At 55.9% G+C, this 239,091-nt stretch overlaps 11 protein-coding genes across 17 annotated transcripts; 2 read left to right on the forward strand and 9 right to left on the reverse strand.

Annotated features, from left to right (window-relative positions):
- The first annotated feature begins 1,638 nt into the window (after positions 1 to 1,638).
- On the forward strand, positions 1,639 to 21,569 carry RAB7A (RAB7A, member RAS oncogene family). Of its 2 annotated transcripts, none has more exons than XM_050904767.1 (6): positions 1,639 to 1,696; positions 17,486 to 17,546; positions 18,636 to 18,762; positions 19,555 to 19,773; positions 20,318 to 20,446; positions 20,620 to 21,569. In XM_050904767.1, the coding sequence occupies exons 2-6, from the start codon at positions 17,494 to 17,496 to the stop codon at positions 20,713 to 20,715; spliced, it is 624 nt and encodes a 207-aa protein (XP_050760724.1). In that variant the 5' UTR covers positions 1,639 to 1,696; positions 17,486 to 17,493; the 3' UTR covers positions 20,716 to 21,569. The 2 variants fall into 2 exon arrangements, with proteins under 2 accessions (XP_050760724.1, XP_050760725.1); XM_050904768.1 differs by lacking the exon at positions 1,639 to 1,696 and adding an exon at positions 5,396 to 5,417.
- A 10,915-nt stretch (positions 21,570 to 32,484) lies between these two features.
- LOC127021554 (histone H1.10) lies at positions 32,485 to 33,246 on the forward strand. Its single transcript, XM_050904683.1, has one exon. It carries the CDS (start codon positions 32,567 to 32,569, stop codon positions 33,224 to 33,226), a length of 660 nt encoding a protein of 219 aa, XP_050760640.1. The 5' UTR covers positions 32,485 to 32,566; the 3' UTR covers positions 33,227 to 33,246.
- A 4,423-nt stretch (positions 33,247 to 37,669) lies between these two features.
- LOC127021604 (histone H2A type 2-B) lies at positions 37,670 to 39,953 on the reverse strand. Its single transcript, XM_050904759.1, has one exon. The coding sequence runs from the start codon at positions 39,916 to 39,918 to the stop codon at positions 39,538 to 39,540; it is 381 nt and encodes a 126-aa protein (XP_050760716.1). The 5' UTR covers positions 39,919 to 39,953; the 3' UTR covers positions 37,670 to 39,537.
- A 1,801-nt stretch (positions 39,954 to 41,754) lies between these two features.
- HMCES (5-hydroxymethylcytosine binding, ES cell specific) lies at positions 41,755 to 47,321 on the reverse strand. Of its 4 annotated transcripts, XM_050904621.1 has the most exons (7): positions 47,139 to 47,321; positions 45,108 to 45,251; positions 44,641 to 44,757; positions 44,459 to 44,464; positions 43,917 to 44,077; positions 43,246 to 43,438; positions 41,755 to 42,834 (listed from the first exon to the last, which is right to left on the reverse strand). In XM_050904621.1, the coding sequence occupies exons 1-7, from the start codon at positions 47,319 to 47,321 to the stop codon at positions 42,628 to 42,630; spliced, it is 1,011 nt and encodes a 336-aa protein (XP_050760578.1). In that variant the 3' UTR covers positions 41,755 to 42,627. The 4 variants fall into 4 exon arrangements, with proteins under 4 accessions (XP_050760578.1, XP_050760577.1, XP_050760576.1 ...); XM_050904620.1 differs by lacking the exon at positions 44,459 to 44,464; XM_050904619.1 differs by lacking the exon at positions 44,459 to 44,464 and having other exon boundaries at positions 44,638 to 44,757.
- A 97-nt stretch (positions 47,322 to 47,418) lies between these two features.
- Positions 47,419 to 67,817, reverse strand: COPG1 (COPI coat complex subunit gamma 1). Its single transcript, XM_050904724.1, has 24 exons — positions 67,729 to 67,817; positions 64,353 to 64,405; positions 63,477 to 63,557; positions 63,307 to 63,378; positions 62,395 to 62,474; positions 61,403 to 61,478; positions 61,154 to 61,246; positions 60,731 to 60,817; positions 60,422 to 60,579; positions 60,004 to 60,137; positions 59,169 to 59,236; positions 58,224 to 58,412; positions 57,659 to 57,754; positions 56,025 to 56,268; positions 55,570 to 55,645; positions 55,121 to 55,224; positions 54,887 to 55,012; positions 54,415 to 54,483; positions 53,902 to 54,044; positions 52,356 to 52,527; positions 51,267 to 51,364; positions 49,598 to 49,736; positions 48,561 to 48,659; positions 47,419 to 47,956 (listed from the first exon to the last, which is right to left on the reverse strand). Exons 1-24 carry the CDS (start codon positions 67,763 to 67,765, stop codon positions 47,826 to 47,828), a joined length of 2,625 nt encoding a protein of 874 aa, XP_050760681.1. The 5' UTR covers positions 67,766 to 67,817; the 3' UTR covers positions 47,419 to 47,825.
- Positions 67,818 to 69,811: 1,994 nt separating this feature from the next.
- On the reverse strand, positions 69,812 to 70,318 carry LOC127021683 (urocortin-3-like). Its single transcript, XM_050904880.1, has one exon. The coding sequence runs from the start codon at positions 70,316 to 70,318 to the stop codon at positions 69,812 to 69,814; it is 507 nt and encodes a 168-aa protein (XP_050760837.1).
- Positions 70,319 to 73,631: 3,313 nt separating this feature from the next.
- Positions 73,632 to 104,346, reverse strand: COL7A1 (collagen type VII alpha 1 chain). Its single transcript, XM_050904881.1, has 120 exons — positions 104,308 to 104,346; positions 103,141 to 103,231; positions 102,854 to 103,034; positions 102,618 to 102,777; positions 102,427 to 102,520; positions 102,184 to 102,342; positions 101,807 to 101,970; positions 101,579 to 101,708; positions 101,358 to 101,480; positions 100,563 to 100,712; positions 99,729 to 99,848; positions 99,460 to 99,606; positions 99,128 to 99,244; positions 98,903 to 99,052; positions 98,569 to 98,697; positions 98,335 to 98,481; positions 98,043 to 98,168; positions 97,828 to 97,971; positions 97,620 to 97,745; positions 97,406 to 97,552; positions 97,197 to 97,325; positions 96,970 to 97,116; positions 96,682 to 96,801; positions 96,449 to 96,595; positions 96,231 to 96,367; positions 96,025 to 96,151; positions 95,798 to 95,941; positions 95,566 to 95,726; positions 95,420 to 95,461; positions 95,235 to 95,261; positions 95,076 to 95,120; positions 94,782 to 94,874; positions 94,377 to 94,448; positions 93,978 to 94,013; positions 93,846 to 93,899; positions 93,547 to 93,615; positions 93,342 to 93,455; positions 92,975 to 93,001; positions 92,775 to 92,828; positions 92,600 to 92,662; positions 92,412 to 92,471; positions 92,226 to 92,261; positions 92,045 to 92,089; positions 91,794 to 91,829; positions 91,629 to 91,673; positions 91,471 to 91,506; positions 91,364 to 91,390; positions 91,231 to 91,263; positions 90,959 to 91,030; positions 90,797 to 90,856; positions 90,624 to 90,659; positions 90,338 to 90,418; positions 90,158 to 90,193; positions 90,042 to 90,086; positions 89,873 to 89,944; positions 89,660 to 89,704; positions 89,529 to 89,555; positions 89,404 to 89,445; positions 88,638 to 88,718; positions 88,441 to 88,476; positions 88,305 to 88,340; positions 88,139 to 88,219; positions 87,916 to 87,951; positions 87,615 to 87,686; positions 87,361 to 87,405; positions 87,120 to 87,155; positions 86,937 to 86,972; positions 86,721 to 86,825; positions 86,531 to 86,566; positions 86,318 to 86,353; positions 86,093 to 86,140; positions 85,937 to 85,972; positions 85,629 to 85,760; positions 85,252 to 85,461; positions 85,123 to 85,158; positions 84,892 to 84,936; positions 84,650 to 84,721; positions 84,455 to 84,499; positions 84,228 to 84,290; positions 84,101 to 84,145; positions 83,781 to 83,816; positions 83,460 to 83,495; positions 83,229 to 83,273; positions 82,954 to 82,986; positions 82,719 to 82,781; positions 82,594 to 82,629; positions 82,405 to 82,485; positions 82,237 to 82,305; positions 82,085 to 82,120; positions 81,913 to 81,954; positions 81,759 to 81,803; positions 81,561 to 81,605; positions 81,403 to 81,438; positions 81,211 to 81,270; positions 80,947 to 81,072; positions 80,741 to 80,812; positions 80,460 to 80,495; positions 80,150 to 80,209; positions 79,917 to 79,961; positions 79,809 to 79,844; positions 79,643 to 79,678; positions 79,493 to 79,549; positions 79,036 to 79,107; positions 78,701 to 78,772; positions 78,566 to 78,601; positions 78,403 to 78,483; positions 78,260 to 78,313; positions 77,988 to 78,041; positions 77,849 to 77,911; positions 77,683 to 77,745; positions 77,290 to 77,406; positions 76,857 to 76,934; positions 76,723 to 76,776; positions 76,465 to 76,513; positions 76,337 to 76,384; positions 75,800 to 75,889; positions 75,374 to 75,457; positions 74,940 to 75,059; positions 74,054 to 74,233; positions 73,632 to 73,910 (listed from the first exon to the last, which is right to left on the reverse strand). Exons 2-120 carry the CDS (start codon positions 103,220 to 103,222, stop codon positions 73,861 to 73,863), a joined length of 9,102 nt encoding a protein of 3,033 aa, XP_050760838.1. The 5' UTR covers positions 103,223 to 103,231; positions 104,308 to 104,346; the 3' UTR covers positions 73,632 to 73,860.
- Positions 104,347 to 118,482: 14,136 nt separating this feature from the next.
- Positions 118,483 to 127,766, reverse strand: LOC127021619 (cytochrome b-c1 complex subunit 1, mitochondrial). Its single transcript, XM_050904780.1, has 13 exons — positions 127,695 to 127,766; positions 127,022 to 127,162; positions 126,456 to 126,542; positions 125,328 to 125,457; positions 124,331 to 124,529; positions 123,637 to 123,716; positions 123,373 to 123,488; positions 122,820 to 122,963; positions 121,914 to 122,074; positions 120,803 to 120,888; positions 120,215 to 120,303; positions 119,582 to 119,657; positions 118,483 to 118,706 (listed from the first exon to the last, which is right to left on the reverse strand). The coding sequence occupies exons 1-13, from the start codon at positions 127,764 to 127,766 to the stop codon at positions 118,642 to 118,644; spliced, it is 1,446 nt and encodes a 481-aa protein (XP_050760737.1). The 3' UTR covers positions 118,483 to 118,641.
- Positions 127,767 to 128,610: 844 nt separating this feature from the next.
- SLC26A6 (solute carrier family 26 member 6) lies at positions 128,611 to 133,786 on the reverse strand. Its single transcript, XM_050904882.1, has 19 exons — positions 133,659 to 133,786; positions 133,253 to 133,392; positions 133,044 to 133,154; positions 132,596 to 132,768; positions 132,337 to 132,501; positions 132,056 to 132,208; positions 131,785 to 131,867; positions 131,543 to 131,690; positions 131,322 to 131,435; positions 131,138 to 131,215; positions 130,901 to 130,996; positions 130,672 to 130,778; positions 130,514 to 130,583; positions 130,244 to 130,336; positions 130,049 to 130,150; positions 129,312 to 129,497; positions 129,132 to 129,186; positions 128,716 to 128,837; positions 128,611 to 128,634 (listed from the first exon to the last, which is right to left on the reverse strand). The coding sequence occupies exons 1-19, from the start codon at positions 133,784 to 133,786 to the stop codon at positions 128,611 to 128,613; spliced, it is 2,148 nt and encodes a 715-aa protein (XP_050760839.1).
- Positions 133,787 to 138,754: 4,968 nt separating this feature from the next.
- CELSR3 (cadherin EGF LAG seven-pass G-type receptor 3) lies at positions 138,755 to 171,375 on the reverse strand. The gene is given in 37 exon segments (XM_050904373.1): positions 138,755 to 139,109; positions 139,810 to 140,484; positions 140,602 to 140,890; positions 141,071 to 141,271; positions 141,415 to 141,588; positions 142,295 to 142,401; positions 142,496 to 142,632; positions 142,783 to 142,923; positions 143,576 to 143,702; positions 144,358 to 144,437; positions 144,748 to 144,860; positions 145,422 to 145,596; positions 145,703 to 145,909; positions 146,087 to 146,213; positions 146,543 to 146,710; positions 147,017 to 147,185; positions 147,476 to 147,625; positions 148,125 to 148,308; positions 148,797 to 149,006; positions 149,815 to 149,909; positions 152,228 to 152,329; positions 152,423 to 152,606; positions 152,926 to 153,046; positions 153,238 to 153,379; positions 153,634 to 153,802; positions 154,073 to 154,183; positions 154,331 to 154,516; positions 154,755 to 154,924; positions 155,101 to 155,226; positions 155,692 to 155,855; positions 156,056 to 156,213; positions 156,641 to 156,729; positions 157,621 to 157,736; positions 158,191 to 158,413; positions 160,034 to 160,666; positions 168,715 to 169,023; positions 169,026 to 171,375. Coding segments are annotated over 37 exon segments (8,895 nt in total). The 5' UTR covers positions 171,361 to 171,375; the 3' UTR covers positions 138,755 to 139,081.
- A 5,596-nt stretch (positions 171,376 to 176,971) lies between these two features.
- Positions 176,972 to 232,927, reverse strand: NCKIPSD (NCK interacting protein with SH3 domain). 3 transcript variants are annotated; one of them, XM_050904790.1, is made up of 14 exons: positions 232,757 to 232,927; positions 210,096 to 210,208; positions 209,127 to 209,328; positions 204,593 to 204,680; positions 203,738 to 203,740; positions 201,823 to 202,439; positions 192,730 to 192,900; positions 191,450 to 191,536; positions 189,864 to 190,002; positions 184,368 to 184,448; positions 182,948 to 183,076; positions 180,942 to 181,034; positions 179,228 to 179,400; positions 176,972 to 178,652 (listed from the first exon to the last, which is right to left on the reverse strand). In XM_050904790.1, the coding sequence occupies exons 1-14, from the start codon at positions 232,925 to 232,927 to the stop codon at positions 178,449 to 178,451; spliced, it is 2,271 nt and encodes a 756-aa protein (XP_050760747.1). In that variant the 3' UTR covers positions 176,972 to 178,448. The 3 variants fall into 3 exon arrangements, with proteins under 3 accessions (XP_050760747.1, XP_050760745.1, XP_050760748.1); XM_050904788.1 differs by lacking the exon at positions 203,738 to 203,740 and having other exon boundaries at positions 201,823 to 202,451; XM_050904791.1 differs by lacking the exons at positions 203,738 to 203,740; positions 232,757 to 232,927 and adding an exon at positions 231,358 to 231,399 and having other exon boundaries at positions 201,823 to 202,451.
- Between the last annotated feature and the right edge of the window lie 6,164 nt (positions 232,928 to 239,091).

Raw genomic sequence — 239,091 nt, forward strand, 5'->3', positions numbered from 1 at the left:
AGAAGAGAAAGGGAGGTTCCCTTTTGGTCCAAGGACAAAAGCAAAGAGATGGTGTAAGACATATCATGTTTTATTGTCTCTAATTGGATCAGGAAGATTAATAAACAGAGATTAGATGTCACAAAGGGAAGAAAATCAAAGCTGGAGACATTCTTACTCCTGGTTTAGAGGGATGATGCATGAAATAGGTTGAGGTTTCTGCACTGGAAAATGTCTTAAGACCTGTCACTATAACCTTAGAGATCCGCTCACCTGTGTGAAGGTCACTCAAGAATAGAGAATGGAGTTCTTCAGAGCAGTGTTAGTGATGGGGAACGATTGGGTTTCAAATTGATCCATTTTTATGGGTTTTCATTGGGTTTTGATATTATGAAAATAAGTGGTCAGGTGAGGAATACAGTTTTCTTCACAGGCCACTGAAACTAAGTATGCTGGGCTGCTCACTGCACCACGCTCTGGTTTCTCCCAGGCCACTTGTTTATTCTGGTGGGGAGGTATGCATGTGTGTGTGTCCACAGGGCCAGGCAAAACACAAGAGCCATGGCTCAATACTTCCATTTGCCACTTTCTTACCGCTGTCTTTATACTTTCATTCTGCCACTGTGAATGTAGCTCTCATCTGTGCCAAAAGACAGGCGTCCAGCCCGGATAGCAAGGACCTCTCTGCTGACGTTGGTCTTCCCAAGTGCCAGGATTCGTATGTTCTTCAAGGCAGGCAGGATCTTGCCTTGTCAGTCTGAGAAAATGCTGCATTCCCACAGAGGATCAGAAGCGCATCACGAACAGCTATTGCATGACACAGCTGTTGGTCATGCCAAGAAAACTAGCAAGTGACACAGGAACTTCGTGTGAGGTTATCTTCTGCGTAACAAAGGATGGCTATTCTCCCATGAGTTAAGGTGCCAGAGACTTTACATAGTCCCATTTCACTTGCCTGCATTATTGATCTTGGAACTGGTTGTTGCCTGATTAATCAACCTGAATGTATCTTAAATTGTCATATTTTTTTTCTTTTTTCCTTACATATGCTGTTGCTACTACCTCACCCTAGATCACGGCTGCAAATAAAAAGATCACAAAGCACAGATTTGTGCCCTTGCGTCCCCATCCTTTATTTTTGAAAGCATGAAGCAGGAAAATTTCTCCAGCCCTTTCCTTCTCTCCTTAGACCTCCAAGGGCGGGCTTGCGGCTGTCGGCTGTGCTGCCGCGCAGACAGCAGCCGCACGGGCACGGTGTAGTGTTTGTTGCTCAGGTGCGATGGGAGGCCGCAGAGGCGGCGGGTCCCTTCCTACCCACACCCTCTGTGCCCGCGTGGGCGTAGCGGCTTGCGTGGTACCACAAGCAACATCTGGACTCCCGTGCTCGGCGGGGCCCGTCTCTCCCACGTAAACTCCCGGTTTCAGCGGGAGGCCGCTAGGCCCCAAAGCCGGTGCGGGTCGCGGCCTCGGCGACCCAAGATGGCGGCCGGGAGCCCGCGGTCACGTGACGCGCGCCCCACCGCTCCCCTTTCCCTCCCTCTCCGCTGGCTGCCGGGCGGCGTGCTGACGTCAGGGACAGCGGGCGGGCCCCGTGACCGGAAGTTGTCGGGGGGGAGGCGGAAGTGAAAGCGGGGAGGCGGTTGGGCCCATTAAAGCCGACCGAGGCGAGCGGGGGGTGGCAGCGAGTCTCGGGCGGGCGCCGCGGCACACGCACCAGGTGAGGCCTTGCGGGGCGCGGGGGCCGCGCCGCTGGGGGTGGGGGTCCCCTCACGCCGGGGCCTGGGGTGGCGGCTCCGCCCCGGCTGCAGGAGTCGCCGGGCGGGGGGCTCCGCTCGGGGCCCCTCCCCGGGGGCGGGGGGGGGCCGCCGGGGCCCCCTCCGCAGGGGGCTGGCAGGGGAGGCGCTGCCTTCGTGCTCCCCGGGCGGACTCCACTACCGGGGCCTGGCCCGCCGGGGAGGGGTGGCGTTTGCCCGCCCCCGTGGCGAGGTCCGGCGGCCGGCGCTGCCGGGTGCTGAGCTCTCTGGAGCCGTGCCGGGCCCGTCCTGTCGCTTCCCCCGGAACAATAGAGCTGGGCCGCGGGAGTCTCCCCGGGAAAGGGCTCCTCCGCGCAGCGCTGTGGGAGTGGGGACCCGCAGGCCTTTCCCGAGATGCGCGTTTCTCGAGGCCTTTGTGGGAGCCTCCTCTCCCGAGAGGTTTAAAGAGGCCCGAAGTGGTACCTCCCAGGGAGGAGAGCGTATTGTCTGTGACATGTGGTGCTGCTGCTGTAGCGTCCTCTCAAAGCGTGAGGAGGCTTTGGGGCGGCTGGTGGCCGAAGGTGGCCTGAGCGCTGGTCTTTGGGGGAGCACTGGGTTGGGGTGGTGAAATGCTGCTCTGGGTGGTCGGTGGATATCGCTCTTAAGATGAGCAGGCTGCCCTGGGAGCAATTAGTGTGACAAAACAGGCAGCTGAAGAGACTGGCAGTTATTGCGAAAGTAGCTCTCAGCATGTGTAAAGCCTGAGTCAGTTCTAAGAAGTATTAGAGTGGATGTTAGAAGTGCTTTTGGCTGTGAGTGTATAATAAGGTAAATTAAATGATAGATACATTATTAGTCTTGAAGTATATATAGATTAATAAATATGGAAATACCTAATCATTGTACTTAAGACAACTGCACTGTCTTCCCTGTAAATAGAGGCATTATTTTTGTAGTAAAACAGCTGTAAAAAGGCTGTCTTAATATGAAGTAAGACAGGTAACCTCAGCATCAAAATGAGTATGTATTACCCAGTAACTCCAAACCCTTTGAGTCAAAGCTGGAATTCTCAGTATAATCTCCCTGAAAACTAAAAATACTTGCTGATAAGCAGAGCTGTTGTGATATGTGTGTATGAGCTTTTTATGTGTAAACTGAGAATACATGACAGAACAAAGTCCTCCCAACTGTAAGCAAGCTGTTCTTTGTTTGACAATTGCCAATATGGAAGCTTTAAAGCTTCCAGTACTTGCCACTGGCCAGCCAGCTCTGGCCTGTGCCTAGCACTCTGTGTATCCCTGTGGAAATTGGGGCTGGGGGAAGTGGAGAGTTCTCTTCTTAGGGGAATGGTACATAACCAGCTATGCCACAGTGTTTGGCTGGCTGTGACTTAAAGGCTTACTTGCGGCTATACCATGTTCACGGGCTGCGGTGGTACTAGTAGTGTATGATAGAAGCTGCAGCCTTGCTGTGCTTCCAGTAGAGCCAGGCTTCTGGAGTCAATGTACTCTGTTCTCTCAGTAGCTGTATTTGAGGTTAAAGTGGGTGGAGTCATTTGAATATTCCTTGTTAAATAATCAGGGCTTCGTTGCTGTACTTAGTCAGGAAGAACAAGTATACTTGTCTCTCTTTTTTTTTTTTTTTTTTTCCCCCCCTTCCCCCTTGTGACTTCCAACAGCTGACTGAACACATGACTTGCCCTCCATGAACTAATGAGTAGACCCACCATGCCTGGCCTGAGTCCTCAGAATCCAAAGCAGCTCTAATACCGTTACTTTCAAGTGCTGCCCCTTTTCTTTTGTGCTATTATGTTAATACTCTACTTCTGGTGTAGAAAAGCTGTAAGATGAGGTTAATCTGACCCCTCAATAAGGAAAAATTTTAAAATCCAGTAGCAGTTTCTTGCTCTCCTAACCTGCAGTGAAAAGTATAGCTTATAAGATGCAAGGCAGTAGCTATGTTAAACTTTCCTCTTCCCTGTGGTGTCATGCAGTGATCCATGTCCTTAAATACCCTACTAATAGCTCAACATGGCACACTAAGAGTTGCACCTTAAAAGGCAAAGGTGCCAAGTTAAGAATTTAAATAACTGTGTTGCAGAGACTACGCTACAGGCATCCCTGCCCTCCTACCCAAACCAGTGAATCAAACTCTATGCTGAGTAGCACAGACGTATTACAACATGGATGAATCCTTAACTGAAAGTGGAAAATGTAGAAGCTCTGCTATGGGCTCTCCTCTGCCATCACCTAGGGAAGATACCACTTTGCTTGGTTTACTACCCAAAATGAATGCCTGTGGGCAGGAGGGCTACCAGACTCAATTTCTGCAGCAACTTCTTAAAGCTCCTGTTTTAAGACTCTTGTGTTGGGAGGTCATGTGAATTACCTGTCGGAGCAAATCTCTGGCAAAGCTTGTCCTTGAGGAAACATGACAATTACAATCAAACCATCTGTGCAAAACTATAAATAGCTTTGTCTCTAACATGTATGGGATTTTGGTCTGACTTCTCTGTGAAAATGAGACTAGTTTATGCAGAACTTAACATTTGACTGTAAACAAAATTGTTTGTGCTTGATTAGGGTGCACTTTTAAATGCTGCATCGTGAGATAGGTGTCTGGCAAGCCCTGGTTTGGGAATAAGGGCTATGGAATAGGGCACTCGGATGCTTTCATTCTCTAAAACTAGTGGATGTGTGGGCTCACAGATACTTACTGGTAGCTGTCCTTGCTGTTATAATATAGCAATTTCTTCAGTAACGGAAGTAAACTGAGCATTTGATAAACAAGTACAGAACCCTCACCTTGCATGCTGCCAGTGTTCCCTAATGTATTCTGGGCTTCTCCTTGGCTGTGACCTGAATTACTCTTAAGCTGTTGTTACTAGAGCCTGATGGACCTAAGATTCCCTTGCAGAACTGCAGGGTAATTTAAAGCTTGTTGCCTTGATGGAAGGGAGTCCAGATAAGACCTTACCTAAATGCTGAACTTGGCTGGGCACTAGCATGCTTGTATGCTGCTTGTGTGACAGCAATCCTGCATCCTTCAGATGCTGAAGTACTTCATTCTTGCACAGCATTGTTTTGATAATTGCAGTTCAATTGCCTGATGAGTTGGAGTTCAGTTGGCTTCCCCCTGCAGCTTCCTAAAATGATCTCTTGTAGTTGCTGTGTAACCGTCTGTCTTCAGACATAGTTAAGTTGTGACAGTAGACTGTGAGGATAAAAGGGTCACTTTCTGCAGTGACAATCCAAACATGAGCTGTGCATCTCAAAACTGAATTAGGTATGGATAATTCATTGAATGACAATAGTTAATATAACCTTTTTCAGTTCTGCAGTTAGCTGCTCTATTGAAGATCATATTTCCCTTTAAATGCACCTTGAATAAAACTTCGAAATGAGTGCCCAAGGTCAGTGACTCCACATGTGCTGTTCAGAAATAGCAGGCAGTGAAGGGATACCCCTCTGTCACATGGTTGCTCTCTGGCTTCCAGTGTGCTTGTTGCTTTTGTGCTCTGTTCGCGGGGATGCAGCGCTCGAACCCGGTGTGCTGCTGCATTTTCTGCTCAGTGGAGATCTGCCGTGGTGATGTCATTGTTGCTGTTAGTGCTGTTCCTGTGAGACTGCTCCTCCTCTCTGGTGCCAGCAATGAGCGCTCTGTCCATGGGGGAAGCTGTGTCAACACTGCTGTTGCTAACTCACGGTCAGTGACGGGGAGGGAAGCAAGCTTGTCAAGGCCACTGGAGTGTGTTGATTTACAGCTGATCTCAAATAGCCTTGACTTCTCTTGCTAGGAAACCTATTCTCGAGGCCATGGCTGTTTTCACAGGACAGTGAAACTTCAGGAGGGGTGCACTGCCTTTGAGATGGGATTGAAGTGTAAACTTGTGGCACAGATTCGTATTTGTATCATTTAAAGGCACTTGATGTAGTGAGTGATTTGCTCTTACCTCTCCGTAACTACTTACAATTAGTCACCTTAAGTTGACATTTTATCTTAACTGTACTTGCATGAGTTTCAAGCAGAAATTCCTAAATGAAATTGAGTAGATCTTTATATTGTCAATTAAGAAAACAGTATTTTTCTGGATTCTGTCCTATATCACTGCATATTGTAACTTTGGTCACTTGGCAGACAAGCTGGACTAGTGAAGTGGTGGACAAAAGTGAAGGCAGGCTGGAGCTGCCTTCAGAGGCTACCTGGCTGGAGTACTTGGACCTTGGTTGCTGGGGCTACCAGTTTATCTAATGAGTCTGTGCTGAACCTGTGATCTCTCTCCAGCTGGGAAGCAGCATCCTCTTGAAAGTAACCTGCTTGGTGCTTGTCTCCCTCAAGTGGGCTGAGTCACTTGGCTCTGTAGTGCTCTCTTCCCTCTCTTCCTCTGGGCTCCCAGACACGGATAATGATATCTGAAGTCCAAACTGGCACAGTGGTAACAGTGTCTCAAGCAGGAGCAGTGAGATTGTTGTAACTAAGGCATGCCTAGGTCTGGTCCCATCCCCTGTCGTCCCCGTCCGTCCCCCCCCCCCCCTCCTGTCCTGTCCCCCCCCGAAGATGCAGTTTACCAGCACTGCTCTCTTAATCTCACCACGCAAGTCACTTCAGTGAGTTTTTGGTCCTTTGTGGAGCTTCATCAAGAGAATAGCTGAGCTGGTAAAGTATTGATGCAGGATCTGTGCGAGGGGTATGAAGTATGAGTCTGAAACAGAGTCTCCACAGTAGGAATTCCTTGTTAGGCACTGACTCAGCTGTCATGGCAGGCTACCTGTTACACTCCCATCCTGGGACTGGTACTGAAATACTTGTCCTTCCTGCTCTGCAAACTGCATTAGCATAGTGAGAGGTATTGAGTGTGTGTAGGATCAGGAGTTCTGCTTGCAGATCAAGGTTTAGTTCTTAGATTGCAACCTGTCCCTGGAGGAAGCCTCCTCTCTAGAAGACTCAGTACTGAGAACAGGACCTCCTGGAATAGATGTACAGGGTAAGGTTTTTGCCATTAGTGTTGCTCTTGTACTTCTCCACATCTACTTGTCTGGCAGTAGGGTCTCCCATCACTATTTGTCCTATCTCTTCTATCAAGCTTCTGGTGCTGAAGGACAGGCAATATTCACTCTTGGATCTGAATCTCGGGTGTAAGCTAGAGGGTCTGGCAGGCCTCCTGAGGGCCATCGTTTGACTTGAAGGCCTGAACCTTGGTCAAAGTCTCCCTTCAGTCACTTGTTTCCTGCCCAGCCTCTAGGAGCTGGTGGAAGCTAGCAGCCAGGAGTAGATAAACAAGGTGTGTTTACCACTGACAAGGTCTAAGATCTGTGCTTTGCTTACCACTGCAAAGGTTATCTAACACCTCCTATTTGTGTTTCTAAAACTGAAAGTATGACAGGAATGTGTGAAACCTTAGGAAGCTGTAGACAAAACCAGAAATTAATCTGAGTACTTGAAAAATACTGTCAGATATGGTAAAGATCTAAAAACTTTACGGTTTCTTAGTGGCCTGGCTAACTTGCAATATTTTGAATTGGTCAGCCTTATCTTCTGGACATGAAGATTAAAACCCAGCTGCCCCTGGCACTGTGCTTGATTTGTAGAAAGTAATGGGGGAATTGTGTTCAGTGGGATGGCCTGATGTGAGGACTGTGCTGGGCTGTTGGTACTCATGCAGGGGTTACTGAAACTGTTGGTTGGCTCTACTGGTTGGGTGGCTGTGCGCCAAAAGGCTGACAGACGTGACTGTATAAACCAGGCTGTATGGGCACTATAGCTATGTTCCAGTTAGTAGTATAAGATTTGTCTGTCTTGATTTGAAAGCTCTCCACCAAGGAGACAGTTCTGGTAGAGGCATGGCAACATGGAAGCTATACTGGTATAGCTGAAATGCTTTGCGTAGGCAAGGCCCTTAGTCAAGACACATGGCTTGTTGCCTAGTGTCTCCCAGCAGCCAGCAATGTGCTCAACTCTCCTCCCACATCCTGAGATTGTCTCCCCCAGGGCAGAATAGGGGAAGTTGAGCTTGCTCTGATAAAGGGGGAGGGGTGTTAAAGCAAGCATGCCTGTTCTTGTAACAGTTTGATCCTTGGGGAAAATCAACGGGGAACTACCTGAAATCCTGTAGGATTTACAGGGGAACTGCTTCCTCCTGGAAGGTAGGGGCACAGCAATACTGATTCTTGAATGACAACATAACTTGAGCCTCCAAAAGAAGGGTAGCTGAAGATCTTCAGACACTTGCTATCAGCTTGTTAGGGCTCTGTATATGTCTGCCCATTCCTGGAAGAAAGATGTCCTGTGGTATAAGGGCCCTTCAGCTGCTAGAGGAATTGGTGGACTAAAACTTCATGACTGGAAACATTTAGCTTTCAGTGAAGCTTCTAGGTATGGCTTTCTCGCAGAGCTGTCTTCCTATAACCTGAAGACTACCACTTCAGCAGCCCTGGCTTTCTGTCTGGGAATCCTGGTCTTGTTACTGTGTGGCCTTAGCTCTAAAAGGGCCTTCCTGCCCTCCTGTCGTGTGCACAGCTGCGGTCTCCAAATACCTGCTGCCTGCTGTGGAGATGATGGTGATCATCCTCAGGTTGCTGAGGAGCAAAGTGATCCATCCAGCTTGGCTCTCCAGCATAGTTGGCTGCATTGCTGGGGACACTTTCTGCGCTCCCTTCCCTCCTTCCCTTTGGCTCAGGGTGTTTATCACCTGGAAGAGCCTATGTGTGCTGCTGTAATCTTAGGCTAAGCAGCAGTCTGGGCAAAGTAGCATTCCTGTAGACAGTAAGAACTGACCTCCAGACCTTTCCCGCTGCTCCTAAGCACACTGGTGGTCTGACTAAACATGCAGAGACACATCTGCCTTGGTACTGTAAGCAAATGCATTTCTGTGCTTGTTTTGCTCCCACTTTCAAACCATGTAGTCAGATCAACATGATACCTCCTCAAGACAAGGTGGCTGCCGTGATATCTAAGCTGGTAGAGATCAGTTTCTAAACTTTATACCTTCCTGGATGTGGGGGCGGGGCTAGTCCTATGTAGCTTGGACTTTTCTAGGGTAGAGTCACAATTCATAATGGCAGCTTTAGAGCAAGAAACTTGTTCATTTCCACATCTAGTATTTAAGCATTGTGCAGGCATAAAACAACTCTGTTCTGGAGAAATGCCGGGAGGTGTAACAGGGCGGTGAATCAGTGAGGCTTGGACTGGAGAACTTGGCTTTGAGAACTCGGGCTTTGAGCCTGACTGATCATATGCATCAGTGCGTCTCAGGAATGCAGTACTCCAAATCACAACACTCACAGCCCTAACAGAGCAGCAGCTGAGCTGAGACCTCAGGCAGGGCAGACCCCTTTTCACGTGCAAGTCCTGTGATTCCACTGCAGACATGGCTCCTACAAGTGGCATTGCTTCTGCCTTTCCTGTGTCATCTGAACTCTCTGGCAAACTGGCCATTGGCATATACTCTTCCAAGGAACTCTGAGCCCTTGTCCATAGCAGGGATGCATTGTAGAGCCTCCAGCTGGGGACTGAGGGTATGTCTGAGGCAAGCTAAAACCTTATTGCCACTGAAAGGAGTGTCTTCCCCAGCACTGGCTCTGGAGCTTCCTCGATCACACCAAAAGCCTATTCTGCTCACAACTGTTCCAGAGCTTTTGCTTTCCAGCCGGGTTTCCTACATGTTTCCTCAAGCTGTATGTTGCCCCATCAATTCTCTCCCTTTAGCGCTGAGCTGTCTTAAGAGCATTTTATCCAGGAACAGGATGCAGCAGGGTATGTGTGTGGGCCTGGTGTCATCCATCTGGTAGCTAGCTCACAGACCAGGTCAGTTGGCTATTAGCACCATGTCACACCAGTTTGGTGCTCACATTGAAGCAGCCTATGAACTGAACTTGAAGCCATGTGGCTGAGCTGTAGCTGGCTGCTGCTGGCTGGTTCCTGAGCTTCACTTGGTCCTAGAGCAGGTCCTCTGGCACTGGAGGCTGCAGCTCCACCCTCAAAACAAGGTGGAAACTTACTGCAGACAGCTGTAGTCTAAAAAGCCTATTCCTCTGGGATACTGAAACATGTTTTAAGATTCTATTTTGATCTGAGCCATGTCAGTGTGCTAGCAAGCGTCTAAAGCTCTAGGCTGTTCTTCAAGAAGGTGAAGCTTTTGGTTTAGGACTCTCAGGTGGGGGCGGGAGACACTGGACAGCATACCTACACCTGACAAATTGCAATATATGTTCTACACAAGGTATCAAAAATTAATTTGTAGCTGAGGCTCCCACCTCCCTGAACAGAGGTAATTCCTGCCTCACAGGGCTGGCTGGGAAAGGCACCAACGAGACAGAAGCCTGCTTTTGGTGAAACTGCAGTAAGTAGCAGGCAGCCTAGCTGCTCCTCCTGAGGAGGGAACGATGAGCTATGCTTGAGCTCTTGGCTGGGTACCGGCAGGAGGGAATATGTTGGTTGGAACAGCAACATAAATGTGTGGGGAGGAAGGAGGTGGAAATCAGTTTTGAGATGCTGCTGATACAGCAGCGGCTAGAGTGTACCCTTCTGTGAAGCTGTCACAGGAATATCTTGCCAGCTGCTTTTGGTGTGGGCTTTGCTTTAACTGACTACTGCTGTGGTGCATCAGTGAGGCCTGAAAGCACCTCTAAAGCACCTCTGACTGTATGGACTGTAGGAGCCTGTTGCCCTAAAAAGCAACCCATTTACAGAGAGCAGTTCTTGCAAGTTGTCAACCTGAATGGCAAGATGTTCCTAATTTGCTTTTTGGGCACAAAGCCAGCACATGTCCCCACTAAATGTGAGGCTTTCCTAGATGAGATCTTCCAGCCAGCTGTGGAAGCTGAGCTACTAGTAGACCTCTCATGGGAGTGGAAGAGGGAACTGTCCTGCTTGTGCAGCCCTTGTCAATGCAAGACTCAACTTGCTGTTAAAACTTCATGTGCTTCTGTAGCAGTCCTCAGTGCAAGGATACTAGGCACTTGTTCCACTTGTAGAGCACTCAGGTTTGGTAAGGAAAATATGCAGGCTTTGTAGCAGTGAAAAAAAAAAATCAAAGGCAGGCTTATTTCTAGTTTCTTCCTTAAAGGCATCTTGGCACCTCTTAAGCCATGTTCACATTGAAGTAACAGCCCCTGCTGATTGTCCTCTGGCTCAGGACAGCTTTTTCCCAGCTGAAAGGACAGGGCTTCTGCTCTGCTCCTGGGCTGTTGTGTCACTCTTAGGAGAATGCGAGTGAGATGTTAAAGGTTGATATCTGCTGGTCTCAGGCAGGCATTCATGTTGAATTGCTCAGGCTGTCACTTGTAGCTTTGCATTAGCAGACACCTTGTTAGCAATGTCTGTGTGACCAGGTAATTGGAACCAAGCTGTTGTTATTAAATTGTATTGGTGAAACTTGTTCAGCTCCACCTTGAGCTCCTGCTGCAATTGGAGACTGAAGCTTCAATACAAAGAGTGTCTGGACCACTTGCGCACTCTGCAAGTGCGATCTGTGATCCTGGTCAACTAATTGCAATTGCAGACTATCTGCCTTTCCTCAGGATGAGGCCTTGCATTTTCAGGGTAGCTGAATTGGAACAAATTCATGTGTCTACTCAAAGCCTCAGCTAAATTTGGCTTGATAAATCATGGCAGGGTACAGTGTGACTATGGGGCAAGTGATATGTGCCAGTCTGTTAGAGTGCTTGATCCTTTAAGAACAGGGTAAACATCCAGTGAGCATCTCATTTCAGTGGCTGAAGGTCTAAGCACACATAACCCCCTGAGGTGCCAAACATGTTAGGGAACTTGCTGCTTCTGGGAAGGAACTGGTTCAATCTGACTGAGCTGGTCCTGAATCATTCTTCCAGCTTCAGTTTCCTTGAAGAAATGCAGAACCATTGGAGGGGGGGGGAATAAAAATAGCTCTTTGGTGTAGTACAGAGACTTAATGCTTTGCAGCCTCCCCCATGCGAGAGAACAGTGAGCAGAGGTGGTGTTTCTGTGTCGGAAATGTACTTAGCTGCATTTCAGGACAGAAGATCCTTCCAGTGTTCAAGTGTGGCTGTCTTCCGCTCAGTCTGGTCACTGTGGTGAGCCCACTGCAGTGCATGGTATACCCTAATGGAGTACTGCTCTATCCAGATTGGCTTTCTCATGGTTGGGTGTTTTTTGCTAAAGGTCCTGTGATATAGCGGAGAAGTGAATGCTTTGCTTAGCAGCAGCAGCACCCAGAACAGACCTGCAGTGCTTCAGGTTCAAATGTGCCTTTTTGTGGAACACCTACTTACTCTTGTGCTGCCTGCTGGGACACGGGGTAGCAGAACTAGGTATTCATAAGTGCCGCAATGAGTTTAGCTCTGTTTGATGCTTGCTCACCTACCGTTTTGTGCCTTGTTGGCATAGTGTTAAATATCCCTGGCAAAGGACACAAGGCAAGATGTGCAGTCTAATAGTCTTGCTTCAGTGTTCAGCTGGTTTCTAGCAGAAGGTGCAGATGGCAAGCTGGTAGATGTAGGAGCAGAGAACCCCTGGTCAAATGTCCCAGTTCTTCTAGCCTCTGCATAAACATGCTTTGGTTCTTCGTTAGGACTGTGACTTGAACTGTTTAATAGCAAAGCTGCAACAGTAAGGACTGCTCCAGCAGCTTGTCAGCAGGTTCAAAACTGATATGAGTATGCTGCTGCTTAGGGAGCTGTTGTCTTCCATGGAGGTGAGATTCCCCCTCAAGGCTAGCTACTTTCATACTAAAACTGTCCATGAGCAACTTAACAGAATGTTCCTATTGCAAGGCCTACTTCTGTTAAAGGATAGCTAATCTAAGATCTGGTGGGCTATCAATGCAAGCTCCTGCTGTTCTTTGCTTGTACCAACCTAATTAATATTAAAATGCCTGCATTGTGACTTGACACATGTGAACATCTCTAAGGAATCCTTAACCATCCATTTCTGCTTTGAGTTAAAGCAACTGTCTTAATATAGCAAGTGAAAGGACAGTTGTAATGTACTCTGAAGCAACAAGGGAAGCCTAATTAGATTTGGTATAGGCTTTATTTCCTCTTGCATCTGAGGAGCTGTAGTACCATGGAGCTTCATAGGACAGTGTTTGACTCTTCCTTTCAGATCAGCTAAGCCAGTAACACTTGCAGGTCAGATGTTAGGGGTTCTCCCTTGCTGCTCCAGCAGACCAGCCTTACAAAGGTAGTAACACTACTGTGGGAGAGAGTGTGCTATACTAGGCTTAATCTCATAACGGTCAACATACTGTTAGTGGCTTGTTTGCTTAGAGGGATAGGCATTAAAAATTGAGTGGAAGGACTCCTCTCCTGTATTAGAGGCAGCTGTGTCATTCCTTTGGCACCAGTTAAGCTAGGAGGAGGAATGATGCTGACTGGTCTCCTGATTGACAGGAAGTTTCTGATGGCTCCCAAGCAGGGCTAGCTGGGTGTGCTGGTAGGCTGTGTTCTGAGCAGTCATGCGGGTGACCTCGCTCCAAAAGACTTCATACAGCGTAAAACAGAACTGATGTCTTGGATCAAATCTTAACAAACAGGTTTTTCTTCATGATATCTCTGAAAAAGGAAGTGTTTGTTCAGAAATGCTCCTGGGACTGGATGTGAGCCCTGTGTGAGCTCGCACACTGCCATCTTAAGGGCTTATGTGACACTTACAGGATGCTGCTCTAGAGTAATTATACCAAATATCATAAAGCAAGACAAGCTGCATATATATAGTGCAAAATAGTCTTAGACTTGGATACCACTGACTCAGCACTATCACAGTTTTGATCTCAACTCAAGCTGAGCTTGCTCTTTGCAAGAGTATGGGGGAAACCCTGCACAGCCTACATCTCAGCTTAGCTCAGTAATTTAATGTTTCTTGCAGGTGTAACTGGAGAAACTCCTCACATGAGCTAACTGCTCCTCCAGGTATTCAAACCTGCTTTGTCTGTGAGCTAAAGCTATATTCTTCTTGGTCTCCCTTAGCTGATTTTGTACCAGCAAGGTTCACCAGAAATGAGCTCTATGTGGCTTAGAGCATGTATGTGGGCTCCATTTCTGGGACACAAGGCAGTAATGAACCTACTTAATGCCATGTAATGTGAGAAACAGCCTGTGTTAACAAGGGAGTAATCATAAATTGCCTCTGACTTCAGGCAAGCAAATCTTTGATTACTGAACCTGGCCCAGGGTTGGTTGGTTGCACCTTGTTCTACTGACACAGCAAATGGCATGCTGTAAGCAGGATCGACTGAGGTATTTCTGAGCTTACTTGAACTGCAATGTGTGGAAGGATCCTCTGCCATTAAGATGTTGTATTTGCTGTTGGCTTAGTATGAGCTGAAGTCACCAAAATCCTTTGCATGGTGTTAAGGAGACTGTAGTAAGACTTCACTTACAGGACCTTCAGAGAGCACTAGTGTCTTTCACTTCCAGTACCTCAGCTTGTTAAAAACACTGTGGCTGGACGCAAACATTGGAGGAGGCATGGTATCCTGTCCTTGGAGTAGTTTGACCCTTTGGGTTGCTTCATATGAAACCCCAGTTAAGATAACGGAGATGTCTTCAATCCATCTAGATTGAAGATCTCACTAGGACCGGTCAGACCTCTGTTTAGCACAAATAGCTGCTTTAAAGCTGGAGCTGCTGTTGGAGACCTCAGCCACACAGAACATGGTAAGGATAATGGAAATAGCAAAGGTGGTTCTGTAGAGAGCAACTTGATGCTACTTAAACTTAGAGGGGGTTTCCTTTTATAGGAAGGCTCCAGGAGATCAAACACTAGTACTTCCTCCAAGACCTGGAGATGTGGTCTCCTCTCCAAAGGCAAGGTCTCTTCTTGTACTAGGCAAGGAATAACTCTGAAGTGTTGGTCTGTTTATACCTGTAATGAGAAGATTAATAAGAAGGCTTTGGCCCATCAACTGACTGGGCTTCAAAGCAGCATTGATCAAGCCTAGTAGAACAGGGTGGGAAACTCTGGGCAGTGTCCACTGCTGGCCCCTGGCAGGACTGGAGTTCCTCACTGTCTCATGGCTCAAACCAAATACCAAGCTGAGGCAGCTCCTTCTGTGCTATGGTTCATATCCGTTGCATCACCTGGGATGGAAGCTGAGTGTCTCACCTGACTGGTGTTCATGAGGCAGTAATAGCCCTTCACACTGATGGGGTAGCCCGTCAGCTATGATGAGAAGGCAGTGTCAGGTCTGACTCAGACTTCCTTCCCATGTCTGCAGACGGCTGCTCAGCTGAGCTAGTTCCAAGGTAATGAGACTTGACAGGGCAGTTTTGCCTCCCTTCATAGTGAGACTTCAGGTCGTGTTGAACTTGGGTGCTAAGCATCCAGTGTGATTTAGTGTTGTAATTCAGGGCTCTGCAAATCCGTCCCTAAGCATGAGAACTAATGCCAGCTTGTCCAAAGCTGCTTTGAATACCAGGAAGCAGTGCGCTGCAGCAGCCAGTGGCAAGCGATACCGAAAACACTTGGAGGAAAATAGAAGCAGTGCATGTTGGGTTCTGGCACAGTTGCTTCAGGGTGAGTTGTTTTCCTCTGCCCTGAGGAAAACAGGTGACTCTCACGCTGGACCTGAACCTATACAGATGTTTTCCATGACAGTTCAGTGTACACAGCTGTCTTTAAGCTGTTTCAAAGCTCTGCTCACTTGCTTCTTGCTCCATCTGGTCTGATTGTGCTGCAGAAGCCTCTGGCTTGGCTAGCCCAAGTGTGACTTGTGCTGCATACTTTGCAAACACAGGAGGTACGGTCTGCTTGAAGGAGCTTACGTGATCTCTTTCCCCATGGAGGAGATGACCTAAAGAGTGTGGATCCTGGCAAGAGCAGAAGCAAGACTAAATGTTAGGGTTGTTGACAACTTTCAGCTGGCTATATCTTGGCTAGTATAGCTGGGCTACCAGTTGGATCATTGAGCAATGCAGTCCAGCATATACAGCCTTGGAAAGGAGAGGTGTTTACACTTGGAGAAACTGTCCTGTGCAGGCTCTCTGGCATCTAAGGACAGCATGAGCTCTGAGAGTGGTCTGTCACTGCTGTTCACTCAACAGCCTCTGGCTGTTACCTTCTCAACAGTGTTTCCCATCTAGATGTATCACTAGATGCATGAGGTGGGTGCAGTCCAACAAGGTGTAGCTCGGAGTGCACCACTACCTATGGTGGCTGCAGGAGAGCTGCTTCAGCTTCTGCAGCATTCACTGATGGCAAAGTCTAAAAGACTGCATGTCTTCTATCACTCAAAGCTTGAGATGGTTAAGCCCTTTGCAACTGGACTCTACATCTAGTAACAGGCTTCTACAGCTTGGAGCATGTTACCTCCTGTAGTAGTGGGATGAAGTGGGTTGCAGTTATCTAGCAGCTTAGGCTGTTGCATATCCCAGGAAACACATAGGACAGCTGCTCAGAAGACGCATATATCCATGTTGTAGAAGTGAAGGCCTCCTTAGGTGTGAAATTCAGGAATAGCTCCTGAAGAGTGGGAGTTGTGTGGTGCAATGAATGTGGTGTAGCAGGATGGGAATTTTAGGGTAACCAAGTCCCCATAAGGGCTTAATACATGAAGCCTCTTGTCAAGGGTCTTTGAACTCAAGTAGCACAGCTATAACTGTCTTCTGGCTCCTCTTGCTGTACAGAGCTTGCAGGGCTCCTCAGGGAAAGCCAAGGAGTCCTTGTGTTGTGGACCAGGTCAGTACCAAACCAGGGTCTGTGATCTGATCAAGCCTGAGCACCTAAGAAAGGTTTGTCCCATCCCTTCCCCAGAGATGGGGAGAAGGGCCTCATGGTAGGAAGGGCATGCTCAACCACTAATAGCAAGACTTTGTACTTGCTCTCACTGTGCTAAAGCACATCCAGAAGTGTATTCAGGCCTGCTGCAGCTGATGTACTTCTAGCTGCTTCATTAATCTGAAGGAAACCTGGGAGCAAGTAAGAGTGTGGATTTGTGGAGCTCAACTCTCACTCTTGCTAATTGGACAGACCATTAGTGGCCCATTTAGAGCCACTTGCCTATAAAGTGGACTGGAGTCATGGCAGGATACTCATCGTGTAACAGAGCAATGGACTGAATGTTGTGAGGTTTGTTACTCCAGCCTTGTCCTTCCACCAAAGGTGAGGTGGCAGTAGTTAGCTTCATATGCTCTCAGCAAAGCCACGCAGTCTGGTAGCAGTTTGCCTTGTAATTCAGCTGTTCAGCTGGTCTGTGTGGTTGTGTTGCGACCGCTTCAACCACAGCATATCCTTAGGACTCAACACTTTCACAAAGCACAGCTGCTAGAGAAAGCTATCGCTTCTCCAAGCTGAACCTGAAAGGTGGAGGAAGCCCACTTTTTTTTTCTTTTTTTTCCTACTGGGAAACTACTGAACGGCATTAAAAAGCTTGTGTGGTATTAGACACATCTCTGCTTACATCTCACTTAGTAGCACGTGTAAGAATTAGCCTGTGTTGGGAGCTGATATGCTTTACTGCACTGCTTCCAGTGAGGCTAAGGGAGATGGCCTAGGCTAGTATACCCACAAAATGGCATGGAAATATGGTCCAAAATGGACTTGGTACTGTAAAGGACAAGTGCTTGGCTCATCTACCTGTTGGTATTAAGTTGCCACTGCTGGTCTGACATGGCCCTGCCTATGAAATGGGCAAACACCTGATTAGTGCTCAAGTGTAGCCTTGAATTGAAGGAGTCTGGTTTCAGGAGTGCTGGTTCCTTGCTGGGAGTCAGGTTTCTCAGACTCTGAACTTGCTGCTTTCTGCCTTGAGGAATGCCATGCTAATGGTGTCTGATGGGATTGTTCCTCTTCCTTTCTAGTGTAAAAGATGACTTCTAGGAAGAAAGTGTTACTGAAAGTCATCATCCTTGGAGACTCTGGGTAAGTGGAGGGGCCTTTAAGTTGCCAGTCTGCGTCTGGCTGGAGCAGTGCTCTTGACTAGTGGGAGCCTGGACGCACTGTAAGAAACCAGAAGTGCTGGGAGGAGAGATTTTACAGCCCCAGATAGCTGTGTTACCTTTTAGCTTTAAGAACTCTTTACCATGCTCTGTCCTGACTGTCCCTGCAGTTTAATATCTTGAAGTCCTGCCACAATATTAAACAGGGGAAATGTGGTGGGCAGACCACTCCAGTAGCAGAACTGGATAGCCTTTCTACAAGGAAGATGTGTGGTGTTGAAATGAGCATTTCACTTAAATTAAAAAAAAATTAAAACCCCCAAAACAGCTCGTAAGCAATCTTTGGTGACTTCTTAAAACTCTGCCTCTGTCAGACATAGTTTATACTGAGCCATCTGCCTTCTTCTGTCTGATCTGGCTAGAGCATGCCCCTTGGTGTGAAAGGCTTGGCTCTGGGCTATTGAGCGAGGAGTCTGCTCTGCTGTTACAGGTTACTTGTCGTGCAGGCTGTAACCTGACTCCTATGACATGAGGCTTGCTTATACCCCTGTGCCCAGCAAGCTGTTGATCAGGGAGTGTTTCTCAGCCACAGAGAAGGCATGTGAGCCTCTAAGCTGGCTCTCTGGGGAGGATCTCCACCTCTGGGTGCCTAGCAGATGTATACGTGAGCTGTTGCCAGGTAAGATTGTCTGTTCCTCCACCTCCTCCTTCTCCAGAGGCTGAAGATGACTGTTCTGGTGGGTTTCTCTGGGGCACTTAATCCAAAATTGCCCTCATGATCATAATGTGATGCATGCTCCTTACCAAGGATCAGATTACTGATGGGGAAACAAGGTTTCTCAAGATTGTAATCCTTTGTATCCTTAGGTAGCTAATGCTCTTACTCAGCATGTTGCCTCAGCATCTATTGCTGTAAAAGCCCCTTCTTGCAGAGGTGGGTGCATTTTCCCTGGTTGAAAGGCCAGGAGGCTATGGTGGAAGGCAAAGGGCACTGAGATGTTCTGTTCAGGGTGGTTAATTCAAACACTGTTGTCGAAACAGCCTACCTAGTCTTTTTTGTCTTTCTGTACAGGGTGGGAAAGACATCACTCATGAACCAGTATGTGAACAAGAAATTCAGTAACCAGTACAAGGCTACGATAGGTGCAGACTTCCTGACAAAAGAGGTCATGGTGGATGACAGGCTAGTGACAATGCAGGTAAGGAGTGCCTGGCTGCCTAGACCACGCTTGTGTGGAAGTATCTGCTCCAGTGTAGTCCAGAGCAGTGTAGGGGTCAGTGTGCTGGGCCTGAATCTTGTTTGCACTGAACTGCTCTTGGCCATAGGTGCTGCTGGGCTTCTCTACAAATCTGTGCATGGGCTGAACAAGGGAAGGCAAAGATCAGTTTGGGCTCAGCTAAGAGCAGCTTTGCCAGGCCCAGTTTAAAAACCAGCATTTGGTACTGTCAGTAAACTAGATCTTGTTAGAAAGATGCACTTCCCTAGTGTTCAGGAACTGGAAAGGGCTAGGAAAGGGCTCCTTAGTCAGGTCAACTACTCATGCTGCCCTGAGATCTGTGGGTGTGATGTTAACCTGCCAGTCTGCTTATGTCTGTAGTATCTGAAGCTTTCGTCTCTCCATGGTGAGACTGACTGCAAGGCAGCGAAAGCCCTGTTGCAGCCATCAGAGGAGTGTTTGGACTGTGCTGGTACCCAAGTGCACCCAAGCACTGCAGGCAGGTCACCTGCTGACCCTAATACCTAAGTCTTGCTTGCCCAGAACCAGACTATGTCCCTTGCTTAGGCTGAACACAAAAAGGGTTAAATATCTTTAGAAGGGTGTTTCTGGGTCTTGATACTGAGTGCATACAGAAATTCCTAAGCCTTCAGGTGCTCCTCTGGCTAGCTGAGGACTGTAGATGCCTGGTGGGGAGTTTTGAAATGAATGCCCTAATTGTGGACTGACTATGTCAGAGTAGAGCTGGCTTATCTGCCCTGTCTTTTGCTCCAGATATGGGATACAGCAGGACAAGAACGATTTCAGTCTCTGGGAGTTGCCTTCTACAGGGGAGCAGACTGCTGTGTGCTGGTGTTTGATGTCACAGCCCCCAACACATTCAAAACCTTAGACAGCTGGAGGGACGAATTCCTCATTCAGGCCAGTCCAAGGGATCCTGAGAACTTTCCTTTTGTTGTGCTGGGAAACAAGATTGACCTAGAAAACAGACAAGTGAGTACTGGGGCTTGCTAGCCTCCTCTTAGGAAATTGCTGGAGTGGGAGACTTTGTAGGAACAGGGGAGGGTTATCTGAGAAACAGGAGTGGGAGGTGCCTGAGTGCGGCTCAGCTGTTGTGTGCCACTGGGGAAGAGTTTCTCCTGCCTGGAGAGGTCAGACCCCTGTGCACAGCGTGCTCCTGCCCACTGGTGGAAGGATTGCAGCAGTTTCCTGGGTAGATGCAAGGAGAGGAGCTGATTCTCCTGCTCCAGAATTGTGGAGAAACTCCTATGGGAGCAAGTCCCTGCTCTGCGGATGCCTGAGCAGTCTGTGCCCTGTGGTCTCACCTTTCTCGGGCATGATGCTCCTTGCCCCAGGGCTGAGTGTATCTGGTGGTGGGCAGCAGTCTCCTGTGCTCTGTATGAAGGCTGTAGTTTTGATGATGTCAGAACTGTTGTCTTAGCTCAGGTTGGATATGAGGGGTCTCTGGCCTTGCCCTGGAAATAAAACCCTCTTCCTGTGTAGCTGAAGGTGGTGATGCTGCTCTCTGTCCACCCAGGTCACCACAAAACGGGCGCAAGCCTGGTGCTACAGTAAAAACAACATCCCCTACTTTGAAACCAGTGCCAAGGAGGCCATTAATGTGGAACAAGCTTTCCAGACGATTGCACGAAATGCACTTAAACAGGTAGGGAGGGAGCCGGTGGATGCCCTCTGCCGGTGCTGGTCCTGCCTGCTGAGCTCAGCTGCTGCGGGCAGCCTTGGGCTCTCCAACAGCTTTCCCCAGCCCAGAATGGCTCCTTGCATGGTAGGAGCTGTCTGTAGAGCCATGGCACTAACTCTTCCCTTCTCTCCCACTAGGAAACCGAAGTGGAGCTTTACAACGAATTCCCCGAACCCATCAAACTAGACAAGAATGACCGAGTGAAGGCTTCTGCGGAGAGCTGCAGCTGCTGAGGGGAGAGGGAGGGGTTGAGCACAGTCCTTCACAAACGAATATCACACTTAGGCCTTCAAACACACAGCCCCTCTTCTGTGTTTAAAACGAAATTAAAAAAAATTTCCATCTCCAGCTGCCAAAACCCACCCATTTCCCATGAGCGTCTCTGAGTCCTGCACTTCAGAGCTCATGTCCCCACACCATCCACATCACACTTCATGGTAACAGACCTTTCTCGTAGTTTTAAATGGAAACTCTTATGTATGTTTGGAACTGAATCTAATTCCAGGTGTCCAATGGAGAGAAACTGTTTACAGGTAATCTGTGTAACAAGTTACATACATTTTTAACTGTCTCGTGTTTTCCCCTGTGAAGGCTGCAACTGGAAAGGCTGATTACCCATAGTTCATTGCAAGCTCAGCACTCAGTCCAACTAGGTTGAGTTTTGTATGTATCTCTGTTAATGCTTGTTACTTTTAACTAATCAGATCTTTTTACAGTATCCATGTATTATGTAATGCTTCTTTAGGAAAAATCTTATAGTACATGTTAATATATGCAACCAATTAAAAATGTATAAATTAGTGTAAAATTCCTGAATTACATGTTCAAGTACTGAAACACAGATTGTGTAGAATGTGAGGAGGACACTTGTGAACTGCAGCGTGCTAGCAACACAAAGTCCAGATAGAGGCAGTATTCTGTACAGTAGAGATGAACTATGTAAGCCGCCTTGTTTTGAGGCCAGAAAGGCTTCATCTTCTGGAAAATCTGTCTGGCTTCCTTGTATCTAAATTCTCAGATTTGCATAACAGCATTGATATGCACACTGGATTATTGGATTTAAAATTAAATACAGCTATGAAATGACCTCATTTGTTCACCTCCCCTACTGCTTAACTCCTAACATCCTGGAGCGAGTGTGAGAAGGAGCCAGAGCTGAGGTGTTCCAGTGGCTCTTTGTACTGTGGAAGGAGCTCCTCTCCCATCTGGGTTGTGGTAGCTGTTTCTTGATGAATGACCTGGACTATGAATCTTCCCTTTCTTCTTACTGACTGCTAATCTGGATTTTTGGTATGGAAAAACTTGGCAATCTAGTCCCTTTCCTCTCTTCCTTTCTTCCTGGTATTTGTTCTTGCGTTTGTAGCTTGCTTAAATGGAGCCCTTCTACCTGTTTTCCAGAGGTCTACATTCTAGTACGTAGGCTGAGCTCTTATGTAAAGAGACAAACATGATGCCAATAAACTTAATAAGAACAAACCTTCTTGTTTACTCCTGTTTCTGACTCTCTTTTTTTCCTTCACTAACATGCTTGCTTTCTTCTGTCTAGTCACCATTTTAGCAAGCCAGTGCCTGCTAATTGAAGGATGTTTGTGCTTCCTCCTTAGTATGAAGTCTATGCCTTCCAGATTTGGTTTTCAAGAGTGGGTTGAGCAGGCCCTGCTTGCTTGGCTGACCTGAGACTGTAGTAGGGCAGCTACCCCTCTGCTTTTCTTGAAGCTGCTTGCAGTGGCGGGAATGGTGCTGGATCTGATTGCTCTTCTATGAGTGTAGTCCTTCAGCCCTGTCCTGGGTGTATAAAAACCTTTGTGGAAGGGTGGAGAGGAGGGCAGTGCTGTTAAAGCTTTTGCTACCCTCCTCTGGGAGGGGTTGGTGAGCAGAGCAGGCTGAGCCCTTCCCAGCTCACCAGCTAAGTGCTTCAGCTGGAGGAGAAGCAAGGCTAGCCAAGGGTACCTTAGAGTGAGTTCAGGACCTTTCCTTAGGCCAGCCTAGTCAAGGTTAAGCCTTTTAATTTCTAGATGCTGGGCATCACCCTCTGCTTGCACTCAGCAAGGCTGAGCTCACTACTCCTGTGCCCACAGGAAGATGGAAAATGAGGTATAGAGAAATGAGGCCAGTTATTTCAAGAGCCTTCTAACAGTCTTTGTGCTCTATATTCTATTTTATGGCTCTGTCCTATCACTCTTTTCTCTCACTTGACTAGGCTTTTGCTGTCCACATCAATTTCAAATAACTACTCTGCAATAGCAATGTGTCCTGGTGGGACCACTTTCCTGTCTGCATCTTTTTGAAAGACTCAGACCTTCTGCTCATCTCCATTTAAAGCATTGCTCCGCACTTGTTTTCTGTAGATACAGTTCTAGCATGGAGAAAGCCACGCTGGGGGAGGGGGGAACAGTAACTATAAAGTGATGTTTTGGGGAAAGGGGATGATCTTAACCCTGCACCTACCTCCTGCTGCTTTGGCCTTGGCTGGAAGGGCTGCACGGTGCAGCTGTGGAGGAGCCATGAAGAGATCCTGTGTTTAATCTCTCTCCCATCAAATAAACTGGCAGTGACACAAGGCAAAGGGAGGGTGCTCCACAGGGGGTAGGACAGCTGTGGAGCTCCTTGCCACAGGATGTTATGGATGCGAAAGGGGAGGGGAGGATTCCATTTACCACCTACAAACCAATGTTTTTGCAGGTGGGAAAATGACACATATGCACACAAGTGTACAAAAATCAGTGCAGGAGGCAAGCAGCTGGGAACTAGTGCCCTGCTGTTACAGTCAGGGCTGATGCTGATGGCATCACAGATGGGGACTGGTGTTCCTACAAGAGTCACTCATCACTGTGGTCTGGAGAAGCTGGCTGGACCAATTGTCCCTGCAGGGTACAAGTGTGCTTAAAACCACTGTTCAAAACCACTCCTAGCATCAATGAGGCCTCATGGCTTCTCCTTCTGTGCTGACCTTTTTGCCTGATGAGTTGCAGGTGCAACGATGATGTGTGCAAGGGTGACTTGCTGCTGGGCAAATCGCAGAGGAAACCTCGCCCTGGAAGAAGCACCGAGGCAGCCGAGCTCGAGGGCTGGTTTTGCTCTTTGCCCAGGTCCTGGCTGGGTAGGACCCCACAAGTGTCCACACCAAGTGTAATAGACAATAGCTACAACTAGCGCCCTGAATTTGCAAAGTGGTGTGATCCTGGCCCCTGCCAGCGGGTAAAACCGTGCGAGGTTGCGGCAGGGCAGCCAGGTGCGGGGCTTGGCGGCCGCGGCTGCTCCCTGCCGAGGGGTTGGAGCCGTTTGCGAAGGCAGCTGTGTTTTGCGAGATGCTGGTGCAAATATGAAAGCTGGGGAATCGCACAACTGCATCTGTGCTGCAGGGGCTGTGTGTGGGGAGTAGCATCAAAGAAACTAAAGACCGACTGCCATCGCTGGTGCATGGAAAGCAGCGTCGAGATGCCAAGCTCTGAAGCCCAGGCTGGGAAAGCTCGGTGTGTGCCTTGGCAGCAGCACCCGGGTGGCCTTTGGGGCTGGACGTGTCCTGCGTTGCAACCTGCCCTGACCCCGCAGCGGGAGCCCTCCTGCCAGCCCAGCGCCCGCTGCCGCAGCCACCGTGGGCAGGCAGGGTGCCAGCCCCGTCCCTGCACACCTGGAGCCCCAAACGGCTGCCACCGCCACCGGCCCCCGCCGCTGCCGCCCCTGCCCCAGCACCCAGGCATGCGGCCGAGGCTCCAGCACCCAGGTGTGCACAGACACCCCCCCCACCCGGCATGCACCCCAGGGTGCTTGTAGGGAAATGTGTGATATAAGCACAAAAATATGTTCAGGATTCTATAGGTACACAAATATTTTTAGCTAAACATCTGTGTGTATGTGGTTTACATATTCAAACACATTTACAGAAGCAGTAATGTGTATATGTATGTGTTTGTCAAGACATCTTTTGTGAGCTAGAGAGCAAAAGAGCAAGGAAGCACAAGAGCACAAACAAGACAGCATGGACAAGGAGTGTGTGTGCAAGCATGCACATACGCGCGCGTGTGTGTGTGTGCATGTATGTGTGTGTGTTGCTATATTACACTTCCACAGACACATATCCCAAGGTTCAGAGACAGAGAGCACAAGTGAGTTTAGTTACAGGTTTCCATTTATGAGACATACGTGGTTGCAGGCTTATCGATGTACACACATGCAACATAAAGTATTTATTTCTTCATATGCATACATATTCAGAGAAAGAGAAAAAATTATTTCACACATAGATACGGCTACTCATATATATTTTATTCATGTATTTATATAAAAACATTTAAATATTAATGTATAGATATACACACATACAAACGTGTGTGTATATCTATGTATTATCAATCACCCCCGTATATGGAGAGACAGAGATGATCATACACACTCAGACACATTTTAAATGATTCTATACTTACATGCTTGTATTTGAATGTGTGCATGTGTGTTTTTTCTCTTTGTCTGTACACACACAGATACCCCCCATATTTTACTATTTTCTATTTATACACTTATGTGTGTGTTTTATATATATTTTTATATATTTATATATTACTTCTATATTTCTGTGTGTTTTATATATATATATATAAACGGGTCATATACGTGTGGGTGCGTGTGTGTAGTTTAGCTATTTTTATATTTCTTTGCGAAAGAGGGGGAGGGAGGGAGGCGGGGAGAGAAAATGAAAGAAAATACAGACACGTAAATAAATATTTAAATAAATTCAATGTAGAGGTGGATATGGGGATAGCTGCATGTGAGTTGGTGGGGGGTGACCAGCTCCCTTGCACACTACACACACACACACACACACACACAGAGACACAGAATATACATCAAGATCCACACACACAGAGACACAGAATATACATCAAGATCCACACACACACACACACACACAGAGATATGTGCATCCCAGATGGGGGGGGGGGGCGGCGGGGCGGAAGAGCGGGTGGGAGAGATTGCAACCTCACACACAGATACCCCACATGCATTTGGGGGGTGAGGGGGTTATTTTTTACCATTCTCTGTGCAGGTCTTTCTCTCTCTCTCAGGGGAGGAGGGGAAGACAGAGAGAATGATAGAAAATTCAGACCACACACAATTAGTTACATATATAAGTAAACAAATAAAGTATATGTGGCAGGGGAGATGGGGAATGCTGTGTGTGTGTGTGTGTGTGTGTGTGTGTGTGTGTGTGTGTGTGTGTGTGAATAGTGCATGCATGCTCTCATATGTATATATGCACACGTGTGTGCGTGTATATATAGCAAGAGAAAGAATATGTGTGTGAACAGCTCTCGCTCACACCCTGTAAGTATGTATGTATATATGCATGCAGAAAGAGAGGGTACTGTGTGTCTGTAAATATGTATGTATAGATGGGGATATTGTGTGTGTGTGAGAACAGCTCTATATATGTTATAATATATAAAATTATATATTCATATATGTGTGTATATATAGCAAGAGAGAGTATTGTGTTTGTGTAAACAGTGCTCTCTCTCTTGGCGAGTATATATGTATATATGCAGAGAGAGAGAGAAAGAGGGGTGAGTGAACAGGTCACTCTCCCCTCCACATGTAAGTATATATGCATATATGTGTGTGTATATTTATAGCAAGAGAGAAGTAAGAGTGTGTGCATGTGTGAGAACAACTCTCTGTATATACGTGTGTGTGTGTGTGTGTGTGTATAGGTATATGTATCAGGAGAATTTGTGTGAAGCGCTCTATCCCTTTCTAAGTACCTATATGTATATACATCTAGTGAGAGAATTATGAGTGTGTGTGAACAGCACGCATGCGCTCGCTCTGTATATACATGTGTGCATGTAAACAGCACTTTCTCTAATTATGTATGTATATATCCATATATAAAGAGAATTATGTGTATGAACAGACTCTGTATATATATATAAATATATATATGCAGCTATATAGGCATATCTGTAACAAGAGAGCATATTGTGTGAGCGCAGCTATCACTTGCTCTCTACATATGTATATACATAGAGAATATACATCAAGATATAAACATACACCTGTATATATTTATGCACCCCAGAGATTATACAGGGGGGGCGGAAAGACGACGACAGAATGGTAGAAAAGGGGTGTGTGTGCGTGTTTGAAGAGCTCTCACTCCTTTTCTCAAGTATATAGGCAAATATATCTGAATATATATACACACACACACCAGGAGAGAATAACGCGTGTGAATGGCTCTTGCTCAGAGTGTGTGTGTGTGCGCGTGCGTGCGCACACATATGCCAGGAGAGACTACTGTGTATGTATTTGTGCATGAATAGCTCTCTAAGTATAGATGTATATATTGGGGGGCTAGAGTGTGTGTGTGAAAAGCCCTCACTCTCTCTGCATATGTATGTACATGTATGCGCATATAGACAGAGATTAAGACAGAAGGGGAGTGTGGGGGTGTGGGGGCGTGTGGGGGTGGGGTGTGAACAGGGCTCTTGAAGTATATACGCCTCTGTGTGTGTGTGTGTATAAAGATAATTGTATGCATGAGAACAGTCTCTCTCTGTGTGTATATATATATGCATATATATGCATATATGCATATACATGTGTGTATATATATATATATATAGCAAGAAAGTAGTGTGTGTGTGTGAAAACAGTTCTCTGAACAGCTCTCAGTGTATATGTATATATGCAGGGGAGCGAGGGGGGAAAAGAGAGTGAGAGACATGTTACCTCCTCCCCCCCCCCAATATCTAAGTATATATATGTGTGTATGTGTGTCTGTGTGTGTTTATAGCAAGAGAGAATTGTGTATGTTAACAGCTCTCTAAGTATATATCTATATAAATGTAGTGAGAATTGTGTGTGCGCACATGTGTGTGTGAGAACAGCAGTCTCTATATAGAGTGCATATATGTGTATATGCATATATATATGTATACATATAGCAAGAGAGGAGTATCGTGTGTGAAAACAGTGAAGAAGTAATACATATGTATGCACACATATGGAGAGAGAATAATGTGTTTTTGTGTAAACGGTATGTGCTCTCTCTATATATGTATATATGTATAGAGTTAGAACTATGTGTGAACAATCTGTATGTATATATGTATATATGCATCTATATATTCATATATATAGCAAGAGAGAATGGTGTGTGTGAGACTGGCTCTTGCTATCTCTACTTATGCATATACATACAGAGAGAGAATATATCGAGATATATACATATATATGCACATATTTATGCACCCCAGAGATTGGGGGGGGGCAGAGAGTGAGTGATGGAAAATATGTTTGTGTGTATGAATCGCTCTCGCTCGTTTTGTTACATATATAATGTATATATGTTTAAATATGTAGATATAGCAAGAGAGAGAATATGTGTGAACAGCTCTGTACATATGTCTCTATGCAGAGAGGGAGAGAGTGTATACAGTACATGCATTTGTGTGTGAACAGCTCTCTAAGTACAGATGTAGCTATGCAATTTTCTATAGAGGGGGTAGTGTGTGTCTGTGTGTGTGAAAAGTGCGCACGCTCTCTCTGCGTGTTTATATATGTGCATATTGAGAGAGAGAAAGAAGTGTGTGTGTGTGTGTCTGTCTGTCTGTCTGTCAGAGAGCAGATCTCTCTCCCCCCATACCAGTATATATGTGTATATGTGTACATGTGTGTAGGCATGTGTGTAGTGAGACTATTGTTCGTGTTTGAACAGCTCTCTCCTCCTTTCTCTATGTATGTATGTGTGTATATATGCACTGACAGAGAACTCTGCGTGTGTGTGTGAACATCTCTCACACTCCCTCTCTGTATATATGTATATATGCACATATATATATATATGTATCTCTCGCTCAAGAAAGAGAAGTGTGTGTGTGAGACAGAACAGGTCTATCTTTCATTATATATGCATATTTTTTATATAGTGAGAGAATTATGTGTGTGAACAGCTTTGTGTGTGCGTGTATACATATAAGTATGTATGCTAATATGCCTATATATATGTATATTTATATGTAACGAGAGAATTGTGTGTGCGAACAGCTCTCTCTTCCCCTAAGTATACATGTATGTATAAATATGTAGTGAATTATGTGTGTTTGAGAACAGCTCTCTCTATGCACATATATACAGTATATATGCATGTGTGTGTATATATGTATATCTGCATATGTGGAGAGGGGGGAGTGTGTGTGTGAGAGAACAGCTCTGTATATACACACGTGTGTGTATATATAGAAGTATATATGTATATACATAGAATGCATGTGAACTGCTCTCTCCCCCTAATTATATGTATGTACATGTAGTGAGCGAATTGTGTGTGAACAGCTCTCTCCCCCCTCTCTGTATACATACATGTATCTATGTGTGTATAGCAAGAGAACTGTGTGTATGTGAACAGCTCTCTCCCTAAGTCTATATGTAGTGAGAATTATGTGTGTGTGAACAACTGTATATAGAGAGTATATGTGTATATATGCATGCATATGTATACATACAGCAAGAGAAAGGAGTATCGTGTGTGTGAGAACAGCTCAGTATGTAGATATATGCATATATATGGAGAGAGAATAGCGTGTTTGTGTAAGCAGCGCTCTCTAATTATATATGTATATAGAGAGAATTATGTGAGAGAGACTATATCTATGCATACATTTATGCACCCCAGAGATTATACATGTAGATGGGGCAGGGAGAGATAGAATGATAGAAAATGTGTGCATGAGAGAGAACAGCTGTCGCTCTTTTTCTCAAGTATATATGCCTATATATCTTTATAGAGACAGCAAGAGAGAGAACAATGTGTGTGAACAGCTCTCGCTCACTCTGTGTATGTATCTGTTCATATATGTATGTATATAGCAAGAGAGAATACTGTGTACGTATTTGTGCGTGAACAGCTAAGTATAGATGTATATATGCAATTCTGTATATTGAGGGGGTGTGTCTGTGTGTGAAATATCACATGCTCGCTCTATGTGTGTGTGTGTGTGCATGCGCACGCACGTGTGTGTATACAGAGAGGTCAAAGAGAGAGAAGAGAGTGCGTGAGAGAGAACAGGTCTCTCGCCCCACACCAGTATATATGCATACATTATGCGTGTGTGTGTGTGTGTGTGTGTGTACAGTGAGACTATTGTTTGTGTGTTTGAACAGCATGGTCTCTCTCTCATCCCCCCATTTCTATATATGCCTATATACATATATAGAATATGTATATAGGCATATATAGTGAGAGAACTGTGTGTGAACTCTCACACGCTCTCTGTGTGTATATATGTATACACACAGCTCATATATATGCATATATATTGAGAAGTGTGTCTGTATGTTTATAAATGTGTATGCATATATGCCTATGTGTGCGTGTATATAGCAAGAGTAATTGTGAGAACAGTGCTCTCAGCATATGTGTATATATGCATATACAGAGCATGAGAGAAGCATGTGTGTATGTGTGAACAGCTGCTTATGTATGTATATAGGTATGTGAGAGAGAGATGCGTATGTGAACAAGACTTGCTCTCTGTGTCTATTTAAGTGTATATGTACGGGGGGGGAGGGGAGAGAGAGTGTTGGGGCTATTTTCTCCCATTCTCTGTGTACCTCTCTCTGAGAAGCACACGCGCGCGCACACACACACACACAGACACACACACACAGAGCCTCCCCCATATATTTTATTCAGATATTTGTATCTTCATATATTTACACGTGTTTTGTTTCCCGCCCTCTCTTTGGGGGGGACGGGAGCAGAGCACGCACACAGACACCCTAGGGGCACTGCAGGGGGGGGTGGGGGGTGGGGGGGGTGTGTGTGGGTGTGTGGGTGTGTGCACGCGTGCGCCATCACCGCGCTTGCTGCACGCGCTCAGAGCCACACAAATGTGCGTGAGGTCATTGCACTGCCCAGCCTCTCCCCCACACCCCCACGTATGTATTTTATTTAAATATTTATATGTTTATGTCAATATTTTAAAAATATGTACTTAGGTGTTCATGTGGATGCGTGCACTTTTACATTTCTTTTAAATTTACATATAGCTATTACAATAACTAATAACTATTACATATTACACATACATAACACACACATGACATACATACACACTCCCCCTATACAACCATAACATATAGCCAGCTTAGCTGTAAGTTTCCATTCGCTTACAGCATTAGATCTACACACGTAGACACTTACATGTTTGCACGTTCCACACACGCACACGTATCTATACATTACACACCCGAACCCACCCCCCCCCGTTGCAGCTGTGCAGGCGGGGCGGTGGGTGCCGCGTCCCGGGAGTGGGTGTGCGGTGCCATCTGCCCCGGGGCCGAGGGATTCCCGCTGGGGGGTCCTGGGGCCGCGGCCCCCCCCCCCCGGCACACACAGGCCCCCTGCACCCATCCAGGCCGACACCCCCTCCTCCTGCCCGAGTGCCTCGCAGCTCCCAGAGGCCGAACGCAACTCGTTACAGGGGTGCCTGGCCACGGCTGCTATGGGGGGGCAGAACCCCGCTGTTATGGGGGGCTCTTTCCTCGGAGGGGGCAGGGGGTGGGACAGGGCACCCCGCTGCACGACTGGGGGGACACACGACACGGCAGGATCCGGCCCCGGCAAGGGGAGTGCCCGGCGGGCGGCCCCAGGGACCCCCACCACGGCGGGCAGCAGGGGCTCGTCCCCTCCGGCGGCGGGGGGCCCGGGCGAGGGAAATGGCGGAGAGGAGCAGGGGGATGGGGAGAGGAGGAGGAGGAGGAGGAAGGGGAGGCGGCGGGGCTGTGCGGGCTCGGCGCGGCGTGCGTGGGCAGGGGGCGGGGTGCGAGAGTGTGTGCGGGTGTGTACGTGTGTGCGTGTGTGCGGGGGGGGTGTACGCGTGTGCACAGCCCTGTGCAGGGCCCGGCTGCGGGGCTGCCCCTGCGCGCTCACACCCCCGGCCACCCACGGCGGGGGCACACGGATCCCACTCCCAGGAGCGGAGGGAGAGGGGCCCCTGCAGGCCCGGCCCCGGGGCTCTGCAAGGGGGCCGTTGTGCACACCCTCCCCCGGGAAGCCTCGTTCCCCCGGTGGGATTTAGAGGGGTGGGGTGTATTTCGGGGGGTTCATAGCACCGCTGCTGCCCCCCCCCAGCCCATGCAGCGCTGCGGCCTGCAGCGGGGCTAGGAGCCGCTCCCACCCCCCCCGCCGCGGCGCGCAGGGGCTGCGGGGGCGGCAGCGATTCACCCCCTCCCGCACTGTGCCAAGCCGGGGGTCCCCCCCACCGCCGGCCCACCTGGACCCGCCGCGCTGCCCGCATCCTCCGCTGCGGGGCGATGCCCGCCGGGGGTAGGGTGGGGGTGGGGAGGGACACCGGACACGCAGGGCTCCCCCCTCGGGGGCCCCGTCCGGGCGGCCGCGGGGGTGGGGGTCGGTGAGGGGGGGCGGCCCCCCTCGCCGGGGCGGGGACCCCCGGCCTCGGCGTGGCGTCTCCGCGCTGCTGCCGGCGGCCGCGGGAGGGCGTCGCCTGTGTTAGTTCCCTCCGGAGAACCCGGGGCCAGCGCCGCCGCCGCCGCCCCCCGCCGCCCGCCGCCTCCCCCCCCCCGCGGCGGCCCCTCTTGGGCGGCGGGCGGCGGCGGCGCCGATGCGCGGGGGGGCCGCCGCGGGGCCCCAGCCGCCGCCGCGCCGGGCGCCCCCCTCCTCGCTCCCGCCGCCGCGCCGGGCGCGCCCCCGAAATCGCGGCGGGGGCGGCGGGCGGCGCGCGGCGGGGGCGGGGGGGCGGCGGCGGGCTGGGGGGCGGCGGGGCGCGGGGCGCCGGGCGGGCGGGGCGGCGCGGGGGGGCCCGGCGGCGGCGCGGGAGCCCCGCGAAAGGGCCCCAAGAAGCACAAGTTGGAGCTGGCGGCGGACCAGGCTGTTGTTGTTCTCAACGTGGTCCGCCCCGCGCCCATATAAAGGGCGGCGGCGGCGCCCGCCCCACCAGAGCGCGGCGGCGGCGGCGCGGAGCCGAGCGGAGCGGAGCTAGAGAGCAGCGCGCCCCGCCGGGCCTCCGCCACGCCGCGGCTGCCCCTGCCCGTCCCCGCCTCCGTCCTGCGGCCCGCGCCACCATGTCGGTCGAGCTGGAAGAAGCCGATCTGCCCCTGACCGAGGCGGAGGAGGTGCCGCTCGCCCCGGAGAAGAAAGCGGCCGCTAAGAAGGCGAAAGGCGGCGGCGGCTCCTCGTTGTCGCCGTCGAAGAAGAAGAAGAACAACAAGAAGAAGAACCAGCCGGGCAAATACAGCCAGCTGGTGGTGGAGACGATCCGCAAGCTGGGGGAGCGCAATGGCTCCTCGCTGGCCAAGATCTACAACGAGGCCAAGAAGGTGGCCTGGTTCGACCAGCAGAACGGCAGGACCTACCTGAAGTACTCCATCAAGGCGCTGGTGCAGAACGACACGCTCCTCCAGGTCAAGGGCACCGGCGCCAACGGCTCCTTCAAGCTCAACAGGAAGAAGCTGGAAGGCGGCGGCGACGGGGGCGCGGGCAGCAGCGCCCACAAGTCCCACAAGAAGGCGACGGCCTCCACGTCCCGGCGGGCGGAGAAGAAGCCGGCGGCCAAGAGCAAGAAGCCCGAGAAGAAATCCCACAAGAAGGGAGCCGGCGGCGCGGCGGCGAAGAAGGACAAGGGCAAAGCCAAGAAGGCCACCAAGAAGGGAGCCGCGTCCCCCGGGGGCAAGAAGGTGAAGAAGTCCGCAAAGCCCAAGGCGCTCAAGAGCAGGAAGGCATGAGAGCGGGGCGCAGGGAGCCCCCCGCCGCCCCCCCCCCCCCCCCCCCGGACTGTGAGCCCCGCGGCACAGACTGCTCTGAGGACGGACCCCAGGGGACCCGCTTTGTCTTTGTGTTGCTGACTCGGCTCCGCAGCCGCCGCCGTGCGCGGTGAGCGGGGCTGCGGCTGCCCCAGCCCCCCTTACCCTTCTCCGGCGCCTTATTTTTTCCGTCCCCTCCCCCCCCTTCCCCGCGGCTTCTCCCCGATCGCGCCCTTTTGTTTTCGGCCGTGCCCCTCCCCGCGTGTAGACGGTTCCTGACCCTCCCCCCCAGGCCCCCCCCCCGTTTCCCCGGTGCTTTACAGGGTTTTTTCCCGCCCGGTTTCCATAGCAGCCATTTTGCGGCGGCGCCCCCGCTGCCCCCCGCGCCACGTGGGCCGGCTCCCGCCGCCCGGGCCCGCTCCGCGCCCCCGCCCCGCCCCTCCCCTCCCGCCGGGCGCACCGTGCCTGCTCGCAGCGATTTCGAAAAGCCACGGCGCCCCCTATTGGCTCCCGGCCCCCGGCGCCATGGCAACGGCCCGTTGGGCGCCAATTGGCTACCGCGGCGTCGGGGCGCTCTTAAAGGGCGGGGCTCGCGGGCGGCCGCCCGCCCTGTGGCGGGACAGCCTGCGGGGGGCCCTCGGGCCGCCGGTTCAGGTCGCGTCTTCAATGGCCTTTAATTTTTTTTTTTTTTTAAATCGGTTTTGGGTTGGTTTCGGTTATTTTGGGGGGGAGGGTGGGTTTTCTGTTTTAGGGTTTTTTTGTTGTTGTTTTCATTTATCGTCGTTTCAAATAAATTGTTAAAAAACGTCGAGCTGTCGTGTGCTCCCTGCAGGCGCCGGGGAGCGGGCGGGGAGGGCCCGGCCGTGCCGCGTTGGTTTCCCGCGGAGGAGAGCGGTGCCCCGCTGCCCGGAGGCCGTCCAGATGTTGATGCGCCAGAACGGGCCCAGGGGGGCTGCGGCGCAGCTCCTGCCTGCGCCCTGCCGGCGGGGGCGGGGGGGGGGGGGGAGCAGCGCCGCGCCCAGCGGGAAGGGCAGGAGGAGAGGAGCGAGGATTCCCCTGCCACGGAGGCTGGGGAGGAGAGCGGTCCCTGCGCAGCTGCACTCGGCTGCGCTCCCTGCACAGCGCGGGGGGGGTGCTGGCTGCCGTGAAGGGGTACCCACGATGGGCACCCCGCGGCATAGACCCCCCCCGTCGGCATCTGGCCTCCCACAGCACCCGGATTAGAAGGGGGGCAGCTCCCAGGGCGCACCCCCACCCACATCCCTCGCTTCGCACCCCAGCTGTGGGGAGCTTTTCCCCCAGCAGCCGGGGTTCCTGCTGTGCGCACGCCTGCGGGCATGAGTGACAGCACGGGGAAGGCGCTGGGAGCCGAGGCCCATCGCACGCCCCGCGGAGCCACCCCTCGCCTCCATGGCTGTGCCTATTTATAGCTCACACCAGCGAGGTTGCATAAAGCCCTGCCAGGAATCTGGGCCATCTTGTTCTGCCTGGCTGCAGGAGCGCGGGGCTCCGCACACATCACCCTCTGCACACCAGCGACCCTCAGCTTACACCGGGGTTGCGGGAGAGGGAGGGGAAAGGAGCCCGGCCCGCATGTTCGCTCTCCACAGCCGGGAAGGGAGCAGGGCAGGGGGGTGGAAGGAGGCGTTGCAGTTGCACTGTACCTCGCAGGTCAGCTGTGGTTAAGCCCACAGCAGGGCAGCGCTGCCCTCGGGCCGGTCCGGCTGTCGGCAAAGCCACCCGTAACAGCATCACGCCAGGGTCCTGCTCAGCTGCCTCCACCAGCGAGGGAGGAGAGTATCAAGCAGGAGCATCACCCCAGAGCTGCTGCCAACCCCTCCGAGGTGCTGTACCCAGAGCGTCGGCGCGCTCCCGGCACCTGGGGAGCGCAGCACGGATCAGCCCAATGCACAAGGCCCCCATGAGGAGGGGACAGAGGGACAGCAGCCCACCGGTGCCTGGGGACAGCCACAACCCCAGGCGACAGCAGGGCCCTTCAGCACTCCCAGGAAAGGAGCAGCCCCCTTCCTCCAGGGCCCAGTCCCTGTGCAGCTGCTTTATCCCTGTGCCCCTTGGAGCACAAGCAGGGAGAAGGGAAGCAAGCTTTACTCCCTGAAGAAGGGTCCATCAGCTAAATTCAGCAAGAGAAGCCAGCTGTGCTCCTGGAAGAAGCCAGCGATGTTCTGCTTCTGGGAGGCTGCAGCCTCCCTCCAGGTCTATATTTAGGACAGGCAGCTGCCAGGTCAGGCCAGCCATCATCCCGCTGCCCATGCACTCCCACACCAAGCTTGAGCGCCTGCCAGCGAGCTCGGGTACCAGGAGAGAGCTGCTGCATTCCAGCACCGACCTGCAGTTGTCTCCTTAGTCAATAGATGACACTGCAGGTTTTGAAGGGTTGGAGGGGATGCCACCGCTGAGGTCTGGCTGGTCACACATCAGGCTGGCGCGCGCACAGCCGCAGGCAGAGAGGTCTCCCCGCTCCCCAGGAGGGGTGGTCAGACCAAACGCATCTCAGCAAGGGCACAGCTCTGCCCTCGGCACTGACCCGCGAGACAGATTGCTCCACTGCTAAGGAGCATTACTGGAAGGTAAACCACCAGTGGCATTCCTGTAGGCAGGTATCAGGCAGGTGAAGGCAGAGGGAGGGCAGCGAGCCTCCAGCTGCCCAGCAGAGGGAAGGCAGCAGGGTGACATACCATGCCTGTCCAGCTGGAGCCCTCACCTCTTGGTCAGAGGGGCTGGCAGTGTCTTACCTCACAGGTTGAGACTGCCAGGAGTGGTGATGCTGGAGCATCCCTGAGTGAGCTCCCATGGCTGCTGCCAGCCACAAGGGCCAGGCTCTGGAAAGAAACCCAAGCCCCAAGGACTTCCAAGGGCCAGTGACTCCAGCCTCACCACGCAGACAAACCCAGCCAGTCCCAGAGCTGAAGTACATAGCTGGCAGAGACTCTGCTGCACATGCACAGCAGCCTCCTACAGCAGACAGCTTCAGTTCCAGGTCTGTGCCTAACTCGCCTTCAGGTGCCCAAGAGGAGGCAGGGGAAGAGCCCTGCAGCCCCCCCGCCCTCTCCTCAAGGGAAGCAAAGACCAACAGACACCCTTTCAGGCTCGCATGACCTCTGGGAAGACTCTACTCAGCCAAGTCCTTCACATTTTATGAGCTCAACTGCTCTGGTGCTATGAAGCATTCAGAAGAGCCAAGACCAGCAACGCTGCTCCAAAAAGCTGCAAGACCCATCTCTGGATCTGCAGGCTTGAAGGTGACAAAGTGCATTGCAGCTTTCTAATAAAGACCAAGACTTCCACTCTCCTGGTCACAGTGACATTCAGATGTGAAGTTTAGGAGGTGATAAAGGCCAAGCACTTTAGCAATGCTTGGCGAGACAGACAGGATTTCCTTTGGTCTGCATTGCAACAGCCCAGCTTTCCCAGCTGGTCCATCACATTGCTGGCAGAGGAACTTCAGAACACAGCTGGAGCTCAGTGTTGAGGGCACCACATGTGCCACCAGCTCCTACATTATAGCTGCAGGCATCACCTCACCAGCCTGGGCAGGGCCACACAACAGCTAGGGTGGCTACAGAGCTACTCAGTCCCGGGTGCGCAGTGCAGCAGCCCGACCTGTCCCTGTTCCCTGCCCCAGGGCACCTGCAACTGCTTAATACTCATTTCTGCCTTTTGTTCTGGACAGCACATTTGGTAGGGCAGAAGGCGGCACACCGCCCTGCAGAGACCAGCCCAGCAGCTCCCATCCTGACCTACACCTTCCATAGCCCAGTGCAGACCTTGCCAGCACCCAACCCTGACCGTACTGGAAGTTGTCTAAGCTTCCCACATCTTCCTCCCCAAAACCCAAGCAGGGAACAACTCTGGCTTGCACACCAGACACCAGGACAGCAAAGTGGGAGATGTCCAACAGAGGGAGAGGGTGTCGGAGTAAGAAACAGCCCCGTATCTCCAGGCCTCCTCCCTCCCCGTCAGGGTCAGCTTTTCCCAAATGACCTCCAGAAGTCCATCTCTGCCTACTTGCCTGCAAGGCCACCCAGAGGGTCCTGGGGCAGCCCATCAGGTGAGGGAAGCACCTCCAGCACTGGGGGAAGGTCCTGGGTCCAGCCTCACTCCTCCTCTGCTGCTCCCAGCCCAGGGGCACCTCAGGCTTCCTGGCGACTGGGCAATGTGGCATTCCCATAGTGGGGAGAAGAGCTGGAGAGGGGTTTTATCTGCTCCCAGGGGTAGGAAAAGACTATTTGAGTGAAAGGCAAGCAGGACCACTGCTAGGCCAGATCTGGTGTTTTACTAGTCCTTCCCTGCTTGGAGAAAAACCGAGCCCAGGCACCAAGCTGCCACCAGAGAGCCTGCTCCCGCAGACTGCTGCCAGATTCAGTAGGTTTGGTGAGGTGACGAGACACAGCACATTTGACAGCATTCAACAGGGAACCAGTTTAATCAGATATTGGTTTGCATCGTTCTTTTCAGTATCACAAGTTCTGCGTTTTTCTAAGAAATACAAAGCACTCTCGGGTTGTACAGAACGCTGGTCCTGGAGAAGACAAGAGGGAGAGAACAAGACACTTGGATACAGACACATCAACCACCGCGCTGGGCAGCGGAAAGGAAACCCCTCATCCCCACGTCACCAACGGTAACAGTCACTTTACAGGAGGAAGAGAGATCCCAGGGGGTCCGTGCCACAGCAGCGGGGCTGTGCCCGGCTGCCCCCACCCACCTGAGGTCAGGGTACCCCAGCGTAACCATGGGACACATCTGCACCCCCATTAGCACAACACTAACGAACATACCGCTTCCACATTCCACAACAGAGTGAAAAACCCCTTCATAAAACCAGCTGACAAGCATCCAGGTTCATCTACTCTAGATAATAATAAACTCAGAGCCAGGGTAAGTTACTTCATCCACAAGATTAACAGCTGATTCAATAGCTTGAACACATGCTACTTACAGCACATAAATAGAAGTTGCTCTTTTTTTTTTTTACTTAAAAAAACATGTTATGAAGGTCTACAGTCCGATTGCCTAGACACTGCCGCATGCACACGACTATCAGCGCCCACAGAAGCAGGCTGCTCTGGGCAGCGAGGAAAGCTGTCTCTGCATCAGCTATTCCAGGTGTCACGGGACAGCTAGCCTGCCCCCATGCTTGCACATTATCCACACAGCCATTAAATAAATACGGCACTAGCTAAAAGTGGGCTTTAATACAAACTCTAGGGTTGTTTTTAAAAAGAAATATTAATCCATAGAGGGTTACAGTTAACAGATATCATCATCACTTTATTTCTCAGAACCAGAAACAGTGTTGAACAAACAAACAAAAAAAAGACACAGCATGTCATTTCCAGAAATGCAACCAGGGTACAAGGTAGCTCTCAGCAAGATGAGGGGCTTCTGCAGCCGGGAGAAGAGGGCAGCCACAGCAGAAGATGGCAGCTCCCGCTCCCGGCGGGCGCCTGACCTTGCGACGCTCTCCGAGGGGATTTGTCACCGCAGCCTCCACCCCACCCCGCTAGCGGGACCCACGGTTTGTGGGACCACCGAGTCCCCCAGCGCCCACCGAGCCAGGGAGCTGTGGGAAGGTGACTTTGCAGGGACATACCCCAAAATAAGAGACCTTAAAATAAACAGGACCAGAGCTTCTTTACAGTAGGCAATGCACTAGCTTTACCATGAACAAAACTAAGACTAACAGTCACTTCTTGCCAACGGAGAAAGTTTTCCTCCTTTTCACATTTTCCAGCCCCCTGCCCTCCCCGCTGCAGTGCGGCCGGGATGGCATTGCTAGCTGGGGGGGGGGGGGGGGGTGGCACAGCAGCAGCGAGTCCCATCCTTACACCAGGGCAAGCAGGGCCAGCTGGGGGGGGCCCTGCACAGCCCCAGGGCTGGCAGAGGGGAGAGGCAGCCAGGGGTGCCCGTGTACATCCCCACGCCAGCCAAAACAATCCTCAGCAGCTACCAGCAGCTCTGCACCATGACCCAACCACACGGCTCCGGATACCACCACTGCCAACAGCTATGATCCAGCTGCCTCCTCCAAAAACACTTCTTCCAGAGGGAAGAGGGACAGGGTGGGGGCACAAGCAGGGCCTGACCTCACCCATGCTCCCCCAGCACCCCGCCACAGCCCAGGCTAGGGGGCTAGTGGAGGGCTGGCGGGGTGCTGCCAGGGCTCACCACCCAGCCCGGGCTGGTGGGCAGGAAGGAGAACCCAAGTCCCATTGGGAGGGAAGGTGGGGCAGTGGTGAAAAGGGGGCCGGGGCTGGGGGGGGGGGCAGCGCTCACTTCTTGGAGCTCTGTGTCTTCTTGGGCAGCAGCACGGCCTGGATGTTGGGCAGGACGCCGCCCTGGGCGATGGTCACGCCGCCCAGCAGCTTGTTGAGCTCCTCGTCGTTGCGGATGGCGAGCTGCAGGTGCCGCGGGATGATGCGCGTCTTCTTGTTGTCGCGGGCCGCGTTGCCCGCCAGCTCCAGGATCTCAGCCGAGAGGTACTCCAGCACGGCCGCCAGGTACACCGGCGCCCCGGCGCCCACCCGCTCCGCGTAGTTACCCTTCCGCAGCAGCCGGTGCACCCGGCCCACGGGGAACTGCAGCCCGGCTCGCGACGAGCGCGACTTGGCCTTGGCCCGCGCCTTGCCGCCGGACTTGCCCCGGCCCGACATGGCCGGCAGGCAGCGGCCCCTCGCCGCCGCCTCCTAAGAAGCGCCGCGCACAGACGGTCCCGGCGCCTGCAGGGAGACAAACGCCGTTACACCGCGCCGCCGGGCCGGGGCCCCGCCGTCCCCGCCCGCCGCTGCCGCGCCGCCCTTACCCGCAGCCGCCGCTCCCGCTCCGCCCTGCGCGCCGCCCGCCGCCGCACTGCCAGGGCCGCCGCCGCCGCGCCGCGGATATCCCTGCCCGCCCCGCCGCCCGCTCTTCCCATTGGCTGCCGCCGCGGCCGGCGCGGCGCTGATTGGTCGCCGCGTCGATCCCTGATTTGCATAGGGCTCGCAGCGCCCCGGCTCTACCGCGGGGCCAGCGCCGAGGGCAGCGCCTGGCGGGGAGCGACCCGGCTCTGCCCCTTGCTCCGGGGCGGGCCTCGGCTCCCAACCGGCCAAGCCCGGCCGCAGCCAGCGCTCCCCCACACCCCGGTAGCTCTTTCCTGGCTGCGCCGGGGCCGAGGGGCGGGTGGTTTGGCCGGAGCCTCCGTGGGTGTCCCGGCAGCGCTGCTCCTCACCGGCTGCCCCTTTTGCCTTGCCCAAACCCGTAGCCCCTCTCCGGCCAGCGGGATGCCTCTCTTGGGAGGCTGCCAGGGCCTGCGGGCCGGGGGATGCTCTCGCAGGCGGGGGAAGGTGGGACCCCCCGATAGGTAAAACCCCATCGGGTTTTCCCCCTCCTGGAGCATCCCCCCTGCCCGCAGCGAGTGCTGCCCTCCCTGCCAGAGCATCATGCATCAAAGGGGAAAGCTGCTCCCAAGCCAGCTTTTGGGGCCAGGTCACACCGGGTTGAGTGCAGTCATCTCCTTGCCAGGCAGGAGCAACCGCTGCAAAGGGCGTTGGGTGAGCAGCCAGTCTCCAGTTTAAAGGTGGCGTAGTTCAGCTGTAACACCTCCTCATTAAACCCTCAGTGTAGTTTTTTTTGGTGATGGTACCGCTGATGCTCACAGCCTGGAGGGACATAATCTGTACCCTGTGTCTTTGCATCACCCCTACCTGCCCGAAGGAAGGATTATGTTCCCCAGAGCAGGGAAAGGTGAGCATCCTCAGCTTGTGCTCAGCATCTTCACTCCCTCCACAGCAACTGGACACCTGAAATGAATTTGAGATGAGCCAGTGACCTTTGGAGAAGCCTGATCTGCAGTTAGCACCAACCAAGCCAGGGCAGCTGAGCTACTCACCCTAGAGAAGCGATGGCCAGGCAGGGAGAGAAAACTCCCTTGTGGCTCCTGCAAGGACAGGCATTGAGGTGACAGCCCCAGCGCCTGATGACCTATTTATTGTGCCAGGAGCTGCTAATGCAGCCACTCTCTTGCCTTAAGTCACCGTGGGAGCGATGAGGAGCCAGCTAGCAACAGGCTTTCCGGCTGGAAATCCTAATCCCACCCCAGCTTCCCATAAGCCGGGAGACCTTCTGGGCTCAGCCGCCTCCCTGGCACACGAGGGATTCCGAGATGGATTTGCCTCTGAGAGCGCTCGGGTCTCCCCAGGTGCCCGTCCTGCAGCTCCTGCCCTGGCTCTGCTGTCCCTCCCCAGGGACGAGCCCCAGCTACGGCTGCCCCTGCAGCTCCCCAGGGACAGATCATACGAGAGGAGCCCCAAAATAAATCCCTGGGGAATATTTTCCACTGGCAAATGGAAATGCTCCAGCAACACGGCCCTGCTGGTACCCTGAGAGTTCAGCAACAGGTAGCTGGTCTCCCCCTCAGCAGATGGAGAGGAGGTAAGAGCTCTGCCTGTGAAACAGGAGCACCGGGGCTGCGGTGGACAAGGGGGACACAGACACACACACGGACAAGGGCATTCCGCAGTCAACCAGTTAATCCCATTTTAATGTTTCCAATACAAATGAAGTACTGCTTTCCAGCAAGGGTCCCACCACGTAAGGCTTTTGGTCTGTAACATCTGGCTTGGTTTACAAAATCTCTGACCTCAAAAACAACTGCCCTATGCTGTTCTGTAACGGCACTTTAGTTATCTGTGCTTTAATGAATGACCTTTATGAACAAGGCAGAGCACATCGCAGATCAAGAAAATCCTCTCTAAGTCTTCAAATCCCATTAACAAAATGATTGTACAAACAACGTGACCAAGACACGCTGTCCCACCCCACTGCCCGCAGGGAAACCCAAGCAAAGTCCGGTTCCTCCCAGGCACCGCTTAAACATCTCCCTGTTTAGGAGCCACGAATGCACGTGGCAACGCTGGTGCAGCCAACTTTTGAGGGCGAGAGTATTAGAAAGGAATTTGTACAGAATCAATATGGAATTAAATGGAAAACAGGTATCAGTTTAATACCAAAAAAAGAGAAAAGAAAAGAAAACAGAAGGAGACATGAACTATGAACACTGTCAGAAGGCAGAAGCTACTCCTCCCCGGCAGGCTGAGATGCTTCTCAGAGCTTTATCTTCGCTTGGCACAAGTGACTGGCAGGGAGGGAGGCCAGCAGGTTATATTCATTCCCGTCAGCAGAAGACAAAGCCAAAACCCTTAAAGACAAACACCAACCTTTAACAAAACATAAAGAGCACAGACAACAACCTAGCGCATAGGATCAACACCTGAGAGGCTTGGAGAATCTCAACACCAGTCTGCAAAGCCTTCCAAAAAAAACATTCCTCATTCTGTTTAAGAAAATCAGGAGGAAAAAGGATGGCCAGCCATCCCAGCTGGTGCCTAAGCCTTGCACTTCTTCGCAGCCGGCTCTCCCTCCTTCCCCAGCCACTGCTGCAGGATATCTGCGCTGGTTTTCTTGGGCGAAGGGCTGTGGATGAACTGACTTGTCCACCTGGGCAAATCATTTTCTTTCTTCTGGGGAGAGCCCTCCTGGGAGTTTTTTAACCAGCTCAGCATCACTTTGCTGCTTGGGGTGGCTTTGACCTCCTGGAGAGATAAAGACAGTGTGAGAGAAGTCAGAAGCACGGCGAGAGCAGGGCAGGCAGCCGACTGCAAGAGCTGGTCCAGAGTGGGATGCAGCGGCTGGAGCAACAGCCCTGCCTGCATCAGGCACAACTGCAGGAGGTTCCCTGGGCTGCTGGGAACAGGCTTGTTCCAAGCCCCATTTCACATGGAATTTGCCTCATTTGGCAGAGGAATCTTGGCATGGGGTGACAGTTTATTTCTGGAAGCGGAGGGAAGGGAATCTGTTCGGGGCTCTGCACTCCAGCATCAAGCACAGGCATGTCCTGCAGACACTGCCTGCTGCTGCCCCTCCTGCAGCCTGGCAGCACCGTCCCTGCTCAGGGACGTCACCGTGGCCAAGCTCTCCCCTGCCAAGCCCCGGCCAGCACCCACCTTGTTGGCTCCCAGCTCGATGGGTGTGAGACACTCGGGTGCGTTGTTGCGGACACTGTTGACAAAAGTGGACACTGGGTGGAAAATTATGTTCTCTGTGGGCTGGATGAGTTTAACCGCTTCTTGGACTGGCACTTCAGCAAAGTCCAGCCATTTCCTGATGGCCTCGTCCCCATCCAGGATGGCTGGCATCCTAGGGGACAAGACAGTCAGAGCCAAAGCCCAGTGCCGATATGGCAGAGCAGGGTGGCAAAAGCCAGGTTTGTAAGCTAGCATGGAGTTGGCAGCCTGGGGGGAAACAGTGGGAAAAAACTGAAGCAGCAGGATGCTCTTCTGCAAGGCAGAGCACGCCTTCGCTTCGCCCAGGTAGCTGCTTTGCTGGAAGAGGCAGAGGGGTTGACTGCCAGGCCCCGGTCAGGTGGAGAGCAATCCAACTCCAGAGAGTGATCCAGCTCTGACTGCCACCCACCGGGGCACAAAGATGGTGATTTATGGAAAGGGCATAAGCCAGTGACCCGAAACAAGCCGGTAATGTTGTAGTGTTTTTCTCCCAGGGCATCAGGAGGAAGCAGGACTCCCTGCCTGCGTGCTGCCAGACTGGTGTTTAAAGGTGCAGCTTTCCTCCCTCGCCCCGCCACTGCCCTGCAGCCCCCTTGCTAGCTCTCACTTGCCTGTGATGGATGAAGCTCACGTCCTTGGAGGCATCCACAGTGATGATGGTGTAAGTGTACAGCATTTCTCCTCCCGCCGGTGGCTCCCAGCAGTCAAAAATCCCAGCCATGGTGAGCAACCTCCATCCTCTCCATTCCTCGTCTCCCTCCTTCCCCTCGGCCTGCAAGGGAGAGGCCCCATCGCCCCGGTCAGTGCCGACCCACGGGCAGCCGAAGCATCGCAGACCTGCCAGTGCTGCGGCAGGTTAATGACTCAGATCTAAATCATTAACTGAACTAATTTGAGGGCTTTCCAGGAGCCCTTCTACTAATTTGAGGTAACTCCAGGAGAGGTACCAGGAGGGCAAGCCAGTGCCCTCCTCCCCTTCTGAACATCCCGGCCGCTGGCTCAGCCGAAGGAAAGAGGTAGCGAAACTCCCAGCCCAGTCCCCTGCGAGACACATCGCCCACCCATGCAAATATCCAGCATGTGGGGAGCAGCAAGCATGACGGCGGGGACGCTGCGGCACCATTTACAGCCAGGGGACCGCAGTGGCAGGGACCGCCGGCTGCAGAGGGATGCCAGAGTGCCGAGCCCGCTGCGGAACAGAGCCCCGTTGGGAAACAGAGACCCCCAGAGATGGGCACAGCTGGAGGGAAGGGGGCTTTTCCCAGGGCAGCCGGAGGGAGCAGGGGCTCAGAGCTGGGCGCGAGTGTTCAGACACAGCGAGGGACTCTGTACCACGGCGTCCTTGGTCTGGGGGAAGTAAATGAAATACGGCTGCTTTCCCCCACTGTGCTGCTGCCACTCGTAGAAGCCATCCGCCAGGACCACGCAGCGCTTGCCCTTGAGGAGAGCACCCTGGGGAAGAGAAAGCACAAGCAAGCTGTGAACAGCAGCCTCGGGCAGCCTGCGAGGGAGGATGGGGGCTCCTGGGACCACCCAGCCCGCTCGCTGCCTCTCGGGGGCTCCCCTAAACTGCCCCGCAGGGTGCACAAACGCCACCACCAGTGCTGTGATGAAAGATGGGCTGCACCAGCAACAACTTTTTCAGTTCTTCTATTTTAATGAAATCTGCCAGCTCTGCAGTACAGGGACTTACGCCCCTGTGCAGCAGGCAGTGACCGGTACTCGCTAGGGAGATGCTTCAGCTTGGGTTTTGCCAACTACAGGATCTCTTCAAGCTGGACACAAAGACAGCAGCAACTCACCTTGTAGGAGGACTTCTTCAGCATGGTATCACTGCGGCAGTTGGAGGTATTAAACGGCATTTTGGAGGGGTCGTCCTTTTTGAACCAGGAGGGAACCAGGCCCCAGCGCATGTCCATGAGGACCCGCTCAGAGGAGTCGGCATCCTTTCGAATGAGACAGAGAAACGCCTCGGGTCAAAGCCACGTCGCAGGGCCCACGAACATCCCCACAGCTTGAGAGAGGGGCTTCGCAGAGCCCTGCGGAAGCGGCTTCTCCCTCTGCAAGAGCGGAACAGGTCAGCGTCTCTGCCGAGAGCTGAGCTGGGGCTCACAGCCCCTCCAGCACCAAATCTGCCTCTGCTCTTCTGCAGGGATGCCACTCGCAAGCCATGCGGAAATAGCCACTAATTATAACCCTTTGCATATTCTTAACGGCTTTCCCGTAAGAATTAATCTTCAGCAGAAAGCACAAGAAAGTTTTGCAGGAATAAATAACTGAGTGTCTCAGTGAGGCTCGCCCGACAGCTCTCTGGAGGAGTGAACGCAGTTTTGCTTCAGCGGAAGTGCCTGGACACGTGAGCTCCCCAGCTCTTAAGTAAACAGGTATGTCAGGCTGGTGTCAAGGTCCTCAGAATTTCCACCTTTAAAGCCAGCGTCCCACAGGGTGTAAGCCTCACCATTTTAATAACGTGATTTCTGCTGACCTGGTTCACTTTCACTCCTTGCGCTTTGCATATCATCTGCCTTCGGACAATGGAAAACGGCTTGCGGCTTTCACATCTCCCCCAGCTCACTCTCGCTTTCTGCCCGCAGCTGCCGGCCCCAGGCAGCGCAGAGCTGGGGCGAGTGAGGCCCCAGGGGACATTTGCTCCCAAAGCTCTGCAGTAGATGTACATACATATACCTACTATAGGTGTGTATATATATAGGGACGCGTATGTGCCCAGTTTTGTGAAGTCTTCCACAGCCTCCCACAGATCAGAGTGGCAAAAAGAGGCACCTTACACCGCGCCTGTGTCCCAACAACTTGAACAGAGATGCACAACCGAGCAGGCGTCCGCCTGTGACCTGTATCACGCTCCCAGCCCCGTATTCCTCTGCTCCACCAGCTTACCGGCTGCTCTCGGGGGGATGTGGGACCCCAAGGCAGGAAAGCAGGGTACGAAGGATGCCCGACGGCATTGCCCACGGCACTCCAAAGCGGCCCCACCGAGGTGTCCCACCCCATCCCCTGTGCCGGTAACAGCTGCGAAGTGCAGCAGCCCCTTTTGCTGCCCCACCGGCCAGGGGAGGAAGAGCGGAGGGAGCCCAGATTGGGGTGTTTCAATTCAGTGAGCCCAGCTTCACCCCGCTGAACATGAAAGAGCAGCAGTTCGCCGGGCACCCCCTTATGCGGAAACCGAACGAGATGCACAAACAGTTGTACAGGCTGCTCAGGTTGTCTGAGGAAGGTCTGGTGAGGCTTAAATTAGCCAGGATAACGGTCACCACAGGTGTGCTGTTATTTTACAGCTCTGAAGTCGAGATTTTTTTTTCCTCTACCCTCCCCTACCAATGTGACCTGGACACTCTCAGCGGCGTTATGAAATGAAAAAAAGCCTCAGAAAAGCAGAATAAAACCAGCAGTGCAATTATAGGCATTTGGGAAAAAATTCTACCAAGGTTAATCACTTCTATACAAGTTTTTGCAGAAAATGTAACACTAGGCTGGAAGCATGGTATTGATTCCACACCCTCATTAGGAACACGTAAATACTAACAAGAAGAGACACCTGCGCAATTAGAAAATTCAATACCTGCCACGTACACTGAGCAAAGAGAAGCTGTTACAATTCAGACAGGGTACCACACCACCCCGGGAGGCACAACCCCCTTTCCCACCGCTCGGCCAACCTCGAATTTAAGCCCCGGGACACCCAGCAGCCATGCGGATTTTTCTTCAGCAACCAGGCGCCCGACGCAAAGGGCCGCTGCCGGAGGCAGGACGAGGCCCCGGCGGCCGCGTTTTGGTTTGCAAAGCGAGGGGAGGGAGGGAGGGAGGGAAGGAGGTACCTGCTGGAGGTGCCGGCGGGAGAGCAGCACCGGGCCGCTGGACTGCGGGCCCTTGTTGTACGAGGGCCGGTACCTCTCCGCCTGGATCCACTCGGGCTGCCGCCGCCGGCCCCGCCGGTCGCGATAGGCGCAGGCCCGGCGGAGGTTGTCGGCCCCCAGGGAGCAGGCCGTGCGGCCGCACATCCCGCCGCCCGCCCGGCTCTGCGGGCCGCCCGCCCCGGCAGGGCGGTGGGTCGGGGCCGGCCGAGCGCTCCGCTCCGCCCCGCCGGGGAGGCGGCTGCGGGCGGAGCGGGGCCGGGCACGGGCGGAGCGGAGGCAGGGCTGGCCCCGGCCCGCGGAATCGCCTTCCCCGCCCCGTGAGACAGGCCAGCCAGAGCCAGGAGATGGGTTTTATTCGAACGACACGAAAAGGGGAGGGAGCGGCTGTCACGGTCGGGTGTCGCCTCTCCTCCACACGCTGCCACCGCGACAGAAACCGGCCACCCATGAAACCCTCCAGCGCAGGGACAAAGCGCGGCGTAAAATCAGACCATAAAAACATCGTTATTTTATAGACAGAGCCCCAGATACAGCTGTACTGCAGAGAACACAAAAGCTGCTGTAGTGAACGTGATCCCTATTCTGCTGCCAGAGAAAGAAGCATTGCCCGTGGGGGCTCGGTGTCAGGACAGTCCTGGAAAAGGCGGTTTATCCGACAGAGGCCATGATCACATCCACGGGGAGCTCCTCTCCGCTGCGGGCAGTGACCTGCATCGTCACGGTGTCGGTCAGGACGAGACGAGACCGCACCAGGAGGTCGTGGCCACCCCGGAACACACCTGGAAGGGAGAGCGGGAGGAAGGAGCGAGTGCTCCCCTGCAAGCCTAAAAATGAACGCAACTGCTTGGCAAGGGCAGGTTGCCCACAGGTAGTCTGGCAAATCCGCAGCACTGGGCCAGGAGACACCCTCGAGCAGCACATTTCTCATTCATTATAACATACCTGGGACTCCTGCTACTGTAAAACTCATGAAAGCAAAGTGTAAAATAAACTCCAGCTGAGAAGAGATCCAGGCACTCCTTCAGTGAGTACCAGCCACTCGTCTAAGAGCTCCAGTACACATCCATTTTGCCGGGCAAGGGTGCTGTACTTTCCCCCACAGGCTCACTCCAAACCAGGATACCACAGATCATGAAGACAGCAAATTCCACCCAGCTGAGCCTGGGGCCGATCCCAACATCCCCCCCCCCCGCACCCTCCCTGATCCCAACACCAGCTGCTCTGCACTTGCAGAGACAGAAACCAAGGCAGGCACAAGCCTCCAAATCCCACCCAGAGCGCAGTGGGCTCCATCAGAAACTCCTGCCCTGATTTTCAACAGGCAGCTCTCTGCGACCTCCCGAAGAGCTGCTCCTCAGGCAGAGTCCTCACCCCACAGCTTACCTGCCAGGTAGAGTGTGTGAGAGTTCTTGTTATCTGGCACTTTATCCGATCGCTCACAGGGCTGCATCCCCAGGAACTTCACGATATTACTAACTGCCTCTTAAGAAAAAATACATAAAACAGGCTCCATGTCACAGGTATCTTAACAGGGACACACACAAAGAGCATCTAAAGGTGACTCAAGCCCTCCCTACATGTTGGGGTTCATGTTCCTTGTCCTGAGGGACATACAGCATTGGCCAGTATCATGGTTTTGGAGGCCACCAGGGAGGCAAAGGCAACACACAAAAACCCCACTGCCACATGGCAGTTCTGTTATCTGATGCAGCAAAGGTGCAACAGAAAGAAAAGGGTGAGTCAGACAACGGAAGTAGGAGAGTGCAGCTGGCTGCACACTTACTGCACAGCCCTGACAGCCTGCTTGCAGAAGGTAGGAGATGTTTTGCAGGAGACACAGGTCTTCAGGAGGAATATGAAAAGGCCTCAGGGAGGGTATTTCAAATCCCAAGGGGCTGTGCAAGGAAGCACAGAGATGGCTACAGGACAAGGACACCCTTCTGAGCTCTCAAAAGGACCGAGTTTTTACAGGCTTCTCGGGAAAAATAAAAGGAGTCTTTAATACATGATGAAAGAGAAGAGGGCTTACACCACCAGCCTGCCCACCAACCTCATGTCTTCTGCTCTTTGCATCTTTTCTTACTGGTCTCAAGACGGAAAGTGGGAGCTCACAGCTGAACTACGGTCTGTCTGCTTGGGAGGGTAGAGCATGAGAACAAAGCAAGATGTTCTCTTGCCTCCCTCAATCCAGCCTGGTGTCCACAAGGCCCAGAATACTCATTTGGTTTTTTGAAACCTGAACTAACTTGTTATCACAGTAACTGTAGCTCCACATTTAACAGCTGCGGTGAAATAGCTTGTGAAGGGTTTTGTCCCATTAGCCTTTCTGTGAGAGATCTAAAGTGAGCCAGACTGTGCCTCTGGACTCTGCCTGCTGGGGGGAATGTTAAGAGCTCTGCTGGGCTCAGACACCGCCTTACCTTCAAGGGTTTTAATAGCAGATAAAGTAAAGGTCTCCTCCTTTTCATACTCGTCACCCACTTCATCCCAGGCTGCTCCAAAGTTTGGCTTCAGAACTCGCTGGATGTGATCAGCCACTGTTACCTCCAGGTCTTCAAGCTGGTGGTAGAAGAGGTTTAAGTGAAACATGGTCGTTCTTAACCCTGCTCTCTCCAGAGTGAACTTTAGACTGGATTCCCTGAGATCAGGTGAATGTAGGAGATAGCCTCCCCTTCCCCTCATGGATTCGTCAGAGCAAGCCCTGCCCCTTCTGCTTTGCTTGAGCAAACACCGTTTGGCTGAGCAACTGCTAGGCCTGGGAAAGCCACCGGTCACGCCATTTCCAGGGTTTACAAAGCAGGTTCCCGTTCTGAGCAGAGCCCTTGGCCTGACAGAGATCAAAGCGCTGGACAAACGTCCAAAACAGAGGAAAAAACAAAAGCTAAGAAATACATGTTTGTGCTCACACAGATGCAGCATTTGCTTCCCTGGAATGCACATAAGCTTGTATTTTGCCTTTCTGGCTTATCATTTTGTAGGCTGGTAAAGTACACTAAGACACTGTCAGACGCTTGCTATCACCTAACGCTGCGTGCCGGGTTAGCTGAACTGCTGCTGTGACTACATCTGTGCAAGGCAGAACCAGGCTTGTCCCTCCATAGCATGTATCGAAGGGCAGTCAGTGCCAGAGCTGGCCAGACACCAGCCTGCATTCATTTCAGCAATCGCTGCAGGAAAGAATCTCCTCCTGATTCTAGTTGAAACACATGGAAGAGTTTGTTTAAATATCACTCAAATGCCCTGGTGTCTGGTGGGAAGCAGAGAGAGGGGTTAACCTTGCACGTTCCATTGGGAAAAACCCTCCCCACTCCTTCTGGGAGGACGCTGTGTCCTCAGTGACTCACTCCACAGCAGTGCCTCTAATCAGATTCGCAGCAGTGACAGGCAACGCATAGAAAACAGCCTCTGGAGCTAACAGGGCAAGCTGAGGTTGTGTCACAACATCCCTTCCTCTCCGGAGGGTAAGCACCACCCTCTGTGAGCCAGTCTCAGTTTCTGACCAAGCATAAGTTCAGCTTCTTCCTTTGTGGTAAAACAGCCCGCCTGGAAATGGCAAAGCCTGCAAGAGAGGTGCTTCTGCAGCATCAGTGCTTTCATCAGTCTCGGTGCTGGGGAGGGAAAAGCCCCACCTTCCCCAGAGCAAGAACAAAGACAGCAATCTCCCTGTATCAGACAAGCCACTAGGCAACTAACTGCGCCACCACGGAGAGCAACTCATGGAGAACAAATGATGTCCAACAGCCCTCTGTCTCCACAAACCTGACTGTGCAATTGCTGGAGCCCATAGGGCACAGCAGCCAAACCTGGAGGACACACCATGGCCTCTCAAAACATAGGTATCCTGCACAGTCAGGTGTCCACCTGGAGAGCAACAGGAGGATACTCCAAACGAGACAAAACAAGCTCTGCAAACCCATATCTGCATCCTGGGACAGACACCACAGACACAGCAAGAATCCCCTCTTCACGCGATACTGCCCACATCAGCGTCAGTGGTCACATCATTGCTTGCAGGGATCCGAGTACAGATCGCAAAAACCCTCAAAATGACAGCAGTTTCTGTGATCAGGTACATGACCAGCTCCTTACCACATACTCATCCTCGTAACCCTCGTCGTCCGTCTCACCCGTGTTCGGATCACAGTCCTTGACAGTGAACTTCATCATGCAGCTAAAGGTACAGGCCACTGGAGGTGGGGGAGGCAAAGGCAAAGCTCACATTACCACCAGAGCTGCACTCCCCTGCAGCAGAACGGGGCTGGGAGATCTGGGGCAGCTGCGTTCTCCCCATCACTGTCAGCAGCACAGGCTTGGCCAGTGACCTAGAGAGGGCTCTCCGACAGTTTGTGTCTCTCAAGGACAAGGTATTTATTTGTAATATTAAGGCTAGCAAACAGTGATAAAGACAGGCTCGTGATGGCTGTACAAGACCATAATCCTCAGATCAAGTGCTGTTACTGATGAACCTCAAATTGTGTTCAGAATACTAACTAAACGTGTCCCACCAGCGCCTTGTGAAGAGGCAAGATCCTTATCTAGAGATCGGTTCATGCGCCTCTGAAATGAAACTGCCTTACACTGCAACACGGCAGCTGGGAGAGGAAGTGATGACTCATCCCTAAAAAGATGGGCACTGCTGGGTGAACAGCAGCAACACACACAGGTGAGCAGTCCCAGAACACAAACCAGGGAGACCAAAGCACAGGTAAGGCCTGGTTCATGTTCTGGGCAGTGACAAATGAGGGGATGTTCAGTTCAAATAGACATCCCTGAAATTCTAGCGGTTTGTCTGAAATACCCCTTTGCTACTCAGAGCATCTGGGCACTCACAGCACTTTACAAGTACCAGCCTCCCCACATACTAAACACAAAGAACAGACAGGCTAAAGGACATGCCAGGGTGCATGGGAGAGAACTCAGCAGAGAGCTGAATGCTCATCTGCCAGGTCTCATAGCCTGACTCAACAACGCTACAGCGCAAGGGAATCAGGAGAGGAGAAGGGAGGCCTGACAGCCCCCAAACAGCAAAGAGAAGTCATGCTCAGCATCACTCAGGGCTGCGCCCACACACAGGCTATAAATATCCGGCTAGGATGCAAGGTAGAATGTGTGGGGGCGAGCAATACGGTACGCTTAATTTGGGGGACGTCAGGAAAACACAGAGAGCAAACTGTTTACCTGCTGTCGGATCCTCTTCAGACAGTGCTACCAGCGTGTAGCAGGTACCCGGCTGGTTGTACACCAGGGTTTTGGCAGGTACGTAGCCAATGACCTCATACCCCTCTGTTGGCTCCATCTGCACCGTGACATTCTCCAGGATCTGATCGTTCAGGGTGTTCGTGCAGTCAAACTAATCAGGGAAGGGGAAAGCAGCAACAGCTTGACGCTGCTTGCTATAGATCTAATAGCAGACTCACTTTAGGCAGAGTAGGAGCATGGTGTCAACTTGTGAACCCCTAGCTCTTTGTGTTTCAACAGTGCACCTCGCTATCAGCTGGCTAATCATAGGGCTCATGCGTTCCAGTTTAGTCACAGAGCAACTGTGGCTAAAAACTACTCATTTAAATGCTTTAGGGGAGAAACTAGAACCCTGCAGGGCACTCCAGTGCTCCAGCAAACTTTTTTTGTTTTTTTTTTTTTAAAAGGAAACAACACTTAAAATGAACCAGCACACAACTATCCAATGCCTGCCCTCTGCAACCCAGGCAGGAGCACAAATTCAGCAAGGGCAGGGATGTGTCAGCTTCTGCCTGTTTCAGTTCACCAGTCACTATGGAACTTTTTCCTCTAAATGTACTTTGTCCTTTCTCCCTGGATGGTAATTCCCAGGTTAACTCTTTGCTGTATGGAAACGTGAGTACTCTGTTGCCTACATCTTCTCACTTCATGCTACAGGGACACAGTGCCCCACAGCAGATAGGAGGATGATGCTTTGCACAGCTCAAACTAGGGATAGTTTGAGCAAATTTCAGCAAGCTCGATGGTTTCAGCAAGTCTAAACTTGCTGATTAGACTTCGTTCCGGCTGCAACGACAAGTCACTTAACCTCACACAATGGCATCTGGTGGATGGACAACAGAAACAAAGATCAACCCCTACGAGGACTGTGTAAGCAGTTCTGAGCTTTTGAGGAAGGAGCTGGCTAAGGACAAAACACTGCTGCTCACAAGCCAGCGTAGGACTCGCTGTGCCTTGAACTCCCCAAGGCCCAGGCAAAGATGCTGGCACATCAATCCTAACATCCCACATGTAGCAGCAGGGAAGTACAGCCAAGGCCAAGACATACAGAAAAAAGCACCTGTACTACACAGGCTAAAACAAAACATAGGGGATGAAGAGCTCTCCCCCACCACCTCCCTTTCTTGGGTACCCTTTTCAGCCTCTCAGATACAATAAGCTTCATTCTTTTATGCCCAAACCACATGCTTGGGGACCCTGAGGAAAGGACACAGCTCCCCTTGCCAACTGCTCAGTGAGAACAGCCCCATCTAGTGCTTGTTTGAGTTATTTTGACTGTATGTGTAAGCATTGTTCAGCCACACATGCTTCCTAATTAATTTTTTCTGGGGCTCTGCTGCCCTGCGTGAGAAACTAAGGACTCCTCATTGCAGTGACATGCTTTGAACACAGATATCCCTGAGCTATTTCTTCCCAGTGGAGCTTTTAACTGGTCAGGAGCTTATTTTCCAATCCTCTTTCAGCACCACATGCCATAGCTACCCACCTGGAACACCATGTGGCTGACAAACGTGTGCTTGGTGCAACGAACCACGTACTCCGTCTCCAGCTCTGTCAGGGCAACAGGCTCTGGGGAAGACTTGAAGAGCGGGCCAAGTCCCCGAAACTCTGGGATCGCCCCCAGTTGCTCTGAAACAGAGAACACAGAAACCATTGCCTTTCCCAACCCACAGGAAGGCGTTAGCAGTTTCAAGCCCTTGTTTAAGCTGCCAGAAGATGCTGCAGCAAGGAACTATCCATCAAACATCCATAAACATTCACTAGGGACTTCTAAAATTAAAGGCAGAGTAATCCTTTGCCCATATCTATTGCAAGATAGATAGAACAGGACTGCAGGCACTCCCACCCCCCAGGGAGTGAACAGTTGACTTAAAGTTGGGAGCCCATGTCACTCTCTGAAAGGAGATGGGAAAAAGCCAGAGGGGCTAAGGCAGGCTCAGCAAGAGGTAGCTATATTGTTCTCACACACAGGCACAGGAGAGGCCTTGCATCAGTTTACCTTGGAATATTTCTTGCCGTGTTGCTGCCACCTTCTCTGGCTGTTTGACTACAGCAACAGGGGCATTTTCTGCAAAAGAAAAAGAAAACAAACAAAAAAAACCAAAACAAAACCAAAAGATTTGAAGGTGAAGAGTAAGAAGTAACTAAATCAGAAAACAGATCAATGTCTGGAGAGGGATTTGCCTAAGGAAAGGAAGGGAGCTCATTTCTCATTTTGCTATGGACTAGACACCCGTATTTAGCTTCCTAAACACCTTTGGAACTGTGGCAGCTCCAATGAAGATTACTATTACTATTATTAGCAGTTGGACTAAACCAAAACACTAATGTGGGAGCAACCAGATTTGCTGGCCTTAGTCTTTGCAGAAGAAGTAATCCCACAAAATTCAAATAGGATGGAGCTCAGCAATTCCCAGCAAGCCCAATGCAGTCTGTTGTCCGAGGGCTGGAGCTGCAAGGGAATTCCTCACCTGCTCTTTGCTCGACGATAGGAGCTGTTGCCAAAGGAACGGACTTCAAGTCAAAGGGTTTCTCAGAGGGCTCCAGGGTGTACTGATGCAGAGCCCTCTCCAGGCCAGGGATGGACACCGTCAAACCTAGGGACAGAAGGGACAAGTCGCTGAAACCACAGATAATGCCAGCTCTTTGTCACTTGTAAAAGCAGGAAAGAGGTGCAGACTTGTTTTGAGGACTTTCTGCATTACCATTCAGGATGTAGCCAGCATTGAGGGCTTTCTGCTTCTGCTCCAGAACATTCAGGTAGAAGGTGGCTCTGTCTCTCACTTCGTTGTCATCATCCATCACACACCTGAGAGGAAAGTGGAAAACTTTCTTCAGTGCAAGACAGCAGAGTCCACACGAATGAATCTGGGTGACTAAGCCACCTTACAGAGCTAGAAAGAACATGCCATAGGAGACAACCAGCAATCAGCTAGTAATTGTATTAGAAAAGCAATCATCCGCCACACTTGGCTTCTGTCCACTTTGTGGTGCTGAGCACAGTGGTGACCCCATCACAGGATCCCAGGTACCCACTGCACCTTCTCAGATCCACAGCTAGAAGAGACTAGACAGGCAATGGGGATGCTAACAAGCTCTCAAGTGAACAAGGTTTTTCACTCAGGATGTTGAGAAACTCTGAGGTACAACTCACCTTTTCAGTAACACCAAGATACTGGGTAACATCTCCTCATTCTGGGCTCCAAACTTGGCCAGGGCACTTACAGCACCTGTAGCACAAGTCATGAAAACAGAATTAGAAAGCAAAGAAATCAGCTGAAGTTTTCCCCATTTCCTGGCCTTGATCAAATGCCATGTCAGAGATGCTAGCATTAGTACAAAGCATTACTGTGACCAGAAAGAGGCAGATGTATTATAGCGAAGTGCCTGCAAACCTCCTCTGTCTAGTTTCAGCGTCACTGCATCTCCCTCACCATTTCTCAGCTGCAGGCCACCTCTTCCATCAACACTACTGCAGGATCTTTGCTGTGTAAAAAGATCTGCTCAGGACTAGAGCAAATCACAATCCTCAAAAGCAGAGATGTTCATACACTATATTTCCTTGAAGATCTGTCATAGGGCAGATAGCTTTCCAGGTCTGTCTCTTACCTGCCCGGACTTCTTCATGCTCCAGGACAACCCTGTTGTAGATGAAGCGAATGTATTTGGAAGGGTTGTTGGTTTTGGGCCCTTCCTGCCCCAAGAGGTGGAGGATACGAGTGGCCAGCACAGTGAACTCGCAGTCCTCGATGAATTCGCAGAGGTGAGACAGGCCTGTCTCTTTGCTCTCTGAGTTCTCCTCAATGATGCTGATGATGCAGTCCACAATGGCTCGCTTGTATTCAAAGCCTCCCTACGGAGCAAAAGGGAACTGCTCAGCTGGAAATCTCAAAGTATTTTAGAGACTCTGAAGTAACCAGACAGGAAAGAATTTCCTTCTAAAAGGTCACTCACACTCAGTGCTTTTAATCTGTGTTTGAAAGGAGAAGGGCAATAATGCTGCCCCCACTTTTGACCGTCTTTACACCCAGGGGGCCAGCTAATATTCAAGCTCTCTTGCCAGCTCCCTTCAGAATGGCTGCAGTGAAGAAAAAAACAAGTCCTAAAGAGAGTAAAAGAATCCATCCGCCTAAAGGGTTTACATCTCCTTCAAAATCCTCTGCTGCTAGAATTAGTGCATAAAAACAGCCATATGGGAGGAGAAAAAACCCAACCCTCTCCCCTTTAGCACCAGACATCTGAGGATGAATCACAAGAGAAATATATTAAGGATCATATCTGCCACAGCAGGACCCAGCAAATAGCCCCATTAGTGTGGGAAGACAGGCAATCAATACCTCCCCAGGCACACCCCATAACCTGACATGCCATTAATGCTTGGTTATCTTCAGACATTATTTACTAGTGTCCTCAATACACACCACAGGATTAAACTGCACACTATTCTCTGCCAGTTACATGCACAGTGCTGGGCAATTAGGGGTCTTTCTAGAGCTACTTTGGATTAAAAAAAGCTTTAAAACAGAATGGTTTGAACTACAAAACCACATTCAAAATGATACCATCCACCCACAGAAAATCTGGGAAAGGAGAATGGTCCATTTTTCACAGGAGCAAAATGAGATGCTCTGGTTTGTTCCCAAACGAGAGGCTGTAATTGGCAGAAAGTGATGTCAGAGCAAACAGTGGTGCCAGCTGTGTCGCAGGCATGTTAGCTCATTTAGAAACGGCCTCAGCAAACCCCTGTAAAGCTGTCTTTCTGCAATTTATGTCTGACTGAATGCAGAGAATGGTTATAGGTACTCGTGATCCCTTCACTGCCATAGCACAGACAACAGAACAAAAGTGGTCCCGTGTCATCAATAAATAGGTTGTTATCGAATCTTTGTGTACAAGACAAAACTTCTTGGAATTTGCTGTCAAAGTATAAAAGAAAGCTGGTTCAAATGTGAAACACACACGGACTGCCAACAGATCTGCTGTTGCCTGCATTTGCTTTGAGAGTTAATAAACCCCCAGAAAAATCAAAGAATGAAAACCACATTAAAAATATGCCTGGCAGTATGTGTATAACTATTGTGCACAGCTGGCCATTTCTGCCAGTTAGACTGCAAGCCTTTTAGAGAGAGGCTTTTACTGCACAGCATTATCAGTAAAAGCTTGACTCTCACAGGGGCCACTGTGCAGTCCTGCAGTTGATGCATACAAACAAGGAACACAAAATAGTTGTCCTGCAAACTTACCTCTTCCCGAAGCATAGTGAAGAGAAAGTTCATGAGGACGGCGTGTTTGCGAGGGTACTTCTGACACAGTGCATTGATGGCCTGCACCACTACGACCTGGAGGAAAAGGGGGGCAAGTAAAAAAGGATTCTGTCTCACCAGGCAGGAAAAAATGGTTGAATTGTGTCAATTTTGTGCTGGTCCCTAGCCTGGAAACTACCATTTTGCCTTTATTTATCCAACACATGCAGTTCCAGGAGGTACAATGCTAGGAATTGGAGGAGATTGATCTTTATGCACTGGCCAGCCCCTAGCAAAAGCCCACACCCACTGGAAAGAAGAAAAAGAGATTTAATTCTCAAAGGGCATCTCCCCAGAAGAGAGCATGTGACTTTGGAGCCAGCTGCTGTACAACCGAGGCATGGCTTAGGCCGATAGCCTCAGATTCTTTCTCTTCCCCGCAAATACTCTGCAGCCCAGCTCCTGGAAGCAGCTCCATGCAGGTTTCAGAGTGCACACGCAAACATGGACAAAGACCAAGGTTTCTTCAGGAACCTGCATGTCCTTCCTCCTCCCACTTCCTTACTTTGAACTCATCTGAGATTTCTGACATGAAAGAGGAGATCTGCTTCATGAGCCGGTCAATGCTGCTCTCACTGCCTGTTTTCAGCAGCGTGGTGATGGCCAGGGTGGCTATGCTGCGGTTGGAGTCCGTCACAAGGTTCTCCAGGTCTAGATTACAGGCAGTCACAGCGGATGGGTGCTTCATGGCCACCTATGGCAGAGAAGGAAGAGTGGAAATCACTCAATAGATGCAAAAGGCCCAGCTGGCAAAACCCACCAAGTCTTTATAAGCTCTCGCTCCTTCCTGTAAAAATAAGTGCTACAAACTGTACATGAGGGTCATCTCAGACAAACAACTCATCTGAGGTTAAAGCAACAAGCTCTTTCTTCCTGCAGAACTGCATCTCTTGCTGGAAGAGAAGCAGTAGTAATAAACAATCTTTCACTATTTTTAACTCTCTTGTTCTCCTCTACATATTAAGAAAAGAAAGCTACGAACTCCTAACAAAAATTCAGTGAGCCTAGCTGTGCAGAACAGCTTTGTGGGTGGAAGCACAGCAGTTACCAGACACTGCCATTCTGTCTTTTTCTTTTTTAGAGTTTACAAGGTCAAGGGAAAAGCTGGAGCAAAGATTGCCATGGAGCAGGCAAGAAGCAGCATCAAGGTTTGATCCCTGTTTTACAAGGAGCTCCTTCACCACAGGAAGCTCAGAAGGGAAAGCAGTAACATGTAAGACCAGTGACACTCTTACAGAGACCTGTGAAAATGATTGCTTTTATTTTTTTCTTCTGTAAAGTGTTCTTTGAGGTTTTATTCCACTCAGAAAGCAATGAAAGGTAAGGCTGTAGCCCAGGGTAGAGGTCTATCACACAAAATCATCACATAATCTGGCCCCCTTTCTCTTCTGAAGTCTGCATGTCCCTGCACATGAGAAACTATTACAGCTCCCAAGAGACCGGCTCCTACCTTGTTGAGGGTACGGACGGCTGCATATCTCAGTGCTGCTTTTGGGGAGCTGCAGAACAGTTGCAAAACTGCAAGGCGGGAAAACCAACAAAGGCAGACGTTTAGGCAATCTATGATTGAGAAGCGTTTCATACCTAAGGCAAGAGCTTCGATGAAGAGACAGCTGCAAGCACAAGATAACTAGAAGCATACTTAAGAAGCAACTGTGAATTTACCAACTTCCTCCCTCCCTCCCTGTTGTCCTCTTTGCCTAACATCCTTGCTGACAACTAGCTTTTACCCACCTCCCTCTTTTTCCACAGTGCTGCTATCCTTCGCTCCTCTTGAAAGCCAATTTCATCACCTTGTCATCTTTCCTATTAAGTCAATTTGAACTGCTGTTCTCCATTTCTATGCAAACCCTGTTCCTTTCCCAGGGCTGGCCCATGAAGGGCACCCTCCCTGTGCAGAGGTGACACACAGCCTCCCTGCCTGCCAACAGTCCCAGCTCAGGGGAACCTTTGGACTGGACTGAGCTGGGAAGGCAGGACCCCAACACCTTGGCTTCTTGCACAGCTACACTCAGTCTAAAGCAGGGAGATTTATCAGTTAGAATTCAGCCCTGTTTCACAGAAAAAAAAGACCCCTCCAGTAACCCACACTTGAACACACCAGGCAAATACCTTTACAGGAGCAAAGCTATTCACACACACCACAGGCTCTCAGTAGCAGCATAAAGCAACAAAGGGTACGGCGGGATTACAAGCCTGAAACTACACAAGGTCCTTGTTTCTTGGGGTAATCAGAAGGTGTCACTGCTGCAGGCCCATAACCCCCTCGCCATTGCCGCATTTACCCGAGACAGCTGGAGCCAGCTCTTTGGCAGTGCAGTTGGGCAGGTTAACGATGGCAGATGCAGCTTCGTAGACCACCATCTCATGTTTGTTTCTTAGGCAGCTCTCGATGAAATCGAACAGGGGGCTATCGCGGCTAAGGGACAAAAGAAACCCACAAGAATGAATTAAAATGAGAAACAAGAAAGTATTCGATGTGCAAGCACACAGACAAGACTCACAGAAGCCATCTCATAACAACCATGAAAGCATCCTGTATTTTCTCTGCTGCCTTTTACGCAACAATAAGAGGGCAGAAGCTGCACTGTGCTCTTCAAAGACAGAAATAATTGCCCTCATGAGATGGCAAGTGAGCCTTCAAGAGGAGATGGAAGTAGGACCTGAGGAAATTCTTCCAACAGGGCAAAGGAGCCCCCTCACCTGCCAGCCTCTTCCTCCAGCAGCTTGCTGGCTACTCGAATCATCATGCAGTAGGCAAACGGTGACTTGAGGCCGTGGCGCGTGAACTTGCTGAGCATCTTGTTGACTGCCAGGCGGTCGTTCTTCCGCACATGGTAGAGCAAGCCCAGAGCATGATACTGCGCAGGGAAAGACACTGTCACAAACCCACGCTGTGTTCTTTCCACTTTTATCCCCTCTCTTGCCCAGAGATGCCTGGCTGAGCTCTAGCAGTTTGCTCCACTCCCAGCTGCTGCTTGCTATTCCCTGTGTTGGCGGCGGGTTTCCTACCTGCACCATGATATTGTCACTGGAAGCTGCCTCCTGAGCCTCGTTCACCCAGCGTTTTACCACATCATAACTGGTCTTCAGCAGGTGCTGGGGGGAGACAAAGCCACAGACAACCCATGAGAGAAGGATGGAGGAAGCTTTGGGAATCACAGCTCATATTAAGAAGCAACGAGCCTTCCCCATGAGCATGCTGGTGGCAGCAACTTATAGAAGAGCAAGGGATCAGCATGCAGAGACCCGGTCATGACGACTGTGGCCTCAAGAGGTTGATGATCTCCCACAAAGTCAGCACCAGTCCGTCAGTTCACAAAGAGGAGAATAGCAACAATGAAACCCTGAAACTCCCAAGATGCCCAGTCCCACCACAGATGACTGCTTCCCAGCTTGACTGTCCCTCAGGCCCACCCTGCAGGGAGTACATACCAAGGAGGACACCAGAGCAGAGCTGGATACACTTGGCACTTTGTCAACAATCGCCTGCTTCATGTAGCGCTCGATGGCCTGCAACATGGTACTCTGCAGGGAGAGGGAAACAACAGCTGATGCGGAAAAGCTGTTAGGAGTGTGAAAGGGGAGACGCAAAGGCATGAAAAGCAGAGTGGAAGATGGAATGGGGTGAAGTAGGGAAAGGTGAAGGGCCTAGGGCTGCCCCAAGGGAAAAGCAGCACTTACATCAGTGATTTGACAGAGCGCTCTCACAGCAGGGCCTCGGTAATTGTCATCCTTCCCAGTCATGTCTTTGGTTAAGCTGGTTGAAAACAGGAAGCTCTCAATACTGCACTCCTGAGCCAGCAGCTCTCAGGTGCATGCACAGTGCACACAGAGCAGCAGGCAGCCACCATCACAGATGAATGCCAAGCACGCAACTGCAGGTCTCGGGCAAGTCCCACCAGGGTGGGAAGGCAGGAGGAAAAGATCAGTACTCAGGTTCCAAGCCCATCAGCAGGCTGTATGGGCTCCTGATGACCAAGCGAGGCTGGAGCACACACACATACCCCTGAGGCATTTGCCTTCCGTACTGAACGCTCATTCCTACCCTTTCCCCAGGGTCCTGGTCAGTGTGAGACCATCTGTGAGGGGATGGGAGTTCATCACATCGCAGCACTTGGGACTGGCTTCTGCCTGCTGCATGGCCTCGGCCCTCAGCAGACCCTATACCCTCAGGCTCTTGTCTCCCCATACCACACCAGCCTTTCAGTGAGATGATCAGCAATTCAGGAATGACTCACAGAGGGCATTTTTTTCCCCAGTGAAGTCGCATCCTGTGCTGCTACACGAGCAGTAAATCCTTGTCTACCTGTGGAAAGCCTTGGGATTTATGCCAGCAATCTTCAAAAAGCTTCAAGGCATTCAGACAGGAAAGTAGGAGTTAATGAAACAGCCTTTTGCAAAAGGGGAAAAAACAGCAGTGCTGCCATATCATGTAACCAAAAGAGAATCCAAACACCCATGGGCATGGGATATGGGGACACAGCACATTTCACATACATCACTAGGAGTTCAGTGTCTGTATTTTAATGGCTTCTTTTAAAGGAAAAATTTTTCCTCACCAAGGTCATCCCCTATCCTAACCCTGCTTAGGGACTACAGTTATCTCTAAGAGGTTGGACACGCATTACTGGAGGACATGTGAATATAAAAGTAAGAAAAGTGAAGTGACTGACCTGCTAGTAACAATGATTACATCTTCTGCAATAGAAGACATCTCTTTGATAGTCAGGTAACACATCCTGCGAAGAGTTGGCTGACAAGGAAAGAGGGAAGACAGGCATCAGCTGAGAGGATCCCGGATAGGAAGGGATCTCAGTTTTCCCTGCTTCCATGATTTTATTGTGAAGATCAAGAACCTGATACCTTCAGAGAGCCCCAGTGCCTGAGCGTAAAAGATGTACAAAACCCATATTGATTAACAAAACACCTCTTCCCCTTCTAAACCCCTCAATCTTAGGGTGACGCTGCAGAGATACCAGATTTAGCTGGATCTACAGTTTCATCTTTCACTTGTCATTCACATGAACAAGGAGGAAAGCTTGAAATCATTAGCTGAAGGCACCCTGTTGCTTCAAAAGCAAGTAAGCAAGCAATTTATATTCCTGAGTCTGGGGATTTCTACACCAGCCTCATGATTTTACTGCCTTGTGGTTTGGGGGACAACTAGTGATGGTACTACTGCTGTCGGTAGGTACTAATTCCTGGCCTCCTCCAGGACACACAGTCATTGATTCTCAGCAGGAAGCAGGATCTTTTAATGCTGGGCACAAAGTATAGTGTATTCTAGCTGATTACATGCTTGATCTATGCCTAGCACAATCTCAAGAGTTAAACAGCAATTCAGAGGGAGGAATCTGTCTCAAGAACGGAGAATGCTTCAGTTAAGCTGCTACAAGGTCTGAGAAGGGCTAGGAAGCTGATCTCTGTTTCTGAACTTTCAACCTACTCTTCCCACTCAGATCAGGTAGCTCCAGGCAGGACGGAAAAGCTGATTGTATAAAAACGCACATCTCAAGGCTGAAAAAGACACTGTTGACAACTTGTCCTACCAGATAAATACAGCAGAGAACAACAAGCAGACTTACGTCATTGGACTGAAACAGCTTGGTCATAGCAAAGAAGGATTCGGTAGCTTCCATGACACCAAGGTGCTCCCCCTAGAAGATGTTTGGAAAGAAGGAAATCCTAGTTATCACAACCAGCTTTGGGCCTGCTGCAGATGTCTCTGTGTAGGTGTAAATTTTCTCTTCCTTACCTGGTTTATGAGATACAGGATCTTGGTGAGGATATGAGCACATTTTCGTGGGTTTATGGGAGTCTCATTAAACACTCTTGCCTGGAAACAAAGCACACACAAGGATGCTGACACTAACACCTCCTCACAAACACTGTCCTGTCTGGTCTTGGCTGCTGATACAAACAACACATTGTAACACATTGTGAGCAAGGTATGGCAAGATTCTTAATGACTTTGGATCAGATTTCCCCTCAATTCCTGTTAAACATGGAACCCTTTTACACAGCTGGTTTTACAATCTGGGATCGCAAATCCAAGTGCAATTAAGGTTTAAAGGCCAAATCCTCATCACACTTTCACCCACACAAGTCTGGATCGTGTGCTAGCTAAAACACTACTCTTCCGACAGACATAGGCGAGCTCTGCAAGGCTATGGGAGCCAACACCATTCACAACATTGCAAGCAAACAGATAACGCTGAAACAACAGGGTCTGGGAATCAAGAAGTTTACCTGCTGTTGAATAGAAAGGCAGTTTTTCAGAACAAATTCACAGAATATTCAATAACCACTCATTAACTTTGTCATCTACAAGACATTTGGGGTGTTCAAGGCCAATTTCCCAACCTTCCTGTTTTAGGGTGAGCTTTCCCAGATAATTTTATTCCTATTTATAGTTCACGGTCTTTAATTTGTTACAGAGACGATTTCAACCTTCTCCCTTCCTCCCTCCAACAATAAAATAAGAACTAACGGGAGTGTTGCCCATTTCTTTCAGAGCTAGCAGGACTGTAACGAACTCCCACTTCCTTGCTGAAGTTTACCAGTGACCTACTCAAGAGAGGGAGAGACTATCCAGAAAGGGGTACACAAAGGAGATCGTCTGAGGATTTACCTCTTGCAAGACTGCACTCTTCTCCAGGTGCTGGAACGGGTTGGAACCCCCACCTGCAAAATAAAGAGAATAAGTGTCTTTCCAGGGGTAGTGCTATGGGAAAGCAACTTTCTAACCATGTCCATACTTTAAACACAGACTAAGCATTTTGGGGTAACCTTTTTCATCAACATCAAGCAACCAGAGCTCCCTCTTAAGTAATATTAATTGGATGTCCTCATAGCAGTTAGGGAAGGCAGAGCAGACAGGACATTCTTTGATTTGTCATCCCCTCCAGAAGTAACTAGCCATGAGCCAAGGTAGACTGATTAGCTGTAAAGTAACTGCTCCACTGTTATCCCCAAAGACCTATTTCCAGCCCCTGGGCTGGGAGCTTGCTGACAGTTAGAGCATCAATAAGACAGGCCTAGAAACAAAAGCTCAGACAAAAAGAGGTATCCCTTGTGTCGTGGTTTAACCCCAGCCAGCAGCTAAGCACCACATAGCTGCTCGCTCATTCCCCCTCCCCCTGCCAGTGGGACGGGGAGAGAATCGGGGGGAAAAAAAAAAAAAGTAAAACTCATGGGTTGAGATAAAGACAGTTTAATAGGACAGAAAAGGAAGGGAAAATAATAATAGAATATACAAAACAAGTGATGCACAATACAGTTGCTCACTGACCAATGCCCAGCCAATCTCGGAGCCGCAGTGCCCTCCGGCCAGCTTCCCCAGTTTATATACTGGGCATGACATTGTATGGTATGGAATACCCCTTTGGCTCATTCGGGTCAGCTGTCCTGGCTGTGTCCCCTCCCAGCTTCTTGTGCACCCCCAGCCTCTGCTGGCAGGGCAGTATGGGAAGCTGAGAAGTCCTTGACTTAGTATAAACACTGCTTAGCAACAACTAAAACATCAGTGTGTCATCAACATTATTCTCATACTACATCCAAAACACAGCACTGTATCAGCTCCTAGGAAGAAAATTAACTTTATTCCAGCTGAAACCAGGACAGCTTGCCAGACTGGTGAGTCAGGAGTGCTTTATCCCTCCCTTATAAACCAATCAGGAATCCACCAGTAAAGTATTTTTGGCTCTATCACTAATTAAGAGAACAAGACAGCGGACTAGAGAGTCTGGACACAGAGTAACTTTCAGTGTTCCACTTAACAGAATAAATTATATTAAATAATTAAAAACTTCACCAATTAAGGACGAAATAATCAGAGGGAAAAGCACTATCATTCTGCATGGTCTCTATTAGCTCGCCTCCTAAGCATTTGTGAGCTGCAGCTTTTCAAAAGCTGCCAGTTATTGATAGGCAGGTTTTAATTAATACCTATGTTCAGCCTGGCCCTAGGACAAAATGCAGCCGTTTCCAGCACTGTTCCAATGCTTAACAAGCCTGATCCGCTAGAGAGCACAGCTCCTGGGCCCAGCTCCGATCTGACCTGGGCTTGAAGCATCCTACACTGGTGCCAGGAGCCTTTGCAAGAGTAAGCCTTACACTTAAAGGCAAACCCATCTGCACCCTGGCTCCTTCCCGCTTCCTAAACTGCTCTCCTCTGGCTCAGGAGAAGTTTGCAAATGCAGTAGGTGGCTGAACAAAGCACAGACACTTATGTGGGGTTGAGGAGTGAAGAAAACAAGGGGAAAGAACAAAACCAACATCTCTAGTATGAGTATGAACGAGTTCTAGTACGGGCACGTGAATGTGTTCCAAAAAACCTACCCAGCAGCACAGTATTTCCCACGGCCCAGCATGTCTACAATCCCTAAATCAGCCATGAACAACAGAGCATCGCCCCTTCATCTTTCATAGCACTAAGGATCTTGAAATATATTGTACATGAGGTCTCGGTCCTCACAGCACCCTGTGTCAAAGTATTCTTCCATCAGAGAAGGAGAATGGTGGAGGGAAGGCAGAGGCTGTGTGTTTCAGAAAGCTCCTAGTATTGGATGACTAACAACAATTTGTACTGATTTGCAGAGAAACAGTCACTGACCAAGGAAGGATCTCAGAACAATTATATGCCCAAAATAACATCTCAAAGTGCATTTCTGAGAGCCAGTGGAAGCAGCTCATCCAAGGCTACCTAAACCATCCACGAAAAGCAAAGACACAGAAACCAATTAAGCAGACACACTCATCTCAACAAAAAGACTGTCCTGTTAGCCTTTACATGGAAAGAATGGGTATACAAGGCCTGTAAGTTCAGGGATGATGCGCTCCACCTAATATCGAGAACGACAAGCGCTCAGGCTATACATTTTGGACCTATACACAATCCACAGGAGAAAGGCAGGCACAGTAAATGCTAGGAATCTTCATTCGAGACAGAAGCAATAGGATGAGAAGTAAATGGTATAGCAAAGAAAAAATGTTGGGAAGCACGCAGGTGGCAGAAAGAAGAAAGGAGAGAAAGAAAGCTCTCAGTATGAACAAAATCAACAAGAGTCAGCACCATAATACAAGGAAGTGCATCTCCTGCCAGCCTTGGCCATAGGTAACGCCAATACCTTGAAGCGTGCAGCAGGTGCAAATGAAGAATACCCCCAAAAATGAAAGCCAAGAACAATTCCCCTCCAACAGCTGCCTCACTAAATTCTCCATTTATCAAGATGTCACTGGAGGTTTTGGACAAGGGAAACAAGGGCAAAGCATTTAATGCACATTAAAATAAAAAGCAAGCACAGTCACATGAACAATCACAAAGATTTATGCTGAATCAATTCGCTTCAGGACGCACTGATTTGTTATGCAGAACAAGCTGCGTAGAAAGCTTCATAGGAAGATGAACAAGATACCACACAGCACAACCATGAAAGTAAACACTGTCATATCTAGCCTTGATTCCACCTGAATTACACACCACATAAAATATCAACCTCTTCCTTACTGCTTGGGCCTAAAGTTTTGAAAGGTCAAGCAATCACTTCGTGTTTCTTCGGTGCCCTCAGCCTTTCAGATCCACTGAAAGTGGCAGTGATGCTGTCGGAAGAGCAGACCATGTGTGTCAGAAAAAGTGCCAGAAACTACAAATTGGATTCTACCCTGCTTTAGCACCCAGTCTGAGAGCTGGGAAACTGTGAACAGGGCCGACATGCTCAATATTTAGTCTCAGACTCCGCACCTGGTGACGCGGCAGGTAACCTCGGTGTGCTGTGCCAGTGCCACTGGTTTAGCCTCTGGCTGCAGCAGTGAGAGGAGGACGGCAGCGGACTGCTCCAGTGCTTCCACAGTGCTTCTCACTGCGCTCCTGAGCACGCCAGCCAGCCCTCGCTGCAAAGCTGGTACCGAGTCCCCCCTCACAGCTCCCCCCTACCCGCAGGAGGCGTCTCCCCTCACAGCGCCCCCCGGCCTCCCCTCACAGCCCGGCTCCCCCCGCCTCCCCTCACCCGACTCCTCGTCCTTCTTGTCGAACTTCTTCAGCATGGTGCTGCCGAGCGGCCCCGCGGTGAGGCCCTTCCCGCCCCGTGGCAGTGGCAGTGGCAGTCGCGGTCGCGGTCCCTGTCCCGGCCCCGGTCCCGGTCCCGGTCCCAGCCGCGGAGCCGCCGCCCGCCCCTTCCTGCTCCCCGCCCCTTCCTGCCAGCCTGTCACTGCCGTCGCCGCCCGCCACACTGCGCAGGCGCGGCCCGGCCCTACCTGACGTGGCCTCCGGCGGCGGCCCCCGAGCCGCGGGCGGGGTGCGGGGGTGTGGCGCGGGGCGGTGACTGACAGGAGGAGGGGGCGGGGACAGATTGGGAAGGGTGCGGTCTGATTGGCGGAGAGGCGGGGGCGGGGCTAGGAGGGGGTCTGGGACTGCGGGCAGCGCTGGGGCTGGGGCGCCCACTGGGGCTGGGGGCAGCGGGGCTGGGGAGGGCGCTGGGCCGGGGGCGGGAGGCTCTGGTAGCGGGGGACATACTGGAGGAGACACAGCATGGGGGGGGACGACGACACAGTGGGACTGGGAGGGGGCAGCGGGATCCCTGGGGGGGCACTGGGCAGGGGGACACCCTGTGAGCGGCAGGGGAAGGGCAGGGTGGGGCAGCGGGGAGATCGGGGGACAGCGGGGCCAGAGGGGGGCCGGAGCAAGGGGGGGCACACTGGGACTGGAGGAGGGGAGATGGGGCGGTGGGGCAGGACATGGGAAGGGGGAGATCCTGGCAGGGGCTCAGTGCCCCGGGGGACAAGGGGGGCGGTGGGGGAGAACCCCCTCCTGGGGACGGGCACTTGTCACCTGGACTGCCTGCCCTGGAGTGTCCCTGCTGTGACGCACTGTCTCTGGCAGCTCCTCCCGTGCCCCGTGTACCCGCTGCCACCGGCACCCCATCTGTACCCTGTACCTGCAAACCCCGGGGCCCGGCCCTGCAGCACCCATCTGCTGCAGCGGGGTGTCCTCGGGGTCCAGCACTGCCCGGGCATCGCCTGAGCCCTGGTGCAGGCAGGGAAGGCAAAGGACCCATCACCCACCCTGTCACCTCACCCTAAACCACCCATCTGCTAGCACATCCCTTCACCAGCTACCGAAACACGTCCCTCACACGGGGCGTGGGGTCACCCCGATTGCTTCTGCCCCCTTCCCAAAGCCAGCGCCCGCTCCAAGGCAAAGGGGCTGCACTCACCCTGCAGCAGGTACTCCTCAAGGAGCATGGCTACGTCCCCCACCAGCTCCAGCAGACCACCGGCGGGCGTCCCCTGGCCTCTGCCTCGCTCGCACCACCCTGTACTTTGCACGGGGCGGCCGCACTCTGCTCCGCGCCGCTCTTATCTCCCAGCCTTGCTGCAGACGGCGGCTCCGGCGGTGCAGCGCGATGTCCCCATTGGCCCAGAGCTGCTGTGGGCACCCTGGGCCAGGGGCTGGCCCTGCTGCCGGTGCAAGGGCTGACACCCCTCGTTTGGGTTTTAACAAGCTCTGGTGCCAGCCCTGGCCTGGGACGTGCCCCTGCTGCAACTATGGGGAGAGGGGACACAAAATGGGAGTGTATAGGGGTGCAGGACTGGTATAAACCACAAGTTGTGTTCAATGCCAGCTTTTATTGTGCACGCTCACCGACTCCAGCTTCAAGGCTCAGCTGAGCTTCGTGGAGGATTTTGTGTGCTGCAGCCACCCAGAGAGAGGCGGCACACGGGAAAACCTGCCTGGCTGGATGCGGCCCCTTTGGAGACATCCCAGTGGCAGGTGAGTGGTGAGTGAAGCAGGGCACAGAAATCCCTGTGGTGCCCAGGGCTAGGACCCAGCTATGCTCCGGTGCTGGCCTCGACGAAGGCAAACCCAGCTGTATCTTCTCCAGTGATGCTGAGGTGACAGTTACTAAACCAAATCCTCCCGTGGCTGCTGCTTGTGCCATGGGCACCAGGACCAGGGGGACGAGGTGCCGTGTCCGCAGTCCCCCGTGGGCACACTGATGCCACCCTGTGCTCCCCTCCGCCCGTGCCCCCTGGCAGCCCCGCTGCCCTCTCCAGCCTTGGCAGAGAAGCCGTGCCCCAGCCAGGGGAGGTTTATTTCCTGCGCCCGAGGCGGGCCATCAGCTCGGCGTTGGCGGCCGCCTTGGCCTGCAGCTCCTTCTCTCTGGCCAGGTCGAGCAGGATTTTCAGTACGTGGGTGGGGACATCAAGTGACAGGGACACCTTTCTTGCCTTTTTCCTGGGAGCAGGTCTCTTGGCAGCTGGGCTCATCGGCCAGGGCAATGCTTTTCTTGCTGACCCCTCTAGCAGCGGCAGGCTGGCTTTGTCCGGATGAGACCCTTCCACAGAGCCACGGTCGCCCCTCCTCATTTCAGGGAGACCCGGCAGCATCTCGTTAGTGCCGGTGGTCTCCTGCCTCATCAGCTTGCCTCCATCCCCGGCTTGGGGGGCTGGCAGGAGCTGCTTGTGGCTCGGCCCCTTCCAGGCTCTTGCCGGCGCCCCAAGGACCACCAGGAAGGTGAGCAGCGTCCTGCAGCGCAGCGCAGCCAGGAGCACCTGTGGGGAGCACGTGGCCGGAGCTGAGCATTGCCCCCCCGTCATGCTGCTGTGGCCCCACGGCCCTCCAGGCAGGACGTGTCCCTGCTGGAGTGCCACACACAGAGCCCCCCCACTCCCCATGCCAGCTGGCCATGCCCAGAGGTGGCGGCTCACCTCCCTTTTGGGGAGCCTTCAGTTTTCCACCCCCATTTTAACCTTTTTGCATGGGGGGGGGAGTTTTGGGGAGGCTGAAGGGGACGTGGGAAGCAAATCAGCTGGGTGTCCCCATCCTTTCCCGCAGCCCCTGGCCAGACGCTGGTTGTCCCCTCCATTTCACACCCTCCAGCCCTTTGTCACCCAGGGGAAGGGACCTTCCTGCCCAGGGGGGATGGCTGCCTGGGGACCACAGCTGCTCCGTGGCCCAGACCTGCCCTTTGGCCAGAGAAGCGTGATGTGCCTGGGGTTTTGGGGCCGGGCGGGCTGTGGGGCTTTCCTCCTCCCACACCTTCCCCAGTGGATGCCATCCCCCGTGGGGCTGCTGGGCTCTCTGGGGCAAAAGCCACCCCGCCAGGAGGGACATGAGCCACTTGGCCTAAAATACACAGCAGGTCGGTGGCAGTGGGGTGACAAGGGCACGAGTCCGGCCACATGTGTTGAGTTGTGCCGAGCCTCAGCATCTTCCTCAGCTCCGTCCCCCACCCTGGTCCCTGGGGGATGCAGGGTGCTGCGCCGTGGGGTGGGGGTCAGGGTGCTGTGCCATGGGGTGGGGGTCAGAGTGGGTGCAGGGGCACTGCCGCACAAATCCTGCTGTATGGCTGCCTCTCCCCCGAATCAGTCGCCCAGTGGGGTTTGCCCAGCTGGAAGGAGGGCAGTGAAAGGCATCCAACCTCCTGCAACCCATCTCCGCAGTGAAACCCTTCAGAAAGTACCAGAGCGGGCAGCCAGAGGCGGTTTAACTTGCTGGGAAGCGGGTAATGAAAAGCATCCAACCCCCTGCAACCCATTTCCCAGCTAAAAGCCCCCTGGAAAGCACCACTGAAGGGCGCAGCCTCACCATTTCCAGCAGGTCCTCGTCCCCCTGATGTTCAGGCAATGCTCCCAGGGTGCAGGGACCACGAGCTGGGGGTTTGCCCTGCTCCCCACCAAGCCCTGGCTCTTATCCTGCCCCCAGCTCCACCTCCGACCCGCAGAGGGGATGACAGTGACATGCGGGGGGGGGGATGACAATGTTATTAATACATTTTGCCTAATAGCAGATGAAATCATCCCGGGCCGTGGGTGAGTGTGTGGCCCCTTGCAGCTCCATCAGCTGCATTTGGAGGGGATTCCGGGAACCTGGGGCGGCTCAGGCATAATTATTTCACGTCTGACTTGCGAGATGGTTTTTCTCCATCTAATTCAGTCTTCCTGCTCCTGTCAGCCTTGGTTAATCACTTAAGGAAGGGAGAAAGCACACATGCATATCACTGCTGGGCAGCGTCCGTGACACTGGTGGCAAGTGCCAGCCCCCCGGGCATTGTGCCACACGAGGCTCCTGGACATCTGCCCGTGCTGCTTTGGTGCTGCCATCCTGATGGACTCCCTGGCCCTGGCCAGCTGGGGGACATATCCAGAGACACGTCACCTCCCCGCTGTGCCAACCCCAGAGTGCTGCTTGGGCCACTGGTTTGCAGCCAGCTGCACCAGTTCAACCAGGACACCATTGGTTTGCAGTCTACCTACACCTAGTCCAACTGGGACACCACTGGTTTGCAGTCCACCTGCACCAGTCCAGCTGGGGGACACCACTGGTTTGCAGCTCACCTTCATGCATTCCAATTGGGATGCCACCAGTTTGCAGCCCACCTTCACCCAGTCTAACTGGGACGCCACTGGTTTGCAACCCACCTGCACCAGTCCAGCCCGGCCCAGTCCCTCTGTCAGCTGCCCATGGTCGGTAGCAGCCTGTAGGTGTTGCTGTGGGGTGACCCCACACAGAAGGGTTTTACCCCAAAGTTCCCCCTTAGCAGCTGTGGGAGAACCCAGGGACTCTCAGGCCAGGCAGGCACCTGCATGAGATGAGTTGGTGGGTGCTCAGCCCAGAGGGCTGGCCAGGGCAAGGAGCCAGGGTGCCCGGGGCTGGGGCTCAGACTGCTGGGGGTCTTGCCCACCCCTGTGACCACAGGGTGACCCGTCCCATGCCAGCCTCCCCGGCGGCGGCAGGGACAAGAAATAACGCCGGCTCTGTTCCTCCTCCCGGGGATGGCCAGGAACTCACCCCCAGCAGCCAAAATTAGCTGGCAGCGCTGATTCACCCAGCACATCACACAGCACCGCAGCCCCACGTGCCGACACATCACGGCCTGGCCGGGGGGTCATGGCCTGGCTTGCGTCAGCCGGGCACACGCTGGGCACGGGGATGGGGCACTGGGGTCCCCAAGGGGGTGAGGACCCCCAGCCGGCGCTGCTGGCAGTGAGCAGCTGGGAAGGGCATCCCAGCTGGAGTGGGCAGGGGGCACGCTTGGCTCAAGAGCTGGCCCCAAACTCCATGGGCATCTCTGGCGGCGCACCAAGAACTGTGGCATCTCCCCTTGAGCGCAGCTTTAATATCACGGCCCCCCCCCACATTGGTACGCATATACATTCGTTGTATACAGACATACACGGAGAGCAGCGTTATGTATGGGTGCCACAAAGCCTGCCCAGCAGCCTGCAGACCCCCTGGCCCCGATGTGGTGGGGGGCACATCCCCACTCGGCCCTGGGGCTGGGGGGAGGCAGAGGCTGTGGACTCCCGGGAGCCGACATCGATTTCACGAAGCCTTTGAGAGTGAGCATAGGCGAGCAGGAACCTCCTCTAACATAGCACCATCCTCAGGGTTTCCCTGCCAGGGGGTGCAGGCAAGCCCCACCGGATTAAAGACAGATGTGCTGCTGGTAGGTGTGTGAGCTGGAGGGTAGCGCACGGAGAAAGCCTCCAGCCTCCCCCCAGGTCTTTGCCAAACCATCGCAGCCGCAAAAGGGGAACCAGGCCCCGGTTGCGGTTAAGGTGAAATCTATTCGGATGGAGCTAGTTGCAGGGTGGGGGTGAGGGATGCCGCGCAGGGAGGCACCGCCTGGCCCAGGGGTGTGGGCAGCCTCCCGCGGCAGAGAGCGGGGAGCAGGGGGGGTTTGGGGGTCTGTGGAGGGGCAGGGAAGGGAACGAGGTTGTTAGATGAGGGGAGGGGAGCCCAACCATGCCAAGTCCCAGCTCTGGTCCTGGGCCACCGGAGAGGGGGCATGGGGCCAAGTGCCATCCCGTCGGCAGCAAATAAGTTAAAAATCAAACTGGGAACAGCCCAGGAAACCTCCAGGTGGGAAAGGGGGTTAAGAGCGTTGGGGGGGGGGGGGGGGGGGGGGGGGGGGGCAGGTTTCCCATTTGATATGAATTTCACCTTAACGGGCAATAAAACTGATATGAAAGGAAAAACCCATGAGCAGCAAAAAGACACGTTAGAAATAGCACCAGGTTCCTGCCGGGGGCTGGTGGGCACGTGGCCCCCGCCACTGCGGGCAGCCCAGCCCCGGCTGGGGCAGTAGCCGGGCCCCACCACCGGGCAGCCTTGCCTGCCGAGACACTGCCCGCGCCTACGCCTTTGGCTGCCCTCCTGCCTCGCTGCTCGCAACACCATGGGCATCTGCAGAGAGAAGCGAGGCTGTGTCAGAGCCGAGGCGGGGGACCAGCATCGTCCCCCCAGCTCTGCATTGGCTGAGCCCGCGGCAGCGGGTGGGGATGCTGCCAGACCTGTCGGTGCCAGTGGCAATGCCATGCCATGCCTACCTGCCCCTGGGTGCTGCCCGCAGTGCAGCTCGCACTCCTCCTTGGTGTCGAAGCGGTTGAGGTTGCCCCGGCAGCCACTGTAGACGAAGGGCCGGCACTCGGTGACTCTTTGGTTGTAGTACCACCGCAGTGTGTAGCGCTGGCAGTCCCCCTCGTCCAGCGGCAGGCTGCAGGGCTCAGCTGTGGGGAGCAAACGGCGATGGTGAGGGCAGGCAGGAGCCAGCAGCACAGCAGCAGTGGAGGCAGCCAGACCCGCTTGGCAGAGGAGGAGAAACCCCAGAAGGGGAAGGCAGGGGATGGCTTCCAGCTGAACGCAGGCAGAGTTTGGCTGGAGGGGACATCTCAGTGCCCTGTCCAAGTGCTGGGAGTGAGGGCAGGAGATGCTGTTCTGGGTAAGCCCTCTCCCAAGGGCAGCTCCCAGCAAAGGCTGGAGACAGAGCTGGGAGGGAGGTGGCATAGGGACAGGAGAGCCACAGTGTCCCTTGGAAGAGTACCGGAGGGACCCTCCGCATGCTGCTGCCGCCAGGGCTTCCCTGCTGTCCGGGGGGCTTTGGGATCCCTTCCTGCAGCTCATGACCAGGAGCACAGGAAACCTGCCAGGGGCAGCAGGTCCCACCAGCCCAGCAAACCACCCGTCACTGCCGGTGATGGCTCTGGTGAGGGGGATGGAGCGTGAGGTCTGCGTGGCACAGTGATGTGATGGGGAACATGCACCCTGCCTGGGTGCCAGCAAGAGGGCTGCAAATCCCAAATACCCCCAGACAGAGGGCACGGGGAACCACTGCCAGGCGGGATGTGGAGGCATCACCCCAGCGAAGCCCGAGCAGCCCCACGGTTGCCCCCGGTGGCTCCATCCTCGGTGCCAGGCAGGCGCAGGGAAGCTCACCGCCCATCACAGGCTGCTCTGAGCTGTCCGGGACCTCATCGTAGTCCTCCTCCTCCTCCTCCCCATACACACTCTCGTACTCGAGGTCGTCGGTGTTGAGCATGACGCGTCTGTCCTGCCCTGGGAGACAACGCCGGGCGTGAGCAGCCCTTGCCTCCCCAGGTCCCCTCTGTTGTGCTCCCCCCAGCCATGGCCCCTGCTCTGCACATGCCTGCACACACACAGCACACACCTGTGCATGCCTGCGTGCACACACACTCCTTGCTGCCCTCTTCTCTCCCCGCTCTTTAATTAAAGCCCCCTGGGACTGGCAGCACGGCCACTGATGGATTATCCCTCAGTGCCTGCAAGCGGAGGGCCGGGACATGACTGGCCACACACATGGAGCAGGGGAAAAGGGGGACAGGGCCTAAAAGCACAGGGATGACACTCACCCTCCTCTTCCTCAGCGTGTGACAACTTGAGCACAGGGACGGCACGAGCACTGCCAGCAGGGAACGGCTGGGTGGGGAAGAGCCCTGCGAGGGGGAAGGACATGGTGCAGGCATCAGGGAGGAGGCAAGGGGGCCCGGGGCACTTCCCCCCTGCCTCCCAGAGGGAAACTGCCCCTTGCAGGTGTGGAGCAGCCCAGCACTGCCCCGGAACTGCTGCAGCCTGCCGGGGTACACGGCTAGGGATGGGGGACCTGGGGACACCCCCTCCTCTCTCTGCACCACAGGCCAGGGCTGCTGAGGGCTCCCAGACGAGGGACAAGCGCCTGCTGGGAGCCCAGCAAGATGGGGATGGGGATGATGATGGGCACAGGGAGGCACACGTGCCCACAGGGCCACATCTTGTAGGTCCTCCGGGCTCTCCATCACCTGTTTGGCTGTGCTCCCTTTCCTGGCGGACGCTTCTTCCTCCTCCCTGGGCAGAATGGAGGCTGCTCCTGGCCTGAGCCCCCCAGCCTCCTTGGAGAGAAAGCACCCGCCTCATCCCAGCCCACCCTTTGCCCCCGTCCCTCCACCACTCTTCCAGCCCACCCTCCCCTCCAGCAGTCCTAGCCCCTGCAAGCCCGCCTGCCCCGGCTCCAGCACCCAAGCATGGATGGGGTGCAGTCCCCGTGGTCTCTTCTCAATCAGGCAGACCCTGGCAGCGCCTGGACCCCATTGGCACCATCCCAAGCCAGCTGCCCCTGGGGATCCCTGCTGTGCCATCACTTCTGCCACACACCATCCCTTCTCCCTGTGCACGGTCCCACACTGATGCTGGCCCTGACCGAGGGGGTCCCAGAGGGTCCCAAAGGGTCCCAGCCGCCTCCAGCACCCCCAAAACCGGCGGCACACATGGGTGCCGGGACCTCTTCAGTACCACACACGTGGGGCAGGGGCAGGGGAGTAAGAAGGGAGAGCCGCAACCTGACTGCTCACGTGAATCCAGGCGCCGTGGGAAGTGGCCGCCGCAGGCTGCAGGAGAGATGGGGCAGGGGGTCAGGGGCAGCAGGGGCCAGACCCCCGGCCCCAGGGCAGTGGTGGGGGATGCTCACCACAGTGCTGACTCATCTCCTGCCTGACGAAGGCACGGATCTCCTCCTCCTGCCAGGCACATGGAGGGGCAAGGGACCCACGTTGCAACAGGGGATGGTGCAATTAGAGAGGAGGAAAAACCCCTTCCCCAGGCCCCAGCAGAGCCCAGAGGTGGGGGAAGCCCCTCCATCAGCGGCAGTGGGATGGATCCAGCACCCCTTCCCACCCTGGTGACCCAAGCACCACAAGCCTGTGCCAGCTCCCTCCTGGCTCCTTACCGTCATGCCCGGCTCCCCCTTCTCCCCACGGAGCCCCTGGGTGCCGGGACTGCCCTAGGGACAAGCAGAAGGGAGGTGGGAGGCTGGCCCCAGCCGGGGCTCACCCGCCGAGGGCTGGGCACCCGCTCACCCACCTGCTCTCCTCTCTCACCGGGGATGCCGGGCACACCACGGGCCCCTGGCACGGACTGTCCAGGGGGGCCTCTCTCCCCCTGCAAAGGACACATGCTCGGGATCTTGCTGGTGGCTCTCTGCTCTCCCCAGAGCCACGGATGTGCTGCTTTCCCCATCCCCGCACCCTGGGGACGCCTGTGCAGGTAGGGACGGGGATGGGGACTGGGATGGGTCCAGCCCAGCCCCAGGACAAGCAGGGCCCCAACCCCCCTGGCTCCCATTCCCTGGGCAGCGAGACACAAGGGAGGAGCCCAAAGCCAGTGAGCTGGCAGGGCAGGGACAGAGCTGGGACATGACTCCTGATGCCACCAACCCCTCGCCCACTCCAGGGACAGAGTGCTCCTCTCCTCACAGCACCCGGAGGGGGACTGGCCACCCACGGTGGAGACTCACCTTCTGGCCCTGCATGCCCTCGGGACCTCGTGGGCCAACGCTCCCGGGGGGCCCGGGGGGGCCAGGAGCACCGTCACTACCCCGTGGACCGGGGCCACCGATAACGCCCGGGGCACCCTGCAGGAGAGCAGAGGGTGAGGACGGGGGTGTCGGAGCCCCCTGGCCCCAGAGCAGGTGCCATGGGCATCCTCCGACCCCGCAGCTGGGCATCCCTGAAGCACCGGCACTGGTGCCTTCTTGTAAAGAGTGGGGATTTGTTGTCATGTATAGTTTAGTGACATAATTTAGAGCAGCACTGGATGGCTCTTCTGGGAGCATCAGGCTCTGATGTGCTTCTGATTGTGGTAAAAGCAATGTGGTGCAACGCATACCATCACTTTCCAGCCCACTCACCCGGTCTCCTTTCTCCCCCTGGTCTCCTTTGCCTCCCTGCTGCCCGTCGAATCCACGGTCGCCCTGCAAAGAGGAAGGAACAGGCAGCCAGGGACAGGCAGCCAGGGACAGGCAGCTGGGGGGCTGAAGTGCCAGCACAGCTTTTCCCAGCACTGCCTTGACCTACCTTGGGTCCCATGAGCCCCTCCTTCCCGGGGATGCCCGGTGGTCCCGACAGACCCAGCTCTCCCTGGGGGACAAAGCAGATGTCCGTCAGCCACTGGCCGTGCGTCCCCGTCCCTCCCCAGTGCCAGCGCGGTGCTTACCGGCTCGCCTTTCCTCCCCGGCAGCCCTGAGCGCCCTGGGATCCCCGGCTCTCCCTACAGTGAGCAGGAGAGAAGCAGGGCGGTCAGTCCTGTGCTCCTTAATACTCATCCCAGAGCCATGGGCAGAGGAGGGGACCCCGTGCCCCTGCTGCAGGGCTGAGCTCCAGCCTCAGCCATCCCCCTGCTCCTGCTGGCTGGCAGAGGGGATCCAAAGGGCCGCAGCCTCCAGGCACCGTCCGGGCTCCTGCAGCACCCTGCGGGCACCCACTCACCTTCTCGCCCTTGTCCCCATCGAGGCCGCAGGCGCCTTTCATGCCCCGGTCACCCTGTGAGGATGAGGAGGGGAGTCAGAGCCCTGCCGAGCCAGTGCGGGTCCTGGCCAGGAGAGCACCGGCGGGCAGAGGGACCAACCCACCTTGGGCCCACGCATGCCCAGGAGTCCTGTGTCCCCCTTCTCTCCCCGGGCTCCAGGGATCCCATCGCGGCCGGGCTGGCCCTGCAGGAGAGCACACAGCATGACAGGGGTCTGCTCCTGCCCCATGATGGGGTGGCAGCGGCACCGAGACGCAGCTCCTCACCGGCTCGCCAGGCTCTCCCGACGCTCCGACCTCTCCCTAGGGAAGGCAAAGGCATTGGTCAGGGCAGGCGAGGAGGACAGTACCACCAGCAACCCTCAGCACCCCGTTAGCAGCAAGGGGTGCCCAGCTCCTTACCTTCTGCCCGCCAGGGCCGCGTGCCCCAGGGAAGCCCGTGGAGCCCTTCTCGCCTTGCTCGCCCCTCGCCCCCTGCAAGCAGAAACCCAGATCGACACAGGGCAGGAAGGAGAGATCTGGCCACAGCACAGCCATGGCACGGCCACGGCATAGCCACAGTGATCTCCAAGGCTGGCTCTGGCAGCTCCCCTTGCCAGGGTGCCCACAAGCACCAGCATGTGGGGCACAGGGATGCCACCATGCCCTGGTCCCTCTACCCATCACCCTGTCTGCAGCCCTCCATGGTCCCCAACTCAGCACCCCCCAGCCTTGCACAAGCCCCCCCAGCCCCATACCTTCTCTCCAGGCACGCCTTGCTCCCCCTTGTCCCCCTTGTCCCCTTCCGTGCCCTTCAGGCCACGCTCGCCCTGCAAAGGGGGAAACACAGGGAGGGGTCAGGGGACAGGGAGACACTCAGACGCGTGTTGGGGGGGGAGAACAGACCCCCCTGGGGCAGGGACACAGGGGTCTGTGGGGTGGCTGAAGGAGAGGGGACAACGTGCTCTGTGAGGGAGGGTCCCTCAGCAGCAAGAAGCCCCCCCAGCTCTTCTGGCAAGCGGAGGTGTGGGGGGGAGCTGTCCTGTGCCACTTGGGAGAGGGGGTGCAGGATCAAACCCATAGGGCTGGGAGCTGCCCTGGGCCAGGAGCAGGGCAGGCAGGGCCTTTGGGAGGAGGATGCACAGGAGAGCCCCTGGCCATCGGGACAAGAGGGACGATGCAGAGAGGGACAGGGAGAATGAGGACATCACTTACCGGCTCTCCCTTGCTGCCCCGTGCTCCGACAGGCCCCTCCACCACCACAGTATCGCCCTGCATGCCCACAAGAGCCAGGGTGGGGGGGTGTGAGTGGAGGGGTCAGCGCTGCTGCCCTCTCTCCCACTGCTCCCCGCCCCGGGGACTCACCTTGTCTCCTTTGGGCCCCGGGGCCCCAACGTCTCCCTGAGAGGAAGGGGAGATGGTGAGACACTGTAAGGATGCGCGGCAGGGAGCAGGCAGCACCTCCCTGGGGACCCCAATCCCTGGGGGTGCATCGTTCACCCCCCCCAGCTCTCCAGCCCCCATGGTTTACCTTGTCCCCACGCTCCCCTCGGTTCCCAGGCAAGCCCTGCGAGAGAGAGGAGAGGGGTGGTCAGGGAGCGGCTTGGCCAGGGGTGCAGCCGGGGAGGGGAGTATTTACCGCCGGCCCACGATCGCCTTCTGGCCCCGGGCGCCCGTCTTCACCCTGCAAGAAGAAAGGGATGTGAGAAGGGGGTCTGGGATGGGGGCACCCCCAGCGTCACCCCACCCTGGGGACAGGCACAGTGCTGGCTCCCTGTCCCCTTGGGCCTGGCACCGTGGGATTTCCCATCCCTCGTGGTGGGGACATGGGGGGCTGCAGTGAGGATGCAGGGGGGCCATAGCGGTACTTACCCGTGGCCCCGGGTCTCCACGCTCGCCTCTGGCTCCTGGCAGCCCAGCCCCCGGGGTACCCTGCCAGGGAAGGCAAGAGCTCGTCCCTGTCCTTGCTGCCCACTGCTCCTCCCAGCCATATCACATCTCCCTCCATGCCAGGGGACACCCCACACACCCCTCACCGCCCCGGGTGCCCAGCACAGAGCAGGCTCCCATGTGCCACCATCCAGAGTGGTTTCAGCATCACCCAGGGGGTGGCTGCAGCAGGGACACCCCACGAGAGGAGTGGCCCCACATCCCTCATGCTATAGGGCTGCCCCCATCCTACCTTGTCACCCTTCAGGCCAGAGGCCCCTTGTACGCCCTAAAAGAAAGGAGAGGGGTGAGTGAACCACAGGAGGAAGGCAGTGCCAGGCGCCCCGCCAAGCATCCCTGGGGCTCCCACAGCAGCTCCTGCCCCGTGCCGGCACTCCCGGCAACCCTCAGCCCCAGGGGCTGGGGCCGGGAAGGTGCAGGGTGGGTCCCCATCACCCTGCCCAAGCTGGCGGGGGAGCCAGGGCAGAGCCTGCACCCCCCAGGGACACTGTGGCACTGGAGGCTGGTACTTACAGCTGGCCCTGGGGGCCCCGCGGGTCCTGGCGGTCCAGAGGTGCCATCTCTCCCGGGAAAGCCGATCAAACCCTGGCAGGGAAACATGGTGAGGGGGCAAGGACCACGGCCAGGAGCCGGTGGGGCTTGCAGGGACCCTGCTGGCACTGCCTGAGGGTCTGGGGTCATGCAGACCAGCGAGGCTGAGCACTAGCCATAGCCTTTACCCTCTCTCCCGGGGGACCCGGCGGGCCAGGCTGCCCGTTGTCCCCTCTCAGGCCTGGCTGTCCTGGTGTCCCAGCGATGCCTGCTAAGCCTGGGGGTCCTGGTGGTCCTGGCAAGCCGATGTCACCCTGCAGCAGGGAGGAAAAAGATGGGGCCCAGGGAAACAGCCCCCAGGAGTGTGCTTCTCCCATAGCTGGCTGAGCCAGGGCAGCAGCTGGGTGTTGGGGACACAGTGAAAGCCAGGGTGACATGGGGGCAGAGGTTACCTTCAAGCCCGGAGGCCCATCCTGTCCTGGAGGTCCCCGCACACCGACACCCGGCAATCCCTGTGTGGTGGCAGAGCACGCGGTGTGTCCCCTGGCTGGCGGGCATGGGAGTGCCAGGGGCACCATGCCACCCAGAGTGGCCCCACAGGGCTGGGGAGCACCCCACTCCCCTGGGACCAGGGGACACTTTACCTTCTCCCCTTTGGCTCCGGAGGACCCCTTGGCTCCCTGTGAAGACACCAAGCCACCAGGAAGGTCTGGGCGGTGGGTGGTGGGGGCACAGGTCTCCCCTTGACAGCATCCGCTGCCCCAGCACCCACTCCCCAGCCCCCCATGTGCCTCCTACTCACATCTTCCCCAGGATCCCCTGGCTCCCCGAATCTTCCCGGCTCCCCCTGGCAGGGGGAAACAAGCAAAAAGCAGGGTTGGAAAACGATATGCAGGGGGAATGGCTGCAGCCAGACCCCCAACCTGCCACGGGCAGGCAGCTGGGGAGCCCAGGGCCCTCATGGCTCCCTCCCCACCAGCCCCCCTGGGGCAGTGCTCACCTTCTCGCCCTTGGGGCCGGGCAAGCCTCGGTCGCCCTTGGAGCCCTATCAGGGGGAGAGTGGCGTTAGGGGAGGGGGGCAGCCACAGGGCTGGCTTGCCCCCCAGAAGGCAGGGGGTGGCGGTGGGGGGATGAGGTTAATGGGGCCAACTCACGGGTTCTCCCAGCAGCGTGCCCTCCAGCAATGCCGGCTCGCCCTGCAGTGACACATGGGTGCTCAGGTGTGCCCGCAGCGGGTGCCAGTGCCCTGCAGACCCCTACCCACCCTGGGGGCTTCAGCAGCACCCAGGGGTGGGGGTCCCCCCGCCTCGCACCCTGGCTCCTTACCTTCTCGCCTTTGGCGCCGGGAGGGCCAGCGATGGCCTGGGGCACAGGGGAGAGAGGGGGCAGGTGAGCAGGGCTGCACAGGGATGCTCCCCCTCATCCCAGTCTGGAAATGCCAGGGAAGCTCCCAGCCGCTGAGGCAGCTCTGCACTCACCTGCCCTGGGGCTCCAGCATCCCCTGGCTCTCCCTTGGGACCAGCAGGGCCCGAAGGTCCTGGCACACCCTGGCACAAGCAGCACAGCCCTCAGCCTCAGCTGCAGACACCCCGGGCTGAGCCCCATGGGGCTCTCTCTGGGATGGGACAGGGTGAGCAGCAACATACCATCTTCCCAGGCATCCCTGCCTCGCCGTCCTTCCCCGGCACGCCGTCCCTGCCTGGCACACCCGGCTTCCCACTCTCCCCCTGTGGGCAGTAAGAGCAGGGCTGGGGCGTGGGGGTCCTGCAGCCCCCCAAGCAGCCCTGAGCATCCACACTGACGGCAGCCGGGCAGGGGGGGGATGACACACTCACCACTTGTCCTGGCAGCCCGGGGACACCAGGTGGGCCCTGTAACAGAGACATGAGCAGAAATCAAGTTTCAGCCCAGGCACCAGGAACAGCCAGAAAGCAGGTCGGGGGCGCCTGCAGATACTTACCCCCGGGCCGGGGGGGCCAGGGGGGCCGGGCAGCCCCATGCTGCCCTGGGGACCGGGCAAGCCCTGCAATGGAAACAGCCGCATCAGAGAGGGGATGGCACACTGCCCTGGCACAGCCGGGACCTCAGCTGCCCCCACGGGAAGGTGTACGGCGGCGGGGCCAGCCGGCTCTGGGGGGGCTGGATGGTTTTGGGGGGGCCAGGTGGGTGCTGGCGGGGAGGGCGCGAGTGCTCACCCGGATGCCGGAGCCAGGTTCCCCCGGATCACCCTGTGAAGAGAAGGCGTGTGTCAGCCCTGCCACCCCGACCCACCGGCCACTGTGGTCACAGCCACGTCCCCGCACCTGCCATGGGGCTGTTCCCCAGGGCTGGCTGGATACAGGAGGGGGGCCAGCCCGAAATGTCCCTCCCTCCAGCCCAAAATGTGGCCCTCCCTCCAGCCCCCAAATCTGGCAAGGCACCGCTTTCCTCTGCCAGGTCGGACGTGGCAATGCCGATGCTGATGCCGTACCTTGGTCCCAGCTGGGCCCTGGGTCCCTGGTGGGCCAGTGCTGCCCTGCAGGGGACAAGGAGACATTATGTTGGGGCAGTGCTTGCTGGTGGCACAGGACAGGGAGGGGGCAGCGGGACAGAGTGGTCCCAGCACTGCCACCCTACCCCTGCTCCCTGGGGGGACGCCTGCCCCGGTGGACGTCCCCCTTGCATGACAGTCCCCTGCACATGGCACGGGGTGGCTCCTTACCGGAGGTCCTGGGGGTCCTGGGTCTCCCTGGCTACCCTGAAGGAAGGAAGAGATGGGGTCACTGCAGGGATGGGTTTTCCCCAGTGGGTGCATGGGCTGTCCCCCGGGAGAGCAGACCCAGACAGTGCCAGCAGCTCTGGTAAGCACCCATGCCAAGTGAGGACAAGCCTGGCCAGCTCCTGGCAAGACGCCTGGGGCCAAGCACTCACCCAGGCAGCAGGGTGGCCCCCACGGCTTCATCCAGAGCCTGTGGCCAGGAGCCCCCCAAGTGCGCACTGAGGCATGGGGGGACAGTGACATGGGGGGGACACAGACACCTACCGGGCGTCCCAGCACGCCGGGGAAGCCTGGCAAGCCCTGCAAAGAACAACGTCAGAGCCAGCAGGCAAGCGGGAGCCCACCACCCCCAAGCAGCCCTGCCCGCCCCCCAGGGATGTTCCCCATTCCCAGTGTGTGGTACCCAGCCTGGGGTACTTACAGGCGGGGCTGGGAGGCCCCCAAAAGCCCTGCAGGCCCTGCACAGGGTGGGAAGGAGGTGAACGAGATGTGAATGCTCCTGCTGGTGCCGGTGGTGGCTGGTGTGGGACCACAGGACCTTTCCCCCATCCCAGCCCGCATCCCCCCACCATGTCCCCACTCACCGGCTTCCCCTCGGGGCCGGCCAGCCCTCTCTCACCCGGGAGACCCTGGAGCAAGAGACAGGGATGGGGTTAGTGCCAGGCAGGGGTCCAGGTTCAGGGCCAGGCGGGGGGACAGTGCGGTACTCACCGGGGCACCGTCCCTGCCCTTCTCGCCGGGCTCCCCTTGCTCGCCTCGTGGGCCACCCTCACCCTGCAGTGGGGACAGGCACAGGGTCGTAGGACAGGCAGGGACCTTCCCGTCCCCCCTCCAGGGCCTGCTGACACCCAAAGAGGGGTGCCCCCAGCAGTGCCCCCGCCCAGGGCTTTGCTCCATGGGGCTGCCCCATTGGCAGCGGGAGACTTACGACGACAGACCTTATCTCCTTTGGGTCCGCGCTCGCCCTCAGCTCCCGGCTCGCCCTGCATCGGGGAGAAGACAGATGCCATCAGCCGCCGCTGTCCCCCTGGGGATGCCTGCCCCGCCACCGTCCTCAGTCCCAGCCCAGCTCATCACATTGTCCCCGGCTCGGTCGCCTTGGCTGCCCCACTCCTTTCTGCCCAGCCACGCACCTTCACTCCCTTGGGTCCAGCTGGGCCACGCTCGCCTGGGAAGCCCATCAGGCTGCCCTCCACCACGTCTGCCTGCGGGCAGGGAGCAGTCAGGGCTGGCACCCAGGGGACCCCACAAAGGTCCCCCCTGGGGCACAGCCCTCCCCAAGCCCCTATGCCAGCGGACTGGACGTGGCCATCCATCCCCGGAGGTGCAGGGTGGCACCCCTTGGGGATGGTCCCCAGCAGCAGCCATCACCTACCTTGGGCCCCGGGGGCCCTGGGGGGCCGGGCAAGCCATCCCTGCCCTGGGGGAAGGAGAAAAATAGGTTGAGCATCAAAGGGACAGCAGGGCACAGGAGAGCAGAGCCATCCTGGTACAGCCACTCCTGGCCACCACAGGGCATCCCCTGCCCCCTGGAGAGCCCCCCGTCCCCCCAGGAGGTACACAGCACAGGGGGGACAGAGGGGACTGTGTCCCTGTCCTGGCTCACCTGCTCGCCCCGGTCACCCTTCTCGCCCCGGTCACCCTGGGAAAACAACACGGTGGCCGTCACGGGGCTGTCCCCAAGCCCCTGGACCAGGTCCCCCAGACCTCGCCCTGTGCCTCCGCACACACTCACCTTCTCGCCGGTCCGCCCAGCCTCGCCCAGCTCCCCGGCCCGGCCCGGCACCCCGGGGATGCCCGGCTTGCCAGGCTCCCCCGGCTGCCCGGGAGGCCCCTCGGGACCCCGCTCGCCCACGGCCCGGCCCATGGGGCCCTGGGGGCCAGGGGCACCCGGGTCCCCCTTGTCACCTTTGGGTCCTCGCTCACCGGGGAAGCCTAAGGAGCCCTGCAAAACATAACACCGTGCTGCCAGAGCCAGCCCTGTGCCAGGGGCTGTCAGCCCTCCTCGAGCATCTCAGGGCTGAGCCGGCTGCATGGTCCCCCCAGCCAGCCCGGGTAGCGGGAGAGAGGGGCAGTGTGTTTGGGCATGGCATCGAGCCTAGCTCCACTCACCTCTCGGCCTGGAGGCCCCCTCTCTCCCGGCTCTCCCCGGCTGCCCTTCTGGCCCCGCAGCCGCTCGGACAGTGGCAGAAACGAGTCTGAGCTCCCATCGTAGGCACCCGTGAGCTCCTTCAGGGATGAAATCTGGGAGGGAGGAAAGAGCCACCAGTCAGGGGTTCAGTGCAACTCAGCCACGGCAGCACCCCATGGCCCCGCCAACCCATCCTGGGTCACTCAGGTCTCCCACCACCTCCCGTGTTCCCCTTCCTGCTGCTGTGTGGCAGGAACAGCCTCCAGCCCAACAGCCAGGGACTATGTACCTTGATGCCAAGCGCTTCCAGGCTACGTTCAACGTTCTGCAATAAAAAGATATTAAAAACAAAGTGGGTGTTGGTCTGCTCCCACCATGGGGGCTGTGGAGGGTCCTCTGTCCTCCACGGCTGATGTCCCAGCCCAGCAGGTCAGGGGGGACTCACCACTGCAGCCCCGGGGTCTCCGCGTGCTCCAGGGTTGCCAGGTCGCCCCTAGGTTTGCAGAGAAAGAGGGAATGAAAAGATGTACAGAGATGCGGTAGGTGAGGTGAGCAGTGCTGCCCTCAGCAGGTTTCAGAGTTAACACTGCTGGTGCTGCCTGGGCAGGGGTTGTGGTTGCCACCACCCTGGGCTGCTCACAGCTTGTCAAGCTCGGTGCTGGGTACTCACCGGCTCCCCTTGCAGTCCGGGCTCCCCCGGGTCCCCCTGAAACACAGCAAAGGCGTCAAGGAGGGCAGAGCCAGGCTGCCTGGCACTGACTCCAGCACCAGGGTCCAGCCCTGCCAGCCTCGGGGCAGGGAGTCCCACCAAAGACTTGTCCCCTCTGGCACGGGGTCGCCCAGACCTTTGCCCTGGGGGGCTTGGGGGCAGGAGCACACCTACCTTTGGTCCAGCCACCCCACGGAGGCCCGGTGAGCCCTGGAAGATGCAGAGGGGACACAATGGCACCTGGCACCCACGGACACGGGGCAGTGCCCTGAGGGAGCCGTGGGCAGGGGTCCTGCCTGCCCCACGGCAGCCCAGACTCCAGGGTCTGGTGCTGGGTGGCACCATGGGCTTGAGGACTACTCACCTGGCCTGGGGGGCCAACCTGCCCCGGGACGCCGGGGAGGCCGGGGGGGCCGAGGGGGCCTGGCACACCTCTGTCCCCCTGCTCGCCCTTGGCACCATTGCGGCCCTACCAAGAGAGCAGTGTCACCTCCAGGACCTGGGTGCCCTGGTCTATCCCCGGTGGGGGCATATACCCAGCACCCCCCATCACCATGCTCCTCTGCAGGGAGGTACTCACCTCTCTACCAGGGGGTCCTGTGTCACCTTTGTCTCCCTAACCAGGAGGGAAAGGAGTTAGAGGGATGCTGCCCCATCCGCATGCCCCAAAATGATGCTCCTGGACCTGGGCAGGGAGGAGCCACCGGGTGTGTGGGGATCACATGGGGTCCAGGCAGGGGCCACCCAGGGCTCGGCTCCTTACCTTTCTCCCATCCTCTCCTGGCGTCCCATCTTCTCCCTGGGGACACAAGCTGCCAGTCAGCGCCCGACTCGACCACCCCAGCACAGGCACCGCATGGGACAGGGACAGGCACCGGGGGGATGGCTCAGAGCCTGGGGGCTCTTTGCCACATCCCCCCCCTTGCCTTTATATTGTACTGGGATCACCAGCCCTCAGGACCCCCAGGCGAGCCCCAAAGCCAAGCCCCGCTCCCCCTACTCACATTCTTGCCGCTGAGGCCAGGTTTGCCATCGTCACCGGGTTTGCCCTGGGAGGAAGCAGAGGCAGTGAGAGAGCCCCGCCAACGCTCCCCCCGGCACCAGCAGCCAGGGGTCCCTGGGCCCCACCGTGGCCCCAGGATGCAGGGAAGGGGGAGCTGGGCACGGGGCGAGCCCTGACAGACAGACCCAGCCGGGACTGACTGCAGAGGGCACGGGGCAGGATGCGTCCCCAGGGTGCAGGGTGGCTGGTACTTACGGGGACGCCGGGCGGTCCCAGGGGGCCCACAGGGCCAGGCGCTCCCTGCTCGCCACGGAGCCCAGGCAGCCCCTGTGGGGAAAGGAGACGGGGGGAGCACAGGGCAGCAGGGCACCCATCTCCCCCAGCCAGCTCTGGGAGGAGGGAGCGTGACAGGGACGGTGGCACCCTGCCGGGGACAGGGGCCAGGCCCGCTGCACTGCCCCGGATCAAGGAGCATGGGACGGGACATCAGTCCCTTGCAAGTGCGATGGCCCCAGCAGGAGCACAACCCAAATCCACCCTCTCCGGAGGTACTTACATCTCGGCCGGGGTCCCCCTGCTTCCCGGGGTCCCCCTGCAGACAAAGAGAAGGTGAGGGCGGGGACACCCCTGCCCTGTCATGGGCCCCCCACGAGCATTCCCAGCCCGGAGCAGAGGGTGTCTGGGGGGGCAGTTCCTCCCGCCCCATCGCTCCTCCGTCCTGCAGCCCCCACCCGCAGTGCCTGGGGGTGGCCGTGCCCCCCGCCCTGGACCACACTCACCCGCAGCCCGGCAGGGCCCGGGGGCCCGGGTTTGCCTTCTAGCCCGTTGCGGCCATCCAGCCCCGGTGGGCCGCGGTCCCCCTATAAGAGAGCAGGGCAGGAGGGCTGGAGCCGTGGGGTGGGATGGGGGTGCCATGGCACAGCCACCAGCCCCCAGCCCCCTCACCTTCTCTCCTGGCAGGCCGCGGTCCCCGGGGTCACCCTGCAGGGTGGGAAGAAGAGTGAGCATTGTCCCCTCTGAACGGGAGCCAAGCAGGGCACGGACCCCCCACTCAGACCCCTGTGGGGAAGGGGGCACTCACCCGTGCACCGGGGGGGCCGCGGGGGCCCTCCACGCCCTGCAAAAGAGAGACACGCTCAGCAGTGGGGCATGGGGGGAAAGGAGGGGGTCCTGGGTGCTCGCCCACTGCCCCCTGCACACCACAACCCCGGGCTCTCCCGCAGAACATCGCCCGTCTTGCTGTCCCGCCGCCTCCCGCACCAGCAATCCAGCACCTACCCTCTCTCCGGGCAGGCCAGGGGAGCCGGCATCGCCCCGGGCACCCTTCGCGCCGTCCTCGCCAGGGTCCCCAGGGTCCCCCTGCCAGGGAAGGGCACAGTAGGTAGAGGGTACTGCCCCGCTGCCACCGGCGCAAATGCCTGTGCTGAGCCCGTGCCAGGGCCCACACTGAGCACCTCTGCTTATGTTGCGTGGTTTAAGGGCAGGGTAATAGCAAAGGTCTCAAAATACAGGCATGGGCTGAAAAAAGAGGTTGCTGGGCTCAACGCAGCTCCCGGGTGGTCAGACAGTGGTCGCAGAAGAAATGCAATGAGCAGCGCTGCTGAGCCAGGAGCCAGCTGAGCCATGGCCAGGGAACACGATGCCATCCAGCACAGAGCACAGCCCGTGGCGAAAACTGCCCCGAGCCTGAGCTGGCTTGTAAAAGCAGAACACCCAGAGTGTGGGGTACTGCTGTGGGATCCCTGCGGGGCTGGGGAGCCATGAGCATGCTGGCTCCTTTGAAGATCTCAGCCCTACAGGGACCTCCTACCCTGGCACCCTCCTCCCAACTCTGGGCAGGAGCATCAGCCCATGTGCCCCCCAGATCCCATATGCCCCCTGGTCCCACATGGCTCTCAGCTGTGGTGCGCATCGGCTCCACATGGCAGGGGCTGTTTTGGACAGGGAGGGCTTGGTGCACCAGGATCCCAGCGCACAGGCAGAGCCCAGTGGGAGACAGCACAGGGCACCCCACCACCAGCATCCCAGGGGACCCACTCATTACCTTCTCCCCCTTCTCCCCTGCTCCTCCGAGCCCCACGTCGACCTGTGGGGCAGAGAGGGGCTGTCAGAGCACACCGGGCTGGGCACCAGCGTGCGGGCAGGGAGAGGGGTGGGGGCAGAACTTACGGTTCGTCCTGGGGGTCCGGGAGGCCCCTGAAAGAAGGGCAAGGGAATTGGGTTAAGGGGAGCTGGCGCAGCCCTGGGGAGCAGAGCTGGCTCCAGGTTAGGGGCCAGGCACGTGGCCCCACGTCACTCACCGGCTCCCCACGGTCACCCTTGCTCCCTGGCGCTCCAGGGCTGCCCTGCAGGAAAGAGGGACAGGGTGAGGGGAGGAGGGGACAGGGGACCCATGGGGCGGTGGGTCCCGTGGGGTGAAGGGTACCCCTGGGGTAAGGGTGGGTGCGGGGCAACGGGGTGCGTGGGGTGGCGGGTGCCCACGGGGCAGTGGGCGCACATGAGGTGGTACTCACATTCCTGCCTTCAGGACCTGGGTCCCCTGAGTCGCCCTTCTCCCCAGGGGGGCCGCGGTAGCCAGGGAGGCCCTGGGTGGAGGGCAGAGGGAGGGTGTGCATTAGCAGGAGCCACCCCAAGGCCACTGGGCATCTCACCTGCCCAGGGTACCGCCAGCCCTGTGCTTACCCGGGGGCCCCTGTCTCCAGGTTTGCCAGGCAGACCTGCTTCACCCTGCGGGGAGAGAGGGGGTGAGTGGGGGGCAGTGGGGAGGGAGGTAGTGGTCCCAGGGGGTCCTTGCTTACCGGGGTGCCTTCGTCACCCTTTTCTCCACGCTCTCCCTACGGCACAGGTCAGCAGGCATCGGCCAGGGAGAGAAAAGCACAAGTCACTGGCGTCCCCCTGCTCCCCACCAGCCCCCCACCTCCTCGGGGCCACGGTGCCCCATGGCCCTCGGTCCTGCCGCCCCCCTCACCCCACACTACCTCCTTGCCACGCAGCCCGGTCTGCCCCGGGGTGCCCGCTCGGCCCGGCTCGCCCTTCTCCCCTGGCTCCCCTGGGTCGCCCTAGGCAGGGGGGGAAGGGGCAGCGGGTCAGGGCAGCGTCGGGGGAGCGCGGGAGCTGCTGGGGGGAGAAGGGGCTCAGCACGGCACCCTCCGCTCCCTGGAGCAGCATTGCAGCACAGCCTGCAGGGACAGCCCCTCCGGAGTCTGGACGGACGGATGGATAGACAGACGGATGGAGGGGCAATGCCTCCTGCAGTGACATTACCTTTGGGCCGCTCCTGCCTGTGAGGCCAACGATACCCTGGTTGTTGGAGAGGGAGAGCACGTGTCACTGGGGACTGGGGTGGCCCCGTGCCAGGGGAGGAACCGGGGCCATGAGCCAGTGCCCCCGGGGCAGAGCCCGGCCAGCCCCAGCCCCTGGGGTGCACCCAGACTCACCCGATCGCCCTGCTCGCCTTTGGGGCCAGCTGGCCCTGGGATGCTCAGGCCAGGGTCACCCTAGACATGAAGGGATGCAGCTTAGAGCAATGGCACGGGCACCGTGAGCCCAGAGGGGGCTGTGCTGTGACCCTGTGCCCCCTGTCCCCAGGCAGTACTCACACGGGCGCCTTTATCTCCCGTGTCACCCTTGGGGCCAGGAGGTCCTTCTGGTCCTGGGAAGCCTCTGTCACCCTAGAGCAGATGAAATGGCACCATCAGCCCCCCCCAAACCATCCCACTTCCCCCACTGCAACTGGGGACATCCAGGCCTGGGGACCAGCATGGGCGTCCCCTCGGGTCAACACCCAGCTGTGCAATCTCCCTCCTCAGCCCACAGCCATGCCCGGGGGGTGCCAGCGCAGGGCTGGGGGGCACGGCCAGGGCAGGGTTACCTTCTCTCCTCCAACACCGGCAATGCTGGGAGCCTGGGGGAGAAGCAGAGGGGACCGTGCTAGGTGCTGCCCACGGCTCCCTGTCCTGCGGCTGGGGCAGGCAGAGGTGGACCTGCTAGGCAGCATCACTTACTGGCTTGCCAGGTGGTCCCAGATCGCCCTGCAGAGAGATGGGTGTCATTGCCGGCCCCTTTCCTAGCAGCCCCCTGCCACCCCACTGGGACCCCGGTTTGCCCTCACCTTCTCCCCCCGGGGGCCGGTCGGTCCCGGAGCTCCCTGTGGTGAAAAAAGAGACCTCAGCGGGGCTGACAGTGCCTGGGAACATGCAGCCAGGGCATGGCAGCCCCCTGCTCCCGGGGTGCCGGGTCCACAGCACCGTGGCCACTGCTCTGACTCACCTCTCTGCCCGATGGCCCCGGGCGCCCTGGGGCTCCTGCCTCGCCCTGGAAGAGGGGAGGAAGAGGAAGGTGTCAGGGGCATCCTCCCACCCCGTGCCAGGACAGCTGCTCCAGGGCAGGGCAGGCATCACCCTGGCATGGCCACAGCTGCCTCAGCCCACCTACCTTCTCGCCCTCGGGGCCCGGCACGCCGCGGTCCCCCTGCAAAGCGAAGCAGAGGAGAGTTTCAGGGAGCCTTCCTCCCTCCACGCCATACTTCCCCTGCCCCAGAGCCCTTCAGGGCCCAGCCCCGAATCCCATCCGAGACCACTGGGTTCTTGACAGCAACACCCAGGCATAGCCACCATGGGGCCACAGGGACACCAGGACCCGCTGACGCTACTGAATGGCACATTCCCGCTCCGGCGCCGTCTCACCTTCTCGCCCATCTCTCCCAGCTCGCCCGGTGCCCCACGGTCTCCCTGGCACAGAAGAAAGATGGGGTCAGGGACAGCAGGACCCATGGGGGATGGCACAGGTCCTGGCACAGCACCCAGACCGCTTTTCTCCCCACCGAAGGCAAAGCGAGAGCATCCCTTCAGTCCCTGTACCACTCACCTTCCTGCCCTGCTCCCCCGGCGGTCCCCGAGGGCCCTGCAAAGGAGGATGGAGAAGAAGTCACCTCCAGCATAGCAGGGCAAATGTCCAGGCTGGCTGGAGCGGGAGCCCTCCAGGGTGCCCTCGGGGCTCTGCTCACCAGCAAGGCCAGCTCCTGCCCGCCTTAACTTTTCTTGGGAAACTCACCCGGTCTCCTGGGTCCCCGGGGCGGCCGGGCAGCCCTGGGAAACCTTCTTTGCCATCGCCCTGGGGATTAGGATAGGTGAAAGCCATGCTCGTAAAATGGGGATGCCCATGAGATGAGGATGGGCATCCCCACTGGAGAGCAATGTGGGGTCCGGCCCCAGTGCGGAGAATCCCCACTGCCCTCTTACCTTCTCTCCCTTCAGGCCGGGGGGCCCGGCAGGTCCCCGGGGCCCGGGGTCCCCAGGCAGGCCCTGCAAGAGAGCACAGCTCAGCCCCTGGGGATGCAGCTCAGCCCCAGGGACACATGGCTGCCATAGCCCTGCTCCCCTCTGCTGTCTCCGCTGGCCTAGGGGCCAAACTCACCGGGGGGCCTGGCTCCCCTCGAGGCGCTGCCCCATCCACAAGTCCGGGGGGGCCCTGCAGAGACAGAGGTCAGCTCCTATGTGATGGCCCCAGGGGGCTCAGTCCTTCCCAGCACCCTGGGGGGGCTGCAGTGCCCTTGGGCACCCATGGGGCCTCTGTCCAGGAAGGCAGAGGAGCCAGGGAAATGCAGAGCCACTCACCCTTTCTCCTCGGTCACCCTTCTCCCCCTGCAAGGGCAAAAAAAAAGCAAGTAAGGGCAGGTCTGGGCTCTTCCCATGCTCCCCTCAAACAGAAGGGGAACATGCTGGACAGAGCCCATCATCAGTGGTATCAGGGCATGTGCATGCCATGTGCCTCTCCCCACACTGCCCAGCGTCAGCAACAGCTCATGCATGCGTATGTGTGCATGGGCACAGCTGGTGGGGGGCACAGCTGGTGGGGGGCACAGCCCATGAGCGGGACCAAGAGGAGGGCACAGGGGAGCAGCTTCGAGCTGCTGGCTGTTCCTCCATCCGTCTGTCCACATGTCCCCCCAGCTGTCCCCATGCAGCACCGGGGGGGATGCACCTTCACAAACTCTCCCGGAGGTCCCGGTGGCCCCACGGGTCCAAGTGGACCGGGGGGGCCTGGATCACCAAAGGGCCCCCGTGGGCCAAGGCTTCCAGGGGGGCCGGGGCTGCCCTGGAAGACAGAGATGCTCTGTTAGCTGGGGCTGTGGCACAGGCTAGGGGTGCTGGCAGAAACCCCTTGGCATCGCCACCCCCATACCTACCGGTGTGCCCGGCTCCCCTTTCTGGCCTGGCAGCCCCTGTCCTCCATCCACGATCACCCTGGGCTCTCCCTGAACGAGGAGGGGGAGGAAAAATCAGTGTCCCCACGTGCCCTGTTGTGTCCCCAGTGCAGGACAGGGGCCACAGTGCCACGAGGCCAGAAGCCCGGTAGGGAGATGGGAAGACCCTAGGGTCACCTAGACACCAAGCACCAGGTGATGCCAGGGGCTGAGATGTGCCCACCAGGGTCCCCACTGCTCCCCAGGGACCCCTGCGGGGCAGCCCCATGCCCATCACTTACCGGCTCGCCTTTCTCCCCCTTCGGGCCAGAAAGGCCCATTGGCCCCCGCGGCCCCTGAGAAAGAAAGACGAGAGTGAGGCGGGGGGGCGCAGGGAGGGGAGCAGGTCTGGGGAGGGATGGGGCCATACTCACAGGATCCCCTCGGGGGCCGGGGACACCCTGGGTGCCCTGGAAAACAACAGCTTAGGAGGTGAATGTGTGCCCCTGCCAGCCAGGGGAGGGGGGATGGGATGGGATGGGATGGGACGGGACAGGATGGGATGGGACGGGATGGGATGGGATGGGACGGGATGGGATGGGATGGGACGGGATGGGACAGGGGTTCCAACCAAGGCAAGGATGGACAGTCCCTGCCCAGTATACTTAACCTGAGACACACACATGGGGGACAGCAGTGACCCTGCCAGCTAGGGAGACCCCCCAGCACAGGGAAAGGGTAGGCAGAGGCCAGCTCAGGGAGCAGGCAGAGCAGGCAGGGCAATGGGAAGAGCCTACCATACAGCAGCAAACCCAAGGGACGCCCCCACTCACCGGCTGGCCAGGTGATCCGGGGTTCCCGGGGCGGCCGGGGCTTCCCGGTGTCCCATCGGCTCCGGGGAATCCCTGCGGGAGAGAGGAGCATCATGCCAGCACCTGGTGCACCCCAGCACTGCCAGACCCCCCCAGTGCCCAGGCAGTGCTGGTCCCGGCACTGGGAGCCCAGGACAGCCCTGTGGCAGAGCCGGGTCCCAGGGTGCCTTTCCCCTGCATGCTGAGCTGGGGTGTGAGGGAGGAGTGTGGGGCTGGACCGGGGCTCTCCAAGGGGATCTCCCCTCCAGCCCGGGCGAGGAGGAGGAGAAGGGAGGGATGAGGGGCAGAGAGAGGCCCCACAGGGCCAGGTCACTGTGAGGGAGGTGAGGGGGTGGGTACCTGGGTGAGGCAGTCGGAGGTACTCACCCTGTCCCCCTTCTTGCCTGGCCGCTCAACGCTCTCTCCTGGCAGACCCTGTGGCCCCCGTGGTCCCGGAGGGCCAGGCAGCCCGTGGCGGCCCTGGAGGGACAGCAGAGAGGACGGGCTGGGTGGCAGGTGGTGGCCAAGGGATGTTCCCCGTCTGCCCCTGCAGCAAGGGCTGGACAGGTCCCTGCCCCACACCCACCTGCCGGCAGGACAAGGGGACAAGGGACGTGGGGACCATGTCGCTGCCCCCCGCCAGGGAGCTGCCCCCCATCTCCCCCCCCATCAGGATATTACCGGCTCGCCAGGGGGGCCCGGTGGCCCCACACGTCCTTGCGGTCCCTGCGGAGACAAAGCCAGTAGTAAGCATCCCCTGCGGGCTGGCATCAGCACGGTTTGGGGGATGCAGCCCTCCCCAGAGCCACCAGTTGCGGGAGGGGACACCAAAGCACTCACTGCCTCACCGCGGTCTCCCTTCTCGCCCTGCAAGGAGACAGAGGGAAGGGGTTAGGGGCTGCACCTCCATGCTTGGCTCCCTACTGCGCTGCTGCCATTGGCAAGCTGGGGGTTCCCTGATCCATGCTGAGACCCTGTGGCGCAGCACAGCATGGTACAGCACAGCATGGCGTGGGGATGCTCACCCTGGGGCACTGCATGGTGCAGGGCTTCAGCTCCAGCTCCGGCTGGCAAGACAAGGGAAGCCTGTGTGAACCTGGAGGTAGGAGAAGACCCCAGCCCCCGCGGGGCTGCTCCCCCTCCCCAGCTCCCAGGGCACCCGTCCCCTTACCCTGGTGGAGATGATGGTGCAGAGGTCGTCGGTGAGCTCTCCCTCCAGCTCTGCCAGGGCACCGCCACCATGATAGATGTACCGCGGGTCCTCGCTGGTGACCATGCGCCGGAGCTGCTCCCGGTCTGCCCCCTCCAAGGCCACCGCCAGCACCTGGACCCCTGAGCCAAGAGCACCCTCAGCACCCCACAGAACTCCCCACACACCCTGCTGGGACCCCATCCATCCTCACCCCCAGCCTTGACGTCCCTGGCCGCAGCAATAGCATCGTCCCCGGAGGGGCCGTCGGCCAAGACCACCAGCACCGCCGGCACGCCAGGCCGGCGCCCCGCGCCGGGGCTCAGCAGGTAGGTCCTGGCGAAAGTGATGGCCGCCCCTGGGGAGGGAGAAGGAGGAGGGGGGCGGTCAGCGGAGTCCTGCCAGCCCCACACTGCCCTGGCTCCCAGCACAGCCCCTCACCAATAGCATTGCCGCTGGGCTCCTCGTAGCGTATGGTGCGGATCTGCTCCAGCACGGCAGGCAGGTCGCTGGAGTGGTTGAGGAGCAGCCAGGGCAGGCTGCGGTAGCTGTACGTGGCCAGAGCCACCTGCGAGGGTGCAGGGGAGCAGTGGGCACAGCTGCCCATCCTCACCCCCCAGGACCCCACCACCGCAGCAGCACCCTACCTGGGTGCCCTCGGGACCCAGGCGCCCCAAGGCAGACACAGTGTTGGAGAGGAGGGTGCGGACAGCGTCGGCGCCGGAGGAGCTGTCGCGGGTGCCATGCACGAGGAAGACGATGTCACCACGGGCGTCCCTGCAGACTGCGGGTACAGGAAAGGGGTGAAGCCACTGGCGGAGCGGGAACAAGCCCAGCCCGTCCCCCTGGCGTGGCCTCGCCATACCTGTGCGCTCGCTGACAGAGGTCTCGGCACCCGGCGTGCTCCCCAGGAGCGGGCGGAGGGTGAAGGTGTAGCGCTGGCCCAGGCGCAACCCGGAGACCTGCTGGGAGCTGGCAGCGCCGGGCAGTGTCCGCCTCGACTCCCCGCCAGCTGCCGCCCAGGGGACAGAGTCAGGGGGGCCGGTGAGCCCCCACAGGGACCCTGCCCCCTGCCCTGGGGCTGGCTGTCTGCCTCACCTGCGGGGGGGGTCCAGGAGAGGACATAGCTGGAGGCGCCGGGGATGGGGGCCCAGGTGAGCGTCACTGAGTCTCTCCGCACCTCTGTCACCCGCAGGCTGGTGACATGGCCCAGGGCAGCTACCAAGGAGGAGGAGGAAAGAGCGTCCTGACCCCATGGGGCAGCCCCCACCCTGCTCCTGGGCCCCCCACCCATCACCCTCCCCCAGCCCGAGGCTGGGACAGCCCAGTCCCTGCATGCCCCTCTGGGCTCCAGCCCTGCGCTGGGGGTCCAATGCAGCCCCTTACCAGTGACAGCGGTGACAGCGGCCGGCTCGCTCTCCCGGCCGCCGACCAGGCTGGTGATGCTGATCTGGTAGCGCCGGCCTGGCTCCAGCCCCACCAGGTCGTAGGAGCTGGCGGTGGCCGGGAGCTGCTGGCTGCGCTGGGGCCCCCCTGCCCAGGGAGAGAGAGGGGTGAGGGAGTGCAGCGCAGGGGCTGGCGGGGATGCAGGGGTGCCGGCCGGCCAAGCTCACCCTCAGCCAGGCGCCAGACCAGGCGGTACCCGGTGCTGCCGGCCACCGGCACCCAGGCCAGGCGCAGGTGGTGCTCCAAGGCCTCCATCACCTGGAAGCTGCTGACGGGGGGCACTGGGGCTGCCTCCGCTGTGGGGCAGAGGAGCAGGCATTAGAGGCAGGGGTGCCCAGTGCCACCCCGGGGCACTGCCCCCCGCCCCAGCACTCACGAGTGGTGACGACGATGGAGACGGGGTTGCCCTCCCGGTTGCCAATGAGTGCCGTCACCTTCACGGTGTAGGAGACGCCACCCTCCAGGTCGGGGATGTCGAAGGAGCTGGTGTGGCCGGGAACCCGCTGGCTGCTCTCCAAGCCCCCTGCCAAGGACCGTGGTGTCAGCCCCCTGCCCTGCCACCCTCGCAGCCCATCCCCACCCCACCGTACCATCCCTGCGGCTCCACACCACGCGGTAGGCGGTGGCTCCTGGCACGCCGACCCAGGTGACACGGGCAACGTTGCTCCTGGACGCCTGCACCTCCAGCCGGGACACCATCCCCACCTGCTCGGGTGCTGCGACACCGAGAGGGCCACTGTCACCCGGGCCCGGGGCAAGTGGCACCGTCTGGCACCAGTGGGTGAGAGGATGCCTCACCTATCCGCCCCGTGGCAGTGACAGGGCTGCCCTCACGGCCATCCACAATGGCAGAGACACCGATGGTGTAGATGATGCCAGCACGCAGCCCCTCGATGGTGAAGGCAGTGGGGCTGGCAGGGAGGAAGCGGGATTGCTCCAGACCTAGGAGAGACAGTTGGGCTGGGAAGGGCTCCGGCACCGCCGCCACGGCATCCTGCGGTCCCCACACTCACCATCGCTGCCTCGCCACGTCAGCAGGTAGCCCCCGGCGCCTGGCAGCCCTCGCCAGGTGACCCGCAGCTGGCTGGGACCGGCCTCCGTCACCCGCAGCTCTGAGATGCTGCCCACCGCCGGGTACTCTGCACCACCCCACGGCACCACAGCGTCACCTTGGGGTGCCCAGAGGGGCCCTGTGGCCGCCCCGGTGCCCCGAGGGCTTGTGGGGGTATAGAGGACCAACACATGCAGCGGGGGAGGAAAACACAGCACCGGGACTCCTGATGCCAAACCCTGGCATGGACTTACTGAGGTGGACGGTGAGTGTGGCGGCACTGCCCTCCCGGCTGCCTGCCAGCGCCGAGACGCGCACCAGGTAGGCGATGCCCTCCCGGAGATCACCCAGCTCCAGCCCCGTCTGGCTGCCTGGGACGCGCCTCGTCCTCTCTGTGCCATCTGCCAGGAACGGGGCAGCCACAGACCCTCAGCACTGACCAGCCGGGGTCCTGCGGGTGCTGCCTGCGCCCCTGCCCGCAGACTCACCCTGGTTGTTGCGCACCACCACTTTGTACTCGGTGGCACCAGGGACACCGGTCCAGCCCAGCCGCACCCGCCTGCCCGCCTCCTCGACGAGCCGCAGGTCCGATACGGCGCCCACGGGTCCCTCCACGCCTGCGAGGGGATACGGTGAGGCACGGCTGGAGCTGCACAGCCTAGACGGCATGTTCCCCATCCTCACCCTGGGCCGTGACCGGAGAGCTAGGGGTCTCATGGCCAAGGGGGTCCCCGGGCTGAGCAATGCCACACGGGATGTCCCTCCATCTCAATGGGTTGGGAGGGTGGGGGATAACCCAGGGGACCCGTGGCGGTCACTCACCTGTCTGGAAGGTGGTGACGGGGGTAGCCACCTCCCCACCATCGTAGAGCGTGTAGAGGGTGATGCGGTACTCGGTGGCCGGCTGCAGCCCCGTCAGCTGATAGGTGTTGGCACTGCTGGGGAGTGACACCGTCCTGGGGGGCTCTGGTCCTGCAGAGAGGGGAGGGTCACCGCCAGCTGCCGGCACTAGGGGTCTGTGGAGGGGACCGGGCACCCCGAGCCCACCTGTGGCTCTCTTCCACTCCAGACGGTAGCCGCGGGCATCACGGGCACTGGTCCAGAGCACCTGGATGGACGTGGGGCCCAGGATGTTGGTTCGCAGTGTCTGCTCCGCACCCGTCTCTGCAAGAGGGACCCCGTGAGAGTGGCTGCCCTGTGCCACTCTGCCACCAGTCACTCACCCTGGCGTGTCCCCGGCCCCCGCACACAGCAAGGTGGGGAGCATCACCATGGTGTGGGGCCACAGGGGCTGGGCCCCACACCATCCCGCAGCAATGGCACTGGGGGTAGAGCCAGAGGCCAGCAGCGGGGTGGCATCACCCATACCCACCACCTACCCGTCCTCTGCCGCACAGTGGCTGTGGGCCCCTCCAGCTGCCCGAAGAGCGGGGCCACCGTCACCACGTAGTCCATGTTGGGCTGCAGCCCCTCCAGCGCGTGCGATGTCCTCGCAGCGTCCAGGTCCACCCTGTGCCTGTCCTGCCCTGCAAGAGCCAGCGCAGCAGTCCCTTGGGGGGTCCAGGCAGTGGGTGCCACTGCCCCGCTCCTGTCCCTCCTCCCTGGGGCCACCAGCAGAAGGGCAGCAAGCTCTGGGACAGGCACCTACCTGTAACAGTCACCCAGGAGAGCCGGTAGCCAGTAGCACCACCGACGGGCTGCCAGGCCAGCAGCATGCTCTGCGCCGAGACGTTGTGGACGGCCAAGTGCTGCACACCCACCGGGCGCCCTGTGGGCGAGAGGTGCCCGTCACCTCCCCCACGCGAGAGCGGGGAAGGGGGCAGCGGGAAGCACCTTCGCCAGCAAACCCGCCTGCTCTGGCAGGGGGAAGCCCCCTTGCCCCTGCTTATGGATGCTGAATTGCACTGAGGTCACCGAGCGCAGCCCATGCCCGAGCGGCTCCTTCAAAGCACCCCAGCTCCAGCAAACTGGAGTTCAAACGCCCTCCTCTTAATGCCTTAAATATTTTCTGCAGGTTAAGGCCGCCTGGGGCAGCTGAAGGAATCGGTTTGCCAACATTTGAGGCTTGTAAAGGTGTTGCCCTAGGGCCTCACCCTTGCTCCTGCACGGCAATGCTTTCCACCACCCTTGCGGAAACCAGGCTTTCCTCCCAAAAAGTGCAGTGCTTGAATTTATAAAAAAAACCCTGCATTTTTTCGGTCAACATTTTTACGTCACGTGGGGAAAGCTCCAGCGGAAATACTCCCATAAGGCTACGGAGGAGCTGGGAGAGCACGCAGTGCTGCATCCCCTCCAGGAGCACCTTCTGGGGCTCAGAGCATCACCTTGTAGTCATTCTTGCCCACATCCCCAGCCCAGCCCCCCCAGAGAGCAATGGGCCAGGCAGCCCCATCCCCATGGGGCATGGTGACTGGAGGGGCAGCCCTGTGCTGGGAACTCATCCTTGTCCCCGGCTAAGCCCAGGGTCGGGCACGGTGCTTACGTGTTCGGGCAGTGAGGGTGGCGGGGACGGCGGGCTGCTGCGCGTAGCGGGGTCGGAGCGTCACCACGTACTCGGTGTCGGGGCGCAGGTTGCTCAGCGTGGCTGACTGCGCGCTGGCCCCCAGGCTCTTCTCTTCCTCCTGAGCTGCTCCTAGGGGGGAGTTGGAGGGGTAAGGGTGGGCACAGGGACACAGCGTGTGCTGGGCCCGGCAGGGAAGGGGTGTCCGCAGGCTGGCACCCTGCCCTGGGGATGCCAGGCGGTGCCAGGGGTGGGGAGCGCTGGGAGAGGCTGGGACGGCGGCCAGGGGCACTCATTGGAGTGCCTGGGGCCAGGGAGGGGCTTCCAGGTGCACAGCTCCAGCCCAGCGCCCGGCTGGGATGGGGGTCTGCTGCCCACCCCCCACGCACAGCAACTGCGGGGGCACGCACACTCCTGCGCTCTCAGCCCCGGGCAGGGGCACACATGGGGGCCCCGGCTGTCATGCACACCCATGCGCACACTTCGAGCCCTGCGCACCAAAGCCTCCAGGTGTAGGAACACACACGCCACCTCCACGCCTCCGTACACACATGGGCCCCACAGCCTGCGTACGAGCGCCGGCTGCCGCAGTGAAGGCAGGTGTGCACACACCCGCGGCGCTTTCGGCATGCACCCCATGCATCACCTCCATGCATGCACCCCTGCATGCATGCACCCTGCCATGCAACCCCCTGCCATGTCCTGCCCGGCCCATGGGGCTCTGCAAAGGCAAGGCATCCAGGCAGGACCGTCCCCTCGCAGGGACCATCCCCTCACCTTGCACGGCGTAGCTGAGGCTGTAGCCCTGGGGGGGCTCGGGGCCGGGCTGCCAGGCCAGCCGCAGGAAGGTCAGTCCAGTCTCCACCACACGGAAATCCAGCACGGAGCCGGCGCGGCTCTCTGGAGGCACAGGGAGCCAGGGATAAGCCCCCAACCCCCTGTGCTGTGGGCACCCAGTGCCTGCCTGCATCCCCATTCCCGTGGGCATGGACACTCACGGGTGCGTGCTCGGCTGGACACTGACTCGCCGATGCTGTTGGCGTACTGGGCGGTGATGGTGACCAGGTACTCCGTCCCTGCGCGCAGCCCCCGCAGCACAGTGCTCGTCTCCCGCGGCCCCAGGCTCACCTGGGCAGGGACAGTATCACCCCCCTGCCATTCCCAGGCCACACATGGGACCGCCGGGGACCCCCAGGGACTCCGAGCAGGCAGATGGGAGCGCTCACCTCCTGCCGCTCTGCCACGATCGGCTGCCCCAGCCCCGTCAGCGGCACGCGCTGCACCCGGTAGCCGGTGACAGGGCCGCTGGCCGCCGTCCAGCGGATCCGCAGCTGGTCAAGGCCCCGCTCCAGGATCTCCATGTTGGAAGGGCCGGCGTGGATTGGCCCGTCTGTGGGGGAGCACAGGAGCCGTTGGCTCCAGGGCACGTGGAGTGGCAGGGAGAGCTTGCCGGGGCAGCACAGCCACGTGCCCAGCGGGATGGGATGGCCAGGAGGGCATTTTGGGGAGGATGGGTGCTAAGCATGCATCCAGGGTGAGCGCAGCCTGGCACCCAGCACTGCCAGCACCCAGACTCCTCAGGGAGGAGGGTCGGTGCCCATACCCAGGAGGCGCAGGGTGCCCCCGACGTTCGTGCACACCCTGCGTGTCATCAGCGGCACCAGCGTCCCCAGCAGCTTGAAGTCACCAACATAGAAGAAGAAGGCATCGGTGGGCATTGAGGCCACACGCATCAGCTCCTTGTGGTCAGCGTTCTTGATCCCTGGCAGGGATGGAGATGACAGGTGAGGGCAGGGACCCTGAACCCGGTGGGACCCTCCTCACCCAGCACCGAAGCCTCACTCACCCACAGCGAAGACCTTGATGCCCTGGCTCTTCAGCTTTGCTGCCGGCCCCTCAGCATCATCCTGGGACTTGCCATCCGTTATGAGGATGCAGATCTGTGGGGCCGGGTGAGAGCCATGAGACTCAGCCCGGGGCCCGCAGACCTGCTGCATCCCCCCTGGGGTGTCCCCAGGGCCACTGCCCTGCACGTACCTGGGGGACCCCTGGCCGGAGCTGCGTGGGGCCAAAGAAGTTGTCAGCGACGTAGCGGAAGCCGGCACCGGTCCGTGTGTTGCCGCCCTTGTAGCTCAGCTGCTGGATGGCCCTCCGGACGCTTGTGCCATCGGTGTGCTGGGAGAAGGAGAACTCCACCCTGGGGGGTGTGGGGGACGCGTCACCTCCCGGCCCTGCCACCCTGCCGCCCCGCATGCCCCCTCCCCGGGGCTCACCGCGGCTCGTCGCTGTACTGCGCCACAGCGAAGCGCACCGCCTTCTCGCCCACCACCTGCACGAAGGGCGCCACCAGGTCATCCATGAAGGTCCGGACAGCGCGGAAGTTGTTCCTGCCGATGCTGGATGAGCCGTCCACCAGGAAGGCAATGTCAGCCTGCAGCACGTCCTCGCACACCGCTGCGGGGCAGTGATAGCGCTCAGGGAGTGGACTGGCACCATGGCACGGTGGTGCTGGGCTCCTCTCGCCTCCCCACACCACGTGCATCTCGTGCTCAGCACCCACCTTGGCTTCTCTTCTGTGCCGTGGCAGCTGGGGAGCCCAGGAGCACGGGGAGCACGGCGAGGAGCAGGAGCCAGCCGCGCATTGTGGGAGCCTGCAGGAGAGGATGCTGCCACCACCGCCGCCCCACACCAGCCCCATGCCTCTGGGGACAGCGGTGACAGAGTGGCAGGGCCCAGGAGGTCCCAGCACCATGCCATGCCAGGATGCCTGGCATCCTCGGGAGGGCAAGGTGCTAGCACCACCCTGGGCATCACTGCTGGCACCCTGTGGCGCAGGGGAGAGCTCCCACTTTGGGCTGGGGCAGGGAGGCAGCGGGGCTGTGCCTGGCCCCATTACCACACATCCCCCACGCCGGAGGAGCAGCCGGCAGCACCCAGCACCCGCACAGTGTGCCAGGTCTGCCGGCTCACCGTAGAGTGCCGGGCAGCCGGGCAGGCAGCAGCTGGCCTGTGTCTGGCCAGGTGGGAGCAGTGCCGGTGGCTACCCCACGGCATGGCACAGGCCGGCAGTGGTGCCGGGCACAGGAGGGCACAGTCGCGTGTGCATGCCCCACGCTGGCCCGCGCCTGGCCTCGCTCCAGCCCTACCCGTTCAGCCTGGCCGGGCCTGGCCCGTGGCCCCGGTCGCTGCCTGACACCCAGGGGAGCCGTGCCCCGGCCAGCGGGAGGCTGCCAGCCCTGGCTGCAGGGTGTGCGCGGGCTCTGCCTCCACAAGCCCTTCCCGCTGCCTCCTGCCTGCCTGCCTGCTCCACGCCTCGGCACGGGCAGCAGCTCACCCCAGCTGCTCCTGCCCACCAGTCCCCCTGCCCGCAGGGGCTCCCCACCACCCCAGGAAGGGTGGCAAAAGCGGGGTGCTCTAGGGCAGCGGGGAGCCGGGGTGGGCAAGCCCTGCCCGCCAGACCCCACGCCCCGCCGCTTCCCACGCACGCACATGGCTGCGGGAGGCACCCGGCCTGACACCGCTGTGATGGCCACGCCGGGTCTCAGCCCAAACACAGCCCGGCCCGCCTGAACCCAGGAGCTGCGAGCCCGGCGGCCGCCCCGGCGCGGGAGGGCGGACGAGCGCCCACGGGTGCCCGCGTGGGAGGCGCACTCCTGCCCCGCAGCGCCCCCCCGCCTGCAGCGGGACCCCCGCCACAGCCCCCCCCCCCCAGGCCGCACGCACTCACCCACCGCCCCCCGCGGGGCTGCACCGTGCCGTGCCGCTCCGTGCCGCTCCGTACCGAGCCGAGCCGGGCGCAGGCGGTGCCGGCGCGGAGCGGCCCTCGGCGCTCCCGCCCCTTTATTGAGGGCGGCCCGGAGCGCGGTGCTGGGGGGGGGGGGGGGGGAGCGGGAGAGCCGCGGCCCCCGCCCAGCCCGGCCCCCCCAAAAGGGCTTTTCCCACCCGCTCCCCGGGGAGGGGAGAAAAGCGGCTTTTCGGGCTGTTCCCCCCAAAAGTGCCACCCCTGGCTCCCCCGCCGGTTGCACCCCGGGCAGGGGCTGGAGGGCTCCGGGATGGATGAAGCAGGAGGGGGTTGGACCCCCGGGAAGGGTTTCTGTTGGGCTTGCCACGGAGACCTCGGTGCGGGGCTGAGTGAGCCCCGGGTGAGGCTCGAGGCAGTTTTCCCTCCAGCATCTCCATCCTCCACGTCCCAGGAACGTGGTGAGCGGCTCTGGGACCTGCCAGCCAGGAGCCGGCCACACACCTCCATCCATCTCGGGGGAATGTGTCCCCAAGGACCTCAGGGCACTGCCTGGCCCTGGGCAGAGCTGGATGGAGCTGCCATGGGGACCAGAGCCCCTGGCCCCCTCCAGGTTAGAGCCTGGCTCTGAGTACCAGCCCTGGGAAGGACAATGGTGGTGGAGAAGGGCTGCTCCCCATGCCAGCGCAGCTCCCAAGAGGCTGCAGGACGACCAGGCCTCGGCCAGGACCTTTCCTGCACCCACAGCTCATGGTACCTGTCACGTGGGACCCTAGCACCCATGGCTCAAGTATGGGGACTGCCCTGGAGCCAGCTGTGCGGCATCCTCCCGCCCTGCTCTGGACACCATCTCCCAGCAGCCACCACAGCAGACTGGTGGCCAAGACCTACCCCAGAGCTACAGAAACATGCTGTAAAGCCACTGGTGGTGTGACTGCAGTTGGTGGGAGGAGGCGAAAGGGAGAGGATGCCCAGCAAGGCGGGCAGGGCCCTGCGCTGCCCTGGCCTCACTCCCTGCCCGCCTAGTGACTGGCGGGACCATCCCCTGTGGCTCCTCCTCGGCCCAGGGTGCACCCCTGACCCTCAGGGTTCCCTTCGCCCCCAGGGCACCCCGTGGGACCGCACTGCTCCTTGGTGCGCATCACGCTGCACCCCATCCTCCCCACTGGTGCCTGTGCTCACCTGGGGCTGACCCCAGCTCATGGCCCCAGCATGTGCCCCGTGCCACGTCCCCTCTGTCCCCTTGGTCACCCCACATCCCCCTGTCCCCAGCACCTCGTGTACCTGTGCCCTCCCAGCTGCCGGCCCAGGGGCTCCCCTCCGGCTCCTGGCGGGGCAGCAGGCAGGTCCGGGGGCATCTTCCTTCAGGCAGCGAGGGGAGCGACAGCGGGGGTCCCTGGTGCCCAGGGCCACCTCACAGCTGGGGGCCGGGGGCAGGGCCACCTGCCACGGAGCAAAGATGCTCCAGGGCTGGCTGCAGGCAACTTTCCCAGGCACACACTGTTCCCAAGCAGGGGAGGAGCGGCGATGCCCCCACTCTTCTTAAAGGCGCAGCAAGCAGTGCATCCCTTCCTCTTCATTAGCCTTCCTCTCGTTAGGCCCCAGCCTTGGCCCCCAAACCTGGCCGGCCGGCTCCAAAGTTCACAGTAGCTACAGGTTTCCCCCTGCCTGCCCCAGCTCTGTGGGTCTGGCCGTGGGTCCAGCATCCCCAGGTCAGGACCGTCCCCAAACCCTCCTCCTGCCAGAGCTTGCTTAATGAAGGCAGGGCGGCCTGTCCCAATTAGACAAGGGGCTTCGTTAAACAAGGAGCGGAGGGGTCTGCCAAGGGCTCTGTGGCTGGCCCTGGGCCCGGAGCTGGCGGAGCAGCCCCACAGCGCGGTGCCAGCAGCAGGGCATGGGCGGCTGGGGGTCGCCCCAGCTAATGGGGGCAGCGCTGGAGCGAGCATCACCCAGTGGGTACTGCAGGCAGAGCCACCGGGGCAGCGATGCTTTGCAGCTGTGCCAGGGGCTCTGCCTGCTATCTCAGCCCCCAGGAACATGGCAGGCACCAATCTGGGGTGATCCCCAAACCCTGCTCCCCCGCAGGCAGGCCGGCAGCCCAGGAGCATCTTCACCGTCTTGCCAGCAGCATCCCCCTTGCATTGGCACTGGAGGGGGGCATGCAGGGGTGCTGGGTCCCCAAAACCAGAGTGCCTTCCCCTCCGTGGTGTTTCCCAGCTCCCCCCTGCATACCAGGGCTGGGGAAGGAATCCGCGGCCCCGGGCGCAGGACGGTGCCGCCTCAGCGGAGGGAGAGCACCAGGTGCGAGTGACTCACCGGCCGCCCCGCGCCACTGCACGCCAGTCCCTCCGGGAACATCCCGAAAAGCTGTCGGCCCTTTCCCAAGCCTGGCGGGCTGGCAGCCAGGCCATCAGTCCTTATTCCCACAGCCCAGGCTTGGGGTTCCCCATCTCCCAGCTGGCTTGGCTCCAAAGCACGTTGACTCCTCTCCACGGACACTGATCAAAGCTTGCAGGGCTGACCCTAGCCCCAGCCCCTCGCCCCTGCCTGCCCTGTGCATGCCACCCCAGTCCCGAAATGCCACTCGCCAGCTGGCCACGCACCCCCTGTGGCACAGTCTCTGCTGCCCCGTAAGTCTCAGATCACGAGAAGCCCCAAAACATCTCCCCAGGTCCCATCAGCCCTGGGCACTGCCCTGGGCTGCAGGCACGAGGGGAGCACCAGCTCCGAGCCCCGCAGGGGGTCACGCCACCCCCAGGGACGGGAGCCCCCTGGTTTGAGAGTGGGCACATGGGAAGCACCGGGGCTGAGCCTCTCCCTGTCCTGCGCTTGCCAGGTGTGCAGCCTCGCTGCCGTTTTAGTGGGAAACGAGGAAAATCTGTTTTCTTCAGCCCCAGGTGAGGTTTCAGCTCTGCGTCAGGCGGCAGGAAAGATGACTCACGTGGCATGGTGAGACGCGGCACGGTGAGACGTGTGCTGGGCTGCAGAGCCAGCTGCAGCTGCGGTGCCGTGGGTCCCGTGCCCCATCCTCTGCCCACCCTCTCCACATCCTGCAGCCGCTGCCTTCAGCGCTGATACGGCCCGGGCTGGGATTCAGCACAACCCTTACAGGACTTTAGTTTCCTGGCCCTACGGCAGTCCGGCAGCGCTCCCGCTTCAGCCCGGCGTGGGCATCCCCACCTGGCGGGGATGCATGGGGCAGCTCTGGGGCTGCTGGAAGGGAGCTGCCCCCTCTCCAGGCCCTCTTAAATTTGGGGGCTTTCAGGCAGAGGGAAGCAGCAAGGGGCTGGCGCCGAGGCAGGCGAGGGGAGGAGGAGCTGGCCGGAGCCAGAGGGGGATCCTCGCCTGCCGCGGGGGCCGGTTGGGACACGCTCCAGGAATGTCTCCCAGCACCAGCCACGGCCAGCTCCCTGCCGCAGCACCCAGCCACCCACCCCCAGCATCCCAGGAAAGGGGCCCGTAGACCCCCACTGCTGTCACCAGCCAGCTCGAGGAGACCGCTGGAGGGCCAGCGTCACACTCACAGTGCGGCCTCAGGGAACCCCACGCCACCCCACAGGGCTCCCCAGCAAGCCCAGGGGCCATGAAATGGGCCAGGGCGGGGAACTGGTCACCCCTTACCTCCTGCTGACCTGCCCCGAGGGGTTTGGGGTTGGAAATGGCCATGCCAGCCCTCCAGGCTGCGCTTCACAAGGGGAACGGACAGCAGACCCCCAGCTCCTCTGTGCTGGAGAGGACATCATGCAGCACCCCCCGTCCTGCTGCTGCCCAAAGCCACATCCCTGCAGGAAAAGGAAGCAAAGTATCACATCAGGGCGAAGCCAGTGAGCTGCCCTCTCTGCCCAGCGGCTCTGGGGATGCCCAAAGCAAGGGGGATGTTCCCGGCTGCGGGGACCACAGTGGCTGTGGGGGCAGCAGCAGGGACGGTCTGGTGAGTGAAGGATGATGGAGGCAAGTGGTCCCACTGCAGCCAGGCTTGGGGTCAGGCTGAGCCCGCTGTGCCCCCACGCCAGGGCTCCCCGTGGGGTGGGCACATGCCCTGGCTCCCCCCACAGCTGCTGTGGAGGGATGGGAAGTTTTTGCAGCCCATAAACTGTTGTGTCTGCAGGCTGCTGCCGGCACGGCCACACACCAGCATCTCACAAAGCTGCTCTGGACTGCGGCCAGGCCCTGCTGTCCACACAGACAGGGCTCAGGGAGGGAATGGTGACACCATGGGGATGTGACCCCCCCCTCCTTGGCTGAGTCAGGCAGGAGAAGGCAGCCCTGGTCAGCCTGACCACAGAGGCCAGGCTGGCTCTCAGGGACAGTGAGGGAGGGGAAAGCCAGGCACCACCAGGGCTCCACTGAGGGCCGGCAGCCCTTTGCAATGGCACGGGGCCAGCGTGCCAGAAAGGGGGGTGATGGTGGGGATGATGGCAACGGGACGAGGAGCTAGCAGCACTGCGTGGGGCTCAAGAGTCCCTAGTTAACAAGCTGCCTTCATCAGCTGCATCCTGCGGCTGGGCTTTGGGTGATGCTGGGGATGCCCAGAGAGGCTGCGCAGTGGCTGGGGCTGGGTGTCAGGGACCCAGGGGGAGGCAGGGAGAAGCAGGGTGCAGGCAGGGGCTGAAGTGCCCATGGAGGTGATGTGCCCCATGCTGCACATGACCACCCACGCAGCCTGGCTCATCCCGCAGGAATCCGGCTTCTCAACTGATCGAGGCATGAGCTGCTCCCCTTCACTCCTGGCCCTGTGGCCCCCACCTGCAGCGGGGACCAGGCTCCATAAAATAAGCCTGGCTTGCCCCCAAGGATGGGGATGCAGGAGAGGGTGGAAGTGCAGGGATCGAGTGCAGCAAAACTCCCCCAGCACCTCCATGTGGGGTCAGTGCTGCTTTTCCCTGTGCTGAAAGCCCCACAGGGTGCACATGCCCTAGAGATGCCCCAGCCAGCCCAGCACATGCTGCTATGGAAGGGAAACTCCTGTCTCTTCATAGGGTCAGACAAATTGCCTGCCTCAGGGGCACGGCGGATTAAGGCGCTCCCGGCCCAGCCCCGGCTGCGGGGTATGCAGGCAGTGGCAGGCAGCACCCAAGGTGTACGAAGAGGGACCCAGGGACCCATCGCGGTGCGAGAGCAGGGGCTGGCAGAGCAGAGGAAGCGGTTTCCCTTTGGATGCCTGCAGGAAGAAGATGAAGGGAAGCCGAGGGAGAGCCGCCAGCCTGCGGCGTGCACGCTCAGGGCATATGCGGGCTGGGTCCATGGTGTGCAGAGCGTGACTCGACATGCCGGGCGGCTGAGCCAGCCCGTGCCCGCCTGCACCGGGTGCCTGCACCCGCCGGTGCCGCCCAGCCTGCCTGCTCAACCCCGCGCAGCCGCAGGGGTCCCCGGGGACCAGCATCGTCGGCAGCGCAGCGCCTTGGGCCAGGCAGCGGGATGCAGAGGTGAAAGGTGGCATTCCTGCAGCCGTCCCCTGGGAGAGCGGTTTGGGGCAAGGCCAGGTCACTGGTGCTTCCCTGCAGTGCCGCGGGAGGCGAGGAGATCGTCTTACCTGCAAATACCAAGGTGCCACATCTCTGGCTGCCTCGAGCCCTCACCAGCATCCCTCCGGGAAGGTGTGCAGGCAGATGGGGCAGCTCAGCCCCCACTGGGTGCTGGGGGGGCCGTCACCGGGGCAGGGGCTGCTCCTGGCCTCACACAGTGCCTGCCACTCTGCACCAAACCCAGCTCCCAGGGGCAGGGCAGGAGGGGCACCACAGCTTCAGGGAACTGGAGGGGCACGCAGGAGCCCAGCACTGCTCCTGGGGACCTCACAGGAATACTCACCAGCGCCGCAGGCAGGATGGTACCACGGTTCTCTGCTTCAGATCAGACTGACCCAGGGAGCAGCTGAGCAGGGGCATCTGCAGGAGCCCAGGACGCAGAGCCCAACCCCGCAGAGCTAGGGCGCTTGCCGGCAGCACGGCAGCCCTTGCCACATGTGGGGGCAAGCTGCCCGCCAGCTCCCAAAGCCCACAGCACCTCTGCACCCCATCAGAGGGGGACGAGCACCGTGAAGCCACGGCTGCCCTATCCCTCCTCTCTCAGCCCCAGAGCTAGGAGCAGCCAGTGCAGGGGGAGATGGGCAAGGCACTGCCACCTTCCCTGTGCACAGGAGCTGCTCTGCTGCCCGACACCGAGCTTTTCCCCCTCCCAGGGCTGGGAAACAGCAGCTGCCTGGCTCCCAGCATGGTACCCAGGGCCACAAGGCCAGCTGCAGGCTAACCCGGCCATGGGAGTCCCCACGGACCCTGGAGAGCCGTGATGGGAGACCTTGCAGGAGCAGGCAGCAGTGTGGCAGGGGGTGTCAGGGGGAGCAGCGTGGTGGCAGGGGCACACAGCAACTGCTCGCCCGGCAGGGAGGAGGAATGGCAGGCAGGCAGGCAGCGTGCGGGCCTGGGAAGCTGGAGCTGTTCCTGGTATGCTGCCAGCTGTGCTGCAAGAAGCTGCTCCTTCGGGGGGGGTTCACACAGCATGATGGGGCCGGGAGTATTTGTTCCTCCCTCCAACAGCAACGGCAGATGCCTCCGCGGCTGCAGCAGCTCAGGGCAGCTGTATTCCCAGGGGAGGAGCACTGCCAAGAGGAATAGCTGTGAGTCCAAGGAGCCGGCCCTCCAGGGCCCCTGTCCCAGCCCCAAAGGACGAGAGTGAGGACACACTGGACCACTGTCCTAGGGCCCTGCTGCTGCACCAGGGCTCGCTGGGGATGGTCATTGCCTTCCCAAGAGATGGAAATAACGAGTCACTAATGGTTTGTGCACAAGCCCTCCTGCTGCTGAGCCGCGGGCAGAGGCACAGCCAGCCCTGGCAGAGCAGCACGCCAGCCTGCAGTCACAAGTGACCGGCAAGAGGTACCCGCTCTGGAGCTGGACAAGGAGTTTGCCCACCTCAGCTCTCCAAACTCAGCTCTCCCCCAGCCCCCGTGCCAGGGAAAGGCTGCCCCTTGCTCGCTCCCCTTTCAGCTGATCCTGCTCTCACTTCCCCATTTTTGCATCTGGGATGCAGCTCTGGCGGCTGGGATGACAGGGTGGTTGCTCAATGCTTCCTCTCTGCCTCTATTGAAGTGTTTCACAATCTGCACCAACACCCCCTAAAAACTACCTGCGGCTCCATATAAATTTCTGGCAGGGCTCATGAAAGAGCCCCCATCCCACTCTTCACGGGGCTCGGCTGCTCCTTGCGCAAGGGGAGCCCGACGGAGCCGTGGGGAGCATCGCCTGCAGCTCGAGGGCTGGTGGGAGACGTGCGGGGCGGCACTGCAGCCCAGCAGGCAGCCACCGGCACGTGCTCCCCAGGGAGGGGACGGCACAGCTTGCACCGAGGTGTGGCAGGGGGCCCTGCCCGGGACAGGCAGGGGCATGGAAGGGGGTACGTACTGCTGGAGAGCCAGGGCCATGCTGCAGCCCCCAGGGAAGGGGCTTTTGCAAGTCTTGGGTGCTGGTAAAGGCACGTGGATGGCGCAAGCTCCTTTACCTGTAGGACGCCATCATGCCTTCCCCTACCACAGGTATGCCAGCAGCTGCAGGATACTTCCCTGAATGTTTTACGCAGCAGCCACGGTCCATGGGAAGGATGATAAACGTTTGGTCATCAGTCTGCTGGGGTGGTGAGGAAGCTGGGGGGGGAGGGGGGGCCAAAGCTGCAGGAGGGGCCGGGAGCACCCCGACCTGTGGGGGGGCAGGCAGGGTTGCAGGGGGTCCGTGCTCCAGAGGGATTTGTGCAGTTCACAAGACCAGACTTGTCCTCACGGCTCTCCCCTGCGAGGCTGTGCCATTGCTCCTTCAGCTCTTTGGCTGGGTGCCCGACTCCAGAAGAAAAGAATAAAAAGGACGAAGCACCCGCCCTGCCCCGTCGGATGAATCGCTGTCTGTCACCATGGGAACTCCTCCCTCCCCAGATCCCCCCAGGATGACTTCATATCTCCATCGAGCAGGAGGGCTGCGTCACCAGGATGGCACGGGGCCGATGGACACGTACATCTCACGCAAGGACCCCTGCAGCTGCGGTGGCGGACACGGGGCAGGATGCTACAGAGCTCCAGGGGGAAGGCTGAGCAGCACAGGTGAGGGTCCCGCAGAGGACAAGGGTATGGTCTGCACCCCTACAGTGCATCCCCAGAGGAACGACAACTGGGGACTCTCAGAGCTCCAGCACCTCTGCACCCCTCCTTGTTGCCATCGAGGAGCACAGGATCCTGTCTCTGGCCCCCCACCACCTTCAGGAGTCACCAGCCTGGGACCATGAGGACCTCATCCCTCTCCAGCCTCCTCAGCAAAGCCAGGGCAAGGTCACCTGTGAGTCACCACCACGCGTGCGAGGCACAAACAGGAGATACTTCTGTTCCCATGTCATAGGGGCTCCTGCCAAGTGCTGCACATCTGGAACAGCTGTAAACAAAGCAGGGGAAGCTGGAGAGCCACGGCAGAGAGCAGTCAGGGGCAGCGGGGACCTCCAGCCTCGTAGCAGCCGGGTGGGGGGAAGGAGTGGAAATAAATGCAGAACCGCCAAGTGGAACCCAGACGCCTGGGGCTCAAGCACACTCACCCGCTGCCTCTTCCTGGAAGGCCCTTGGCACGCCAGGGCATCCTCCGCGCCAGGTGAGCAGGGGCAGGAACTTGCCACAGACACACTGCCTGCTGCTGGGCTCTGCCTGCTGCTCCAGTTCCTAGAGCCACTGCTCACCAAGCCTCCTGCAAGAGGCCCCAGCCCCACTCGCCGTGTCCGTGGGTAATTGTCGCTTCACAGATCCTTACCTGGAAATGAAACCCTCCAAGTTTCATCGGTAGCACCAAGTCTGTTTCTCGATTGCTACAAGCACGACCCAAGAGCGATGTGGTCTCAATGGAAAGGTCACGGTTTTGGTATGTATGAATCTGTACAATGCTAAACTGTACCCAGAGAAGCTCAGAATACAGTTTTCTGAAGCTGAATATACACCAAATCCTAAATCTCAAAGCAACACAATTTTAATTCCCTAGATTAAACATTCAAATAAGGAAGAAAAAAATCCACCCCTCCAAAGAGTCACTCACTTTTCCCTAAATAGAAAAAATAAGAGATAAGCAGCATGTTCCTTTTTCAGCTTTATCCAAGTGCCTACTCTGAAAAAAAGTTACACACAAAGTAGAAAATACTGCACAGTACCTGGGCTATTTTACAAAACACTTTGCACATCTGAGTCGTCTTGTGCCGAGGGCAGTGCACGTGGAGCAGCTTTATTCTGCGTATTGCACCGAGTGTCAGTACTCACATTCACAGCAGGGCAACGCAGCGCCCAGAAAAGCTAAATGCTCAACGTTGCACTGCAGGCTCTTGGCGAAACTAGGAAGAGCACGCAGATATTCAAGCTCCTGTTTCAATATCTTAATTACATAATTAGCCTCGCTGAAATCAGGTCATGTGGCACTCGATCCAGCTTCCTTCTCTGTCCTTGTGCTGTCTGTGCTATGCAGTTCTCACACCAAGGCAGTGTACGGAGCCCTAAATAATCCCAGAGAGCAGCGGAGGCTCAGCAATGGATGGTGGGACGCCGAGCAGGAGCAGTGTCTCCAGAGCACCTGGTGGGTGATCCAGCACAGGTACTACTCCCATTGACACCTCTGTACAAAAAAAAATCCCTCCTGCTCTCACAGACCAGGGCCGGGACCTCCCCAAGGTCCCCAGCCTAGTGCTGGGCCAGCACCTCCATTTTCCATTCCCAGGCAGGTGAGGAACCTGGGCAGGTCCTCCTCCAGGCACCACGCTTCTAGTAGCTTTTCTGGACATTCCCAGCAATGGGCAGCAAAGCCGAACCTCAGCCTGGCAGCCCCACTAAAAACCGCACAGCCCTGAGGAAGGAAAATGTGTAAGGGGAAAGAGCTGGAAAGAAGACACTTGCATGGAAAAGTGAGAACCACTGATCCTCTTTGGATGGCGTGTGGGGTAAAGCAGCTTTTAATGAGGGTGTTCAGGGCTCAGATTCACCCCCTTCCAGACATGCCATTGAAGAAAGAGCTGAGACAAAGACAACAAGTCCTGCCACCGTGCCCCGCTCAGCCACATGTCTCATAGCAGCCCGGGATGGCTGTAGCTGGCAGTCAGGCCTGGATGGGCCCTTTGTCTGTTGCTTTTCCACGCAATGAATACACTAAAGCTTTAGATGGGCCGTTTCCTTTTCCAAATAGAAAAATGGGATTTCTGGATATCCATCCAGATACCACTGCTCAACGTTCCTCTCTCCCGGTGTACAAAGACCCGGCGGTGCATAGAAGTGCAAGGTGAAGTGCAGGAGGCCTGGGCAGGGCAAGCCTGTGAGTCTGCCAAGCATCGGGTACCACCCTCACCCTAGCAATCCTGCAGCCCTGCTGGGTGACACTTCATCACAGGGAGAACTCGGCCCTCCTCTGAGCAAACCACACTATACAGGGGCTGGCCGGGGGAAAAGATCCCTGCTCACAGCCATGCCGATGCCTCGGTTGATCCCTGCACTAAGGGGTCCAAGCAGTGCGAGGCTCCAGCAACATGAGACATCAGCAGAGCTGCACTTCTGCCCTGTCTTCTAAACCCCGCTCACCTATTGCTCCCACTGCCATTTTTCACCAGCCTCAGCAGGAGAGTGGGTAGAGAAGCAGGCCCAGAGGGCTGTGGGCTCTCCTCCCAAACGTTCTCTGGCACCAAAGAGCGGCACGGCTCCAAGCCTCTCATTTCTGTGAAAGCCTCTCTGCAGCTCCCTGCTTCCCTGAGGATAGGCTTGGCTCAGCACCTACGATTAGCATCAACTGTACTTTCCAGGGCGGGTAATTAGTTCAGGTGAGGCAACTACTGACAACTGACTGCTGTGGCCCCTCTCTTGGCAAGCGCCAGAATCCCAAACAAGCAGCTCACATATCAAAGGGGCTGCCTCCTCCACAAGCAGATCCACCCTGTACATCTGCCCCAGCCCCGCAGCCCCATGCTGCGGGTACCGATAGGTCTCCTGCTAGAGACCAGGGAAACCTGGAGTGCTCAGCACAGGTCTCTGGCAAGCGCTCCCTCTTTTCCCTGCTAGATTTTATGTACTCGGAATGGCTCTGTATGGTGGGAAAAAAGTCACTGAAGCACTGTGCAGGTAGCATTGCAGAGCCTCACATAGGGTGCACACAACGATGCACAGCATCTTCCTTTCCAAATCCTTGTCTCTTCCAGCCAAGAGAGAGAGTGCCAAGGTGTCAGGGAGGGAAAGCAATTGCCTAGAGGTAGGTGGAGGGCACGAGATTCAAAGAGGGAACTTTAATGGGAGAGGGTAAGAGCACCATGCAGAAAGGGAGGGAGCAAAGGCCAATTCATACACCAGACTAAGTTTATCAGCGCACTCTAATGGGATCCCAAGTAACCTTCCAAGTGAAGTAGCAAAATAAAACACTTAAGCCATTGAAAACTAGACTGGTCAAAGAGCCCCGCTGAACAATCCCGCATTGTCCAGGGAGCCAGGAAACAGATTTATTAGGTCACCCAGGCCATCTCCAGTTTCAGTGAAATTGCCCTATTCTAGGGATGGTTCCAACTCCCTCCGCTGGCACTGCCACTGTCCTTCACTGGGCAGCGGAAACCGCAGGAAGGGGAGGGCAGAGGTCCCGCGAAAGATCTCACTTTTTCAAGGTTTGGGAAAAGCACTGAGGTAGGACACTTCCGTCATGCCAGACATTACCCAGCTTGGATTCCCTTGCACTGAGGCTGCCCCAGTGGAGGAACAGAAACACACCCCTACAGCTCAAACAGCAAGAGACCTGCCAACAAGATCAGAGCTTCAGTTCCTCCAGCACTGAGGGATTCAGCTGCCAAATGCTTGACAACCCTGCACCAATTCCAGGTTACGCTTCCCAAGCCCCTCACTAAGGCTCAGAGTATGGGTGTCTTTGCCAAGCAATAACGCTCTCGACTCCTGAATGGGTTTGCCCTCCCCACCTTTTAGATCCCCAGTCTGGCTGCTTGTTGTTTACCAAGGAAAAATGGTATCGCAAACCTCTCAATCCTTAGAGCTGGTGAAACGCCCGTGTTTCTGGAAGCACGGACTGCCACAGCACCCAAACACGACAGGCACTACAAGGCAGAGTGCCATCAGCACTGCAGCCAGAAGATGCCAACATCTGGGGCATTGCTCAGCCTCGACTCCTAGCTGCTAGCAAGCACCCAACAGCACTCTGCATCCAATGCCACTCACCAGGGCACGGTTCCTAGTCCGGATCAGCCCAGATACTCAGATTTCTACGTGGATAAAAAAGCATCTACAAAATACCTTCTAACACTCCATAATCCAGCCACCCTGGCAGAGCTGCAGCCTCTTGGTCAGGAGGAGGGAGCGGGTGTTAGTCCTCGCTGAAGTGCTGGGAGCATGCTGCTCAGCACAGGCAGCCTGCTGCTTTTGCAGAGAAACAGAGCAATTTGGAAAGCAGCAGTTGCAGAGGGGTTTGAACCTGTTCCTAGTACAAAGTAGTGCAGGAGGGCCTGGGGAATTACTCAGGGAAAACAACCATTCCCAAGCAGATACCTCCAGAGAAGAAAACTTGTAGGAAATGCTAAAGCAAGGATGTACATCTCCCTTTCCTTGTATTTCTCACAAACTGCAAAACACCCTGGAAGCTCACCTTGGGGGCGCAAATATATAGCAATGGAAGACAAAAGAGGATTACAGTCTGATTGCAGTCACAAAACCAAGACAGAATCATTTACTGGTTCCACAAGGCTTGAGGCGTGAGCTTGTTTAGTTTTTCAGCCCTCAGTGCACTTGTAACGAGCCAGAGCTTGCGATGACAGTTAAGCCCAAATTGCATCAAGAACATTTAACAGTTTCAAACTTGCCTAGTATACGCAATGAGTTCAGACACACTGACTCTCTCATCAAGAATCCAGATTCAACACAAATGATTTAGTACACTGGATTAGTCTCAAGTGTAATGACTAACTCCTAGAAACTTTTACACTATTTTTAAATCCCACTTGTCAGGGCAGCACCTGGAAATTAAATGAGAATCCCAGGGAGATTTATCCCAAAGACAAAAATTAAACAGGAGTACATCACAGCTTCCGAGGATAGCTGTGACAGGCTAGTGCCACCTGGTGGGAAGCTTTTCTCCATCCCCCTTGCTCAGTTTCATCCCTTCTGTTCCATGTTCCAGCTTCCCGGAGGCAAGACAAGGGAGCAGCAACCAGATTAACACCAGAAAAAGCAGAAAGGGCTGGGTAGCTTTTTCAACTATTCAGACCTAGAGATTATCTTCCAGCTATAGGCCAGGCCAGCCTATACTTCAGTCAGCAGCTTCTCAGTTATTGCATAGCTGAGACTGACTGGATAGATGGAAGCTCATCTGCAAGAGGAATGTGTAGACCAACACCAACATACTCCACAACAATCTCTGCTCCTTATTGAGCTGCTTTACAGATAACCAGGAAGCTTAAGATGAGAGGTAACATATCCCCATATAGGCTCTGGAAAGATGTTTGTCTAGCGACAGCTCCAGCTCCTCACACCATCCCAGCTCTGCTAGAGACAACCGCCTCAATCATAGTGAGGCAGCATCAGGCCAGGCCCGGCCGATCACCTTCACCAGCTTCAATAGGTGGTGGGAACTCGGCCAGCCAGTTTCGTCTAACTGATTAGGGAGAGCGGGGCTGCACAAACTGCCCCTACCACAGAGGTGGTCACGCCAACAAGAGGGTCACAAACAGCCAGGCCAGACACACTACCACCACACCCCAGGGACAGGAAGAGGACCAACTTTCCACAGCCACATTTTGATCTCCTTGACGAGCAGGAGAGCAGAGAGGTCCCCTCAGACGAGGGCCCTTTCTTCTTAGGTCTGCACAAACAGCACTGCTACAGCCCGAGTTTGACCATGCTGCTGCCTGCACAAAGGGCACAGTGGAAATAGCTAGAGCTACCCTGGCAGCCCCGTACCAGCGGAAAGACTTCCTTCAACCAGCCTAAAGACCAGACCTCTGAACCAGGACACTGCCAGCTCAGGACAGAGGAGGCAGGGCTGCAAACAGACACACAGACAAGATTCCAGCATGAGCCCTGACAAATCAAGACTGACTGGTCCAGTATCTCACCAATTTGGCAAGATTAACAATATCTACATACATGACCCAGCAAGACACGGTCAACTGACAGCAGAACCAACTCCATACAGGATATATTATTTTTATTTTTATACATTTAACACCGAGAAGACAGGCATTTTTATGAGACTCATCTTGCCCCTGGTGCACAAGACATTCAGAGCCAGGGGGAACCTGTCACAGTCCACGCACAGCTTCACTATTTCCAACGTGCAGGGACACATCCTAGAAACGGATCCAGTACATGGCACTGCGGATACGGTTGTAATCCAAGAGCTGTTCAATGGGACCTGAGGGAACAGAACAAGAGTTAGTCACTGGAGACGTAGTTAAAATCCCTATGCAGTTTCCCATGGTCTGAAAGCAGATGTGGCAGAGCAGACTGTGCTCACAATCCAGAGCAGCTATGCACAAAACCAGGCAACTACAGCTCAAACCTGCATCAGGAAAACCAGCAGATGCCACCTCCTAACAGAGAAACCATTACTTGTTTCCTCAGAATAAGTTGTTTTCTTGCACTGCTCCACAATGCTCAGTACAGCTCCACATACAGGTATGAAATACGGGGAGCCACCAAGTCATGGAGATTTTGGCTAGTTTATTCCAACTTCCTGTTCAAAAACCATCTCCCTTTTCCAAGTTGCTCCGCTTTGAAGGCCAGAGGAAACAGCTGCATGGAGGAGGGGAACCCACAACACACAGGAAGGAGGCTGCAGAGTGGAGCTGAGCTGCTCAGGCAGGTTTTCTGAGAGGAATTTGTCCTTGGCCAGACAGACATGCCAGAGCAGCACAAGAGAATCAGGTCCCTTCACTTCCCTTACATAAACCACCATGACCCCAGGGTAAGGACACCTGGCAGACACCGCTGGGCCCGCACCCAGCTATGGGACTCCCAATCTTAGTCATGGCTCCAGAGCAAGTAGAAAGGTGGGAGGACAGCCAGCAGCTCACTGCCACTGCGTCTCCATCACCTGCAGGTTTGATCTCCTGGCAGATGAGCCTTGGCACATCTAACGTGCAGAGGTAGGAGGATACCAGCAAAGAACCACAGCAGTTAGGAGGCCAGAACAGACACATGAAAACTGCCTGCATTTCACTTCCACTCAGCTCTTGACCCCTTCCTGTTTTTTGAGCTACCGTCTACTAATTGCCATGTACTACTTACCAACTGCTGCAACCGCCGGGCATTTGTCATAAATGTATTTACTGCAGACCTCTCTCACCATTCGTGCATCAACAGCCTAATAAATATCAAACAAGCAATTAATGACCCTTCTAGCAGACCTGCATTTCTCAGAGTTGGAAGTTACTGTTGCCACTACATATCAAGATCATTAAAAAGATATTGTCAGACCCTTGGGGCCATCTGCACAAACTGTCCAGCTCTTGTCTGCGAGGATGGCTAATGTTCTACACAGCGCATTCTTCTGAGGGTACAGAAAACATGGCAGTCCAACATCTGAAGCCTTCCAAGGGATACAGTGGCTGCAGAATTACACAAACTAGATGCTGGCCACCTCTAGGGAAACTGTTAAAGGAATTTCAAGTTGTGCTGCTTAACGCAGGCGTATGCCCTCTTTCTGGGATGGACTGAATCCAGCCACAGGGACAGAGGATACACTGAACCTATGCCAGAGATTCTGACATAGTTATATCAGTGTCAGTGAGCTAACCGCCTGGACTCCAGGCAGCTTGACTAGGGGCTAAGTAAGCCTCATGTTACTGCAGCAAACTAAGGCCAGAAAATGCTTACACCAACCATGCTCAGGTACCCCAAACAAAACAAACGGATACCTACAGCAATCCTGGCATCCCACTCCTCCAGAGGGATACGACGTCCGTAGTTTAAGAGATGGCTTCCAATATTCTCACACACTGGTGTAGTACCTAGATGTTCAGGGTATCACATGGTCAGCACAGCAGAAAGCCTTCCAGAATTGCACAGCATGATCATCAGTCAAAGCAGATAGAGGAAACTCTAGCCATTAAACTGGCTTCTAATGAACTACCAGTTGTAGTTATCACTCTAAGCAGCTCTGGCAGGAGTTAAGCAATACAAAGATTGCTTCATCGGTCTCCAAAGTGTTACAGCCAAGGCAGACCAGTTTGAGGGTCTCAATTCTAACTTCACCAGGCGGCATGTTATTCACTCTCAGCAACAGAACGACCAGACGTTTACAGAGTCAGAGCTAGCCTGGAGCACAGAAGGCTGCGGTCAGCTGCTTTGACAACATGGCAGGAGGAACGCAGAGCAGGGGAAAGGAAGTTTTGCCCAGTGCCTGCCAGCAGTACTGCAATGTCTAGCAGAGCTCCTGCTCCACAGGAGAGATGTAAGCGGTAACCCTCTGAAAGCTGCACAGAGGTCAATCCATAAACCAAAACATACCATCCAGTTGAGCCACCATGGCATTTCGGAGATAGTTCTTGGCCCTCTTCACCTCTGACTCTGTGGTACTAGTGCACAGACGCATCCTGGAGAGGAGATGGAAAGACCACTAAAGCTCTTAAAGATGTTTGTCTGCTCAGACAGAAAGTGAATTCCTCCCTTTCCCAAGCCTCTGCAGAAACAAGCTATTATCAACATCACGTGTCCTGAAGGCTTGAGATTCATTCTTGATCATGCAGAGCAGCTAAGTACTGGGGAACACTGAACAGCAGGCGGCAAGAGCTCAAGCTTACAGGCAGGGGATATCAGCCAGCAGGTTACACGCTGAGTTACACTCACAAAGGTCTAAGCAGCCCTGGTGCCGGCTCTAGCTTGCCCATCAGGCACAGCGGCAAGCGGTCTGCGGTACGCTATCACAAGAGAAGGAAGGCGTGTCAGCTATTCCCATGCATGGCAAGCTGCTATGGAAACTGATGCTGAAAGAACAAGACAGTTCCACAGAGTCTGTTTGGACTCCAGCTGCTAAATCCTTTCCTCCCCTGCCAACTGCAATGTCTCTGGGGCAAGGGCTAACTCCATCTGCTTCATACACAGCATGGCTCAGCTCTGAATCTCAGATGTAGCCTCGAACCATTACTGGGATATACATATATACAGTAAGACGGACAGACAGAAGGCCCCCAAACACTGGCATGACTCCAGCAGCAGGGCATTTATCAGCCACAACACAACACACTGAAAGGCAGGAACTCTGCCTGCTTTGCTCAAGCTTAACAAGACAATGGAGATACGTCTCTTGGGCACCTGGGAAAGCCTTATCTCGAAGGAATGATCTCACTTGTATATAAAAAACCCAAAGCCTCAGTGCTAAAACTTGGAAGCATGAATGAAAGACCTGAAGAGCCCTAAGGGATTAAAACAGCTCCTCAAAAGCCACATCCTAAGACATTTACAGAAACCACTTACAGGATCGCTTAACCAGAATGCGAGTTACCAAGAAGTTCATAAAGAGACACAGCTGTCTGAAGACCTAATATGCTCCCCCCACCAGCTCAGTCTCCCACAAGAGGGTCAGATCTTAAACAGGAATTTTTACCGAAGTTGTACTTACCACTCCCCCTGAGCACAATACAGCATATCATCTATGGACAGAGGATCAGAAACAAAATGGAAACCGAAGAGGCCAGTATCAGAGTAAGAGGTGTTGAACGTCTGGAAACTGTGACAGAGATTATGCTCCACAGCAAGCGTAGCCAGCCTGCTGGACTGATTCTGTAAATAAGGAGATACTGTCAGCCATTTCAGTCTTACAGCTTCCTCACAGCTCAAATTCTTTCCAACTGAACTGTTTTCACAAAAACCACAGACAAGACAGAGCAGAACACTTTGCTGAAGGAGAGCTTAATTTAGACCCGTCATGTGGTCAACAGATGAGATTCACTGGTGGAAAAGCCACAGACAATGGCCTAAGAGTCCATCTAGCAAAACCATTTCCTTTCCCAGCCACAGATGAGAAGCTGGTATGCATACCATTGTAGGAGTGGGAGAAAATGGGAAGGGCAAGGTCTCCCAGTAGCAGGGGTTAGCACAGTTATGCAGGCCAGACAGATTCCAGACGAGAATGTATGCAATATTGGGGTTTTAAACAAGTTCCGCTTGCTTTGCAGTTGTAAGGCAAGCTTGCATCATGAGACTACAGGCTACTCTGTCCTGCTTCCATCACTGCCCCCACTGAGTGGTTAGTTTGTGAGGGCAGGAATAAGCTGCTGAGAATTCATCAGCTAAACCTCTTCCAAACTTAGCTGAGAAGGCTCAGTTCATCTCCCAGCATCACCTCTCAAGAACTGTCCTGGATTAGCCTCGATTACACTTCTATCCTACTTTCCAGACTCCTAACCACTTCACAGCTGGAAGCTAACCACAACAGCCTCCCATAAAGCACATTCACCCAGGGTCTCCGTAATACTTCATATTGAAAGGCTCCAGGTTCTCCCTATCATACTCACAAGCCTCTTACCTTACCACCTCCGAAAGTGCGGTCATAGCGTCCAATAATAGCATTAGCCACATTGAGGACAACGTTGTCTGGATCAGCCCATCCTGGCCCCTCCACGGCAAGAGCAATATGGGCAACGGGCAGAGCATCATCTCTGGCACGGATCTAGAAAATCATCAAGGAGCAGGGGAGAACTGCATGAGCACTGTGGCTTTGTCTGCAGCCTGCTGCAGTGCCAGGCTGACAAACTGGGGGACTTGATATTATCCCAGTGAAATGAAATATTCTCAGGCACTACTGAGCACAAACCAGCTGCTACGATACAAGTTGTCCAGCAGACGATGTGAACAAAACCTCACATTCCTAACGGATTTGGGTCCTATCTAAAATCCAACACATTGTGGCAATAAGCCCCAAGAACAGAACATGGGGGCACTACCAAGATGCTGTATCATCAGCTTCTGCGAGATATACAAACAGATTTTTCCTCTCAGAAGCAGCTACAAGTGGTTTCACGTTCATTCAACAGTTTGGCAACGGCTGCTTGTTTTGTTCGGGACCAGAACAACTTTACCTCGCTCCCTGTGAAGCGACAGCGTGGGAGGACAGGTACAGCATCATCTTTATATGTAAAAGGCACTCCAGTGAAGTGTTGCCTAGCTACATCTACCAGCTCTTTGTGAGAAATACCTGGCAATGGGAAAGAGAGAGATTTGCAGTCTTAAACAGCTTAATTTAACAAAATCATCTGATTTTACATTAGAGATGTGTGACAGGGGTTTGATCACCAGCTTGAAAATACCCAGGCTTCCCAGAATCACAAGGATCTAGAACTTACCTCCAGCAGCTGCCAGGACCATACGAGGTGCCTTGAAGTGAGTATCAACATATGAAGCTAGATCTGCTCGAGTCAGATGCCTAGAAAGAACACAGAGAGACCCAGATCAGCATCTCTGAGTTGGAGGGATGAGAGGCTTAGGAGAAGCAAGTTCACTGCGCAGAGATAGCAGTGATGTTGTTGATCCTCTTATGGGCTAACAATACTTTTTAGAAGCAAGACTGCACTGTCTGTGTTTTCCCTGTGCTCTAATTCCAGAACACAGAGAACAGAAACCAGTGCCCAAGATGGGGAGTTAAGGATAGACTTCAATACAGACTAGAGAGTACTGACCCTGGTCACTGAGCTACCAGTACCCTAACAGGTGTGTGTGCTCAAGGCTACTGCTTTAATGAGCACCCCTAGCTCTTAATTTCTCTAACAGTGTCAAACTGACAAGTATGGGAGAAGGTTCAACCTGGCCCTACCAACCTCACGTCTTGGGTGAGGGGGATTCTAAAGAATGTGTGCAGCATTACGCTTTCACCAGCACCAACGGGGAAAACAGTCAAGACACAACGAGAAGCCCACGGGCACAGATCACCTCTGTGTACAGACTGGTTTCCTCGTGCAGTCACCACCACTGAGAAGCAGCAGTCATGCACCCCGAGGACTGAACCCACGGGCTGTGTACTGCATCCGGCCTGTTGCTCACTTGATGTTCTCTGTGGTCCCCTCAACAGTGCGGGCCAGCGCAGTCCCCTGGAAAGCAGTGGCATGAAGATAATCAAAGGTAACATCCGTCAAGCTGCTGTCGATTTCTTTCAACTCCTGAAGGATGACGCCACGTTCCTTCTCGATCTGAGACTCCTCCAGTGCACAGTTCTGCACAATGTCAGCCAGAAGCTCTACAACTGCAACACATTTCCTACGTTAGCAGTCCCACTGCCTGACTGCTACCCAGTGCTGCTGAAAGGAGAAAAGACACACAGGCAGCAGCAGCACCGCAAGAGGAGTGAGCAACAAACCACGCTGGGCAGGGGATGCAACATTATAGAGATGAGTACTACCCATTCCCACAGCATCAGGGAGGGACAAACAACCCTGTTTTAGCATGAAGCCTCCAAGTCAGCTTGCCAAGCATCACTGCCAGCTCACGACTGCCAGTGGAAAGCAGGCAACAACTGCAGAAGGTAGAGCATGTCAGAAGCAGGGTACTCTTGCAGAAACATGCTGAATCCTTACAGAGAGATTGCAACATCTACAGTAGGGCCCATGGCCCTGACTCAAATCACTGCCTTTGGACAAAACCGACCCAAAGAGGAGTCTGCACATGGTAGTACAGAGCACAAGCAACACCCACAAGAGCTGCACTGAGGGCTCCTGACACAGTAGCTGTCACTGACCCCAGTTTCTCAGCTCCATAAAACCACCACAGACTACTGAATGCCCCCCCTCCCTCCTGGCAATATAGTGCAGCCTGACATAACAAGAGCTTTGCAAAACTGCTTTTAGGAACAAATGAACTTGCAGCCTTGAAGCACCATGTCATGGCAGTGCTCTCTTCAACTACCAACTAGAACCTCCAATTTACTGCTTAGCTACAACTTCATTCCCCGGTCTGTTGTTAGAAAGGATGCTGGTGGGAGAGAAACACAAGCGCACACCCTTGCTTAACCTCCAAATCAGACTTTGCCCACTGGCTATCCTACCTTTGGGCATGTCCTTGGACAAGGCTTTTATGTAATATGCAGTCTGCTCACGCGAGGTGTACCCGTTCAGGTGAGCACCCATACTCTCCACCTCCTTCTCAAAGGCAGCACAAGGACGCTTCTTTGTGCCCTAAAAGAAAACAGATAAACACAATTATGAAATGAACAGATTTCCCTTTCAGGCAGAGCTAAAGCAAGAAGAACAATAAAGACCTAAAACAATAAAACCTGTCACATGATTCATAAAAGCCAGGAGCAAGTGCAGAAAGCAAGAGATTTAAAACTTGGCTTATTTACTCTAGCTAAAGGATGGTTGAGGTGTATTTTGAAAGACCAATAGAAACCCAGCAGGGAAGGAGAAGACCTACGCTAAGAGACAACAGTGGCTGAAGATCACAACCATGGAAGTAAACCAAGAACAAGCCTAAACCAAAAATAAGCAGGTTTCTAGCAGCAATATTCAGAAGAAGCCAGAACAGGAGCAGAAAACTACTTCTAATACAGAGCTCATCTCTTAAGGAGCAAACCAGATGCTGCAGTTGCCTATGATGGCACAGTCTGAACTCGAGTCAGGAAGTCCCAGGCTTAGATGCCTTCTGCCCTAGGGCTGTTCAGCAGACACTTACATTATTAGAAAATTAAGAGCTGTAGCCTCTAAACTTTGCTGGTCCACTAAGAAAACCAAAGAAAAATAAATGGCTACAAGAAATGCTGCTTTGAGCTCTGCCTGCTAACCTGAAGAAACATGCTTGATAACATAGTCCTACATGTGCGCTGAGTAGCGGCCAGGATAGTCACGGATTGGAACCACAGCGTCAGAGACTCAGTCTCACTTGTTACTTACAACTTTTTTTCCTTTAAGAGGGGAAATACCAATTAGTAAATAAGAGTTGCCTTAATTCATGCATGCTTGCAAGTTGCCGCATATTCAAACAAAGGGCACCATATAGGTTAGGTACCCTTTGAAGTTTATTTTTATACTACGTGCAAAGTCTCTGGGAATCAGACGACCCAATTTACACTCTCTTTTAACAGCTACAGCCTCCAAAGCAAGAGCGCAATACATAAGCGGAATATTTAGAACAACTCTCCATGCAGTCCTGTGCCAGACCTAGCATACCTCCTTACCTTAAAGGCCAGATGTTCCAGGAAGTAACCGGCCCCGTTGTTCTTCTCGTCTTCATGGCGGCTCCCCACCCCGATCCACACCCCCACCTAATGGCAAAAGCATCAAGTACACATATTAGAAAAGAAAACAAAACAGCATGCTTAAGCCTCATGCCACAAATATAACAGCAGGGACAAGAAGTCTGCTCCACAGACATTGCACTAGTAGCACCAAAATAAGAACAAGCACCAGCAACCTTTTCCTGTATGCATTTTGGCTTTTTATCTAGCGGCTTCACAAAAGCCTTTGCTAGTTTTGTGAGAGATATAACTAATACTAGTCACTGCTTACACAAAAACTGTAAGACTGAGAAAATTTGTAGAGCGTGAAAGCTTGACTACAGACTTATATAAAGCCCAGCTAGGCCTTCTACTGCCACATTAACCCCACCAGTTAACAAAGAGAAGCAGTAAGGTCTCTGTCAGAACCTGTGGTTCAAATAGGGATATGTCACTTTTGGAAGACCAGCTACAGACTAGGCAAGGCTGACTGTTTCAAGTAAGCCCTTAACTTATCTTAAACTTACCGTACATGTTGGCTGATTGGACTCCTCTGAAGCTACACGGAGACCATTGTCTAGAGTGGTGACTTGGGTCTCAGGGATATTATGGAGTGTCTGGGCATAGGTGGCAGCACCTCGGTTCCTTGTCAAAGTCAATAAAGCTGCCTAAAAAAATAAAGGCTATCATCACCACTAACCAGCAACTCCCCTCTGCAGGGCAGACCTCCAGAATGCAGACTGCTGGGCACACAGCTGACCAAAGCTAGGCCAGACAAGCTCTTTCACGTTTACATTGGGGAGTTCCTGCTACACACCGTTCGTTAACCGCAGGGCTGGAAACCCTCAGCAGCGCCAGAGGTTTCGAGCAGGTCGAAAACCCCAGGGAAGAGTCCCATGAACCGGTCAAAACCCAGTACCGGGGCGGAGGAGGGGAGCAGACAGCAGGCCCCCGGCGAGCCCCGCAGTGGGTGAAGGCCGCCGCCACCGCTGCCCCCCGCCCGGCCCGGCCCCGCTCCGGAGCCAGGGCGTTTCTATGGCGACCGCCGCCCGCCCCGGCCGCCGCGTCCCCGTGACCTTCCCGGCCGGCCGGCAGGCTATGCCCGGCAGCCCCACCGCACCGCGGGGCTTCCCGCTCCCCTTGCCGGCCTCCCCCCGGCCCACCTCGCCGCTGCCCCCGCCGCCGGCCGCGGTGACTCACGGAGGGGCGAGGGCCCCACAGCAGGGCCCGCCCGGCCGCGCACCCCGCCCGGCACACAGAGGAAGCCGCCATCTTGTCCCTGCCGCCGCCGACCGACCGGGCTGCAGCGCGCCTGCGCAGGAAGGCGGGCCTTGTGGGCGGGGAGGCGCATGAGCACGAGGCCGAGCGGCTGTCAGAGAGTGTCAGCGATACGCATGCGCGCGAGGGGGAGGTCCGCGCAGGCGACGAGGGCGCATGCGCAAACTGGTGCGGGCCTGCGGCGTCGCCCCCTGGTGGCGGGAGGGCGCGGGAAGGGGGCGGCTGGGGCCGCGGGGTTCCCCGGGGGATGGGGGTCCCGCGTGGGGGGTCCCCGCCCGTACCGCTCCCTCGGCCGCAGCCCGACGGGCCCGGAGCGGGTCGGGGGGGAAAGTGGCAGAAAAGGGCCAGAGGGAGGGGGGTGGCAGGCCAGCAGGCCCGCAGGGAGGGCCCGGCCCGGCCCTGGGCCCGGCCAAGCAGTGCCCACCAGTGCCAGGGTGCAGCCAGGCGGCCCTGCCTGAGGTCACCTTTATTGAGGAAAGTGCATTAAAACGAAGCCTGAGAAACGCTACACACTTTTATCTGCGACGCCAACCTGCTGCCAGGAGCGGGCTCCCCCATGGCCAGGTCCGGGGACCCCTCCACCACCCCCCAAACCAGGGCCCAGCCCGGTGGGACAGGCCCGTGCGGGGGCTGAGCGGGGGTGCCAAGCGGGCACCTTGGCGTGACAGCCTGCAGCAGCTCCGTCGCAGGGGGAGCTCACGGCCAGCTCTCAGAGTCCCGAGGGGCTGGTGGGGGTACAAGGCCTCCGGGCCCCGGGGTGGGTGAGTTGGTGCCATCAGGGTGGCAAAGCCCTCCTTGCCCACCCGGCTCCTCGGGGAGACGTCTTCCTCTTGCGAGGCTACATTCTGGTACTGAGGTCCACCTAAGGAGGACAGACAGGGAGGGGTTGGCTTGGCTGCCCCCCTCCCTCACAGTGATGGGGACGGCGAGGCTGGGTGCTTACCAAGGCCTGGCGCCGCGCCCCACTGACGTGGACCACGGCATCATGCACCGAGGGGAAGAAGTAGTGCTTGGTGATGGCCGAGCTGAAGAAGTTGCCCCGCTCCAGCTGGGCGAGGACGGGCACTGTGTGGAGGGAAAAACATCCAAAGCTATGGCACCCGGCTGAGCCCACCACCCCCTACCCGGAGCAGCCTCCCTCCCCCTGCGCTGCAGGGGACACCGGGGCCATCACCGGCGATCCAGCTGCCTTGCCAGGGGCTGCAGGGCTCAGACTGAGTCCATGGGACAACCTGCAGCACCTGTCGCCTGGGGAAACCCTGGGATGGGGACACCATGGAGGGAGCCCCAGGCCAGCAACTGTCCCTGAAGGGGTGGGTATGCCCGGCAGGGGCTGATGGCTCTGCAGAGCCTCCTCACCCGGGCAGCTGGCAACGAAGACGTCCACTTCTATCTCATGGAAATCCCTGAAGATCTGCAAACGGCAGAAAATGTTTTGCCTGGGAATAGGGATGGGCAGCAGCCATCGGGCCACCCCGCAGGGCCCTGGGGAAGCCCTCAGCGAGGCTGCCGGCCCGCCTGCTCCCCCTGGCCCCTTACATTCTTCAGGATCTTGATGGAGACGGTGTCCACGAAGCTGACGGGGCTGAAGTCCAAGATGACGGCGTGGAAGCCGGGCTGGGGCAGCCCCAGGGTGCGCAGGGTGGGCTCCGGGGGTGTGCTGCCCTCCGCCCCACTCAGCTCAATCACTGCCACGCCCGGACCGTTGTGCCCATCCTCCATGTCCTGGGGGAGGGAAGGAGACCCGGCCTCACTGCATGGGGACTGGCAGCACCCCTGGCTGGGCAGTGTCCCCCCCGGACTCACCCTGCCCTATAGTGCAGTGGGGCTTAGCGAGGCTCTTCGGCTGCATTAGGGCATGGGCAGTGGGTGGCCCCAGGAGTGGGTGCCTCACTCGCACCTTCACCCACTTTTGGGCTCTTTCCGGATGCGCCAGGACCCACCCCTCTCCCGAGTGACCCTCTTCAGCGCCGGGCTCATTAGCTGGCGCCAGGTCAGCCTTTGCTCTCGCTCTTAATTCTGATTAACTGGCCAAATGGCTAATGACTCACTGGCTTCACCACCTAATCATTAACAGCCTGGCTTTCCCTGCTGACCTTGGGTGTGACGCCATGGCCCGGCTCTGCCCCAGCGCCTCTTCTCACCCAGTGGCCACAGACTGAACTGGGAGCCCAATGGGCCACCAAGCCCGGCAAATGCACAGGCAGGAGGGCCAGGACCAGGCAGGGAGGCGGTGCAGGGTGGCACTGGAGGGGACCCCTGCGGCAGGGAAGCACCTTTTTCCTCTTTGCTGCCTTCTCCGCTTTCTTCTGCTGTTTCTTCAGCTTCTTGAGGGCCTTCTTCTTCTTCTCAATCAGGCGGTCCACGTTGATGCCGCTCTGCAAAACAATGCAGCCCCGTGTCCCCAGGCGCCCCATTACCACCCTGGTGCCGGCAGGCGGGCGGCACTGGGGGGCTGGCAGCTCTCCTACCTTCTTCTTCAGGGCCTCAGCGTACAGCTCCACGTTGGCAAAATAGAGGGTGGAGGAGGAGCGGAAGATCTTCACACCAGGGACCTCCTGTGCCTGGGGGCAGATGGGGAGGGTGCTACCACAGGGACGGAGCCCCCTGCTCCCCTTCCCTCCCTCGCTCCCTCCCCCAAAATGCCCCCCGCTCCTTTCCCCAGCGAACAGCCCCTGGGGGTGCTTTGAACTGCCCCTCCCATTGCAGATGGCTCTTCTCCCACCCCCTGGTGCTGTTACCATCTGGTATTCAGCCACGTCCCTGTAGACATCGGTGTCAGAGATGCGACCCAGGATGGAGTAGTGGGGGCTGTGGGGAGCAGAGCAAGGGGCTGAGGTTACCATGGGTTTCCCCTGCCCTCGGGACGCGGCACCGGCCCCAGCCCCGGCGTACTCACAGCTGGGTGCGGAAGATGACAGTGAGCAGCCCGAAGGCCACTGAGGCCCCCAGGCCGATGTCCAAGTTCAGCATAAGGGTGGCCACAAATGTCACAATCCAGACCATCTGGAGGGGGGACACGGTCAGCTGCGGCATGGCCTCCCCGCCGGCACCTGCAAGTCTCAGGGAGAGTGGAGAAACCCTCTCCAGGGACAAGAGCAAAGCCCCGGGGCCGGTCAGCACCTTACCAGGTCCACCCGGTTGGACTTCCAGAGCGTGCGGAGGTCATTGAACTGCTTGAACATGCCCTTGAGGTTGATGATGATGATGGCAGACAAGATGGCCTAGGAGAGAAGTCCCTGCAGCTATGACGATGCTGAGGGCAGGTCTTGGGGGGACCCTTGGCTGTTCCCCTGCCACACCACCTTGCCATGGGATGGGCACAGGGGTGGGACATGGCATGGAGGCTGTGGGACCAGATGTACCTTGGGCAGGTCCCGGAAGAGCTCTCCGATCTTCAGGATGGTCACCAGGATGACCAGGGATGCAATGACACCGGCTACCTGAGGGGAAGGAGAGCAGGAGGCGAGAGGTGAGCCCCCCACCGCTCACTGTGCTCCTTGCCCCTGGTCCAGCCCCGCAGAGGGAGGCAGCACTGCCCAGACCCACCTGGCTGTTGCCCCCTGTGCTCTCCTGCACCAGGCTCCGCGACATGGAGCAGCTGATGGCGAAACACTGGAAGAAGCCCCCCAGGAAGTTGCAGAGGCCCAGCGCGATCAGCTCCTGCAGGGACAGAGCAGCAGTGGGGGAGCACCATGCCTTCCCCCGGCTGCAAGAAGTACAAGCTTGGTTTTCACCCCGGGAAGGGGCCTTGCATGTCAGAGCATCACCTGGTTGCTGTCCACTTTGTAGCCATGCTTCAGGGCAAAGATCTTGCCCAGGGAGATGCAGATGGCATAGCCCACCACGGCAATGGCAAAGGCGTTGCCCACCACCTGCCCAAAGTAGCTGACGTTAGGGACCACGGGCGGCTTCAACCTACAGCGAAGACAGGGAGATGGGGCTCAAAAGGGGGGTCCCATGGTGGCGCGGTGCCCCGGCGCAGCCACCCTCACCACCCGGCCCTGCTCACCCGCTGGGGATGTTGCCCACCACGGAAATGCCAAACTTGGCATTCAGGTTGACGCCATAGGAGATGCCGGTGGAGATGATGATCTGGAGGAGGATGGCTGGAGTGAGGCAGGGCCTTCCTGCGCAGGGACCGTGGTGGAGGAGGAGGAGGAGGGGATGCATGCCCTGGAGCTGCACTCGCCAAGGCACCCCATCCCACCCCTCCCCACCCTGGAGGGGACAGGGCCACCCATGGCTGCATCCCCACAGGGAGCTGGGGCAGCTCTGAGTACCGTGATAAGCTCGATGGGGATGGGCATGGGCAGCTTGGCGGCGAACTTGTGGTTGAGCTCTTTCACGATGAAGATGGCCACCATGGCAATGATGGCCGTCACCAGGGTGCCCACGTTAGTCTGTGGCAGCTTCTGGCAGATCTCGATGAAGGTCTAGAGGACACAGGAGGAGGGAATGGGCTCAGGAAAGCAGATGCCTCCCTGGCAGGTTTTGGGGGGCCTCTATGTGCCCCACAGGTGAGCGCCTGGGGGCTCCCAGGCAGCAGCGAGCCCCCACTCACCATGAACAGTGAGAGTGGCCCCGAGTGCTCGCCCAGGGAGACCCCAAAGACATTCTTGAGCTGTGAGACAAGGACATGCACAGAGGCAGCAGTGGTGTAGCCGCGCACGAGCGGGTCCGAGAGGTAGGTCACCACGAAGCCAAACTGCAGGAGGCCCAGAGCCACCTGGAAGGAGAGGCGACAGAAGTGACCCACAGCTTGTGGCCCTGGGGCACCATGGCTCCCAGTTCCCTGCCAGGCTAGGCTGAGGCCCCCTTACCTGGAAGATGCCCGTCAGGACAGTGATGGTGGCCACCAGCTCCACCCTGGCAGCGTCCCGCCGTGCCTCATTGACTGTTGCGTTGCTGCCATTGATGGACTCCAGGAAGTTCTCGCTGGGCAGCAGGGATTCCGTCAGACTCCCAATCATGACGGAGATGACAGCGAAGGGGCCTGGGAACGGGCAGGGTTTGGGCAGGGAGCCCAAGGTAGCACCAGGACCTCTCTGAGGTCCACAGGCACCTGTCCCCTTGGGCTGGGCAAAAAGTGCGCCCACTGTGCTTTGGCTCTGGTTTGACCAACCACCTTCTTGGTGGGGCAAAGTAAAGGCAAGAAAGGTCCCCCCCAACCGTTGATGTGGCAATGCTATGCTGTGGATGAAGGCTCGCCCCTCTCATACTCGCTCCCTCCCCACTGTCTCCGTGGGAGCACGTGGTCCCTCAGCTCACCCACGGAGTTGTGCCTGGACGTCCCGAAGAAGAAGTAGAGGAAGACGGGGTAGAAGGAGGAATAGAGACCAGTGACGGGTGGCAGCCCAGCCAGCAGCGCGTAGGCAAGCCCTGGACATGGTGGAGCAGGGAGACACGTCACAAATGGCTGAGCCCTGGCCCCCCCACCTGCAGGGAGCCCCTGGCAGCCTGGGCATGGCATCACTCACCCTGGGGCAGGTGCATGATGCCCACGCTGAAGCCCGAGGCAATGTCCCCCAGGAGCCAGTCCTTGACTGGGTAGCGGGGCAGCCAGTGCAGGAAGGGCAGGAACCGGAAGAGCAGGGACTTGGCAGTGGAGGCTGAGCATCTGGTGGGGAAGGAGCAGGAGCCGGGGCTGGCACATCAGTGGGGGTGGACGGGACCCCCAGCTCCATCCACTGGAGCCAGGTGTCCCTCCAAGCAGGACAGAGTGGGGACACGGGTGTTTGGGCTTGGGGGAACCAACCCCTGGGTCTGCACTGTGTCTGCTGCAGGGACTGGGACAGGAAGAGCCAGGCTCCCCGTGGCAGTGGGGCTGGGGTGCACGGTGCCTGGCAGGGTCCAGGCACATCACCCCGGCCGGTGCAATCCTACCTGGTCTTGCGGAGACAGCTGCGCAGCGAGGGCTCGGTGGGAGGTTTCCGCTGCGCCACCTCCTCCAGGTCGGCCTCGCTCAGCACCTCGTGGGGCGCCCGGTGGCTCAGCACCATCTCCACCGCCATGGCTGCCCGGCCCTCCCACTTGCTAGCCCGCTGCAGGGAGACGAGGGACAGCTCAGCCACGTCCCCACGGCCAGGGGCACCCGGCACCCTACCCACCCCGCAGCCCCTCCTGCAGCCCCGCTCACCCCACGGAGCCGTCCCATCCCGGCCAGGCGTGCAGGATCGGCCCCGAGAATCAGCACTGCCCCCTCCTGCCCCGCGCCAGCCCTGTCCGCCCCGCTGGGGTGCACGGGTGGGGGCTGCCAGCAGAGCTGCCTGGGGGGGATCCCCCTCCACCTGCCTACGCAGGACCCATCTCGGTGCCAGCCACCCTTCTCCTCCACGTACCACAGTGCAGCCAGGGCAGTGGGCCAGCACAGCTGCTGAGCAAAGCCCTAGCCACCCCACAACCCCGTCTGCAGACTTTGTCCCTTTACACATGAGGGGAGCAGGAATGTCAACCCCTGGCAAGTGTCACGGGCTCGCCATCTCTCTGATGGTGCCCTCCCCAGCCCCTGCACTGCAGAGCAGGGGTGAGCCCATGGGCACAGAGAAGCAGGGCTGGGCTGGGGTCTCTCCCTTCACGGGGCTGGGACGGTGGGACTGAGGTGTCTCCATATGAATCCACAGCCTGGCCTTGCTCAGGGCTCGAGCTGAGAGCTGCCACCATCCTGCCAGGCTCACCTGGCTGGTGGTCCTGGCTGGTCCCGAGATGCTCACCCACTTGCAACCAGACCCACGAGCCCAAGTCCTCGCATTGCCCCCAGCCCTCCTACCTGCTGTGACAAGTTGGTCAGGTGTCTCCAGCCAGGTGCACGCTCTGCTCTCTCCTATTTACTAACACCAGCCCGTGATCTTTGAGACACTGCTCCCTGCCTCCTGCCCTCCCTCCTGCCCTGCCAAGGAGCTGCCCGCTTCCCCGCCCTGCTGTTGTGCAGCACCTGCCACACTCCCCTGGTGCCCTGTTGTGCTGGGTTCCCCAGCACTGGCAGGCCCAGGGCTGTCACCACTGTCCCCAGGGCCATCCCATCCTGGGGACTGTCCTGGCCAGTCTCAGCTCCTTGCCCGCAGCCATGTCCAGGGTGCTGCTGTGCCTCAGCACCCATGCTGGGCACAGGGCAGGGGTCTTCTTGCTGCTGGGCACATCCTGGTGCCAACCCCCTGCCAAGAGCTGCCGGGTGCTCACCTCCCCGGGGCACTGCTCGGGGTGCCACCATCACCCTCCTGTGCCCCCAGGGCTCCCATGGGTGTCCCCTCCCGACCCCATGTCCTGGAGCAGGAGCTGTGCCCGGGGCAAGGAGGGTTACCCGCAGCCTCCGGCCATGGCATCTGGGGTATTTTCCACAGGCTCCGGCCTCTGTTTACCTGCTGGAAACGGGTGTGCTGTGCCCTGTGGACTGCTCCGCTCTCCCACAGCACGCGCAGACCCAGCCGTTATCTTGTTCCAAAGGTCCCCAGCGGGCACCGGAGTCCCACTGAACCCATCATACCTTCCTGGGCTCCACCATGACTTGGTACCGCCATTGGTTTCAGAGCATTTCTGAGTCACGCTTGGCCCAGGCCCATGGGGACGCAGCAGTAGAAATCCAGGCACCTGCGGGCTGGGCTAACTGGTGCCAGGGTGTGGGGTGAAGCCAGTGGGCACGGCAGGGCAGGCAGGGTAGGGCAGGCAGGGCAGGGCAGGCTCCGGGGAGTCCTGGGTACCCTGGGTGGTGGGATGGGGATGGTGAGTGGCATGAGTGGTGACACCCGGGACTGCACTCTCCAGGGTCGGAGCGACTCGTTCCCATCCCTGCTGGCTGGGTAGGGGCAACCCGTGGCCACCCTGGCTCTCCCCGTGGTCAACACAACCTGGGTCCCACAGCAGCCACACGCAGACTCCTCTGCTGCCTTTCAGCAGTGGGGCTCAGCCTGCTCCCCTCAGCCTCTCCCACATCCCCGGCCCCCCGCTGTCCCACCCACATGCCCATCAGTCCCACCGTGGCTGGGTAGCAGCACGCCGATGCCAACACAGGCACCCACCCGTGGCTGCTGCCTCCCCTTCGTTTATCCGCTCACCTGGCACTGAAGCAGAGGCCATCACAGGGCTCCTGCTTGGTAGCAACTGATAGCGCTAGGTGCCATTTACTGACTCCTTATTGCCGCTCCCTGTCCCCACCCTGCGCCACTGTTCCCTGCGCCCCAGCCTCCAGCCCCCCCACCCGCACCCCAGGCCAGCCGCTCTGCCTGTGGCTCCCCCTCAGCCGCCCCAGCCCCCCACCAGCTCTCCCTGGCCCCTCACCCCCAGGCCAGCCTCGGGAAGGGCTGCAGGACAGGACCGCAGCTCCCAGCACCGCCAACGTGACTCCCTGGGGGCCGCTGTGAGCCCGGCCCTCTGGTGCTCAGGGGCCGCCCTCGGATGGGTCAGGCTCAGGGCAGCGCCAAGGACGGAGCCCATGAGGGACCGAGGGATGATGATTGATGGCGACCCTTGCTCAGGGTGCCGTTGATCAATACTGCCCTTTGCTCACCTGCTCTTTCCCCTCCAACAGCAAGAAATGGAGGGACGGAAGGCACGAGGATCATGCTCGGCCTCTCCTCCTCACGCTTCCCTCTCCTTGCCCGCAGCCCAGATCAGCCCCGCTGAGGTCACGCTGCCTTCGGACAGTGGATTTTCTCCCCTTGGCCTTGCCCAGGCTGCTGGCCAGGGCTGCCAGCTGCTGCCAGGCATGGCCCCCATGGCTGACCACACCTACCACGGTGCCACAGACCTGCCACTGCAGCCGACCTCATCTCTGGCTGAACCGGCCTGGACACAGCCAAGTTCAAGCAACTGGCAGCACCTGAAGTCCCTGTCACCTGGTCACCTTGCCCTGGGCCACAGCGACTCCCCTTCAGCTGGCTGCGACCACCTGCCCAAGCCCCCTCCCAGCATTGCCTCGAGCCCAGGCGCTGCGCCCGCAGCCCCAGCCATGGATCCCGAGTGCGGGGAGAGATGGCAGAGAGGCCAGCACCATTTTATAGACTTTTATTTCCAAATCTGGCGCTTCCATGATACACTTTTACACAGCCGGGGAGGGGGGGCGTGGGCATTTCCCTGCTCCCTGCCCACAGAATCGGGAGATGGAGAGAGGAAAAAAAAAAACAAACCACCAAACCCCTCAAAGAAACAAACCCAAACCCAAGGAGGATGCTCCCCAGAGCCCAGGCCACAGCACTACAATCAGGGACCAAGCTGCAGACTGATTCCTGCTTCTTGACCGGCCCAGCATTGTGGGGACAGCCACCAGCTCTGCTGACCTCTTCTTTTTGGCACTTGTCACTTGCTCTCCGTTTGGCACCAGCACAAAGAGGCCCCAACTTGGCAGAAACATGGGCCCTACAGTGCGGCAGGGACAGGACCCCAGGACTCTGGTGCTGGTGCTGCACAGCCGGAGAGAAACATGTAAACGAGCTTGTTCCCAAAGGCAAAGACGGGCAGTACGGAGGGGCCCGGCTGTTCCCGGCACATGGGGCTGGCAGGCTTTCCCTCTGCACACCGGTCCTGAATGGCATGTAAACATGTCAGCAGGCCCTTGCCTCCCCATCCTTGGGAGAAGTGAGCCTGCCTCATCGGGGCTGTGCCGGGGGCAGGCAGACCCTGCCAGGCCCATGGCACCCCCGTCACCCAGCCCTTCTGTTCCCTCCATGCTCTCCCCACTGACTCGGGGACGTAGCTGAGAGGCCTTGGCCTCCCTGGGGGTCTGGAGGACAGCGGCACAAGTCCTCTCCTGTAAACATGTCAGGCTGGGCTGCAGTAAGATGCTACGGCAGTGTGGTAGTAAGGCAGTAAGGAGCATGCTGTCACGCAGCCCCGAGAGCACCACAGGGGCAGCCAAGCAGAGGCACCGCGCTCGGCAGGTGGAAGGGAGCGTGCTGGCCCCCTGAGCCGAACACCCCTGGCCCGAGGCTGGGGTAGGCACAGAGGAGTGTGGCAGGGCCAGTGAGAGCCCAGGGCCAGGCCCCCAGCCGAGCAGAGAAACCATCAGGGCAGCCTGAATTTCCAGAGAGGGCAAAGTGCTGTTTATCTCCGTCTCCCAAAATCCAGGCTACTCTGAGCTGGGGTCCTCTGCCAGCCAGAGAGTACAGGGACGTGTGCGTATGTATGCAGAGCCTGCAGGGAACCAGCTAGATACAACTTTTGTGGGCAACGCTGGACCCCAAGACTGGAGCCACATCACATTCCTGCAGATGCTAATCCTCCGCAGGATGAGTACTGGCTCTGGGAACAGCCTAGCCTGCTGCTGAGCAGGGCTAGGGTCATCCAGCTCCTTGCCTGGACCCACAAACCAACAGTTTGCTCTATAACATGCAGGTTAAAGAGCACAACATACATCGGGTAAAAACACAGTGCTCGTTTGCTGAGCGGAGGAAACCAACGCTTACAGGAGCGGGACCATCCTGGTACACGACGGGACTGAACAGCAAAGCTTGTTTCCTCCCCCAGCGGGTCCCTAGTGCCAAATTTGCTGCTCGACTCGTGCTCTTGCTGGCACACAGCCCCAGCTCATGGACGGGGGGCAGCCCCAAGGGGGGTCCCACAGGAGGGCAGAGGGGGGCCTGGCTGTGGGGCCAGCACAGCTGCAGGGGGCTGAGGGACACCAGGCAGGAGGACGGCATCGAGACATGTGTGGAGCTGTAACGGTGGGAGGGCGAGGGGCAGCAGGGCCAGCTGTCCCGCAACAGGGATGGGACGAAGTGGTGCTGGCAAAGCCATAAGGGCTGCCTGGCACTGTGTCTCCAGTCCACCGGGATCACGGTCCCTGGTACCCCAGAGAAGCTGGCAAAGGGCTGTTGGTGAAACAAATGCTCCAGGTCCTGGGAACAGACCATCCGTAAAAATAACCATAGAAATTTCTCTTCTCTCTGATTACAAAGATACAAAAAGGTAGAAAACCCTCCCCCGCCCCCACATCCTGGGCTCTGTTTCCGTCCTCCTGCCCCTGCCCACCCTCCGCGCACACACACGCACACACGCACACCCCGCATACAAACGGCTCGCAGAGGAAGAGCTCGGCGATGCCACCCTCGCCCGAGCGGGCTCCTGCCGTACCTGTCACACCGGGCAGGCAACGGGGAGCATGGCGGCAGCTGAGAGCCCAGAGGCTCCCGGCAGTGGGTGGTGCAGGCTGCCGGCCCCTCAGCCCGGAGGGCAGGGGAAGGCAGGGTCGGTTTTGGGCCTCTGACCACCATCAGTTCTGGCCCCTGCCCCCTGGGGACACCAAACCTCAGCTGGCAGCGCCTGGCTAGGCGAAGGGGCCTGCTTCTTCTGTCTCTCTTGTGGACAGCTTCGGCCCCTCAGGAATGGCCCTCATTTCTCGTTATTCTTCTCCGAGGAAAGAAAAAAAGCGTTAAGCCATGGCATCTCCCCTGGGCTCCAGCTGCGTCCCCCAGCTATGCCAGATGGGGACAAGGCAGAAACCCGCTCCTGTGTCAGGGCAGGAACAACTGTCTCCAAGTCCCTGAGTTTAGGGAAGAGGAAAGGAGGGATGGGATGGGATGGGATGGGAGCAGTACCAGCAGGGAGCAGAGCTGGAGGGGAAGAAATGACAGATTGGGACAGGGTCCCTGGGGAGAAACGTGGCTGGGGCAGGCAAGGCTCCTGTAGGACTTGGGCCCCTCCTCCTCTCCAGCCAGCCTGGCCCTCGCACACGTCCGCTCATTGGGACTTACAGCCGGCACTGAGGAAGGGGACCAGCCATGAGGTCAGCCTGGCTGCACAAAGCATCTTCCCTGAGCCCCCACAGGCCACAAGTGAGGGCCATCGCTTCTGGTGGAGCGGGCAGACTCAGATACACTGATGTTTCTGCTCATGCTGCACTGCAAGCACCTGGAGCTGTCACACCTGAGGGTTCTCCCTGCCTGGTCACTATTCAGGACCAGGAGACACCTGCCACTCACCCCAGGGGCTCACCCTTACACAGCCCTCTCCCCCCAAACCAAACCCCCTTCAGGAAGAAGCCAGGCAGGCAGATGATGCACAAGACCAGCTAAACAAGGCCTGGCTGAGGAAGGCACACACTTACTCTGAGTCTGGCGACAGCTCCGAAATGCTGTGGGAGGTGGCGGAGCGAGGTGTCGAGGGGCACATTGCAGAGGGCGTCGAGGAGGTCTGCACAGCAGAGGGAGTGGCGGTGGTCTGGGGGCCTGAAGGCGTGCTGGAAGATTGCACCGAGGACAGGACGGAGGAGTTAAAAGAAGCAAGGATGGAAGAAAGGATATCTAACTGTTCAGTGGAAGGATGTCGGCTGGGAACGGCCTCCAGGTTCTCTCTAGAAGGCTGTCTCCTTGACAGCGGCTCTAGGCTTTCCCTAGACAGCTGCCTCCTAGAGAGGCTCCCCAGGTTGTCCTGCGAGGGATGCCTGCTAGGCACTGTGTCCAGAGGCTCTCTGGAATTAGATCTTCTGGACAGAAAGTCCAGCTGCTCCCTTGAAGTTTGTCTAGCCAATGCTAGCTGGTCCCTTGAAGGCTGTCTTCTAGAAAGCAAAGCCAATTGTTCTCGAGAAGTATCTCGACTTGGCAACGTGTCTATTCGGTCTCTGGACACTTGCCTACTTGGCAATGTGTTTAGCCACTCTCTAGAGACCTCTCTTACTGGCCCACAGTCTAGCTGCTCTCTTGACCCAAATCGGCAGGGTAAAGTGTCGAGGTGGTCTCTGGAGCACTGCCTCCGGGGCAGAGTGTTCCCATGATCTCTCTGACTGGGCCTAGCAGCGAGTAGATCCAAGTTTTCCCTAGATCCGTGTCTGCTCGGGATACTTTCCAGGTGTTCAGTAGACCCATGCCTGCTGGGGATAGTGTCTAGCTCCTCCCTGGACCCATGCCGGCTGGGCACAGCTTCCAAGCACTCTCCTGAGTTATGTCTGCTCAGCTGCTCCCGGGACATCTGTCTCCTCATCAGCATGTCAAGCTGCTCCCGTGACGAGTACCGGCTGGCTGGCTGTGACAGACTGCCCGCCCCAGAGTAGATCCTGCCGTAGGAGGCGGCGGGGACAGCCCTGTGACCCAGCGTGGAGGTCTTGTACCACGTCAGCTCATTGGTCATCCTGCCAACGGATGGCAGGCCTTGGAGAGTCGGAGGGTACTGGAGGCGGTTCTTCAAAATCCCTGCACCGGACAGAAAGAGAAGGCAAATCTTTGCATAGCAGTGAAAAGAGCACGAAAGCTGGGGGAGATAAGCCATAGCTCCCCAAGGGCATGACAAGATGGATCTGATGCTGAGCCTTCAGGGCCACGTCAACCCGAGACAGGCAAGGCCACCCTTGCCCGCTTTCTCCAGGCCGTTACCTTTTCTTTGCCGTTGGGTCTGGGTGAGGGAGTTCTCGTCCCCGCTGGTCAAGGCCAGGTCTGGCTGATTATTGTTGGCCGCATCCTTATTGATGTCGAATCCCAGCTTCCGCTCAGAGCCCCACTTCTGCAGGGAGCAGGGGTGAACCTCGCACTCGCCCAGAGCCGGCCAGTACGACATGAGGTCGTTGCCATCCACATCTGGCGAAGGACACAGCAAAACAGGCCCCGGGGAAGAGGGAGAGGATATTTCTGTGAGCAGCAATTGAAGCCATCACAACACCCAGCCTGGCCCCCAGGGACCTGAGCTCACCCTTTCCCCTGCCAGAGCCCCCAGGACTTGCCTTTGGGAGTGGTGTTGGCGGGGTTTGTGAGGAGGCGTTCGCTGTGTGCTGCCCGCTTGAACTGGCGCTGGAAGCGGCCCCGCAGGCGTACGTTCTCCTCACTCTCCGAGGATGGGATGGAGAGGCTGCGCTCTTCGTCCAGAGACAGGTCACTGTCCGAGTCCGAGTCCTGGTCTGTAGGGACACGGTGTGTGTTGGGGAGACATTTGGAATGAAGGTGGGAGACGGTCCCAGTGGGAGGGCCAGGAAGGCAGAACCACCTTCTGCGGGTGAAGAAGGGCTGACCACCCTCGTGGTGGACAACAGCCTGCCCTACCCCTCACTGCCCTTACCTCTGCAGCACCCTGCGCCTGCTCCCTTGGCCCTGTCACCAGGTGCCCATGAGAGGAGCCTGGCTCCGCCTTGCTGCACCTCCCCGTAAGGCAGCTGCAAATAGCCATGAGATCCCCTTTGCCTCCTCTTCCTCCAGGCTGAGCCAACACACCTCCCTCAGCCTCTGCTCGCCTGTCCCACACCCCAGCCGCGAGGGTGGACGCCGCCGGTCTCACTCCAGTGAGTCAAATGTCTGTGCTGTACTGGGGACTCCAGTGTCCCCAGGGACTCCGTGACAGCCTATGCCCCCTCTCTTGCCTCCTCCGTTTCTAGCTCCTTGGAGACTGGCTATGCCTTTTGCCATCTGTCCAGGAGGAGGCTGTGCTAAGCGACACAGTTGCTGCCTCTCCCTCCTATCCACAGTGTGTTTGGAAGTCACAGGCTGAACACAGGGTGGAGGATGTAACCGTACAGCCAGAGCCTGCACCGGGAAGAATTTCCTTAAGCCAGGAATTAATTCGGGATGCGCGGGGTCAGCCCCAAACCCAGGCACAGGGCTGAGCCTTACCTCCCCCAGCATCGCGGTGGAACATGGCCACATCAATGTCCGTGGGGCCGGCGTGGGACAGCAGGCTGTGATCTAGGGCCGAGCCCTGACGTGCCGTCACGTTGTCTCTGAAAGACAGGAGGCCCGAACGGTCACAGCGGCAGGAGCCCTCAGCTCTGCCCAGGCACTCCTGGCACCCCGGAGCCCTGCACCGCTCCCTACCTGAGGTAAGCCCGCTGGCTGGAGTGGGTGCGGGCAGAGCGCACGCTGCTCACCGACGAGATGGTGGAGGCCCCCAGGGTGATGCGGATGAGCCCGCTCTCCTCAAACAGCGCTGTGTTGTTGTAGGCGCTGGGGCCCTGGCGAGGCAGGGAGAGAGGGCACGTGCCGTTAAGGAGGTGCCGCGGCAGCCCAGGGGATGGCCTTCCCACCCGGCACCTGCCATCCCCCCGGGGAAGCAGGGAAGTCCCTGTCAGCTCCTGTCCCAGGCAGGCAGCCCATCCCCAGACCCCTGGGCTGCTCCTGCTCTCGCCCACCTGCGTGCTCCTCGTGGCCTCCTCGCTCTGCCCCTTCTTGCCAAGGCAGGCCAGCTTCCAGGCCTCCCGCACCTCCTCGTTCAGCACGCAGAACAGGACCAGCACAGCCAGGCCCTGCGGGGAGAGACACCGTGAGAGACAGCTGGCCGACCTGCTCGCCCGCAGTGCCAGCGCTGGGACAGTCCCTGGCTCCTCCAGAGCCCAGCGTGTCGGCCCTGGTGGCCAGCAGGACTGGGATGCACCGAAGAGCCCCCCAGTGACGATTGGTGCTAACCCCTACGGTGGCCATGGGTGAGGGAGGAAAGGGTGGGGTGTCCTCCTGGCTGGCAGTGGCTAAGGAGTGGCTGGCAAGGTCCCCTGCAGCAACACCAGCCACGGCGGTGGCAGGAGGTCTGCGGGGTGCTGCCGTGGGTCATGTTTGGGGTGTCTGAAACCTCCGTTGCAGGCCGCTCTCTTGCTCTGCCCTCTGAGAGCATGGAGGTCCCTTCCCTCCAAAGATGGTCCTTGCTGCCCCTTGGATGTCACCTCTGAACCAAGCGCCTTGCAGCCACCTCCTGCTCCATGCCACCACTCACCACGGGCACAGCAGCGAGGACTGGCAGGAGTCACCCGCTGCCACAGTGGTGACCGCAGAAGGGACAAGGAGCCCAGCGGGATGCTGGGGGCTCAGCGCAGGGCACCCGCTCTCCACAGATGGCCGTGGGGACCACAGGGATGCTCTCCTGGGCTGACCCGTGCCCTCCCCTGGCAGAGGCCGGGCAGTTACCTGGAGGCTGCAGAGGACAGTGTAGAGGTAGTGGAAAGCCAGGACACTGTTGTTGACAGCCAAGAGGCCAAAGAGCCAGGTAGTGCTAATAACTAGAAGCAGAACAAAGGAGCTCCGTAACGTCATGCTGGAGAGAGAGAGAGACAGACAGACAGACAGGCACACAGACACACACCCAGAGGTTAGCGCATATTGTTAATCTACAGTCTAGTGCTCACAGACAGAGATCCAGAGGGGAAGGCGCGCTCCTGCCCAGCCCTCTCTGCTGCGCCCAGCACTGTGGGCACATCCCTACACAGCGATTCCGCTCCCCCCGACTCCCAGGCCTTCCCTTCTGGATCTCACATGGCAAACACAGGGGCCCAAATGACACAGGTCATTTGGAGCCACAGAGAGCTGAGCCAAGCTCCAGGGCTGGCCCAGGAGGGACCAGGGAAAGGTCTCAGAAGGAGCATGTAGGAGAGGAAGAAGCAGGTGCTGAGAGTCGACAAGGGCAGAGTGTTGAATCCAAGCAGACACAAGGGGTGGCTGTGAGGGCAGGTGGTGAAGGGGGACAGGCTGGCGGGACAGTGCAGAGATGGGGACGTAGGAACAAGAGGAAAGGACGAAGTTTAGGAAGGGTTAATGTGGCTGGCAGGTGTGGGAGAGGAGAGTGGCTGCAAGGCTGACACTGATGCACAGAGGGGCACTCTGCGATGGTGAAAGAGGGAGGATGGTCACTGAAAATGCTAAAAACCATGAGCCACAGGAGCTCTGCTGGGAGTTTGGCCACTAGTACTCACAGAACCGATTTCTTCTTGGTCTCCTTTTGGCCTGGGGAACAGGACATCTTGGCCACAAGCAGGAACATGACCCCATTCATCTGAAAGTGTTGGCACTGATTAGAAGCTGTGCCAAGGGCTGGCTCTGACCTGACATCCCCAGCGCAGAGCGTGGGCAGACTCCAGGTCCACCAGGCCCATGTGAACGTCCCCTCCTTTCCCCTTCACGCCCAAGCCATGGCCTCCCCCAGGTTTGGCTGGAGCGAGGAGGGACAGAGAGAGGGCCTCTAGCTGAGGAAGGAGAGTACAGAGTACGGGGCAGGCAGTGGGCAGCTGAGGAAGGGGCGAGCACCCATGGTGTGGAGGAGGGAGGCAGGAGAGGGCTGTGGGTGAAACAGGACAGGGTTTTACCACAATGACGACAGTAATGGGGCCTGCAAAGCTCCAGACCAGCTTATCATGAATGGAAATCCAGCAGAAGTCAGGGTTCCCGTAGCCCTCAGGATCCAGGCCAACGGCCAGCCCTGTGGGAGGAAGGGAGAGGTCAGGTCCAGACCCAGCAGCCTTGGACTTGTTCAAGCCATGTTGATCCCATCCCAGCACTGAAGGCCCTGAAGGGGCTCTCTCCCTGCTCCTTGCCCTGTGCACAGGCTTCCCCGCCACACGGGAAAGAGCCAGGACTGCAAGCCCCAGCATCAGGGCCTTTATTTCCTTTTCTCCAGGCGTGCCTGACACAGCCCAGCCCAGCACGCATTCACTGCCAGCAACAGGTCACCTAAGCATGCAGGCTTGGGAAACCAGGAGACCTTAACCACAAGCCCTGGGACAGCAGGAGCCCCTTGCCAATCAAACAAGCCATGGGGAAATGCGCTGAGGAATTACTTTTCCCCAGGAGGCAAGATGATAGCCCTTGGTATGTGGTCCCCAGCTGATCACCACAGCACTGCTTGCTGCCAGCACTGCTGGCTGTGGCAAGCCTACCCTCAGCTCTCCCCACCGGGTAAGTGAGCCAGGGAACACCAGGGGATCAGGAGGCTGCTGAGAACTGGTGCTTTTGGCATGGCTGTAGAACAAGCAGCTCCTACCGGTGATGATGGCGGGCACTCCCCAGCCGATGGCATAGTAGAAACGCATGGCCCCGAAGTTGACATTGCGGGCTTCGGTCTGCATGCGGTAGATGTGGAGGCCCTGGACGAAGAGCCAGGCGAAGGTGGAGAGGAAGAAGCAGTGGAGGAGGATGGCAATCACAGTGCAAAGAAACTGGGGAGACAAAAGCCACTCAGAGATGGTCCCACTGTGCCAACACTAACTGTATCATCCACGCCTCGCCCCCACCCCCATGGCATGCTTGTTCAAGCCCACAGACCTGGTTCTCGGTGCGGTTGATGCCCAGGAGAAAGAGCAGCTCAGAGAAGAAGAGGGTGACTGATATGTTGGAATGGATGCCACGTGTGTTGGACTTGAGGCCTTTGAGGCAGGTCAGGAAGGAGAAGGTCAGCAGCAGAGCCACCAAGGAGAGAGACACCAAGGAATAGGTGACAATTGCCAATGTCTCCAGGTCACCCTCCAGTTGCTGCAGCAGCAGAGAACCAAAGGCAAATGGCGGTGTTAGGGGGAGACACGGGAAGCTTGCTGAGCTCTCAAACTCTACTTGTGTCCCACAGGGAATTTTCTGCCTCTGCCTGCTTACTCTGGGACCCAGTGGCTAACAGCCCCCACCACTGCCCACAGCCCCGTAGGCCAAGGTTACCTCTCGGTGCGAGCTGTCCATCAGAACCCCAAAGGTGCCAAACTGGGAGCACTGGCAGTGGACGTGTGTGGTGTTTCTGTACACGAGCTCGCAGTCCCTGGCTGTCCAGAAGCCGGAGGGGTTGGTCCTGCAGCCACCAAAAAGCAGAGTGCACTTAGGAGAGAAGACAGATGAGTGTGGTGTGTGGGAAGGAATCGCAGAGAAGAGGGGTGATTGGCAATGCTTTTCTACCAGCAGATAAAAATGCACTCCTACAGCTGAATTACTGGAGCCGGAGCCCTGCAGGGACCCTGCTGTGCCCTCCCAGCAGGAACGAACCCCCTAGGAGAGGACGGAAACCCCCACATCCCAGTGCTGCCCAGGCACACAGCCTGTCACGGCCAGGGAAACTCGGGGAACGAGGAGGTGCCTGGGGAAAGCAGCTCAAAGAGAGTGGCCCAGCCGTGCTCGACTCACGGGTTGGAGTGGTTCCACTGGACGCAGAGAGGTTTGCTCCTGTTGGCCGTCTCCAGCAGGTGAAATTCCAGCACGAGAGGGGTGTCCAGGGGGCCCCGCAGGAAGGTGTGATTGCTGAACACAGACACACTCACGATGGGGGAGTTCATCACGGGATTCTTGGGGAGCCTGCAAGGAGCAACGGAGCTCTACCATCACCATGCCTGGCAGTTGCATCCCTCCGGGGACTTCCCGGACACCCTGCATTGACGTCTTAGAAGGAACAGCTCTGCCCAACCCACACCAAGGGGTCAGGAAACACGGGGCAGAGCAATGCCAAGGTGGGGAACAGGCAGAGCACCGCCGGACCGTCTGGCTGGGAACCAAACCCAAGCCATTGCAGACAGACTCAGCAACTGCCGGAGGGAGCAGAGCAGAGCTGAGCCAGCCTCTCTCCGCTGGTGCTTGTGGAGGGCAAAGGGGAGGATGACGTACCTGACGCTGCGGCGATCCACCTGGTAGCGTGCAGGCAGCAGCCCCCCCAGGGTGCGGTACATAATGAGGATGATCACAGTGAGAGTGGGCTCAGGCTCTGGCAGCGCCTGTCTTGGGGAGGAGTTCTCCACAGTGTAGTTCCCTTCGCCCCCAGCCAGCGTGGGCACTGCTGTGGGGGCAGCTGAGGCACACAAGGGCGTGGTGAGAACAGGCACACACATGCTGCTCTGAAGCCAATGTGTGAGGCCATCAGGAGCCTTTGGGATGTGGTGAAGTCAGAAGCTCTGAGCTCTCAAGGGTGACTTGTGGACCTCTGACAGAGCCAGGTCTCAGCAGGGCTACATGCAGACTAGATAACCATTAAAGCTCCCTTCCAACCCAAACCATTCTATGATTCTACATCTTCCCTGCCAGCCACGCCCAACCATGCTGTTCCTTGAGTGATGCTCACAGGCTCACCTTCTGCTTTCGGGGGGCTCAGCACTGACAGTGGCAGCACAACATGGGTGTGGGGGTCCCAGGCGGGCTGGCCCCGGAAGAGGCTGCTGTGGTAGCGAGGGTAGCGCCGGCGGATATGGGAGTGGTTCTCCATGCGATCGATGCTCAGCACTGCAGAGGAGCGAGGGAGTGAAAGTCAGCTCTAGGATGGCCACCTGGAGAGCAACCATGCTCCAGGGCACCCCAGGTTTGAAGTCACTGGCAAAGGGACCGTATGAGCCACAGGCTGGGTTGTGGATATGTCCCGTGTTTGGGCATGACATGAAATCTCAGCACCTACAGTGCTCCTTCTCAGCCCAGATCCTTGCTCTGCCGTAGGGCAGACTACTTCTGCCACTAAGGCCAGCAGCTTTTTCACTAGAGACTGGGAGGTAACTGGGAGTGGGCAACACACTCCTGGCTCTGCTGGCTCTCAGTGGTGTGTCAGCTACTCCAGGCAGGGATGGGACCAGGACATCTCTCACAAATACCTCCCCATGTTTGAGAGAGCCACCAAGGACATTATCAGCACCTGCGCTGAGGTGAAGTGAGATGAGGAAGTGGACAGGGTATGATGGAGTGGCTCTGCACCACCCCAGCCAGGCCCCACCACCAGCCAGCTCCTACTCACTGATGTTGGGGGTGACGACACCGACGGGGTTGAGGTAGGTGAGTTTCATGTTGCTGGCCAGTGTGCCTGAGTAGTCCCGCAGCTGCTCCATGAGGCTGGCGCTGCCGTGCTCACTGTGTGGCAGCATGGCCCAGTGCTCCCGGTTCTCAGGCGCCAGCACGGAGCTGCCTGCGCGTAGCAGGTTCTGCATGGGAGAGACATGGGGGCAGGGGGTGAGGGAAGCACTGCCTTTGGGCCCTGTCCTGACCACCCCCAGGCTGCAGCACTGTGCTCTCTGCCCAGCTTGCTGCACAAGGGCTCGGGGAAGAGGGGTACTTTCTGCTATGATGGGCCCCCACCCGCAACACTCATCAACCAGTGTCAACCAATGTCCAACAGAGATATCTCTTCCTTGCACCCCTGCCACGAGGGACTTGCAGGCAGCAATAAGACCTCCCTTTGCCTTCCCAGGCTGAGCAAACCCAGCTCTCTGCCTCTCCTCATCCACCTTGTGCTCCAGCCCCAACCATGCAGGTGGCCTCCACAGGTCTTGCCCCTGTGGGTCAGTCTGTGTGGCACTGGGGAGTCCAGTGCTCCTAACATGGTCTCACAACATCCTCGATTCCCTCAGAGAGCCAGGCTGATAAAGAGAAGCAGCATCAGAAGCCACTCTGATCTGGGGGAAGGACTCACCTCATTGAAGTGGGCGTCCTGCGTGGCTGTCAGGCCAAAGCCACGCTGCCGGCTCTCAAAGGCCATGAGGCGGGACAGCAGGCGGAAAGTGATGTGCACGTCATTGCCAAAGTAGTGATCCATGTGATCCGTCACGGCCCGGAGCCGGTGGGCCAGCTTCTTGGCTTCAATTGTGTTGAGCTCAGTCTCGTTCCTCTCCAAGCCCTCCAGCTGCCAGTGGGGAGAAAGGAGGAGATTAAATAATTAAGCAGGTTCCTCATTGGGAAACTGGGATGCTGCAGGCCCCACTGGACCCAGAGATTATTTTTGAAACCACGGCACAAGCCACAGACAGTCACAGTGGTGGCCACTAGAACCAGGAGCATCTCTGGCAGACAACCAGCCTCCAGCAACACACCAGGGGTTGCACTGGCCCAGCTAACCCAGTGCCATACACAACAGAGGCCAAGGAGATGAAAGGACAGGGCAAGCATCTAGCGATACTTCCCTGGAAATTCTCCTGACTCAGTGCCATACATGACAGAGGCAAAGGAGATGAAAGGACAGGGCAAGCATCTAGCAATACTTCCCTAGAAACTCTCCTGGCTTCAGTTACAATGCAGCCTAGGTGAGGTGCAGCTGTTTAATAAACTTGCCTGGATATTTCAAAGCGATTTGTTACTGACAGAGTCTGGGGGCTACAGATGTCCCACAGAGCAGACATTCCACCAGCTTCAAACAATTCAGCCCTGCTCAGGGTTATTTGTTTTCCTCTCAAATACTAGGGCAGGACACAGGTCATTTCTGAAGGGGACACCCAAAAGATTAGACTAAACCAAAGTGAACTTCAGCTCAGACCAATGCTCCCATGGGATGGGTTTGGGGACAGGAGATGAGAAGAGAAAGGTGATGAGCGCTGTGGCAAGGCCCTCTCCTACTCTAGGTGCCCATGGAGAGCTGAGCTCTTTGAAACCTGGCTGTGAGCCCTTGTTTGTATGGCTCCTGCCCTGTCAGGGCTGCAGAGCTGAGAGGAGATTACCAGCATGGAGAGCTCCTTGAAGGCAGGCGAAGTGCAGTTGAAGAGATCTGGCTCCAGCCAGCCCTTCTCCTCATCACAGTGTCTGACGGCAGCACCTAAATCCGGGAGGAAGGGCATGTCTGAAATTCAGCACAGGATACGTGGCTCCCCTGCTGCATCCCCCCAGCAGGGACCCTCTGCACCAGCTAATCCCAAAGAGCAGCACCAGCAAATGATGGGGAGGGCCTGTAACACCCCAGGGCCGTCCTCCTGCTTTGCACCAGTGCAACCCATTCCACCCTTGGTCTGCCTCACCTCGGCAAGCTGCTGCTGTACCCTCCCTCCAGGAGGTGGGTTCCTCTGCATGCTTCTGGGCTGCATCACACCAGGTGCCATCACACAGAATTGCAAAGAGGAATAAGTGACTTGCCACGGCTCGGGCTGGAGAAGCCCCTGGTTCCTGGTGGGGACGTGTCTGTGTCCTCAGGGCACATCTGACCCCAAACTAGTGAAGCCCATGCAGCTCTAGGCATCCCCTGGCTGACAGCCTGCAAAGCCTGCTGAGGTCCTGCCTCTCTCTACAGGGCAAAGTCACCCCAGGAGGACAACACCCCTGCTGTGGGGCTGGCAAACCTGCCCCAGAGATGAGCCCCTGCAGTCGAGTGGGATGGAGGAGTGGGAGGGAGGACCCCCCATCCAGCAGTGTGGGTTCAGTACCCAGCACAAGACCCCAATCCCTGGCTGGGGCCCAAGCACTACTGCACAGCAATGGAGATACCATCAATGATTGGGACCAGCTGTTAACCACTACCAAAAGCATTGTTAAAGCCAACACGGAGAGCAGTGTCCTGGGCCGTGAGTGTCATCACGCACACTTTGAGCAAGAGGAACCCAGGCGACCCCAGCGTACCTGGCAGGACAGTGGACCAGGCCCTCCTGGGGATGGCACCAGGGCACAGGAGCCCACTCAGGTGCCCATGGCTGGGAGAGGGCAGCAGCATGGCCAGGGCAGGGAGAGGGAGCCTGGAGCAGACTCCAGCTGCTGCTCAGAAAAGCCCCAGTGACTAGCGTGCCCCCTCCCACCATCTCCAGCTCCTAGCTGTCCCCCCCAACCACCGTTCCCCCAGCTGCAGAAGCACAGGGACCAGTGCCATTGCAGCTGGGAGCAGGGAGAACAAACAAACCTCCACACTGCTAGCCTTCCCCTGGCAGACAACAGAGATTGGCTCAGCTGCAGATCTGGGCAGGATCCGGTCCCTGGGTCCCTCTGCCTCCCCCTGCCAGCCAGGCAGAGGGAAGAGGACCTTGTGCTGTGCATGCCCATCAGTTCCTGCCCCCTGCTCAAACAGCTCCCCCCTTCCTTCACCCCACGGCCATTCGTCCATGGCCTCCCTGGCCTCACTACCCATTGCTCATCACCAGCTCCTTCCCCTCCCAGCCTAAGCAAGCAGGTACCAGCCCAGGAGAGCCAGCATCCATCCCAGCCAGGGAGCAGCATGCGGACCCGCCCAGAGCCAATGCTGCAGGCTCAGGACAGCAAGTGGCAGGGGCTGCATGCGGCTGCAGCTGGGTTTGTGCTGGTTAGTGTGCTGGGAGCAGGGAAGAGCGTGTAGGAGCGGTGAGGCCAGGCAAAGCATTGGGAAGACACTTGGCAGCTCCAGAAGCGGCAGGGAAAGCGCAGGGGTGTGCAGGGTGCCAGGCAGGGAGCAGGGAGGGAAAGCCATGTGGCGCAGCCCTTACAGCACAGGGGGAGGGAGATGGGAACAACCTTACCTGCACCCCTCAAGCCTGAGCACGGAGGGCAAGAGAACCGGGGAGAGAAGCGACAACAGTTAGGAGCCGAACTTGCCTCCTCCTGGGGCGAACGGCTGGAGAAGGACAGGGTTTGTATTGTCCCCTTGGGCTTGCGCTGCCCTAGAGTCCCAGACACCCTGCTCACGCCTTTCCCGTCACCGAGGTCGGCCTCCTCCAGCTCGGGACGTTGACTCCTACCCAAGACACTCACCTAACGGCACGCTGTGCCCTGCTCCCCTCGCAGCGCACACCAAGCATGGGGCCAGCGGAGCCGCAGCAAGGCGCTGCAGGCACCGAGCTGCCATGCCAGGCCTGACCCCAGCCTCAAGCCCCCTGAAACCAAAAAGCAGCAGGGACAAGGTGGGGACCGAGGCCGAGGGAACATGCACAGCCCCGGGGCTGGGCGATGGGCCTAGACCCCACAGCCTGTTCCCAGCCCTAGCCCCAGCCCCGTGGCCAGCCCCCTCCGCTCTCCCCTAGGCTGTGGCATTTTCTCCTCCAACTTCCTTCTCCCAGCCCTCAAGCCCAGCTAAATGGGACTAGGACAGCACAAGAACAGAGTGATGTTGCTGGGGCTGCTACAGCCCCCAGCAGGACAGCCAGGCTGCCCCCTCCCCTCCCCATCGCATCCCCCACTCACCCAAGGAGCCTTTGGGACACAGCACCGCAGCCGAGAAGCCAAACTTGGTCTGGGGCCACCATACACCCGCCTTCAGGCTTTTGGGGCAGCCATCATAGAGCACTGTGGAGACACGCACCCCAAGGGGATGGTCACAGGGGGAGGCTACTGACGCCAAGCCCCACGGCACCAGCTCCCCACCGTGCCCACACTCACCCTCGCAGCCGCTGGGCGTCACCTCGGCAAAAGGGCTGTCGCAGCTATTGCACTGGCGCCCGATTACCCCGGGCCGGCAGTGGCACCGGCCCGTCTCCTTGTCGCAGGAGCGCGAGGTGGAGCCCACAGGGTAGCAGTCACAAGGCAGGCAGGTGTCACTGCCTTTGGGGCGGTAGTGGAAGTCCTGGGGGGAGATGGGGACAGCCATCAGACAGCCCATCCGGACAGCAGCCGAGACCGGCGCCTGGGGAACCATGGAGCCAGGGCAGAGAAGGGCCAGGCTCTCCTGATTTGCAAGCAACCCCCACTGCCCCCATCGTCACCGTGCTGGGGCAGGAAGGCCGCACAGAAGAGCTGAGCAGGGATCCAGCCCAGAAGTGGGCACACAAAGTAGGGCCTGGGCAGCTGCCAGGCCTTTGGAGGGGACAAGGAACAGCATCAAGGATGAGCAGGGCTCCAGGCATGCCATGGGCCATGTCCCCATGGGCACAGCTGCTCCTCACCTTGCAGTGGCACTGCCCGTTGGTTTTATTGCAGTCGGGGTCAAAACCCTTGTTCACATCACAGTTACAGGGCCCGCAGGTGGGGTTCCCCCACCAGCCCTTCGGGCACTGCTGGTCCATCCTAGGGAGAGAAATACCTCCGCTGTTACAACAACCGAATCCCCTGGGCCTCCTCCTCCCACCAGCCCAGCTGCTCAGCAGCTCCAATGAGCCGGGTGGCACTGAGAGGTCCCTGGTCATGTAGCCAGGAGGAGAGAGCAGCACAGAGCCATGCACAGAGGCCATGGCCCTACCTTGTGCCCTGCATCTCACCTGTGCTCGCAGTACTGCCCAAAAAAGTTCCCTCCGCACTCGCACACGTAGCCCAGGGGTGAGCCTGGCTTGCGGCGACACACTGACTTGTTCTTGCAGGGGTTGAGGTGACACACATCCACACAGTCCCCTCCGTAGTACCCTGAGGTGTGGAGAGAGAGCACCATGTAAAGCAAGCACCTTCCCCCTGAGAGGTGCCAGAGCACCAAGGAGTGGATTCACGGGGCTCAGGAGGGATTCTGCCCTCCAGAAAAATTAATGAGTGTCTGACAGGGATGCGACTTGCCCTAGGGATAGACAGGAGAGCAGTCACAGGCCAGGAGGGAGCCACAGGGGGAGAGGAGAAGACAGACAGGCGTGGAGGGCAAAGGGGTGGCAGGGCACTGCAGGCCCTACCTGGCTGGCAGACGCAGGAGTAGCTCTGCCACTCATCCTTGCAGATGCTGTTGGCTGGGCAGGGGCTGGAGTCGCAGGGGCTCGGCACACTGCAGCCAGCCTCCACCCGCAGGGCATGGCTGGGCTTGGGCAGCACGGTCCCAGTGACGGTGTCACCCAGTCGCACACCCTGCAATGCAGGTGACAAATTCACGGTGAAGCTAGGACAGACATGCGAGGCTCCCGTCCTCCTGCCCTCCACAAACCCCCAGGGGCAGCCACCCCCCATCACCCCTGCTGCGTTGATTTATGGCTGCCCCACGGCACCTCAGAGCCTTGAATGCTCAGAGGGAGAGTGCCACCAGCAGGATGGACGCTGGCAGCAGCTGCCAGGCCTATGTTTCCACCCTTCCATGTAACAGACCCACTGGAAAGGGAAGGCTGAGAGCAACGGACTCACCTGTATGCAGCCCCTCAGCCCGTTCTGCACCTCGCCAGAGCCCAGGACTCCCCCGACGTGCAGGTGTTTCACCTTCAGACCATGCAGTTCATTTCCGACAACAACCGTATCCTGCAGAAGGAAAGGGAGTAACACGGGGCAACTGGCATCAGCCCTGCCCCAGCCCTCTCTGCGGGTGCAGAGGCCCAGCCCGGCCTGTGTATGCCAAGCATCCCCCACAGTTCCCGTCCCGATGCCAGGGTCTCAAGCAGCACGTACCTGGTAGAGCCCAAAGTCCAGGGTGAGGGTGATGACGTAGCGCGAGTCTCGCCCGCTGCGGACATCCCGCAGCTCCAGCTGGAGGTCATGCCATCTCCCATCGCTGAGCCGCAGCTGGTCCAGGAGGAGGCTGGTGCTGCGCCCGGACCCCCTGCTCACCATGAAGGAGAGCAGGCCCCCAGCCAGCTGCAGAGAGGGAACCAGCAACAGCAGCAGTGAGCGAAGGCCTCACCAACTCTAGCTGCCTCCAGCCTACCCTCCCTCTGAGCATGGGGAGGGAAACCCAGCCCTGCTAAACACCTCTCCCTGCAACCACCCTCTGCTTGGGCTGGAGTCAACATGGAGGGCAAGGTCCTCCTGCTCTCCTGGGGCAGATGACAGTAGAGGCTTGGGCACGGTGCTGCGGCTGAGGCCGTGGCCCTACCTGGCAGAGCAGGGTGGTGTACTGGCCGGCATGGGCCTGCAGAAGCACCCCATCTGGCTGGCGTGTCCGAAACGCCAGCCCCAGGTACCACGGCACTGAGATCTTCACATCTGTCTTGAAGTCCCAGGTCAGGACACTGTTGCCCTGGAAATAGTGGGCATGGTGCATGGCTGGAAAGGAAAGTGGATGTAAGGAGAAGGGATGGGCACTACACAGGGAGCACTAGATGCAGGGACAACAGAGCTAGTTCATCTCACACGGACCCTTTACTCTGCTTCCACAGCAACCCCAGCACAGTCTTGCACGTACCCACCCTGCCCACGCCCAGCAGCGCCCGCTCACTCACGGTGGCGGCAGTCTTTGCCCCCGAAGCCAACAGGACAGAGGCAGGAGTAGGTCCCCCAGCTGACAGAGCAGGTGCCGCCGTTCTTGCAGGGGCTGGAGTCACAGAACGTGTGCTTGGCATGGCAGCCTGGAGGTATCAAAGTCACCCACATAAGCCTCGACCTGCTCACCACCTCCCCCCAGCCCACATGGAGAGGGACCACTGCCCGCCAGCCCTTTCCCTGGCTGCCAGAGGGGCAATTCCAGCCACTCAGTCTCTCCGCACGGGCCCTGCCTGCTCAGGGATGATGGTCAAGGCTGTCGTTGCTCCTTATGCCAGAAGAAAGACACTGTGGAGCTGGACTGACTCCCTAGCATCTCCCAGACAGGCCAGCTCTGCAGACGCTGCACTTGGGATCAGGGGACATTCCCAGAACATTAGCTGGGGTGGTGTTTGGCTCATTTAGGGGGATCTGGAGGCCCCATTCTCCAATGGGAAGCTGCTCAGCTCCACCTGTGCTGCCATGATGCTGTTACAGCCTGGCAGTGCTGCTGCGTGAGCAGGAGAGGCAATTCCCAGGGCAGGGGCTCGCAGGAGCAGAGGCACTGGTACCTGCAGCAGTTCCATTGTTGGCGATGTAGGAGGCCAAGTCGATGCGTTTGCTGTCGATGTATAGGTCTCTCATGCATCCCACAAAGTCCCGGTGAGTGACAGGGAAGTTTTCCGGCAGGTTAGGGACCCCTCCGAGGAGCAGGGGACCTGTGAGGTCCAGGGACCTATAAGGACAGAAGTCCAGGGCTTTAAAAGCCACAGCAACCTCAGGCCAGCCCAGTGCAAGGGGCTGGGAAGCAGACGTCCTCGGGGACAGGCACACACAGCCAAGGTCCCAGACGTGAAGGGCTGACTCTGCAGGGGACCCAAGTGCCCTGCTCCTCTCCCCACTGCAGCAGTGCCCAGCAGTCCCCAAGGAACTCACTTCTTCGAGCTGGTCTGCACACCCTCTGCAGCACAGGAGTAGTTCCCGATCTCACTGCCGAACTGCAGGGCCACTGAGGCGTCACATTCGTCCACTGTCAAGATGGCCACCTTGTCCTTGGAGGGGCCCTGCACCACCCCCAGGGCACTGACCTTGGGCTGAAACCAAACACAGGGCATTAGCAGCGCACGTGCCCCCAAGACCCAGGCACCCAAGGGCTCACACAACAGCAAGGAAAGGGCCTGAGCATCACCCAGGCACCACTGCACTGGTGGAGGTGTGAGCAAAGCAGGAGGGACATCTCCAGCCGAGCCGAGCAAACAGCGCCAGAGATGGACACAGGCAAGGACACTGCATGGAGCGCATTCCTGCAGGCTCCAAGCACGGTCCTGAGAGCCAATCTCCCCTTGCACCCAGCTGTCTGCTCCACTGTACCCATCCCCAAGGGCTGAAAACCACCTCTACCTTCTCTCCACAGCCTCCCCCATGGGGCAGAGCTAGAGAACAGGAGAGCCAGAGCCGCTCGCTTACGCCTCGCGCGGAGAGAGACCCACGCGCGCAGGGGGACAGCTGGGGCACACGTACCTTGTTGTAGTAGCGGAGCTGCAGCGTGTGCCACTGCCCATCACTCACGCCCCCCGGCAAGTAAGGGCTCACCACCGTGCTGGACTCTCCTGTGGAGATAGGGATGATGGCACGCTGAGGAAAGCCGGACAGCCCTCGGATGCGCCTGCCCCTCCTGCAGACACCAAGCCTGCTGTGCTGCCGACGGCCTTGTGCAGGGATGGAGAAGGGCTTCAAGGAGACAAGCTCAGCACGCTGGCCTCTGCCTGCTGCGGCCTTGCAGCAGGAGCGGGGTGGGGAGAATCGCAGCCCTGGGATGGGACTGGCAGCCAGCACCCCGGGATGGCTCCTCTATCCAGGCCGACTGCCAGGGTGCCCTGGCACCGTGCATCTGGCCCCTTGCCAGCCGCTCGCTGCTGGGCCTTGCCCTGGGGAGACCAGTGCAACCAGAGCAGTAGCAGGATGGCCACCAGGCGCTGCATGCAGGGGAGAGGGGAGGAGCGCCAGACCCAGGATGGCAGGGAAGCCCCAGTTGTTAACATGAGGGCCCAGTGCTCCTGGCAGCTGATCCTGACACGCCTCAGGGCAGGCAGGATGGGCGCAGGATGGGCACAGCAACAGCACAAGGCAGCAGGGATGAGACAGACAGAATAGCAAACACCCTCCCAGGAGGGTCCTCCTCTCCAGACTGGCTCACGGCAAGGCAGGAGGTGAAGCTCGCAGTGACATAACAGGGCAGAACAGCAGCGGAGACCCCAAAAGGGTTTGTCCTGGTTGGTGCTCACAACCCCCTTGCTGCACTTGCACTCCTAAGCCTAGGGAGGGTCCTGAGACACACACCCATCCCCTGTGCCATCCACTGATGCTCACCAACACCTCTCTCAACCCTGTCTCCCTTAGTACGGGCTCCATCCAGGGGAGCACCCCGCTCTCCCTGCCCAGCGCAGGCCTTCTCACAGCTCCCACGGCACAAATCCTGCGACAGGCAGGGCTGAGCCTACCTGTGGAGTATTTCAGCTGGACCTGCCCCTGGATGATCTCCACCGCCAGGAAGTCATGCCTCTCATTCAGGCGCCCGTTGTAGAGCAGGAGGCCGCTGGGCTCCACGGTGCTGAACCTGGGGCAAGGGAGGAAGCGGGAGGGCAGGGTGTGTGCAAGAGGCACGCAGAGATCCCCGCTCTCCCGTGGCACACACCAGCGTCCCAGCACAGGGACAGGGTGAGACCCGGGCCTGGCCCCGGGTGCAAGCCCAGCTGGGAAGGGGCTGGGAGCTTGATCCAGCGGATGCTTTGGGAGCATGGGGGGCCTGGCATGGAGGCAGAGAGCTGGCAGCAGGGCAGAGGCACTGAAGGAAGAGATGAGCTGATGCCAGGGGAGACATGCTGGTGCAGATTCAGAGCCCTTTGGCTAAAGGTGCCAGGGCAGCCCCGTGGTGAGGCAAAGCTGGTAACGCAGGGGTCTGGAGAGCATCAGCAAGTCCCTGGACAGGCCCAGGGTGCACCAGAGCCACCAGAGCAGGGCCAGGTGAACCGGCAGGTGCTGGTGTCCAGCAGAGGAAGGAGAGGACTCACGAGAGGGCGAGGGTGAGGTGGAAGCGTTGGCGCAGGCCCCGGAACATGACAAAGGATCGCGGTGGGAAGGAGCGCGTGGACACCTCGCAGAAGGGCGTCTCGAAGCCACCCGCCGGGCACTGGCAGTGGAAGCCCCCGTCGGCGCCGTTGGTGCAGGTGCCTCCGTTGCGGCACACGCCGGGCACGCAGCGTCCCAGGCGGCTGTCCACTTCGCAGTTCTCGCCTGGCGGGGAGCACGACGAAAGGCTTGGAACACGTCCCAGCTGGGGGGCACGCACGCAGCGGCCACCCATCCGCTCCTTGCTCCAGGAGTGCAGACCTCAGCCTGGGTTTGGGGCAGGGCAGCCAAGAGGCAGGAGTTTGTGGGGCGGCTGGGGACAGGCAAAGGATGTGACAACCCAAGTGTCACCCAGGTGTTCCCCACAGTAGCCAGCAAGCTAGCTACCACCACCAGCCCTGCAGCCCGAGCTACTGGGCTGGATGCGATGCCAGCTCTGGCTGAAGGGGCAAGTTTGGACCCAGGATGGCATGGGAATGGGACAGGAGGGGACTGGCCACAGCTGGGCTGTACAGTCCTAAGGATGGAGAGGCAAGGACAAGCCAGGGAAGTCCTGGCGATGCTGAGAGTGCCTCCTTGGGCACTGCCACCGCACAGGCATCGCAGTCCTGGCTCCAGGGTGTGGGGACAGCCCAGTGCCACTTTCAGCTATGAAAGTCTCACCCACAGCACCAGGAGCCTCCTAACCCTGCGTGCATGCTCTGACGTAGGAGCAAAAGCCAAGTGGAAACCAGCCAGATGAGGGACACCAAATACCTTTGCACCTTGCTGGCACTGGTAATGGGGATGCCCCAAGGCAGCTCAGCAGTGCAGTGCAGGGGGTCTGGCCAGCCCCTTTTCCCGTGCTGTCCCCGCAGCATGCAAGGAACTGCTCAGCTGCAGTCCTACGCCCCGGGCCCTGCTCCCATTACTTGCTCTGTGGCACGCAAGGAGGATGAGGAGACAGCATGAAGTGACAGGGAAACGAGCTCATTAACCCTTCTGCTAATGGCTGTTCACGCTTCAAATGCCGGGGGTTAATTACCACTGACTCTGCTTATCTCACCAGGAGCCACCGACAGGAGAGCAGCTCCAAGGCAGCCATCTGCTGCCGTGCTCCCTCCTGGCAGGGAAGGCAAGGCAGGGGCTCCCTCCCCAGTAGCCACAGGCCACCTTCCCTCACTCCCAGGTTGCCATTGGCCAGGCATGGGTCTCCAAAGCCTGTTGGGGACTTGTGGCAACAAGACACTAGCCAGCCCAGGGATTCCCCCCACGGCTAGGACCAAATCTGCCTGGATCAGATCCTGCCTGGTGGGGCAGTTAGGCCCAGCCTTCCCTTCTGTTTTGGGTGGGCAGCAGTTCACCCACTACACGTGGGGCCAGTGTGGGCTCCACACCTCTGCCAGACCAGCTGAAGACTGGCACAGGCTGAAACCAGCACCTCCAATGGTCCCAGAGCCCATCACCCCACTGGCATGGGGCAGGGCTGAGGAGCCTCCTGTGCCCCAGCCTGGCGCAGTCCAGCTTAGTCCCCCTGCTCTGTGAAAAAGGCTGGGAGATGGTGGCCAGGGTCCCCAAGAGCCCTCCATGCCACCTCCCTACAAGACAGATTTCTATGGCAACCTCAGCCCTGCACATCCAGCACCATGGAAACACAGAGAGCCGGGAGCAGAGCTGGACCTTTGCGGGCAAAGAGCGGCTCCGACTCCCACCACCCTGCTGGGAAGAGCATCCCGCCATGGCAACAGCAATGCCAAGGGACCTGCTCACCCATCCCCCCCGTGGCTCCCAGCCCTGGGCACTCACCGCTGAAGTGCTGGCGGCAAACACATGTGTATCCCCCCTCCTTGCGGGTGCAGATCCCACCATTCAGGCAGGGGTTGGAGTAGCAGAGGTTGATCTCCGTTTCGCAGTAGTCCCCGGTGAAGCCCTGCGGGCAGCGGCACCGCAGGCCGGTGATAGGGTGGATGGGCCGAAAGAGGGTGGAGGGTGAGGCGATGAAGGGGGCTGAGCTGTCGAACTTGAGGACAGAGATGCACTTCATGTAGTTCTGGCAGGGCTCCCGCAGGCAGACGTTGTCGTCAAAGGGCAGCACCTCCAGCATGGAGGCGCCTGTCAGCGCCATGCGCTTCATGTACAGCTGCTCCTGCAGCTCCTCAGAGCTGAAGTAGCGCCCGCCCCGCGGTGCCAGGGCCGAAAAGCTGACGTTGAGCACCGTGCCGCCCACGTCCGTGTCATTCTGGATGTTGAAGATGAAGATGTCCTCCTTGGGCGTCGCGAGCACGGTGGCCACCCCTTCCAGGAAGGTGGACAGCAGCGGGGAGAGGAAGCGCTCCTGCCACATGTTCTCCAGCCGCACCGTGATGCTGTTGGCCAACATGTCCTCCGTGATGATGATCACCCGCAGGACGCACTGGGCTGTCACGCTGTGGATCCCATCTGTGGGAAGGAACAGGGACATGCTGCAGGTCTTTGCCTGCTGCTTGGAGGGTCTCCTCCCTCCCACCCCAGGGCAGAGCCCTGCACCCCAGTGCAGCCCCCAAAAGGCCTGTGTCCTTGGCTAAAGAAGCTTGGAGCCACAGCCCCGGGGGCTAGCAGGGTGCCACCTGGGCTGGAGGGGGAGCAGTCGGTGCGGCTGCACCTTCTCCCTCCCTTCAGGCTCTCCACTGAGATAACTCTCAGGTTTCCTCCCTGTCCTGGATCTTGGCAGCAAACTGAGCTCACAGGAACAAAGATGCTGGTAAGATTTGGGCAGAAGGAAGTCCCAGCAGGAGGTTGGGCAAACACAGGAGCCAATGCCAGGCCCCGGGGTGTTTTGCTTCCCTGCTGCGCCCTGTCTGTCTCCCCCACGCTGCCTTTCCCTGCGCTCTCCTCCTGCCGTTTCCTTCCTCTCTCCTGCAGGGTCTCCAAGGCTTTTGTGCCTGTCTCCCTGCTTCCCCCTTTCTCACCATCTGCTCCGCATCTCTTCCTCCCTCGGCCCGTCTCTGGTTTGTTTAATTCTCTTTAATCTTTATTTTCCTTGGAAACAAACTCCCTCCCCTTAGGACCCGACACGACGCAAGCCATCTCCCAGGCGCAAACACAGGAGCGTGCCTGTACACTTGGAGTGTGCCAGCGTGCCTGCCTGCTCTCTCCCAGGACCCTGGCTGTTAGCAGCATCTCACCCCCCAGGTTAGGCACACTCATGTGCCAGCAGCTCAGGCTGCATGGGCACAGGCAGTGCAGCACCAGCCTGAACAGGCAATGGCACAGCTCCCACCGCAGCACCCACCCCAGCAGCTATGCGATTTGGGGCCCCCTGCCTCACCCCACCTATCCATCTCCCAGAAACCCAACGGATGCTGCTACCTTGGAGGGTCACACCCTGCTGCAAATTAGGAAATACTGGCCAAGATGGAAGCTGGACAGACAGATGTGACCATGCTCCTAATTCCTCCAGGAAACACTGCTACAAGCACAGGCAGGCACAGAGCACCCCTCCCAGAGAGACAGAGACTGTAATTACCCCAGCTGGGGACCTGCCAGGCAGCAAGCCCCATAACTTGCTCAGATAAAAATCCCACCAGTCCCTTCCAGAGCACAATTGCCCCAGCCCATTCCCCAGCCTCGCCACTTTACACTGCCCAAATGCAAGCTGCCTGGCCCTTTGCTGGGGCTGTCGCTCTTCCACCTCTCTGCCCAGGCAGAAGTTTGTGCAGTGGTTTTATTTTTCAGTCATTAACTCTCCTTTCCACATGACCCCAGTCAGTGGCTTTGCCAGGAGATATCCCACAAAGCAGCCTGCCAATGTCCCCCTCGCTCAGGCCACCCCAGGCACCTCTGCTAGTAGCTTTGGCCAGGGCACCCAGGGAGCAGAAGCCTGCCTGCTGCTCCAAGATGCCTCCTCTCTCCCAGTCCCCCTCCTTCTAGGCCCTCTGCCCGCAGCGCAGGCTCTGGCAGGCAGAGCCAGCCTTCAGCATGATGAAGCAAGGACCGTGCCAACCTCTGCGGCCCTAGAAACACTCGATGTGGCTCATCAAGAACCTCACTGCTCCTGGCGAAATGGGGTGATCCGTCTTCCAGCCCATTGTCAGCACCCCAATGCCAGTGCCCCACAGGCATCAGCAGCACACGGCTGTCACCTGCTGTTCCCATCTCCCATGCCCCATCCACCTGAGAGCCCCAAACACCCACATTTTCTTGGAAACCTGGCTCTCCACCATCATACCAAGACAACATTTACATCAGTACATCTCAACGGTGACTCCCAGGACTATCCCTGGGTACCAAGCCTTGATGCAACATCCCCTACACATGACCAATGAGTGGCAAACGCAAGCCACTCCCTTCCCCTGGGGACATTGGGTTCGGCTGCCTGTGCCTCCCTGCATGCAAGGCCACCTGAACCATGGGCAAGGAGTTTTCTGGGACGCTTCCCTTTCCCCGTCTGCCACACTGACCCCTGGCAGGTAAATGAGCTCTGCAGAGACAGCCTCATGCATCCTCTCCTGGGCACCCGTGTCAGGTTCAACACTCTGGGCCCCAATTTAAATGCTGACATGGGAGATGGGCTTGTGAAAAGGTAGGCAGGAGGGTGGATCACGCCGCAGGGGAAGAGGGGCTAAAGCAAAGATGCCCCCAGCACCACTGAGGGCAGCCCTCCCTCTGCCTCACCCCAGCCCTCACCGGTCCCCCAGGACACACTGGTGTGGGCAAACCATGCGCTCAGGGCTTGGCTGCTCAGGCTCTGCCCCTTTGCCTCGCAGCCGGAAAGCTGAAGGACGAGCCCTCAGCAGCTCTGGCTGTTCACAGCCCAGGGGGCAGCCATGTGTGTTATAACCAAGCACACTGGCGTGACCACCCTGCTAGAAGGACCCTGCACCAAAGGTGCCACGGTCCGGTCTAGCCCGCGGTGGCCCCGGAGGGACCACAGTGCATTACTGGTGTGAACACAGGAGAGCTGCTCATTTACTCACACACTGTAATCTCTGCCCCTCTCTTGGCCTGGTATGACACAACCCTGTGCTGTTCAGAGCAGGGAGGGGACCCACAATCTTCAAGGTGATCCTGTCCTCAGCCATGCGAAGGCACAGCACAGCCCCGTGCCGCCACACCTCCCCTGCCCGCCCTTCCAACCGGGACATAACTGCGTGGCACATCTCCTGCACACAGATGTAGCCTGGGCGGCTGCTCAAATGACCGCCATTACCAGGACGCACAGGACAGGCTAGCAGATGAGACCATTGCCACCAGGCAGCCCTGGCCAGCCTGTACCAAGGCCACATGTGAAACAAGCCTGGCAAACCCAGCCAGACCCTGCTTCATCTCCTGCAACCCAGTGCAAGGTGGCACAAGGGGCAGCAGGCTTCCCAGCACCCCAGTCAGCCCCAGCCCCGACAAGGACCAGGGGTGTAAATGCCAGCCCCTTGTCCCCCACCCGTGCCCCAGCTCCAAGCCTCATGTGCAAAGCTGCCTTTACTGTTCCTCTCTTCCCATGGCCGCTGTGCTGCAAAGCCTTTTGATTTCGCTCAGCCCTGTTTGAAGTTTGCAGTGCAGGAGGATTTAAAGATTGAAATGTCTCCCTTTTTTCCCCTCTCTCTCTTCTTCTCTTCAGAAGGTGAAAGCTTTCTGGCAACCCTGCAAATTCCCATGCAAGCACCAGCCTGTGCGCCAGGGCTGGTGCTCTGGAGATAAGGCTCTCACTGGGCTGGGGTAGCAGCGGTGCCAGTACAGTCACCCAGAAGCTAATCTCCTGGAGGAAGGGGGGATTGCTTCTCTCTGAAATCAAACTGCTCCCACCCCATATGGAAGCAAGGTGAGAAACCACCCTTCTGTGTGACGCCCTGCCAGCTCTGACATGGAGGGCAGCATGAGCAGCAGTTACCAAACAGCTCTGTCCAGCACCTGGCTGGACGTGCCAGGGGATTTAGACCTGCCTAGGCTGAGTGCAAGGAACTGGCATCACCACCTGCATCCCCCAAGGCACCTTTTCTCTGCAAGAGGCTCATGGGCTGCCGAGATCACCCAGCCCTGGGGAGGCAGGAGCAAGGGGAAAGCCACAAGCCTGGCTCAGCCGCACTCGGCATAAGATGCTCCCCAAGCCACCAGCAGCCTGGCATCCCTCCCTGAGGGACCACCTGGTGAGGCAGCACCCTGGGATGCCACCACCACCCTTCTCAGGGGAAAGCTGCGCCATGTCCCCGCTCCTTCACCTCTCCCTTTGTCCCCTCCTCGCAGTTTGCCTCTCTGGCCAAGTCAAGTATGAGCTCAGTTTGAGCCCAGCTGCCTCCCGCTCTCCTCTCTCCGGCTCATGGTTCACCCGGAAGCAGCCGTGAGGCCCAGGGGACAGCTCTCACTCTCCCCAAGGGCTGCTCAGCACCCAGCAATAGGCTGGCAGACATCTGCCTGATTTATGGCTGTTATTAGGCCTTGGCTGATGCGATGCTGAGTCTTGGGGCCTGCCGGAGGCCAGCAACGCCTCCCAGGAGCAAGGAGGCTGTGGGCAGGGAAGAAGCTGGGCTGCAGGGTGTCCGATGCCTTTGGCATTGCGCAGCCCATGGCAGGAAAGCCCAAGCGCCCCTTTCTCAGTTCCCCACAGCAGTGCAGAGCCAGCCCCGGCCCCTCCTCAGTAAGCTCCCCCATAACACACTGTCCCACCTCAGCATCACACCCAGGGCTGCCTCCCCCTCGGCTCCATGCAAGGGGAAGCAGATGGTTAAGAGAATGACCTGCTGCAAATGGGGTAAGAAAAAAAAAAAAAGCTACCAAAAGAAAGCCCAAAGCTGGCTGGAGGCCCTGACCCCCCTGGGAGGCATTTTAATCACGAATGCTCAGCCTTTCTGATTAAATCCTGTGGCTGGAGAGCTGGTGCCTGGTGAATATTCATGCAGCAAAGCGAGGAGCCCTGGAAACATGCCTACAGGGAAAGGAGCAGGGAGAAGGGATGTGAGGGGCTCTAACCCCTGTGCTGGGCAGCACCAGTTCACTGTGTTTGCACTTCCAAGTCTGACAATTACCAGCTTCAAAAGCAGCGAAGCTACAGAAAGAAGAGCTCCAGCCAGAGAGCGGGATGGGCAGCAGACTCCTCCTGGGGAGCTGTGCTGTCAGCCTGGGAATGGAGCTCCAGGCCTGCACTGGAAACCTCTTGGGGGTAGCAGGGCTGCCGACCACTGCCCAACAGTCTCCTGGGTCTGCCAGGGCGAGAGCCCATCTCTCCTGTCCCCCTGTGCTGCAGAGGCTCTCCGGATCCCCAGGCAGCACCCCAGCCTGCCATGCGGCACAAGGCACAGGCTCCAGCCAACGCTCCCACCCCAAGAGCCTCGGAGTCACTAGTAGAGGTTTCCCTTCCCCTACAGCAAACATTTTGGTCTTCAGGTTCCCAGGGAGCTCCAGGGATCAGGAAGAGGGCAGCTCAGCTCAAACGACCGCCCTGACCCAGGAGGGGACGCACCCCTGTCCCTCACTTGGGGGGACCATGAGCTCAGAAATAGGCTCCGGTGCATCACCACCTGTCCTCTTCTGAGCAGCAGAGCCAGCATCCAAAAGAGCAAAAGCCACCGCTCTGACTGCAACACCCTGAGCGGCCACCCCAGAGATAGCGAGGGTGCTCTGGGGACAGACAGGGGTAGCTTTCACATTTGCAGCTGAGGAGCAGTAAAACACCTCCAGATGGAGAAGCCAGGAAAGGAGGAGACAGGCATGGGTAAGGTGAACGTTGTTCACCACTTCTGAAGGGCTTTGGCAGATCTCTCAGGATTCTGATGATACTTGACAGGTTAAGAGATCTTGGAAGTAAATCAGACTCCCCTCACCCTGCACAGAGTATGAATGTCACTCTCCCAATAGCTCTAAAGACAGGGACTAAAATATAATAACCAAGAAGACTCCAAACCGTTCCCTAACCAGGAATGGAAATCCTTAAGTCTTCCACTCTAACTCTGTGGTCAGCACCTCCAGCTGTGACAGACCTAACAGGGGAGGAAGCTGCTGAGAGTGGCCTCCTCAAGAGAGGAGAGGCATGTAAGTTGTGAAAGCTCAGGGCAGCTCTGGGACCCTTACCCGGCTTGAACAGATGGCTCTGATGTGTTCAGACATAGGAGTCAGGACAAATGTGCTCTAGTGGGGGGTCTTCCCTGCCAGGCTGGGATTTTAGGTGAGATATCTTGGACAAATGGGTCCCCTCACCAGGGCAAGCTCCTGGGCTGCAGGCCGAGGGGAGCTGTGTACAAAGAGCTTGAGGGGAACAGGGGCGATGCAGCAGCCACAGCTGAGTGCAGCTGAGCCTCCACCCTTGCCACCAGCACAGCAGCCTGGCCCAGTGAAACCAGCCTGGAACAGTTTAAAGTCAACACGATGTCAGTCTCCTACAATGCCCCGATTTCACACTGTGCTGCTGGCCACAGACGCAGCCCCACCACCCCACTGTCTTGCATCCTCAGCAGCCAAGAGCAGTTTTTAGCAGCCATAGGTGCCCGCATGTCTGCGAGGAGCTGGGGTCAGTTTTGAGGCTGTCAGTCCCCCTGGAAGGGCACTACTTTGTCATGGCCCAAGTCTTCCCTGCCTCCTACAAGGGGCTGAGCTGAGAACACACACAGCTCACAGGCAGGCAGAAGGGCTCCTTGCCCTGTGTTTTAGGAGGATCCAGCCTCCCTCAAGGGGACCATAAAGCTCACAGACAGGCAGGGAAGGCACACGCTCCCTCCTTGGATGGTGACCCTCAGGGCACCCACCTAGGTGCTATTGTTGCCTTCCTGCAGGAGGAAGGTGCTCCGGCATGGCGCTGCGCCCGGGCAAACAATGCAGCCGGGTCTGAATGTCTTGGCCACCAGCTCTGCAAACCCACCCACCCACCCTTCTCCTGCACACAGCAACAGCGGTGCTGACGGAGCTGCCAGCTGGGCGGGGGGCTTCGAACAATAAAAGACAGAAAAACCAAACCAGACCTCCACCTCCACAGCCAATATCAAAACCAACAAAAGGCCCGTTTTCCAGTGTCTCGCTTCCCTCCCCGGTACAGCTCTTCCCCTTCCATCTTCTCCCCTCCTTCGTGAGCGCACCTCTCCCAGTCTCCCTTCCCGCTGGAAGATGACGACACTCTAATTGCAAGGGCCCCCTTGCCGCGAGGCGGCTCGACGCAAGACTTCAGGACGTGATTGTCTCCTGCCTTTGTGCAGGGTTAAGTGTGTGAGGAGGCAGGGCTTGCATAAACACACTCGGGCAGAAGCTGGAAAGGTCAAAACCACCCCCCATCTCCAGTGATGGGCATGTGTGCGCCTGCACCCGCTCTCAGCCAGCCCTGCGGTTACAATTAACCCCCAAAGAGCCCCAATCCACCGACGGGCTGGCGCTGGCCATGCAGGATCGCCTTGAACAGGTCTCCTCTTAAAGCCCTTGCTCCATCTTTTGAAAGAAATCCTCCCCTCGCTGAACAAGCCAGATAGAGAGGTAAAAAGGGAGGGCAGCTGGTAGCCAAGGATCAGGGGAGCATCACAATTTAACATACAGCTCCCCAGGTACTGTAGGTAATTCGGCGCTTGGCCCCTCCAAAGAGGGCTTCTTGCCCTCCCTCCCCTGGAGCCGCTCCTCGGTTCAGCGATGGATGGATGCCTCCATTTCAGATCACGCATCCGCAAGCAAAGAAAGGCTGATGGTGAAGGCAAAGCTCAGGCAGTGGGGAGCTCCAGCTCCAAACCCCGCCTGCTCACAGACAAGCCCCTAGGTCCATCTTTGCCCTGCCCTCAGCTGGGCTGGAGGGGACCCCAACACTCCCCAAAGCCACCCCGGCAGCTACCACTAGCATCTGCATTTGGATACTCCGGCAATACTCATGACGCGAGAGTTTCAAGCACTGCGCTCTGAGGTTTGTCACAGCTGTCCCCTGCAACACTAAGTTGGCTGCAGAAAGGTGGTACCAGGTTTTAGAAGCCACACCACAAAGCGCAGGTGTCAGTAGGTGCCACAGCCAGAATCCGGACTGAAACGTTTGCTACCAGCAGACAGGTATTTTTAAGAGGGCTTCCTCCGCACCAAGTTCAATCCCTCCCTCCTGAGCACAGCCGGGGAAGCGCTCAGTCCCGGCAGGGAGAAGAGCCACCCAAGCTCGGGAGTGAAGCGGCGTGCCAGCCCCTGGGCCAGCAGCTTGGCCACCCCGGAAATGGGCTGCTTGCCCAGCCAGCACCCCACGGCGTCACAGCCTCGCTGGTGACAGCACCTCCAAAGGTGTCTCGCTAGCAGCTACAAGCTATCCTCACAGCTGAGTAACGATGCTTTGTTCTTGCAGACCACCTCCAGCCTCGGCCCCCTTACAGAGCGCTCCCCTGCAGCATGCCCCCCACTGCCACCCTTCCCAGCCCCTCCAGTATTATTCCCTGATTGGAAGGGACTCCCAATCCAAATCTTGTTGCCAGTCCCCAACCCACCCCCCCGATGCAGAATGGGCTCCCCGAGGGGGAGCACGCAGAGCGCCCCGAAGGTACTGCACTAAAGATTTAATGATTTTCATACCCTACCTGTGACAGTCACCAGCATGGAGGCCACGAGCGGACGGTTGTTGTCCAGCTTACGGCTCAGCCTCAGCTCCCCACTCGATTGATTTACAATCAACAAGTGCAGTTCATTTCCCCGCTCAAAGGTGTAGAAGAGGCGGTCGGACACATCTGGGTCATAAGCTGGGACCCTCCCTATGACCCCCGAAGGGAAGGTGTTGGACTTATTGGACACGTAGTTATTGAACAGGATCTGGAAGTTCTTGAGAACAGGGCTGTTGTCATTCTGGTCAATGAGTTTGATGTGGACTGTGGCTCTGCTGACCAGGGGGCAGAGGTGGCCTGCACTACAATCACAAACTCAGGTTTTGTCTCATAATCCAGGTCTATCAAGGCTGTGAGCTCCCCAGAAAAGATGTCCATCTGGAATATCTCGGGGATGTTGCCTTCCACAATTTGGTACATGATCTGGGCATTGGGTCCCTCATCTGGGTCGACGGCCGTGATTTGGGCCACAACAGAGCCTACGATGCTGTTCTCCTTTACCAAGACCTCAAACTCTTCAGCGGGAAAGACAGGGGCGTTGTCATTCACATCCTGAACGGTAACCTGGATATGGACAGGAGTTCGCTGAGGAGGGATGCCCCTGTCCACAGCGTACGCAGTCAGCTCGTAGACAGGCACATTCTCACGGTCCAGCCTGCGGACAGTGCGAATGATCCCTGAGGTGGGCTCTATGGTGAAGTCTCCATCCCCATCCTCCCCGTTCTGGAAGGTATACTGCACTCGCCCATTGGTGTGGGCATCCCGGTCAGTGGCAGAGATCTGGAGCACACTGGTGAAGGGAGGTGCGTCCTCAGAGATCATGCCCTGGTAATGAGGGCTGACGAACTGGGGAGCGTTGTCATTAACATCATTCACCATGATTTCAACATAGGTGGTGTCCGCTTTCTGGGGGATCCCGTTGTCCTTGGCAGTGATAGCCAACGTGTACGTGACCTGGTCCTCATAGTCCAGTTCTGCCTGTAAGGTGATGGCCCCGGAGTCCGGATCGATGCGAAACTGAGGGACATTGTCTTCTAGGTAGTATGTGATGCGGGCGTTTTCCCCCACGTCATCGTCCGTGGCGCTGATCACCACCACGGTGCTGCCCACGGGCCGGTCCTCGTTGATGCTCACAGAGTAGTGGGCACTCTGGAACACGGGCCGGTGCGTGTTGGCATCGGTGATGTTGATGTGAACGTGGCAGTTGTCACGCAGGGTGCGATCGGAAGCCGTCACGGTGAGCACGTAGCGCCTCTCCTGCTTGTAGTCCAGTGGCAGAGACAGAGTGATGAGCCCCATCCCACCTTGTGTGCTGATGGAGAACCGGTTCCGCGTGTTGCCTCCCGTGATCTGGTAGGTGATGGCACTGTTCACGTCCCGGTCAATCGCTGTGACGCTGAGGACGCTGGTCCCCACGGCTGCGTCCTCATTCAGGCGGATGAAGTACTCCTTCTGGGTGAACTCGGGACGGTTGTCGTTGACATCCATGACAGTGATGGTGACACTGGCAGAGGCAGATAAAGATGGAGAGCCGTGGTCCCGAGCCTCTACCCCAAAAAAATAGTGCTCAACCGACTCCCGGTCCAAGGGTCCGCTGACCGTGATCCACCCTGTGGCACTGTTCACCACGAAGGGCGTGTCGGCCGAGACCCCCGTCAGTTTGTACTCCAGGCGCGAGTTCTCGCCGTAGTCCGCGTCCACAGCCTGGATGTGGATGACGGAGTGGCCGAGGGGAGCATTCTCCAGGACAGAGATTTGGAAAGGGGTGCTGACAAAGATGGGGGCATGGTCGTTGATGTCCACCACCTGGATGCTGGCCATGCCAGTGTTGTTAGAGAGGGGAGGGCGCCCTGCGTCCTGAGCCCGGATCCTCAGGGCGTACTCCCGCTCCACCTCAAAATCCAGTGGGGCCACCACCTGTATCTCCCCAGTGACGCTGTCGATGGAGAACTGGCCCCGGCTGTTCCCGCTGATGATGTTGTAGTGGACCAGCGCGTTGTTGTCCTTGTCCAGGTCCGTGGCGGTGACGCGCAGGATCTCGGTGTGGGGCCGTATGTCCTCCCTCACCTGGACAATGTAGCGCTTCTCACTGAACTGAGGGGTGTTGTCGTTCTCGTCAAGGACTGTGATGTAGACCTTGACCGTGGCGGAGCGGGGCCCCGGCTCCCTCCCCTGATCGTTGGCCTCCACCACCAAGGAGTACCTCTCCATCTTCTCCCTGTCCACTGGCCCGCTGGTGGTGATGAGGCCGGAGCGGGGGTCGATCTCGAAGACGGCGTGGGCAGCCCGCTCGTTGACGAAGCGGTAGCGGATGTTGGCGTTGGGCGGGGAGTCGACGTCGGTGGCCCGCAGCTGCAGGATGGGGTATCCCTCCTCCACGTTCTCCCGGATGGTCTCCCGGTACTCGCCCTGCTCAAAGACTGGGTCGTGGTCGTTGCGGTCAGCCACGGCGATGGCCACCATGGTGGTGGCGGAGAGCCGGGGCGCCCCGTGGTCGGCGGCCGTCACGCGGAAGTAGTGCAGCTCCATGCTCTCACGGTCAAGGGCCTGCGTGGTGGTGATGAGCCCGGCCCGCGGGTCGATGCTGAAGAGCTCCCGCGAGCGGCTGTTCATCAGGGCGTCCATGGAGTACACCAGCCGCCCCGCCTCGCCCCCGTCGGGGTCCTGGGCCGCCACCGCCACCACCGCCGTCCCCGCCGGCTGGTTCTCCGCCACCTGCGCCTGGTAGTTGTACTGGGGGAACAGCGGGTGGCGGTTGGGGGCTGCGCGCCGACTCCGCCGCCCCGGGGACGGAGACGGCAAGGGGAGCGGGTGCGGCGGGGCGGCGCGGGGCGGGCAGCGCGACGGGGACCGGCGGCGCGGCGCCGCGGGCAGCCCCGGGGGCACCGCCGCCGCCCAGAACGGCACGGCGGCGGGGCAGCCTCCGCGGGCCGGCGGCCCCCAGCCCGGCGGCTGCGGCGCGGCGGCCCCCAGCCCGGGGGGAACAAAGGGAGCAGCAGCAGCAGCGGCAGCAGCAGCAGCGGCGGCGGCGGCCCCCGGTGGCGGCGGCGGCAGCAGCGGCGGCGGCGGCTCGGGGCGGCCACCGGCTCCTCCGCCGCCATGGTGCCTCGGCGGCCGCCGCCCGGCCCGGGCGCACGGCGGCTGGGCTCGGCGCCGCCCCCGCCAAGCGGCGGCGATGGCCGCCCCCCGCGCCGCGCCGCTGCTGCTGCCGGGGGTAGTGGCGGCGGCGGCGGCGGCTCCTCCCGCAGCCCCAACATGGCTCCCGCCGCCCCGCCCCGCCCCGCCCCCGCCGCGCGCCCCCGCCCGCCCCGCCGCCGCCATCTTGAGGGAGGGCGGGCAGCCGCCGGCCGCCCCGCTCCTCCGCCCTGCCGCGGAGGTGCCGCCTCCTCGGGGCCACCAGCCGTGCCCTCTGCGCGGCGCGGAGGGGCAGCCCCGGTGAGAGGGGTAACGGGCACCGTGCGAGGGACGCGTCCCCTGGTGTCAGCCGTGCCAGGCAGCGTGCGGGGTTGCAGCCGCCATGTGCGGCACGGCTGCCCTGGTGCGAGGCGTGCCCACCCTCAAGTGAGACCTGCCGGCCATTGTGCAGACCGCGCCGGCCCTCACGGGCGGCCAGCCAGCCCTCACGGGAGGCCAGCCAGGCCTCACGGGAGGCACGGGCGCTGCCAGGCAGGGCACGCCAGCCCGCGTCGCAGGGGCAGCGGGCGAGCTGCCTGCCGGCACAGCCGCCTCCTCCAGCCGGCTCACAGCCACCCATCCACGGCTGCCCTTCCAGGCGTGCGGAGCCCGGCAGTGCCAGCTCCGGTGATGGCTGCCGGTGGTACGGCCCGGCCTCCCCTTGCCCTGGCACGCCGTGGCGCAGGCCGGTGCTTGGCCGCTGGGATGTGATGAGGGGCTGCATCCCAGCCAGCCCCCAGTCCTGCCTAGCGCCGCGAGGATGCTTGCCTCCGCGTCAGGCAGGGGGTCTCGGAGCCTCCCGGCTGAAAGCAGAGCTTGTCAGGCGGGGGTCCCAGGGACTATGGACGCCAACCCTCAGCGCACACCTCTGCTTACGCCCACCGACACCACGGCTGTGGCACTGCCAGTGCACCAGGCAGCAAGCATGGTCCTTGTGCCACTGCTAGCGTCCCCAGGGCCAGGCTGCTTCCCCAAGGTACCGAGACGAGACCGTGGGGTTAGCTGCCCTGCCGCTAGCAGAAGGGGCAAGGCAGGAAAGCGCTGGTGTTTTGGCAGGAGGCACTGCTGATGATTTGCAGCCCTAACGGCTCCCTCCGCCCGCCCATGTCCATCTGCAAGCAGCACCAAGTCTGGCGTCTTCAGGGATGGGTTTTTTACTGCATGCATGAGAAAGGGCTTCCCCTTTTCCCATGCCACACGGCAGTAGCTCTCCCAAACGGTGCCCAGGCACCTGCAGCGGCATCACAGCCCTGGCCGCTCGGCTCCGCCACCCACGGGCACCCGAGCGTGTGACAGGGATTGAGCTGGCCCACTCCTGTGCCCCGATGCAGACCTCAGCCGCCCCCCCCCACCAGGTGAGGCATCAACACTGGGGAGAAAGTTGCAGGTTATTCTTCCAGCATCCATGGAAAAACCCCATTTTTCCAAGGAAAATTCAGTTTGGGGCCCTTGCATTGGGATGGTTCGTTAGCACATCAGCTTTGCAACTTAGCTGTTGGTTTGATCTCAATCAACTAATATCGCAGCCTAATCCACTGAAGCTTGTAATAGGCTTAGGAATAACAGGGGTTTACGTCCTCATTAGTGTTCAGTGCGCCGCAGTGGGGGAAACATCCTTGGCCGCATCCTGTTGAAGAAGAGGGGAGCCCGAGGCACGGCAGCTGGGGCGCGTGCTGGGGAAGAAAGAGCAGTGTCATGGAGGAAAATAGAGTAAATTTGGGAGATAGGGGGAATTTAGGATGGGGTAGGGAAGGGCAGGGAGTACACAGGACACACAGTGCCTCCATGCACATCCCAGCTCCGAGGGGGCTGCAAGAGCCCCCCATGCTGCTGTGCTGGATGGGCTGCAGTTCAGGGTGGGTAGGCTGGGGAGCAGGCGGACCGCCGTGCCAACACCGCAGCCAGGCTGGGCACCGCCGGCACCCCTTGTGCAGCCCCTATGTAGCTCCCAAAAAGACACACGAGTTAACAGCAGGATGGGTTCACACTGGAGATGGGGCTCCTCTGCTCACTCAGCCCTCGCTCCCAGCACCGCAGGAACCACATGCACTCTCCGACACTCTGGGGAGCCGAACACGCTCCCACCCCGCAGGAAACCTAACGAGGCTGTGCAAGGTCCCACGGTCCCTTGGCAGAAATTTGAGTGGCTGCTTTAGAGCCGCACGCTGCTTTGGACAGCACAGGCCATCTGCATAGCAAGGAGGAGGTCAGAGGAGACATGTTGGCCCCTGGGCACAGCAGGTCTGGGGACCTCGAGGGGGTCCAGCCGCCACTGCCGTGGTGGTGCCCTCTGCATCAGCTGCGGACAGCGCCATGGCTTCCCGCATGCTGCTGCCACAGTGCTGAATCCTGGCATCACCAGTGCTTAGCCTCTGCCTGACACCCCGTGTTCCTGTGCTCACTCGCCAACCATGACCACCACCGGCTCTCACCCAGCTTCGGTTCCACCAATGGTGACAGATGGTCCCCTATCAATTATCGTTAGCGTAAACAAGGGGGTGGGAAGAGCGCATGCTGCCCGCTGATTTGGGGTTTGACTGCAAGCAGGCTCCCACTCCCAGGGTGGAAACTAAGTGAACACAAAGCAGGGTCTGCAACACACCCAGCAGGTCCCCAAACCACCTTGCACCATCCTCACGGCTGGTGGCTCTCTGTGCGGGGCTGGTGCCTCCCTTCCACCACCATCACACACGCAGAAGCCAAGGCCTGGCCACCACCCGGGCAGCAGCAGGGTGGGCAGAGCAGGCAGGGTTTGTCCTTGCGCCCCTGGGCTGAGCACATTTCAGGACCACCATGGGAAATACCAAGGAGGCCCTAAAGTGGTGGCTAGCGTGGCTCAGCACGTGCACAGAGTTCCCATGGTGCTTACACAACGCTGAAGGCTGACACTTGGTGGGTGTGGATTTCTAAGCCTCCGGAGAAGCTGGCATGTTAATTTATAAACTCCATAGGATTCCTGAACATTGGTAATCTGCTATGATTAACTCCTCAGACACCACAAAACGCCTCCAGCTTGGCTGGTCCAACACAAGCACTGACGGGGCTGCGGCCGTGCCAGCTGTGCACATGCGGTGCCCCGGGGGGGTTTATTTTCTCCCCCTCCAGGCCCCCATGCACCCACCCGAGCCCTCCCGGAGCCGTTAGGCTAATGCCAGAGCAGCCCCAGCCCCACGTGCAGCTCGCCCAAGAAACCTCATCTAATAAAGGGCAGCGCAGCGTGCGACTGGAACATGCCGGCTTTGCATGAGCCCCCGCCGTCGGCTGGATTATACATCGCACCTCCTCAAACTGGGGATTTGCCATCAAGAAACCCAATCAGGAGAGAGGCGATACTTTTAAAAAATTATGAAGGCTTTCAAGTTTATTTGTTCTAATTACCCAGCTGACAGCTCAGGGGAGGAGGAGAAAATCATCGGGGTATTACTGCCACAAAATAGTTGTAATTGAATCATTCCAGACAATAAAGCAGAGGTGCAGGTCACAGGCAGCGCATCGCTCCCCCCGTGCCAGCCCCCCAACACCCCTCACTGCTGCACCACAATAAAAACACACCAATACGAGGAGATACGCTCTAATGGTGACCTATTACAGCTAATGGAAACGTGTGTTATCTGCGCCTGTCACCCGTGCACAGAGCAGGAACCACTGAGTGGACTTGCAGATAACGAGTTTACACGCTGTGGTTTGATTCCCTGTGATGTATGAAGGCCTTTCCTGGGCAGCGGATGCAGCTCTGCCCCGGGACCCCCCACAGCAGGCTGCCCCCCAGCTCTTCTAGCCCTGGCTGTGGTGACAGCACAGTGGTGATGCAGAAGGGGTCATGCTTACTGTGCAGCTGGGACATGGGGTGAGCAACGCCCAGGGACGGCAATGGCTCAGGGACGCTGAAGGGAGCCGCCAGCTCTGCCTTTTCAGGCTCAGCCTCGCCAGGGCTCTGCCAGCCCCCCATGGCAGGCAGGGCGCTGTCACGAAAGGCTTTGCCCAGGCTGTGCTCCTGGCTAGCAGAGCCATGGGTCCTGCCTGCTTCTGGGCTTCTGCTGGGCTCTGGGTTTGCCCCACGCTGGCACAGCAAAGCCTGGGCTGTCACTGAGGGCAAGTGCCAGAGGAGCATCCCACCACTGCAGCGGGGTTCAAGCTGACAAGCCCAAGCAGCACCCAGAGGCAAGCCAAGGTTAGCTCAAGGGGACGTGCAACCATACACTGCACAGAGCAAGGAGGCACAGGAGAGCCACCACGGGGTGGGCACCCGTGAGCGCTGGCAGCCCTCACGTATCGTGATTCCCCTGAGGTGAGCAGCTTGACACACTGCAAGGCCACAAGCCTGGGCACCTGGCAGACACTGGCCAGAGGCAGGAGCTGGGACAGAGCCCTGGCCCCATTTCTGCAGGCAGCTGTGCTTGATGCAGCCCCCATGTTTGGGGGAGGCACAGCCTGCATCTGGCATTGACACCCTACTCTTGGCCAGGGCTGTAGCCCACTGCCCAGCTGGCTCCCCTGGCATGCAGCAGGAGCAGAGACCAGCTTCCCTGCTGTCAACTCGGTGCTTTACCAAGTGCCCACTGCGCTCCCACTACACACACCCCCTGCCATCCAAGGCACCCCTCAAAGCAGCATGCGCAGGGCTGAGGTTTGGGAACGGGCATCTGCAGCCAAAGCGTGATTCATTAGCACTCGATACAGACCGTTAAACCCTTGCCGCGCAGGCTTGCTGCCTCGGCAGCTCTGCTGGGAACCAGCTGAGGCTGCGCGTGCCTTGCGGGAAGTGAACTGCTGAGTCCAGCTCTGCCAAACCCTTAATCTGGAGCAGCAATGCTGGGCAGGCCCACAGGGGTGATGGCTGTGACCCTAGTAAGGGCTGCTGCCCTCCACCACTCCTTGTCTGCCAGCAACGTGGTAGGAAAACACAATGCAAGAAGCTGAGAGTGGGAGAACTACTGCATTGCTCCCATTTGAAGATCAGCACCCACTGCTTTGCCTCAGCGGGCAGCAGGCACCCAAGCAGCCCCCACCACTTCAGTCCCCCCATGACAGGATGGGGCAGGCAGGGCTACGTTCACAGAAGTCCAGTTTAAGACATTTTTATTCCTCTGCATGTTACACTTAGTGTTTAAGAAAATACAGGATCCCTTTTGACATTCATACATTTTTACAGGGGAAAAATAGGTTTCTCTACGAGGATGGTTATTAAGCTTGGGCATTCCCAGGCTGACTTCAGGAGGTCCTCGCCCTCCTTGGCTGCCAGGCCAACCCCCTCCGTTCCCGAGCATCACTGCCCCAGTGCCCATAGTCCAGGCCTGCAGAGCAGAGCTCATGTCATCGCCTCAAGCTGAAAACAACATACAGTGCCCAGTATTTCCAGTTCCATTTTCCAATAGCTCCTACACTGGATACTGCAAAGGAAGAGCTGGGGACGGGGAGTGACCAGACTGCTCACACGAATATCTAAGAGACCCACGTTAGTGTGTGTGACTATCTGTAACAGGGAAACAGGTTAATCCCGTTTGCTAGAAACCTAGATGAAATATAAATAAGGGTTCCCCACACTCGTGCATAGTCACAAACAGCTACTGGACACCAGGCTCACGCTGCCTCTGAGCGCTGCCACATGGAGAGGGAGGGCAGCGAGGCAGAGCTACTATGAAGCTCAAGGCAAGAAATCCACACACTTTACGAACAGAGCGCACCTGCCCATGTGCAGCCCCTCTGCTCGGGGCCCTGGGGCAACGCTGCGAGAGAAGTGGCAAGTGGCAGCTTTCACTTGGCAGGACACGTCTTTGCACTGTGTCCAGGCCAAAGGCTTCCTAAGGGCAGTGTCACCCATATGGTTGTTACTTCTAGGCTGCCACAGTGTGCAAGAAATTCAGATTTAAACGTCACTATAGAAAGCAAATTGAAAAAAGCAGCTGCTGGGGTAAGACCTCTATGACCCTAGGCGGGCTGCTACCCAGAGGCAAAAGCTGAGGGCCAGGAGGGAGTGAAAGGCTCACTAGACGAGGCGCTAGACAGCGAGCGAGGTACCTCCCTTTGGCAGGGCTGCAGCACATTGGCACTAGCAGCAGAAAACAAAACAGATGTTACGAAAGCTTCTTCCAAGCACCAGCGGACTCCACTTGGTCACTGCAGGGAGAGAGATGCACATGGAAAAGAAGTGATACTCTAAGGCAAAGGCCTTTCTCTTCGGGACCTCGGGACACCAGTGCAGCTAAACACCCTCCCACCCCGGCTGGTAAGTCCCTTGCAAGCTCTCTGCCCTTCCCGCTAACACCAGCTGCCTAAATACCTCCTGCTTGAGTCTTGCAGGCAAACCACGTGCCAGCACCCACCCCGCTCCAACCTCCCCCGAGCACCAGGCCCTGGGGGCACCCCGTGCCCTTTCTGCCGCTGGCGTTTCTAAAGGGCCGGTGAACGCTGTCCCAACCTTAGGCCTCGCACGGAGGGATATAAGGTATGAGCTGTACTGGAAGGGAATGGGGAGAAAGTGTCAACAGGAGACATCGTCGATCCAAGTGGTTCAAACTCTAGTCCAAGCTGAGGGGCGGTTAGCTGGTACCGGGAGAGATTTCTGGGAACTCCTTATAAATCTCCAAGATGATCAGTTTGTCCATCTGGCACTGCTGGCCCTCCTCCTCCTCCCCCAGGATGCGCTGCAAGATGCCCTGCAGGTCGGAGAGGCGGTGCTGGTGCTGCAGATAGGGCGTGGAGCGGATGATGGCGTGCATCAGAGACAGATACTCCATCCTCAGCTGCCAAGTGGGAGGGGAGACAAAACACAGAGCACAATGAAAGATTTAAAGTGAGATAAACAAGCATGCCAGCCTCCATTATAGCATGAGCACAGGAACAGCTGCTGCTGCACCACCAGCCAGAGAGCGACTCCAGAGGCACCTGCTTTTCCTTAAGGCTCATTAGTAGCTATGGAAAACTCTGCTTTTCCCACAGCAACCCAGTGCTGCTCTTCAGTCGCTCTCAAACATGTGCACATCCCCTGCCTCTTGCAATACCAAAACAGAGAGATCCCTCCTACTTCTACTACTCACAGAGGGTCCCTGTTCCCAAAGGTCCCTGGACAAAAGGGTGCAGACCACCAGAAGCCTGGCAGATCTTTCTTCAAACACGCCTTTCTACTGCTGCGTGCCAGGCAGGATAAATCCCCCCTTCCTCCTCAGCCCCCAGGGCTGATTTGAGCACCCAGAACTGTCGTGCCCACCCCAGGACTCCACTCTTGCCTGCACCAGCAGGCCCTACGGAGGGCCAGGAGAAACACCGTTGCTTTGGGACTGTGCTCCCTTCCCCAATGCCTATGGGTTACTGTGAGCACCTTGTCTCCCGGGGAGAGATCAGCAATCTGCCGCACCAGGATGTCGATCAGGACCATCATGTCTGTGTGGTAGAAGATGCTGGCCGTATCCTTGCTGGCAAAGATGTCCTGCAGAAACTTCAGCACTGAGTGTGGTGGCTGAGGCTGATGCTTGAAGATACAAACTGGATCATCTGGGGAAGGCAGAGAGACTGTGCTACGCCACACACTCCCTGTTGCCCCCTTCCTCCATCTTCAGTGCACATCCCTTCACTAGACCCTACAGGCTTTGGAGAGGAGGCTGCCCCTGGCCTCGGCCAGCCGCTCCCTGCCTGCGGCTAGCTTTTGTACCGGCAGACCTTAGTGCCTTGCACAAAGCTGCGTAATCAGGATGGCAGCTCTGCAGGGTACCAAGCCGAGACCAAACTCATTAGTATTAGCATTAATCATTGTTTATGTTTCACCTACCATCCCAGGTGAGAGCTCATTAGCACATCGCCTCTCAGTGCCTCCCTTTTTTGCTCAACAGCTACCACTCATTTTCTCCCTGGTTTATTAAGTCTGGTCCAATGACCCCTCTGAAAAGCCCATCAGAGCCTGTACCAGAAACAAGCTTTCACCAGAGACCAGGCTAGTACCGTCCCAGAAGCAAGAAAAGAAACACTTCCAAGTTTAAATGAGCCACCACATCCTGTTCTCTTCCAAAACACCTCCCTGTAGACCCCAAGAGGGGCTGTGGGACACTGCACCCCCCCCAGCAGTTGTCAGGAGAGAAGCATCTTCATTAGGTTGTGGCCCGCCCTCTTTCTTCCCCCAGCCCCTCGCAGTAAGGTGATCCCTGCAGGGAATCTGGCAGGGAAAGGGCTAAACAAAGGCTTTGGGAGGAGGCCAGACAGAAGAGCACTGAGATGCCGTCTGCCCTCAAGCTGATATAGTGCGGAGACAGTGATTTGCAACCCCAAAGAGAACTAAAGCCAGAGTAAGATGAGCTGCAAGCATCACAGGATGAGTTTTTTACCAGCAAATCAACAAAATGAATCTCAGGCAGCAAAGCCCCTGTGCTCCAGAAGGTATTAGAAAGCACAATAGTGGCATGCAGCACAGGCAGAAATACCTGGCGCCACTCTTCCTGTGGAGATCTCCAGCTTTCTAGCAATCTGCTTTGCAAAAGCTCTATACATACAGTGGATTTCACTCTATGCCTGGAGCAGACACAAAGCTAACCCTCTGCCGGCAATTCTGAAATGGGAAGTTCCACTCTAAGTAGCATTTCAGAAGGCAAGACCCCCCTCTGGATCTGTCCCCCGGGGCAGATGATTGCCAGCACAGGCTGAGGTTTGTGTGCCAGTGCTGATAGAGTCCTCTCTGTCCAAGGACAGAAGTGGTCCAGGACCAGCTTTCCTCCCAGACAAGAGCTTGCCTATGTTGCAGCCGTCCATGCTGTGAGATGGGGCTGATCTGACCCAGAAGTACATGGAAATGGCAGCCCAGAGGCCTCTCCTCTCTTCCTAGATGCCATCAGCATCACTTTATTCTTTGTGCAGCTCCATCCTCAGCAATGCAGCCTGTCACCCTCACAAACTCACCAGGAAGCAGCATGTCCTGCCTGAGCTGACAGTTCCTCAGCTACTTGCATCCTCAACACATCCCACCCCTTAACGAGCACCAGGCATTTCCCTGAGTCACCATTAGCTGCACCCCCTGCCAGGCAGGTAATAGTGCCGCAAATGCTCACCTCCCCTGTTCAGCAGCAGCAGCAGCTTTTCTGTGAAAGTCTTGACATTCGAGTGCTTGCTTATTGTAGTCATGATCACACTGTGTTCTGGAACTAAGGAAGAAACCTGTTCAGCACATCCCTTTGTTTCCTGAAGACCACAGTAATTAAAAAAAAAAAATAGCAGAGGCCTCCTATTTCACATCAGTACTCTGGGGAGCTTTGGGGAACCACCGTCTATCAGGGCTACAAAAAGTTTCAGCCCCACAGAGTGGGTGGGCAGGGAGAGGGAAGGTGAAATAAATCTGGAAACAATGCATGAAACACTTGGGACTTCGTGCTTTCTATGTGCATCTGATTCACATGTGGGCTCCAGTCCTGCCAGCCAAATACTGTGAAATACCTTGAAAGGCTTTATGTTGTCAAACATTACCTCTGCTCACAAACCTCTGAAGCCAAGGGCTCCATTCACTGGTATCTTCTTACTTCATATCAGCGGTGCCCCGCTGGAATTTATTGCCTTGCAAGCTCTCATAAGAAGAGACGACCAGGTCCCAGGAGCACGCCAGAAGGGAAAAGTTCTTCTTCCCAGCACTCGGCACTGGGCTGTGCAAGGGTAGGGGCTGAAGACTTCTTCTAGGAAATGTCCCCTAGCCTGCTTTGGGGGTGATTTGTTTTAACTAAAATATGTTCACCCTAGCAGACCTTATGCACGTGTGTGAGCGTGCACACTCAGAAGCATCCAAACAGCACAGTGTGGCTATTTCTGTGGCACAGGGTTAGCAACCCTATAATATTTCACAGGCTGCAAAGTGCTTTAGGATCCTTTACATTGAAGAGCATCAATATAATATGCTTTTAGAAGAGTTTTTGAACTAATGCTGCACCACTGAACTGTATGACAGATGAATCTTGCAGACAGAGGAATAAAAAATTCGATCCACTAATAAGCAACCTGAACATCATTTAACATGTTCTTAGCATCAGAGAACAAGTCACTGCTCTCGGCTACACCCCAGGTGGGCAATAATCCCCCAGAAACACACTGCCTGTCATGCATTATTGCCTAATTACTGCAGCCAGTAAGTATATGGCTAAGTGTGAGAAGGGGTAATGAATGAAAGCAGCAGAGATATACTTAATCAGTCTCTGTGCAATCAGCTTTCACATGAAATTAGAAACTTTCACATAAATTTTAATGAAGTGCAACTCAAAATAACAGGTAAATTACTGGACACGTCCTTGCTGCTTTATCCTCCCCTCTCTCCATGAAGCCAAGGATAAAGCCATGAAGCAGAACAAGAGGAAGTAATTAAAGACAATTGGAGCAACAGGAGATTTTGGGTTAAGGAGTGGCTTCTCTTAGCAGGACCTGGAACTGCTCTCCAATCTTGTAACAACAGGCTTCAAAACTCGCAGGCAGCAAGAGGGCAAATGCCCGTCTCTAGGAACCAGATATGTTGTCTGTTCTCATGGAGCTCAGCAGGGGAGGGAGGACAGAGAACGAGGTCAATCAGGAGAGCGCACAGCTCAGGTCAACATTGAAGAACCTGGCCCCAACACATGGGCACCGCATGAGCTTCAAGAGGTGCAGACAGGTAAGCAGAAGGTATGTCAAGACCTATAGAAGGCAGAGGACTGACTTTCTGGACTGGTACCGAGAAATGCCCGCTGAAGCATTTTCTCTCCCAAGTCAGCTGTGCCTACGAGTTAACCCTACTCATGTTCTGCAAGTGCAGCCCAGCAACTGCTTTGATCCGGGCGGTGTGGAAGTACAGAGAGAAATCCGCTGGGTTTCACAGAGCTGCTGTGCCCCAGAGGGTCAGTTGGTTGGACAGGGGCTCTCAGACTGTTTTTTCCTCTAGGGTTTTGCACAATATTTAAACACAGTGTATTGCCAGAGGCTAGGGGAGCTGGAGAGGTTATCATAGTGCCACGAAGACCCAGTGAGATTCTCGCTCCCCGTTCTTTACGCCCTCACTCCAGACCACTGAAATCCTGCCAAGGCAGAGCAGCATCAAACCGACCTGGAATGTGGAGATTGAAGGCCAGAAGGACATTGACAAATAAGTCAGGCAGCTGGTCGGTGGTGTCCGAGGGCAGCCCGTCCTCAATCACATCCAGCAGGAACTGCACAAACTGAGAGTTGAGATGTTCTGCACAAGGAGAAAGAGGCGCGTTTACAGCACAGTGAAAATAAACCAAGCAACAAGGGACCACGAAAGCCACTTCTCTGTGCTTTTATGCTTAAAAACCATTAGTGGAGTGCCAGCGTCACCCTCCAGGGAATTAACAACCCTGCAAGTGGACTAGACAGACCACTGAAGTGTCTTTGTGCGAGAGACAAGTGGCTCAGAGAACTATCGACAGTGCAGGGGAACGCTGAAAGTTGGTCCCCCACTGGCAATTTTTTGGAGTAAATAGAACACCAAATCCTGCTCTAGCTGTTGTTGCAGTATGACTGCCGCCAATGAAGGCTTCAGGTAGGAAGAGATTTGTATTCTTGACCACTGGTTTAATCCATCTATTAAAAAAAAAAGTAATAATCCAGATCATTAGTAATAACCCATTTTTCAACTTAGCTATTAGGAAAGCTCAGGAGCTCATGCAAATAAGTCCACCTGCAGGAAATAATTGCCAAGGTTACACGAGGAGAGAAAAGCAGGAGGTGTGGAGGCTCATTCCACAGTCTCTACTGCACCAGCTTAAATCTCGTATGTGTTTACCAGGGTGTTAGGGTGAAGCTGCTGAGGAGATGCTTATAAAAATCTCTACTGCATTTCTAGGAAAAATGAGCCCAGAGTTTCCCAAATACGGGGAACACAACATGGCCTGGGGAAGAAGCAGGCAGGCAGGGCTTCCTGGCTGAAGTTTGGAAAGAAAGGACAGAGGATAAAACGGGCAGATCTGGCACAATGTTTGCACTTCCTCATTGACTGCAATACTGTTAATCATCTCCGCTTTCCCTAAGAGCTTGACACACAGAGGGCTGCACTGTCCTGTTAGAAGGGAGACCAGGAAGAGGCCACATTATGCAGCTGACAGCTTTAGTGGGTGTTCAGGGAGTGATCTGGGCTCTCAGCCTCATCAGCAGACAGAACATCTCTGAGGCAAGTAAGAGGTCTGTGCTTTCATGCAGGGCAGAGGTAAAACAAAATGCCACTTAGTCACAGCAATGGGCAAATCCACCTCTTCTGCAGCATGGCATCAGTCCTCCACCGCTCTAGCCCAGATTTGTGCTGCTCTCTCTGGCAATCTGGCATCTCAGCCCAGTGTTTCAGCAGCCAGCCTCTACTGATAAAAAGCAGACCCTACTCTTGCCCTGCTTGTGCTGGGCTTTCCCCTAGCTGTCCCCACCTCGGCCACCAGGAAAGGTCCCTTCCCTGTGCCCGCTGGCACGTCCCACCATCAGCTCTGCTGTCCTACCAAGCCATAAGCTGCTCTTACCATAGTGATGATATGGCAGGGGCTCCCCCATGGAGAACATCATTGCCAGCACCAGTGCAGAGTAGCACATCTTCTGATGATCTGCAAGATAAAGGTCCTGCCATTAGTTCTTCTGAGGATGTGAAACACTGTTCCCCAGCTGCAGCTGGGAAGTCACACATTTAACACAGACATTCAACACTGATGAGACTGCTCCTCGTTCCTGTATTTACTGAGCTATAAAGGTGCTTTTCCCCCTGTTTAAGCACACCACACGCCTTCTATGTCATGCATTTCCAAAGCAATTTAAAAATAATCACAACAAGAATTCTCGATTTTTTTCCCCTCCACTTAAGAGGATCTGGGAAAACTTGATCTGAATAATTAAAAACCGCCCCTGCACAGTCCCAGGACACATCCCATAGTTATGTAATTACTGAACCCAGAAAAAGCATCCATCTGGCCACCTTGAAATACTGCCTGTTCCAACCAACACCACCCCCGGACAGCTATGTTGCTTGTTACCGTCTCTGCACTGCTCTACTTTCACTACCTCAGCTCTGCCTGGAGGTATAAAAGGTCTCTGGGGAGACCAGATCACTGCTCATGACTCGGGCTGTGCATCTGCCCACCTCCCAGGCCACACGTCTTTCCAGCAGCCTGCTAGTCCAACACAATTTTTGCTGGCAGCAGCTATACATGAATGCTCCACAGAACCACAGCCGGTGCCTTTCCTGAATTTTAATTAACAGATACACCTCAATAGATATCTGCAGAAGAAAAAAAATCATGGAATAGGATCTGTGTCATCATCAAATGTAGCCTCTGTCCAGTTCAGCAAGTCTGGAGATGATAGGAAAAGGAGTATTATTTTTATAAAGTAGGTTACCACACATACTGGCTAAATAAAGTTCAGCTACATCTGCTAGAAAGAGCCACTTGTTACAAGGAAACTGAGGGTGTATTTATAAAAAACTGACCAAACCCACTTTTCATCAGAGGAGGAAGAAGTCTCTTCAATGTATGATGCTTCTCCCAACAGTACTGCTTCCCTGTACGATACATGCTGGTTCCAGTACCCCCTCCAAACCCTTTAAGACATTTCACTTCTCTATGCACAAATCGATCCATCTCTAAGCACCCGCACCCTGCAGTTTGGTTTTGACTGCACAGGCTGATACCTCCACTGTCACCGCATACTCCTGGACTTGGCCAAAGGACTTGCAACACTTGGCAGCTCTCAGATTTACTGTTAGCACGGGGGAAAAAATGCTAGCGAATCATTCCAGCCTCGTGCCCCTGGGAAGTCAGCTCTGTGAGCAAAGCCTCTATAAACAAAGAACATGCAGACTTTGTCAGAGCTCCACAAGATGCCTGAGTTTTCAAATAGCAAATACTTTGAGTAAAAATAGATCATTTGGGGCTTAACCAGAGATACTACAGCATTAACAAGATTAAGAGTTTGTAGGAGAGCTCTCCAGACCATGTGGCAGCAAAGGAAAGCTGGAAACTGCTGTCTACTCTTGGTAAACAGAGAGGGAGGATATTCAATGACTTAAATATAACTCATACTTATATAAGAAGCTCTCAGCTGTAAGATGTCAGTGATGCCAAAGCTCACTGCAGCAGAAGAGAATCCGCCAAACCGTTCGCCACACAATTTCTTCATTCGTTCCTCCACAGCTTCAGGAGTTGGGTGTCAGAGGCAGGATACTGCAGTAGGTAGACATAGGGACCTGCTGTTCCCGTGTTCTAGTAAGGCTTTCATGAACAAAACATTTTCTCTCATCACATCAGGAGCAATGAAATAATGATCTGAGAACCAGAAGCCAGTGATAAACATGTGGTTGTAGCAAATATGGAGGAAGAGATTAATTAGAGATGGGAGGGGGGAGGGTAGTTTTACACACCCTTGGCCCATCTGCCATGAACTGATGTCCATTCATCTCGGTTGACAGCAGACTCCACTACTAGGTGGCAAATCTTGTTGTATTTGCCTAAGGATGCTGAATCAAAGGACTGAAACTAGTCAGAAAGCTGAATTCGGGGCAAATCCAGATTAACCCGGTGCACTCGCTCAGCACAGACTCCACGAGTTTTTGGAGTGTCCCAGCTGCAGCAAGACTCACCATGCTGAAGAACAGAGTAATTGCCAGTCAAAGTACAGCTTTTTTTTTTTTTTCTTCCAGAGCAGCACCAGCAGCTGCAAGAAAGTAAACAGCGTTAATACAACTCTCCTGAAGCAAAGGGACTCTGCTGACGACAGACTGCTGAGCATCACTCAAGTGGCCATAAAGGGCAGGAGAGATGCAGCTGTTTGCTTACCAGCCTGCATTTCCGAAGCCTGCTGAGGTACTGGTAAGAAAGCTGCTATTATGTATGAAAGGTATTTCTCAGAGGCCTTCAAAGACCTTGCTTCCAACCTCTAAACACAGCAGTGCAAAATCCGGGCACTGGGAGCAGACATAACTGTCTACAACTGAAGTGAAAAGAGCCCGACAGCTGACTTGCATGTACGCTGAGCTGCAACAAGGGAGAAAGTCACGATTACAGACTGGATTATCCCTGTCTGTTTTCTTTGGAATTGTTCTGGCTAATTCTGCCTCGCTGTGGCTTATTATAAGCTCTTCTAACACTGATAGATGTGCAGGCCAGCTGCAGAGGGAAGTGGCGGTCCAGAAGCAATAAGACCCAAGCATCTGGCAGAAGAACTGGCCAGCAGCCAACACGCCTGCATCAGCCCCAGAGTAAAGTGTCTTCTCATCAAAGGTACCCAGCATCCACACACAGAGCTTCTGCCTCGGCTGCTCTTCAGTAACAAGCCAGGAGGGATCCCACGGAGCTGCTGCAGCCAGTTCAACGCTCCCTAGTTGCTTAGTGCTGGCACCGATTGCTCTGGCCCCTGCCATCCGCAGAAGGGATTAGCTATTCCACAGCATGTCACGGATCAGCTGCTATTCCCCAGTTTTTAGTACCAAAATAAGCTCAAGTCATTCTGGGATTCAAGGTCATGTTTTCACACAAGGTACCGCTTGCCATTTGCTGGCATGGAGCAGTAAGTACCAGAATGGCAGGAGGGAACGACTAATGCCCTAAACCACCTCTGAAGGACAGACACATTTGGGTCAAGGATGGTTACTTCTCTGCAGCCCTGCTGTGACAGCCAAGAGGACTGGATGCCACACAGATGACATTTGTACAAGCGCCTGCCATAAGCTTAGCACAAGGAAGGCAGCACAGGATTAGGACACTGATTTGGGAGGCTCCTGTAACCAAAAAGTGGTCTGTCAGCAAAGGAAGAGCAGCTTTTCATCCTTCAACTGTACTGCCTATGTATTACAGCAAGGAGGGAAAAAAACCCTCACCTTGAGACGAAGCTAGGGAAAGAAGAGATGCTGCAGAGCTGCAGGCTGGCAGTTCGGAGGACATAGCAGAGCCACTTTTCACCCACTTCCACTGCAATGCTTTTTAGGTCCCCAAAGCAGAGCTAACAGTTGCTGGGAGATAGGCCTCCTTCAATCAGAAGTGCTACGTGGAGATCAGCAAAGGTGTGCAGAAGTCACCTAGGTCAGAGCTTGATGCTCCATCATATCAAGAGGCTGAGTTAGCTGTGCCATCTGGGATGATGCAGCCCCTGGCAAAATGACCTGGACAGCAACGCTGCGACCAGGCAAGGAGTAATAAGGGCGACCAGCCCGCCCTGCCTGCATGAAGGCAGCTCGGAGAACAGAGCAGGACACTGAAGCCTGTTTGGGCATGGTGCAGAAGATGCTCAACTGGAGACTATCTTTATGAATTAGTGATGGATGCATGACAAAGTTTATTTTTGGCAGCACAAAATCGGGAGTAATGTTGCCACAGAAGCACAGTCATAGTCCCATAACCAAGTATTATTTGCTTCTTGAGGAGTAAAACCTCAGCCTAGAGAAGAAGCTTCTCATGCATAACCAGATAAAACACCAACAGTGTGGTAAGTTCACTGCATAGAATTGATAAGCAGTGGAGGCACAAAGAGAAAGCACAGCCAACACAGGTGTAATGATCTCAGTCCCACACCACACCACCAGTGCTTTGCCCTGCCCTGAGCTGAAACACTATTTTTCAGGCACTCCTCACCTTTGAAATGCCCGCACTTCAAAGCATCTAAGCAAAGATGAGCGCAAAGCCTTCTGCAACAGGCTTGATTTTCACCTCTCATACCCCTTTCCAGACACCAGATTAGCCCCATTAGTCCTGTCCACCACACAGTCAGGTTGGCACAGTCTGTGGTGAGATGCTGGGGACAGGGACATCTATTATGCACGTCCAAGATGACCGCCTTGGACATTTACTTGGCTTACATGAAACGGATGTGACGGTCCCTGTTCTGCGCAGACTTGTCAATCCCTACACAGTCTCATCACCAAATTATTCTTCTCCACAGCTCCATGATGCCTGCAGCAAACCAACAGGCTACAGACTGCAATCAGGGCAGCAAGGCTCCAAACACTGGGGATCTTCTGATTTGATCCACATGGTCACTCAACAGCTAGTTTAATTGTGGGTCATGATTAGCACAGAACAATGGATTTTCAATATCCCTTTAAGAGAAAAAGTAGTATATGCTACTGCCAGCACTGGTAGCCTACAGGCTGACTTCAAAATGGGGAGCAAAGCTGTGACTGCCCAGGGCCAGGCATGCATGGGGAGCTGGAAGGTAACATCAGGGGAGTATTACTACGTGTTCATCTTGTTCTTAGGCTCTTCCTCAGCATCTGCTCCTGGCTGCTGGGAGATAAAGGACACTGGGCTAAGCAGGAGCTCTGAGGGACAACGCTAGCAAAATCTGAAGACGCCACCACCACCAAGCTTTTCAGCACATGGAGCTCAAAGGGCAGGAAGGACGTTCCTGTTAATAGCAGGGACAGGTCATCCTAACAAAGGGAGGAGGAGCACGGAGTAGGAGGAATGCGAGGGCAAAGCCTGGGTATGGAAAGCAAAGAGCTGGGGAAAGCAGGGCTGTGGCACTATCCTGAGAGGACCTGGACCGCAACTTTGTTAACAGCACTACCATCTCCCTTGGTACAGTGGTGGATAGAAGGTCCTTTCCTTTAACCAGCACACATCTCACTCACCAGCAAGAAACACTGCAAAGATCTGGTGTAGAGTGCTGAGAAAAACTGCCTATAAGAAGCTGCAGAGATCTTCCTTGAGATCTGCAGGTGTCTCTTGTCAGCATCATGAAACAAAACTGGAACAGCTCAAAATGTGCTTTAAGACATCTACGAGAAGTGATGCAGATCATTAATGGCACATTCAAGAGCTAAAGGGCCTTGCACCATTGGACTGAAACATCCCCTCCCGTGCATTCTCCACTTACAGCTGTAATAGCCTGAATAACTTTAAAAACAGACACCATTCTCCCCAGAGAACTGAGCACGTAGAGCAGTCAGGCCATGAGGGGCCACCAGTGCTGCTGTAAATCATCTAACGGAAAGATACGTTCCTGGGGACCTGGGTACAGCAGCTCTGGCTCACCTTGTGTGTGAGTCTGCATGTCCCGGGCCAGCTCCATCGGCAGCACAGAGTTTACAAGCGTTGAGATGACTGCAGCATCCAAGTTGCACATGGCTCCAAAGCACTTCAACAGCAGCAGCCGTAACGGCACCCTGTGTTCCTGCAAAAACAATTTATTAGATGAAACGATGTCCCAGATGAGGGCTCACTCTAAGGCAGAGACATAACTGGCTAGAAGTTCCCGCTGTTGGGAAGCCACAGACCCTCCCAGGGCGACAGTGAACCCAGAAGCTCTACTAGCTTTTAACAATAGCATAGGAGTCATTTTACAATAACGTTCACAACTGCACTGGCTACAGGTTGTTGGCACACGCGGTCAGAGGGCATGCGGCAGCCAGAGCTCAGATCTGAAATGCCCCACTTCATCCACTAAATACGATACAAATCGACAACCTATACCCATCCCCAGCAAACAGATTTAATTTGCTGGGTAGCCAGGATTCTCCGAGCACACTGAGGTTTTGCGAATGCTACTCTGAAGGAGGTTTCCTGACAACACAATATTTGCAAACCCTCTTCAGCATGTGATGGTTAATGAACAGGATGGGAGCAGCTCCTCCACTGTGAAGCCGTCAGGTTTGTGCTGGGAGCAGAGGGTAAAACCAGAAAGTTTTGAGACATGCAGGGATTCCAGCAAGGACGATGCTCAACCTGCAGCTCCCACACAGGAGCTCTGGTGCTGGAGTAACCTTCATATTCCAGCCTCAGCCAACAACTCCAGGGTTCAGAGAACAGAAGCGAGGCAAGCCCTGGCACTGGGCACGACAGCAGCCAGGACTGGAGACCCAACTGCTCTCCACCAGGTCAGGCTTCCTTGAAATCCTGGTCAGAGAAGAGCAGGCAGTGAAAGCCAGCAGGCTCCATCATGCCCAACCTGCCTTCCCACTGCTCTCAGATATGCTACAGCCCCCTGATGCTGAGCTCTGGGTTCAGACACAGAAGTGCCAGATGAAAGCTAAATGCCACAAGGCTTGATGTGCTGTAGCTGAGGACTTAGGGACAAGATGGGGACAAGTTTCCAACCCCCCCAGAGTCCTACAACAGCACGTTCCAGGAAGGAGAGGGTCAAAGCAACACCGCATAGGCATTGAAGGCAAAACTCCCATTTCTTCCTCTGAATACTGATTTCCTTCCTCACTCCCAAGGCTTCTACCCACAACCTACTTTCCTAAGCTAAGCTATTTACTAACGCACAGGAGTATATCAATTAAAAGAGGAGCAGTCACAGCCCGTCAGCTTTCCCAAGGCATCCTCGGAAATCCTTCCTCTAGATATCAGCGATGCCGATTCTGTCCCTCAATGGAGCTAATAAAAGCAGCAAGCTTTACCCTTCACAGTGCTAGCTACCGCTTCGAAGTCTATAGCATCCTCTGCTCTTCCACAGAACTTGCATGCATAGCAAAAGGGACGTGCTGCAACTCCATCTAGTTCACAGAACTGCCCTATCCAGGGGGAACATCTTACATGTATTCATCATAGCAACCCTACTCTTTTCCATCTTCAGGAAAATCTCAAAAAGAGAGATTTGATGCATTCTGCCACCTTACCATCTGATAATACGCCACAAGGGACAGGACGGATTCAAACTCATTCTTCTTGCACATTTTCTTGCAAACTTCTGGGTCTGCATCTGTCTGGAAGCAGGAATGAACAGGTCAGCGCAGTGGCATATCAAAGCAGCAAGGTGCCTGCTGCAGGGACCTCGATGGAGGCCAGCTGCTTTCAGATCTCAGTAGCCCCAGCCCAACCATCTCAAAAAGAAACTGAAGGCAGAGCACAAAGACTGCTCAAGAATCACCACCCTGCAGATTCTGCATCAAAGTGAATTCTTGAGAAATATCTCTGCCGTACAGCATGTCTTGGGCTGAAAACACCTAAAAACCCCATGATCTGCGCAGCACCTTGATGAGTGCATCATGCAGTTACACAGGGCAGCTCCAGCACCGTTCCCATCCTGAGAAGTATTGTACATCTCCTCCTACTCCTAAATTATGAGGAAATGCTTGCACAAAATCCCCCTCTGCCTTGCGCTGCAGGCCCACAGCGAGGCGGCACAGGCCGTATGTTGAGTGACAAAGACACTGGCATTTATTACACAAAAAAATATCTGTTAGGCTTATGTCAGAACTGGAGAGGAATACAAAATAGGTGCCAGAGCAAACCCCACACCGGCACCTGTAACACAGACCATGTCACTGCACTGAGCAGCAGCTCCCATATCATCACGCTCCCCATACACAGATGGGCTTGTACATGCTAGCGACAGCATTGGGACAGTATTTCCCATTGCTGCTCACTACAGGGATGTACCTCTCCTGTACGCACAGATGTGGTGAGATACTTTATACTTTCTCACAAAAATAGCTTTAAAGCTCACTTTCAAGGCAACCAAAGAATTTTCTTTGCATTTAATGGGCCTCACCCCACAGGTACTTCCCAGCCACAGAGGATGTTTTAAATGGAAAACGTTTTAAATGGGCCTAGGAGTGCAACAACTCTCACAGCAGACTTCTAGGTTTTCTGTGGGAGGTCGGGTTTTTTTGGAGGTGAGGCTTTATATTCTCCTGTGATAGGTAAATACCACAGCTACCATGAAGAACGGCTCTATAACTTTTTTCAGAACAGCTTTGTAAGGTGGAGTGGAAGGCAGCTCAAGACCCCACACAGGAGGGCAGGGCTTCACATCAACGGTAAAGGATGCACAAGAAACCTATGCCCTCTGAAACAGCAGACCTGGTGGCAACAGAGGGGCAAAGAAGGTCAGAAAAAAGGAACTTCACTGGGGCTGTCTGCTCTGCTCTGCCTGTAAAGAGAGAAATTTACTCACCAGGATGCGAAGCAGCTCCTCCAGGTAGCAGCAGATGACATTCTCATCCTCATAGAGCGCCCAGCTGCGCTGCTGAGCATCGTCCTTGTGCCTGGCCAGATCTGCAAAGATCACCTCCAGCCGCTGCTCGTCATGGCAGATCTGTCCCGAGGGCAGCCCCACACTCAGATTCTGCACGATAACAAAACCACTGGTTAGTGGGGTCCTGACAGCTAGCTGTTGTTTGGGTGGCTGTTTCCTCTAATCTTTGTCTCAGGACTGGCAGTTGACCTCATTCAGTCAAGAGCTGGCAGGAAAAAAACAGCAAGTTTAAGACACATGCGTTATTTCAGCTCTCATACTTTTGGGGCCTCTACCTGCCTCCCTTCCTTGCACAGCTAATGCAGTGAATGAATCAAAATAGGCGCGAGAACTGGTGCACAGTCAGAAAGTCTTTAAATCCAAGTGGCCACCATCCTGCTGGAGCATTAGCTGTCATCTGAGGATGTTAAAGAACCCAAGAAACCTCACTCAAGCAAAGCTACACCCCTTTTTTCTTATTGCATTTAGTAACTTAAGACTGACCCAGGCAAGCCAATGTTCCCTAAGCTGTGGGAATTTGTATCTGAGTCCCTCCTAATCACATAATTGTAACCTCTTAGCACACATGCACATCACAAACTTCCCCACTTCTCTTCGCAGCAAACCAGAGGGTGTTTGCAAAACACCACCGGCTGCCTGCCTGCCCTGGGGAGGGCAAACGCTGCAGTAAGGGGAATGCTCATTTCCTGTAAGAGAGGAACTTAAGGCAAGAAGCCAACTCAGATGACCTCAGCCCTCTGCGCGTTTCGTAACGCTTAAAGGACGACCCAAACTGCTTGGCCAGAGTACTACACTTAGTGCCAGCTAAATCCTCATTCTCCCTTCCCAGAGGACAGCCAAACAACGCTGCATCTTTCACAAAAGCAGTGCAGTGCACACCAAGAGCATGGGGCAACCCAACCTCACTGAACCCGAAGGTACTCTATTACCCAGCCACGAAACAAATAAAACACTGGTTTCCTTCTAGGTGCAGGCATCAGGCAGGTGTTCAGAAGCCCTTCAGAGGACACGCTGTAGACTCTGAAAATCATCCTGAGAATGAGGAAAGCCAAACCAGCCTGGCACAGGCCAGGACCGCTGCCAGGCAGCAACTGAGCACAGCTCCAGGCTCACCCCCAGTAAAACAGATGTGTCCTGGACACCAAACCACCATGCTGCACAACTGCCTCCAGGAAGCAGAAGTTCCCTTCACTGCCCCCTCCCTCCAGCCCGAAAGGGACAGATCTTCCTTTAATCCTTGACTCAGGAGCAAACGCTTGCATGGTACTCTACATGCCAACTGCTCAATACTAGGTCTGCCATTTCTGCAGCAAGGACGGGAACCAATTCATCTTCGCCCGCTTTGGTTCTGCTTTCTTCCAAGCAGCAGAGCTCAACCACCGTTCACAGCAGCTCTGAGGCTTGTAGCTACGATGCAGACTAACTCAGCAAATCCTACTGCACATACTCCTTTCTCAAATTGCTGTCATCTGCATTCCCACCACTTCCACCTCACACACAACCCTTGCCATGAAGGCTTCATTCTTCAGTTGTCTTTCCTACACTTCTCTCCTTTGAGAAAGAGAGGGGAGTAGTCAGGGAGCAGTTAACCTGCCCCAACAGCTGCTGTGGTCTGCAATTTAGGATAACCCTCTAGGACCCAAGTACATCATATGAACTACCTGGTTTCCTGAAAGCAGGGCAGGAAGGGGGGACCAGCACATGGAACTGGGCTGTTACAGCTGATGAGCCCAGGCACCATTAAGAGAGGTAAGGACTAATTTGCAGAATAACTTAAATGACATACACAAGGGTTTGGCAGCAGTGACATCAAGCAGCAGGAGATGAGAAATTAAAAAAGGGAAAACCCACTCACTGAGACCAAGCCCTTAACAATTTTTGGATGAAGCTGTCTTGCAGCATGCAGTGACAAGTCACGATCATTCAGTGTGAAAAGGCCTTTACCGCTGTCAGCCAGGACACCTTGCTACTGCACAGTGTCTTCTCCTGGAAACCTGGAGAAGACTTAGTCCTGTCCTGGCACAGCTCCTTCCAACAGGCCAGCTGTGCAGCTGGGGGCAGCAAGCCTTTAAAGCAGACCTTCACATTACAAGCAGAGCAGAACGATTTTGTATGGAGACACAAGCCCATGTTTTGTGTCGGTGGCAATGCACACACAGTTGCACACCGATGACATGAGTGGCCGGCGTCACTTGAGACTGCCAAGCGCAGGAGCGGCACCCCTCCTGCACACCTTCAACCCTCCAGCCCTTTCTGGGAAAACCACTCCAGGTTTAACAGTAACGTCTCGTCTGCTTTATTAGAGACAGAATTGTTAGTAATTTGCTTCAGAGTATTTGGGATGTGAACTAATTAGGACTTCAATTCAGTGCTTCAATTATATAATAAAAAAGTATTCTTGTTGTCACTGCTCATTACATAATTTTTGTCAAGCAGGTAACGAAGGAAGGAGTGTGCTGGTTTAACACAAGCCTCTGTACACTCTTAAGATTTTGGGAAGCTGTGGATGGCCTAGCAGAAAACCAGGTAACCAGCTGTGAGAGAAGACAGCAGCTTTCAGGAGCTGAGCACAAACGCAAGAGAATCTCCCACTGAATGGTGATTTATCACAGAAGCAAATACATTAGTTAAGAGACTCACTTGGTCATGCCTTCTCCTCCTCTCTTTAGGAGGACCTACAACACTGCAGTGTCACTTGCCTGTCCTCGTGCGTCCCAGCTGCTTGGGAGAGGGTTCTCCATTTCTGTACCTTACTCACATCCTCCTCGCCACAGCAGTGCAGGGCTGGTCCTACCCCAGTCCACTGCTGGGATGTCTTTTGGGATGAGCATTTTAATTAGCACTCGTTTTAATGATCACTCTATTCAGCCTCTTATCACTAATCTGCTTCCTCCAATCCTTCATCTGCAGCCCTTACGACTCTACCAAGCATCAAGCTCCTAATGGACTTGGATGAGATCAATCCATTAACAAGCTCTTCAATCCAACCAGTGTAACTACACCACGCACCGTCTCAGTGCACTCTCAGCACCATTCTCAGCCCTCCCACCACTGGGGTCAGGTCCCTGCTTATTAAACATCTTGGCAGCTACTTCTGCCTGCAGCCTCATCATATGGTCCTTTCCAGGAATCTGCCGGAGAGCCCATAAGCAGGAGGAGGTTTCGGTATTTTTAACAACGCCACCTTGCATTATCTTGCCGTTTCAAATAGTTCCCTCCTCCCAGCCCAGCAGAACAAACTGCTGCAGGGATTTTGTTCCTCCTGAGCAGTCCAAAACCATTTTGGGAACCTCATCGCACCCACACTGCTCAGAGGTGGTGTGGTGGGTTCACCCTGGCTAGATGCCAGGTGCCCACCAAAGCTGCTCTATCACTGCCCTCCTCAGCTGGACAGGGGAGAGAAAATAAAACAAAAGGCTCATGGGTTGAGATAAGGACAGGGAGATCACTCAGCAATTACCGTCATGGGCAAAACAGACTCGACTTGGGGAAAAAAAATTAATTTAATTTATTACCAGTCAAATCAGAGTAGGATAATGAGAAATAAAACCAAATCTTCAAAACACCTTCCCCCCACCCCTCCCTTCTTCCTGGGCTTAACTTTACTCCTGAATTCTCTACTTCCTCCCCCTGAGTGGCGCAGGGGGACAGGGAATGGGGATTTGGGTCAGTTCATCACACATTGTTTCTGCTGCTCCTTCCTCCTCAGGGGGAGGACTCCTCACACTCTTCCCCTGCTCCAGCGTGGGGTCCCTCCCACAGGAGACAGTCCTCCATGAACTTCTCCAATGTGAGTCCTTCCCACAGGCTACAGTTCTTCATGAACTGCTCCAGCATGGGTCCCTTCCATGGGGTGCAGTCCTTCAGGAACAGACTGCTCCAGCGTGGGTCACCCACAGGGTCACAACTCCTGCCAGGAGCCTGCTCCAGCACAGGCTTCCGATGGGGTCACAGCGTCCTTTGGGCATCCACCTGCTCCGGCGTGGGGTCCTCCACGGGCTGCAGGTGGATATCTGCTCCACCGTGGACCTCCACGGGCTGCAGGGGGACAGCCTGCCTCACCATGGTCTTCCCCACGGGCTGCAGGGGAATCTCTGCTCCGGTGCCTGGAGCACCTCCTCCCCCTCCTTCTTCACTGACCTTGGTGTCTGCGGAGTTGTTTCTCTCACATATTCTCACTCCTCTTGCTGGCTGCAATTGCTGCTGCGCAGTAACTTTTCCCCTTCTTAAATATGTTATCACAGAGGCACTGTCACCGTTGCTGATGGGCTCGGCCTTGGCCAGCAGCGCATCCGTCTTGGAGCCGGCTGGCACTGGCTCTATTGGACATAGGGGAAGCTTCTGGCATCTTCTCCCAGAAGCCACTCCTGTAGTCCCCCCACTACCAAAACCTTGCCATGCAAACCCAATACAGGTGGTCATGTCTGCCATGAAAACCCAGATGCTATCCTGCTGAGCTCTTCCTCCCATTTTTAACTCACTCCCTCCCCACCACCATGTCAGCAAGCGTGGTGGATCACCCATGCTGTGGGTACGCACACCTACCAGCAGTTTCCATCCAGACGAGCCCAGATCTGCCTCAGGTAAACCATATAGCAGCTTTTAACACACATTTCAGGGGGACTGCTCTGGGAATTCCCCTCTCCTCTAGGCAGCAAACTGTTCCCACTACAGCACCATCTATAAAAACCAGGCGGCTAACACTGCTCTTGACACACGCAGACTGGCAGGCTCCTCGGCAGCCACCAAACCAGATGAAACATGGTGCAAGAGAGACGCCTGACTTCAGCTGACTCAAGCTTCCCAGGGCAGGCCTTTCACATGCACTCTTTTGGCAGCAGCAGGTCTGCTCCTGTCTGGGCACCCCAGGGACACAGCCCCGTTGCAGGGCAGGTCGGCTCTGCAGGGAGGCAATGCCTGCCGTGCACAGACCCGCAGGGCGTCACGGGGAGAGAGGAGCACTTGCCTTTCAATCACCACGTTAGCTATGCTTTGGTAAGGTCTCTGCAGCAGCCCAACGTGCATTTGCTCTGCAGACGTACTCAGCAGCGGCTCTCTCTGGATGAGTATGGCCCATCTACAGCTGATGTGAGATGGCTGCATGTGAAGACTCCGGCACAGACCTTCATAAAGGCTCCTCTAGCAATTAGTGAGCAAAGGACTTGCCTAAGCACTAATGCATTCCTCCCACCCTCCAGATTCACTTTTGTTACAGTATTTCGCTAAGGAGGAGCCCTACACAGGCAAGCTAACAGCCCAGCCAAAGGACTCAACCTTGAAAGCACTCACCCTGCTGACCTTCGCATTGTCCCAGGCGAGCAGAGGGACAAAGCTCCTGCAGGGAAAAGCTGAGCCCCAGAGCAGCATTTCTGTCTTGTCAAAAGCAATTCTCCTTTAAGCAAAGCCGAATCAATGAATGAATGGGAACTGTACGTGAGAGGCAGCCCACGTGGATTCAGGGGAAGCAGAGGGAGCTCGGCCACATTAGCCACGAGGTTTGTCAGGGCTCATTGGGGACAACAGGCGGCCACCAGGCACTGGTGATGGGCAACTGGGAGCAGGTCACAGCCCAGCACGACAAGGGAAATCCCCTCCAGAAATACATCACCTCCCACACCAACTTCCTAACTTGTTCCTCCATCTCCGACACATCCAAGAACCATTTGACCCCACCCAGCAGCCTGGGCTGATCTATAAGACCGAACTGAATTACACACCTTTGTCAGCAGTTTTCAAGCTCAAATTTAAAGCAACCAGAGATGGGTCTGAGTCACAAATGCAACACAGCAATGCTAATTTAATAAAAAGCAGATAAGTGATTTCTAAGCGCTCCCTCTTAAGGTGTAGCTAACTTTTATATTAGGCAATTTTGCTTGCCGCACACTCAGTTTAATAAATCCTCAAATTGATCTCCCTAGACAAGACGTCTATGGTACTACCCCTTCCTCTCAGATGGGAGATAATTCAGCAGAGCTGAAGGCAATCACATATCACCAATACACACTAATCCGAGTGATTCTCTAGATGCTTGAAAACCAGGCAGCATCTATATTCTCTTTAGTTATGCCCAAATTTCAAATGAGTTCCCATGAAAGCCAGCTCCAGTTTAGACGGTCACTGCAGCGATGCCTTTGAAAAGAGGTTTCATTTCCCTTTGCACATCTTGCCCAGTCACCATGCCACACTCATCAGGAACCAGTTCAAGGACAAGAAGAGGGGTCATTTCCAAGGCCAGGCCAAATCCTGACATGGGGAAGCCAACTCAGCATGTTTGCTCCTGCAGATCAGGCTTCCCCAAGTCGTATGGTACCTCTGAAGCATCTTTCCTAAGGTGTGAGCACCTCAGCACCCTCCTTGTCTTTGCTGCTCCCCCAGCGTAGCCTTATGTTACCTCTCTAAAACCAGGAGCACGATGCTGTCCCAGAAGAAGGGTCTCCTGTTCTCTTGAAAACATGTGACTGGGCAGAATCCACGCTGGAGGAGCGGCAAGATAAATAAGAGGGAAGTGCCACCGCAATTCAACCTTCAGAAGGCACTGGGGACAGAAGCGAGGTAATGGATTCTGGAATTGATTTAGTAAACCAGTGATCTGACTTCAAATTAAGACTGGAATAGGAATAGAAAGGATATAACTAATTAAAGAACGTGATACAAAAGGTTAAAGCAGGTATGATATCTACTATGAGCAGACCAAAGCTTTAAATCAAAGCTGATCTCTCACTCTGTTTTAGGAGGTGGAAGAAAGACCTTGAAAAATATGCAAAAGAACTGACCATGTATTTGCATGGATTAGGGTGTAGATGGATTTCAAAAGTTACAAATTAAAGAAAAAAAGCCCCTGACCTAGAACTGATGACTCAGCAACAATTCTACACAGAAACCCCTGAGATCGTGGAACGATTTGGTATAATGAACAACACAAAGTCAACGATAACAATTTGTACCATTAAACTACGCTAGTGAAGCTATGGCAGTACAGCCACCCCACAACTACACGTGACAGCCCTTTCAACTGTTAAAGCTGGTCTTCTATGCCAGATGAACAACCTCATCTGGGACCAGGCCCCTACGTATCAGCAGAGCTGCATCTCCTGTGTGGGACATTGAGGAAATACGCACACCACAACATTTACACCTGAGCACTGTGCAAGCCCACCCAGGCTCTCCTTCTGAAAGCAGTACCACTCAAGATAGGTATGATGAGGTATTACGAGATGGGACAGGACCTGCATACAGTACTGGGCATTTTTAAGTTCCACGGATGTCCTAGATGACAGATACCCTATCAGTTACGAGTAGATCCATACTTGTCCCTGCACCAGAATCAGAATTTCTTCCCATCTTTTTCAGGCTGGTCTGCAGCAATGGCCATGAAATTGAGATTTTCAAATCCCCTCTGCAGAAACCTGGCACGAAATGACTTCCGTGGAATTAAGCTTATTGTATCCCGAGAACAGGTATTAAAGATAAAAATAATATTCAAATCTTGTCCAAGGTCCAAATAACAGAAAACTGAACTTCTTAGTGTGCAAGTCAGAGCCAGAACATTTGCTTGAAACAGCTAAATTTTTTTGCTGAATCTAGATCGCACATCGACAAGGTATTGTTATTGAAGTAGGAAGCAATTAACTGTTGGGTCATAGCCACAAACTGAGACTTGATGATTGCTTATAGGACCCTCTATTCAGTGCAGACACTTAACCAGATTATGATCTGATCTAAAATTTGAATGCCATTAGTTTTCCATATTCAAATGCCTCTGATCAGTTCATTATAATCTTGCCATTAGCAATGGAACTCCAATCTTAGATGTTTGTATGAAGCATACTCCTCAGGGTTGTATTTAGCAAGTGGGAGCTGAAATTTATTATCCCTCCAACTAAAGCGGAGGGCTGCCCAAGTGTACTTTGCCATTTCAATGACTGCTGCAAGAAGCATCCTTTTATTTCCCTCCTTGTGTGTCTGCAGCAGAGGAAGGAGGAATATACAATCATTTTGGCATAAGGTTTACTTAGAACAAGCTCAAGATAACGCTCTTCCTTCAGTGGCTGAAAAACTACTCTTCTGTGGTTTTTAAAAAAAGCAGAGCTGAGGCATGTGTTATGGAACAGAGAGGTTCGCATCTACAGAAAACTAGTTTTCATCGCTTTGATGAAAGACCAGGCCAGACATACAGAAGTTTTGGGTGCTCCATCGTCAAGAGAGACAAAAATCTGTGCCAATTTATAGTATGCATAGGCATGCTGAATCTACACAGAGGACATGCAGCACCATAGAAGAAAACAAGTTTATACAATGCATTTTTTTATAAAAGGTTTCTATACAGAAGCACTTATTGCGAAGGCTCCATTTTCCTCAGCTTCTATTTGTCATGTTCATAACAGAAAATGCCTCTTTAAAAAGTCACTATTCATTCCTTTCTCTGATTTTATGCTGCCACAATGGTTCTCCGTGAGCTTTCACAATCAGTGGTCAACAACTCATGTCAGAGCTTTCTCAGCCTCAAGTCCTGCTGCATCCAGTCCCACCGCTGCTTTGTCACCAGTGCTGTCCCTGGGACCTGGAAGGTTGTCACCTCCCACCTGATGTGCTCATGTGGTTCAATTCACTGCTGTCCATCTCATCACCCTCTTCCCAAACCGCAGTCTCATCTGAGACACTCACCCCTCCACCACAGCCTACCAGCGCTTCCCAGCACCAAGGGCCCTCTCAGCTGGTTTCACCTCTCACCCCTAGCTCCAAACTCAAGGTCATGTCATACATCTGCAGCTCATTTGGGGAATAAACTCACCAGTTTTCCACTTCCCTGCTACCAGTACTTGGACCTGGTTTAAACCCCTGGTTCCCTTGGCTAGACACTTACCCCCATCGAGCACCTCTCCTCTTTCCTTTGCGATCTCACTGCACTTTTCATCCCAAACATTAGGAGAGCTCATTTTGCTCGTAACACCTTCTGCCCGACGCTAGGAGGTGGTTTGCAGCAGCCCCCCGGCCCAGCCCTGTGCGCGTTACCTTACTCTCCACCACGGAGATGAGAATCTGCTCCATGATGCTGCTGGTTGCTGGGACAGAGGTCTGGATGTGGCCGATGACCACGCCGATGGCCACACGGGACAGCTCGTAGCTGAGGTGGGTGTTCCTGCGCACCAGCTCAATCAGTTCGGCACCTATCGTCTTGGGCACAGACGCCACCAGACCACTGGGCTCTGGTGGCACCGGCTCCACCACAGCCGCCTTCTTATCCTCCAGGCAGAGAGAGTTGAAGGCATCCAGGCTTGCAGGGGGGGCCGGGGCAGCTTTCTTCACCTGAGAAGTCTTCTCCCCATCCACAGTGTGGGACCTCTGGGTCCCCCCTTCAGCTGGTGGTGCTGGGGCGGCCCTCTTGGTCTGGGGAGATTTGCTGGCCCCATCCTTTGGGGAAGTCCCATAGCGGGAGTGGGCCACAGAGCCGGCATCCAAATTGCGCGTTATCATGGTGTGGACGCTCCGGCTCGGGACAGGGGGTGGTGTGTTGGCAGGACTGGAGGTGGCCGTCGGGAGAGCGGTCTCTGACGCAGAAGAAGCAGTGTACAGGGTATCCAGGGATGTCGTGCTCATAGAGGAAGCACTAGAAGCTGACCCAGGGATAACTTCAACAGCGTCTGAAAGGGAACAATTAAAAATGCCTTAGCAACAGCATCAAAGGAAAAAAGAAAAAAACCAAATTGCTACAGTGCAGTCCATTAAAAGGCTCATTGTGCATTCGACCAGAGCAGTTTAACTCCGCTTCCTGCCTCACTTATCTCAAAGCAAAATTGTACCAGTTCTCTCTGGAGCATTCCTGCACAATCACCTCTTTAGAAAGGGGAAAACTACTCTATTGAGATGAATACCCTTCAAAGGGCTTAGTGTTTTACACAGGGGAAGGGAGGGAGGGACAGGACTAAGGGACAGAAAAGTCTTTTCCCCCTAGCTTAGCAAGGGCCTTTTTCTGCATTCAGGATCTAAGCCCTCACTTTTGAATGATGGTGCCTGAGAATTGCAAGACACCGAAGGCTTCACACGCCAGCCCGCGCCTCCCTCTTGCACGCACCTCACCAACTGCACACCACGGTTAGCACCGACGGTGAAGGAAACATTTGGCTGACAACACCTCTAGTCTCTCCCTTTCAGCACTCTCCAACATTTGATCATGAGCCCTGCAGCCCTGCTAGCATCCACCGCTTTCACAAGCCCCCACATTAACTGCTCTACTGTATTTCTCCCCCCACCTCTAGTTTTGACTAGCTCTAGCAGTGGTAGCTGTCCCACCTTCCAAGGAAAAAAATCCACTACAAGCAAAGAGATGTTAAGATTTTTCTTTCCTTTAACCTGGTCTAATACATAGTTTGGGTAAACCTTATCCATTAGTTTCTAGGGGGCAGAAATGTATCCGAGTCCTTCCCTGACTATGAAAACAGTTACTTGGGCAAACACTGGGCTACCTTCATCTAGAGCTTCACAAGAGCAGCTGATGTTAGTGCTGGAAGAGAAGGAGTGCACCCCACGGGGAGCCCAGCTCTCAGGGAAGGCAGTTTGTCCCACGCCAAAGGAAGGACCAGCGGGACAGACATGTGAAACAGCTTTGCTGCACCTCTGCAGGCAACTCCAACCCTTCCTGCCCCGTTGGTCCTGAGAGCACTCCACTACTCTATCCACCATGCCATACAAGGCAAGCACAAGCTAGGCAGAAAAACAGAGCCCTTCTACAGGGGTTCAGCACCCCTCTTTTTTCCTTCTCCTCCTCACAGAGGAGCACTCATGAATCATAGCTCCCACCATGCTTCATTAAATCAAGATGAGTTGAAGGAAACTGACCTTTGCGAACTCCCACTACCACAGTGAAAAATGGCTCAATACCATTAAGTACCATTAAGTAAGCTGGTGCCAGCCCCAAGTTTTAATTAACCACCTGCAAGTCAACAGCTCTGCCCTGCTCCTCACAAGGGGACATGAGTGGGCTTGAGATGGGCTGTGTCACTAATGGCGTGACTGTCACAGCACAGGAGAGCACTTGGGCAAGCTGACAGCAACTCAGCAGGATGACCGCTGCCTCTGCCAGCCCAACCGCGCTGAAGATGGAGAAGCTCCTGCCCCAGCCCTGTGGTCCTGCTCTGAAGTGCTCCTGACTAGCTGCTCCCCTGCCTGTGGGCAGCACGTAGGCAGCTGTGCCCCTGGTATTATTACTACTCCTTACAGGCACCAGCCACCAATTTTACGGAAATCCCATCTGAGCACTGTACAAAGAAAGCACCTGACAGACTGTGAGCCGAAAGCAAGACTTGAGCCTGTCCTAAAAGCGCTACCAGTGAGCTCCCCCTGGTGAACTACTGCACTCTGCACTGCCAGGGAAAACTCCCTCTGCCTTGCTGGGAGATGGCCATGGTGTTTGTGGGAGAAAAACTCCCACAAGGATCTTAAATCCCCGAGGTTGTGTGCTGGCCAGATTAGCCACATGAGCAGGCAGAGTTTGCTCCCTGGAGAGCACCACGTTTCCCAGGGCCACCGGCACCAGAGGACCAGGAGGATGCTGTACCTGGCACCTATCCACAGGTACCAGGCCGCCCAGACCCTCCCAGATCAGAGAAGGTTTGAAGGAGCACTGGCCACCAGCTCACGATCATTAGCATTAAAACCTATAGGAATTTAGGATATATATAAGGATGCTCCTCTTAGCACAAAGCAAAAGCATCTGGGCACCATGACTGTTACACCACCCAGTGCCCGTTTCGTGCCTGAGATCTGGAAAGCGGTTTGTCCTTACTTTTAACGGGAGCAGCAATCTGTGCATTCTTGCGTTTCTCTGGAGGTGGGGGGGTGATAGGAGCAGCACGCCGGGGCTGTGGTGGGATCTATAAGGAAAGATTTCAGAGCAATCAAAGGAGATTGACAATAAAGACATTCTCTGTTATAAAACCTTCTTTCTCACGTGTGTGTGTAGATTTGTCCTTACATCTCTCTCATCATGCGGGGAAGTTTTCTCAGGAGGACAGATATTAATAGGCAGCTTCCTAGAAGAACAAAGTAGGACTCAAGCCGGCTTCATTCCCTCCCTGTGACAGGCAAAGCAGCCCTTGTTTAATTGCTGTGTTCAGCAGCACACAGCACACACGTTGTGTAGACCTGTCAAGCATTTACTCCTCCTTTATTCCAAATGCGATCCCACACACTCACCGTGACTCCACATTACTCTCAATAGCTCCACAGAGGCTGCAAACAGAGCGCGTATTTAGACACTCTTCTGGAGAGATCCATTACATCAGCTACAAATACCCTTGCAGAAAGACAAAGCCAAGGACTGGAGACATGTAAATGCCTTTTCCATGCTTTCAGAGCTATTTCTGCTTGTGCAGGGAGAAAATAGGGCTAGACCCTCTGTGCAATCCTATGCTACCTATAGCAAGACCCACTGGGAAAAGCTCTTGCCAGGGAGTTGCATTAACTCTCCGCATCTGGGGTTTCTCCTTTAAGTCTCCTCTGCCAGGAATGCCGAGCCAGCAGCATACGAGCTCCATACCCCGATTCCTACACTCATCTTTTCCTGTCAGATCCAAACACCATGATCACCGACATCGCTTTCACCCAGAATTACTCTGGCGAGGTGTAACCTCAGGGTTAACCTATGATCAGTAGGACACCGCTGAACACAGCGGCCAAGCTAGGTGGGAGCACATCAATGCTCTAATCCTCACATCCCAGCGGCTCAGGGCCAGGAGACTCAGTTCGGGGTCTCTTAGGACTTCGCGATTCAGAGCCTGCTGCCTGAAACATGCCTCTCTTTTTATGGGATATTGCAATCGCTGCCTGCAGCAAAACCGCCCAGGGCAGCACAGGAAGGGAAAGGAGGTGATGGCCTGAATGTCTCAGGTAGCCCAGGCTGAAGCCAGCTGGAATCTATAGTGACATTCAGGTCATCACACAGTGCCAATTTTCCAGGTTTGTTCAGCCCAGGAAGAGGAGTTTTTCTGTGACCTGTCAGTGCCGAACAGCCCTGTAGCACCACACAGGGCACAGAGCACTGCCAGTCCCTGCAGTGAAAAACTGAGACAGGCCCCTGAAAGGTCTCTATCTTAAATAGCTCAGAACAAGGAGAATGAAAAATGTACTTTTTTCCCCCTGGATCCAGGAAGGGCAGAAACCTCCCCTGAAATGGGGGCAAAGATACTCCTGTAAAAAAGACACCTTCAGGAGCCTCAATGTTCAAGACTCAATGCCAAAAGCTGACAATACAGTGCTCACAGCCCATGTCTGGACCTACCAGACAAGTGAAGACACAGCAGTTTGCACAGCTTACAAAGAGTTTTAAAAAGGGATCTCTCAGTTCCTTTCTCCCACCCAACACCTGATACACCCAACCTTTTACTATGTCCCATAAACCGCTTCTTTACAAGCGCCTTCAGCTGGTGGATTAGTATGAGATACTGCTGCAGACTCCCAGCCTGAGCTCTTCTGCTCTTGTCAATCCATCCCACATTGTTCTCTGGGTAAAATGCTATATGATACTTGCATACAGCTTCAAAAATGATCCGTGTCGGTCCAAAAAGAGACTGCACAGCTGAGAGAGGCCAAACAGATCAGGAGGGGTCTCTGCATCGCATGGTTGGAAGGCTGGTCCCAAATCCGGAAAGCTCAGCTGTGCTAAAAGCAGAGCCCTCTCTGCAGAGTGATGGAGCTAACAGCACGAGTCGGAGCTGCTTGGCACGGCACAGCCACGATTACCAAAGCAGTGGGATTTAGCTGACAGGGAGGCTCACAGCTTAGAGCAGCCGCATGACACTATTTGGAGATAGCTAGGGTTGGGCCATTCTGGAGTATTTCCATGGCTTCATTAGCCCTTCCAAATTTACCATGCAAGTTTAACACAGCTATTAGACTAGTGCTTAAATTAATAGATGTATAGCTAATGTTAGCTCAGAGCCCTGCCAGCCTCATTTAGATGGCCATGCACCACAGTCTAAGTGGCTGCGATGAGAACGTGAAGCATCACATGAATTTCCCCGTGCTGATGCCTGCCCAAGCTGTGAGCCACCGCACGGTCAGGAGTCGTGAGGGATAACCGATGGCCATCCCCTCCCTCCGCCCCACATCCCAGCTGCTGCGTGGGGCCAAGAGGAGGATGTACAACACCAAAACCCCCCAAGGGAAGCAGAGGAAAGGGGAGAAAACATCCTCTGTACAGCTGCCGTGGGGAAGGTGACCGTGCAGGAGTCCCTGCAGCTGAAATTCCTCCTGTCCAGAGGGGAGAAGAGGAGGGATCTTACCAAGGGTCCAGAGAGAAGTGCCTACACGTGTGTTGAAAGCCTCCCTTTCCCCAGGCCTCTACAAGAGGGCTGTGAACTTCCCCAAATCCACGGATTTTACACATGTGCTTCCTCTCCTTTTCCATTTTGCAGGGGCTGCTAGCAGAGGCTCTGCTCCCTGCGCTGCTTGAGACGAGAGTTGACTCAACCACAATACTCCCATCCCCTTCCCAGCCGGGCAGGCAGAGACCACCACCACTCCTTCAACTGCTAGGAATAATGCTATTATAGTAGGAACCTTTAAACAAAAAACAAAAAAACCCAAACAAACAAAAAACCCAACCAAACCAACAATCCCCTGCCCACCACCTCCTCTAGGCAAACTCTGCCAAGCCAGACACCTGGTCTGCAGCAACGGCTTCTGGAAACAAGCATCATAAACCCACTGAGCATGCACAAATGCAGCAGACTGACTAAAATACTCAGAGCCCAACCTCCTGCCTTAGCAGCTGGTATGTAACTGCCCCAGCTTCCCACCTTATGCTAACTACCAAGTAGCTGAAGAGAGGCTCAGCACAGGTGCCATCACCAAGTACTTCAGCCAGTTCAGCCCTGGGAGCAAAGCCACCGACAGGAAATTTGCATCTCAAATTTTGCTTAAGTTTTCAGATGCAAACATCGAACGCACCCAAAAATCCCAAGCAGTGAAAAGCACATCCCAAGACCTCTGCTTCTCCAGAGTTAGTGAGAAAGTTTAGATTTCAGTAGGTCTCCTCTTAGGCAGGTGCATAACCAGTGGAAGAAAGCAATGCTGCTTCCTCCATTTCGTATTTTCAAAGCACACCGGAAATCCCTCAACTGAGCTGTTAAAATCTCAAGGAACCCTTTCAGCACAAGGCTAAGCTCGAAGCCCTTTGACTGCATCCTCAGTGCCACCCAGACAGAAACAGTTCTTTGTCAGCCAAGGAATCTGTCTTGCTCCTTTTTGGCAAGCAACCAAACCACAGACCAGATAAAGATGGGGAATCGGCATGGAGAATGGGCCGTAAGGTGCTTCATTTGCTTAGCCCATGATGAACAGGCTTGAGAATGGAGCTGGTTTGGCTGCCCAGAAAAGAAAACGAATACCAAGGAGAAAAATGGGGTTTGCAGGGATTGCCGTGTTCTGCATGAGCCAGAGCTACCTTTCATCTCTGCAGACTTGCAGTTCTTAAAGTGTAAAACAAGCCTCATCTGCTAGGAGTGACAGTGTATCAGTACCTTATAAACACTGCCTCCAAACACTTATCCCAGATAGATGAAGAAAAACTACAGTGTACATGTTTGTCTGTAGGGAAAAAAAAAAATCTCTGTGCTCATCCTTGCTTGGCGCCTTTAGCCCTAACATCCAACTATACCTACACAGTGTAATCGGCCACATCATTCATCCCCAACAACTGCTGCATCCGTCCTGGGCTACTTCTTTGAAGCCTCACTGGCGCCGCACAGTAACCTTGGAACTGTGTGCCGCCGAGATAAAAAAAAAATCTGCTCTAAATCATATTTCCTGCAATTTACCTTTAATTCATCATGACAAGCAACATTCAGACAAAGCAGGATCTTTGGGGGTTTTTATGTTTTGAGTGCTAAAAATAGGCAGCCACAGCAGATAAAATGCTTAAGGACCAAAGATGACGTTGTGCAGATTTAACAAGGGGAGAACAAAGTAGTGCCGAGTACTTGGAGGGAGTTCTGCTGCTCACGCCAAAACTGTTTTTCGAAGTATTCTCTGGGGAGCTGGCAACTCTTTTAGAAAGTTGTCAAGAGACAGTCACACAATATAGAGTTGATCTCGCATGTCACCATAAAACCACGGACCCTCAAGGATCCCAAAAAGCATCACAAGTGTAAATGGCAGACTTCTTACATAGAGACAGCATCGATTTACATTGCAGTAATCCCAGGTAAGCAGCACAAACAACTGATTTGTGACTTTAGCTGCAAAAGCATTTTATTAAACAGGACAAGCGATGTCATACCACCAAAGGAGGTACCTAGAAAGCGTCCAGCCACTGTTACCTGATAGAGACCTTCATCCTCCTCCTCAAACTCGGTGTTTGGAAGACTGTGATGTCGCTCATATCCTGTCCGGCACACCCCATTGGGCTGCCGTGCCACATCCAGATGGTGATCGCTGGAGGACTGCGTCATAACCATCCCCTGCGGGGTGGGAGAGTGACCTTTGCGGGACACTGTCTCCTTCCGGTGATGGATCAGTTTTCTGAAACAGAATGACGACATCAGGAACAGCAAAGCTAAAGGAAGGGAGCGATCATGCTGCAACATTTAAATGATATTTTTAAATGATTTATTGCATTTGGGCTATATATACCAGAATGGGTTACATTACTCTGAACACCAACTCCAGTTTCATTAACAACTAAGGAAGCACTTCTGGGGGAGGAAGGAAGAGGCTTTGCAAGAGCCCATGATTTATTCATTGGTTCGCTGGAGAAAAATGCCTCTTCCTCGGGGGAGAGTCACATATTGCTTTGCAAGCTTCAGAAATTGCCTGCACTTTAGAATCGCTGTTCAACTGAGATTAAACCAGCATGCCTGAGCACAGAGCGTGAGGTGTCAGAGAAAACCAAAAATTCTCCTCACAAGCAATTATTTGAGAACATATTAAGGACCTTGTGCCACATGCCAACCACCTCTACAATTCCTGGCTGGTAGAGAGGAGAAAATGCATCCGGAAAGGTTTTGGATTTCTCCTCCAAGCCTACAATGCAGCTGAGAGTTTCCTCTTCTTTACATGCACAGGGATAGAGGGGCAAGACCAAAGCACTGCTTTGCTGGACGCGGTTGACAGGAGGAGCAGCATCGGCTACCAGCTCAAACACTGGGAAACTAAGTGCATCAGCAATTTGCAGCACAGGGACTCAAATCAACGACGTCCAACTTGACCCCCAAGAATAGAAAAGACACAAGCATCACACGCTGACCACCCTCCATCCGCCAGCTCTCCCAGACACCCATCGTACTTACTGGAGGACATCTCTCTGTTCCAGGTTGTACTTTCCTCCATTCTTCATGGCCGCGTTGTGCACAGCCTCAATGGCGCGGTCAATAGACTGGAGAACCACATCTTGCTCCAGCACCTGAGAAACACAACATCCCACATGTTACTGCGCTGCTTCAGCTGCGGTTCTTTTGCACCAGAGCTTAGGGCAGGAGAGACCACAGTATGGGAAACCCCCAGAGCAGGCACCACACGAGCCAAATGGCCAACAAACAGCTCCCAGTGCCAGAATCCCATCTCATCACCATCTCACTTTTTCCTCCTTCCTCCAGAGGAAGGATATTTGAAGCTGTGCTTCAAACTGAGTCTGCCCATTCAAGGTTTACAGTTGGAAAAGAAAGTCACTGTTACAAGCACCGAAGTCCAATGATCCCTACAGGAAGACCAGGGACAGAGCTTCAGGACCATGCAGCAACCTTTAATATTCAGCCTGCTGCAGGGAGCTTTCGAGATCCCACTGCAAAGCCCAGCTTATCCCAAGCTCAATTATTTCTGCTCTTGCTGCCCTGCTATGGAGCAAATACACAGCTGTGAATGTTACAGACAGAGTCGAAATCTGGTGGCCTTCAGAATCCATTGGCTCTGGGTTTGCATTTTTGCATGCTTTTTTCTTGATGGTTTTTATACTTGTTTTACAACTTGAAGTGCCTTTTCCAAATCTCCACCCAAACTGTCATAGCAACATTTATTCCTCCTGCCAGCCAGTTTAGCACCCGTTACTGCAGCTGAAATAAACACCAGCCTTGAAACAAGAAATACCAAAGACGTCATTCCCTGGGCTTACACAGGAGGCTGGGAGAGCTGTAGCGAAGGGGCACAGGAAGGTAAAGCAGGTTTCCATACCTGGGACATTCTTCAAGGCTTTATTTATCAACAGTTGACATGCCTTCAGAAGAAAAGACCTTTACAGGACTAAGGCTGAAGGCAAAGGACAGGCTACCGAGTCTTTGCCCTGGATCCAACAGACCCACAGGTCTCCCATAAGCTGCCACTGGTGCCTGCACCATCCATTTGGTACCACCACTGGCAGCCTCGGCCCATGCCTGCAGGGAAGGAGCAGGAAAGGAGAGGAGTGCTTGGACTCCAGCGCTCATTGTAGCTGTTTGAACACTAAAACCCCCTTCATCGTCGCTTGCTTTGCCCCCCCTCCCTGCATCAGAGCAACCATTTATCCAGCCAAGGAGCGGCTGGAATCTCATCAAGGATGCACCTTAATTGGCCTTATGGGGCTGCAGAGCAGCAGAAGGCAAGCCCTCCCCACCGGGGCTGAAAGTGCCTGCCTCCATAGCACTGGTATGCAGTTTTCTGGTAACATGCTATGTATTATTTATATCCTGATTAATTACTAAACCAAATGTGAATTAACAGCTACCACAGACTGTGCAGAAAAAAACAACCTCCAAACAAGGTGGGGATGAGAGGCCCCCTCTGCAATACTTTGCTTTGAAAAAGAAAAATTTAGGAGGGTTTTTTTTTGTTGGTTTGTTTTCCCAAGAGAGAGAGATAGGGAAGAAAGCAACTGGGGAAAACTTTAAAAATAAACCCAGGTATGTTAAAATACATCTACCAAATTTGTTAAAGTATCAGATCAAGGACAAAACCAACACTCAGAACCCAGCTTTGGGATGAAGCCTCCAAACAGCCCCATATGGCCTAGGGAGCATTTCACCACCTCGAACTACAGATCTAAGCAAAGAAATGGAGCAAAGCGCGTTTGAACACATTTAAAGGAGCATTGGAAGGAAAGGCAAGTTATTTTAGAGAATGCATCTCATGAGAAGATAAGAGAAAATTACGGCAAGCTGCATGCTTTCTCTGGGAAAGGGGAGCAGTGCAGAAGTCTCCACGCTGCCGTCCCCAGGGGAATGCCAGTGCTGCTCTGAGTGTCGGAGACCCCTGCCCTCTGCACAGCCTGCCCACCCTCACGCTGCTCCCACATGAGCTCCCACCCTAAAATTCAACACAGCTCCTGCTACAGCCTCCCAACACCCGCTCCGGCGCAGTCCCTGGTCCCCCACTGGTAGTTCCTCCACATTCTCCACCACTCCCTCCAAAACCATCCCCTCCAGGAGATGCACCCCTTCGCGCCGCTTTCTCTCACCCTCCCCAGCCTGCCAGGCTTTCACCCACATGGGTTTCAACCCTTTCTCAGTCTCATCTTCCTAGGGAAGATCGCAGTACAAAGCACTGAATCCTACGGAACGGCTCAGCGTCTCTGCCCTCTTCCAGAGGGCACATCAACGTCGTCCACAGCCCACAGGAATCTCCAAGCTGGAGCTGCTACTTGCTGTGCGATGCCATTTGTTACGGAGAGGGCGCTTCTTTTCTGATAAAACACAGCATTTTCACACTAATGCAGCAGCACTGTGACAACTGGCTTTTAGCTGCTGTGCTCTTTCCTTTGTTTCCTCTCCCCAACCCTCTATTAACAGGGCCCTGTCAAAAGGGCTGGAATAAAAAAGCAGCATTAACTTGCCACTTGCACTTTATGACATTGTTGATGCTGCTCGTAAATCACCTCCTTCTCCCTTGCTCAGCTGAGCTGGTCAGGGGGCAGGGTCTTCAGCACAGGGGCTGCCTCACATTCAGGGTTTGTAGGACACCCAGCATTGGGGATCCCCTGTACTACAGTCATAAACTTAAAAAATAGAAATCAGTATCCTGGATAAATCATGAGATTAGAAGGAATCCGCACGCTCCTCGGGTTAACCAAAATGGCATTGCTTTGTTTGAAGAGGATGGACAAAAAAGCACATTGCAGTTAAAAGGAGCATGGGTTGTGCAGGGGCAAAAGTCAGGTTTGCTAATGTCTCACCCACAATCTCCTTCTCCCTAGGACTCAAGGGATTACCTGCTCACAGCAGTTCAGAATAATGCACGTGCCTTGCCGTTCTCCCCATGCAGTTTAGGGAGACCAGTCACTCTGCAGCACTGGCAGGGGATTCCCGCCTGCATCCAGCACCCACTCCAAGGATGCTCGCAGCTGGCACACAGGCAGGCAGAGGCCCTGAGCAGTACGGCCAGGCAGCGCACACCCACACCTTCTCACACACTCGCAGGCAATCCTGGCCACGCACAGCTCTACGGCCTGCAAAAGAGAGAGGTCACAAACCGGCACCAAGGTAACGGAGCAGAGCCTTTGAGCTCAGGCAGGAGAGATTGGTGCTCAGAAGCCTGCTCTCGCCCCCGCAGGGCCCTGCGCTACAATCCGGCCCCTGCCCCCTCCCACGCTCCAGGATACAGAGATGAAACCCTGCTCATCGCGGGCTAAGCTAAGGCTCACACGGAAGCAGGGGAGCACATGAAAAGGGCATCGCTGTACAGCGCGCTGTCAGAGGAGACGTACCAAGTAAAGCCCAGGAATTCAGCTGGATTTACTGAAGCTGTGCTGGTAACCCAACGGGTGGGGGCTGGCAGAGCCCCAAGCAACCACTGCAGCATGCTAGCTGTTAACTATTTCCTTCACCAGTTACCAGCTCACCAGTGGCACAGCCACGCCAGCGTCTCCCGAAAGGCGGAAAAGGCGGGAGGGATAGGGCAACGACGGTGGTGGAAGGTGCCGGCCGTGTGTGCCTGCCCTTACAGGGTGAGCGCAGGGGTCTCCTTGGTCGGCATGGGGTGGCACAGCTACCAGGCTGCAGCCAAGAGGCATCAGTAGGACACCATCTTCTGCCCAACGTACCATGAAAATAGAGGGGTATTTTGGTTAGGTATTGATCCACATTCACACGGCATCTCATCCCAGAAAGCAGTGGCCGCCACCTCCTCTATCAGATATTTCTGGTTTAATCAAATAAAATGCTGCAGCAGAGAAACGCTGGGCTCTATAAGCAGACTGTCACGACCAGCGTGGCTACACCAAGAGGCAGGGGAAGAGCAGAGCAGCGACCCTTGACGATCATGGGCTAGACTGGCTGATGGGACGTGGCATCAGAGAACTGGGGGCACCGTCGGCACCCTGCAGGCGAGCTGCCCTGCAGGAACAAGTTACAACTCAATTAAAGCCACGAGTATCAGCGAGGAAACAGAATTTCTTCCTTCATAGCCCAGTGCAGGAGAATCACAGAAGCATCAATAAATCATTACTTCCTCCCTCCTTGCTAATAACACGAGCAAACAAAGGGTTTCCCCAGAGCCCGCTGCCAATTTCCTCCTGCCCCGGTCTGTGGGAGGGGGCTCCCCACCTGACGAGGGACAGAGCCAGACCTCAGTGCTGCCCTGGGGTGCTCTGCATGCCCCCCTCTCCGAAGGCAGGCAGGGAAGGATGCCTTTCCCAGGGCCAAAGCCAGACTTTTAAGAAGCATCCTTCCAGGATGTCTCGTGGGTACCTAAGCGCAGCCAACACAGCGCACGGCCATGCACAGGCAGGAATGCATTCACCCCCGCGGCTCACATTGCTCTCATCTTCACTGCCCCAAGAGCAGTCTCCCCAAAGAGAGCACATGTGCACAGGACGTGTTGCATGCCTCTGCTTCCCCACGTACTGGCTGATGAGAGACCCGAGCGTTTCAGAAAACACTACTGGTGTCCTTGCTGCGCAGGCAGCACGACCTCCTCTCCTGCTCTCCCGAGGCTATCGAAAATGTCGCCCCACTCCCTCTTCGTTTTGAGTGCTTCCACACATACCGCCAGCGTTGTTTAAATGCACTCACACAGAAGAACTTGCTCAACAGTCTAGAATAATCATACCTTTCAGAAAAACATTTACTAGACAAACAGGCTGACAGCTGCATCAGCACAGACAGGCTGAGCCACCCTGTGTGCGCAACACTCCCACATTTATGAAAGTGGCCCATTAACGTATGGCAGGCTTTTCTTTGCCTCCGCAGGGGGCTGATCCAAGAAAACATAGCATTTTTTTCCTCCTGCCTCCCCAGTTTTTAGTGATCAAAGGCATTTGCTCTTCTGCATGTGCAGGAATCAGTGCCCTCATTCCTGCGGCTGCTTTTGCAGCCATAGGGGTGCCCAGGCAGGGCTGCTGATTTTCACCCTCATGTCACTGCTCTGGCTCTCACAACATGACAACAAAAGACAGACAAAGTTTTGTCTCCCGTGACAGCTCAGTTTTTACGCAGCTGCATTGACACGGACCACTGCTGAAATTAGGATATTTATCCCACTGGCGTACACAGGCACAGGCTGGTTCTTTGTTACTCAAATCGGAGACGAACGCCACCTCTTAGGTCACATGCCATTCGTCCCCAGTCACCGCCAGACTGTCTGCACACTGTATTCTTTCCAGATTTAAATGATCGCAGCAGCAATTTACAAAAATCAACTAGCCTTTGTCCGTGGCAGAGTGACGTACCAGATACGAGTTCCCCCTTCTGAACCACACAGCTCAAACAAATGGGCTGAGTTTTGGTTTTTGCATCGCTGTGGGAAATTCAGCTCCTTTCTCTTCCCCTTTTTGCAGCCCAAATCAGAAATTTTTAGTCCCCAGGCTGTTGGCTAAGAGAAATGCATTAACTTATTCTTGTCAGCATGAAGATATTGTGCCTTGCGGCACTTAAAAATGCGTGACAAAAACGCAAGTGAAACAATGGCCAACTGTCCTGGTTACTGAGCTAGTAAGATGAGAAAAGCTCCAAACAAACCTGCAGCATCTCTGACTTGCTAGTGAGCGAACAAAGGCATGGCTGAGCTCTTCTGACAAAGAGGCAGCCCAGAAACAGATCTGGAATTCCTGCTGATATGCTATAGTGGGTTTCTAACAGATCAGTGTTTTTCCACTGCATGCTGACAGCAGCCGCTCGAGCGGACAGCCTGCACAAATGAGAAATGAAGAGAAAGGATAGCCGGGGAAAGGGCTTAAGTTGTGCAAATCCTGCTAAAGCAAATGCCAGAGTTCCTGGCAAAGGAGATATACTGACTAGGGACAGTACAGGCACAAGTGGCATTTGGAATAAACAAAACCCTGAAGGCAGCAGAGGGATGCACAGCAACCAAACTTCAACTGATTTCTCTCCCAGGAGCAGGCAGCTTCAGAGTCAGAGAGAAGGGGGCAGAGACACGCTAAGGAACAACAAAACGCATGCAACCCACCACTGCACACTTGTACTTCCCAAGGTGGAAATGCTTCATCCTTGGTCTCTCCAGCCACGCTCAGACCCTGTTTACTGGCCGTGATGATCAGAATCGGCCACCAATTCTTTCACCTCGTAATTCTGCGCCCTCCAGTAACCAGAACATGTCTCTTAAGCCAAAACACTCTAAGAGGATAAAAGCAGAGACAGAAGTTTTTAAAATAAAGCAGTCAACACATACTTACATATCTTGCTGTTCTCTGCTGCCTTAATTCTTACTGCTCTCAGTGCTTCAGGGGACTTCTCTGGCTCAGCCTGTCCCAGGTGAACAGCTGCCAGACAACAGAGCTGCCCCTCTCTTTAGGATTATCTGTTTAGCATCCTTTTGGCACACAATGGTCAAGCCAAGTCAATATCAGACATGATCAACACTGCATCTATGCAGGGGAAACTTATGTTTCTACTTACATATATGTATATATAAATTATACACACACACATATATATTAGAGCTACCATCTACACTGAAAAAGAAAACTGCATATAGCCTCCACTTCGATGAAAGCTCAGGATTATGAACCAGGACATATCAAGGTGGAAGGAAAGACACTGCAGTGAAGTGCTAGCAGTTATTCTAGGACTTTTGACACATTAGCATTAAAAGTTGCAAAAAAACCCCAAACAAACAGAAGGGGTCGTGCCAGTCTTCGCACAGTCTTCAGTCTGGTAGCCCAAAAAATCGCTACAGATGCCCTTTGCTCACTGAGATTCAGTACAGTTCCTAGATCACTTGCATGCAGTTAGCACAGGTGCATAAGAAAGCCCCTATATTAAGTATGATCAAAAATGCAACTAATTTCTAACTTCCCAGAGTACGGGGCAGACTACAAGGTGCTAGTCTCAGCCCATCTTTGTTTTGATTGAATTGGCAAAAACATGTATGTGGGCTGAAGACCCAGCTGCAGAAACACTCTTTGCAGTTAATCAGGTTTGCCAAGCATTGTCAGGACAAGGGGCAAGGACAGAGCCCAGAGGAAGAAACAAGCCTGGGAAACCGTGCAAGTTCTGGCTCCTCTTCTGGCATTCAAGGAGGAAGGTTCAGTTTTCCCCCAAAATCTACTTCCCTAGCAGAGATTGTAGCAAAATGCTGGAAAGGTGACAGTCATATGAGAGGCAGGACCAAGAAATTCAAATTTCTGCCACGTTCAAGAGAACTTTCTCCCTTCCCATTCACCTCCACCCTGGAGTGCATTTCCAGCACGCGAGGATGGAATAAGTAAAGTCTCCAGGGGTCAAGCAGGAAAAATTGCAAGTTGGCAATTCAACTGATGCGCAAAAACAGATGCAAGAGAAGAGCACATATGTACGCATTAACCGAAAGGGACTTTCCTCCTGCGTGCCACAGACTGGCACTGATTTAACAGCGTGCAGTTACATGTTTGAGAAAGAGGTAATAACTTGTGATTCATCTTGCAAGTGAATTTATGATTTATCAGCTTTTGTTCCAAAATCCTCCCTCTCCTGTGACCAACCTTCTGGCAAGGGACAGGAGGCGGCAAACTGCAGGTATGATGCTCTTTGGGCATAATTACCATGTTGCCCAAACCCAAAACAATAGACAAATTGTAAAGCGTCTCTTATTGACTTAACAGGAAAGGGGAGACTGGAAAAGAAAATCGACCTGCCGTCTCAGCCCCAGTGAACGTGGAAAACTAGACCTGGCAGCGGGCACAGGCATACAACCCAGGAACACTGGCCAGGCATGAAGGAGAAGGGGCAAGGAGTGTGGACAGGTCACCATCTGAGGGAGCGCAGAATCTGTGGGCTTGGACACGAACAATTTGAGTCTGCCACACAGAGAGCGAGTGCAGCTTTCTGGTATTTGCTGTATGAACAGCCGTATGTACTTATTAAAGCCACTGATGAGGGAAAAGAGCTTCCATGCTCACGGGGCAAACACAGGAAAGCCATCAGCTAGTTTTATTCCTGGACAGATGTAAATTGCATGAAATTGTAAACCAGACACAAATCCCCAGGATCTTTTTAGCAGCACCGGGATCAGAGCTGCCAGGCCTGGCACAGCCGGTGCTGCTTCCTGCAAAGCTGTCACTGCGAAGATGAAAACCTGCCTTGCATTACCATGAGCAAACTTGAGAGAGGCCTTGGAAAGTTCTCCCCAAACAAAGATTATTCCAGTTGGAAGGATCAAAGGCAGCTTGCTTGCTGCAGGATCAGTTAACAGTCTGGCTAGAAAATAATTTTCCTGTGTCCTGGACTCTCCATGCAGAGTAAACACTGCCTCTTCTGCCATGACGGGATGCAGCTCCCACTGCACACCCCAAAATAAAAAGAAAGCCAGCAGGGCAGGATCAGAAACCACATTAACTCATACAGAAAACCCAGTGCTTCCCTCTGTAATGAGCATTTCTCTTCAAGTTACTTGTGCATCCTACCCGAAACACAGCTTGTGACAGTGATGTGATCCGGTCATATCTGTGACCCACTCTGAAAGAAAATGACCCCCAAACCACCATATGGAAAAACCCGAGTATTTGTTACCAGAAGAATTGCTCCAAGCAACTGTAGAGTAACAGCAGCCAGAAAGGCTGGGTTTATGCTGTCCCTCTGCTCAAAGAGAGCAGCTCCACATTTCCATGGAGCAAAGCTCATTCCAAGGTGGAGGGATCACTTACAAACAGTCCTTTTACCTTCATCCCTTCACACAACTCCCAAGCACATCAGGCAGACCAAGATCCTTGAGGACTTCTCCCGCTAATGGTGTTTCAGGCCAGGGACCCAAGAGAGCAAGCACACTTAAAGTTTCTCCAGAGTAGGCGCCCAAAAAAACCCTCATTTCTATATAATGTTCCCATAATACGGATCTCACCAGCAATTTCTCTTCTGTCCACAGCCCCCCTGGGTCACAGGCACAGGTATGTTGAAATATCAGTACTAGCAAACCCCAGGACACCCAACCACCTCCTCCCCAACATTTTCAGGCTGTACAGACCAGCTCCCACCGGTGTGGAGGAAACACAGCTCCCCTGTGCTGGGCAGGTACTTCCCAACATGGGAATCCCAAACAAGTCTTCCACCCAAGTAGAATGGTATGTCCAGTCCCAGCAGCCTCCCTCTGGCTGCCAGCAGCCTTGATGACTTTAACCTGGGTACAAAATACTCATTAAGGGATTTAAAAAAGGAGTATGACAGCCGGGCTCCCAGTAAAAGATAACCCTCAAATGCTCATTTGCTTTCAGGTGGGCCATCGTAAAGCTAAGGCAAGAAGGAACACTTCCTTCTAAAAGAAAACAGGCATCTCCCTCACTCCCCTACCATGGATTTTGGTAGCTCTATATTTCAACACGTTCAGAGTAGCACTATCAAACAGGGGATGCTATTCATGCTTTTGGCTGGCTTTTTTTTTTTGCCAGCTAATTTTTGGCTGTTGAGGGTGCAGATGCAGGGCAGCAAGGGAGGGGGTATCAGAAGGGTTGAAATACTCCACGCAGGCTGTGCTGTGAAGAGGTTGATCATGCTAATTGGCCATAGACAAAATACCCGAGTATGCCAACGTGCTTGTTAGCTGAGAGCTGCTCCCGCAAGCACATTTATTCCCGGTAAAGCAGATGTTTCTGCCGAAGCAGTCAGCACCCAGACACTCACCAAATCCAGGGAGTGAACGCAGTCGAGCTTTATTGGGACAATGATAAAGCTGATGCTAACTCATGCCCCAAAATAAACAAAGATACCACTGAGATCTACAGCAGTGTCTTACAACTACAACTGTTACGTGCATGATCATAAAGACAGAGCACAAGCCCCCAAAAAACCCATAAAATTGTGAACTAAAGACCCTGCAGCCTCCCAAGTTGCTTTTTGACTGGCAGACAGTGGGAGTGGACAGCACATGATTTTTCTGTGCTGCAAAACTTAGACAGACTGACAGTTTCCATTGACCTACAAAAATACCTTGAGAATTGCAAGTTTAGCTGTGTTTATCAGAGGAATGAGGCTAACTTGCTGTTATCTCCAGATTCAGTGCAAGAACAAATTCTGGGGTTTGTTTAGTGGGCTTTTTTACCTTAAAAAAAGATTAAAGGGTTCAACTGGATGTGCTGACATTTCACCTATAAGGAAGTAAGAGGTGAGTCACAGAAGAAAAGCAATTCATTACTGTCCCACACTATCTGCAGGGAAAAAATAGCCTACTGCTCTAGCTGCAAGTTATAATCCCATCTCCTTTTGCAGCTTAGAGTGGCACAGGCTCCCCAGAAAACACGAAGAAGTGAGAACAGGAGGGGAATGTCTCTTAGGACATCATGCTACCGACAGCAGAACAGCCATAATCCTGTTTTCCTCACTTCCCAAGACAGTGAACAAAACAACCTGCATTTGCTGGAATGTTCACTTCTCCTATGCAAAACTTTCACCCAGCTCACATGCCTTATTACAGTATCGATTTCTTGCATCCACCTCTTCACATGCCACATTCACCCCTGTCAGCATCCACCTCGCTCAGCGGCATCAGCGACAGCGAATTGCTGTATTTCAGGAAATCTTCCCAGCCCAACTCCAGTGGGACAAATCCCGCAGGAAAGGTGACAGCCAGGACTCAGCTCACCTCCACCCAACCCAGCTGGTGGCCCCTCCATGGAGGAGGTCTGGAGCAGGACCCCTCTGGTGCACAAAGCCACCATGAGGCAGAGAAGGTGGTGCAAGCTGCCTGACAGCAAGGGGCTACAGTAACTCTCAAGCTGTGTGGTTTGCACAACCCATGTGCATGCTGTATCTTTCCCCCCACCTTGTTTTCCCCCCCCCTCTAAACTCCTCCAGGTCGAGACTGATCACTCTTCGCTGCTCATGACTCCCCACAGCCCAGCTATGAGAGGTTTGTGTCATCCTCCACATCTGAAGAATCATACGAGACCAAACATTGCCAACAGTGGTTTTGTTGGCAGAACTTTTCTGCTCAGCCATTAATAGTATATTAATAGTGTTTAAAAGCTTTTAAAGTGACCAGAGCTTGATATCATTTTGAGATCTTAAGCTGCTGAGTGACAGCTCAAGAATACAGCCAGTTCACATGTGTTCATGCATGTTAAAGTCTCAGATGCCAGCCTATACCACTGGGCAATGCTTCTAAAGGAGCCCGAGACCACAGACAACATGATGCTTCCCAAAACTGGATGCTGGAAGGGTTTCTTTCCATCTCTGATGTAAAGAATTATACTGTACAGGCCCCTTGATAATAACTGCACAATTATTTCAACGCTGCTGCTATCTCTTGTCATCAAGCTAATGGAAGACAGACACATTAAATCAATTCAAAAAACAAATTAAAGAGGATGCATTTTTCAGTTTAAGTCAATAAAGGTGATTCTGGGGCAGACAAAAACTTCATTACTTAGAACCCAGCATTTAAGGGACATTGGTTTTTTGATGTCAAATGGAGAAGGTCTTCAGCTACAAACACTTTGATTTGGCCAGGCTCAGTGAAATCCCTAAGCATCTGCATTAAGTAGGTAATGAATTTTTATGATCATCATTCTTACTTGAGGTACTGGATTTTCACGCAATTGTTCTTTTTACACGCTGAAAAACATGAGCTTCCCTGATACTTGAGCTTCTCCCCAAATATTCCTCAGGGACAGCCAAGCCCAGGCATGGAGGGAAAGGGACCACGGACCTGCCTTCTGGCATGTGCGATTTATGACCTGGGCATAGCACACTCGATGTTCAAACCATGGTGCCCCCTCCATCCCCCTGCAAACACACATCTTTTCCTCGGGAGGAGAGGGAAAAAGGGTATCTTCAAGCAGCGTGGAAAACCACAGAATTCACCAAGTTTACCCAAAAAGGAATTGTTACCATATCAGACTGAGAGGCCACAGAGGTTTGCATTTGTCTGCTCAGTGGGGAGCTTCAACTTGATCTCTGTAGGTAGCCATCTGGTTTTTACAGGAGCTGCCACCGTTCTCTGTACAACCATCCCAGCACACAGACACCGCACTGAACTCGACTGATGGAGAGCCCTCCACCATTTCCATCTTCCACGTATAAGCAGGTGAAAGTCGCCTGCGTGGTCCATCAAGGTTTTCTTCCCACCTCCAGAGAAGGAGGATGCAACTCAGAGGCTGAGCTCAGCCTCCCAGCCAGCGAGCTCGAGGGCAGTGGAGCTGGAGCAGGCAGCAGCAGCAGCGGGAGATAACACCCCAGCCACATTAGCAGCTGTGGAGGTGTCGCCCCAGGCACAAAGCCCATGGACAGGCATTCAAGACCTTTTCATCAAGATGTCATCCCAGCTTCCAGGTGATTCCCTCCTCCTCGTGGGAGAGTGTCTATTTTTGCAGCTCTTGCCTCATCTTCTCCCTCATCCCTTTGTTTTTATTCAATATAACAGAAGGTTTGGAGCTGGGGCCTGCCCTCAGGTTTCCATACTACAAGGCACTGTCCCCACTTGTACTAGAAAAAAAACCAAGAAATAATTAATAGCTATTACTTAGAAGAGATCTAATCTGAACTTGGAACCAGTGATTTAGCAAGAAACGACCCACAGTCTGGAATTATCTAGTGTGCTTAGTGCGACAGCTTGATTTTTTTTTTTTTTTTAAATTAAACCTCTTGAGCAGCTGAACAAACTAAAATATCAGCCTATGGTGGCATTTCCAGATCACAGGCACAAAAATCAACATCTCGCAGACTGCTTTCATGCACACCACCCCAGCCCGAGCAGGAGAGGGATGAAGCAGTGTAGATGGGACCCCATCGGCATAACAGCGAAGATAGACACCTATCCAAAAGCACATCTCGCTAGCATGAAAGACAGTCTGAGTTGGAGGAATGAGCTCACTATGCTTGCAGCTGGGTGACACTGCCCCTTTAGCTGTACCAGACAGACAGGAGGAAGGACACGGGCTTCACAACTCCGTAATCAAGAAGTAAGCAGCTTCCAAGGAGGAAGGGAGTGACAACTTCTTCTTAACAACTTCAGCAGGCAAACAAATAACCAGGAAAAACAAACCCATGAACTTACCACCTCATTCTAAAAAGCCCACACTGCCAAAATTTTACTTCCCCTTCTTGCTTAAGCCTTATGCTAAAAGGGGACAAGTATTAGTGCTTTGTTCCCTCGCAAAGGAAGCAAACAGCTCTGCCAAGTGAGCTCCACATGGCAGGGCATGAACACAGAAGAGCTGAAATGAAGCTAACCCTCCTCTCCTGCTGCAAGGTGGTGGGTCTTGTCTTTGGGACAACTCTGGTTCTCTGTTAGCATCGACGGAGCTTTGCCCAGAATAGTGCTCAACATCCCCATGGTAAGAAAGTGATGGAGGGTGAAGGGGAGCAGAGAGAAACAGATGCAGTCATGAATTGTGTCCTCTGTTCCACTTCTCACATGACAAGCTTCAAAACCCTTTTTTTTAAATCAAAGGTTTTGCCATGTGATAAAAATCAAGACAAATTAGGCTTGACAAGTCCCTCCTGTAAAGGTCAAAACTTTATTTATGAGCCACTGGCTGGGGAAGCAAAGTGATGCTCCTCCAGAAGCAGGACCTGGACCCACCACAATTCCTGCTGCAACTCAAGACCAGAGGCAATGAGGGCGGTCAGGGTCCACAGAAAGAATTTCCAGTGGACCTAAAAAGACTGTCATTTCAAATGAGAAATTTTCCTCTAAATACAACAAGCATTTTGCAGCTGCAGATGCCAACTCACAGAAAAAGCATGAACTGGGGTCCTCCAATGGTGCCGGCATCCATTTCTCTCTGCCGCAGTGCAGGGACCAAACTGCTTCTTGCAGCCCATTAGCAGGAGCACTTGGGAGCAGCCCCAGCATCGAGCTCAATTATTTCTCCTGGGCCTTGTGACACAGCTTTGTCATCTCCACTCAACAGGCCAGCCCTGGAAATGTGACTTCCTTCCCCGTCAGAAGTTAGCACCCGTTAGCACAGCAGTCTGCGTGCACAGCCTGAGCAAAGGCAGCAACAGCAAGCCTGAGCGGCAGCGTATCACCAGCCCAGCTGGACCGGCATCTCTCCCCAGTGGCACTGCAGCAGCCTCCACCACGTGTACTCATCACCGAACACTGTCCAGTGCAGAGAGCAAGCGGCACAGGCAGCCCTGCCCCATCCTCCTCGGCAAGGCACCAGGCAGCACGCCATTAGAAAGAGATCAGATGTGAAAAATCGGGGCAGGTCTGCAAGAGCCTGTGAACTGGGGCTCATCTCCCAGTCCAACAGAAAACGCTTCCAGCACTCACGGTCCTTGCAAGTCCACATACAAATGCACCTCTTCAGTGAAATAAATTGAGCCAACTGTTACTACCATGGCCAAGAAGAAAGCCTCAATTTAAGGTTTTCTCTCTGGAAGAAATGCAATGCACATGCATTTTAATTTAAAAATATCTGCACACAGAGCTCTATTAGAACTTGTGGCTTGTAAAATTTTGGTTATAGCATTGGCCATGTAGGACATCAGCATCTGTGAAGTCTTATTTTCTTGCAGGCTATCTAATGCTATAGTTGCATGCTAGGGCTGCTTGTACTTCCCTCCTTATAAACCCCTTCTGGCATTTATCCTTTTCCAGTGCCCAGACTGACAGCTCGTATGCTGAATACATAATCCTGGCTGGGAATGACAAAGTTTAAATCCTTCATGAGGGAGTGAAGCTGGGATGCTCTTAAAAATTCTGTTTGTTTTTATGCACATCTGAGCTATACAAGTAAGGGAAGAAAAAGAGGAGGCTGCTTCTGTTCCAGAACCAGAGCTCTCCTAACAGCGACCTCAGACAGGTTCAGCTGTTTTCCATGTTTCAGCCACTGACAGATGTAAATACCCATTTTACACCATGGGATTTGACCTTCTCCACAGGCATTAATATACACCAGACCTTGCAAGGGATCTTCTTAGGTCAGCCAGTGACCATGATATAGTCTGCTTTTGTCAAAGCCTTTCCTAGTGTACAGGCTGCTCCGAGCACAGAGATTACTCTTCTCTTGCAAGGAGGAGGACTCTTCACGTTGTTTTCCCACCATCACTAACACCAGTGCATTTTTCTCCAAGGACAAGCAACAACAATTCCTCCCTGCTCTTCAGTGTCTTGCTCCCTCTGTACTTCACACAGGGCAACAATCACAAAAAATCAATTTCCATGAACTTTCTGGTTTCAATACAAATCTCTCCTCTGCTTTTTCCTACTAAGACTTCACCTGATGGGATGCTGGAAATCCTGGAAGGAAACACAAGAGTGGGATCATGAGAAGAGGCGCACAAACATAAGCACAGAGCAGGTGCTGCTCGGCAAGCCCAGAGACGTTCAAACTTCGTGCTCAAAGACATCTGCCAATCCCCTTTGGCTCAGAAAGAGCAACCGAGGCTGAGCTGTTGGTTTCCTGCTCAAGGCGAGGACAGCATAAGACTGATCTTCTGAAGCATCAGATGACAGTGATGGCTGAAGGTGGGACACCTTTCAGCAGACCTGTTGGATAGCACATCCACCACCCTGACTTGATGTTAGCACTGTTATTTTAGAGAGGCATACCTACGCTGCTGGGCAGTCATCAACAACTTACTTTCCCATGGGCTGACAACAGTGTTGATCAGCTTAAGTTTGCATCAACTAAATTTCAACATTAATGAGAGATTCAGCTGAGCCACAACCCTCCTGTGTGGCCTCTTGCCCGTATTCTCACTTACGGGCAGGGGAGCAAGGTCTGGCAAAGAAAGCCACTTGCACAGAGTCCCATAGTGAGCTGGTGGCAGATTTGAACAGAATCCAGATTCCCGTATGTTAAGCACAGAAGCACCCTGTTCAATAAATATACACAATTCAGCCATTACTAAGGACTTTTTCCTGCAAATGGGGCAAGAGGAAGGGTGTCTGCGTTTGCTGTCCTCCAGCATCAGCACCTTGCCAGCTATTTTGAACAGATGCTCCTAGTTCAAAACTAGCAGTTCTTCCCTTTGCAACGAGAAGTTGATCATCTTCCAGATGTAAACCAGGGAAGAAAGTCTAGCCATCTTCTCCTGATGAAAAGCATTCAAAAACCATACAGCAGGCAGCCCAAAAAATCACAAATTTTATCCGTAAAATTGCAAGATAACAGCAGGTGATCACTTGTGCAACACAGTGAAATGCTCACAGCAAGACCAGCACCAGAAAGCAGGGGTGCAAATGACCTGGCAGACACTGCAGCCCTGCAGGGAAGCTGGAAACCAGACTGTGTCTATCAGCTCTGGGCAAGTGCCTCTCCAAAGGCCTAGAAGAAAATGGCACATTTCTTCTTTCCAGTCTGCCCCCTCGCCTTGCCCTTCCTCCAAGGCGAACAGAGCCACAGCCACATTGCTCAAGAGCAGATGTGGGCTCTCAGACATCTCTCTACTGCTTGCTCACTTCTGACCCAGACAGCCTTCATGTTGTTCAACCCTGAAACAGGCTTAACGTTTCCAGCCCAAAGCAAACCCACCAGGACCACCCATGCATCCACCAGTGCCTCTCCACCCATGCTCAGCCATTACACAGCTGCAGGAGCGATAAGCCCAGACTGCCAGTATTGCTCATATATGGGCGTCCAGGTCACAAAGGCAAATTTTATCTGGTATCAAAAAGCCTAATTATTTTTAATCAGAGTAAAAGCGAGAAGAACATGTCTTCACAGCCAAGCAAAAATAGAGGCTAAAGATCATTAGCGTATTCCTACTTTAATCATTCTGAACTATGAAAGACTGCAGAACTTCTGGCTAAAATTTCAAGTCTTTAGCTACAGTAATTAGAAATGGTTATAATTCCCCTGACTGTGTAATTTAGTCTCAAGAATAAAACTTCATCTCAAAGCATTAGCAGCTCTGATATGATAGTATCTCTGTTATTGTGACAGCCCAGAGAAAAATGCTTCATTCTTCCAGTTTCTTGCATGTGTCAAGAAATGCAGCCTCAGCTGCAAAGCGCTACCAGCTGCTTATTCTCCAAAATAAAACTTTATTTTTAGCCTAAGTGCTTATTCAGGATCTGTGCAAGTATTGTGATTAAGCTCTCATGCCCATTGAAAGCTCCGTCAAATCTGCAGCAGATGACAAATAACAATGCAGGCTCCAGTGCAGGAGACGTTCTGTACAACAGCCTGCACGATCATCACCTTCTGTTCAGGAGCAACGAGAGGAACTCTGCCAGGCATCAGGAGCACCGAGTTTAAAGTTGGATTTTATGTAGATGGAGGGAGAAACTCTAACAGCAAAGCACAATTGTCAAAGCTCAGTTTCCAGCAACTGGGGATTTGCTATCAGAACATCTGATCATTTGATTGACACCGTACAACCAACTCCGTGCTCCACAACCATCATCGTCTCCACGCTAGCGTGAAAGGTTTGACAGTACCTGAGCTACCACAGCTCACTGCTTCCCCAGTGGTCCTACACTGGCACCAGCCTCGGCACGTGCTGCTCCATCACCGAACCAATGCGTTTGCTATCCTGGCAGAAAAGCAACCAGATTAGAAACAAAGAGTTCTCCAGCAAGCCAGTGAACTGAATTAATTGAGAGTGGGGCCGACAAGAGCAGAGGCAGCACAGGGGAAGGCTGGACTGCAGGGCCGGGCATAGGATGCGGGATCAGGCTCGAGGAGCGGCTGCAAGCTGTCAGACCCACGCTTTGAGCCCTGACATGCCCCGATCTGCAAGGAAAGACAGCTCCTATGCTACCTCACTCTGCACAACACACTCCAATCCTGAACCCGTGTCAATGCTACAACACAAACCAGGACGAAGGGGTTTCCTGCAGAGAGAGCTCAAAATTCACTCCTTCGCAGAAACCTGTCTTCTCTTTGCGGCTTGGGAGGTGAAACACCATTCCTGCGCCTGCCTGGCCAGGACTACCTGTACTCTGCCGCTGTGCACTTGCTCACGCTGCAGAATTTTAAGTTGTTGCTAGGCTGCACAAAGCACTCTCTTATTTTTATCACATGCCTGTTTATTCTTGTAGAAAAAGATACGGCAAATAGCTATCCAAGGCATCCTCAAAATGCTTGTTATACTCTTGGCTGGGTCCATTTTCTCACCAGACGGTCCAAAGCTTCTTGGCTGTCAGCATATGCACCTTCACACCCAGACAGCCACCTTCTCACTCCTCCAGAGGTACATGAAAGTGTGACCAACCAGAGAAGGCCTCAGCTGAGCAGAGAATCTAAACTCACATTGCAAACAATTTTTCAGTTATTCCAAATAAATTTCAAGTAATTTTGAAAAGGCTATTAATAGTAATTTTAAAGCTATTTCCTAACAGCTTAATACAGCTGATTTGCAGCAGCCAGCACGCTAAACCATTTCCACTTCACCAGGAAACAGCCCCCTGGTGTTTAGGAAACCAGGGGTGCTCAGGAAACCTTACGTGCTAAGGAAACTTAGCACTTATTTTTGCACCCCTGACATTTACCAACACAGCATTTTACAGCTGCCATTTCCCTCCTTGGTGTGTAATATTAACACGTCCATTGATGGGGAATACAGCCTGGATCAGCGGAGACAAGAGACGAGGCAAGACCAGTCATGGTGCCTGGTGAAGACGAGAGCTGAAGCAGACTGCTGCTCCTGTACATGGGTCCCACAGCCAGCAGCAGACCACTGGGACCAGCCCCTGCCCTGCTCCCTGCCACACTGGGAGGAGAGCAAATAAGCCTTCCTAGAGGCCAAGTGTCACCTGTAGTTTGGCATCCTCAAGGAGAGCAGCTCACTTCGCACTCCTTGTGCTGCTGTAGTACAGCCTGAAGCCTTCAGCCAAACCTGGAGTAACTCCAGACTCCTGTTACGAAATTACATGTCCCCTCATAATGATAGCAACATACAGGCTATTTCACCCAAAGGAAGGACGCTTATTATTTGCCAGACTTGGCATTTGTCCCTTCCTGACACCGAGTGAACATCCTGCTCCAAAGGAAGCTTTCTAAATTGAACCTTTTACTGCTCCATATAAAGCTTTGAAAGGCCTGCCTTCTGCAGTGACTGTCTGACTCCAGAGGACACCTTAAGCTCCAATTTAACATCCACATTTTTCTGCCACTCATACATTGCTTAAGCATCAGCACACAGCTGGAGAAAAAAGACCAACCTCACACCGACGGGCACCTTTCCATTCAATCAGAAGCCACAGCACTCATGCTGACAGCTTCACTGCAGCAGTATTTGCCTGGCATTAGATATTAGCATTTGTCTCTTGCTCCGTCAATAGCTGGAGGCAATTATCCTACGTGCCGTTACCGGTCGGCGCAGCGCTGGGTACACATTTTCACTCGTCTCGGCAGCAGCACCTGTCAGCCCCCGAGTTCATTACAGCTTTGCTCACTACCGCCGTGCCTGCCGGCGTTGCTGCTCGAGATCTCCGCTGTGGGCGTGCAGAGCCAGGGTTCAGCCGCATGCGAGGCCAGCATTTCGGCAAGCAGCTCGCTCTGCTTGCAGTTCACAACCTGCCCCTGTTCAGCAGCACGCAGCCCGATCCTTCCCTCTTGCTGCTTGATGGCTTCAGTATCTATCCCCAGAATGGCACTTGACTTGAAATGACTCTTAATAACCCACAATGGAGCTACAAGGGAACTACGGAAGAGTAAAATCAGCAGCAGTATCAGCTGAAGTTGGGCATTTCTAATTGACCCAAATGAACTGCACATCATCTGCACCTTCTGGTGCCCTGGCTTGGCCCTAACTTGTTTCTTAAAGGCATTATATGTTTCTAAGAAGGGTTTGTTGGGTTTTTTCCCCCCCCTACAACTAACCCTCTTTTAATAGCAACACTGAACCACAAGGTACAAAATTCTGCCACATTTGCAACGAGAAGACATCAGCCAAGAATAAGCTTTAAATAACAAATGGGAATTATTTTTTCCTCTGGAGAAGCCAATGAATTTCCCGTATCTATGAAAACTGAGCAAAAAAACCTGAAAATCGAGAGGAGCTCAGAAGAAAGCTAATGCTCCTAATAGTGGATGGCAGCAGCAACAGCAGCCCAAGCCTCTCCTGTGAGCATCCTCTCAGCGGCCTGCTGCAAGGGGCTTCCGGGAGATTTGCTGCTGTTGCCTGCGACTGTTGTGCAACCTATTGCTCACCTGGAACCTGACTGCACTGCTAACAAAGCCGAAGGCTTACTTTTACAATGGTGACTCCTGTTGGCCGCTCGCTCTCCCTGCTAAGCACACTAACACTAATCATTAGCTGTGTTTTTCCCTCTGTTGTGACTAGGACAGCATTAATTGCCTCCCAAATCACTGTCACTAATTAGTCTCAGTGCCCTTATTAAATCAAAGCTGGGTGGGTGACAAATTGTTTGCACTCTCATCCTGGACATTCAGCAAACAGTCTCAAGCAAGCTTTCAGCAAGCAGATGCCTTCTCCCATGAATAAAAGGCGGTTCTGACTTCAGATCAGCTCTTCAGAGCTGGCAGGATGCAACAGCAGAAAGAAAATCATGGACACAGAGCATTACTGCAACTGCAGAGCAGCAAATTAGATCCTGCTGCCTCATGCATCATCAGGCAAGTTCTGGTGCCGGAAACTTAATGGTCAAAAAAGAAGAGCGGATGCAGGAAAGGCTCTTCTGTTTCCTGCTACCAGGTCTAAGGGCATTTGGGAAAGTTACATCTGAACTAGAGGAGAGCGCTCAAAGTCACCAGCAATGCTGCTTAAACATTGGTGCCTTACTAATGGACTGTCAGGAGTCAGCCTGGCAGGCTGCAAGCTATCTTCAGGCTGTAGCAAAATATAACCTGAGAAATGAATGTAAAGTTGGCGAAGAAATCCTTTTCCTGTAAGATTTTGGAACTGGTATGAGCGAGGAGTGGAGATGCAGGAAGGCTGCTCCACAGCAGCGAGAAGACGTCATGCCACACAAGCAAATGAAGCAGGGGACTGCAGAGAGGAAACTCATGAGCAGCAGCCTGGAACAATTCCACTGTGGGGTTTTAAAATCTAGTTTAATAAGGTCTTTGCTCTGTAACTAAATAGCTCCTGTAAACAGCTTAAGGGGTCGTTGATACACAAGATGTCCCCTCCTGTCAGGCCATTCTGCCAGGCTGCAGACAAGCCCCAGCCTCACACGCAGGACGGCTCCTGATCCAAGCAGCCACCAGAGAGACCCAGCATTGCCCTAACACACATACACACTCCCCAGGTAACGCTCGTCTCACTGAACTGTTCTGCAAAGCACACACCCACACTTACTTACAGGCTAATCAGAAATTCAATGGCATCTGAAGGAGCGTCAGCAGCACACTGAAATAAAGGGGTTTGTCACCATTTTCAGCCAGACATTAAAAGGCCCATTTATACCATTCACATGCATTTGTATGCAGCTACCCATTCACTGATGCAAAGAGTTCTCCGCATGCAGTTCCCACAGCTATACCCTGACGCCCAGAAATATAAAAAATCCAGGAATTAGCCTTATATGAAAGGCCTATTTTTAATTTCAGAAGCCATGTTGTCCCTCAGAAGCCTCCACTAAACAGACTCCTGCAATGTACAAGCCGTAAGCAACTTCCTCCCTGTGACACCCGCGCAGGCACAGGGCTCACACCTGCAGCTGCCGGAGGTGCCCTCCCTCCTCGGACCCCACTTAGGGCTGCTGCAGCAGCCCGCTTGGACTTTCTGTAACTACCAGTATCACCGACATGGCTGTAATTACTGTCATCACAGGCCCAGGCAGCTGCTGTGGCTTCTCCCGGCTGCCAGGACGGTACAGGTCTGCTATCGGTGTCATCGTGTGTTGGTGGAAGGAGGACGATCACCCCCTCGCTGCCCTCTCAGTGCCAGGGTGCCATGCAAACGGAAAGCCCCATGGCTGAACAGCTAGCATGGAGATGGCCGCACAAGCGCTGCTTACTTACACCAACTGGGGCTGCTAGTTGGGAGATTCCAGGGTTATCTAGTAATCATGTACACTCCTAGGAGGAGGATCCCCCTCATCATCTCCCCAGTGCATCATCTAGGCATTTTTCTGTCTTCCTCTCCCAATTCTGCAGGAGTGAAGCCAGCCCTTCAGCCCCTCAGCTCCTAACCTGCGAGTCAGCGCCCAGGGGACCCTCACCTAGCCCATCTCCTCCGGGTGAAGCTGCTGAGCTTTCATTTTGTCCCTGACCTGCAGAGCTGGCACTCCCTGGACCATGATCTCCAAACATGACACCCACAGAAGACATCTCCTGCCTCCCTTTAAACTCCCGATTCTCAACCCCGGCAGGAACATGATACCCCAAAAGGTTCCTGTGTGCTGAAGTCCACTGCAGTGGGTAGCCACATCCAAAAGAACCACACACCCCACTCCTCCCAGCCAAGGTCAGCGGCTCCCAGAAGCTCCAGAGAAGGGTCCGTGAGCAGCCAAGGCAGTGCACTGGGTTGCTCCAGACCACCCAGCTGCTCCTCTACCGGCCGCCCCAGCACAAACCCAGACTGGGGCCGGTCTTTAGCAGGAAAGCCCCGCTGCCTGCCTGTGAGGGGGCGGAAGGGAGAGCTGCCCAGCCCCGGGACCCCCAACCCCCGGCGGTGCACGCGACGGCCGGCACAGCCGCCGCCAGCCCGCACCCTGCCGGGTCCAGGCCCCGCGGCCCGCCCGGCCCGGCCCGGCCCACCTGCAGCCGCTGGAGGTAGGAGGCCGGCGCGTAGCCCGTCTCGCCGGAGCCAGCGCGGGTGACCAGCCACCAGTGCTGGTTGCTGCGCTCCAGCAGCAGGAACGTCTCGCCGGCGGCGAAGGGCAGCGAGTTGGGCTCGGCCGAGCGGAAGCTGTACAGGGCCCGGTACATGGCGGCGGCGGCACCGGCACCTCCGACCGCCGCGGCCCGGCTCGGCCCGGCACGCCACACCACGCCCCCGGCGGGGCCACGCCCCAGGACGTCACGGCCGCGCCGCGCCCCCGCAGACCACCGCACCGTACCGCCCCCTGGCGGCGCGGCGGCGCCCCTCCCGCCGCCTCCGGCCGTCCCGGCTGCGCGGCCCCGCCCCGCCGCCCGGTGCGCTCCGCCCCCCCCGCCGCCGCCCGGGCGCGCGGGCGGCGCGCGGCAGGGGGCACCAGCGGCTCGCGGAGCGCCGCCGGGGGCAGCCGCGGCGGAGTCCTGCGCAGGCCCGCCCCGGCCCTGCCCGCAGCGGCGGCGGGAGGCGGCCAGACCGCCGGGACGGAGCCCCGGGGGCCGGAGCGTTAAGCGGGAAGGGACGCCTCGCCTGCTCTGGGCCGAAATCTCCGCGCCGGCCTGTTCGTGTCCTCGTGTCCCTCCTCCATCACGGCGCAGGGCCGCTGCCGGCCCCAGGGGGCTCGGCCAGAGCCTGGTCACTGCTCCCACCTCCCGCCCGTCGCCCGCCCTTCCACCGGCCCATCTGGCCACCATGGCCAGGCTGAACGCGCGCGCGTCACGTCCCCACCCCAAACTCCTCCCGGCCCAGCCGGGTCCCCCCCGAGAAGCCCCCTCCTCTGGGGGTCCCATATTTCACCAACCAGCGCCATTAAATCCCCAAAGGCCCTGTGTGTGTCGGTGAGTCCCCACCCCACGCACCAAGCTCTGCTCCCGGCACGCGGGGGGCTTCACCCGGGTGAGGTCCCCAGGAACGGTCCCTTCTGTCCCCAGAGAACGGCCGTGCCCCACTCCACCCCAGCATGGAAATCGGGCACAGCCAGAGCAGGCGCCTGGCCCCACGCCGTGCCCCGCGGCGGACACGGTGACCTGGCACGCGGCCGTGGGGACGCCGGTGCACTGCCCATCAGGCCAGGAGCTCTCGGAGAGGACACAGCCGCCCCCTGCCCTGTCCATCTCTATGCCTTGACGCCCCATTCCAGGAGAACAACCCTTTGGGCCACCACCCCAAGCAGCCCAAAACCCCTGCGAGCCCCCCCCAAACATCAGCAGCTTCCCTCGGGCCCCTGCTGCCCTTGCCAGGGGTCCGAGCCCCTCCTGCTGCCCTGGGGAGGTGGGTGGCAGCCCTGCAGCGCATCGCCCCCCTCCCTCTTCCCCAGCCAGGGCTTTCTCCTTGCTGCCCTAGGGACAAGAGGAATTTTCCACCTGGCAAAGCCAGCACTGAGAGCCCAGCATGGGGCTGACAGCAGCGAGGCGGGAGGGGGGGGTCTGGTTACAGCATCCCAGTGGGGCTGGTACACATGCTCCTGCAGCCGAGCCCACCGCAGAGACGCCCCTCACCGATCCTGCCCACCCCTGCCATCCTGCCAGGATGCGGGGATGGAGGGATGCAGTGATGGAACGATCCACAGACCCCCGCTCCCAGCGACAGGGGAGTTTAATTCATCCAGAAACCATCAACAATCAAATCCAGCCGGCAGTTATACAATAAAAGCTGGGCTTGCGGCTGCCACGGCCCCCTGCCTGCTCCCAGCGCGGCCCCGCCGGCCCCTCAGTTTTCCCAGCACTGTCGATGAGGTAATTCTGGCTGAGCCTGGTTACAGCGGTGAGGATGGAGGATGGACCGGGAGCGAGCGGTTGCCCAGGCTCCCCTGCTGCCAGTGGTGTACCAGGAATCAGCTGAAGCCAGGCACATTTGGGCTGGAAAGGCGACAAGGTGCTTTGAACGGGAACTGTGAGACACAACCGGGGCTCAACCCTCTGGGAGCCTTTTGGGGTCTGGGCTTCGCGCCTGGTCACGGTCCTTTCCAGATGCCCAGCGGGAGCACGGTGTGATGGTGGGCAAGGGGTGGGCAGTCGGGGAGCAGCAGGAGGGCAGACCTTCCCACTTGGGGGGTTATTACTCTTGGTATTACCCGGATCACGAGGGCTACTGTGGAGCCGGGATCCGCCACCTGCCCATCCCCTGCCCGCAGCGCCGCAGCCCGTCCCGGTTTTGGCTGCAGTGTTCGCCCTGCCTCAGTGCCTGCTCTCAGCCGTGTCCCCGCTCCAGGTGAGCCCCGGCCACTCCCTGGCGTGGGCCCAGCTCCTGTTTGCGCTGGGATAATGGCGCTTTATTTCCATGAATTGAGCAGCACAGGCTGTGCCGGCAGGCGAAGGCAGCCGAGGGGGATGAAGGCACCCCCCTCCCACAGATGCGGTGGTGGCATCCCGGCCTCTCCCTCTGCTTGGCACATCGTGTTGGCTCTGCCAGCCGGCGGCCGGGAAGGGGACCAGATTTTCTCTGCAAGGGCTCCTGCAAACCCTCCTGCACCCAGGTACGATGCACCAGGGGCAAAGAGCCTCCAAGGGCGTTCGGAGCCCAGGACAGATTCCTGCTGCTGAGGAATCGGCTCCAAATTGCAAGCACCAGGTGATTTATCTTGGACAGGGAGGGGCAATGAGCAAGGATCCCTCTGCGTCATTTGTGGGTGACTTCTAAAGCTGAACTTGAGACCTCAGATAATAACGCTTGCATCCCTTGCCCTCAGAGCCATGGGGACCAGGATCACCATAAGCACTTGAAGGGCTCGGTGCATGCATGGCAGCCTCTGCCAAAGCACCGGCAGCCCCCACACACTCGCTTTCCTCCAGGGCCACGGAGGGGAAGCGTTGCACAACAGCACTCATATGATTGAAACACAAACTTGCCAGCTCCACGTACACTTACATAATTCTGCACCGCCTGGTCGTCAACACATTGCAAAACAGCAGCGGGATCAATCATTCTACTTTTAGGTATACAAATATTATTGTACTCCTGACAGTCCTCTCTGGGTGAAAAGTCATACGGGGTGGGAGATGCTGCAGGCACCCTGGGCCCATGGCTCCAGGGACAACGCTATCAGCACATCCTGTGGGGACTGGGGGTGTCCCTGAGCAGGATGGGGAGGCACTGGGATGTCTCTTGGGCATGCCCCTATTTCCCGATGTCCTGGCAGCCCTCCCTCCTGGAAGACCTAATTAAAAGGCTGTAGATGGGACCCCGCAACTGGATGCCTCGAAACCGTCCCCCTGCCAGCATTGGCCCTGCCACCCTGCTGAGCGGAGCTGGGCCACCTGGGGAGGGGACGGTGCCCTGCCTGCGTTACAGGCAGGAGGGGCAGCCCTATCCCGCTCCTGCAATCTCATGGCACAACTGCCAGGGTGGGAGCAGCCCCAGCCCCTCCACAGGCAGTGCCACATGCCCTCACCTGCTCCAGGGACGCTGCCAGCAGCTCCCGCAGCTCTGCTGGGAGCTAGTCCGGCCACCTCCTCTCGGGAAGGATGTTTGCAGGTGGGAGAGCTGCCAAGGCTGCCGTGGACCAGAGGCACCTCCGCAGCAAAGCAGGAGGGTGAGCTCCACGAGGCACAGGGCTGCACTCTGCCTGCTCACCCACGTCCGGGCCAGCCCGGACCACGGTGCACGTGGCAGCTGGGTGCTGCACAGGGTTGGGTGGCTGCGCCATGGCAGCTGGCACTGAGGACACACGCATGTCCCTGCTCCCGAGCAAGATGTGGAGCTGGGCTCGCACATGGGAGGCAGGGACAGGTTTGGGCAGCTCTGCGCCCCGTGCCATGTGTATGGCCCTGAGCAAGCCGGAGTGGCTGGCAGCCAGGAGTGCAGCCCCACATCCAGCCTGCTCCGTGCACGCACCAGCATCGCTTACAGGAGATCTCACCCCTCCAACTACATCTGCTCCCTTATGGGAGAAGCCCCAAAACCTTCCAGCAGCAGGGAAGGGCGCTCTGCCACACAGGAGCAAACCCCGCTGCCACCTCTTGCCAGGGACACGGTGCTCCGCGCTGAGCCCAAAAACACCATCGAGGGGCGGCTCTGCCAGCAGCCGCTGTCCCGTGGAGCCCGACGCACGGAGGAGCCGAAGCCATCGGGGCGGTGGGTGGCTCTGGGACCCACTCTGCTCTGCCTGTCTGCAGAGCCGGGGTGTCCGCAGGGCTCCTTGCGCAACCCGTCCTGCACAAAGCCCATAGCGGGGCTGGCAGGGGCCCAGGCCCCTCCTGTGGCCGGGAGGAAGGAGCAGCCAGCCGCTGCCAACAGCTGCGCTTCCTGGAAATGAAGAAGACAGAAGGTCGGGAGAGTTGAGGGATGGCGGCGGGGGGACCGAGGGGGATGCTGCGGGAAGGATTGAGGCGCTGCAGGTTGCAAGGCAAGCAGCACACAGCCCAGCCCGCCCTGCAGCTCTGCTTTGGGAAAACAAGCTCTTTGGCTTCGCGCAGCAGCACCCTGTTCTTCGTTAAGCTCTGTGCTCGCATCCTGACCTGATGAGCCCCTTGCTGGCCCGCACGCTCTGCCTGCCAGCACGGCCCCTTCCCAGCTCTCCTCCACCAGGGCAGCTCTGCAGGCTGCAATCCCGTGCTGCGGGAACAGCTGTTTCAGGGGAATACCACTTTTTCTGCCATCAGCTCAGCAGCCACACTCCTTGCCTCACCTTGCCTGTGGTGTAAAACCTGGGTGCAGGCAGAAGACATTTGCATGGTGAGGGAAGAGAGGGGGGGACCTGGGGTAAGGTGCTTGGTAGCAAGAGCGCGGGGTGCACCGCAATGCGCACCATGCCCCAGGCTCCCCACGCCATCCTTCACGCTGCAGGGCTGGCCAGGGCAAAGGAGACACACTCTTGGGTTCATGTCTAACCAAGCCAATGCTGCATTGCCCAACATCACCCTTCTCACGTCCTTTCCCCGTTGCACATGTGTCGGTCAGGAAAGAGCTGCAAAGCGAGGGGTTGCCTGGCGTGCAGCAGCAGATCCTGGCCCTGTGGGCTGGAGGAGTTCCCCTGCTTCCCTTTCAAAGAGAGACTGAAAAGACCCTGCGGGACCAGCACAGCCTGTCATGGCTCAGCCAGTGGGGACATTGCTATGGTGCAAACCCAAGAAATAAAAGAGGACAGAGCCCCTGGCCTCATCTGGAGCTGGCAGCCCGGCATAGCGGACGCCAGCCTGCGTCACATGAGGCTGCCTGCCAATGTCGCCCTTTGCTGCCCATGCTGCTCATGGGGCAGGGGGGGCAGGAATTGTGTCCCTGTTTGCACCCCTCGCCTGAGGGGGAGCCCTGGGCAGGTGGGTGGGTGCAGCAGGCCCCAACGGGCAGGCGAGGGATGCCGGGATGGGAATCCCCGCCGGAGGAGCGGGGTGCTCGGCGTGGCGGGGGCTGGTTCCAGGCACCCCACTGGGGTTTGCTCTGCCCTCACGCAGGCGGCTGAGTCGCAGGCTGCGAGTGAAGGCCAGGCAAGAGGTGGCTGCGGGAGGCCCCTTAGCCAACCCTCATTTCCATACAATTCAGGGAAGGCGGCTTCGCCCCTGGCAGCTCCCAGCCAGGGCCACAAGCCATTCACAGTCCCCTCTGCCCTGCCCTGCCCTGCGTGGCTCCAGGCTGGGGCACTGCTGCAGCTGGCCAAGTGGCAGCACAGGACCCTTGACACCCTGCACCGAGAATGGACCCATGCACGGGATGGACAGACACCCACTCCCAGCCCCACAATGGCATCACCATAGAAATGGCTTAAAACCAGTTTTATTAGTGTCCAGTTACACAAACTTGACCCCACCACCATTAGAAACAGCGAAGGCACAGCTGCTCAGCCACACACAGCACCTGCTGTCCCCGGGGCAGTGGGTGCCACAGAGCTGTGAGGGCACAGGGTCCCTCTGCCCCCACACACTGGGAGCCAACGTGTTCCCAGCAAGGCTTGGGGCAGCGGGATGTACCCTGCGCCTTGCTGGGGCCCAAGCACTTTGCAGCCCCGGGGCCATGGGGTGAGCGAGGCGCACTGCTCTCCCTTGGGCAGGGGTCACAGCGACATTGGGTCACTGCCCTGCAGGGATGCTGCTGCCCGGCCACGAGGAAATATTTTGCTCTTGCTCCATAAAAGCCATTTGTGTGTCCCTTCCCGCTGGCAGGGACCGAGCTTGGGGGAAGAAGTCCAGTAGCTACTTAAGAGGCAGCAGCACAGGATGGAGACAGCGCGGGGACGGAGGTGTCTTCTCCTCCCGGGGAGCATGGGCTGTCCCTTGCCTCTTCTTGCTTCTGCCCTGCCCAGCCCCAGTGCCAGGGAGGCCATCTACAAAAACGCCGTGGCAGGTCC

This window comes from Gymnogyps californianus, chromosome 13, assembly GCF_018139145.2.
Source record: "Gymnogyps californianus isolate 813 chromosome 13, ASM1813914v2, whole genome shotgun sequence".
In the NCBI taxonomy this organism is placed as follows: Eukaryota; Metazoa; Chordata; class Aves; order Accipitriformes; family Cathartidae; genus Gymnogyps; species Gymnogyps californianus.

Excerpts from the sequence above, each read along its gene's own strand:
- RAB7A (XM_050904767.1), top strand. The coding sequence starts at position 17,494 with ATGACTTCTAGGAAGAAAGTGTTACTGAAAGTCATCATCCTTGGAGAC. Across the intron at positions 17,547-18,635 it reads ATCATCCTTGGAGACTCTGG|GGTGGGAAAGACATCACTCA; the intron begins GTAAGTGGAGGG and ends CTTTCTGTACAG. Across the intron at positions 19,774-20,317 it reads TTGACCTAGAAAACAGACAA|GTCACCACAAAACGGGCGCA; the intron begins GTGAGTACTGGG and ends CTGTCCACCCAG.
- LOC127021554 (XM_050904683.1), top strand. The coding sequence starts at position 32,567 with ATGTCGGTCGAGCTGGAAGAAGCCGATCTGCCCCTGACCGAGGCGGAG.
- LOC127021604 (XM_050904759.1), bottom strand. The coding sequence starts at position 39,918 with ATGTCGGGCCGGGGCAAGTCCGGCGGCAAGGCGCGGGCCAAGGCCAAG.
- HMCES (XM_050904621.1), bottom strand. The coding sequence starts at position 47,321 with ATGTGCGGCCGCACGGCCTGCTCCCTGGGGGCCGACAACCTCCGCCGG. Across the intron at positions 44,758-45,107 it reads TGAAGAAGTCCTCCTACAAG|GGTGCTCTCCTCAAGGGCAA; the intron begins GTGAGTTGCTGC and ends TCTCTTCCCCAG. Across the intron at positions 42,835-43,245 it reads TCGAGCTGGGAGCCAACAAG|GAGGTCAAAGCCACCCCAAG; the intron begins GTGGGTGCTGGC and ends TTATCTCTCCAG.
- COPG1 (XM_050904724.1), bottom strand. The coding sequence starts at position 67,765 with ATGCTGAAGAAGTTCGACAAGAAGGACGAGGAGTCGG. Across the intron at positions 60,580-60,730 it reads GTGACAATATCATGGTGCAG|TATCATGCTCTGGGCTTGCT; the intron begins GTAGGAAACCCG and ends TTCCCTGCGCAG. Across the intron at positions 47,957-48,560 it reads TCACACACTCTACCTGGCAG|GTGTGTTCCGGGGTGGCCAC; the intron begins GTAAGCTGTGGG and ends TCTCCCTTCCAG.
- LOC127021683 (XM_050904880.1), bottom strand. The coding sequence starts at position 70,318 with ATGACGGGGGGGCAATGCTCAGCTCCGGCCACGTGCTCCCCACAGGTG.
- COL7A1 (XM_050904881.1), bottom strand. The coding sequence starts at position 103,222 with ATGCGCGGCTGGCTCCTGCTCCTCGCCGTGCTCCCCGTGCTCCTGGGC. Across the intron at positions 97,746-97,827 it reads CACTGCCACGGGGCGGATAG|CACCCGAGCAGGTGGGGATG; the intron begins GTGAGGCATCCT and ends TCGGTGTCGCAG. Across the intron at positions 80,813-80,946 it reads CGGGTCCCCCGGGAGAGAGG|GGTTTGATCGGCTTTCCCGG; the intron begins GTAAAGGCTATG and ends TTTCCCTGCCAG.
- LOC127021619 (XM_050904780.1), bottom strand. The coding sequence starts at position 127,766 with ATGGCGGCTTCCTCTGTGTGCCGGGCGGGGTGCGCGGCCGGGCGGGCC. Across the intron at positions 122,964-123,372 it reads GTCGCTTCACAGGGAGCGAG|ATCCGTGCCAGAGATGATGC; the intron begins GTAAAGTTGTTC and ends ATGATTTTCTAG. Across the intron at positions 118,707-119,581 it reads CCCGGCGGTTGCAGCAGTTG|GTCCCATTGAACAGCTCTTG; the intron begins GTAAGTAGTACA and ends CTGTTCCCTCAG.
- SLC26A6 (XM_050904882.1), bottom strand. The coding sequence starts at position 133,786 with ATGGCGGTGGAGATGGTGCTGAGCCACCGGGCGCCCCACGAGGTGCTG. Across the intron at positions 130,779-130,900 it reads AGTCCAACCGGGTGGACCTG|ATGGTCTGGATTGTGACATT; the intron begins GTAAGGTGCTGA and ends TCCCCCCTCCAG. Across the intron at positions 128,838-129,131 it reads CTTCGTTGCCAGCTGCCCGG|TGCCCGTCCTCGCCCAGCTG; the intron begins GTGAGGAGGCTC and ends CCCTCCACACAG.
- NCKIPSD (XM_050904788.1), bottom strand. The coding sequence starts at position 232,927 with ATGTACCGGGCCCTGTACAGCTTCCGCTCGGCCGAGCCCAACTCGCTG. Across the intron at positions 184,449-189,863 it reads CATGCAGACTCACACACAAG|ATCATCAGAAGATGTGCTAC; the intron begins GTGAGCCAGAGC and ends TTTATCTTGCAG. Across the intron at positions 183,077-184,367 it reads CCTGCCATATCATCACTATG|AACATCTCAACTCTCAGTTT; the intron begins GTAAGAGCAGCT and ends CTCCTTGTGCAG.